General features: G+C 42.6%; 1 protein-coding gene and 1 long non-coding RNA gene across 2 annotated transcripts; both read left to right on the top strand.

Moving 5' to 3' along the window:
• The first annotated feature begins 4,541 nt into the window (after window positions 1-4,541).
• Window positions 4,542-191,793, top strand: PLCL1 (phospholipase C like 1 (inactive)). Its single transcript, XM_032114175.1, has 6 exons — window positions 4,542-5,055; window positions 150,649-153,120; window positions 155,334-155,537; window positions 165,138-165,213; window positions 168,336-168,445; window positions 189,881-191,793. Exons 1-6 carry the CDS (start codon window positions 4,783-4,785, stop codon window positions 190,061-190,063), a joined length of 3,318 nt encoding a protein of 1,105 aa, XP_031970066.1. The 5' UTR covers window positions 4,542-4,782; the 3' UTR covers window positions 190,064-191,793.
• A 52,465-nt stretch (window positions 191,794-244,258) lies between these two features.
• LOC116446796 lies at window positions 244,259-274,771 on the top strand. The gene is made up of 4 exons (XR_004241377.1): window positions 244,259-244,519; window positions 244,638-244,800; window positions 263,067-263,134; window positions 274,566-274,771. It is a non-coding gene; the product is annotated as an uncharacterized LOC116446796 (long non-coding RNA).
• The last annotated feature ends 13,587 nt before the right edge of the window (window positions 274,772-288,358 follow it).

Genomic DNA, 288,358 nt, shown 5'->3' on the forward strand with positions numbered 1-288,358 from the left:
GAATAAGAATTCATCTTATAGACTCCTTCAAATCTTCAAGCCAATTTCTGTTATAATGTATACAACATGCCTTCTCTTCCCTCCCTAAAAACGAAGCAACTAGCAACTAAACCTGGGCAACTTGAGAAAGCTTCACTATTTGCACCAATGAATAAATTCTCTTTTACCTAGGTTGTAGCGTGACTTCTGGGATTATCTCAGGCTGTCCATTAAAAACTTTATTTTCAGTTACTTGTTAACTTCTTGAACCTCAATCACTTTGCCCAAATATCTGAAGGCGGGTGTGACTTATGTTATGAATCTTTTTGTAAGTGAAATACATTCTTGGCAAACATCTACCCTTGAAAATCAGATTAGAAAAAAAAATGTTTAGTTACTTACAAACCTAAATCAGCACATGGCATTTTACTGTTCTCCCTTTAGAAAATTCTAATGTCACTTTCTTCTTTATACCTGGTGCCAAATTTGGTGGGAGAATCACTTCCTTATCAGGAATCTGCTCTTTCCTGTCTACAAAACTTGGTTAAATTGTTGCTACCAGCTATGACTGTTTACAGAATCCATCTCAGATTTTACCCTCCTTTTCATTCCAGTCTTTACCTAGCCTGGGCTCCATTCAGGCTTGGGCCTGCATCTATATAGTAAGTAGAGGCTGTGAAATAGGATTAAACATGATCTAATTTGAGGTCCTGATTTTACCCTTTCTCACACTTAATTGGCATATCTGTAGGGAAAACAATACTCCTCAAATAAAGAATTATTCCTCAGAGCTAAGAATTTGCAGGAAGCTTCTATAATCACAGCATTTTAATTATTAAAAACACTGGATTTGCCTGAAAGTACCCTCAGACAGTGAAAAGTATTCATCAGTGACTTCAGCTGGAACAAGAACATCATTAAGATAGAGGCATATCACAAAAGTCTCTCTTGTTAGGTTAGAGAAGACACAACATCATACTACCTAGAAAATACAATATGATGTGTAAGTATAGCGAGGCTTTTTCAAACACATAGGAGGCAACACAAAACAAGACTTAACAAAATAAGAGGAGGCATTGAATCAATGTGTGTGTGTAAATATATTTGAAAAATAAAAATTGTAAACATATGCAGTATGTTTTAAAATCAAGATTTAACTACATTTGCTTTACACTGATTTGAACTTGCATTTTTTTCCCAGCCTAAAAGCTTAATTATAGTTGTAAAGGCAAAATATGACTTGGGGTTGCTTTGCCAAAATGTGAGCGAAGCTTAGCAACAAGTACATATTTATATAAATAAATTATATCATTCTTTTTTTATTGTTTTATAATATCACATTCATAATGTAACAGCACAGACACAATAAGCACTAAGACTTTTTAAAAAATCACTTATTTAAGAATTACCTAGCAAAACATTTTCTCATCAATAGCTTTGCGTAAGTCTCAATGCTAAAATTAGTTATGATTTGCTATCAGTATGAATGTGTACTTGAAGAAATTACAACTTTTCCCCTATTGCTTTCCTTGCCTTGCAAATTAGATGTTCACACAGGAAAATACGTCAGTTTTCACACTTCATCAGCCCTGTTCAATTGGTATAGGAGAACCACTTTTGGCTCCCAGGAGAACACTTAATTTTAAGAGCTTCCCAAAATGCAATGTCTGGGTGCAAGTACTGGCTTACGTAAGCTATACTTCAGCACAGCTCCAAGACAACTGTATTTTCAGCCTGTTTGTGATACAAACTACTCCCACTGAGGAACAATTGTGTGCCTTAAGGATGGAGATGGAGTGAGTGTAAAAAAAAAATCCACATTAAAATAGATATTGCAGGCACTTGCTGACTTGTGTTCAGACAAACACATAGATGTTTTTATCTATCTTACCTTTCTTAGTTTGAGTGAACTGTGACTGTTCTCAAAAACCTGTTCCTATCTGAAGCAGGTGTAGACAACACAGCAGTGTCTTTGTACAGTGGACTGCATCAGACCTTCTTGAAACTGATCACAGAAACCTGTTATAGACACTTATCACCAACCAATCTTAATTTTTTAAAACTTTCTATGCAAACAGTTTTACTGTAAAGCTTCCTTTTGTCAACTCTCTTTTTTATTAGACATCAAGAAGTATCAAAACCAATTGCTCTTTTCCTTCATAATTCATGGCTCTCCACGAACAGAAGCAGATAGATGCAGATGCCTCAGAAGCATCTAGAGATGCACAGTCAGAAAAATAGCCTTCCTTTTCTTCTAGAAAAGAATTTAACTAAACCCTCACTTAGCTGTATCATACATAATGCTAAAACCTCTGCATCTTGTGGACAAACAGATCAAAATTACAATTTGTTCAGTGTTCCCTGTAGGTTTGATGTTTATGAAACTTAAGATCTGTAGATTCCCTGTAGACCTTTTCCAGTTAAAGACTTCAGGTGTCAAAGGTTATAATGTAAGGTGAGAATTAAATAGTTTTAAACCTTTGATATCAGAAACAATGCATTTGACAATAAATCTCCCCCTAATATTAAATGTGTAAAACACAAACTAGAAAGGATAAAGTTCTTTAATATCCTGTATGCATCTGTCTGTGCAACATGCTGCAGAGTTTCTGGTAGAGGCAGATTTCAGCTATGACAGCACTGTGCTGTTCCCAAATAATTAAATCAATGATTAAACTTCATATGATTTCACAAAATACAGGAAAGATCTGCAACATATTTCTACACAAAGCAGTAATTCCCTCTATTAAAATACTGCATGGTAATTACCTTCTCTATTGTCTTTAAATTAGTCTTCTTAGGTCAGTCTGTGTGACAGTATGTGATATGTAATAAGCTTTTATTAGTTGGTTTGGGTTTTTTCCCCCCTTTTTGTTGCAGTGACTTGGTCTGATGTTCTTTCTCTTGTACAATCCAGGCTGGGGTTAAGTGCTCCATTCCTTCACCAGTCTCTTCTCTCTGGTATTGCTTAATATAGATGTTTGTTCAAGGTGAATATTTTCTATCTTCTTTTAGCATTACTTATTTTGTGACATTTTTCACTGAAACAAAGCAAAATAACTGTAGTGTACATGTATCTTGACATTTTTTTTACATAAAATTTAGAAGGAAGCTAATGAAAAAAGTTCAGTGGTATTTAGATCTGTCCCTCAATTAGCATATCTTTGTGTTGAATATGATAAATGCCTCAATAACTTTGACAGAAGTTCTGGACCTTTGTTAACATGGAATTCTAAACTTGTATATGTATATAAATATATAAATTTCACATCTTTTAAGTGGCAATCATGCCCTGTAGCCAGGCATTTGCTAGTAGCTAATGACTGGTTAAGGTAAGGAGGTTCTCTCTTATTTTCTTCCTTAATCAGTGACTGACAACAGGTACCAAACACATTCATTAGGGAATTAACTTTAGAAACCAGGGAGAAATTAACATTCCCATAGAGTCTTACTGCCTTTAAAGCTGGTAACTGTAATTTTGAATAGTCTTACATCCCCAGTGACTACCAGCTTGCCCAGCCCTACCCGTCCTATTTTCCATCTCACTGTATAATCTCTTCCTCACCTCTTTCCTGTACTTTCACCCTCGCTGCACTCCCCTTCACCCCACCTTCCCTGAGGTCTCCGCGTGGATAATCTCATTATAACTAAATACCCTCTGAAGAATTGCAAGGGACAGCACCACGCTCGCACGAACTCTTCCAAAGGCTGGCCGCGGCTCCTGCCCTTCCCGGGAGGTTCCTCTTCCCCGCCTCCCGCTGGAGCCCCGCACCGGCACCGAGCGGGGGGACCGCGGCCGCCGCGGGAGCGGGTGCGGGGCCCGGCCGCGCCGCCAGGGGGCGGTGTCGGCCCTGCCAGCGCCCTCCGGGCCCGGGGCTGTGAGGGGCAGAGCGGGAACGGGACCGCCCCGGGCCGGCGGCCGACAGGGGAGCGCGTAGCGGGGAACGGGCGGCGGAGTCGCAGCCCCACACAACCTGCTTCGTTTTTGGCTCGTTTTTAAGAGGCGGAGGAATCCCAACGTGAGTCTTCGCCGTCTTTTGCGAGCTCTCCCTTACGCCTCGCACCCACTCTGCTGGCCAGCCGTCAGCAGCCTTAAGGTTCCCCTTACACCAGCAGCCCCCACGACCGGCGCTGGCAGCGTCCTTGTTCCTACCACAGTACTTCCACTTGAGGGCTACGCGGGCTGCAGGGTGTTTAACCTAAGTCACCTCTTCCACACGCTGCTTTTACCCTGGCACAGAGGCAGCCCAAACCTGCCTAAAACACGCGCGGAGAAGCATTCCCGCGGCCGCCTCAACACACAAGCACTCTCGACAGGCGGCACAGCCCTCCACAGGCCCTGTTCTTCAAGGTCGTGGCGGGGGCCACCAGGTGCTACAAGACCTCCTACACCCCCCAGCCGCCCCCCGCGCACCGCCCCGACCGCCCGGGCCGGAGTCCCGCGGGCACGCCCCTCCCCAAGGCCATTGGCCGGCGCCGCGCCGCCGGGGGGCGGCCGCGGCGCTGATTGGCCGAGAGCGCCGTCCGTCAGCGCCGCCCGTCAACACAAGCCCGGCTTCTGTCACAACAGCGCGGGGCTGCGGCTGCACTTCCTGCGCGCTCTCCGCGTCCCCCGCCCCGCTCCTCCGGCACCGCGGAGTCCCGCGCGGGCCCCTTCCCCCGGGGGCGGGCATGGCTCCTCCGGGGAAAGTTGGCGCTACCGTGCCGTGAGAGGAGCGCCACGGGACGCCGTCCGTTTCTTCGTCTGTGTGACTCCCCCGCCCTTTCAGCGCCCCGGAGAAGTTGACACCGCTCGGCGGGGCGATGGCAGAGGCTGCCGGCGGCAGAGAGCAGCCGGCGGCGGGCCGTGCTCCTCCCGATGCCGCTTACCATGCTGAAGAGGAGCCCGAGCCGGCATCGCTGGACGCTTCGGCGGCAGCCGGGGGCAGGAGGCGGGAGCGCCGCAGCGGTGTTTCGGCCGTGGGTACCGCGGAGCGCTTCCCCGGTGGCAGCCTGGGGCCGCCGGCAGCCCCCGACCCCGACGCCTGCTTGCTGGAGGCGGCCAAGGCCACCCCGCGGAGGAGCAGCATCATCAAGGTAAGGGTGTGCCGCCCCGCCGGGAAGTTTCCGCGGGTCCCGCCGCCGGGTTACCCGGGCTGAAGCCGCCCTCCGGTGCGTCCTTGCCCGCGGTGGGGGCCCGGGGTGGGCAGAAGGGTGGTGGGAGCCCTCCGGGGATGGGCTGCGCGCACCCTCCGCGCAGGTGAAGCGGCCGCTGCGCTGCGCAGCGCTGCTGCCCTGCCTGCGGCGAGCAAAGACGGCGGGGCCGCCCCGGAGCCCCCGGGGCAAGGTGCGTGCCCGGACCGAGCGGCTCTCCGGGGTCTGCGCTGGGGGCTGCTCCCGTTGCCACTGAGAGGGGTCGGGGTCCCTCCCGCGCTCGTGTGTGACCCGTGGGGCAGCTTCCTGCCGAGTTGTAAAGTTTTTGTGTAGTAGCTCGTATCTGTTCTTATTTAATATTTATGAAGCACCTGGAAGGCAGAATAAATAGCTTCTACAGCGCTGGCTTTCTTCGTTCTTGAGCAGCAAAATATGCAGTGTCACAAATTAACAGAAGGTGTGTTTGGAGACGGACTGTAGTACAGGTTGTTGCGGAGCAGCACCGGCTGTTTAGCACCTATAATGTGAAATTAACTGGTCGGGCGTGATCTTAAAGCCTTCGCCTTTGTTATAATCTGGTAAGGAAAATGGCTTTATGAATATGTTAGTTCTTTTTTTTTCCGGTTTAATTTTTTTAGAATAAACGATGTGGTTTTGAATTAAATGGCATCTCCTTGCAAGAATGTAGGCTTAATCGCCAGTTTTTGGGGAACCGATGAATGAAATCTCCTGGGCAAACTTGATTTAGCATATGGTCACACGTGATCTTCTTGTAGTGATTTGCGCTGGGAAGGCATCGGGAGAACAGCAGAAAATGAGACTTCTCATCTGTAAATGTGTGAAGGCACTGGGTAGAGCTCTACTTCAATGCCAGAAGCGCAGGACGCATGCTTAGCTCTTGCAGCTTCGTATGTCTATTCAGAGAAAGAATAGATAGCGAAATACTTTCTTTTTGCATTTTAAAATGAGAGGAGACCGAACTCGTTAAATGCAAAAGAGCCTCGAAGACCCTTTGCAAGTTTCACCTTGAAATATTAACCCATTAAGGCCAGCAAAGCGTTGAAGGGTGGGTTTAGTTTTCTAAAGACATTCACTGAGTGTGATGGGAAAGCTTCCAGTCTGAAGTTGCATAAATGTATAAATGCTTTACTAAATCAGGACCAAAGTTCTGTAACTGTACTGGTATGGATATGATATTTTCTCTTAGATTTGTGTGAAGATTTCAAAAATTGAAAATACACAGTCTTGGATTTCAGTTAAAAATGTATCATTATTTTTACAGACTATACCAGTTCCATGTGGTAGATATGTTTTAATGTCATATATGGTGTATTATTGTTAATAACTGAGTAGCATTTTCACTACAGCTTGATAACTTGATATTGATAATTTAGCACGTCTACTGAGAGTGATAATGATCACTCTTCTAACTGGAGGAAGTTTCTTGAGCTATATCCTAGGATGGTGTTTATTAGGAGAAAGATTCCTGACAGAGGTAAGAAAGTATTGATGTTCTTACACAAGGAACTGGTAAGGCCTCATCTGCAATACTGGGTAAACTCAGTTTCCTGTGCTTAGGAATGGTGCATTCAAACTGGAGCAGGTGCATAGAAGGATAGCTAGGATGGGCTGATAAAGTCGCTGGATTGAATATTGTATGAGGGGAAATTTGATTTCTTGGACAAAAGCAAAGGATTCCTATGCATAGATCTAGTCTGGAAACGAGAAGGTTATTCCAGGCCCTGTAAGGGTTTGGAATGGTCTTATGATAGAAGTGGAATGAAAAATACCATTGTTAATCTTAAATTTATTTGTTAAATAGATGGATTAAATTAGATAACATGGCCGTGTCTGATAGCAGGTGTCTGAACTTGAGAATTCACAGGCTGTGCATCTCTAATGCACAGTGTTGGGACCCTATACAGAGCATTGCATTTCTTTTCCCACAGGGTTGTCTCAGTGGTATATAAAAGTGTTTTCAATCACAGTTTTCCTTGGGCATTATACTAGGAAATGCTATTAACTTGGGGTAGGAATTAAATAATTTATTTTTCTGCATTTTTTTTTAATTTCTAATGTCCTAGGACATACTCATCAGGTGTTAAATGCAAATTTTAGTTGGACTTAAGATAAACCCCCCCAACTTATTTTATGTTTTTTCTTTTTTCAGGACTTCAACATGCAGGATTTCTGCTCAAGCATTGTGTGTATTACAGGGAAATGCATTTTGTAATGATGTATTATATTTATTTTACCATATGTTAATATAAATCTATAGTCAAAATAGTATTCTGTTGCTTTCTCTAAGCTGATCTTATCCACTGAAAAATGCAACTTAAGGAAGCAAAGGAAATTGCACAGTAAGGACAAGCTCTTACTCTGCAGGAGTTGAACACTCTTGCTCTGTTTTGCCATTTGTCTCCCAACTATTTGAAGGTGTACTTTAAACGTGAGTGGTCTCAGTCAATTAAGCAAAAAGTTAAAATTCTGTAGATTTAGATGGTCAAAGTACACTTTTAACAGCATTTTTTTCCCCAGCTGTCTTTTGGAACTCTGCAAGTCTCAAGATTAGCATCTGAGAGTTCAATTCTAGTGGAGGCCAGACTTGCTTACCTTGGAGTGTTCTGGCACCCATAGTGTAACTGTGAAGTACAAAGACTGAATAGGGACTTGCTTTAAAAACCTTCCCTGCAGCAAATTCCACTTGGCATATATTGTAAGTAAAATATGAACCCTTCTAAATAATCTTCAGTGCATTCATGTGCTCTATATTTGGCTTCAGAACCAAGAGAACTCGTTTATATAAAAAGAACGAAGTGTAGCCAGAATATTTTTATTCCCATTTTGCTCTGCTGATGTTCACAGCTTTGTAGATTGAGGTAAATATAAAATAAGATTCATGAGAAATAGTTGTAGCTGTTCTTGTGCGTTAGGTCATTTACCTAATACTTGTGCATTAGTTGTTTTTTTAGGCTTTGTGTTTTGGTTTGGGTTTGGGTTTTTTTTTTCTAATGCAAGGAAGAGGTAAATGATCTTACTACAGAACTGGAACAAGAAAGGGAGTTTGCCATGAGGAACCTGAAATCAGTGGACAAGAGTGCTTGGAGACAAAACTAGAGAAATGGCAAGAAATCATAGAACTTGACCTGTTTTCTAGGAAGCCTAGAGATGGACTGTGCATTGACTAAATTATTTGCCAAGCATTTCCTTTTTTTCTTTTTTTTTTTTTTTGGCTTGTGAATAATTCAGGGCCAGTTTTTTGCAAATAAAATAATTGCAACCACTTTTAGGCTGCTAGGAGAGCAGAAGACAGTGCTTGGAGAACTGGATTTCTGCTTTCTTTACATGTAATGCTTTGCAAGCCTTCCTGTGTGGGGGGTTCTAAACAGAGTTGGCTGATACAGTTTTCCTTCTGGCATGTTCCTTCTGACATTGCCGTGTATGAGCACTTTAATAAATGAGTAGGAAGGCTGTGTAATTTGTTATATAATGCTACTGAAATACTTTGTACCAAAATATTTCTCTGTCAATTCTTATCAGGTTTCTCTCTCTGCTTTGTTTGCATGCAGGACAAACTTTTGGGATCATGTGTTTGTTTTCTTCCTGGATCTTTGTTTTAAGATACTGTAGCAGATAACACAGCAGACTGTGCCCATGAAATGAACTTGAAGTAGCAGCTGCAGGCTCTTTAACTCGAGAGACTTTAACTTCAGTCACAGTAGAGCTATGAGACCTTTCACTGAAGCTCTTCCAAAGGCTACTTGCCTGCTTCATGCAGAGATTTTTTTTTTCCTTTAAAAGCCAGTTGAGTTGTCCTTGCTCATAATATACTATTAGCCTAAGAACTGCAGGTTTTAGGGTTTTGCAATTGAATTAATCAGTGGAAGTGTATCAAGATATCCAGCTGTCTTATTTCAAGACTTGTATTTATGCTTGTGACATTCTTAGCTTTAAAAAAACAGACCTGCAATACAAGCAATGAGGCTTAGTTTCTTTGTTTGTGTTCTGAAGTGTGGTGACGGAATTTAAGTGTTTTAAATATGTGCCACATCTGTCTATGCAACGTAACTGTTTAAGAGTTTGTTTTCAGAAGACAGAGTTCTTCAGAACTGTAATGATTCTCCAGTAGCTTTTACATAGCTTTTCATTGTGTAAGCTTGCATTTAGGCACTTGTTGCTTAATAATCTGTAACTATGACTATGTAAGATTCATTAAAGCTGATCGACTATTTGATAGTCCAGTGGTGATTTTATCATGATTGCATTCTTTGACATATATGTACCAGAGGAAAAAAAAGAGAATATTTAAGTTGAGATTGCATTAAATAATGTGGTAGAGCCTAAAAAGTTCTTTAGAAGGGCAAGGGTGACGTGTCTAGCCATGCAAAGACTGCCACAAAATGAGAAATTCACCAGATGGATCTGGAAAAAGGTAACTGGTGGGTGTTATTTTTATGTATATAAATTCCCAAACATTGTGGAGAGAGAAATGGGGAACTAATATCCACTCTCTTTCCCAGAATGTGAAGGCAGGGAAAAAAACCAGTGATAATTCTTTAGCAGCAGGTTGAAAATAAATGATAGTATTTCCTGATGCAGCATGTGAGTAAACCATGCACTTTACAGCCCCAGAAATCTGTGCAGTCAGACATATAAATGGATTTGAGCAGGTTTGAAATGACAAATTGATGAAGAGAGCTTCACAATGCACCCAAAGCATCTGGCTTAGAAAGTTCTTAAACTACAAGTGCTTGAACTCTGGGAAGCCACAGCAAAGAATTGACCACTTTGTACTTCCTTGCTTCTTATGTGTCTCCCAGGCATGTACTTGTAGCTGGCATACCAGCCTAGGCTGACTGATATCTAACCCAGTATCTGTTAAAAAAAAAAACTTAAACGAACTGTTAAGAGACCCAGGAAACTGGTTTCCATTATTGCTAGTGTAAAACTTTCTTCGAGTTTAAAAGAAACTGATTTGTTAATTTAGTTATTTAGAATTAATGTTTGCCAGCTTCACAGAAGAGAGGCAGTTTAGAGATATTTTTTGGATTGCTGTGGCATAGCTGTTTATCTTTTCATAACACTGCACCTGTATTCCATACTCGACTATTTTTTCAGTTAAAGCATCTGTTAAAGACAGGTTTGGACAGAAAACAATACTGGTTGTAGACCTGCTTTTGTCAAATGAATTAGTGAGGATGGACTTTGAACTGTTGCATTTATCTGTAAGATACATTCTCATGGGGGCAGTAGGCATTTCAGACTGGGGTTTAACCTCCATCTCTTTCCTCTTCGATCTTAAAGCAGCATTGGTAGATCCAGTATGGCTGTGCCTAAGTTGGTAACACTGTAGTGAGGAAGATTTAGGTCTTGTGGAATTTTTTATGTCAAGCAGTCAGTAATAATTATCCATAGCAATGGAAACCATTACATGTAAAATGATTCAGGATTTGGGCACATGGGTCTTGTGAAGCTGTCCTAAAGGCTCATCTGGCTGTGTATGATTTTCAGAGATCTAGGTTTTGCCAGAAAAGTTTCTTACAGCTTTTTTTTCTGTAGAGGCCTGGAGTCACTCTTGCTGCTGGGCACTTATCATGTACCTTGTGCCCAAGTTAATCTGTCAGTAATAGTTGGAGTTTTCTTTCCATTCAGTTTCCTGGAATTTTTCATGTTTAGTTTAGACTTTCTGATGGTTACATTTGCCTCAAAACACAGCAATTCTAATTTCCAGGCATCTCTGCCCTCAAGTTACTGAAGTTGTCTTTTCAAGGAGAACGTGGGGCCTGGCTAAAAGTCTCTTAAAAATCAATGGGTGCCTTTACACTGACTTACCTAAACTTTATTACTTGAAAAATTTTAAACGAACCCAAACAACCTACATCCAGGCCAAACTGCTTCCTTTGAAGTTTATAGCAAACTTGTCTGCTAACTACTCTAGAGTTAGTCAGTATTTCTTGTCCTTTAAACATGAGGGTACAGATGGATAAAGCATCGTGTTTGGAGTGTCTTTCCATACCAGTTCATAGTAGTCAAGGTGGTTTGAATGTCTTGCACTGAAATTACTGAAAGGTGACCTTTCTGTAGGATAACAGCAAATCCAGTGGTGTGCAAACACAAGTTCTAGCAGGTCTTTTCAGGAAGTTGTTTGATAGGTTTTCTAGGTAAGAGGTAGGAACTGTTAAGGTTGGGAATAAGAGATGAAGTTGGTGATAGTGGTTGATTCGTGTTTGAATTACGTACATAAAGACTCTTGTGCAGAAGTACATAAATAATAACTAAAAATAATATTCTGATGAAGTAATGGTGCTGGTGGACAGAGCAATGGCGGAGGAGGAAAGCTTTCTACTGTTTTCCAAGTATGTTAAAAAGCTGTTAATAAAACTGAGTTTTCATATCTGTGCAGAGATGCAAATCCTGTTTCTCATGCTAATATTTTATTCATTTTGTAGCTCCACTGAGATCAATGCCATCTGTAACAAAAATGTTTTAATTGAGGTAATGGTATATTTTTTTTTCTGTTCTTCCCTACAGTAGATATGAAAATGCAGGCAGTTACTGTAGAACCAATAATACATCTGCTGTGGTGAAACATTAACTGATCGTTCTCATAAACTTAATCAACATATTTGATTGGTAGGTGTAATTTCTGCTAATATTGGGTGATTTCTCTAAGAAATGAGGAAGGATGATTAATATCACTTTTAATTACACATGTATTCTAGGTTTCTTTTTTTTTTTAACTAATGTGACTTGGAGGTTTTGACATGCATGACAGTTTAGAAATGTCTCAGACTTGATTAAAAAAATAGGTGCTACAAATGGCTAAATGCCTTTACTAAGTACTAACAAATTCTGAAGACTCAGAGATCTTTGTATGTATAGGTTTGGAAATGTATTTACAATCAAAACCTTGTTCTTAAATCTGTCTGTGTCATAAATATTTTGGGGGTTGAAGCCTACTTATGTAGAATCTTGTTTTCTGGAAGAGTCTTATGTCAGAAGTTTGCAGTTTTAAGTGATTATTAAGCCCCTTCCTGAAATGTGTTTAAACTGCTGATATTATTGTAATATCTTCGTTTAGTCATGGTTCATTGTTTAATGTGTATTTATTAAGTTGAAAGTCTCTGAGCATTAAGACTGTATACAGGCCCTAACTAACTGGAATCAAACTGAGGTAAAATATTACTCCTGTTCCAGAGCCACTTACATCAACAAAATTAGCCTTGGGATTATTATTTGAGGCAGCATGCATCAGGTAATGTTATTGTGGCATGCCTATTTAAAGGTGTATCACAGTCTAAAAGGTAACTGGCACCAAAGGATTACTACTTTATTACCATGCTGAGGGGATTTAAAAAATTATATTCTAGCTGTAAAGGTCTACTGTGAAGATTTGATCCTCATCCTGAAGGAGGAGAATGCCTGCTCAGGGGAGTGAGTACTGACACAATGTCTCTTAGATGATGCCGGCTGAAACAGCTACAGAAGACGTTCATTAGAGACATAGTGAATTTTCCCTAGAGGCCCTCCATCCTCCAGGATCCTGGTTGACCTTCTGGTTGATCTAAGTTATGCTGCTTTGGCCCTTCTTGAAGGGGTTAAAGGAGCATGTTTTTGCTGCCCAGTTCCTTGTTCAGAGATTTGTTCAAAGTGGAAATGTGTTTGAATACTTCAAAGTTGTCATATATTGATTTGTGTGGGTATAAATTGCTAAAGAAGAGGAGTGGTGGGTAATTAGAACTCTAAAATCATCATTGTTCACTGGATGCTTGTTTTGGTAACTTGGATATAACTTCTGAATGGGCAATAAGAATCTCAGTTTGATACCTATTCAGTATGAAGCTGGCTACTTAATTGCATACCTTTCAAATAAGTCTAGAATCAGGTAAAGTGCAGTGCTCAACATTTATTATTTTACGGAGTCAAAGTCTGTTAAGCTAATGTTGAATGGTGATTCTCCCAGTGTAATTTGGACCTATTACCTGTATTGTATTATAGGTGGACACGCCATGTTTTTAATTAATTAGATGGGTTTGATGGATTGGTAATTTGTTTTGATTGTAGGCTATGAAAAATTTTTATGCTATTTCACTCTTTAAGATAGCTTGGAGGGAAAATACAACAAAAAAAGGAGTTCCTTAAGTAAAATGCAGGGTGCATTTGTGGTATGAGATGTGTGCTGCTCATGGAAATGTGTCAATATCCATCTTGCTTTTGTGTATACTGGTGGACCTTTCTCTGTTTTATGTTGATGCATCTCTTAGAAAGTGTGTCTGTTTAAAAACCAAACCAAAACCAGAAGAAAAAGCAGCCAGACAAACTTCTGCCAGGAGTATTGATGAAGAAGATTCCATGAATTTGAGAAATTCTGTTATATTGGATCCTACTTCAGTCCGTGCATTTTGAGGAGTAGGTGGTGCTTTGGAGACTGCATGAGAATGTCAGCTACACCATGCTTGCAAGAAAGAGGCAGGAAGTAAATAGCAATAGGAGGTAAAACTCCTTGATCAGGAATCAGATGCTGGTTCCTGAGTACACCAGGAAAGCCACAGGATGGAGCAGGGTTAGAGCATGTCTAGAAGCTCAAGTGACATTCAGAAAATTGGATTATATGTAATCAGAGTGCTGCTGAGAGCAGAGGCTGTCACAGGGAGCAGGCAAGGCTGAAATAAAACCAGGGGGCCTGGCTGGGAGGTTGGGCACTGAAGTCAGGAGTCAGCCAAAAGTGCGCAAGCAGGGCAGGGGTGAGGTGAAGGACCAGGACTTGAGGAAGAACTTTGAGCACAGCCATAGGGATCCCATTTGCAGACCCAGCGCTGAGCTCCCCTGCAGGGAAAGTCACACAGGACAGAAAAATAACAGTTTGTTGCCTGAGCTGAATTGCTCTTGTTTTTTGGTCCTTTGGGCATGTACCCTGCTAGAGGTGTGTTGGTGTTAAGAGGACTGGCAACGGAATGATGTCAAATTTTGGGGCAGACTGGGGAACCTGTAAAAGGGCACAAGGTGGCTGCTAGGAGGCCAGAGGGCTTTTTTTGCCACAAACATTCATGGCAGCTCTGGTTGAGAGCAAGGGGAGGATGATAGAGGGCTGCCTTGGTCCTGCTCTTGTCAGCTTGGTGGTGATTCCTTGCATCCTTCTCTTCTTAAGTGAAGATTGCTGCCTGTTTGGGCATCACCTAGTAAGCTTTTCATACCCCTGTAGCATTTAGGCAACTTTACCATTGTACATTAGTATCACAGTGATGCTTTAGTTTTGTTTTTGTTGTTGGGATAATTTTCTGAGAAAATAGATATTCTTGATGGATTCTGTCAGTTTTAACCTATTTGCATAGAAGAATGAAAAGCATAATGTTTACTTAACATGAAGTTTTCTCTTAGGACATGAAATACATTATGGGCAACACTTATTGTAAATATAGATGAGTTCTGGGTTCTGGCATTTAATTTTTTTATAAGCTGTTGTTTTGCTTTGAAGACACATGTGATTTGTTGTTGTTCTTTTAATTTAATTTTATAACAACTTCCATGAATATCTGATTAGAAGTTGCATTTGCTCACCTAGAGAGACTGCTGGACTCTTTGAGCTAGAGCTATCAGGAGAGAGCACTGTGAATGGATTGCCATAAGATCCCTTCTCTTTTTCTAAATGAGATTATGTAGGAGGTTATTACGTTAATTTATCAAATGTAATAGTTTAATAGAAGAACTATATTCCATTGGAGTATGACACACCTCCAGGCTCCCTCATGTAAATGCTGTAATGAAAAATTCTCTCAGCACTGGCTAAAAAATAGATGTTGGAATTCATGAAGCGTAAGAAAAAAGACTTTCTGCAAGTGTTTTGTGTTCAGTGGTAGATGGAGCCCAGTCCCCCAGACTGCCTGGAAGCTGCACAGTCTTCACTGGGAATGCTGTGCATGAGCTCTGCTGGAGCCGGCCTCGCTCTGCGGGTGACACCCAAGCCTTGGCACAGGCGTAAAGTGAGGTTAGTTCTGGGACATACACATGGATGTATCCTGAAGGAAGGCTTGTCTTCTAGTGTTATGTAAAATCGGTTGTACTTGTGTATGATTTGGAAATGCAAGTCATGGTATTCATGTAGCTTGTGAATTTCTTGCTCTGTGTTATGATTCACAGTGGCAGTTGCTCCCTAAAACAATGCAGATTTTCAGTATAAACATAGTTTCTGCAGTCTGAAATAAGTGGCAATTTTCCCATTGCCATCAATGGGGAGGGATTGGTTTGAACACAAATACCTAATCACTAAACCCTGTTATTTTACTTTAAAATTTTCTTTTTCAGACTCTTAAAATGTTGTTAATTTTGTTATGCTGATTCTACTTTGAGCTAGGCAAGGTTTGTTTGGCAAAACTGTATGACTTTAAATATCAGCCCTAATACTGCTGAAGAATGAATTTTGGGGGATTGTTTCTAGATAAGTTCTTATTAGAAGCACAAAAAAGACTGAGTTTTTATTAGAACTGAGAAAAAAATAGAGATTACTTAATTTGCAGCAAGTACATTTGTTTATTGTTTGCTTGGCAGTGCTGCTGTGGCATCTGTGTGCTGAATGCAGATTTACAATTCTGTTCATAATCAATACTTCTTTTTGCTGTGTCTTTATGGATGAATGGGAGCTACCCTCATACATGGTAGTGAGATACAATACTGTGGTGGACTGAGCTAGTGCTTAGAAGTGACTAATTTCAATGGACTGATCCAAATCTCAGTTTGGTCTGGAGATCAAATTGGAGCCTTTTTGTGGACTTCAGAATATTCTCGTGGTACCCTTGGTTGCCACAGAGGAGCATTCCCTGCAGCAATACCTCTCAACTTTGAAGACTTGGCTGCTTTTTTTTTTTAATTTTATTTTAACCATTTTAACTAATTATTTTACATTCTCATGCTGAGCATAGGTTATATAGACCAGTCCAAGGACCGTGGTACCTTTCTGCAGAAGAAGCTGGGTTGCAGCAGTAGATGTAGGAGGATAAGTAAATTGTTTGGCTTGGGAGAGTGAAATGTGAGTGAGTTAAGCATCGTGCTTTGCCTAGGCTCAGCAGCTCTGCTGGGAGGGGCATGGGTGTGGGGAGCAGGTAAAGCTTAAGTGGTAGGAAAAAGGTTGTTTTAATGAGATGAGGTTAATATCCTCATTTGCATTGATCAGCGTAAAGACTGTAACGATGTCCCATGAGCTGTGAAATGCTGACATACAAGCACTCGTGATAAAATCTTGTGACTTTGCCCAAAGAGCTCACCTTTCTAAGGGCTAATGTCCAGTATCACGTTTAGATGTGAGCTGGTGCTGGATGGATGATCCCGTTCACCAGGAAGAGATGAGACTGAGAGGAACAGGGAGCATGTTAAGCGGGGCAATGCAGAACAGAGAACTGAGATGTTGGGAAGCTGCACCTTGTACCTGCTTATGGCAGTGCCTGTGATGTATGGGGAAGAGAGCAATTTTGTTCCTTTTGAAATTATCAAGACTTACATCCTGACAAGTGAAAAACCCTGGAGCTTAAGAGTACGCTCTTATCCTGTATAGCAGTACCTTGCCTTCCAAGTATGGAGGACCACACATTTTTCTTAGCTTACTGAAGAAAATTGGCATAAAGCTGGTGCTTGGCTTCCACGTAGCCCTGCTCTGCAAAGAGGAAACTATCTTACTTGAGACCAGCTTTTAACTTCTCCAATGATATACAGCCCTCAGCTTGAATAAACAGCTATATCCTACTGCAAGTGCATTTGGCATAGTTTTTAGGAATTTGAGGATTGGAAAGGAACAGTGTGGGCACAGTGTTCTGTTCACCAGGAGAGGAAAGATCAGCTTTTTAACCTAAGAAGGTTGCAGCATTTTCTGTCTGGTTTGAGCAGTTGTGAGGCAAAAGATACGACCCTGCTGAAATGCACCATTGGTGGGATATAGTCTAGAACCTTATATTTAATTTGAAATGCCATTTAGTTTGTTTACTTATCTGTACACCTACTCAAGGATTGCAGAATGTCTCTAGCTTGTGTTGTGGCATATTGCAGCCAGGAGCACATATTGCACAGCTCTCCAAACACTACTCAAGGAAAACACTGAAGTGTTTGCGTCTGGATATCTGTATGTTCTAAAGAACATGGTTCCCACTTGCTCAGTTTATTATCTTCCCCTTCATCTATGTATAGAAGTATTGTATATATTTTGCATGATAATAGAAATTCACAGAATGTGTTAAATTGACTTTTTATGCACTAAATTTAGCATATTGCATAATTTTAGCAGTGGGAAATTACAGTGTTTTTTCCTTGCATGAATCCAAGAACTGAACATGGTGGTTATTGGAAGATACAACTTTTTTGAAAAGGCTATTTTAATTCAGTATTGCAGCAGAAGTATATGAATAAGAAAGTCAAGTATGGTTTACACTGCTAAATAACTTGCATATATTGGAAATATTTCTTTCCATCTCGTGCTCTTTTTGGTATACTGTAAGTACAAGTTGGAATGGTTTATTTGAAAGGTTTTTATTTAAAAAATTGTGTATGGGCAAGTATCAAGTTTTGAGCTGATGGTCATCAGGAGGTAGCTAGAACTAAAGCTGGTACTAGAGTCCCTATGTGGTGATTTGCATTAGTTCTTAATTAAAACAAGTTTCTCTGTGGACAATGGCCACGGGTCCATTTCTTGTAAGACGGAGATGAAAATAAGAATGAGAACAACTAGAGAATGCAGAAGACCAAACATTGCATCCATAGAGTGATGTGTGTGTTGCAAAATTGGTGTGCTGACCTACAGCCCGAGCTGGTGGTTTCTGCAAAAAGCTGCTGTAGGAGGAAGAGAGGTGCAGATTCTTGTGCTGCTGTGACTGACTGAGATACAGAGCACTCCTTGTTCCAACAGAATTGCTTGAACAAAGGTGTTGCAGGCCGGAGATTTTGTGTCTTTGTCAGGCCTGTTACACCAAAGTAGGATTTGATCTGTATGGTACTTAGGTAGAAAAGACTAATCAGGAGCCTTTGGTAAAACTCTTGGTATCCCAAGTGAATGTTATCTTTGTGAGTGCTGGGTGGTAGTTAGTCAGGGTAGGGCCAGTGAATGCCCACCAGTGGAAAAATACCAGTTACTTGCATCTTGGGCAAGGGAACTTGTTCTTTGGTCTTCCTGGCTGTGTATGTAAAAGGTCAGCTATATGTTGAGTTAATAAAATAGTTTGTGTGTTGGTTTGGTGTTTTTTGTTGTTTGTGTTTGTTTTGGGTTGGGTTTTTTTTGTGGCTGATTTTCATGCCTACTTGTATTTTTAGTGGTTGTTCAAAATGCATTTTCTCTTCATGAACTGTGTATGTTTCTAATTAGGGGTTGCTATCTGAATGCATTGGGGAGCATTTGGGTGTAACATTGCATTGCCCCTTTGGGTTTATTATGCTCCAATAAAGTAATTAATGGATGAATGCGAACATGAAATTAAATTATATGAAAGAGTAATGTTGTAGAAAAGATGTAAACATGCTGTGTGTTTGTATAACTTGATACCATCAGTTGCTTCTCAGGTGACTTGGCTGCTCATTAATCTCTACACCACATTTTGTTGAGGTACAAAACTTGAAGATTTTCCTCCCTCTTTCATGTTTTTGAAAATACAATGGGTTTTGTTTGTTTCATTTGGTTTGGTGGGGTGTTTTTTTTTGTTGTTTTGGTTTTTTTTTATTTTAACTTTTTTGTTTTTACTGTTTTACCACTGCATGTATGATGTGTGTTTTGGTTGCTGTATAAAAGATTTTACTACATCAGGGAAGGTGTTTGGGGTACCTGTCACGCTTGGCTGTGTGGGTAGTGTCAGTTCCATTGCAATTTTAATTTTGGATCCCTTTTAAAAAAAGGCTGGAGAGGCTAACTTCAGGGCGATTCAAGACTCAAGAAATCAGGGAGGTATTTAGCATCTGTCTGCAAAGACCTGAGATGGCCTGACACGACAGCTTTTCAATGAGCTTCTAATGGTGTCAGATGAGCCACTAAGAACCAAAGAACGCCAGGCTTCTCTCTTTTCTGTGATGATTTAGTGCTCGATAGCAGTAAAATAATCTAGGCAATGCACTAGGGAGAATTGCTGCTTTTCTCAAGTGGTTCTTTAACTTTTAAGATAAGCTTCATGGTGTTTCCAGTGATAATAATGATTAATGCTTCCTTTGCTGTTGACTGCTCTAGGGTTTGTTTCTTGATAGTTTATATACTATATGAGAAGTTTACCACTGTCTCTCCCAGCAGGTCACTTCCAGCCATGCCTAACTGCTTAATTAATTGAGTCATTATGATAATGGCTTCATATTTGGTTTTACAAATCTGTGTGAGTGCCTTCTTCCCTGAGGACACCACTGTACTTCGTTCTGAGAGGTGTGAAAAGCAAGAAGAAAAGTTTAACTGCCAAATAACTGCACCTGGGTGTGGATACAAAAATGCTGTTAGCAAGAAATTTTCCTGCTTCTTTCTAAGCCCGTGGGATACTTTTCTCTCTCACGAAGATATTAGCAGAGTTCTGTAAACTATGAACACCTGCGACCTTGTAGAACGATGTTCATGGTAGAAAAATATTTTGACAATGGATGTTTTAGGATTCTAGCCAATCACCCCCTAGGGGTGGCTGATCCTTTGTCCAATTAGACTATGAAGAAAAAAGTCTATAAAAGAGTTTGATTTATTTAATTATTTTATAATCTTGCTGCACAATTCCTGCCTGCTGGATCTCTCTCTTCTCTTCCCTATGGCTGTGGGATACAGTGATACCTAGGATCATTCAGAAACTTGGAAGGGAACAGCTCAGGAAATAATTCCATGCTCCTGCTCACTTTAAAGTATGTTCTGTCTTGTGAAATGGTGTGCTTTTAGGGGAAGGACTGGTTGGCCAAAAGAGAAAGCAGAGCTTGCAGGACGTTAGCGGCAGGACCCTTCCCATGTAATCTTATATAAATAATCTGCTGGAGAAATTGTTCCTTGTATTAATTACTGTATGCATGGAGCCAAACCACAGGGATATACAGGATGGTGTTGGAGTATCTATTACTGGCAAAATACAGGGAAATACAGGATAGTTGGAAGTATGGATTCATATAGACAACAAAGGTTGTGATGGACCTACAAAATCCTTTCCTTGGAATGGGGCAGGAAAGGGGGGAAAATGTCCCATGAATCCAGTTAAAAATTTTTCATAACATTTCTCCTGTAATTTTTTTTCTGTAAGCAAGAGTAGTTTGTGTGAAAGCTTCATCCTGGCTAGCCATACTTTGTCTATCCTGTAAAGCCAGTGCCTGGTGTTGAAAGTCAGGAACACAGGAGCCTGGCATCTCTGATGTGTCTGGCAGCTTGGCAGAATAGGCTGGATGTGTAGAGCAGGGGAGCAGTGCAGAATGCTTGCAATGAGACTTAATGTCTGACTGGTCTTGACTTTAGTATTTCTAGCCTTTGCCAGAGACTGCTAGCCATTTTAAAACAGCTGCTATACCTTGTTTTATGGCCAAATACCTTTGCTCTTTCCTGTTCTTTTCCCCCCAATCTTATCTTCCCACTTAAAAATAGAACATTTTATTTTACTGCAAAGCAAACGGGTCATCAGTTAATGGTGAAGATCATTAATTACATTGTCAAGTTAAAAACTGTACATCTGCAATATTTTTTCCAGATAATCATGGTGTTTGCCCTGTAAGTTGGATTTAAATGTATGCTGCTTTGAAACAATTTGGAATGTGATCACTGTTTTTCAAACGTCTGGAAAAGCCACAGTGATGGTGTTCAACCTGTGAATATTTGCTCAGATTTTTTTTCCCCCCACTCACTCTCCACCATAACCTTGTTGCTGTCAACTCAGAATCTGCCCCTTGATCTTGGTCTGTGGCCTTGCCTATAGTGGGAATTTCTTGGGAGATGGAAGACAATTTGACTAAAGGTGTAAAAACAGCACATAGAAGCCCAGACTATAAGAAAAAGTAGTCTACTGCCATTGTGATGTCCTGCTACGAGTAGGTTCAACTGAGACATGCTTTGACTTGATGCATTTATCTAGTCAGTTTTGTATCTGCGCTGTCCCTGAGTAGTTGAAAGCTAAGTATTGAACCAGTTCTTGCAGTGTGTTTGTGGTTCTGCCCAAGATCACCTTGCTCACCTTTACAACAGTAGGGTTTGCCAAGACTTGCGGGAGTGTTGCACTGTGGTGCCAACACTGAACTACTGCGAGTGACAATATCATGTTGTCAGCAGACTTGTTGAATCCCAGTGCATTCTGGGGGTTTTTTATCATGCTTTTAAAAACTTTTGTTGTATTTAACAAAAGTATGGTGCTGTGATTACTCTTTCTGTACTCTTCCAGTGTCCCAAGACTTCAGAATACGGAATAAGATAGAGAGTTTTCAAGCAAAAACTAACTTTGGATCATGTAGGAGTTACTGTGTTTGTTTTTACCCCCGTAGTACTGTTGAAAGCTTTATTGTTTTTGTTGCCATGATAACATAGTGGTGAGTCTTTAGTTCATGTGTAACTATAGTTTCAGAGATGAAAACCCCATGCTTCTTGTGTGTTTAAGATTGATGGTAAGAGAAAGAAAGGCAGACATTCTCTAAAGATGCTATGCAGCACAATAAAAGGTTGTTTGTTTTTTTTCAATAAGCTTCTTCCCCACAAGCAGTATGGTTACACTTCTGATTAAAAAGAGGATGCTGGAGAAACAAATGCTAAGAAAGCACAGCCAAGAGATTATTTCATTGAATATGAGAGGAGTCTTTGTGATCACTCTGTAGAAGGATGAGACTTTTAAACCACTGTATAAGAAGAGAAATTAATTTATTTTCTTCTTCATTTGGCTTTGAGGATGTCAGATATCTCTCTTGTGTTTGCTGTCAGTGAAGTTAAAGAGGACACAATGTCTGTTCTGCTGGGCTGTTCGGCTGCAGCCCCAGCCTGCACAGCCAGTCTCCCTGCTGACCACAGATGTACAGGTAGGAAAATCACTTTGGAATAGCTTTTACTGAGGTAGACTGTCTCAAATATGACAAATATTGCTTTGTGTGACAAGTTGTTAGTTACTCTTCCTGCAGCAGTTGGCTTTAAATCTTAGTATATTTGTCATGTTATCTTTCTGCAAGTGATTCTTCCTTTTTTGCATAGAAAGATGGAGATTGTGTACGTTACTCTCCCAAGCAACATGAAAAACTGAAGATTCTTGGAGGCTGATCCTAGCTAGCATTCAGCATTCACCTTTTATAGGAGTGTGTCCTGAAGCTATTTAGGCTTCTTATTTTTCCAGACTGATGGAGTCTCTTTTGCCTGAGGATTTTTATTTTCAGTGCAATAATGACACTCTCTTGGCTGCATTGTTCTCTACCATTTTTCTGATTTTTTTCAATGCTTGAAGCAATTTCACCTTGGTATTTGATTGCTCTCTTGGAGTCTGTGCATTCTCACCAGGTTGGGTACTTTCCCTTTGGACTTGTTCTCCCCTCCTGCAGCTGCTGTGGCAGTGTGGTGTTGTGGTAATTCAGGTAGGTCATAAATAACTCTTGACAGAGGCCTTGCTATAAACTAATTTCTTGGCTATTTGGGAATCCTTCAGTCAAAGAACCAATCCTTGATTGCCAGTTCCTGAAATCAAGACCTCCTGGTGCAGTGTAGGGAATCAGAATGTCTGACATTTCATTCTTTCCTGCTCTGCCCTGTACAGTTGTCTCAAAGACTAATTCAGTTGTCTTCCTACATTGCCTTTGGAATTTGCCAGCACTGTTAAAACTCTGTTATTTTAGTAAGAAGCCCCCAGACGGTGTTATATTCTATGGGTCCTATGAATTATAATTTTTGACACTGAAAATATTTTCAGAATGATGATTCATATTTTAAATGGATGAGGAAAATAACTGAAGGATGCAAGTATTATTATACTAATCAGTTTCATAGGAAACAATGCCAAGAGCTGCAGTGATGGAACAGTGTAATGAGTTGCTTTAATCATGTGTTTGAGAAAGGACAAAATAATCTCAACCTGCAGTTTTTAGGAGGGCAAATAAACTTTCCTAAGATGTTTACTTTGGATACAAACTGGAAGGGATTTCAGAATGATTGCTTCTGTAGCCAAGCAAAACTAGAGGTTACTGTTACCAGAAGTCAGCAGTTATTATTTCACTTAAAAATCTGTGTAGTTCTGCTTTATTTTTCAAATAAATCTTGCTTTATAAAGTTACAACCATGCGAACAGAAATCTGCTTTCTATGAAATATCTACTTCTGCTGCTTTTGCAAAATACTTTGCCATATGTGTTTCTATAGAAAAGGCAGATTGCTTTCTCAAAACTCTTGAGACTTTCAGGGTGGTGAAACCTCCTTCTCCCACAAGAGACACCACCAAGAGAAATATGCTTGGTGTTAGGCACCAAATAGCTGTTATTCTGGATACTGCACATGATGTATTGGACATATATATATATTTTGCCAGACTATACAGATTCTGAACTGCATAACCTCTTTAATCTTCAAAGATTCTTTTATCTATGGGAGGGTCTGCTCAATAGAAAAACCTTTATTTTAGTGGGTTATCAAATCTAAATAAGATCTCATTGAAAAATCAGCTCATTAAAAGGTGTAATCGCAAAGTATGTGAAAAGTGCTGGGAGGAATCTGCATTACTGTAGCCATGTCCAGAAGGTATAGTTTAGTGTGGGTATTAGTGAGAATAGAAAATTCTGCAGCTGAGCCTGGTTTAATTTCTTCCTGGTGCTTGTTCTTCTGAATGTTTTTGCATATAAAAGCTCTAATTTTTTTTTCCAAAGATGGAGAAATATCAGCTGAAACAACCTCCTCCACAGAAAAGCCCCTCCAAGTCTATTCTAGTAATGACATATAACTAGTAAAAAATACAAATAGAGTTCTCAGTTCTTTTTTCCTTTGAAGAAGCAAATGGTGGAGTTACAAGTTTGAGAGCATATAAAAATTTTAACTGTTACTTTGATTTGAGTGACAGAGGTATAGCTGTGGCACTTCTTATGGAAATATGTTATTCATAACTAACTTCCTATTACTAATTTTTGCTACCAGAATGTTATTTAAGGCCATGAAATTTTCAGGTCCTATCTGCAATTTCTGGTAACCAACTGATTTTTTTTAATTTTCTTTTTTTAAAGTGACTAATACAACTATTCAGGTAATCTATGGGACGTCTTTTCGGAGGAACTGTTTTCTCGTTTCTAATTACCATACTTGGATTGTGTAAGGAAAAGCTCTGCAAGATGCATATTGCAAAATATCCTAAGCAGTGTTTTCTTGCCAAGGACCAGGTGCTAATGCTGTCGGTGACCATCCTTTTGAACTTGCTGCCAGTGCTGACAGGGAGGTGGATGCTGTGGAGTTTGTAACTTCTGGCAGAGTCCCTGCAGCTCCCTGTTCAGGTGAAGAGACTGTCTAGGGAGCTCTGTTGGTGCTCTCCCTCCTGCAGTGGCATAGTCAGCCCTGCACAGTCTGAGGGGATGAGGTAGAGAGTTTAGGGGTATGAGAGGAGCAGCCTCAGGCTCTCACGGGTAGGAATTGTAGTTGTAAGCAAAGAAGGATGCAGAGGCTGAGGATGTTGCTGTGCAGCTGAGCGCATATGGGACAAGGCATACAGAACATTATTCCGCCTCTAATTTTCAGAGGATATTTGTTCAGAAGTGTAATTTCTTATCTTTCTCATGTTAATTTATTTTGCAGTGGCTTATAATGACCATCCCAACTGCCTTGATTTTCTCCTCACTGGAGTTGCTATGTTTGGCCTTGCCACAGAGTTCATGTACTGAAGTGTCCTTTTGCTCACTGTTCCTCCAGATGCTTTGTTTTATGATAGCTATTTTCTGATGATCCAAGCCTTGTAATAGTTGAATCTGTAAATATTTTTATTACATCTTTTTTAAGCAACATTACTGCAGAGCATGTTATGACAGTCCTTCAATTCTAAGTAAAGGAAGCTAACATGCTTTCCTTTTTACCCTGGGAGCTACAAAATTTTGGATGTTGAATGTAGTTCCTGCTGTAAAGCAGCATGGTAAACCAATGCACTGACAAACATGACTATTAAATTAACAGAATGTGATGGTTCAGAGCAAACACGCTCCCTTGGGTTAGTTTACTGGTAATTTCTTTTCTTGTGCTATAGAAACTATGGGGTTAAAATAGGTCTAGATGCCTAGACCTTTAGATGTAGTGTAGCTCTGACACAGTTGTGATTTGGGCAAGATGCATTTTAGCTTATTATTTCATATTGAGATATTTTAAAGATCCAATTAACTGAAAACATGAAGAAAATGTTTTATTTCTTGGTTTATCTTGTAATTATAAATGGAAACTGATTGTTTCCTTTCTTTTAGTTCTGTTTTTAGAGAGGTTGACGAGGCCAGCTTTTCTTGTGCTGGGTGGGACCTTCCTCTAAATACTGCCTTGGTGATTCTTCCAAGGCCTAGGAAGGTTTCAAAGCTGATGGATGAATTATTATTTCCTCTTCCTGTCTTCATTTTTTCAATTTTGTTGTGAAAGTAGGAAGCAGAGAACTGCAGGCTTGGTTATAAATTAAATCCTTCAGGCTTTTCACAGATGTTTTTTGTACTAATACGTTCTTATTTAGCAAAACCTTGGGTTTTGGCTGTTAATCCAAGCAAGATCTTTAAACGATTAGTTAGGCCTTATGAGAGTGTTTATATATGTTGATCAAGATGAATTAGAGATTGTTTAAAGGATAAGTTTTTCTGGCATCAGTGAGAGATAATTGCTGCTGTGCTGAAGCAACCTCAGGAAACCTCACCACTTAAACTACTGCATGTACTCATTGTGATATGCTTCTGATTGACTTCTGGTCTCCTCAGCAACCTCTTGATAATGATAAAGCTGGCAACTTTACAAATGTGTGAAACAAAATAGTCCAGGATAGCAAAGGCCTCATTGCTTTGGCAGATGACCGTAGAATCTACTGTAGTAGCAGTGTGTACCCTTGAAAAGAAAACTAAGCTTGGGGTATTAAATTGTGTTTGCTATATTACATAGGTTTCTATGAAAGTAAATTCAAAAGATAAATTTGGGCTAGACAAACCTTTTTGAGGAGGGAACTATGTTAGAAAAAGATGATACAATTCTCCTAGATAATACTGCTCTGCTGAAAAATATTGGTACTACATAGGTCCAGAATTTGTCACAGCTGTGCATCAGAGATAGGTGAAGAAGAAAACATGGTCACTGAGGCAGAGATGTTAGTCTAAGTACTGAAATAGCTCATAAATATTTTTATTCCCACCCCAGCAATTCATGTAATGTAGACAGAAGCTTAGCATGTTCTGCTGCAGAGTGATGCAGTATGGACTAGAGTACTTTGAGAAATGAGAGGCTTATCTCTTGGATTATTCATTTTAATCATGGCAATGGACTTGTAAAGCACCACTTACAGACTCCTGGCTCTGTTCTTTGCCCTCTGTGTCAACCAGATGACCTCCCACCAAATTTGTGATGTAAATCACTATAAAAGTAGACTAAGCCAGATACTGCCTTTTTTTATCCACTACACACTTGTGGATGGGACTCCATAGATACTAATGGAGGCATTTTTAAAAATAAGACTGAGACAGGGCACTGAAACAATTTGCCCACATGGACACTAAATATTCACCTTTAGGTTGCTTATATCTCAAGTGTCTTTGGGCAGTTGTACTGACAATTCTAATGTTGGATTAGAAACATTTGGTAAGCCTGTGGCTCACAAATGATGGTTAATGTCAAAAGAAGAATCTTCTCAGTGTCCTGGTGAATGACTGAAGTACATACATCTTTGCAGTCTTTACACTCAACATTTGAATACAGATCTCATTCTTGAGTGCTGCATCTTCTGTTATGTGTGCAAAAATCCTGGTTTAGATATGTCATCTGTAAATCTTGTTTCACTTACTATTTCTAAAAGCAAGTAAAATCAGCTCTGATGTTTGCCAAGAGCAACAGATAAATCTATTTAATCAGTAAAATTGCTTTGTTGCTGATTCATAGGGGTGTTCCCTGTGATCTAAAGCCTTTGTATACATAGGCAAGGAGTGAAAAGACCCTCACCTTTGTGTGCAGTTCCTTTCAGAAACGGGAAAAAAGAAGAGATGGAGTAATGTTTTCTGCTTGTCCATAGCGGGAATGATAAATTTATAAAACAAGCATAAACATCTATATTGTAATGCCAATGTAATATTACAGTTGGACTTGATGATCTTGAAGGTCTTTTCCAACCTAAATGACTCTGGTTCTACTTGGACCTCTCTTTCTGACATTCATTTTCTGAGTTGGCAATTTTCTTAATTGGTGAAAAAAGTCATTGTGTGTGGACAAATATATCCAGAGAATACCATGTAAAGTATAAAAATATACATATTTTGTCACCACTTTATAATCTTAATCTTTCATTTATTTGGCCTGTTTTTATAGAGTTAAGAAGTGAATTACACGCTCTAGTCAAAACTGATTTGAGAGACTTAATACTTTCAGGATAAAACCCACAACACTATGTGAATTTAGCTACATGTAGCACATACTCCGCAGTAAAGCTGTTCTTACAGATGTGATGACTATTTGAGATGTGCAATAAGTAAAGAAAGGATGTGAAACTGATTTGCCTAACATAGACATTCATTTAAAACTCACTGTATATAGATTTAAAAACAAGTAGCTGCATTTGTTTATCCCTTTTCTGATATCAACACAAACAACAGATTTAACAGAAACTAGAAATATGAAATGTTGTATGACTTAAGTGTCTTTGACATGATGGGGGTCAGGAGTTTGCTTGGAACTTGTCCATTGTGAGCCCATGTGTAGCTGATCATCTGTTTATGATTCTTCACACATTCAAAGTCCAGTGGCTGAGTACGAGACTGAATGAGTGTGAAGAGTACAGACTCCATCAGCCAGGCCAATAAATAGAATTTACTGGCACTCTGGGTACACAGACTGCACAAGTACTTTTTGCCCAGCTCCAAGGTGTACTTTGGCTTCTCACTCTTCTGCTGAACAAAAAGACAAGCAAAGCATGTAAAGTGTCACTTGGGGTGGGACTTCTGTAGGGGTCATCCTTAAAGTTTTAATGAGGTTTTTCAACAGATAGAAGTAACTTTTTCTTTACAAATGAAAATAAATGGAATGATTGCTTCAGCCTTTGCTGTTTTCCAGTGTCCTAAATGGCCTTAAGTGTCACAGTAGGCTTAAGTGGCTTGCTAAGGAAATTTAGGCTTATGCAAAGTTACTTTGGTCTTTTAAAAAAACCTTTTTGATTTGTTTCACGGTCTATTCTGGAGCCTGCAGACAGCTGTTAAGCTCACAATTTAGTATTGCATTTGAAAAATTCAGGGTCAGTTGTGGTAAAGGAATGTAACTTTTGTGGCTCTGTGGGCAATAACTTGATTTTGTGAAGATGTGACATAGCTTTTAGGAATAAGCAGCAGGTTAGAGTTTGAATTATAGAAGATCTATTTGAGGACTGAACTATTTGACTTCTCTCTGTACCAATTGCTGTTACATGTCTTTGTCCAATATTCATACAAACAGGATAAAAAGGGTGAAGTACTGCAAGAGGAGCAGTTTTGCAGCTCATAAGAAAATGGAGTGCTAGGCAGATGGCAATGTTTTCAAAAAGTAGAATATTTTTCAGTCCCAAATCAGGGGATTCATCACATACAGAAGTTGTGCCTGGGTTGATGCCTTAAGAGGCCTCCTAGAAACGGAGACTAGACATGAGTAAGGGAATATAAGTAGGTATTTATTTGAAAGGCCTTCAAAGGTACCCCCTGGGGTTTCAGAGGCTACTGCCAAGATGGACCCCAGGTCACGAGTTCTTCACCCTTTTATAGGTTTGGTTCATTTGCATATCAGGGTTAATTATTCAATTAAAGCTTCAGTTTAATGATGTAATTTCCCTTCTGCTTGCCCTCCTTAGAGGCTCTTTGGTTTATACTTTTTGGGCCTAGGACAGTCTGGGTGTCCTTGGAGAGCAGGCCTGGAGAGGCTTTGTTATGCCTACCTAGCATGAGAGAGCAGAAGTTAACAGGCTACAAGAAACTTCAGAGTTACACACCGGTCAGTACAGAATTTGCAAAATATAAAAGTTAAAACCTAGGGCATCAGGATTCATGCTTCAGCTCATCCTTGACCTGCAATTTTTGAGGTCACTGACTGGTATCGATGTGGAAACATGCATGGGAAACCACCATAATAGATGCACTGCTAATAGGGATGTTGCAAATACTTAGAGAATAACAATTTATGTTGATTAAAATTTTTAAGTGTAATAGTGGGATATTTGTGGACTAGAGGTTAGCAGCAGCTGTCAGCAAACAGGATTTGGAGATCCCTCTCCATTTGTGAGCATTATAGAAATAAACTGATTCATATGTAAGACTCATGGTTCAATGCTAGCAGGGAAGACCTGCTAAAAACTACCTGAGTTCTTAGCAAACTCATGGTTTCACATATGTTGCAAAGCTAGGGAGGAATGCCCATAAAACTCTTGATTATGGAACACCCAGTTAATCCTAATAGTTCTTCTGTTCCTCAGGCTGTCCTCCAGCCTTACCAGCAGAGAAGTGAATCATCCTTTTCTCTTGATAGACAGGGAAGAAAACATGCTGTCAGTGAAAAAAATTGTGGCTTTTCTTTCTGTTACCCTACAACTCAGTCAGTAATGCTCTGAAAGAAAAGTCAGTGGAGCAGAAGACTTCTCAAAGAGAACCATGTCTGAAGGTAGGAAAAATCCCAGACTTTGCTCGTGCAGTTTTTGTCCCCCCCTGGTTCCTTTTGCTGGACTTTGCAGTTCAGGAGGTGAGCCTGCAGCTCTCCTTAAGCAGTACTGCTTCTACCCCAGTACATACTGGATCTAGAACAAGACCTGAAGGACTGACCATAGTAGTGATAATGAGTAATTTCATCTGTCTGCTCCATGTACGTTTTCAAGTACTCCGCTTCTGCAGCAGTGTTTGGGTGGCACAAAGAGATACTGTTTTTAACAATGTAAATGCAAGGGGTTTAACAGTTTTTGCAATTACCGAAGCTTTAAGTCTGCAATCAATTATTTAGTATTTATTTGCCATTTTTATCACATTTCCAAAGCAAAGTGACAATTAGAGTTTATGCAGTATATCCCTCTCTATGACAAGCTTGCAGAATTCCACTTTCCCGTTCAGCTAGAGTGAGTAGTGGGTTTTGATGGTATGCAGTGTATCGTTAGGGATTTTCTCCCCCTTTACTATCTATGTAGGGATGGGTTCTGAGCTTGTATCAGTAAGTTTTCCTACCTTTCATTAAATGTTGCTTTCCTGTTAGTTACAATTCTAGCTTATGAGAACCTGCTTTTTATGTTCTCCCTCTGGCTCCATCAGTACAGGTGGTGCACAGATGAGAGCAATCTGCTTACTGCTGCATCCTGAAGTGTTAGGGAACTGTGTCTTTACCTGCGAGATGAAAGGAGTTCATTGACTGCCATGCCAGCCTGAGCCTCCTGAGGTTTGGTTGAAGCAAATGCCTAACATACTAGATTTTTACAGGGATTCTGCTGCAGTGGGTGTACTTCTATTGCTGCAGGCAGATAGTTATGGTTTGCAGCTGTAGGACAAGACTGCAGCAGGCACCCTTGACTACAGTGCTGCCTGGTCTTGTGGGAAGCCTGCTGAGGTGGGCACGAGGCTGGCAGGGGCACAGTTTGGCAAACTCCCCTGCTGTGGTCGTTTACTGGGTACCATATGCCATGTTCTGCCTTCCTTCTTGCTTCTCTTCTGCTCACTTGGGTATGGATGTTTTCCCACATTTGACTCCTTCCTCTCTGATTAAGCTGCTTGATGCATATTGCTGAAGTAGCCAGGAGCAGGGTGGGTGAGACTCTGCCATGGCAGGGGGCAGAGAGGACAGGGCTTTTATTGATGTTCTCATTCCTCCTGGGGCTATGGCAAGTGATTTTTCATCTGGCCATTTACAACAAGGAGCCCTTCTTTGAGTTCTGCATGTTACAATGTAGCTTTCTTGAGAATAGCATTTTCATTAATTCTATTGCATTTATAGGACATACCAAAGGTTAAATAACTGGAGTGATGGAGTGTGGTTATTCCAACATAGATAGTGCTGTGCTTTAATGAGGAGTCAGAAGGATATTGTTATAATAGAGGCTACAATTGTGATTAAGAACCTACAGAAACCTCTTTAACAGTCTGCTGCTGTTAGTGCAGACTGCATAGGGAAGGAAAGATGGTGGGGAGTTGCTTCTCATTTCTCTTTAGATCCATCCAGCCAAAAAACCTTTTATCATTTTTTAGGTCTAGAAGTAAATGTAGCTGCAACAGATTTCATACAAAGGCCTTTGCTGTCATTATGGTTTTCCGCAATATTTCCTTTTACATGTGTATGTACGGATTGTTTCATTGAACAGCATGCTAAGAGTTTGGGAATCAAAATTTATAGTACAAATTAAATACATTTTGGGAAGCTGACACTTAAAATGGAAATAGTGGAGGAAAATGAACATATTGAACCACCCACTTAACTGCTTACTCATTCTGTTTCTTGACACACTCAGCTTCTGCTGGGTTTGCTACAGCACAAAGATGACAAGAGATGATTCTTCATTTCCTTGTCCTTTGCATTGCTGTTCATGCTTGATGTGAATATTGTTATATGATCTTGATGATCTTGGAAGGCTGTGGGGAAGAGCAGACATCAGAGATGGACTCCCTGCTTTGTTTCCTGGTCAAGGGTAGGTATCAGCTGTGTAACATAAGTAACTAAGGAGTTTTTTAACTCTTTGGCTGTTTGTGCAATAAATTTTTTTTGACTAGAAAGAGATTCCAGAAAACAAAGACAAATGCTCCAGGGCCTGATTCTTACAAGCTTTCTACAAGTGATTGCCCCATTTCTGCCTTCTTGGGAAAACACAACTTTCAAAAACATATGATGAAAAGCATCGTACACTTTTCACTACATACGCTTTAAAATAGAAGTTGAGGTGAGCTCAATTGAGACATGACTCCCCATCTAATAGTACATGACACACAAAAAGCTCTTTCAAATAGCCTTAGAGTAAGGTTGCAAAGTCAGGCATTCAAAGTGTATGTGCTTGTGTGCAATTATGTCTTTGAAACGTTCTCCTGACCTTTTCTAGACATTGGCAAGGCAACTTATTTTTCCTAGCTTTCCTGCTGAATTATTTTGGTATTTTTAAATTGTTTTGTTCTTTAAAGGCAGGCACCTGATATGGAAAATTTCAGCTCAGAGTTGAAAGATGGCAAACGTACAAACAACTGAAAAAGGCAAGTTTTTGCTAGTGAGCAAAATTATCAATAGATGGTTTCGTTGGCTTGGCCTTCACTGTGAATGACTTTTGGACATACAGTTTAAAGAGAGCTAAAAATATTTTCTCAGCACTATTTAGTCAGAGTTTACCTAACAGCAGACTAATCTGCTGAAAAAATCTTGATGACAATCACAAGAAAGCATCAGTTTTGCTATTTCAGTTTGCTAACAGCCTGTATAGGTCACACTGATGCCCTTGGATTCTCACTTTCACGAGTAATGGGTTTGCATTAACATTATAAAGCTTTTACGTGGTGTGAAGAAGATAAAATTAAAAGCATCTAAGCTCAATTGCAGAAAGCCTCTCCCATCTTTTCGGCATTAGGAGAGTATTTGTGGCTCCATTCAATCCTATTGTCTCTGAAAAATTGTTTTCTACTGAAGTTTTTGGGTGAGCAGGACTGTAATTTTGCTTACATGCACACAAAGCTTTGCTATTTGATTCCTATTCTCTAGGCAGCACACTGCAGACAAGCCTCAGTTGTGAAAAATTCAAAGAAAGCATACTGTTGAGCTGGTAGTCACCTTGGTCTTCCAGCCCTTTTCTGGGAACCATGGCTCTATCACCAATGAACTGTGGCTTACTGGATGAAATGAATGTAGTCCCTCAAAGGTAGCATTGCTGGGCTAAGCTGGGCAGCTCTGGTGGCAGGGAATTGAGAATCAGATGATGTGTAGGAACAGCTCAGTTCTTTGTCCACAGCAGCGAATGTCATGCTGTAAATGTGCCTATCTTCCCCTTAAGGGGAACCAACTGTAGAACTCTTTCTTTTTAATTGTTTGTGAGGAAGGAAAAAAAATGGCATGTAAAACACCTTGTCATTACCCCCTCAGCACACCCCAGGGGTGGCGTGTTTTCACTAGCATGTATTGTTCAGGTGAAATAGAGGTATTGCTAATTCTTATGGAATTTTTCATACTCTGTAGCAGAGATAATTAACACAGAGATAATACATCTTCTTGGTGCTAATGCCTTGTTACAAATACAAGCAATTGGATTAAGAAATGAGGGAGAATGCATTTACTTCTTCCCAAAGCCCTAATGGTTTGATTAAATACCCCTGACAACTGGTCAATATTCTTTACATAGATAGATGTACTTAGTTTGTTGCACTTTCGTGAAACAATTAGCAGCCTCCTGTCGGTGCATTTGTCTCAGCTTTTCAGCTGTGTGCCCTTGAATCGAGCCCCTGATCGTTCCCTGTTACTCAGCCTTGGATGCTGCAGAGGGGTTTGGGGGAGAGCACAGCCAGGCACTGTGGAGAACCGGGGCATCAGGGATGCTGTGCTTCCTACTGAGTGTCCAGCCTGGGGCCAGGTTAGAGCTAGTCCCAACAAAGCCCTTGATGTGTGTGAGGGGGAAATGGGAGAGGGGACAGTGCAAGGGTGCAATGCCAACTGTTTTGTACTTCCAGTTGGGCCATGCTGCTTTGCTGGTGTACAGTTAGCTTGTGTTTGCGTGTTGAAAGGGTTTTAAAGATGGGCAGAACCAAGAGAGAGTTGTGTAGCATAAATACATACAGCAAAATCTTCAAATGGTGTTTGTGGTAGGGTTTTGATCATGTGTGCATAATTATTTGCAAGAAGCTATTTTTATTTTTTAGTATAGATACTCTGTAACAATCACTACCATTTAAAAAATTAAACTCACTTTTTGCTCGCCATGAAAATCTGAGGTAATTCTTATGGAGTGCTGCTGGACAGCCCATTTTTCAAATTGTTGTTTGAGTGTAATTTCTTCTTCAATTATGTTCAAGTTTTATGAAATTACCTGAGTTATACAAAGCTTAAAATAGTGTTTGTTAATAGATTTGCTTGCTCTCTTTGGCTTAATACAACTAATTAAACAGTTATTAAGCTGCTAAAAACCAAAACTATAGAAAACAAAACTATTCTGGAGTGCAGTATTGCTTGAGGAGATCTTGGACAAGCCATGTATATGAAGTTAAGGATACCTTGGGGACTCCAGTGCTTTGCAGGATGTGGCTGTTGTGTGTTAGTGTCTTGAAAGGAAGCAAATAACTGTAAACGAAGAGCATTTCATTTTGTTGTGTGTAAAGGGAGAAGATAGTTAACTGCTGTGGTGCAGATATCAGCTGGTCTACTACATACATGTATTTACTCTGTGATGCTTCAAAACCAGAGCAGAATTTAAATAAAAATTTCTTACAGTGGGTTAAACACTAATGTGGCATAAAGACACTTTTTCTGTTGAGTTACTTGTGTTGTACACATGGGCAAGGAAGCTATTTAGTCCTTTCTGAGTGTCCTTGATGGAAAAAAGCCTTATAAAAAAACCTTTGAAATAATACTTTGATTATTCTTGGGCTGTTTTACGGCTTTCTTATCCTTTAAAAGTAATGGAATAGAAGCAAATTGGTATATAGCAATGTATTTTCAGGGGTTTCTTTCCTAATACTAGGCAACAAACAAACAGAGGCAAGACATCTAAGTTATTCTCTTTGATTTTTGTGGGTTTTCTTGCAATCACTTTATCTCACTTGAATTTTTTTTTTCTGCCCGCAAACTGTGTGGAAAAGACATATGCAGCAAAGGAAATTGATTAATGCTCCTCAGGGGAGAAGTTCCGGCTATGAATAAACTGTTGTCAAATGTAGAATGTAAACAAACTGAAAATTTAGGATTTCTACCTGCCTAATCGTTTTTTGATGGTAACGTTGGAAGAAAACCCATATAATAGCAGTAAGAGCTTTCCCCAAAGAGGCAGGAATTCAAAGCCAATACAGCATTGTCCAGTGCTGCACTAGCCTCCTGTCTCTTATTTTCTTACTCTTCCAGCCCCGACCTTAAGGTTGATAGGAGGCAGCACAGTCTGGGAGAATTGACTCAGGAAGTGGGGCTGCTTTCCCCTCTGAACAGCAGAGTTCAACTCTTCCTGCCTGACATAGCACTTTCTTTCATACAAAAAGAGTGTCCCCATGTCTCCATGAGGCTTTGGTTGTGGTTAGTAGGCTGGGCATAGACCAGGGATCCAGAATGTTGTTTAGTCAGACTATAGGGGATTTTTTTCCTTTTTTCGTTTTTGCTTTTATATTCTTTTTTTTTTTTTCTTTTGGTGGTTTCCTTTTTCATGGTAGGAGGAGATCACTCTGCTGAAGAGAGGGAGAGATCTTTGCTCCTCACAGCAACAGGGAGTTGTGGCCACCACAAATCTGTGCAAATGTGTTCCTCTCCCTCAGTGCTGGCTCTGCCAGCTTTTGAGACCCTCCTGTCAGAGCAGCACACGTGCTGTGTTTTGGTTTTTGTACCCTTCTTGGCTGTGGAGACTGAAGGATTTATTAGTATTTCATTTGTTTGTAGTCTGGCAGAGGGAGCTTGTGTATCAAAGTATAGTGGCTTAGGACTGCCTCCAAACCTGAGTGCAGTAACTATCCTAAATATTTATTGTGGCTCTGCTCAGGAGAATCTGAGGTAAGACCATGTTTAAAACCAGTTGAAAATCCATAGAGAGCATTTCCAGCTTTTTTTGTTGAATCAGTTCTGTTCCTTTACAATTCTAGTGTTTTTCCCTTCCTTGAGGACAGCAAGTATAGCACAGATTCATTGACCAAATGATTGATATTTGTGGATGTACCTTGGAGCCAGTGAGGCTTAGGAAGCTTAGGCAGTTGTGAGACAATGGCTTCTTCTGTACTTCTGCCTACATGACTGGGTACCCCAGGCTGCACAAGATTCACCTTGGAGTGGATGTTGTCTGTCTGGGCTGTTGGTGGAAGCACCACAGCATTTGCAGGTGCCAGGTGAAGACCCAGAACACACTGCTGGGGTGCCCACTATGCAAACCTGTATAGGCATAATCAAGCTGTTTACTAAAAACAGCTCTTAGTCTCTCGTAAGATCAATTCTCATCTAAAGGAGCATCATCTGTGACTATCACATATTTATATTCCTAAGAAACAAAGCAATCACTGGATACCTTATCAGCTGCTGGTTGTTTCTCCAATTTAAGTTGAATCATGAAGGACAGAAAAAGCTTTTTTGTTTTTTGGGTTTTACTTTGTACTTTTTTTGTTTTTCTTTTTTTTCCTTTTCATCTTTAGTAAAGAAGACAGCATTTGTAAACACTTTTTCTTTCTTATCCGTGGCTTTTAATGAAACAAATTGCATGATACTGTCACCTCCACAGTCCCTGCAGTCCTTCATCCTGTGCATACAAAGGACAATATTCAAACCTGTACTGTGCTGTAAATTACTGCAGAGGCAGTCAGCAGGCACTGACCCAGACAGTTCCTGGTGGTGAGGGAGATGAATGGAAAACTGAGAATCCTTTTGTGGTTGTGTTGTTTGCTTCTTGAAATTGGAGGGACTGTTTGAATACTTCATGCTTCCTGATTTCTACCTTCTCTGCCCTCCCCCCAGGATTTAAAATATTTAACTTGCTAAAAGACTTTGGTTTGAAATCCCCTAAGTGGGAAAGCACTGATTGTTGGCAAGTTCAAGTGTAAAATTGGTTTTAAGTACTCGTGGGGGAACAGTGCAATGGAGCTGAACAGTACACTGAAAATGAGAGTACTCTAAATCAAAACATGTTTGTTAATTAATGTTCACTGCTGGTTTCTGAGAGCACAGCTAGTAAACACGCAATCCAAAGTCCATTTAAGTCAATCAGCAAAATCTTACTGGAATTAATTTGGGCTGGATTTTTAATTAATTCCTTTTTCCAAGATATTTTACCTTAAATTTCTTTTGTAAGGTGTGGATCTCTTTTCCTTGGATGTTTCATGAACATGATTACATAATGGTTTTATATGACTATGGTGAACCAGATAAGTATCTTAGCCATTAATTAATATGGAAATCTATAATTAAACAATTTTGATTCTCAGGAAGGAACAGATAAATGTGGATTCTTTGCATTTATATGTATTTTAAATAACTGAAGCATTAAAGAAGAGGAATTAAAAGCAGCGTTTAGAGAAAGCCTAAAGTAAGTTAACATTGCTGCTTAAGGCTTGCTTTTGCCTTGTCAGAATTGCTAGGTGCTCAGATTAATTTTATTTATTGTCTAAGCTTAGCCTGACCCCTCTGTAGAGATGAGAGTTAATCCATTGAAAAATTGCTCTGTTCTGCATTGTATGCTGCTAAATCTTGCAGAATGGGTTCGGTCGTTGATTATATTCCATCATTCCTGTTACACTAATTTAGGAAAAGCAGTATTTGAGGTATGTAGTGGTCTGTAGGTCTGATGCTGTGCCCCAGCATCAGACCATATAGCATTGGAGCATTTTTCTGTTTACCCAGAGCTGTGCTGGTACTGCTGTCTTGCAGTACTGGAAGCTTGTGCCAGAGTTGTTTGGCATCTTTCTTTCCAGCTCTCCACACAGTGCACTCTCTCTGCCTCTTCTCCCACTTGTTTTGGAAGAACATGCTGGATATTTCTCCCCTTACTATTTCTGTGTCATTTCTGTTTGCTTTGTGAGGGCTTGGAAAGAAGTGCTGCTCCTTCAGCCCGCCCGTGAGCAGGCGCACTCCTTGGCCTCCGGGGTTCTCCAAGGCTGCTCTGTGTTTGGAGCCGGCTGGGTTGTAGCTCCTGTTTGCTCGGGGAGGCAGTTCTCAGCCTCGTGAGGGCTTGGACATGGGGCATTTTGCTGTGTGGTGTTTTTCTTTAAAACTCACCTAAATAATTGAGCAGGGATCTATTTTCCTTTATCTCCCATAAACAAACAGCTTTTCCTACATTAAAAGATCATCAGTGTGGTGGTGAAGTCAGCTCTTGAAGGGAGAATATGGCAGATTATTGCCTGGGTGGTCATGCCATGGCTTTCCATGTGTAGAAGTTTTAATGCTCTCCTTTATGGTTACATTGGCCATGCAGAATGTTTTCTCTGAGACTCCTATTTAATCAGCACACAGGAGTGGCTCTTTACCTAATGATTATCTCTTCTTCATTTTTGTCATTGTTGTGTGTGTACCCCAGGCTATATTTCCTATGTGGTTTTGAAGTGATGCTTTCAGGATAGGATTATTAACTAACTCCTGAGCTTTCCCTTGGTTCTCATTAGTATAATAGCTTAGCATTGCTCAGGCAATAATTACTTGTGCCTGCAAACTGAGGGCATATCTTTAATTTTATGGACACAGTAACTGAGATATGGAGAAAAGAGTGTTACTTAGACCCTGATTTAAAAGGCTTTTCTTTTGAAGAATACTTAGTATTATATATCTGTAAGAATGGATCAAAGATGGGGTCATCATATTTTTCTGACACATCAAGACAAGGAGGAAGGGCTGGGCTTTTTCCCCCTCTAATGTCATTCTTGTGAATTGCAGATCTGTCTGATTTGAAATTCAGCTGGTGAAAGACAACACTTAATTTGCCCAAGGTGGAGAGTGTTAAATAACCTTAGGAGTAATCAGGCTCATCAACAATTATGTCTCTGTTTTATCAGGAAGATGCCTGCTCTTTCCCTGCTGTTTGTCTGCACAAGCTAGTGATGTTCTGCACACTCACTTGTGGCAGTGGCAGATGGTTGCTACCTCCTCCATACCAGCTACAATCCTTGGAGCACTGAAGTTTTAACATGTGGCATCAGGATTCTGTCCCCTTTTCCTCCCCTGAACGTTGTTTGCTGGAGCTGCCAGGGCTTTTTGGACACATGGCACCATGCAAGGCTGGCTAACCCATGCTGTGGGAGTGGGTGCCCAGGGCAGCTCTTGGGCAGCCCTGGGAATCCCTGCATGTGATGCAGGATGTCACCATGGCTTGGTGTCCCTGGGAACTGCATTGCAGGAGAAATCCAATTACCATCTTATTCCATGGGGTCTGGTACTAACTTCTCACTTCAGTCAACCAATCAGCATTTTTGCCTTGTTTTCCTGGGACCCAAAGTCAAATGGTAATAATTACATTTGGCTGTGGGCTTTTTCCTTATGAAGTTATTTGTTTTGCTTTTTCTTTTAAAAGGGCTTAGGGACTCAGTGGAGGTCTGTCTGTGTCTCAGTCCAGCTTTGTGTCTGTGACAATGTGAAAATGGATGTTTGCATATTAATATAAAGCAGTTAAATGGGGACCAGTTAGATTTATAGATGCTTTATTTTTTTTTCTTTTTTGATGCCAGAAGAATGTAAAGGGCTTTCATGTAAGGAGAGTGATGACCAGAATGATCTAGCTCATCTGGTTGTGGATGCTTTCTGACTATAATATAATACACATCCAGCGCGGAAACATAAATCATAGGTCACAGTGAATCATGTTGTGAAGGCCAGTGGAAATGGTATGGCTGTATTAGATGTGCCCTTGTGAGTAAATTGAGATGTGTATTGCAGTAATACAAAGAATGTTGGGTTTTGGGGGGTTTTTGTACGTAACTAAAAACCCAAACTATGCTAAACCATGACAACTGGGCAGGTAAAGGAAGACTGTTTACAGGGCAAAATAAATTAGGCATATGTGTTTTGTTTCATCAGTTTCCTTTATATGCTTGAGTGTCAAAAAGTCACAGCACCCGTGCCTGTGTAATAGTGTTGGATGTGTACTTAGCATGTATTTATTCAGTACCAGTTTTTGTAACTCACTGACATTTATTCTTTCTGTTCCTTTGTAAGCTCTCTGTTGGTTGCAGCATGGTGTAACTTCTCTTAGCAGGCAGGATTGAAACCCTTCTGAGTCAAATCACTCATTCATTTGCATGAACACATCTCCTCTTGCTGATCTCAAGACACATAAATACAGAACAAAATGAACCAAAACACATAAACAGGCTCCTGCTGCTACTGATGTTAATAGTAATTTACAATTGTTTTTATTCTAACTCCCCATTCCACCTGCCCAGTCATCAGGGTTATGGTTCCCTCCTGACCCCAGTTCAAGAAAGCACTTTAATATTAGTCTTAAGGATATTGTTATTCAAGACAAGTCCTTTAATATTTTCCTGGTGTTAAACCCTGTAAGAGCTGGATTTAATCCCCTGTTTGAATTTCAGCATGTCCTTTTTTATTCTGAATATGGATTCTTTTTAAATTGAAGCCTGATGAGTAACTGGGTAGGGAAAGAATACTTCTTTAGACCTCATTTGATATTTTGTTACATAAAGAGGGGAAAAATAACCCTTACCAACAAGGCTATTTTTCCCATTTCCCAGTTTTACTTTTTATTACTTATCATGTTGTTGGTAAAGATGCCCAGAGATCTCTGCAGTACAGGTGGTGGTTACAGTGCTATAACAAAGCACACACAGATGAGTGCTTTGTCCTTCACCCAGGTAATCCCTTCTGAAATGCCGTGGCCTGGGAAGGGCAGGGAGGCAGCAGGTCTGGCTGGGTGGGCACAGCAGCAGCCAGGCACCAGGAGCTGCTGCCCTGTGCCTGCCATACACCCCAGTCAGTCCTCATTTCCTTCTGCCAAGCTCCTCAGGGCTGCTGTCTCTTCAAGGGGAAGGATGCTGTAGGCCAAAATGACCTTGTTTCCCACTGCCTTTACACCCACTCTGCTCTGTTGGTGTTCAAGTCAGACTGTTTTTCTGATTTAAATAAAAACCCTCTGTGAATTAAGTGGAGACCCTTGGTTTCCAGTGTGGCTTGAGCTGGACTTCTTTTTAAAATGTCCTCTACTGGTATATGGAAAGGATGTGCAGTTGTACTGACTGGCTCTTAAATAACTGTGTGTTAATTAGGTGGGTCAACAGTTTATCCTGTTGCTGGTTGTTCTGGTGTTGTTTTTGAAATAAAGATAGAAGTATTTGCAGTAATTTTTCTCTTCTGAAGTTACTTTTTATGCAGCAGAGATGCAGACTCTTCTGGTTTTGGTTTTTTTTTAGTAAGAAATAATATACCTCAAAAGTTTTTAGTGTGTTGTGCACTCAATCAAGTGAACTAAAAGCATGTAGCTGTGCCATTGATTACCCTCATTCATTGCTCTATTGCCCTTGTTCATTGCTGTTAGGCTCTGTAGATGTTGCATGCAGGTAAGTGATTGCTGTGCAGTTACATTTTGATTAATGTGCTTATCTGGCTGGAGTGATTTTGCCTCCTTGTTTTTGCACTGCTTCCCTTTTCTTTTTGACTCAAATACCAAATACCCAAATCACAAAAGATACACACTGTGGTGTAGAAGCCTGAGATTCCTGAGACTGCTGTGCCATGTGTCATGTTTTCAGTGTGGGAAAGCAATGAGGATGGGCAGTGTGGTTTTTTTTTTCTACTGCTGTCACCCACCCAGGCATGCTGTGTGGGCACAAGGACATTGTCTTCACAAATTTTAGAGCACCCTTATGTTTAATTTTGATTTTTTTTTTCTCTTCTCAGAAGAAGGGGCAAAAAAAAAAAAAAAAGGAAAGGAAGGGATGAGAGGGTGTTGGAAAAGCAGGGGAATTGACAAACTGACCAAGGATTTGTTTTGTTAATGTACTGAGAAGCTTGACTAGAGTAGCACATAGAACTTTTGGAGATCTTGGTATCTTACGGTAGACATTTGTCTTCTGAAATAATGAGGTGCTCAGCTGGAAGGGAAAAACTACTTGCAATATGGAGTCAGTGTGATAGAGGAGATTTGGAGAGAGATCTGAGTACTAAGATAAAAAGGCAAAATTTTGGAAAATAGGTGCCATTCTCCAAAAGGAAAGAAGAGACTATCTAGAAAGGGGTATGCAGGAAGATATATAGCAAGAAGGACAGTCTGGAGAGATGGAGCTGACATAGGAGAAAGCTACAGGAGTGAGGGCTCTTGGTGGTTTGGTATATAGGAGAAGGAAAGCACTACAAAATTAAGAAGTTTGGTTCACAAATTTTTGCCTCATGTCCCCTTAAGTTCTATAAGTCTTGCAAAATGGAAATCCAGAGGCAAATTGACTTGTAAGGAAGAGCATGAATGAATGCCCATCACATTCTCTAAACAATTTTCTCTTCAGAGGTAAAAATGCAAGATGCATTTGGTTTATAATCTTCAGAGAAGACAGCTGTCAGTGAAGACCTTAATAATGCCTCACTAGTGTAACAGGAAAAATATGTATTCATCATTTAGGGAATCAATGCCTCAAATCTACAATAAATGTGGCTTTTGCTCACTTAAGAGACTACTAAGACTGTGACAAACTGGCAATTAATGTCATCAGTGATTAATGTTTGATTGTGTTAGAAGTTATATTTAACGATTAATAGCAACATCAATGTGTGTGTATATATATATATATATATAAAAGTTCATTGCTGTGTTAGAATTTACTGGCTGAGGAGAAAATTGGTTGCTTCCTGTTAAATGTCAAGTTATTGCTACTTTAGTCTGAGCTGTATTTGTAACTAGGCAGCATTGTTTACTTGTAAAATCAACATGACTTTAATATTGTGAAATGCGTTTAGGGCAGTTTCTCAAAGCTAGATAAATAGAGCTGAAAGAGAACCTGAAATTTTTGTATTGTCTCCTTCAATTATCTGTAAGTGAATTCAGTTTGTACTAATGTTTTTCTTAGCCTTATCATGGCTCAATGAAAATGAGCATGCAGAAAGTTCAGGAAGAGGGAAAACTGCTTTTAAGTCACATTCCCAGTTGTTTTCCTGATCTGTAGTGGAGAAAGACAGGCAAACACTGATCTGTGTTTTGTTGGCCCCTGCAATTGCATGTTAGCTTCTTTCATGTAACTTAAACTCTGGATTTGCTACTTCTTTATTTTATTTGAATGTGCAACACAAAATGAATGAAATTGTATGTGTTTTGATCTGATGTTCTGAGGTTGTCATTTCAATAATCAAAATTGGGTTGCTGTCCAAGGGACCCTGAGTTTTTATTTAAATGAAATTACCTAAGCAGCACAACTCTATGCAAGAGGAGTTGCCTTGATGAATACAACATGACATTTGGATGTTTGTTAGCTTCTCAAAACACACTCTGGTTCTCAAAGAAGTGTCTCCAGGTGTATCTGCCTGGTTTAGGTTGGAAGGGCAGGATTTATATTATAGGCACTCTGAAAACTAGACAGACAAACCACCTTTTTGTTATTTAGGTTTAAGAGTTTGAGTGAGATTTAAACTTCTAGGACTTGAGTGTTACGATGGGTTTGAGGCTGCAGAGGAAGCTGCTGTAGGCACAGAGACCGTTCTTGGCTGTAGTTACTCTTATGAGCTGTGTAAGGCATCCTGGCACTTCCTGGCATTGCTGCCCCTCGCTGGAAGCTGAAGTCCCATGGTAGCAGTGCTGGTGGAGGGGGAGTGTTGACTTATTTTTTTCTAAATTTCTTGTATGTAGTTTTTGCATCTGACATGTTTCTTCAGGAACAGCTTCCCAGAGAAGGCTTTTAGGCTCAGTATGAGCTAGTGCATGGGAAGCACAACACACAGGCTTTATCATGGGCTCGTCTCTTCCAGTAAGTTCAGGTGACCTTGGGTGAGTTATTTAATATCTTCATGCTTTTGTTTCCTCTCCTACTCTTTGCCCTCATCTTTTGTTAGTTGGGGTGGTATCTTTTACTGAGCACAATAGAAAGCTTGTCTTAGATGGGTCATCCAAGTATTATTGTAATGCAAATGAAAAAGAGGATGTTTTTTCCTCTTTAGTTGAAGAACTTTGACCATGAAAAGCACTAACATTTTGTTTCTACTGTTACTTTACTACTGGTGCTTTTCTTGTTGGGCTTTTCTCTTTATTTTTCGTCAGAAAAATATCTATTTTATGCAAAGGCCTGATGCTTCCAGTTTTTGATCAATCTGGGAGGGTGGAGGGAAAAAAGTGATTCAAAGGTTATTTTTACTGAAATAAAGGGAAACTGAATTTTTAATTTTTGGTCAAATGCAGTGTTTTAGATGTGTCAAAATAATTGATTGTGATGTATGTGAAGCTAATTGTGTTGACATTTTCAAAAGTGTGTTGGTTTCCCCTTGCAAGGGAAAGTGAAGTTCCCAAATCAGGGCCAGAAGTTACATTCCTCCTTTTTGTGCCAGCTTGAACTAAGGGCAGTGTGTAGGGTTTTCATTCCTGTTGGAGGGGCAGTGGAGCCAATTCCCAGCACTCCAATGGCAGGCCATGAGCAGCCACCATCCTTCAGCAGGTTCAGAGTGGGAATGGAAACTGGGATTTCCACGACTTCTCATGTAGAACAAGAGTAGTGCAAATAGGATCATGTAGATCATCTACAGCTGGGGAGGGACCAGTGTTGAAGGGTAGAAGGAACAGTGGTTGGCAAATCTAACATTAATTTATTAGTGGGCAGGTGTTTATTACAAGAGCTTGAAAATTTAATGTTGTGGAAATATTTCTAGTTTATTCTGGAACTGCTGGAATAAACTGTTAAGAGATTTTTTTGGTGTACTGTTTTGTGGAATCTGAACCAAATAACCCCAACATTTTCAAAACATTTCTTCTTTTGTTGTGGCCAAAGTATTTGGGAAAATTCACCCTGTTATTTCCGTCACTCTGAAGTACAGGTTTTGACAAAATGAACTGTCTAAAACAAAAGCTGAAAAATATTAAGTCTGGTTCTCATTTTCTAGAGAAATGCCAACTGTCTTTTCTACTGGCTATGCATGTTATAAATTAATTCAGTGGTTACATGAATTAAAAATAAGACTGTTAGCATAAAACTTTATGATAATGTAAAAAAAACCTTTTCATTTCTATTGCATTTCCTTGTTTGTGGTACATGCAGCACAACAGTCATAGTACAGTAACCGTAGTGAACTGATTATCATTCACAAAGTAGCTGAGACTGAGAAGTTAGAAATATGGACTGGGAATGACATTTATAGTGTTGGCTGTGAAATACTCATGGAAATCCACTTCTTCCATAAATATTAATTTGACATTGGTTTAGGATTTAATAAGTGGAATGACTCAAGATGATAAAGATGCATTATTACATCTAGATAGACTTAGGAAGTATTTCTGTCTGCCATAAAAAAAGGTATGAAACAGATATGAAAAGGTTTTTAAGTTATGAAAAGTAAAAGAGGGCTGAACATAAAGTTAATTGGTATTTAGAGCATATAAAGTAGGGTCACAGTTTTCTTTTTCATTTACATAAATGGAGCCAAAGCCTATTCTGAATGACAAGGGAATGCATCTTGATTTCCTTCCAAATTTGTCACGTTTTCAAGGCACCTGTGCTCTGAGTTTAAAAATGCCCATGTGCAAAGTATAGGCTTTGTTCCACTGTAGCACATGTAAAAATGCTTTAACTGAGGAACCAAAATAACTTGGCGGTGACCTTTTGCTTCAAGACCTGACTGCTTTAAAGGCAAGTTGTAGAATCATAGAATCCTTTAGCTTGGAAAAGACCTTTAAGATCATTGAGTCCAACCATTAACCCAACACCGCCAAGCCCACCATTAAACCATGTCCCTAAGTGCTACATCTATACATTTTAAATACCTCCAGGAAGGGCAGCTCCACCGCTTTCTTGGGTAGCCTGTTCCAGTGCCTGACAACCCTTTTGGTGAAGATATGTTTCCTAATATCCAAACTAAAACTCCTCTGACACAACTTGGCCTATCACTTGTTACTTAGGAGAGGAGAACATTCCTTCTTAAGTGGACCTGCAGATTTCCTGAAGTGAGTTTGTTGCAAAAGGAACATTTCCAGGAATGCTTCCAAAACTGTTCTTCATTCTTTGTTTCCTTTTGTTGATTTTTCTTGCCATGTTATTTCATGGCATCCTCCAGGTCATAGGTTTGTTGTCATGGTGATGATATCATCTTTGTAAAATAATAAAATTTAATTTTTTGACAGCAGGAAGAGAAAGTAGATCAAGTTGTTGATATGCAGTATCATAAGCATTCTTCTTGGCAGGAAACTTGTACAGATAAATCTTCTAACAAAACCCAGACTTTTATCTTCATAGGGAGATTTTAATCGAGTTTTCAATTAAAAAAAGGTTAAGACTGTTTCAAGCTGTTGTTTACTTTTCTATTCTACAGCCATCGCTACTTTTTTTTTTTTTAAGGCAAATGGTACTACATGTCCTTTAAAAAGAAAAGAAGCAAAAAAACCCCCAAAAAACCAAAAACCCAAGCCAACCCAAACCCCTAAAAATGCATTAAAAATAAGTTAAAATGTTCCTGCAGTGCTCCTTGGTAGCTATTTTGGTTTGACGTTTTAATTACAGTCCAAAGGCCTCAACATCACTTTAAACCTGGTATATATGTAAAGCAGAGAATTGTCTTTATTCTCAAGAGCTTGTAGTCCCAGAGAACAGGCAAAGCAGATGTTGGAAGCAAGCATGGGGACTGGGGTCACTTCAGCTGAACTTGCACACTCAGTGCTGCCAGGACTGGCTTGTACCATAACCTCCTACTAGGGCAAGGTGCAGTTGATCCTGTTGTCACAGATAAATGGTTTGAACTTGTTTTCATATGAGTAGTTTGTTCACTGTAAGGGCAGGCAAAGCTGGCAAACCAGGACATCAATTTGTCTGAAAATTCACTGCTTACTTATTGTGCTTTAGTTGCATAGATTTTATTTTTTATTTCTGGACTTTAATCCCTGGGGTTCAATTTCTTCTTGCTGGACCAAAGACATTTAAGAAAATATTTTATTGCAAGTAGCAACTAAAATAGCTCAACCTTGTGAGAATGTGCAAGCGAGGTAACAGCTGCAAGATCACTTCATGAGGAAGATCCTTCTAGCTACACAAGGACAATTCTAGTATGATGGGAATGCCTGCAGGAATATTCTACAAAGACAGTCCTTTTTAGCTGGTGAATTTATAATAATTTTTGACATCTGATATATAACAGTTGGGAAAATTTGATGGTTTTCTTCAAAACCCTGGGGGAGGTTCCTCTAAAAAGGTAAGAAATACAATGATAGGGACTTAAGTGAAACTGCAGTTAAAGGCAAACCATTTATATACTGTTGAAGGCAGCTAATGAGCTAGTTCTGAACACTCTCCTTATTTAGTTTACTTTGAAATAAAACTAATGTGACTCATCTACACAAGCATCATCTTCCAGGGAAATACCTTTGTTGTCAGTGAAGAGCAGTGGTCAGTTCCTCTGCTGCAGAGCCCAGGGCATGATGTACTGCAACTCCCAGGTCATTGCAGTTCCATTGCTGTTGCCCCTTCACTCCTGAGGGTGGTATTTTTTGTTACCAATGTGGGAGAAGGGATTAGATGGCTTCCATTTTATTATGGAATTTAATATTTTCATTTGGGGGGGGAGGAAATAAAAAGTTTTAGAATTAGCTTAGTTGTGTTTTGAGGAAGAACAATGAGCCTGACACATGCTCCTCTCAGCTGTGAAATGTAGTTGGCTGGTCTCCTGTGCATATCCTGACAGTGAGAGCTAATGATCTCTGAGAACACTAAAGGAGCAGCAGTTACTGAAGGATCAGAAATCCCAGCAATGCCTCCTTTGGTCCTTGACCAGTCGTTACAAAAAACATCTTTGTAGAAATGTGAAAAGGCTCTGCTCCCCCAAACCGTTTGTTGGATTTCTGTATCACACGCTTTGAATGAATGCTGAACTTGATATATTTTTGTTTAGCATATTGGGGTTTTTTTTTCTGGTTTTGCTCCCCCCTCTATCTCCACTGAAATCTGGATGCAGCTCTATTTGAATATAGCTGTTTAGGTAACTTATTTCTCTCAGAACACCATCTTAGCACGAAAATGGAAGCTATTTAGAGGTAAATGTGAATAAACTGTAGTGCAACAGGTGGGTAATTCCTAGTTTGGGCAAGGTATAAAAATAGCCATAACTGCTTGTTCTTTTGGTTTAATACCCTGCTAAATTATTTCATTATCCACTTAGGATATGCATGACTGAAGTATTTAGAAGAGGAAAACCGTAGGCACAGTGTAGCTCAGAAGTGGGCCTTTTATCTTCAGGTTGAAAGTTCAACCAGTTTGTAAAGCTGTTTTAGCATGTGGTAAACTGGATAGTCAATGCTGTCATTTGGCTAAAGCTTAGACTTAATGAGGGTTCCCAGGCATCCAGGAGAGAGCTGAGGATGGCTGGGACACTGCTCCTCTTTCTGTTTGGGCTATATTGCCTTGAAAATGGGACTGGGGCAGTATTTTAAACAATTCCTAATGCTGTAGCAGTGTACCTTGGCTATCAGTTCAGTCAGAGCACAGCAGCTGGAGGACAAAGAGAGGCTCTGTCACCACATACACCAATCCTTGTTTTCATAGAGTAGGAAAATGGTATTTTAAATATAACTGAAGGTAGCTTTTACCTTCCCAATTACACTGCTCTACTTTTCAGCCTGCAGTTTACTTTTAGATGTTTAAAAGTATTTGTCAAGTAAAGTCTGAATATGAAATCTTCTTTGAAGGGCCTCCTTCTTCAAGTAAATTGGCCGAGTATGATGTTCATACATGATGCTTTTAGTTTTTCCCCAGATAAAGCTTTTTTTTGTGTGTATGTGGTAGTCACACTCATATTTGGGTTGTTTTGGTACTAATTTTATATTAATCTTTGTGGAAATAAAGCATATATTTGGAGGTGGCAGAAAATAATTGTTAGTACTAATCTTCTGCTTAATAGTTAAAACAACAGGGAGACCCAGTTGAAATAAACCTTTGTTTTCCTTCAAATTATGACAAGATAAAACTTTGAGCAGTATCATGCCATGGGGAAGACTGTGCATCTTAAACAGTGGTCAAGAAAAGGCTTTGTTATTCCTCAGAATGATTTGCCATATGGGAGATTTTAATCTAGGTCTCTCATGTATGAGAGCCATCAAAAATTTGGCAATATACTTGTGATTGCAAGGTTCAGTTTCGTTTTTTTTTTTCCCCCCCTTGCAAATGATGTCCTTCAGGATAAAACTTAATTAAAAGAATGCTGGGATACCAGTCCAGTAATGTCCTGTGCCACTTCACAACCAGTTTGACATGTAGTAATGAATTAATTAAATTCTTGAGATTTTATAGCCAATACAACACATACTGGTTTTCATTCATGCATGCTTTATGAATGCGATGCTATGGGTGTTAATGAGTTCATCCTATTGTATATCTTATTGAAATCAGGCATGCTAGGATTTACTATGTTAGAGAACTGCTTCAAAAGTAAGACCCCAAAATCAATAATTAAAAAAAAAAACCCAACAAAACAAACCCAACACATTATACTTGTATTTATATTAAACATAAAAATGGGACGTGCCAGACTGATAGAAAGTGTTCATTCTTTGTGTTCTGCTTTTATAGAAAACAGGCAAGACACTGGACTAAAACATTCACTCAACTCTTAAAACCCAACTGAACACCCCCAAATGAAGAAAAACCCCAACAAGTTGCTGGAGACTACTGCTGTTTGTGGGTGGAGACCAGAGAAAAGGAAAGCAGTTTGTAATACCTCTAAGAGGACCCATATCTTGAACATGAAATGGAAATGTTAGCCTTGACATCACATCTTGTGCTTTTTTTTTAAACCAGATTAGTGGAAAGAAGATGTGGCTTGAGCCATACACACAGTTTGTAGGCTTGGATGCTTTGGAATTGCATGTACCTATTAAAATTACTGAGAATGAAGAAGGCAGGGATTTACACAGATCAAGAGGCCTGTTAAGTAGAAAAGCTCTATGGCTTTCTGTATTGTAGAGAAGAAAAATGGTAGTGTTGAGATAAAAGAAGTTTACCTACTGCTGGTTTTGCAATGAAAGGTTTATTGACTTTTCACAGACATCAAATAAGTGTTCACTTGCTTTTTAATTTATTGCCACGCTGATGAGCTTCTGAAGGGGCCTCTGTCTCAGTGCAGAGCCCAGGCAAGCTGTCCAAGTGCTCGTCTCAGTCAGCAGTCCCCCACAGCCTGGTTCAGAGCCTGATTATTCAAAGTACAGCAATTGGCCTGGGCCATCAGCATCCCTTGGATAAATCTGCTCTAGCAAAAAATCCTATTAGGAAAGTATTGTTTCTGACAATTCCTTTGTCCATTTGAGAGGAAGGAAGCAAGAGGAGGGAGTCAAGTCTACTTTGCAGGCTGACAGCCTTGCTTTTGCAGCTACAGCTCTCTGGCCCCATGAGCTACATCTTCTGGTGAAGGTACATGCCCTGCTGATGCTGCCCCAGCACTGTGAAACTACCATAAACCATGTCTAGGAGAGGGCCTTAGACAGAACAGAAGTGTTGCAAGGAATCCTATTGCTGCACTATATCTGCAAACTTGTCTTGTGTGAGACTGGCCCTGCTGGTTCTGGGAGAAGATAAAACTGAGACATTTCTCAGAAATGTGTGTGCACTCACTTGTGTATACAGAGACCTGCATCAAATGGTTTTTCCATGTTTGGTGATGGAGTTTCTGCCAGACCATTTGGCATGCATTTAATCAGGGATTAAAAGAGAAAGGAAATGTCCTTGTAAAAACTTTAGCAGTTAGGAAACACTTTGAAGTTCCATTGCTGTTGCTTTCTTCTTTGATCTCCAGATGTACCAGTCATTTTTATTCCCATGCATGTGCTTATTAATTGCTTTTATATTTAATGTTTTAAGGGGGAAGACTGTTTTACCTTTAATCAGCAGTGAAGGTGGTGTGATCCCATCAGTTCTCTCCAGAGCAGTAGAACTTACTCAGGAAATATGATAGCAAGCTTTAGATTTTTTTCTAGAGAATACTGGCACTGCAGCTGTCACTTGTAATAGTGAATCCACAACTTACATCCAGTTCCTTCTCCAAGGTTTTAACCTTGAGATTCTTCACTATAGTACCTCATTGTAAAGTATTACAATTTGTATTTACTTTGTTAGTGACAGGGACTTCCCCACAGTGAGGGAACTATAGAAATACCCAAATTTCTCATATTTGGTTAAAAAGAAATGGGGGAGAAAGATGTTACTAATGCCCTCTGCAACAGTGATTTGTTTCCTGGATCTGCCACACCTGCAGTGTAATTCTGAAATATTTGCAATATAAAACAGTTTACACAGCTTAGCCCAAAGGCCCAACTTTATTAACAGTTCTAGAAGCCAGAACAGAAGGGAAGGAAATGGAGGCGTGATCCAACCCAGTAAAATTCTGGCTTATTAAAAAAAAAAAAAAAGTGCTAATGTTTTTTGAGACTCCCCCCACTGTCGCCAAGACTACTGACTTAAAGAAATACAAATACACAATGCCCTTCACTCTATTTGGAACAGTTTTGGAGTGACTGTGGATTTGGGCTAATAAAATTTTGTAGAGATTTCACATAGCTCACACTTTCAAATTTACCAGTTTGAGGGCTACAACCTTACTTTTATAACTAAGCCCTGAGAGTATAAGGGTGGTAAGGCACTGAAACAAGTTGCCCAGAAAAGCTGTGGATGCCCCATCCCTGGAAGTTTTCAAGGCCAGGTTGGATGGGGCTTTAAGCAACCTGGTGTAGTGGGAGGTGTCCCTGCCTGTGGCAGGGAGGTTGGGATTAGATAATCTGTAAGGTCTCTTTCAGACCAAACCATTCATGTGATTCTATGAATAATGTTTTTTAAGTCATCACATTATTTAATGAGCTGTGCTTAGATCTGGTCCTCCTGCTCTGAATTTGTAGTTCTTTGAAGTGATTTCTTTCCTATTTGGAGTAAAAGGGAAATAGTTTAAGAATATTTCTGTAACATTTTTCATGTAAGCACTGCAGTTCACTTTGTAGTGCTTGAAAGCCAATAAATAGTCCTGGCTTTTCTTTGCAACAGCAGCATGCAGCAGTTGGGGCTGTTTGCCCTGAATTAAACACAGACTGCAGGACTTGATAAGAAGACACTGTGTGGGAGCAAGATAAAATTCCATCCTTGGGATTATACTAAAAATACATGTGTGAAAATGGTGTTTTCGTGGCACAGTTTGAATTAACCTGTCCTTGAAGATACCACACCTCTTTTTGCCTGGTACTGTTTTATCTTGCTTCACAGATGACATATGGGGAAAATAAAGCACAGTGATAATGGCCAGTGTCCTGTGTATCTGAAGCTTTGTGAGCAGCAGGTGCACACTGTGTTTATAACCTCAGGCACTGCATGATTTTTGTACTTATCCCTGCTTGTCAGACCAGGGTTCCCACTGGGCATAAGAGCTTGTTCGACCTCCTCTCTTAGGAGCAATAGAGGAAATGTCTGTTTTACAGAGCACGTTGCTGGAGCATTGCCTCTATTACCTGTGTTCTGAAAACTGTGTTCAGTTGGCTCAAAGTTAAGGTAATGTTATGCAAACAAATAGGCACAGAAACACTTAAACGCAGCTTTTGTTTTGCACTAAAAAAAAAGTTAATTAGAATATTTGATGCTTGGAGCTTGATGTATAAAAATCAGTATGAAGTAAGAAAGGTTTGACTCATCATAAATATACAGATTGTTTACTCTCTTGTAATCACCATTATACTCAGGCTGTGGAGTCCTGTGTATCTTAAGTCTTTCTTAGGGTCTTGGGGCTTGAGTGAATTTGCATACAAAGATTGAGCCATGACTAGTATCCATTCAGTCTGGGAGAGGGAGGAGAAATCTGCGTGTCTCAGTCTGGCTTTACATCTCTGGAACATCTTGTAAATCCACATTACATTGGGTTTTTTGGTTAAAAATGAATACTCTCACTTTTTAAGTAGTGCTTGCCTATGTCAGCTCATAGAATATGCTGAGTTGGAAGGGACCCATTCTTACAGGATTTCTTAACAATCTTACTATATTCTTTCACTTTATTTCTTGTTTGTTCTTTCTGTAGGGGAAGCTCTGTTGTTGTGTAAATGCTTCTGCAATCTTAATAGAGAAGAGTATGCTGGTGTATCTCTTTTCCAGTTTGATTTTGAGTTATTCCCTATTCCTATTCATCCTCCCTCCTTCTCTGCCATAACCACAAAAGTCAGTCTACTATGAAACAAAAATTAAAGATTAGAAAGATTAGAACGCAGCAATTATTCAAAGCCCTTCTCTGAGAGCTATAATAAAACTGAAAATCCTTTATGTAATGTGCTATATCCACTGAAGTTATTCCTTTAAATAAGGAAACAGGCTATTACTGTCAGCATTTGTTGTGCATGGTGAGATGCTGTGAATTTGGATGAGTCCAAAGGGGTCAGGTCTCCCAGGGCTATAAAATTCATGAGAACTACATGGAACAGGTTTCTCAATGTTGTCCCAGAGTGAATAGGGCACATATTCATTAGGTGGAGATGGATCAGACCTTTCAAATTTCTCATTTCTTCACTGAGCTGAGTTATTTTATTTTGTCCTAAGCAGTGGTTGTCTTGCCTCCTATGGGCAAGAAGTGCTAGCGCAGGGTCTGGTGGAAATCAGGCGTGAATAGCCTAAATTACAGTGGGGAGCAAGTGCTTGTTGGGCTTGACTGTTTAAAAACATTGTAAATGTATTTCAGGAGAGAAACAGTCAAACACTATCTACTTAGGATAAAGCAAGTCTTCCTGGCTTCACCACCTTCAGAGCGGCTTGGGCTGCAAGCTGTGTGATGGCAGTAGCCCTGTGGGACAAAAAGGGAACTGAGGGGTTGGTGGTGATCAGAGCTGAGCAGGGCAGGGAGTTGGAGAGAGCAAAGACCTCATTTCAGCCAGGGTAGCATGTGGATCACAGACACACAGTTCATGGACTCTTAAGGGATTTGTTGAAAAGGAAAGCAAGTTTCTTTGTTAGACTTACATTTCAGACTGCCACTAGAAGAAATACAAAAGCCTAGTTGTTAAAAGAAATGTGAAAACTATTATTTATATACGGCTTTTTTTCTGTCACCTTCCAAAAATCATCCTTTTCTGCTTCCATGAGATGTGCATCTGTGGGAGAGGAGTGGATATGCCATTTTGGTTGCTCTCTCCTCCTTGTCATGTCATATGAATAAATCTCTTCTGAGGGCTGAGTGGGGCAAAGGCCAAGATGCCATCAGATTTTGTTTCACAGGAATAACAGATCAGTCTGACTCAGCATTTTTGTTTCTATTGATGTGCTTTTTTCTCCATCCTCTTCAGGCATCGGGTTTATGCTCTAAGCAATGTGATAGCTTGTATTTAGACTTAATTTCTGTGCTACTTAATTTAGCGTTCAAGGTGTTTTTAAAGACCTATGTCAAGCATTAACTAGCTCCACAGGCTAAGAATGACTGGATTGTGGATATGGTTGTAGCTGCTGGTACTGTCTTTGCTTCCCTGCAGGACAGGAGAAGTCATTCAAACGCTGCAGTAAATGTTGAAAAGCCTGAAGCTTAATTCCTGATAGATTTCCCTCTCCCACATTCCATGCCTTTTGAGATTCCAGTTTTGCTAGGAGTAGAATTATTTGCCAACTACTTTCAGAGCTCTCTTGATCTTTGTGAGACAGATTCTGGCACAGCTCATCAAGTTGGAGGTAGTGCCTGGCTTCTCGTGCTGGCAGGTGGAAATTATCCAGTAGCTCTTAAGTGTGCAGTGTTCCTGAGAAACAGCTTGTTTGTCTGGGATCCTACTTCAAGTTTTTGAAATAACCTCTTGTCATCCTAAATAATGTTATTGGATCCCAGGGTGAAGTTGAATTTTCTTCAGTACCTTCTCTGTACTAGTAACAGAAGAGTCGAAGGCATTTATAGCTGACAGGCGGTTTTGTCTTTTGATTTTGGAGTGCTTTTTTTCAGGGATGGGGAGGTGAGAAGCAAAGCCTTTTCGGAGAAGGATCAAAATTAAACTAATTGAGGTGGTTAGTTTATAGTACAGCTTGCAGCTTTTACTTTCTACTTATTTGTCTGACCTCCTCATCGTCTTGCCAGTTTGGTTGCCTGGATTTTGCAGTTTCAAAATACAGTGGAATGTATTGTGTTATCCCATTCAATGTTCACTTGGTTATAACAGTTTGTCTTTGATTCTAAAATCCCAGTTGTACCATAATATGCAATAATGCCTGCAGAAGAATTAATCATGAGAAAAAGGAGTCAAAACCAAAAACCCTGGAGGACGCACTAGGCCAAATCAAGTAATGGTGTGGTTTTTATTTGCTAATTTTTTCTGCATTTATTTCCTTTTTCCTTTATTATTTTCTCCCTGTGGTTTGACAGAAGATGATAGGATGGGAAGTATCCAATTTTGACAGATGTCCAAGAGCCTCCTCTAAATTGTTGCAAGGCAGTTGCAAATGTAGTGTGGCCAGCACTGGTGGTGTATTTTATATAGACTCAGTACCCACCATCTCTTTGCTAGTTTTAGTGTTTTTTGGAAGTTTGCCTCATTTCCTGGCACTGCTGATTTAATTTCACAGGCTGTATTAAATCCCTTTTTTGCTTAAAAATATCTTAAGGGATTAAAATATTAATGTATTATAATTGTGTTATAAATCTTCTGAATAATGCATCTCTGACACAGGTTTGTTCAGGTTTGCCTACAGAAGCAATCAAAAAGCCACATTTCTTCCTAAGGGCTGTTGTCGTCTAGTTGAAACACAGTATGTAGCAATTTGGCATTTCACTGAATTATATGCAATCATGTAGGCGAAGCTGTATCTCGTGTGTATTTTCTGCAGCTCTCTGGATTTCTTGTGCTTAGAAAATCTGCCTTGTTGTTCGTTTGCAATTGCAAATAGCTCCATTGCAATAGCACCCAGAGGTGCTTCAATAAAGAAAATACAACTTACTAAAAGATGACCATAAATCAGTAGGTCTCCAGAGTAGATTTAGTGGTTTGGCTATATTCCAACTGAAATTAAAATCATAGAATTGCCAATAAGTTTATTAATAAAGTATGTTGTGGAGATGAGAAGCTGAGAAGCAAAAAAAAAAAAAACAAAAAACAAAAAACCCCAACATAAAATGTAGCCAAGATATGAGAAACTGCTATTATTAAAATATAAATGTTTTACATCCTACATTGGTAAATAATTTTTGCCAAAAATAGAAATGCCTCAGGCTTCCACTAATGCATTAGGGACTTCCCTAGGATTGATTTTTTCACAGAAAGATGCTCAGCTACTGCAGTAAGGAGTGACAGTAGAAAAGAGGGAGAAAAAGTAATGCAGGTTGTATTGTGTGACACATGGATTGCTAATTATTTAGAGCATGCAGGAGTGTGGTTGGGATTTCTGGCCATGCTGAAAGAAGTGAGTAAGAGTGATGGTGGCTGCCACAAGATTAGTGTTCAGCAAGAGATGCTGAACACAGGCTGTGGAGATTTCTGTGGCCTGTGCCTTTGCAGGGAGTAGATGAGGGCTCTCTCCTTGAAGGTCTGAGCAAACACAGCTGTGTGCTGAGCAGCAGTGAATTCCAGGCATCAAATCATCTTCCCTGGTGTTCACTTGCACTGGCAGAGCTACAGAGTGATGGTGTGGGCTGAGATTCTCAACATTGGTAAATGAGGAAGTCTGGAAAAGCACAGCAAAATGACTGTGGGGGACTTAATGATTTCTGGGTAATGGTGTTGTGAAGAATTCATCTGCTTGCACTTGCGCAGAGCTCTCTGTAGTAATACAAGAGCCGTATGGTGAGGGTAGACAAATCCAATTGTTGGAGTACTACTGTTCCCTGGGAAATCATACAGATGTCATTGAGGAGGTGTTACTGTTGTACAGGACTTGTGCAAAAGTCAGTCTGTCTGGACCGAGGGTGACCTGCTAGAGGGGATAACAAGAAATGTTTTGAGTGGAGAATGGCTATCAGCCATCAAATGTGATGCTTGGTCTGTGTTGGAAGGAAATACAGACATCTGGAATGGGAGGGAGCTGTTGTGTACCTTGGCCAGGTCCTCAGTCTGGCTGAGGTTTCCACAGTCCCAGTAAGCAGGGAGACCTGGCTTCCAGGCTGGTATACCAGAAACAAGACAACTTGCAGATCGTAGCATATTGACAAGAATTGCAAGTGCATTTAAAGATGAATAGCAAAATATGACAGCTTGAGACATGAGGAATGTGAATAAGAGACAATGAAGTTCAGCCTTGTGTGTAATCAAGTGTATTGTTTGGGTCTCTATAGAAGAAAGCCAAAGCAGACATTTCAATGGGGCAAGACATTTGACAAGCAGTGGTGGTGAAGGAGACTTCAGTCAAAGTTAAATGAGAGCCTGCTTGTAACTTACAAGACACAGGTTTGTAAGTTACAAACCTTTGAGACGTGGTTTATAAAGCTGTGGTATCTGCACTTAAAATGCTATTTTATTTCTGCACTTTTTCAGTGTCAGAATGACACAGACTAAATGGAAGGAGTTTAGATAAGAAAGCAATAAATAATTAAAATGTTGTAGGAGAGTCTGAAGAATGAAGCAAGTACAGACTAAGTTTGGCAAAGTGTAGACTGTGGAACGCTATAAATCTACATCCCTTGGAGTGTAAGAGCAAGGAAGGGAGTGCAGCAGAGTGTGAGCAGACTGTTCTGGCCATTGGTTGTGATAGAGGTCTGCAGGCCTGGCTCTGCAAGGGCTCTGCTTGAAGAAGTCAGACTGCAGGAGCAGGGCCTGCATGAAGCCCGAGTGCAGTCATGAAGGCAGCAAACAAGATGCAAAGCTCAGGGAATACCGGCTGCTATAGAGTGAAATGAGAGTAATTCTACTGTTTGAAATGGTTTAGCTTTAGAATTAGGCTAGAGGAGGATAATAAAATACCAAATATAGAGAAGACTCATATGGTGAAGATGAAGATTAAAACCACCCCAAAAGAAGAAAATGGCAAATACAGTATATTAGACTTTAGCCTTTCCTTTTATTCTTTGCATGTATGGCTCATGGTACTATAGAAAATACTACTGGGTGTTGTTTCAACTTTTTGAAGTGGTTTTTTTTTTTTTTTTTTTTTTTTTTTTGTTTGTTTGTTTTTTTTTTTTTGTGTTGTTGTTTTTGTTTTTTTCTTTTTGTTGTTTCTTTATAAGCTGGAAAATGGACAGGATTAGATTGAATGTACAGAGCTGCAATTTCATTACTGAACTGAGCTGTGCTCTCATAGATTGAATGGGCTTTTCCTTAGGAAAGTAATTAAGGAACGAAGCAGGCTTGATAAAACAGCACAGTGATTTAAATCTCTAATTTTTTTTAAGTTTTATGTTGGAGTGTATCTTGATTTAAATTAGCAATGTAAGTAATCTTGATGTTAAAACTCTTTCTGCTGTGGAGACTGTGAGTCTTGAGGCAGTCCAAGAGGTTTTCTCTGTTTCGTATAGTTTGCCACTGGTAAGGTTTTATTTGTTTCCTAACAAAACAAAGAAATTAAGAGATCCAACTCCAGAGCAAACAAGCTTTTCTGCCGGCTCCAAAGACTGTGTTTTGGCTGCACTGGTGTTTATTTAGGATACGGCCAAGGGCTCCTGGTGCCACACCTGGAGAATCCTGCAGGGCTCTGCCTGCACCCACCCAGTTGGCAGCCAGTGGTCTCCTGAGACTGCCTGCCTGCCTGCCTTTCATCGAGCTGGGTTACAGCCACATCAGACCTCCCTCCTCAAGGCACAGGGCTGACAGAGCCCCTAACATTGTACCCACATGGCAAAGACACCTGCAGCTTCAGTAGGAGAAAGAGGAAGCAAGATCTCCATGATCCTCAGATAACCTGTCGTTTACGGTACGCAAGGCTCTTACTGATTATCTGATTGTACAGAGAAACTAGACCAGTGCAGTAATCTTGGGTCTGGTAACGCCGTACAGGGCTTGAGTAATGCTGCCTCACATGGAGACTCCTGTGATCCCCATCCCTGCCCTGCTCCCCTGAAGGATATTTGAAGCTCTGAGAAGTCATCTCTTGCCTGCAGTCGAGGTCAAGATGATGAGCTGCTTGGTTGATTGAAGAAGTCCTTTAGGACAGCTGGAATGGAGCTGATGAAAGCAAAACCTGAAGTGTGTTTTTCTACCAGAAGCAGTGACTATTGGCTAAGGTACTCTACAAGATAAGATTGAATCAAAGCTGTTCCATATTTGGAGCAAGCTGCAACACTCCTGTCTGTCTGCCACAACCCCTGCACTGTTGTCATCTATAAAGAATAAAGGGAAACAGGAAAAAGGCATTTGGGGAAAGCAGACAGAAGCACTGTATGAATCCGAACACCCATACTGGGTACTCAGCTGCACAGCCTGAGATTCTGTATGTACCTGCTGTTAGATTTATGTAGAAATGAGACCTTATACTGTATATTTACCAGTTCAACTAAATGTGTAATGCAATCTACCGCTGCTGGACTTCCCTGGATGTTTGGCTGGGGGAAGAAGGGGGCAGAGTTAACGACTTTGATCAGTCATCTGTTCCATTGCTGTGGTTGTGAAGCAGATGCTGGTTCTAGTCTTGTGGGAAACTTAACCTATACAAACTAGGTAGTGTTACCACTGAAAATAGGTGTTAGGGTAACAGCAGTTTTGGGATCAATCTGGGGACAGTGCAAATGGGATCTTTAAAACTTATGGTGCCTCAAGACCCACCCTCTTTGAAAGGCTTCCCAGTGATTGTCATGACCTAAAATGCCCCCTCTTCAAGTCATAAAAGTGGGGCTGCCCTGAGAACTCTGCACTGTTTTAAATGCCATTAGCTACTGAGGACAACTGACTGTGGTTTGGATCTGGAGGATGTTTGGTGGGGATCCACCTGTAGGTAACCTGTAAATGTGTTCTGTGTGATGGGTATAGTGAGGGGAAGGGCACCTTGAGGATATTGGGATGGAGCTGCTGTGAGTCTCATGCGTCTCCAGTCTACTTGTGGAAACACTGGCAAAATCTTAAGAATGTGGCATTTGCTGCCAGTATCTGGTGATTCACAAGAGAGCCAACATTTCTGAGTTAGGCTGGATTAAGTCCTTATAAACCAACAGAACTCTTGGATGTAGCATGACATGTAGATCCAATAGTCCATAAAGTTTGCTGGAGTATTACGTGTCCTTTATGCATACAGAAGAAATCAGATGGCCTTTTTTGCAAGTTGCTTGTTTTTCTGGCCTCCAGATCTAACGCTTTTTTGGTTTCTTTATTTTGAAATAAGGGTTGCAGTAATGGTTATGTACACAGAGATTCAACAACTAGGAGCTTGCAGAACTGCGTATCATTTATACTGATAAAAGATGAATCATTAATGGCTCAGGTTAAAGGAGTTTGTATTGTAGTTACCATTAGTTTGGGTTCCCCCCTCCCCCCGCTGCTTTATTTTTAAGACAAGTAGCATATGTGTGTTATACAGGAGGTATGCCTGTTGTTTGTTCATACATTTTCTTCACATTCCTCAAAAATGGAGCAGTTAGGTGACCTCAGGATGTTGTTTCACCCTGAAAGACTGTTGAGACTTCCAGTGTGTGTTGCTATTTGGCAATCTCTAACTTGTTTAGTGGGTGTAAAAAGTTCATACTGATGAAAATGCCGAGAATAAACTCAAGAACCTGAACGTTTTTGTTTGCTGCAGCTTCCCATGTTAGGAATCAGCTTTGTTCAATTTGGTTTGGTGCATATTGCCAAGGGGAAATTTAGGGATGTTGGAATGTGTGAAGTGTGTGTTTTGAGGGTTCTAGAAAGGTTAGGTATTTGTAACGATGTGTGTATTTTAGAACACAAAAAATTAGTGCGCTTTTCATTTAAATGCTTTGTTTAGTGGAACTAAAATAGAAAAGGAAGATAATGTTGGCAGAGACCAGAAGAAAACAGGATTGTATCACATCAAAATTATACCAAATTGGGATAGGCTGCCGAAACAAATACAATGGAAAAAACCGAGACTTGTGCCTGTTGGAACAGACTGTGTTCAGGCCTTGTTTGGACCTTCAAGGTGATTGAAGGGAAGGAGGAAGTGGTTTATGTACTCTATTTCACAGTTGCTTTTACTGTTTTTGGACAGTGCAGGAAAAAAACCCCTTCAATGCAAAAGCTTAGGAATTTTGCCCAAAGCAAGTTCCACTGAAAATATTTCATCTGTGTAGAGGCACAGGCATAGATACTCGTGCCCTGATCCAATAAACTAAGCATGTCTGTAGCTTAAATGTTGTTGTAGTGTGTTTTAAAAGTATGCATATGCTGAGGGAATCTGCTGGACTGGGGATTGCTGCCTGCCCAGGAGAGTTGAAGGATGCCACATGGGAGCATAGCCCACCCACCACTCTGCCTTTGTGTTGGAGGAACCATGGTCGAAATGTTTGCATTTGAGGGTACAGACCTCCCAAACTGTGAATGAGTTTGCTATGGCATTTGCAGGATCCAAGTCTGTTGCACTCTGTCAGGGCTTTCACTGTGGCTAAATGCCACTAAATGCTCTGGAGCTCTTGGAAGCAGCCAAGACAACTCCAACATTTGCTTAAGGATTAGCCCTTCCCATCCTTCAGCTAAGGCTGTTAGCATTAAAAATCACAAAAAATCTCCTGCTTGCACTGCCAGATTAGAAAGGATAATTTATTAGCCCTTTCTCTTTAAAAAAGGGAATTTGTTAGTTCACATTTTGGATTTGATAATTCAAACTATGCTTGTTGCTGAGATGTTTCTTACCATGTAGGTTGGCTTTAATTAGTGGTATCAAGTTAGAGCTCAGTGGCCTGAAGGAACAAGCAGTTACCTCATATATTTATTGTTTTGAAAATGCCAAGCAGAAATGATAGCTGTTTAACTTCGTGAGTTATTTTTCGTTTTCCTCTTTCTGAAGCAACAAGATAGTTTTTGTAGGAATTTGCAGGGATACATATGGTTTCCTATGAGTCCCATTAGAAGAGAGAGGTTACCAGATATTTTCTGGTCGCCTCTTATGATGGGAAGAACTTTTTTTGAATATAATAGTCATGTTGTTATTAGGCTACTAATGAATCAATAGTGATGCATTATTAAAAGAATACTTTCTTGGTGCACATACAATTAGTTAACTGTGAGCCATTGCTTGAGTTACTGCTGAAAATGTAATAAAGATGCTCATTACCTTTCAAAATATTTGAGTGACTAAAATTAATGCCTCTGGGATGGTTTACAGAGGTTCTCATCTTTGGTTGAGCCTTGAAAAAAGCTGTGTAGGGGGTAGTAAAGCCGTTCTAAGTATTAGAGCTTTTAATGTGGTCAGGTGGCTCCTTCCACAAGATGGATATGAAATACAGAGTTATTGTTGAAAAGGAAATGTGAGCGACTTCAGTCGCATAAAGGATTGGTGCTAAATAAATAGTTACTATAGCTGAAAACTCACTCAGCTGACAGGGAGTAAACTCAGCAAACAAATGTCCCTTTTCATCCAGGGCATTGCTATGGGTAGATGTTACTTCGTTAATGCCATCACTGACATTAACTCCTGTTGTGGTGTCTCGGTTTTGGAGACAAAACTTCAGGAGGAAACACTCCGGAATGAGTGTCTCTTCCGAAGGGAAAAAGGGCCTCTCCTTTTCTTCCACCAATAAGACAAGCGGGTCACAGCAAGTCAGAGTGGAAAAAAACCAGTTTATTAACACCAAACAAAACAGGGTAGAACAGGGGAAAAAAACCCCTAAAAATACAATAAATTCCCGGAGAGGGAACAGACACGTGGGCTTGGACCAGCCGGGGCCACCCCACGGGCCCACTGCGGCCACCCCGTGGCTCCCCGGACCGGCAAGGAGGGAAGGGAGGCAGTGAGGCAAGGGGAAGGGAAGGGGAAAAAGAACAAGAAAAAAAAAACCCAACAGAACCTTTTCCCAGCTAGCTGGAACACAAAGGAAACCAAAAAGCAGCACAGCGCTCCCGGTGCACTCCTTCCCGAGCCCTGCCAGGACCTGGGAGCCGATGGGCTCAGCTGTTAAACTGCCCCACACTCGGGTCCATCCTAAAGGCACAGCGTCCTTGGGCATTGAGCGGATGGTTAAGGAATAAAGCGGCTTCATAACATCACCCCAGGACACTTGGAGAAATCTTGGCTTTGTAAGAAGAGGCTTAATTATTTTAGACTGCTTGCAACTACAAGCAAGTCAAGCAAGCTGTGGCACAGTGATGGGAGTAGCTGCTTCAAAGTGGAAACAGGTGCAGCTGAGCCCATTTGAGAGCTGCAGTTGTGTTGTTGAAGTTGTGCAGGGGAGCTGCAGTGCTGCACCCCAGGAGTGCCCGGCCCCTGACACTGCTGCTTGTCCTCCAGGTGCCCCCTGCTCCCATAGTAGAGAAAATCCAGTCGGGCTGCTTTCAGCGTAGAAGATGTGTTAACCAGTTTTTCACCCACAAAATTAGCATGAAAGACAGTAATGCGTGGCAGTGAAACAATTTTTTCTTAACTGCATAGGTTTGAGAGAGCATTTGACAGTTTCTACTGCAGTTTGCTCTGGCACATTTTCAAATGTTAGGGCATGCCAACAGAAACAAAAATTAACGGCGCTTTAAATCAGGTTGCAACTTCCATGTTTAAATAAGTCACTCAAATTGTGTTTGCTTTTGTGTAAACACTGGTGTGAAAAGGAAACCCCCTTGCACCCTCCTATTTAATACTGCTCTTGATTATAGTAGAAAATCCTAGAAACAGACAGCACATTTGTCACGTAGCTTAAAAATGGTACTAGAACACATCTGCTTTGCCGATGGCACAATTCTCTTTTGTGGCAACTTAATCAGTGTGAAAGAAAAACCTTGCACCCGCTACCCAGAAGACTGTGGGAATGGGGAGGAGCAACAACAAGGCATAAGATGGGAACACGTCTTCTTGTAGCACTGTGATTCTCTAAGCTAAACACAACCTTCCCCCTCGTGTTTAATATCTTTTGGTAGATACTTCTTCCATAAACTTGTCTGATCACTTTTGAACCCTTTTATACTCAGGGATCTATATCCAGGCAGTATCACAGAGAAGCAATTAGAGAGAAGAGCTCACTCGCCTCCTTTCCAAGTGACTTGTGACCAACAAGACTAGCAACAATCACTCTGGGATGATGTCGTCATTCTAAGACACAAATGGGTGAAAAATGCAAGGCTATAAAAAAGGAGGTAGTGCTTAGATCCATCAGAGATGAGACCCAGAAATACAGGGTAATAGATGACTTGACTTACGTTTTCCCTTTGGAAAGGAGAATTTTTCTAGGCTGCTTGGGTAAAAGGTGGAATGTTGCCTTACTCATATTTCCAAGGGTATGTCTTCTCTTAAAAATAGAGGATAGTGGATCAGATTTTAGGAAATTTTTTTCCCCTCCTCCCTCCTAGGGCAACCCAAAAGTGGTGGGGGAGTTTCTGCTAGAAAGTGATGATGCTTAAGTTTAGCTTTCTTAAACTTCTTCTAAAAAGACTTAAGTTATAAATATGGTTTTCAGAAACTTAAAAGAATATTTAAAACCAGTTTATACTGAATGAACATCATGCTGAAGTGCAGAGCTACTGTGGTGCTGCCTAATATGCAAATAAGTCATTAAATTTTCAGAAGCTCTGTGTATGTTCACAACTGTCTTATTCATAGGATATTCCCCATAAACTCCCAGTTATGCAGACCTGTTTGTTAAAAAGTCTTTTTTTGCATGTTTTCAGATAATTTTAAACAGCTGAGCAGCTCCATCCAGGTAGTTACATTTACTGAAGTTTATCCAAACTATGCTGTTGCTGTTGATAGAGGTGAAACCTGTACAGGGCTTAAATTACCGATGGGTTCAGCTCCTGTGGCTGCCCCTGTCATTGCCTCGTGGTGCCTGCAGAGGAGTTGCAGAGTGTTGAGTGGAGGGAGGTGTCTGCTCCTCTCTGTGCCAGGCCAAGATGTACCTGTGCACCAGAACCCCCACCATGCTGGGCTACCCTGGCCCAGAGATCAACCCCAGCTGGCTGGGCTGCATTCCCTGGATTTGGTAGGGTTAGCAAGCCTTCCTCTCTCTAATGCCCCATTCTTTTTAGTGGGCCCTCTGGGGGATGAGGAGTGAAAAGAACAACTAGATGTCATGAATGACTAAGAGACATGCTGTTGGTGCTACTGTATGACAGCTGGGTAGGGGTCAGTAGCTCTGACCAAGGAAGAGGTGACTGGTCCAGAGAGATGGTCCCAAAAAAAATTGCCTTCCCGAGGCCCGGTGTCTTCCCTCAGCTGCTGGCCAGGAGGGCCCGTGCAGAAGCTGTCAGCTCTTTAGTGATTGTCAGCTTGTGATTCCAGCTCAGCTCTGCAGGGCAGCCTCCAGGCCAGACCAGGGAGAGAGATGAGAGGCCCGTGTAGCTCTTCCGCACGAGGCAGCTTTATTGGTCCGTACCTGGTGAAGGGGAGCTAGGGATGAGCTCTCTCTGCCCTCGAAGGGGCAGAGGGCTAGCTTTATAGGGATACAGGGGGTGGGTGTCAGAGGGTAAAGGCCAATGGGTTACAAAGGATCTGCATAGGGTCTCCCAGAGGATTCTGGGTCTGTCTTCTTCTCGCCTTAACTGAAAAGCAGCTGCCTTCCCAGGGGAGGTCCTGCTGGGAGATTGCTCAATCACCTTATCTCAGCAGATGTCCCTCCAGGGCAGTGGCTGGGCATACCCTACACTACTGCTTGCTGGATTTAAAAGCAAATTAATAAATACAATAGCAAGGCTGATCTGATCACCAAATGTTTTCTACCCAGTTTATCTGACAAATGCAGTTTGAAGGGTTTGTCTAGTTATTCTTTCTAAGCAGTTATTTATGGTGCACCACATAGTGCCATAATAAAGGCAAACTCACTCTTTGTTTCTGCTTTATTGAAGCTACCAGACTGTGAGAGCTTATCAAAGCTGTGGGTGCAGAGGAGTGTCTGCTGACTCCATTTAAATGAATCCTAGAACAGAAAGCTTTGAAGAGCAAGGTCTCTGAGAAGTATTTTGGGGTCTTCTCCTTCCCTTATTTCTGCTTTCCCCCAGATCATCCCTTTGCTTCCTTTTTTGACAGTTTGCTCCTCTTCCTGCATAGCAGCTGTCTGTGACCTTTGTGGGAGGCCCATCACAGAGACCTGCATACCATGATAAGGCAGACACAATCCCATAGCTCAGAGTGGTGGCATGAGTTTAACACTGCACCATGTGGACTATCTGACTTGAGTCTCTCTTAGTTTGGGCATCCCCTGTAGATTTAGAAAACCTCTAAACTAGCAACAGCGATCCCTGAATTCCACTATGAGCACCAAATCATGGCTCTTGCTGAGGTTCTCCAAGCACATACAAGTAGTTGGCTATTCTTGCTCAGGACCTTATTTTGCTCTCCTTTGGGCATGTATTACATACAACACAGGGAAAGATGCTTACCTGAGTAGTGGTTTTCTGAACAGTGTTTGAATTGAAATGCCCTGAAGGCAAAAGGATAAAGTTCGAAAAAGAAAGTCCGGGTCAGCATATGTGTGCTGAATGCATTGCTACAGCAGATTTGGCAGGGACTTGTATAGTGCACTAGACACTGTAAGCACAGACTATTCATCCAGTGCTGTTTCTGTATTTAAAATAAGAAAAAAAGAATGCTGTTGTAGTGCCATAAGTAACTTCTACATCTTCCTTGGCTTCTCGTGCAGTTAGCCTTTCTTTTTTTTTTTAAATTTTGTATTGATGTTGATAGTATTTAAAGGTGCATTTGAAACAGAGCCTAACTACTTACATTTTTGTTGCTTTGACCTTTGCGGTCCTTGCAGATACTTGTTGATTTCTTCTCTGTGCTCCCAATGATTTTGATTAATGCATGAGACTGCAATTAAATACTTACATGAGTGCTTGGCAGACAAGAGCTTGGCTTAGAGGAAAAGTACAACTATTAGCTCAATTTTATTTTTAAAGGCTTTCAGGATCATTTCTTTTTCAGGTCTCACACGTGTTAAGAATGGAATGCAGTCATTGGAAAAAGAACAATAGTTTCTTCTAGCTACAAAAATGAGGCATGGGGTTTGGTTGCTCTGCCTTTATGCCAACAGATTTTACTTGTAGACTCTTATTTATCCACTTGATGTATGGTATTTCATTTCAGTGACATTCTTTAAAAATGTGAATTTTTGTTTCTGGCATATTTCATTCTGACAGGAGTTTACAGAGACTTCTGTAGATATTGGTTAGAAAATATTGACATATGTAGGTGAAATAGTTTCTGTCAGCAGTTCTTTGCTCCACTGGGTATTATGCATTGCTCTAATTGTTCCTTATAAAATTGCATGCTCTGCTGTATCAGAAAGCAAAGTGCATTTCTGGGGGCTGTCAGTTTGTGACTGTTCCCCTGACAATAGGATTTTTCCTCATCATCTTTTTGCCCCATTATGTCAGGCTGTGTTGAGAGGGCTGAATTGGGGATGAGAGGCTCTCCCCCACCCACGTGGCCCTTTCTTTTTTCCTTACCTCCTGTGAAGATTACCCTGTCCCCTCTGGTGCGCTAACAGCTAATGACAAGCCCTGATGCGGACAGAAGCAACGTGATCCCCAGACTGCAATGCCAGCTGCTTTGGAGTTGGGAAAAGATCCAAATGCTCAGAGCAGCCTGTTTTGCAACAACAGCACTAGTACTGGATTGTTTGGGGGTCTGTGTGTGAAGGGAGCTCTACTGTATTACTTGTTTAATTGTAGATGTCTAGAGATAAGAAACAAAACATGTCCATTCCCATATCTTATGTTTACCAGCAGTTGCTTGAATGTGGCAGGGGGCCTTCAGATAACTGCACTTGGATAAAATCAAGTTTTTCACATTTTAGTTTTTAATTCTGAGCATTCTGAGTTTTTAATTCCCGAGCCCCTGAAGAGAGGATTCTACCTGGCATACAGTGTCATGGGAGATGGGGGGGGGAAGGAAATTCCCTGCTCAAGACACAACTTTTTTCTGTCAGCACCATTTCCATGCTAAATTTTGTTCGCTCTGGAAACATTTGGCTTTCCAGAAGCTGCTGACTGACTTGAGGCAAGAACATGCTGTGTATCTTCTGTGAAAGACTACCTGTATCCAGGCATCTGGAAGAGCTAGTTACATCTTTATTTCTGGAGTAAGATCCACTCAGTAGGGTTGTAAGGTGGCAAGGTGATGACAAATTATGCTTTGTTACCTTGTGCTGCCTCATGTCATGCGTATCATACCATACTGCAATAGTGAAGAGCGTGGAGAGGGAGGCTGTACATCGTTGCTTTGTCCTGTGTGCTGAACTGGATGCAAGTTCACCTTTGGTTGTCCAAAAGGTTCTCTGAAAATAGGACCAAATGTGCCCCTTTTTTGCGGGAGTTGGGGTCGGGGATGGGATGGGTAATGGAGTGGTGATGGGAGCAGCTCTGTAGCTCCATACGTGTTTGATAACTGTGATATGATGATGTGGCTTATTAGTGAAAAACAGAGATCACAGGTATACAAGTGAAGATTTCTGAATTCCAAGTGGATGTGATTTTAGGGTTTGTGTACCCCTGAAACTGTCCTCTGTCATTCCTGTTTTTCCAAAGTTGACATCATTTTACAACTCTTCTTACTGCCAAGTGAAACAGTGGAGACTAATGAAATGATTGCATAATGCCATTGAGAATGTGCTGAAAAATACTCAGAAGACATGCCAAAAAATGAGCAGTCCATTGTGACTAACTCTTGGAGCAAGAGCACTGGCTATTTAAAAAAAAAAACAATAAAACAAAACAAAAACCAACCCAATAAAATTTTCCTTTGAATTATTAAAAAAAACCCACAAAAGAATATGGAAACTAAATAAGTAAAAGTTATAGGAGGTTTTTGTTAGCTGCGCAACTCAGGCAGCCTTCAGGAGTATGGAGTAATTGGAAAAGTGAGGGTTGTAGCTCTGCTGAGAAGAGTATATACGAGATTAGACTTCAATCTATTTAAAAGCAAACATGATTGCTATGGGATTGGTTTTGAGGTGGAGAAGAGGTTGTATCTTGCTCATATTCAATGAGCTGACCTGCAAACAGCACACATAACTTGTTCAAGAGCTTCTGTGTGCTACCAGAACCTGCGTGCTTCTGTAGAGATGAATATAGATTGTGTATGTCAGCATGTGTTTGGAAGGAATGCCAGTGGCACTGAATGCTTCTGGAGCAAGTCAGAAAGGCAGAACCCGGAAGCACCTGGTTGGTGAAGGATGGGGTTTGCTCTACTACCTCGCAGTGCTGTGTGAACAGACAGAAATACTGCCTCAGGCTTGCATTTGTCCAAGTGGGTTTTATCCTCTAGCAGAGCTGTGGGAAAGTTTAAAGGAGATGGCAAAGTGTTTAAATGGATCGGGAAAGAGCAGATTGTTTGTCAGCTGCTTCGTCTGCTTCATCCACTCCATCCGGTAGAAGCTGGGGGGCAGGGTAGCTGCGCTTGCAGCTTGTAATTATAGGTGATTTCTGGTACCCTGCTCTGGAGGAACCAAGCTGCTTCCAGCTCTGCTGAGCCACAGGAAAGGAAAAAGAGGTTGCAACAGGTGAGGAGTGGCTCAGAGGTAGAAAAGTGGTAAAAGAGTTAAATGTATGAAAAAAAAAAAAAAGGAAAAAACCCACTAACTTAAGCTGCTGTGCATGTGGTCATTGCATGTGGCCGCACGCCTGTTTGGAGTGATGTTTGATGCTGGGACAGGCATTTACGACAGCAGATTAAAAGATTTTTTTGGGTTTGCCTCAGTAGTTGCACTTATCCCTCAGGGCAAAGGCGTATGTGTTTGGTTTGGTTCCTTCCTTTTAAAAGCTGTTCTTGCTCCCTTGTCAGTAAGCTTGCCTGACAAGTTAAACAGATAGTAGGTGGAATGAATTTACGGATGGTTTACTGAACATCTAAAAAGAGTAACTAGTCATGAGATCATTAGTAATTATACTGGCTTTGCTGAAATAATTCCTTTCCAAGTAACTGCTACCAGCAGGCATAAATTGTTAGATGGAATCTTGTGATTCATGTAAGTGTGTATTAGAAAAAGTTAATATTCTAGGGAAAAGATGGGATCAGCTGTATTTATGTGGAAGTTGCAACATTTCATGTGATCCCCTTCACTGTATAGTATAAGCCAAGAAATGTAGTTTTCACACATTTTTAGAAGAAAATTATCCTCACAGATGCTGTACATTAGCTCAGAGAAAGCAACATGATCAGTAGGGCTATGGGAGAGCATTGAGGAGATGTTTAGGGCATGTGATTCTTTTTAACACTGGTAATGCATTTGTTCATCCTGTTCTGGTATGATTAATCCAAAGCAATACACTATAACAAATGAAACATAACAGCACAGCTAATGTGGGAGTTTTAGTTGGAGTAAAGCTGTATAGCTCCATTGGCTTTTACTGGGAAGATGCCAACTTTCTGCACTCGAGTATGTGGCCAATAATTTCAGAAAAAAGTAGAGCTCCTTAAAGATGACTATTTTGTGAAGAAAATGCATATTCTGTACTAATTTTGGTCTTGAAAGCTGCTACAAAATAGCCATGGAAAGCAGTCCAGCTATTTGTTGAAATATTCCAGCTACTAGTACAAATAACTTTTGTTTGAAATTACGTTATAGTTTACTTAAACTGATAAATGAGTCTTGGTAAGAGGAGGCATTCAGAGCTGAGCTCAGACACATGCAAATGGTTCTTGTTTTCAGCAGAGCCACAACCGACAAGGAAGCAATGGAGTGGTGCTTCCTGTGGTTAACATGAAGTATTACTGACATTGAACGGTCTTTCTCAACCTTGTTAGTCAGGAAAAATAATGTGACATAAATGTCATACTAACCTGGCACTCAGAATGAGACACAATTAGTACTAAAGTTGTCTATTTTGTGACGTTACTCAAGGAATTGTCCTTAGCAGTGTTCCTAATTTCTCTATTGGCTTAATGTCCTTTTTTTTGTAAGAGCACTTTTAACCCTCTAAACAAGGCCACTTTTCCTTTAAGTATGTGAAAAATACCATTCCTTATCATTAGAAGGATTTATGTGCACAGTGAGAACAGAGTTTGTAGATTGTAAAAGTTTACATTTTAGTGTCTTTTCAAAAAAAATCCCCAATGCAGTGGAAAGTAGTAAAAGTTATCACTGTCTCCAGGTACAGCTATACTGCAAACTGATCTCAGAAAAACTCCAGGAAAAACTTGTACCAGAAAACCCCTTTTTGCCAACAGTATGTGAGGCAGTTTTTAAAGGATGCCCGCTATTGGGAAGAAAGCTCTGGGCTATTTCACTGATGGTTCTACAGAAATGTAAGCTAGCTGTGGAAAAATACCTACCAAAACCATTAGCTGCCACAGGAGCCAGCAGCAGTTCAGTGGTGCCCTGCCTGGAGGGACAGGGATGCAGTGGAGGAAGCAGTGATGGGGTCATTGCTTCCTTCTGGGGATCTGGTGGGGGTACCTCCCATCCTTCACCCTGCAGGGACCTTTTATGGGCCCCCACTGGGGTTGAAGGGCAGTTGTGGATGTGGGGCATGGCCTGGCAGTGGCTTAGCACAGATAGCTCAAACGAGCTATATTTATTATAACCTGTATTTCCTTACTTCTTCACACAGGCCAAGGTCAGTTTTGTCCCTTAAATGCAGGAGCTTCAAAGCAGCTGTTAACAGTCCCTTGAATGATCTATAATCCAATAATGCTAACAGACTAGGGAACACCTCCTTTCAGAAATCTGAAAAAAAATTGCCTTATGCAGCCACAATGCAAAAATAAGTATAAACTGTGCTTAATGTATACACAGCCAGATGAGCTGTGCAAACCCACAGCCTTCTTTTCTGGCTGAAAAGAAGGAAGAGGTGCCCCAAAAACGAGGATCTTGGGGGGGGAAATAAAATCAACAGGCTTCAGAATCACAAAATTATGTGTAGCTCTGTATCAAGTGAGACAGTTTCTTGGCTCTAATCTAGGAAGGGAAGTCTGGAGAAAATCAAGGAGCAATAAACAACATCAGGTTATAAAGGACAAATTCTGCCAGGCAGATTTGATCAAAACTTTAGATCAAATTACACAAGTAGGTGATGAAGTGCTTGCTCTATCTAGGAAAGGATGAAACGGCATTGTAATGAAGGGATTAGTCTTGCAGAAGCTTCTTGCTGAGCTGTGGGATGAACAGGGCAGCTCAGGGAAGGAGGGGGGAACAGCAATATGCCGTACTGGGAGGAGTATCCAGGAAACAGGTTTTGCATAAGGGCTCAGCTGAGGAGAATAAAAGCAGATTCTTCACTGAGGCTGTCAGACATGTAGACTTGGGTCTGCCTTCCCAGACTGACTAGGTGGTGGTGTGTGCAGAGTCCTGACCTGGAATGAGGGTGATTTCGTAAAATGGCCTGTGCTGTTCAACACTGTTTCTCTATAAAGGCAGAAGTGAGCTGCAGGGGTGGTTGAGCTTGACAGTGGAATTTATTTGCTCATGCTGCTTGGGAAGTCAGAGAAATAATGTAAGTGGGAGAAAGTTTCTGGAAGCTTAAAAACATAGTCAAGAAATAAAATGAGGTTTAAAGTGGAAAAATACAAGCTGGCACATTTTTGGGAAATAATTAAAAATGCAGATACTCCATGAAAGAAGGCTCTTGGAAAACAGTAGTGCTGGAAAGGACCTGGGGTTGATCATGGGAAGGGAGAGCAGCAGGAGCTTGGTGTGCAGCAGAAAAGACATGCCAGCATCTCTGTCACATTGCCTCCAGGACTCTAGGGGACCCTGCTGTGAGCCAGACACTTTTCCCAAAATTAGCAGGGAGGTATGATTTTAAAATAAGGATTTTGTATATTTCAAAGTGGTTTTTTTAAGGAGCGAGTTGTTGGTAGGAAAATGCCAACTGGCTCTGTTAAAATCACTTTTCTAAAAATGAAAAGTTTTGTTTTGGTTTTCTAAGTGATAGCATCTAGGTTGCAGAATCAAAACATCAGGAATGGAAGAGCTTATGTCTTAAAACTAGGCTGGCTCAGGCAACTGGAAATGTAGATGCCTTAAGGCAACTCTCTTTGGTACTGCAGTTGGTGCGTGCCAGTCAAACTTTAGCATGCTCACGTAAGTTGGTTTGAGGAGCTATGTGGTTAAGGTCTTTAAAGTTCAGACACTGATGCATAAGCAAACTAACTACAGAACACTTTCTAAGTTTTTATTTTTATAAATAAATCATACTTCTTTTGGAGAGATGTATGGTTTACATACATCTCTCCAACAATGTCAAATGTTCAAATGTCTTAGAAGGGAAGAGTCTCAGCTAGGTAAAAAAGTAGATTCTTGTGTTCTTGTAGCCAAATTGCATACTATGTTATTACTGTGCAACAGGCATTAAAATAAAAGCATGATGAAGTTAAAAACATCAGGAGCTTCTGCTTGAAAGACATTTGTTACTTTAGAGCTGTAGCAATTCTAATTAGCAGACTTGCCCTTCCCAGAGAAGAAAATTTTCAAAGGTCATGTCTTCAATCCAGCTGTAATTGTGAATGTTTCTTATATTCTGCAATCACAACTGTTGCCGCTGGTAAGCAATGAATGTATTCACCGTTTAGGGAAGGATTATTTTTGTGAACCCAGTCCTTTAATGAGTGCCTCACTGTGTAAGTAACTTTACTACCCAATGTTAAGCAACATGCATTTGCAAGGATCAGGTGCTTAGCAGCAGGAGGCAGGGGTGGTGCTGATCTCCCAGCATCTCTGTGCAGAAAACAATGTTCTGCATCAGTAGTCTCCTAAAGTCTCATTAAGCTTATGAAGCAGGTTGTCACCAGAGAATGGCTAATACCTGTACTTCATTCACCATTTTGATAGTGTTTGGGGAGACTTCCTTCTCAACATGCTGGTGTGATTGGTTCAAGTTTGAAGTTGGTACTGATGAGGGCTTCTGTTCAGCAGCCTAAAATCAAATATTTGCACCAGTAGCTCCCTGGTGCTCTGCTGAGAGAGTGTGGGGGGATCTTCCTGACAGAGGCAGCTCTTGCTAAGCACCATCATTTGGGAATAGAGAGGGATAGATAATCTTCCCCCCACATTGCTTTCTCACAGGAAAGAATCTGTCTCCTCCCTACTATCTGTTTTTGGAAATAAAATGGTTCAGCCCAAGCAGGATAATATCTCTGCATTTTCTTGAATTGTCACTTAGAACAGTTTCATCACGTTCTGACAGCTTTTATGAGTGAGCATGCAGTCTGAGAGCGTTTTTAGGGAAACGTTATGCAAACATTCAAGTCAAGGTATAAAACATCTTCAGGCTAGATTTTTTAGACACAGCTATAAAAAAAGTCCTTATTTCTTTTTTGGGGGCTAAAGCAGACTTGAGAAAACACAATAGGAAAGTCTTCTACCAGTATGAGCAGTCATCTGAGTTTAAAAAACCAAACTGACAGCTCTGCAATACAGCAGGGTAGGGGTTGTTATGTTCTGAGTAAGGCATTTTGACTGCTTTTCCTTTGTACTTGTTGCTGCAAAGAAGGAAGGTGCCCTAAACTATTGATGAAGGACAGTTTTGCTAACCAGTGTGCTGATGCTGGAAATATATTGCAATTTTACTCCTGGTAGCGATGTCATGGACACTCATTAACTGTGGAACTGGATGTACTACTGGAAGTAGAACCTGAAGTACAGCTACTACTTCAGAATGTTACTATCTTGGAGAAAAGGATTCATGAAAATCCAGCTATGGGGCATCCAGGTCTCCTTTGATACTTTTATATTTGGCACGAGCAGATGTTGTAGTGACACTTCTGTTGCTGGAGCCCTGCAAATTCCCCCAGTTTCATACCCCCAGAGTTTAGATTCCTTGTGTCTGCCAAGGGCTCTGCCTTGACCTTGTTGGTGGACCCTTGTGCCCTTGAGTTATATGATTAGAAGGGGATGAATACAGGCAAAGCATTTCAGATTGGTGCTTGTGCTCAAACTTAGTTTTGAAAGGCTCTTGCACATAGGAATTAATGATGATGCACTTAGTAAGTACTACATGGAAAACATTTATTATATTGAGAGCGAGATGGACAATTCCCATAAGGATGGGAATAAACCTACTCAAGGTAACTGAATGACTCAAACTCCTGCTGAGGCAAGGCCTGTAGGAGCTCCTCAAAACACGGAGGAGATACCTCAGGTTATTATAAAGAAATAAAAGAGAAAATCCCCTTACTTCTCTCTTACTCAAAAATCTCAGTCTGTATATTGTAGGAAAAGCATGTTTTACAAGTGATTGTCTTTTGAGACAAATGTTTTACATCTGTTGTCTAGGGCTTGTGGTCTAAATGACATGAAAGGAAGAAAGAGTAATTCCATCTATTGACTGTGCAGCATTTTATCAGACTCATTGGAACTAAATTCACCATCTGTGCCTTTTTCTCAGGGTCAGTAATAGCTTTTCCTAACTTTTTTTTTTTTTTTTTTTTTTTTTTTTTTTGAGAGGACCTGTTTTTTCCAGCAGTTAAAGTAACCTTGTGCCAATGTACAGTTTGAACAAAATCATGGGGTAGTTACTACATTTTTTAAAAGGCATGTTTGTAAGAAATTAAAAACCTAATTTTTTGAATGAGGAAATTGGACCATCTTTTCTTTGCTTCTGTGCTGAGAGATTATTCCCAGAGCACCTTGTGCATTATGAGGCTTTTAAAAATAGACTGTTAAAACTGGTAAACCAGAAATGACACTTAAGAGGCATATTATGAGCTAGAGACATCTCTAATTTTGGAGTACCATGTCCCATGTTTACGTTGGAAATAGGATACAGCTCCTTTGTGGAGTAATAGAAAAAACAACCTCAGATTGTATTGTGCATGGATTTCCCCCAGCTTGAATTTGTCAGCCTTAAGAAAAGGCAGCAATTGGTTTTGATCCCTACCAAAATATCTCTCTCTGGTTTGAGCAGTGGGGGTTAGCATTTAGCCCTGTGTGTACCTGTCAGTGTTGCACTCACTGCCTCCTTTTAAAACTCTTCTTATTTTAATCTCTTTGGTGCAATTTCTTCATGCTGCATTTCTTGCTTTGAGAAAGTTCTGGATCTCCTTGAGGAGCAGGTACTTCATACTTCTGATGAACTTCGGGGAAAAAAAGTGTCTGCATTCACAATACTGCTCCCCAGCCCCAGCCATATCTGGCTGCTGCATTTGCTCATTAGAGCAAGGATGCAAACAGCAGCAGGTGCCTGTTGGTGGTAATTAGATAAAAGAGTACTGCAAATGCTGCACTGTGAGGGGAGGTGCTTCCCAGACAGGTTAGAAGAGGGATCATTCCTGCTTTGAAGGGCTGTTATTAGACTTTCCATAGCCCAGCTTTTCTGAGTGTTTTGCTAATTAAGCAAGTGCACCTCCTCTTCTCTGTCCTAGTTTCTTTCTCCTTCTCACTTTTGCATGTCCCTCATTCTCCTATTTTCATTGCACAGGACTCTATTAGTTGTTAGTTGTTTGGAAACACCGGTCTCTTTCTGCCTTGCATTTTGCAGAATGTGGCCCCAGCTGCCTGGGGACACAAAGCAGAAAGTGACCTTTATGCAGCTTGGGCTCTGGTTGCTGTGTTTCAGGGCAGTTCAGTGTCGAGCTTGTGGGCTGGCTCTGGCTTTTGAGACAGGTCGTCTTCTCCTGTGCTAGAAAGAGGTGGAAGACAGCTGCACAGAGCAGCGTGGGGCAGAGAGACAGGGAGGAAAAGTTCTTGGTTAAGAAGGATGAGCTGCCTTATGATAGCTGCTGTGCTCAGCTTAGTACCTCTTTACATCCTCAGCCACGTAAGTCATACTTGCATGCGGAGGGGCTGTGGACAAATGAACCTGGAAAGAGGAGGGACTTGGTGGCATTTTGCTTTTTTAGGCCAGTGCTTTGACTGACCTGGTAGCCTTAAAATAGGTAGTTACAAGGGGCAGGAAGACTGTTATAGCAGGACTGCAGGAAAGGGATGCCACAGACACTGGGGAGCATCAAAAGCATCCTCTTGTGCTTTATCCAAATTGACATTTAGTCTGTTGGCCTGCTGCATTCCTATTTTAGGATGAGATGTGAATAGTTTGCATTTAAGATGCAGTGGTTTTTTTAACATAAGCTACAAGTAAGTGCTTTGTTGTGTGTTAATATTCACAGTTCTTTGGAAACTGTGAATTCTTTGGAAACTGTGAATATGATGCAAACTTCTCTTACGTTTAGTGGTGGTATACAAAGCTCATTGCAGCCTGTTGGCTTTGTGTTTTGTTATGTCTTTGTGAGGTCCTTAGCTGTGGACTTTAGCAGCAGCTATGTGTGATTGCAGTGCTTCAGTCCAGGCGTGGCAAGCTCTCCTAAAATGCATTTTTGTGTGATGTTCAATCTATGCTTTACTACTTGTGGTCTTGCTGCACAGATTGGCAATTCCTCATCCACAGGACCAGTCTTCCATTTCAGTTTGCCTGTTCAAAATGCCTGGCTGCTCAGGGTGCAAGCACTCCCCTTCCCTCTATGCTGTACCGGGGTGTGCCCAGCCAACACAGCTCACCTGAGACTGTACCAGTATAGACCAGGAGCCGGTGTCACCCATGCTGGCAAGTGCAGCTTAGCTGAGGGTGTGAGCAGCACTTCAGAGAAGAACATGCAAAATCTGGGCATTAAGAGGATACTTCAGTCCCAGTTTTAACTTTTACAAAGGAAGGGATAAACAGAAATGAAAAAGTCTGCACAAAGACCCTGTTACCTACCTTTCTGTCGGTTTGGATTATCTCCGTGGGCTCCTCATCTCACAGGATGGGTGGAGGTTTTATGTTCTTTATTTTCATTCAGGTATTGTGCAGGAGATAGATCTGGGGAGCCATGGCTCCCCTCTAGGCTTCCAACCCAGCTGTGAATTTTTCAGATCCAAAACCCCCCCCTTGGGAATTTCTTAATCCTTACTTCGATTGAGAAGATATTTTGGTTAATTGGCAGGGTTTTTTTGCTTTGGAGAATTATGAAGTCCCTTGGATGTAGCTGTATGAGATTAAGACACTTCCTATGTAATTTGGTGGAATCCATTCAGATTTTAGCAAAGCAGAAGAGCCCTCCATAGCAAATGCAGTAGAATGGTGATAACTCCTTTCCAGGCTAAATAGTGAGGCACTCTCAGAGCATATAGTTTTTGTGTTAGGAATCCTATGGCCCCTGTAAACACTTAAGTTGATAATAACATTTTAAGCAATTATGTAACTGAGCTATATGAGAGCAGCTTGCTTTGGGCTCTTATCCGAGAGAAAGAAGTACAAATCAGTATGTTGTGAGCTACAGCTCTCAGGAAATCAGTTACATCTTTGAAGGAGACTAATCTAGAAACACGGTTAAGTAAATGATTCCTCTGCTGTATTTGATACAAAGTTAAATAAATAAAGATGCTAAGTACGATGGTGTATCATTTTGCAGTGATGGTAATAAACCAATCCTGGGGATTCTTTCTGTGTGTCTAATGCCATACTTAGTTTGCAATACCCTGCCCTCACATTATATTCTTGCTTTTCACAATAAGCCATAAGTGCTAGTTATCAGAGAGGAGTTAGATCTTCCCACAGATTGGCTTAGGGGAATGTTTTAATGCATCTGTGCCCGTATCCTTGACTGTCTCTCCTGATCCTATAATTCAAAAGCAGATGACAGCTGCAGATAAAATGTATAACATAGCTCATGATTCACATGGGAATTGAAGAGGAACCTCTGAGAAATATGCTCCCTTTGCAGAGAGAAACATCAGCATGTACAGTTGAGTATGGCACTTAATGAGCTTCCTTAGTCTGCAGGTCAGACCTGACATTAACCAAAGTGACTTGGAATAATTTTATCGGATGGCTTAAAAAGTCATACATAAATTGAATTTTGAGGCTGCAGATGACCTTCTAATGGATTACAAGCTTTTATCATGAAAGCATCAGGTACAATCGGTTTATACTTACGAGGGGCTCTGACTGATACTGATTAGGTGAAATTAAAAAAAATGGAAAGCCAAGTTGAATTTCTCTTAGGATTCATGGGGCTTAATTTCTTCTTAGACACTGAGACCGCTTCAGTTTGGGGATTATCTCTCAAGTAAAATAATCACATTCCATGTAGGGGCATCTGAAACTAAACTGGATAAAGTACTGGAAAACACCCTGTCAAGAGCAATCTAGCACTAGTAGTAAAATGGACTGAATAACCTCAGACTGTTTGAAAAGGCCATGTTTACCATATCAGCAGAGAGCACACTGCAAAGTCTGGCATATTGTAATTATTTTGCTCCTAGTGTACAAAAATATGGTGATGTCTCAGGTATGCCCTGATAAAAGCTGCTATGACTGCTATATTTAGTCCCTTTTACCTCATACTAAAATACAGGGAGACCATTTTCATCTTGTGTTTTTACCTTCTGGCTACTTCAGGACTGAGCTATTCTTTCTAGCTGTACAGCTGATGAGGATGCAGGGGCTTGCTCAGAAAACAAGACTCCCTTTTGCATGTTTGATACCCATATAACCAGGATATGCATGAGCCTTTTCTTTTCTTGCCACTGTTAAAATTAAGAAAAAAGAAGTGGTGAGACAGATGAATGCATTATCAATGTAGTAAAGGACATGAAATAAAATGCTGTGGAAGGCTTGCAAAATCTGGTTAATGGTCATAGATATTTTACATAGTGTTAATCCCACAGATGCTGATGGCTGGTTAGCTGCCCACATCTTTGAAACTGGGTGTTTGGAAGGACTTGCTGTCATGCATTTGCAGATTTGCAGGCAGTTGTTTTATGGAAGTTCATTCATGGGAATGTGACTGCTCTTAAGGATGCAGTCAGTGTATTCTCACAGACCAGGGAATGAAAGTAGCATCAACTGGGGTGAAGAACTATGTTCTTGAAAGTCAAACCTGAGTCTGCTTTCCTTTGAAGCTGTTTTAAATTTGGATTTTCAGTAGCCTTATTGAGCTTTGTAGGTCCTTCAGGGTTGGCAGGCTATATAAAACCACTGATGTTCATTCAATGTTTAGTCTGCAATTGTTGAAATAATTGCACAATCTATGTACTTCATGTAATTATTCAAATACGTTTGTTTTATTTACTATTTACTGTTCCTGAACCTTTTAGATCTCAATTAAAATAATTTTGTAATTGGTTTGAACTACTAGGTAACAATGAGAAGTGGGGATAACAATATTTCAATCTAGAGGATATTTGGGTAATGTGTCGTTTAGGAGCAAACAATTTTTCATCTCTCACTTTTTGGAACAAAAGAGCTAATTCATGTTCAATTGACAGCGATTTTCATTTATAATGGTAGGTCATGCTGAAGAGTTTGTGGCAGTCATTTAAAAATGACATCCATATGGTTGGCTTGCTTTGAAAAGTGGTTTGAAAAATAATAACAAAACATAGGTCTCTGCTGTTCCTTTTCCCATCTTAGTATACAGAGGATAGCAGTTGTTGTTGGGATGCCTCAAGTTAATTGTTGCTTGAAATCAAAAGTGCAAAAGGTTGCATGTTGTTTGGATATTGTAGTTTTAGGGGGTTTTTTGTTTATTTCTTATGAGTGGTACTGAGAAGAATGAACTAAACACAGAAAGCAGGCTGTTTGTGTAGAGGCTGAAAATGGCTGCTGAGCCTTTCGACTAGAGATTAATTACGGGGTAGTCAGCAAATGTTCTAGGGAGAGCTGTCCGTGGGGAGTACTTGTAGGTCTGGCTGGTGGATGCTTACTGAAAGACTTAAGGATAATAAAACATAGTTAATGAGGTGATTAATTAGGCAGAGGATACAATGAAACAGTAAAAAATATTATGATAAAAAACCAAACATCTTTCTAATAAGCTGTTCAAACTCAATAGATACCTGGCTTTGACTCAGTAAACCACTGCTATCACAGAACTGAGGAACTGCAAAGCTGTCTGGGGCACAGACTGAGAAAGAGGGTTGGCAGTCTTTGGCTGAACATCTTTAGAAGACAGCCTTTTGTTTGAGTAGATGTTCATGGGAGAAAATTTCCATCTGTAACAAAATATGGAGAATGTTTGGTGTTTCTCCCCCCCTTCCCCCCAGTTTATTTAAAAGAGACGATAACTTGAGCTATTTATATTCTTTTATATTTTCTGGCAGCCTCCCAGGCCTTGGGAGTACCAGCCCTGCCTTCCCAGAGCAGAGTGAAGGTCTGGACCCTTGTCATGCTGTAATGTAAAGTATGGGTCTTATCAAACTAACTGCTTTGGGCTTTAATTTAGAGTTGAAATGTGGAACTGTCTAGCACATATCTGTTGCATGTAACTCTTAAAAGCAGGTTTTAAAATTTGTTTTCAATTTTCTTTTAAAAATAGAGGAGGTTGCAACAGATATAAAGAGTACAGTGGTGTCAAAACCTTCCTGTAGGCAAAAATGTTTGTTGCTCTGACCTTCATGTGCATGATTCATTTATCACATCAGTGGAAGGGCTGGAGTCAGGTCATCTTGTGGCATCTGTCAGACATTCATCTTACTGTAGGATGTGCAAGTCATATCAAATGCTTCTGGATTGCAGGTCCCATAAGAATTGGTCATAAACTGCATATGGCATGAAACTCCAGATGTCTTTTTGAACTGACAAGCAGGGAAGGAGGAAACAGAGCAGAGTGGCAAGCAAAGGTTGAATAGAGTCAGCGAGCACAACCCATAGGTCTGTGCAGGTGACTCCCCTGTTGGGCTCCATGCCCATTTGATGTCCTTTAGGCATGGATCACAGCAGAGCATATGGAGAACTGGTAGCCCTTCTTAGGCTGTGGTGCTGCCTGTCTCCTACTGTAGGAGTGTCCTATGGAAAAGAGATAACACAGAAACAGCAGTGATCTAGTGGAATGGGTATAAAGATTGACAAGCAGACTTTCTGTCACCTTAGGTCTCCTCTCCTACACACTTTAGTTTGCCCATCCATTGCCCTATGTTAGATGGGCAAGATCCACAGTCTGTTAGACTAGACTCTGTGGAAATTGAAATCTGTGTTTATTACACCCAGGACAGCTGAAACAGGCTGATAATGTACAGGCTAAATCCAGTAAAACCTGCAACTTAATTTGATGACAGTGAGCAGTGAAAAACAATTTCCCTTTAATTACATATGTTCCTTTAGTTTGTATTTCTGTTTTTTGAATAATGTTGTAAAACAGTTTCCAGATTTTCTGTGGCTTTAAATACTAAAATGAAGATGTGTTTAGTGGAAGCTTTCACAAATGTGGCACAATGTGGAAACTTGGAATATTTTATGTGTGTAACAAGGCTGTTTTGTTTTATATGGAAAAAATACTCACTGCTTCTGCAGTGGCAGTTTATATTCCTGCAGGACTGCTGTCTAGATGAAGAGTCACAGTTTTGCTTGCAAGTGGAAGCAGGGGCTTAAATGGCTGGACCATCTTATTTGTATTACTCTTACATTTAATTTATATGTTATACCACATGTAGTGATTTAGGCACAGTGTAGATCTATCAAGCACTTAATTAAGAATGTGGAGTCTCATCTATTAAGAGTTGCAATAAGGCTTCCTTGATATTTATGGTGTATTCATATGTAATGAGCAGAGAGGGATGAGCAAGTCGTGGTCTGGTCACTTGGCAGTTCAGTTGTTTTCCCTCATGCAGTGTGGCTCCACATCTTCAGGGCGTGTTTGTCTGCCAAGCCTGGAGGTGTCAGGGAGAATGGGTCTCATTCTTCCTCCTCCCCATTCCTCCCTGGAAAACAGGCAGGGCTCAGGCTCCTTTTATGCCTCTGCCTCTCTCACAGCTGGGCTGGGGAGCTGAAGCAAAAGCTTGCTGGAGGGCTGGCTGACTTTTCTGCCTGGGAAGGGCGAGGGACAGGTTAATGCCAATGTTAATCCTTGAAAGGAGGGATGTGCTTCCACAAGCAAAGTCTGCTTTGTGCTGTCCTAAGGTAGGGCAACCAGGCTGTCTCCTGTAGTGCATTTGCTAGGATTTTAAAGTATACTATTTCCTTTCCAAAATACAATTATCCGAAAAAACTGATACGAGGAAGAGGGACCCAAACTGCCTTTGCAGAAATGACTCACTGACCCTTATAAAGCTTAATGCTCTGTGCCATCTTTCAACAACTGGATTTAGCATTAACTGAGAAAGAAGATGGTCTCCAATTTACTGTGTTTCAGCAAGGCTGACTAGTAAAGAGCTGATTTACAGTGGTGAGTTGTGCAGAGAAGTCTTGTGCTCTGTAGAAAACAATGCTCTGTGTGCAGAGAAGGTACAAGGCCATGGTCTAACCCCTCTAAACAAGGCAATGGTCTAAACATCTGTTAGTGGGGTTAAGAGCCAAATGTGATGGAAACATTCTGGAGCTGGAGGTTGTGTGCTGGAGGTTTCCATCAGGATATGGATAAAGGCAAACCTCCTTTGAAACAAGTGTTACTTTCTCCTTCAATTCCAAAGTGCTATCTGCTGAAGACACTGCCACCAGCAAAAATGCTCTTCTCTCAAATAACTGTTTCCCTTTAATGTTAGGGCATCTCCTTTCTGTTTGGTTTTTCTTTTTTTCCCCCTTTAGCTGTGCAATGGATTGCACAGATGGCCTAGCATAAGGAAGAAGGAAAATAAGGATGATGCTTTTTGATGGATTTATTTGTGTACAAGTCCCAGTGGACCTAAGTATTAAATAGCTTCTGTTTTTTAAAGTTGGCATGAGTATACAGAAGACTGGGCACACGTCACTAAAGCTGGATTATTTTTTTTTAGTAGATCAAGTGGATTTTAGTCTTAGAGTGGATTTTTAGTAGAAGCTTGTGAATGACTGAACTTGAGTTTCTGACAAGTATAACCTAGTGGGGGAGAAACACAAATGGTGGTTGACAAGAAATAATATTTTAGAAGAAACCTTGAAGCTGTTGTTGGGACTAGCAGATACAAATTTCCTCTACCTATTAGTTTTTACGTGCAGAAATGTTTAAACAGATGATCTGAAGTACGGTTGGGTATAAAACCTACTTGTCTGTCTTGTGAGACAGTGATGAAAGTTGATGTGCCAGAACCCTGTTGGTCAATACCTGCTGAAAAGCTGTTTTCCACTAATCCTCCATTAAAAGCTTTGGCTGCCTGCTAAATGTCAGAAGGAAGGGACTGGTCAGAAAGAGGTTAAAGAGCTCACCTCTGTAAAAACATATGCTGCACTTTGACCTTTCATTTCTTTTTTCTATCCAGTGGTGGCAACTGGTCAGTTGTCTCGGGGAGAGAGGGCAGTATCTCCAGTTGCTTACAGCTCCGTTTAACATGCAGTCATTGTTTACATGAATTGCAATGCAAAGGAGTCTAGACTGAAAACTCAGCTGAAAGCAGGATGTTTGCATGCAAAGCATTGAGGATGATCTCTGAACCTTTAAATGTGAAGGGCTAGTCAATATTTTTGGCGTTGTTAGGGTTGATGAATAACCCCTGTTCATGAGTGGCAGTGCTTGGGGTGCTGTGGAGTTACAGCTATAGGGAGAAATGGCATGTGTTAGCTGAGTGTGGACACCCTGGGATTGCACTTCAGGCATTTTAACTTCGTCCTTCAGCTACTGGAGAGGAGGAGGGGGAATGATCTCTCTTTCCTCTGCTCTTACTCATCGACTTTGGAGACTCCATCCATAGTTAGTTATTGTGTATTTGAGTTATGGCTCATTGTACAGTTACATAAATACTTGTGCTGGAAGAGTGCAGGGGGTGGGAATATTCTGCTAGAGAGCTGGAGGCAAAGTAGAGATACTTTGCTTCTTCCCCTCCTGACAGCAGTGCTGGTTTCAGTGGGAGTGGATTTAGGGTTTGGGAGAACACGTTACTCTTCCTACTTTTTATTTTGTAATGTTTCATGCGTCTGCCCTCAATTACTGCTCTGTGTTCTCACAAGTTGATGTGGTTCTTGTTTATTTCTGTGTCTTGTCCCCCTGCAGTGTTGCTGGATCCTGCTGGATTGAATTGTAGAGATTCCAATTTTACCCTATTGACAAGGTGATAGCAGTGCTTGGAGGTACCAGAGATACCAGCCATTTCTGGAAGAATCCTCACGTTTGATATAATTCAAAAACTGCCTTTTACCCACCCAAGAATATTAACTCATGTTTTGCAGGCAGAGTTTACATTCTACAGGAATAAAAAAAGAAGTGGGCTTGCCAAAGGAAATTTCCCAGGCTTAGGTAAATGAGAAAGTGGGTTTGGTTTGGTTTGGTTTCCTTTCATGCCAAAGGAATGCTTCTATTCAAGGGGAACTTTCTTGAACATATACCTTTCTTTGTAGTGCACTTGTGTGTTTTTCAGTGTGAGATATATTTGCAGTTTAACCACAAACTGTTGCTTGGCAGTCAGAGTTACAGCAATTTGAATCACCTGTCAATAACGATATTGATTGGCCTTGTCTTTCTGGGCATCTTCATGAACTGCAGCATAAAAACATGATCTGGTGGTGCCTAAAGATAGAAAATAAGTTCTTTGGAACTGCAAATACTGATAACCTCTAGAGATGTGCTCGGTTATTGTCAAGTTGTTCTGTGCATGTATGAGCATGTAGGCAACCTGGTTTCTGTGTAGCGACTACAGTATTCTCTCATATTTTCCTAGTTAAAGACGAGTATACAGAGGAAGCTGGAGACAGTGGTAGAGAGATATTTTGCCTTCCAGTCACAGAAAAATGGTCTGATTTGAAGCAGGGAGAATGAAAAGTCATCATGAAAAAAATCAACAGGTAGTACAGTGTAGTATGTGTGGGAAATTAAGTTCTTTGAGCACAGAAGGGCAAGTTTTAAATGCCTGGTGACTCACAGATGAAATGGAATTGGTCCCACAGCTTTGCAAATGGATCAACATCTTTGAGTATCAAGGCAAAGAGGTTGGTCAGCCCTTTAAGAAATGGGGAATAAGCAGCCTGTTTGGTGGGACTGAAGGTGGAATGTGCAAGAGGCAAACAAACAAGCCCAAGAACCATGCAGGTTCAGTGTCTGTGACAACAAAGGTTGCTTTTGTGATCACCCTAATAACGAACTATTAAATACACCTTGCAGGCCATCAAAGGATGGAAAAAAGTTGTAAAGGACATGCTAGCTTTTACTTACAAAGTACATTATATTCAAGCTTTAAGAATGCTAATAAAAGTGAGTCATATATGGAAAAAATATATATCTGTAGCTGAATCTTCTCTTTATTATATGTGTGTTTCCACGTGTGCATCTCACATACTGGCAAGTGGGATCTGTTTGCATATATACATGATGCCGTTTAAAATCACAGCAACAAAAGATTTAACAAAAATAATATTCAAGGTGTGATTTGCTACATAAATAACCCTTCTGTCCTGGTAACTATCTTTTCGAGTTTAAAAGGGTAGGGGCTTTTTTAATAGAACATCTCAAATCAGAATGTTCATTTTGCACAGCTAAGGTATAAAGGTATGCTCAAACCTTGGCTAGTAATTAGCTTATTATCAGATGGTAGTTGCCTGGGGACCTGAGACAGTAAACTGACATATTGCCTTGTGATATGGAGATAGCTGTTTCTACATAGACTTATTTTCAGTGTCGTTGAAAATAGATTATTGTTCCATTTCTAAAGAGACAACAGTAGAAAGAGCAGAGAAATGAGGCAGTATGAGGCTTTATGAACAGATGAAAAAAAAGCTCAGGTCAAAGAGTTTGAGCTCTAAATATTGTTTCTTTTCATTCACTACCAGGGTCACAATGCAGGGTGGTGGCAGGGAGAATTGCAGTGATATGTTTGCATTTCATGCAAGCAGTTGAAGTGAGTAGGGCTGCAAAGCTGCAGTCTGGGTCCATTATGATTTACTGAGAGATGCCAAACAGAGCTCTGGTGCAGAAGACTGTGAAATGATTAAAAATCTCACGTTCTGGTTAATATGCTTCTTACCAGTATCCTTATTTGAGATTCATGACTGTACATCACCGAAGGCTGCGTCGTGATTAAACCCACTGCACTGGTTTTCTCTTTTGCATCAAACAGGTGGAGACAAAAAGGCATGAAAGGATAGCTGGCTGGAAGACATAGCTGGCAGAGGGATGAGGTGACAGTTGAAGAGTCAAACTCTTGGTTGATGTAAGCAGACAGAGAATTAGACTGCAGTCCTGGAAAAAGTGAAGTAGATTGTTAGCATGGCTGAGTGCCAGACTTTCTTTCTTCCTTGTTTCAAAAACCATGGTCAAGTTGGAAACATGAGTGAAATGCTAAGACCTGTTAATAAAATCTCATTCTGTCAGCCACTATGTAGCTAGTATTTCCCTTCTGGAATCAGAATGAATGGGTGAATGGTTATTAATATGTAATGAGATCTTATGGGAACAATAGCATTGCAAGCAAAGGAAAAGAGGGATTTAGAGAAGGGAATCATTCATGTGAAAGTTAGGCTTGCCATGCTGGCATATTAGTGCTAGTAGGGCATGGTCCTAAAGGCTTGTGCCAGTGTTTTAAAAGCTAGAAACAGCAGGATGCTTGAACCGTGAAAACAGGCATCCTCCTGACACTATGTTGTATCAAGTCTCTTGTTCCACTTCCCTGCCTTTTACCATGTTTTCCTCTATCCACTGAAAACTGCTGGAGGCAGAGGTCATGCCTTTTATTTGTCTATAAAGTGCTGCTACTTGTAAGGAACGTATTTTGTTGGTTGCTAGAGGAACAAGAGCATCAGTTACAGACCCTTGCATATAAAATTCTTTAAGTCTCTATAAAAATGCATTTTCTCAATCTGTGTGGGAGCCTGTAACTCCTGAATTTCTAAAAACTGAAGGTGTACACTAGAAAGAGGCTCAGTCTGTACTCAGACCAAGCTCTGTGCTGCTGACTGTCCACTGTCTGGGCTGGATGGGCATTCAGTCTGACCCATTCATTGCCCTGGTGCTGTGTCACATGGACAGAGCAACCCCAATAGAGCTTGTGTTCCTTCTGGGCAAGGGAAATGCTAGAAAACCTCACTTCAAGGGACATCCCTCTTTCAGTGACTACACAGTGTTCAGTGCAAGCTTTGTTGTACTGTACTTTTTATTAAACAGCTTCATGACTTGGGCTTGATCACCAAAGAATTTTGAGGTTGCTCATTTCTGATGGAGCTCACCCTTGGTGTAGCAACATGCACCTTGCACTCCAGTGCACAACCAACCATATAGTGTGGCTTTGTGTATTGGAAGATGGAGAATGAATATATTTTTAATGCAGTTTAACACAATGTTTTCCAAGCTTTTATTACCCAAGGACTGTATTGTGATGGAACATAAACCTTCTGTTCCCAGACTTAAAATGATACTGTCTCTTGTTAGCTAGATATTGAGCATAGGATATGAACTAGATAGGATTATTTTTTAGTTGGCCAGTCTTGCTCAGATGATTTTGCCGTAAAGCTTTCCTGGTGCTGTTTCATCAGCAGCATCTGGGCTATTTGCAGGCTGTGTTAAATTTGTTTCCCAAACAACTTCTGTTGATCCATTATGGACACAAATAGACAGCTAATATGTACCTAGGAGAATATGTTCATGGTACTCTTAATTGCCTCTCACAATACGTTGCTGCAATACTTGTGCGATATCTAATTCTTCCAGCACCTTTGTGGGTGTCTGCCCCATTCCCCGTCTGTAAGGTGGCATTTCCCTTGCATGGCTGAACCTCTCTGTGTGAAAGAAAGGTCACTGGAGGCTGAGCAGAGCTGCAGGTAGACAGGTGCTCTAAATCCATGCCCAAATAGAAAGGGTGTGCAACAGGTACAAATGCTCATTAAAAAATTACTATTTTGATACAGCTCTCAGATTTCAACTTCCCTGCCCTCCTTCCTTTGATGAGTTACTTTTCAAGTTTGTGTGATCTTCCAGGGTAATTTCTACTTCTAAGATCAAAAGGCTTTTCACAGTTGTACAAGTGAAGCTACGATGGATTTCAGGTATTTCAGAAAAGCTTTATGCAAAAGAATTTCAAGAGCTGCATCATAAATATAACTGAGCAAAACACGTACAAAGGTGGTAGGCTGGCACTTCAGTGCTGAAGTGTGTGTCTCACACCCAAACCAGCCAATGAACAGATTCAAGAATTAAAATGCACAATGTATACTCAGAAGCAGAGGAAATACAGATTCATAGCTGTGTAGTGAGGACTGCTTCTTGTAAACAGAGCGGCATGAGGGCATAGATGCTAATTAAGCATGCAAATTGAATTTGCAAGGAGTTTCAAGCAGGGAAGACATTTAAAAGCAGGTTTGATTTTTTTCCAGAGGATAGCATTAATGATTTGCCTTTATTGCTTATCAGGATGCCTCTAGGAGCTTCAATTTAGCGGAGTTCAGAGCTTTTTAGAATGAGCAGTGGAAGTGCCAGGGACGAACAGACAGGCTCTTAGCCCTTTCAGAAATGCCAGATCTGTCCTCCTGGCTAGAGAGTTAAAAAAAGAAAAATTAAAAAATAATTAAATAAACCTGTTTAAACTTTTTAAAATTTAAGCAAAACATTTATTACTTAGTTGGTGATTGACCTTTTAGTGCTCTCACTCTGATCAGTGCTTTGCTAGACTGTTAAAGGATTTTTTCCTCTGCTGAGAGTTACCTGCATGAAGCTGTAATTGTGGGTTTCATCTAGAGCAAGGTTTGCTGACATACCTTCCCTGCAGGTTAAAGAAATCACAGCATTTTATAACTTTCTGGAGGCCAGCGGCAGCTGAGAGAGTCTGAGCCACAGTGATCTGTCACTGTCCTTATCTTCCCATTCACAGAGCTGTGGGAGAGGGCTGTTAATCATCCTGCCTAAGGCCTGGGAGCATGTGGAAATGCACAGAGAATTGCCATAGCTTCTGAACAGTCAGCACGGCAGCATCTCATAGTTGCTGCCTGCTTTAGGTCTGAAATACTGACAGATTCATCAAAGTCTGAGTGAGGACCCATTTTTTCTTCTGGGCTGGTGTCAGAGCTGCCACCTTGTCTCCCCTGGAGAAGGCAACAATTGGTGCCTTGCTGAATCCCCTCCAGGAGCAGTTAGTGTGGCATGAGAGTTGGTTTTGGCAGGAGGGACTATAGCATGTTTAGGTTTGTTGTAGGTGTGGGCACTGAGGCAGTGGTGGTGAGAAAAGAACAGAGGCCCCTTTCTATATCTTTAGGGAATCACTGAGGTGGGATGAGAGCTGGTGCTGGAGGGTGGATGCGCCAGTTTATCTTCAACATAACTTCTGGTGATCTGAGTACTTTAAGGCTGGAGTTAAAGTTTGCTAAGGTCAAGTTTTGAAAATACACGAGTGAGATTTTGCATTTCTTGCTAAATATTCTGTGGTTCTCAGCTTTAGGATACAGGTTGAATTGAGAAGAAGGGTTTGCAAAACTTTGCTATGAAGTCAGCCACAATTAGTGGTTTGTGCATTTATTACGTTGGTGTTATTCTTAGAGTTTGAAAAAAAACTTCTATAATAATTACATCTGCAGACTTTCTGCAGAGACAAAAGGTAGATATTACTGTCTTCCATACAGTACAACTTACTGCAAGCACTAGTCCTTCCTTTCTTCTTTCTACATTCCCCTGTAGAAATTTCCAAATAGTTCTCTAATTGCCTCAGGGTGAAATCTTGCCTCCACCAATGTCAGTGGGGAATCTGCCACTGACTCCAGCAGGATCATTATTTCATCCTGTTTTGGGAGGCATCTTTGCCTGAGTGAATGCTGCAGGACTCGGTCCAGCAAGAGCTAGTGCTCTCTTGTCAGCAGCACAAGCCCTCCCCTTACCTAATTTCCATACTAACTTGGAGACAGCAAGGCGCTTTTTTTTTTTCCCCCCTATTAAATCTAGCTGTGATGGATGCCCAGTGGAAGCTGAACATTACCTCTGCAAAACAATCTCTGCAGTAACTGCAGAATTTAATGGCTTTACATTCCCCAAACAGGCTGTGTGTACAACAGGCAGTGGTGCCAGCCCAGAAGTTGTTGGTATTCTGCTTTCTGTGGATATAAATTCCAGTTCTCTTCACTCTTCCCAGTTAAAAGCTTCTCTTCGGATGAAGGAGCAGCTGATCAAAAAGGGCAGTTCTAGTCAACAGTCTTATTAATAATGACAACCCTAATATCACCGTCACTTCCATATGGTTTCCATCTCAGTGACTTCGTACACTTCCACTCAATAAACTTTCTTATACCTGGGTAGTCAGCAAAATATTGGTTATCTCCTCTACTTCATTTTGTCTTTTATAATCTAAGAGAGAATAGTGAAATTACGTGACTTCCCCGCAGCAAAGCAGAATCCAGAACTCAAGTATTTTCACCTTCCATATTGCTCAGGCTTCTTCCAATCTCTAGTCACATACAGCTCTTTTCCTCATTTAAGCCATCTCTTGATGTATCTTAAAAAGGTACAACAATTTAGGTAAAATATAGTTCAGGAACACCTACAATAACCATTTCCATCAGTACTGACACGAGCTGAAGAAATTCTATAAAGCAGTCACAAGCCTGGTATTTGCAACACTGTAAGGGAATTTCAGTCCTTCAAATGGTTCATGTGCTCACAGTCTGCCTGCTAAATTTATTAGGAAAATGTTAATCATTGTTGGTTGTTGAATTCAAACAGACAAAGTCACGTCTTCTACACCAGCCCCAGAAGACTGCTCAAATTTATAATTTGTACAGAAGGATGGAAATTTTAATTATTATGACAAAGACCTTCCCAAACTGATCATGACATGTTATTCCAATACCTCTGGCATTTTATAGTCATTCCCATTTTTAATCAGGTGTAACTCTCTTTCTATGGTGTCCAACACGCTTGTCTTTTAAGAAGCCAGATGTGACAGTCAGGTATGCCAATAGCTCGTCTTACCTCTTGAGAAGCAGACAGCACTCAGGCACCATAAATTTCAAAATCCACAACCCTTTTTAAAAACAAACCCAAACCACACACACAGTAGGAGAGCAGAGTATCTTCAGGAAGATACCACACCCCCCCAGCTTTACAAGACAAACCTGCAAATGTAACAGCTGAGCCATTCTGTGGAAGAGGACTCGCAATCAAAGACAAGCTTAGAAAGAAGCATTAACTCCCACCACACTGTGTTAACATGATCCCCAAATCCTAGACTGGTTTCATAGGAGAAGAAATGCTATTGCTTACTTTATAGAACAAAAGGACCTTCCAAAGCTTCCTTTTCAAAAATTCTGACTGCCAATTACTGTTTTGGAGACTAATGATGAGCAAAAATGTGTAAGCGCATCTCTGAAATTAACGGGTAGGCTTTGCAGAAGGTGTTGCAGAAAGGCCCTGGGTACTGTGTGCACAGGGATATACCTGACACCTTCCACCACAGAAAGCTGAAGCCTCTTTGAGAAAGCACCTACCCATAGCTCTCTTTCCCCCGTTACTTCATGCTGACCTTTAAGAGGTGCTGAATGAACAGCAGATGCTCATTTGCTGTTGGCGCCTCAGCAGTGGCAGGGGAGTATGAAGGGTCCTGCTGGAGTTCACTCTGCCCAGCAGACTCCAACAGTGAAATCCAGCATCCTGTTAGAAAAATGTTCTTCTGCCTTGGCTGTGACAAGAGCAGAAATTCCTTTGGTTCTTTCCTCTCACCTAAGACAAAGTTGAAACTTGTCAACCAAAAATCCTGTGAAAGAATATTTGCAAGCAAGAGAATAGAATAGATTGCTTCTTCATGGAAGATGCAAAGTAATCCAATTTACCTCTCTGCAGTCACGATCCAATCTGCTGTACTAACACATGTACACACCCACCTTCCCTGCTCTGCTGTTGCTGTATAGACCAACTTGAATATAGAAAAGAGCCCATATGCCTGAACATAAACCTTTGGCACTGTATTTGGCACTATATTTGGCACTATATTTGGCACTATATTTGCACTCTGCGTGAACATGTGAACTTTCAACTCTGCAGCTGGAATCAGCCAGAAAGTCTCAGGCTTCACACATTTTGTGAAGATAAGTTGTGATAATCTTTCTGCATTTTCAGCCAGCACTTGCATATCCCTTGACAATGAAGGTGCCAAAAGGCATGGCTCAGAGCCAGAGGAAAAACTGCCATCATTCTTAGCAGTTTTCAGATTCGGTGCATAGATTTTGTTACATTATAAAAAAGGTGCCAAAGGCTCTATAGAGACAAAGTCCCCCTTATTCTGCAGTGTGCTCTGTATCACGCTGTAAGACTGGAATGCTGGAAGGCCATTTCACATATTTACATTGTAAAGCAGACCAGGGTCTTGAATCTTACAAAACCACTTTGTGTGAGGGAAAGAAGGGAAAGAAAACTGTTGTTCTAGCAACCTCAAGTGAGACAAATGTTGTCCCTCCCTGTAGGAAAATGGCATGAGAATGCATAGGCATGTGCACGGGCAGGTTTCACAGCAGCTTAGCTCAAGTAGGGTTTCTCATCATCTGTGGGTTTCAGAACAACTTACTGAGCACCCTGAGGAAGCGAGGGTGCTGCAGCTGAGTTCACCATAAAGCAGAGAGTTCCCCAAATTGAGGGAAGAAGACTGGAACTCCCAGCTCATCAGATTGGTAAGGCATTTTTGAAACACCTGCTGAAACAATATGTTTCTAGTATTTTGAGCTTAATTAATTTGCAGTAAATCAACATGAATTTTTCCAAAAAAATGGAAAAGGAGATTGGTTGTCACTGAAGGAGAGTTTCTGTAGGACATAAAAGGATAGGGGAGGGTCCACCTTTTCTGTTTCTGAAGCCCTCCAACACGATGGGTATTGAATACCTTTGATGTTAAAGAAAGTCAGGGCCTTTGAAGTAGAGATTGGTCACATGGTACCTGCTGGAAATAAGACACCACATACACACAAATATCATATCTACATAAACAGAGCACAAATCATTGTTCAATAATGCTAAAAAAAAATCTGCTGTGTTTAAAAAAATCAGGGTGCGTATTACTTTCAATACTAGTGTAAAAGCAATCCACAGTATTACACTTAAACACATTCATTAAGGCTCCAAGGTGTTTTTCATAAAAGCAAAATTAATAGATACTGCTAAAACAATAGAGTGATTTGATTTTTACAAGGCTACAAAGCCTTGTAAAACACAAGAGCAAGCAGCAATGAAGCTCAGGCTTCCTTTTACACTCAATTAAATAGTTAATCATGTCATGTGCTCACTTCTTAATTACTTTAAACCAATACAGCAGTATGATAATTTGTTTTTATGAGAAAGCTTCTGATGTACCCTTGGTTGGCAGGAATGAGAACTGTTTTATGAAAAAGTAATTTATGGCAAAAGTTCATATGAAATATAGAGCTTCATGCATATCAAGCTGTATGAACAACAATTCAGAACTGACAGAAACACCAATATGCTAAACTTCAGTATTAATTCCTCATAGTTCTGGGTCTGTTAATCTACAGTTTGTAAAGCTTGTATTTATATTACATTTTCTACTCTTTCATAGAAGTTTGTATCTTTTGAGGTCTTCTAAAACTGATGGAATCCTGTTCATAATGTGCAATTAACAATGAGATTGGTATGGTTTAAAAATTGGGACTTCATTATGGGCTATGTTGCTTTCCCATTAAATAGGTGAAAGAAAACCCAGAAGAAAATTAATCATGTAATTTACATGACTTCCATGCAATCTTCTCCTAATCCTAAGCCTTACTCCAGCTGTCTCTGTACAGTGCACAGCTCAAACCCAGCATAAGGTCTGAGCACAAGAAAATGCACCACCTCCAGCAGCACCCCCAAACCCGGCCCTGCAATCCATAAAAGTTTCTCCAAAAACATGAACTTCACCTCACTTCTTTTATGACATATTTTCTCTTATTTGAATCTTTCCTTCTATATAGGTGCCACCAGCTTCAATTCACTCCAAATGTGCTTTACTGTACTCCAGGGTTTATTTGTATTAATTGCAGCACATTTATTGCCCTGCAAGAGCTCTTATAAAACTACTGTTTTGTGCAGACAAATGGGCTAGAATAACTTCCCAGTGCTCTCACTTTTCCTTTAGTTTAGTTTATTTCAAGTGCAGCTTTTCTCTGGAAAATATCTCTGTCCAAATGACATGGTAGCTATGTCCTTGCTGCCAGCTGGATTCAAATACACTGTACAGACAGGTCACCTGCAACCTCTGCAGAATTCTAAGTCAGATCAGCCTCATGTAATTCATTTGATATAAGTCATTCTTTGTACAACTTTTTTCTGTCATGTGGAGGGATAAAAAATTGTGTTATGTGAGTATTCTTCCAGTAGCAGCAGTCTGTATAGCTGTATCCTTTTTTAGGACTGACAACATGGGGAGTTAATTTTCTGGAGATACTTGGCACCTTGCACTATTGGCTTCTTTGGCTCATGTCCCATAACAGTCAGGAGGTGGGAAAACATCAGGAGCTGGATGGGGCCTGTATTTTTTTACCTCTTGCACAGGACAAACTGTGTATTTTGGCTGTTTACCTCTAGGGATAGAGCTACCACTTCTGCCGATCCCTTTAGGTCATCTGGCAGCTTGTTTATACAGCTGGGACCACAAAGAGCAGGGGATTGCATTCAAAAGGATGGCAGAATGAAAACAGATATTCCTAAAGGCTAAAGTCTGTTTTTCTTTGCTGAGAGAATGGGGCATTTTTCTGTGTTTCATGACACCAGGTTATTCTTTGGAGTCATGTTCCTAATGCTTGTTCTTGCTTGCCCCACAGGGCTCAGCAGTGACCCCATGCATTTCATACAAGGTGGTAAAGACACAGATCAGTCCTTTTTTTTCCATAGGTGTCTTGTTCCCTCATCAGTGTCATGCACATCACACAATTCCCAGTAAAACTGACAAAGCTCCTGATTTTCATGGGAATATGATTAGGCCCAGATGATTGAAGTCCTTGTTCAAGACTCATACAGCAGAGCTCCATGTATCTGGACCACTTCCATCATCCTCAATATGATCTCTGAAGTGAGGAAGGCTATTGTTATGCATATATTTTTGTAAATTGGCATCTTGGTATAACCTTTTCTTTTTTTAATTCCAGCAAAAAACAAACATCCCAGTAAATTCCAAATGCATGGGAATTAGTGGGTGATGCTGAAGGAGGCTGGGACTCTCCACCCTGAGAAGGTGATGGAGGTGAAGTGGTTGGCTCCACAGGGTCAGGCTGTAACTGAGCTGTAAACAGAACATGTTGCTTGTGTCAGTAGGAATCTCTGTTTTAAGCGTAGTGAAAGGGTTTTGCTTATGGAAATGAAATAGTCTTCCCAAAACCTTCTTGAAAAGCTATTTGATGGAGAGCCTTGCTCTTTCAGCTGTTGAGTACAGTGTTGTACAGCTCTGCCTGGCTAGCTTAGATTTTCTTTAAACTTTTTGTTTAGAAGGCTTATTGTGCACTGTTAAATTCTGCAGGATTTTTCCCTTACGGAAGGACTGCAGATTTTGATCCAGCCTTCATTAAAAGGAAGCGTGTTAGTTCATGGCTTGGAACTGCTTTTGAATTTTTATAGAAATAAAAGGGTCTAAACAGCATGCAACTGAAATAAAAAGCCATGGAAGGACAATTTCAACCAATGTATTTTCCTGAACATATTTGGAAAACAGAGAGACAGGATCTGTGAATTTATAAATGTGAAGCAATATAAAAAGAACCTTGAACTTTCAATCAAACAGGCATGTAATTAAATTTCTCCCTGCTCCATAATTTTCTATTGTATCCTTGTTACCTTTTTTGTCATATCTATTTGCAGCTTCACAAATCCAAAATATCTTAATTTGAATAAAACAAAAGCCTATTCATGCTTGTACTATTCATGTGGTTTAATTGGTTTACAAAATACAAATGTTCTTTGAAAGAAACTGATTTGATTTCAAGAGGCTGGTAGCTGTCCATCATATGTGGTCCTTCTGCTCACAAAAGGCAAAGGAACAGAACTAGACATAAATGGGTTTGCTTCAGCTTGCTTTGTTTTTGCTCCTGTTTGGGCTGAGCTCTCGCTATTGCTCAGTGAATACAGTAGGAAAACATTAGGGTTGTAGCTTATTGCGCAAACAAAAATAGTTTTCCACATGTGAAGTTTAAATGGGGAACTGAAAATACTTTTCAAATGCTCCACTTTCCTGTTCTAGGTAATATCAGCAAATATTGGACTGCAAAATTCATTAATGCCCTTGGAACACCTGGGCAAATGGTATTATGTGGTAGAGGTAATAGGGGGGGCATACCAATGTCAGTCGGGGTTAGAAGGAGGTTCCATATTAGTTTGATATTCTTTCTCTCAGTCTCTGCTCCCAGTAACAGTTCCTTCTTTGGGGGATCTGGAAAAGGGAGGAAGGGGATGCAACCCTACAAGCTTTTCCATCATGGGAGGGACCTTCTTGCAAGAGCTGTACAATAGCAGTAAGGCACTACAGCACAGGCTAAACACCTCAGTGTGCAGGATGTCTGGTATAATTCAACACAAAAGGAGGAGTTAATGGACAGAACTGTCAGTCAACTCATTAAATTGATCTATGTGTTTATCTGGAGAATTATTTATTCTTCTGCAGGAAGAACTGCATTTAATGGTATGACTAGTTATCAGTTTATTTAAATTTTTTTATGTTCCCTAATGCAGCCGTACGGAATAATACTCATGTTGTCTTTGGGGCCCTTCTGAGAGTGGAGGAATATATGCAGGGTATTTCAGGGAGGTTGCCTGCCACTGAGGCATCTTCAATGATGTCAGCCCCTCATCTCTGTGCCTTCATGAGACTATACCCAGCATGTATAGGCTAAACTCTGACAGGGAAACGCACAGAGCTGTCAGTCAAATATCTCTAGCTGTCAATATAGTTTATGTGTAAGCACAGACCAAAGGGCAGAAGAAGATGCATAACTGACAAAGTAAATCAAATCATGGTTGACAACAGGTTGCAGATGCAGGAGAGAGCTGACAGTGGATGGGCAATGGAATTATAAAGCAGAGGGAAGTCTCTGAAGGATATGGAGATCATAAAAATGGAAAATACTGGTTACTGGCAGCAATAATCTAAACCCACACTATGTTACCTCAACGGGAAAATATTTGCATGTCAAAAGAGAGCTTTATGCACAGCCTAATGTGGTGGTAATAGGAAAAAAGAAAAATCTATTTGCATTGTCATTTGTTGCTCTGCATCTCCTTGAGTTCTGAGGCTACTTTAAAGAAAATATTAACTCTACTGAACTGCAGATTAATTAGTCAGGCTAATGAATAATTCAAATCTCGATTTTACCCAAAGCATCTCTTCTCAGTTTATCTGCTTTGCTAATAGGAAAAGAGAAGAACAGCTTCTTGTTGCAGTTTCGTAAAAGCAAAAGTCTCGGTTTATGCTTTGCTAAAATGAACTAGATCAGGAGTTCACAGTAACGGATTTAGCAACCTGCTGAATAGGCAACTCTTAGCCATGGAGTGCTTTTGTTGTAAGAGAGATTTATTAGCTAAATGTTGTTTAACGTGTTTATCTCTTGACTTTCACAGATAAAAAAAGGTGTAACAACAATTATTGTTTACTTTTTATTTGCCATGTGAAACGTCTTGCTTCACTTTTTCTGTGCAAAGCAGAAATCAGCTGGAATATGTGATCAGTATAGATTATAGAAGTATTTCACAGTGGTGGAAGTAGAGTTGCTTACTTGCTGTTTACTGATGGTAGGAAAAGTTGATCACATCCAGTCATTTGTACGAGTGTCATAAGTACTGTGTTTGCCTATGGGAAAACTGGAAGGGAGCAGGTCTGTGCCCAACCCAGTGATGCTGAGAAGCCTCTGCATTATGCAGCTGCTGTCACCTTCTGGTAATCTCTGAACACCCTTGTGTCCCTTCTCCCTTTGTACACTGCTAACTCACATGAGCGGGAGTGGCAGGGCCCAGTGCTTCTGCCTCCTGGCTTTAGGACAGGTGCCTCCTCTTGACATCAGCACATTGCAGTGGCTGGTGAAGAAAGGGCTCTAGCAGGGTTGTTTTCTTGTGGTTGTGAGACTACTGTGCCTTTTGGGGACAAAGGGGACAGCTTGGTAGGAAAAAGATCAGATTTGGCTCAAATACTGTGACTGCTGAAGTGGAGCCAATACCATGTCTAGGACTTTGTTCAGCCATGGAGGCTTTGATGCCCAGAACCCCTGGTACTTTGTGTAAAATTACTTTCTGAGAGAGATCATGAGTATAATTAGTGATTAACGTAATCAAAAGGTGCTGTACCTGGACTGCTTCCATGCTATCTTGTCTGCTGAATGAGAAACTTCAGAGCCCCCTGTGTGGCTGGAGCCAGCTGCTGCACAAGTTTGTGCTGCAAAGTCATAGAGCAATAGAGATGGCTGGCACACACTGGATGACTTGAGTTTTAAGTATGGATCTGGAAGGGTGATTCCTGCTTCTGAAAAGCTGGTAACCAGCCTGAGTTCATTGATAACTTGGTGAGCACTGCCTTTCTGAGCAGGAGGAAAGAGGATTATGGTGGTTGGAGTGGGCTGCTGAAAAGCTGTGTCTTTCTGCCACTTCTCTGAATGTGGCACAGAGAGAGTACTGCTCTGCAGAGCAGAGAGGAGTAGGCTTTGCTCATCTGAATTTGATTTGACCGCTGCCAATGAAGAATGTTTAATAATACTGTTACTGCTCAGTCTTTTAAACTAAGACTATTCAGAACCAGCTTTCAGACATCTTCTAAAAGCCCTTTTCTGGTGTAGGCAGATTTGCAGGGACATAATATATTCTTGTTCCCTAAAGGTTTTCCTCCACCTGCTTAGGTACAGTCCTCTGATGTTATACAGTTGCTATGGAAATAAATGACATCACTGTCTGGGGAACATGGCTTCATATGAGAAATCAATAAACTAGTGCAAATGAATTGTCCGGCAGCTATGTTGCCTCCCTGTCTTACTGATATGGAAAAAAAAGACATGGATGAGAGAGTGATAAATAATTTTTTTTTTCCCAAAGAAGCATGTGTTTTCTGAGCCAAGTATCTAGTCAGTTTAGACTTCAGTAGAACTATTAGTAATTCCCTTAAAGACATGTAGGGAATTCCAGTTAGTGAGTTGGTAATTTCCCACTAGCAGCATCATATCTTGTGTTCTAGTTTTTTCCATTTCATTTTCTGTTTTTGGTACCAGCTGGACAGTAGCGTGCCATAAAAGGAGCTGGGAGAGATGTAGTCAGCTGACTCCAGAGATAATTTGAACTCCTGCAACTCCCCTCGTTAGGTGCCTGGGTCGCTGCCTCTGCCTTCAGGCTGGAGGCAGCGTGGGCAGGGCGTGCACGGAGGCCACCTGCCTGCGGAAAGCCGGGTGCCACCGCTGCTCCCCTTGTCCAGGGAATTCGGTACAGCCCCGCTGAGCCCGGCAGGTGGAGGTATGTGACGCTTGACAGCCCCACCAGAGCCCAGCCCACTTCTTGTGGTGATTTTACACATAAGGTATCTCTTCCTGGGAATAAAAGGGCTTTCCCTGTTCCTCCAGGGGTTATTATGGGTGGATGGCTGAAGGCGTATGGATGCAGGTAAAGATGCTACTGCTGCTGCTGTTGCAGCATCATTTAAGTAGTGTCAGTGCAATAGTCCCCAGGAGGAACACAACCAAATTAAGGTCCTAATGAAAAGTGTGTGTCCTAAATAGCTCTTTCTGACACAGTTCATCAGTTAAGGAAATTAAATTAAAAATGCTTTAACTACCGGAAAAAAAGACTCTAGAGTAAGTGTTAACTTCTGTACTTAAAAGAAAAAATGGTTAAAAAATCTAGATAAGGCCTATTTTGTGTGTCATGTATGAAAACAGCTATTATTATCGGAAGTAAAGCAGCTAATACTTTGCAGATTACAACATTTTTCATTGTAACAACACTGGTCCTTACTAGTCGATGTGTGATGGATAGTCCTAAAAGGATTAGCGACAGATTCACTCCTTCACAGCAAGGCTGAGCAGAAGACTGTGCTATTTAGTGGATTTGCTGTCACTTAGTGAGGAATTAGCCAGCTCTCTTCGTGACTGAAGCACATTTGAATCCTGGGATAATTTCTGGATGAATCAGCCATGCAAAAAAAGCACTTTCAGAGGTGAAATGTATGTGTTGTATGTACCCATATATACAGTAGTGGGTTGTTTTGCAATAGTTCCTTAAACAAAAAAGCAGGCTTGGACTTAAAATATACATAGAAAGGAGTCCAGCTCTGACAGGATGTGTCATTACAGCTGAGATGTCAATGTAGGACTGCTGTGGTTTATGGCTGAATGGAGGAGTTCAGCACTGCATACTGTGTGGTTCATCTCTTTGTTCCTAAACATTATATTTATCACTTACCAGTTGTACAAATGCAAAGGAAGCAGTAACATGTCACCCAAGCGTGCCCATTGCAGCAGCCTGAGCTGCCTGTACAAAGACGTTGTACATATGTAGCTTTAAACTGAGACATTTCAAAAATTGCCAGGTGTTACTTCTATGTATGAAGTCATATATCTGTGCAAGGCGCAATGGCAGGAGGGTTTGGTGTAAAACCTGGTTTTTGTAGCACCCTTCAAGACACTGCACATTTGCCAGCTGGCATGATTGGGTTCACCTTACAGTTTCCCTTGTGCAGTAACTTTCCACTCCATATCCCAGCACAGCACAGTGATGACTAATTCCCTAATCCCCAAACTGGTATCAGAAACCCCACACAAGAGGGTTGAGTTTGTAGCATTTTCCTATTTTAAGCACTGGGGAGAAAAACAGTATTGGGAGAAATTTATCTATGTGAAACAGGCACTGAAATGCGATAGAAATATTTTGGTAAGAAAAAGGTCTTTCACTTTGTCTTCACTTCTGACTCTCTTCTTTAGAGCTGCATATGATAGCAGGAAATTGTTTTCTTCAACATCTTTCTGTTTAAACTACTGGTGCTTTACAACTTTGGCATGAGAGGTCACCGAAGTATCAGGAGCAACCTTCAGGGACATGGCACGTAGTTCTTGCCAGAGGCCAGTTCCGTCTGCTTTGCACATATAGATCTATTGAAGTTGATAAAACTATTTATGTGGCCAAGGCAAGGAAGATTTGGCTCTCTTGAGAGATAGCTTTTAATAGCAGAGGTTCACTAAGAAGCCATGATCCTGTTGTCCAGAAATGTCCTTCATAATAAAGAAGAAGAGAATAGAAACAGAGGAAAGGTCTCGAGGAGCAGAATAGCTCCTAAAGAGTATGTTTTTCATGAAATGTCAATGTTTTATGAGGGTTTTTTCTATAGCACCCAGCTAGTCTAGATGAGGAGCAGTCATACAAATACAATTACTGAGTTCCCAGAAACTACCTAAATAAATAAAACAGGCACAGTTTTGCTTATTAAATACTAACTGTTTCTCAGCTTTGCTTTAGCACATCAGGGAGTTTGAGTGTGCCTCTCCAAGTCAGGGGAAGGAAAATAATAAAGAGGATGGAAAGTGAGAAGTGGTAGAAGGCACAGATTTAGCTAATGATAACAGTAGGGGCAGACTGATTGCCATCTTAGAAATGATAAATACAAATATCCTTAAGTTTGTGCTGCAACTCTTCAAATTTATTGTAGACTCCTTGCTATTTTTGAGCATGGAAGAGGGACTGAAAGTTCTCTGGAGCCAGAAAGGAGCCTTGATGTTTGCATAATGCAAAAGATGGGTCTGGAATATGATACATTATTTACTATCTATTCCTGTTTCTCTGTTGAACTAACAAATGTCTGTTGTCCCTTCTAGCTGCCTTTAAATTTTTTTTAGACCACAAATGACCATTGAAGGCATCAGGCAGCAACATCTGTGAGCATATATTGCAGTAGCTAGTGCAGCTGTACCCAGGGGAGGAGGCATAATGAGCTCAAAATAGTTGACCAGACAGCTCCCACTTGGCAGGGCAAGGTCCCCTGTCACATGGGGCAGATCAGTCCCCTGCCCACGCTGGGTCAGCTTTGCTCCATGGGACCCTAGCCAAGCACCTGGCAAGCCAGCACAAAGAGACCACAGCTATGGGAGAGATCATCAAAGTGCAGTGACTCAGTGTCCTTTATCAAGCTCCCGGATAATGCATGCAAATTCTGTAGGATGTGTGTGCAAACTCAAAGGTTAAAGCTCTTGTGCAGGGAGCAGCTTTCTGATGTGGTGGCAAGAGGACGTGATGCATGGAAACAGCGTTAATTAAATGTCACATTTTGGAAAAATTAGGTGCCAGGTCATTGGGCTAAAATACTGGTGCTGTGTAAAACAGAAAACATGAGTCTAACAATTAGTTCTAGAAACATTATCTTTATAATTTGCTTATATTCTGGTTGTTGCTGGAAGCCCCAGTCAGCAAATTGCACTATGCTAAGTGTGTTTGTGAAGTACTTCAAAGCAGTCCTTTTCTTTAACGAGGGCTGGGTTTCTCTCTCTTCTTCCAAGTCCATATGTGAGAAGCCACAATTGCCTGTTCATTTATGCACTGTGCCCACACAAGAAGATAATGTGCCAGTACACAAGTGTCTATATCTAGAGGTAGTATTTATAAAAATTACATATTGAAAACTATTTTGTCTGCTGCATATTTAAGTAAATACAAGATGGAGGTGGGAATTTGTTATAGGCCATTCAGTCTCAGGAGAGAATGGGCTAAATGGCACTTTCCAGAGAGGTAATTACTGTGTAAGGGGAGATGCTTGGTGTAAGCACCAGCCAGGCTGAAGGGCAGCATGTCTCCCCTTGTGCTGTGGGGTGCATGGAAGGGGATTCTGTGTAGGAGCAGAGGTGACAAGGCAGTGTCTGCTCAGGTGTTTTGAAATCCTTCAGTGCTGAGAAGTAATGCCCAGAAGAGTTTGGGAAGCTGGTTCCAGCAGTCTCTGAAGCAACATTGATTCTTAACAAATCTGTAAAAGCTGGGAAGATTCCAAAGGCTTGTGGGACTCTTAGGCCCTTCTGGTGTTAAAGAAGGGCTAAAAAGCATAACCCTTGAGCACAGGTGAGGTTGGCTTAATTTTAGCTACAGGCTGACACAGGCTAGCTTTTTTGGGACTCTGTATTAATTGAATACTGGAAAGTATTAAAGGCTAAAAATTATAATTCCTACTTACTATCCTACTTACTATTGTTTAACCACTGGTAGATTTGTCAACTCTTTTTTTTTTTCTTTTTTTTTTTTTTTTCTTTTGGTAGGGTTATGTGCTTTTATGATAGAAAAACAGCCTTTATATAATATGCTTGGATTTCTCTGAATCGTTTGAACTATTCATGTGTCTTTTTGATTAAAAACAAAATCCAGAGACCTCACGTTGTATTGAATTAACCTGCTAAGATTTTTGAAATGAGTTTAGCATGTACATATGAACAATGAGACCTATTCGTGTCTTCCCATAGCAATTGTTGGCAGTGCAGGTTTTGTTGGTACAGTTTGCATATGGAAGTGCAAGCAAGTAGTGAGGAAATCAACTTACAGAATGATGTAAATCACTTTTGTTTTCATTCAGCTAAAAGTAAGGTAATATAGTAAGGAACTAATAACCCCACTTACACAAATAAGGTAAGAAATTATGTATTTGTTAAATGGTAATATTAACCAAGCCGGTTTTAGCTATTATAACCAAGCCTAGCTTGAGCTATTATAAAAAATCTGCTCTAAGCAATCCAGCAAGTGAAGCCTGAAGTGCAACCTGAAATGCAGAGAGAGGTGCTGATCTAGAAAAGGGATTACATCTGTACCATAGAGAAATACAAGTGTAGAGAACCATGAAAGCCAATTCTAATGTGCAGATGGCTCCATTTGTACTCTGTTCTCAAAGCAGCCACTGAATTGCAAAGGCTGCAGCAGCACAGGCAGCGGAGGCTCACAGTGGGCAGGACTTAATGGTTGGTCCTGCAGTAGAGGCTGTTGAGGTCAGGATTGCTTCACAGCCCCACTACAGCTCCAAAGGCATGCTGACTAACAGGTACATGTTTTGTGAATAAAATAGCTATGTGGCAATGCAGAATTCTTATTATACTGTTATTTAGCTCAACAGACTCAGTTGTGCATGGGTTGAATGGCTTCTTTTTGTGCACAGACTCTGGGGAAGGTGTTTAGGAAAGAGTTTCTCTTTTAAATTGCCATTTTTGAGGCCCTGATAGCTGTAAGCTTCTTGCAAGAGCAGCATCCTTTTGTGCCAGCTTTAATTCAACTTTTCCCCTCTTCCCCCGTTTTCTCCCTCTCTTATGTGAGGGATTATGAGCTTGCTGCCCTGGAACAAAATGGTCATGACTGTCTTGAATGTTTTCTTTTTTTTTTTGTAAATCTGCTGTCCTCATTTGCTGGGGACATTTGTGAAGGGGATATGTCAGCATCTGCTCCAGAACAGCTCTGTGTGCCAGTCAGCAGGGCAGTGGGGAGATATTTGGCAGAGTTCTCCATCCCATCCACCTGCTTTGGCAGCTGGATGCCACCAGCAAGAGCAATGGGGCTTCAGTGCGTTTAACAGTGCAAAGCCCTGCATACTGCTGGGCTGCCATGGACACAGTTGCAGCTCAGTGGGTGCCTTGGTGGCAAATTAAATTTTCCATTCCTGGACTGAGTACAGACATAAAAATTAAAATTAAAAAATGGAGAGAAAATTAAAAGAAAGATAATTTCACTCTTTCATGACACCTGCATTGGGCACCAAAGTGCCGAGATGTGCAAATGCTCTGAATCTGCACACTGTTTGCAGGAATGAAGCTTTAGTCAATACCTTTCTATGAAATCATTAAAATAAAAAGCCGGACTGTCAGGGGTGTGTCTTTATTAATTGAACTGGAACTTTAGATTGGGGTAGAATGTGGCCAGCAGGTACTGGTGGATGCTGATTGCCTTCAGCTCTTAGCAATGACCCCAAGGCATTTGCTAAACGTTGCTTTGAGATATGTTAAATGGGTTGTCAGCTCTCACCGTGCTTTAAAATTTACTGAAGCAGTGACTCAGTGAGCAGAGCCGCCCATCTCAACCAGGTTGGACTGGTCTAAATGGTACTGGAAGGGCACAGTGTGGGGTGACAGGAATGGTCCCAGGTATGGGATGTCTTCTAAATGACTACAGACTTCCAAGGTGAAGGTTCTTCATCCCAGAAGAAAGGCTAGAGAAAGGAGATACAGGCTCTACAAACTTTGAGCAGTATGAATAAAATAGGCTGGAAACAAATGCTGATTTTTCCTTGTAATAAAGCTAAGGTACCTCAGGTGAAACTGTCAGGTGGCAGTTTCAGGACCAAAGAGTATACTTCTTTTCATACAAGAAATATCTAAGCTTAACTACAATGTCAAACATATTTTGATGGGAATGTTAAAAGCAGAGCTGGTTTCAAAAAAGCAAAATCATGATGAAAAAATTGTTTGGGAGTTACTAAAAAGTCACTGCTAGCCCAGGAAGTCTCTTAGTCATAGATATCTAGAATTTGTCTGGGGGGCTGCACTAGATGCTCACCACCTAATGCTCTCCTCTAAGCCTCCCATGTTCACAACTGTCAAAGAAAGCATATCAGGTTCTTGGTTCACCTGTTTCACCCATTATGTTGTGATCATTCAGAGATTTCTGAGTGCTTGAGAGGTTGGGTAGGACTTATTTTTCTTTGGTATTGACTTTTCCCTCCTGGATATGCACTGTGATTAGAGAAGGACATAGCCTATTTGCTTGTGTAGGCCTACATGGATATAAAAATGAAATATTTCCTGAGGAACAAGCATCCTGCCCTCAGGAGTAAGAAATCATTCTTCTCTCTTGTGAGGCCTCCCACTGACTTTAGTGAGATGGTCATCATGACTAATGATTTAAAAGCAAACTAGATGATGCACAGATAACTGGAGGTTCAAGAGGATGCATGTGAACAAGACACATTTATGTTTTTGCCTTACTGGCTGGGCTAGTACAAATATCTTGGTCACTACAGGTGGCCTGAGAAAAGGCCCTCATTCTAGGAGGTGAGCTTTTGACCATTAAAGGAAGAAAAGAGAGTGTGACACCAGAGAAAGTTGGTATGGTGGTTCTTTTTTTAATATCAACTTTTTTTTGTTCTGGCTGCATACTCAGAGAGGAATATTTTCTCCCCTGTTGTGGAGCTGTATTAGTTTTTCAACAAAAAGCACAAGCGGCCTGACAATGCACAGATAAAATCATACTGAGCTGTGCTTCCTGGAATGTGGCACATCAAACAGGCCTTTGTTGGGTGGTTAAAGAGCCTGTTTCGTTTAGATGCTATTGAGACAGAACACATTGTTTTCACAGACCCTGGGAATTATGCCCATAAAATGCATTCAGCAGTTACATTTATGAGGCTCAATTCAGCACTGCTACGGTGTTGTCTGGGGACCTTTAAAGACCAGACATGAAAGCAGAACCGTAATCCTCATGTTGAATCTCATCTGTTATGCTGGGCTGTCTCTTGGTGCAGCACATCCAGCACTGTGCAGAGAGGGTGGGCAGGGGTCCAAGAAGCCCCTTTGCCACTTTCTACCAAAGGGAGGCAGCTTGTTCTCTGTCCGGCAGGTTGCCTGGGGGCTTCTAGGGGAGGTGGGTTGTGCTGGTCACCCAGGGGAGAGGCTGCTGTGGTGGAGGAGAGGCTGTGGCAAGTTGATGTGCAAGGCACCAGCCAGGATTGCAGCCCCCTGTTTGGGCCGGTGTTCCAGGCACAGTGCCTGGGACCCGCGGCTAAAGACAGCAGGTCATTCCAAGAGCTGCCAGCCTGGCAGGGCTCAGCACTGCAGCCTCCAAGGCTTCTCTTGAGCTGGCTCTGTGTCTTGTTGGGTGGATGGCGGTTGACCTGACCAACAGGGCCAGTTTCTGGGCAGGAGGGAGAAGAGGAAAGAGATCAATCTTTCATTTAATTCAGAGTAGGCTTTTTCTTTATTGATGGTATTTTCCGTATAAATTCTCCCTGTCTTCACTGCCTTCTTCCCTAGCCTGTGGTGGAGTGTGGTTGAGGGTACCAATTATTTAATATTTCTATGTAACACTTTGTAGCAGTATTTAATATATTATTATGTAATAGTTGTGCAGTGTGACATAAGTACTGTATAGTATTACACATATTCTGTGTGACACTGGAAGTCCTTCCCCTTGCACTTTTCTACTGGCTATGCTGAAATGAGGGCCACAGCTCAGAGTGCTATGCAGAATTGCTTTTATATTCCTTAGTTCTAATTCCTAAAAAATGACAATAAAAATATTTGGCAGTTTTAGGGAAGGACTGTCTAATCTGTTAATAAATACCGATAAGGTGTTTTGTGAGTATTAATATGTAGGAAGATAAATACAGATGAACAATTTCTGAAACTTCTAGAAATAGAAAAACCCATAGAAATTCTATGGGTTTTGAGGGGTAAAGTGTCCCCTGATACTCCTTCAGGGATGTTGCTGACTCTTAGGTGCTGCAGGTATGCACCATCCATAGTTACATGTATTTTAGCACACACCTGGATCAGTTTCCTGCTTTACCGTGTGGTTGTAGGATTGCACTGCTGACACAAGAAAGTGAATATGTGGAAATGTTTGGTTTCAGGCTTAGAATACCCTCTGAGGGAGGAGTTTGGGTTTGGACACAATTTAAGACACACATGGAATTGCACCTTCTGCCTCTAGAGTGTGACCACTTCTGTCAGGAACCACCAGCTATTCACAGCCTGGGGAGAGCCTAGAGAAGCTTTGAAATTGAGAGCACCACAGGCTTCTGAAGTTAATTGACTTGCTCCTAGGTTAGGAGAGAAATAGAAAACTAGCACTATGAGCTGATGTATTATTTCTTATGTGATTTTGACTACATGAGTCTGGTTATATAAGATATACATGTACAAAGTCATGCTGTATTGAATTTGCTGAATTGCAGCTGTTGGTGGCATGTGATTATTTAGTTTTAGTTTGGATATTTTTTGGCTGGCAAAACCATCCAAAGAAAAAAGAGTTTAGCTGGCATGGAGCTATACTTTCCAAGAAAAAAATAAAGTAGTCTTGTTCCTGGCACAGCTTTGTCCATTACCTGAACCGGTACAATCTACTCTACTTATTTTGAGCTGTACACTGTATCTTCAGCCAGCACTGTTTATGGTGCCACTACCCAGACCTACTGTACACAAAATAGAAGTTTTCCTTATCTCTGTGTCTGTACATGATTTGACTAAAGCTCATGGCTTCCTGCTTACATTTTGTTTCTTGGGAGTGTTTTTGGGTTTGTGGGGATTTTTTTCTTTGTCTGGGTTTTTTGTTTGTATGTTGTTTGTTGTGGATTTTTTTGTTGCTGTTTTGTTTGGAACTTTTTTGGGTTGTTTTTTCTTTTTCTTGATTTAGCATAAAACTTTAGGGTTTCAAATCTATACAGCCAATTCCTGTAGCAGCATACACTCTTGGCAGGGTGAGTGCTCTTTGGGCTCAGACACCTGGAGATGCGATGTGTCAGGGCATGGTTTTTCTACAAGGTGCTGGCTACAAAGGGCTGCAGCGTGGAAAGGGAATGTCCTCTTGTGAACACTGAGGATTTAGTGTCAGTGCTCCAGCAAAAAGCAGAGACCTCTCTAAATACCACACTCTGGAGCACCAGGTATATGTGTTGTATGGTACAGAGATTCAGCCTCCGTGCTCAGAAACAGACACTTGAGAAGGAAACGAGTTGGCCAGGATTTGAAGATGAGCGTTGGATGAATGTGGTGTTTGGCATAGTGCACCCTGTGCTCTCCAGCAGGACCTGCAGTTCTGGCTGGCTCTTCTGAGTCATGGCAGGAAGGGATCTCCTGGAGAGAAAGCAAGTGGCACTTCATGAAAATCAGGCCCCCCCTCCAGGGTGTGGCAGGGGAGAGTACCTTGAAATAAAAGGCCCAAACTTGCCCATCACTTTTGAAGTTAAGGAATTTAATCAGTTTATAATTATTTGGACCCACTTCTTAAAAAGTTTAAACATGTGCATAAATATATTGTTATGAGAAACCTTAAAGCTAAAACTAGGCACAATGTTTTGTAGTGCTAATTGGTGAATGGTAGCATGGAAGGGCTGTGCCTTGTGACTGGGGCACATCTTAATTCTGGTTTTACAGTAGAGGCCCCTTCCTTTCCTGCTGGTCAACTTACTTTCTTTAGATGGTGAGAGAAAAATTACTTCCTTCCCCCAAGTGATGTCAAAGTCTGATGGATGACCTTCCTTACATAGAAATCCTGTAAAATGATCAGCTCCAAAATACTTTGAAATTTTGCAGTCTCTTCACTACCTGTGGCTACTACCGGTGCTTTTGTCTGTCTTTTGAGTTGGGAAGTAAAAGGCCATTTAGTAAGATGGGATCTTTTGAACTATAGCAAAATAGTATTAGGGAAAAGGAGGAGTGAAGTCTATAAAATTCCTGGAGGAAAACAGTGACTGACTATATTTACCACCAAAACTGTACTGGATGAAACAGATTAAAAATCAGGTTAGTAACTTGCTTTCCAGAGGACCTTGCTTGCAGAATTCTTGCTTGTTTGTGGTTTTTGTTTCAGTACTGTACTCAGATTTAGTGTTGTTTCACACTAAGTGTGTAATTTTAGATCTGCTCAGCTGTTTGTCATGTCATTTCAGCTAATAGAAACAAAATGAATCATCTTTATTTTAGCAATGCTTTCTGTATCTTAGCTAATGAGATTTCCAGATAGATAATTCTTGGATTAGTTACCAGTGTTTGCAAACCCCAGACTTGGATTGGGTACTTGAGAAGGTGATGGGAGCAAAGTGGAAAGACAATGTACTAAAAGGTAGACTAAATAGCTCAGTGTGTTTTGCAACACGTGCATAAAATGGTCTGGAAAAATGTTGGCACTGCCCAGCAAAGCATCCTATGGGTAAGGAGGCCCTGTGTGACTGGAATTCACCACCTCTGCAGTTATGCAATATGGTACTTTTGTTTCTTACATACTTTTACTCTTTCTTTCAGAAGGGATCTCACTTGTTCTGTTTTTTAACCTTATATTTTACATTGATTCCTGTTGCTTTAATACTTTACTGTCTGCTGTGATACTAATGATAGTGCAAGTGTTCATCGGGTGGCTTTGGATGAACAGATGGATTTGTCTCTGGCTTGGTTGATTTATCTGTAGGAGAAGTTAATCATGTTTCTCAGTGATGAGGTGTAGCTTACTTGAAAGAGCTCTCTTGGAGGGATCACCACAAGTTTACTGTCACCTGTGAGTGGAATGTGGACATTTGGAGCAGGATGAGACAACAACCTGTGCACAAAACCTCCCAGGTTTGTTGGGGGAAAGCGAGAGGTGGACCACATTCTGATTTGTTTTGCTGGAGGATCTGGAATTGCCTAAATAGATGATGATGCCTGGTGCGTGCATGCAAGAGACTTTCCTAATTAAAAAAAGAATCTATTAGCATAGGGATGCCAGGAGAAAGCAAAAGTTATTTTTAAAGCTTCCTTTCATACAGAAAATATTTTTGAAATGCTAATGGTGGTATGTTTGCCTTGTGCTGCTGTATCATAAGCAAAATTTGCAAATGTTTAAATGCTATCCTATTTTGACACTTGGCAACGTCCGCTCAAATTCTGCTGACATGTTTTTACAGCTTGTTACTACACGCATTGAAGCTCCAGCCTGGAGAAATACTTTGCATTGAGAATGCACAGGCATTTAGTATATGCAGTGTCTCTTCACAGCCCAACAGAAGGGTTCAGTGGTCACTGATGGAAGGTGCCTGTAGTCTGCAATAGTAGCAGAGGACCAGTGGACTTTGCCCTGTGCTGTTTGTTCAGAGAGCAATTAAAATGCCTTAGGTTGTATTTTAGCCTGGAAGAAGACTTTTCTAAAGATGTAGTGATTATTTTAAGAGGTTTTTGTGCTTTGCTGATTCTGGGCAGAGTACAAAAACCACACTTTGAACCAGAAGCACCTAAGTCCCTGGGGACTTACACATGCCTTGCAGTGGGTTGTTCTGCACAGTGGTGACTTCTGCCCCAGGGCATAAGAAGTTAGTCCTCAAAAGGGATTTTTTTTGTTGCCTGTTTTAGTGTCTTTTTTGGAGAGTCTTCTCCTGGCAAAACCAGGAAGTTTTTGGCCTGTATGGAGCTGAATAAACAGATTTTCTCCCCTTTTCCTCTGGAAGTTAGAGGCTATTTCTGGGGAAGCACTAACTTTTAGAAGAGCAAGCAGCCCACTGGATCTCAAAATGCTGAGTGCACAAGTAGTTTATTGAGGTAGAACTTAAATAGCCCTGACTTGGAAACCAAGGTACATTGACTCTTATCTGCAGTTGCTGCAGTCTGCTGAATTTGAATTTGAGGCTTTCATTTGAATGGCAAGAAAATTGTGAGACCTTTCAGCATCCTATCAGCCTCTGAACACTGGCATGGGAATATGTCTTTTCTTTTGAACTGCCCTGGTATTTTTTTTGACGTTACTGCTAGCATTTAAGACTTTCTCACTGTGAAGATGTACAGACAGATGTGTCATAAGGTACTTCATGTTCTCTCAGCTCTCACAGCCTTCTCCTATACTATAGAGATGAAGTTTTGGGAAGAGGATAAGGAGAAGTGCAGCTAAAAATTAAGATAATTGGATGATAACAGTAAGGCACTCTCTAGTTCAGTTTCACTTTGCAGTTCAGAGTTACCCTAAGGAGGAATCTGGCCTAATCTGTCTAATATCAACAGGAAGCTTTTCCTTGAGGTCAGGGACCTTGGGGACCAATTTTGCCATGCATATCGATCGTGAATGGTGCAAGCACTACCAATGAACAGAGATCTACCTGGGCTTCAGTTCCACCTTTACTGACAACTGGGATGTCTGCCATCTTTGGCTGTTGTTGCGCTCTGCCAGTTAATTTGGAAAAGCTTGTATGTGGAGCGACGTAGTGATGGGGAGTCTGGGTCGCTTTTGAAGAACCCTCTTTGCATGGTCCAGCTGATAGAGCAGTGCTGTAGTTACAGGGGCTTTTATTGTATAGACCAGTTGGGTTGTATTCCTACCCTTTAAAGAGTAGCTGCTGAATGTGTCTTGTATCTGCCCCAGGGATCTGGGCTGCACGGTGTTTGTATCACATCCATGGGTCTTTCCAGCTCCCCTTTCACTGGTAGCAGCTTAAAACTCTGACATGTTTTCCTGGGCAGTTCTTTTGGATATAAGCAATTGCTAAGCATTTTGCAGACATGAAAACCTCAAGCAGGTAAGGAAAATGGTCTGAGCATTCATTATTTGAGGTTGAAAAGGACCCACAGGAGACTTTTTAAGTTAAGCTGTGGTCCCTTCTGTGAAATCTGTGAGAACCAGGCTGTGTAACTGTATGCCAATGGATGTGGGAAAGGCAGAGGAGTATTGAGAGGCAGGGATAGAAGAACAAAGGGAATTAAGTGCTTGCTGGTGTGTATCTCCTAATGATCTAGTATAAGATCTAAGGAAAAGGGTGGTACAAATGATGTGATGGGGAGGAAAGGAAGATTAAAAAACCTATTAAGCTATTGTAATGATAGTGCTCTGTGGAAAATGAAAAGTTTCTTATCTTCTTACTTAGTTAAAATATGTAATTGTAGAAAATTCACACCACCACTAGAAGGTGAGTCATAAGATAATTGCAGCTGATCCGCAGGATAGCTAACAATTTAATAGAAGCAAAGGATCCTGACGTCCTTTAAAAATGCTGCTTTCCAAAATACTGAAATGTACAACATGTACGGTCTGGCTGGCTTTCCACGTGTAAAAAGGAATATGTACTTTTCATATAAACGTGTGGACCATCAAAAGGCAGCTGTCCTTAGGCACTGCATCTCCCCATGAGGGCTCCCTGCTGCGAACGGGAGCTGTGCTGTTCTCCCAAAGAGCAAGGGGCAGGGAGCAGCAAAAAAAAGGGAGCAGCAATTTCACTTGAGTCTGCTTGTTCTGAGAAGCTTTTACTGCTCTCATGCTAAAATAAAAATAGCTTCCTCTTCTACTGAGCCCAGTAGCATCTGCCTGCCGCAGGCAGATAGTGCCAGTGTCCAAATTATTGTGAATGCTCATTTGTTGGGCTGAAAGAATAACTAAAAATGTTCTTAATGTATATAATGTAAATATGGAGTAATGTTTGTGGGTGATCAGGAGAGTGGCAGGACAGCTTGGGATGACAGTTTGAAAAATGTGGCTTTGTGTGGAGGTTTACTGGAGCCAAGCTCTGTTTGTAATACACTGCAAAGTGAAAAGCTCAGGAAAAGATGAATGTGAAGGATTTAACATCAGGACACTTTGTCAGTGATTAATGGAACTTGGCTACTTTTGCTGCTTGGCAGTTTTACCTCTTCACAGTGCCTGTTATGCTGTGGGCTATCTATAATCACACTGGCTGTGGCTGTTTGGACCCACAGCACAAACCAGGACAGAGCAAACCGTTCTGGTGTCCTGCTGGTGGCTCAGCTTTTTAATCAAGTACATTACATATGCACCGTGACAAAGAAGCAGACATTTTCAGGTTTTTTTTTTAAATAACTTTAAAAGGGCTGGATTTGGAGGTGCAACATCCTTTTGGACTGCTAAAAATTACTGTTGTTATCTTGGATGAAATTAATTTTGGAGCTCAGCTTCATCCCTCTGAAGGACACCATTTATTTGTTGTTACCCTGAAGCTTGCTTCAATTTTTAGCCTGGTGTCAGTCCTAGTGTAAATAAGGGGAGCTGCAGTGGCTTCATTGCAGATGGACAAACTTCCAGACTGGGCTGTTGGGAGGGTGCAGGCTCACTGTGCCACAGGACCAGCTTTCCCCTTGCTTCTGGAAGGGGAGGAGCAGCACTGGCTGTGAGCTGACTGGGAGGCTTAGGATGGAGCAGCAAGGAGCCTGACAGGAGCAATCCATCAGCAGGAGCCACAACAGCATTATCTGCCAGAATTTTATTTTCCTGGGGGATAGGGGTTCCCCAGTGCTGATGACAGGGTAGTCCTGTGCTTCACATCCCTGCTTGCTCCTGGGGGCTTTCCTGAGTTTCTTTATTCTCATTTAGGAGCTGGATCCCTTCCAACTTAGGATATTCTATGGTTTAGTCTTTTCCAGTCATGACTCTTACGTACAGATGAAGCCTGATTTTGCCATCACTTCTTGATAAACCTTTCCAGGTCAAAAAAGAATAATTATTTTCTCAAAATTTCTGGCCTTGGTTACCCACAGTGGCGGCATGTGCAAGACCAGTCAGGTTTTGCACTCCTGCCTAAAACGAAGCAATGGCTTTAGAGGCATGCCTCTGTGGAAACAGCTGTATTTATGCTAGGAGAGAACATTTCCTCCTTGCCGGCTCCTCCCAGCAGAGCTCACTGCAGCCCTGCCAGCCTTTTGTGGAAGAGGAGTGGCAGTCACTGCCAGGCTGCCAGGCAGACTCCCCGTGCTGCCTCCAGAGGCTGTGTGGGGATGCTCCTGCTGCCCCTGGGGAGCTGGAGGGTGGCTGGGAACCAAATTGGTCACTGGTGATTGTTCCTGATACGTGCCAGAGTAAATCTCCCTGCAAATTTGGGGCTGCATGATTTCCGTGGCTTTCAAAACTTAGCAGTTCCTCCAGACTACAGAAAATGTGCATAATAAGGAAAACCAGAGGAGAAAAACTAACTTGCCGTGCTAGCTTGCAAGATGGCTCATCAATCATGCCTCCTTTAAGAAAGCACCTGGAATTGGAGAGATCAGTCACCCACATCTGCCAAAATACCTCACCCTCAGCTGGGAGACCAAAACAATCAGGATTTCATCGTCCCTGCCATACACCTGAGTTCTGCCCAGATGGTGCACCTAGACAGCTGCATTAAAGGGCATTACAGTCCTTTAGGGGAAGTTTGTCTTTCACACACATCCCGTGTCTCTCTTACTTGACTGGGAGCTACATTTTTGCATTCTTGTTATTTCAGATGTATGATGACAGGCTTTAAACAGCGCATCACATAATTAGCTCTGAATGCATAATTTAACTCCACTGCTATGAGTATGGGAAAGTGCCTTGCCCTTGCTTAATGTAACAGGTGAAATGCAATATATTAAACTCAGCATGGTAAAATAGATGTCTTTGTCTTAGAGCAGGTCCATACCAGTGTTCGGCAGCACTTGCTTTGCTGTCACTTGCCCGTTTGTACCATACTGGTTATAATAGATTTTGCTAGAAATGTTTCTGCCCAGGAAGATCAAAGTTCCGGTTAGGGCTCGGTGGTTCCAGTTTTTACTGCCTGTAGTGGTCTGCATGGCAATAATAGCATTCACAGATGTTTCAGCATCCATAAATTACAAAGAAGCATCATGCAGTATTGAGTGGTTTGTTCAAGAGTGGGTGTTGGCATAGTGTGAATGTGTGCTATGTGTCTGCCTGGGGCACTGGTGTGGTGGAGCCCAAATGTGCTGCTACAGGCGCTACTTAGAGTAAAGAGCAGCTTAGCAATATTTTCATTCCATCGCCCTGGTGAATAGCTTCCTGTAGCATCATTTGTTTTGGGATGCTGTTCAGTGATACCAGACATTAAGAAAATACTCCTCTGTTTTGTTTCTAAGGTGATTAAAAATGTGGGGGAGAGGACACTCCCTTCTGGGTTTGACAGTTCCAGAAATAGCCGTGATTCAAATCTTCACAACTTTCATGTTGTCTCTGAGGTTTGGTTGGTTCAAGCAATTGCGAGCAATAAAAATGGTGCCAGGCTGTAAGTCTTGTCTGAATTTGATAGCTGTGCTTTTCAGCCATGGGTGGCACATGTCTCCTTTCTGAAGAGGTGTGCAGCTATTGCACAATGTAGTGATGCACTCAAACTTTTTCAAGCCAGGTTGCTTTATCTTTGCTCCTAAAGCTCTGGACACGGTAGGTCCTCTTGACTGTTCTACCAGCTTAGTGGTGCCAGATTTTAATTTGCTCCCAGTTGAGCTAAAAGCTTTCCTGACCTCAGTGACAAGAGGAACCTGTTCTGTACAGCTTTGCACTTCAGTGGGATAAGTACTGTGTTCAGGCACTTGCAGACCATACAAATCCTATCACTTTTCCTTGTGAATAAACAATACGCTGGCTCTTTTATTCAGGGCCAGAGCGGCTGAAATAGCATTTATTGTATTTACAAAGGAGCTGCGCTATCTTTGTCAGCAATAACAGGTTACCATTAACCGTTCTAGGCAGCAATTTTCTCATTAGGGGTTTTAATGAACACAGAAAGGTTTACACTTCTTCTTATTTCCAACTTCCTTGTGGTAAACACAGCTCTGAAATGTACAGGAACCACGGCTTCCAGAGCAGGTCTTGGTTCTGAATGTGGGCTGCACTGATGAGTGTAGGAATTACAATACCAAACTCATCAGTTCAACTAAAATAACTAAAATGCCATGTAGACAAAGGGAAAAGGCCTTTATTTCTAAAGCTTCTTTCCCCCCCCCCCCCCAAAAAAAAGAGAACTTGCATATCAAAGAGTTGCCATAGGGATTTTTGGTTAACAGAGTAATTACACTACCAGAACAGACTGGGCAGCAGCTTTGCTGCCATGCTGGAAAGCAGACTGTTGCTTCACTGTGCCTATGGAAGAGATCTTTTGGGGATGTGCTTTGGGTCATAGGAAAGACCCCTTCCTCTTGTTACTTTCATAAGTTTAGCTCCTTACCTCTCTCTGATTTTTCTTCTTTTTAAATATCGTCCTTCTTTTCCATATTCAGTTTTTCCTCATCTTCCATATTGAAGGTGAAACCAAAGGAGAAATTTTTGTGGAACAGATTAATGGAAATACTGCAAATTTTGAGCTTTTTTAAACAAAAATAAACTGCTGTTTTCCAACCCTTTGGTATTTTCCATATCTCTGATACTGACAGAGGTGTCAGTCTTCCCCAAGTGACAGCCTCAGAAGGAGCTATGGAGGGAACCTCCACAGCATTATTCCTTTACCTGCAGTCTATTTTTTGGTAACCTGGAGATTTTTGTATTTTAATTCAGTTAGTGGTTGGTTGTCCTTTCCCCTTGCTCACGCTCCTTTTACTGCAGCCCTTCAGTGGCAAGGTTTTTCCTCTGGTGTCACTGTGATTCTCCTTCCACTCTTCCCGTTCTGCCTTCACTTCTCTCAGTGCTGGTCCTTCACCTCTCTCCCACAACTCTAGGCCCTGGGTGTTGCTGGGGTGGATGTGGGAGAGTGCAGTGTTAGGTACCTGATGTGCTTATGTGCTCTAGCAGGGAATGGGGTATCACGACCCAAAGGAACCTGTTGCGAACCCGCGTTTCTCACTTCATCCAATGTGTATGAAAAAATGCCCATGAAAGTGCCCTGAAGATTATTTTCTTCAACCTGTACACAGTATCTATTAATCTGTTTTTTCAGGTAAAACTTAAGCTATATTTTTTGCCCAGAAAGTATTAACTCCCATATTCTGTGCTAGCTGATCCTAGTAGAGTCTCCATTTGTGGCCTGATGTTCCAGCACTGCTCTCTGTGCTGGACCCTGCAATGGGACTAGTGATATTTAATTATTTCAGTTCTCCCAACTGAAACACAAGTACTCTTTCTTAATCTTTGTTTAAACACCTCAGTGCCTAATGCAACTCACTCTTAATCAGCCAGCTTCTTTCAGTTACTTTTAATCCAACTCAGATGCTTTTGTACACTGCAATTTCACTTAATTTCTGCAGGAGATGAACAGTTTGCCCTTACTACTTGTCAGCTGGGTAAACTGAAAAGAGATCACATCGACTCTCTGAGCTCCACTGAGGGCTTCCCTTGCCTTTGGTATAGCATCCGGCTTGCCGTGATTTGTAGGTCAATGTGTGGCCTTTTTGCTGCTGCTGTCTGTGAATATGAACCACAGTAGCTATTTATTTTCAGAGTATTTCTAGATTAGGTTCAATTTTCAGTCACTTACATGCTCAGTGTCTCTGACCTTGCATATTTGTTGGCTGTTGTCAAAGGTTTGGTTCAGGTGTTTTTCAAGACACTCAAAATTCTTCTCAGTATCTCTGGATTTTTGCCCTATTTTAAGATGTCTATGCTCTGCTTTTAACCTGACAGAGGGAAAATAATTTTCACAGCTTCTGCTACGTAGCCGTCAGTTTTGGTATCAGAGTGGCTTGGGGGTTGCTGTACTGTGAGGGATGACTCCCACTATTTCAAAATGATGACAGGGAAAATTTAGGAATGCTGAAAGAAGCAAAGACATATTGGCAGTCTTTCCTCTGGCAAAAATTAGAAACCAGTCCGCTGGCATTTCAGAAATGTCAGCTTCATGTTACAACCAGAACACGTGTTTTTCCCTTCTGCGTATGCTGAAAATCGGATATTTAACCTCAAATGAAATTTGAAAGAACTTCTTTACTCGAGCATCAGTCACCATGTTATCTCAGATAAGGCTTATAGATCAGAAGCAATGTTTTATGCCGGAGTGTAATAATTTCAGTTTTGTGGGTGGATTGGCCATGGGATGCACAAATTTTGAATCATTCTGTAGTCTTAGGTATGTGAGTAGATTTTGAAGTCAAATCTAATCTTGGCTGAAACAAATAGTTTTTTAAAACAAATTCTCAAGTGTTGTGTGAGTTTGGTAAACCACTTTAAAAGGGGTCTTAAAACATGAAAATGTGAATAAGTGACCTGATTTTTTTAAGGCTTCAAATATTTGCAGCACTAGCTGTAGTCTGTGGTTTTAATATGGGGATATAACATGGACTAAGATGTATGGCTTTGGCTTTTCAAATGTGAAAATATCTATCTTAACTTTCTTCCCTGCATTTGTGTAAAACCAAAGCAAAACTTAACTAGTACTGATGTTTGTATTGTTTTGGGGTTTTTTTATGCCCAAAGCTGCAGTATTCTGTGTAACGAACTACCAACTTACCTACATATAAGTTCTGCAGAAGCAGAGTTAAGCAAGTCTTTGTGGTCTACATTGTGACTTTCCTTGTTAACTGAAACGTGGGGTTTATTCCTTCCCATTTTTAAATGGGTAGGGTTGACGATTCATTTCCCTTCAGACGGTCTCATGAGTGAGCATGGGAGAACAAGCTTCTTCAAGTTGTCTTCTTTTGCTGTGCCTGTGTGTTAATTTGTTTCAGAAGCAGCTCAGTAATAGACTGTTTTCCTCCTCATCTGCTGAAGATACAAGTTGCAGCTGTCCAGGAGGTCCCATCCATATTGGAGGGTGTGGCTGGCAGGACCTTGGTTGGTATTCCTGAAGACACCATGTACCCAGAGCTGCACTTCCCTCGTGTTCATTCCGTGCGCTGCCATGTCCGTGTTTGCCTGCATCCCTCTCTGGCAGCTGGTGCTTATGCCCATTTGTCTTTATTTCATAGCAAATGCGTGGCTCGTTTTACACAAATCTTTCCTATCCATCCGTTAGCCTCCCAGGATGTTCCTAAGGATCTAAACTGGAAAAAAAAGCCCATGCAAAATAAGCAGCATTTGGCTAATGAACACCTCCGTGCAAGATTTTGCACCAAGCACATTTCCCTGAAAGTAGTCTATTTGGCAAGCAGTGAAGTTCTTGGAAAGAAATACTAACGATGTACTAAGCAGGGGAAGCTCCGTGTGTGCTTGTGATTTGGAAAAGTGAGAACAGTCTTTCTAAATCTTCATTTCCTGGGAAATTAAAAACATTTTAATGCTTCACAACTTGAGCTCAAGCAGAATTTAAGTAGGGGAATGTGTCTCAGAGTCAGCAATGGTGAGAAGGAGTAAGACAGCAAGAGAGCTGAATCTGTGAAGTGTAGTTGTGAGCAAGTGGCGGTATGAAGAGTAGATGCCAACCTTGTTAGCACAAAGGAAAGCTCTTGTCTCTCATTTCTACAGACATGTCCTGGGAGGCACTTGCCATGAACAGGAGGAACCTGCAGCATTAATAGCATGCAGAGAGGCTGTTCTGACGCAGAGAAAGCACTAGGTGGTTGTTATTTCCTGTGAAAACTAAAATGGAGGGAGAGCGTGCCAGAGGAATAGGGAGGAAAAAGCTCAAACTAAGTTCAACTGAAGTGTTCCCCCCCAAAAAAGGAGGCTAGTGGGGCAAGTTCACTTTAATCACTGAACATTTGGAAAATCATCCTGTGGGTTGATAGTAGTATTGTGACATCTTGCAGTGTAGATGTTGACAAGAATTTGGTAAAATAATTCTAATAGCTTACACTACTTGGAAGGAGAAGGTTCTGATTGATTTGGCATCTCTGTTGTCTGCCATATGGGTGTGAAGTGGCAGGACATGAACATGGTAGAAGATTCAGGTGTCTGGGTGATGTTTGCCTTCATCCTGCTGAGCCAATGTCACGAGAGGAAGGGGAGCAGCAGCACCCTGCCTGAGTGGAAGCCCCCGTGGTGCTTCCCTGCTGAGAGTGTGGCAGAAGGGGTCACTTTCCGTGCAGCTGGAGGAGCAATGTGAGCAAGCTGAGTTCTGGAGGGAACTGTGGCTTCTTCTCTTTCTGGCCCCTAAGGTTTCTTTGGCCTGAGGGCTGAAGATACACATAGGAGAGGAAAATGTGATCCTAAGCAGAAATCCCTTGAATCTTTATTTTCCATGAGATATTGAGGAAGGGTCAGAGGTTCTGGGAAGAAACGTCCAGTATTTTGATCAGCGAATGAAATACAATTTATTTGTGGGCTTTTATTTAATTTCCTGTTTTTGAGATTACTAAGGGATTTGCAGTAAGGAGATGCATATTCCAGCTTTGTGACTTCAGACCTTTGGTGCTGGAGGTATACTCTGTTTACAGAACTGCAGTTGACCTTTTTAAAATAAACTAAAAGCACTGGAAATGTATTTCTGGCTTGCAGAGTTCAAGATGTCCCATCTAGAACATGCATTCACTTGAATAGCCTAACAGTCACAGTAATTGCAGTTGTTTTTCAGCTTTCAGTGGTAGACGTGTTCTTTATAGAAGGGTTTTTGAGGGAAGCTGGACCTACAGAATCTGCTACTGCAACAAAAAACCCAACCAAAAAATTGGCAAACCAGTACATGCAAAGTTGATGCATCACACCTGAATATCCCAGTGTTGAAGTGGTTGGGGGTGGGTACTAGTTTTGCATCCATCCTGTGCACGTGTCCGGGACCTGCAGTTCTCAGCCGTGGGCCAAGACCACCCTTCTTCTGACAAGGCTGTGGTGGCCTTTTCCAAGGAAATGCAGTCGGCTGGACACAGTCCAGAGCATCTGTGTGAGGAAGAAGCTTGTGGTCCTGCTAACCAAAGTAGACCCTTGGGCAGGGTGGGAAAAGGCCTGTGGGGAGCTGCAGGGTCACGATGGGGTGCTGGTGGCTCCCATACAGCCGTGAGTGCTGCCCTGGCTGTAGGAGACATGCACTGGGCAGTGCTCCTGCCATGAGCCCTGGTTCACTGAGTGCCCTCAGGCCTGCCTTTCCCTGGTCCCGCCCGGGTGGAGCTTCAGGTAGCAGGCTCATGTTTGATTTTGGAGCCCTGGTTTTCTTTTTTCTTTCAGTGAAGTCTTCCTACTTTGTACCCTTTTCTTCAACAGCCTGTGTCAGAAACTCGTTTGTGGTAAAGAAAACTTCCTGTTTTGCTTGATGTTGTCTCGCCAAGTCTCATGTTCCCTCTGTGCAGGCAGAGGTGCATAAAACTGTCCAATTTGAAAAGTGTTCAGAAAGTGAACTTCAGGTTTCTCTAACTGGTTGAAATGATCTCTTTAGCAGATTACCAAAAAATGGAAGTTCATTGAGATATCTGTTGATTCCTCTCCCTTAAATGTTTCTAGATGAAAAATAAATTTGTACTGAGTTGTAGAAACATCAGTAAGTAACCTGAGTAGAATTATTTGTTAGAAGAATGAGTGATGGATTTTATTTTGATAGAGGCGAAACAAATAATTCTGATGAAATTTGACTGTCTTGGGCTTTCTGAAGCTGGTGCTGCCCTCCTACCTTGGTTTGTTTTTGTTGGGATTTTTTTGTTGTTTGTTTGGAGGATTTTTAGCAGAACTCCTGAGAGTTAGGTGTGAGAAGAGTAATTCTCCCTCAGCTTTGAAATAAAGGACTTGAAGACATATTTTTACCTGAATTTTTTCCTAAAAATGTTTTTCTTGTACTCCAGTCTGTTGAAATCAGCAGAACTGTGAAGATTTGCATCAGCTTGGAGACAGAACATTTTCTTGATGCATTTTTAATTCCAAACTCTTAAAAGTAGATGTGCTTTTTTAATAGAAAGAAACCTTTTATTTCAAAGTATGTGCAAAGACTTTCGTGGACAGTTGAATAATCTAAAGTCAGCTGGAATTTCTTTCCTTGTGACATTTTACTTAACCTTCCACATTTTGGAGAAAAATGTGTTGCCTTCAGGTGAACAGTCTCTTTTTACTCCCGTTAAATTCTCCGTGGAGGTGTGAATATATATAATTAGAGACTTGGGGATAGGCTGTGAAATGGAAAATGAGAGAGCAAGACTTCTCCATTTCTGAAATCATCTCAGTGTCATCCACTAATTACAGTGACTTTCTTGTACCCAGGATATTGTGTGGCTGTGAGAGCACTGCAGCATCTCCAGACAAGCATGGGGGGCAGAGGGAGCTTAAGGCAAAGCTTTTGGCTCTCACAGGAAGGGAGTCCTGGAAGATGCACAGTTTGGGAGGTGCTATGGCTGCTTTCAATGAATCTGAAGCATATAAAGTACGTTAAAAACACTGTGGCTCTTTCCAGAAGGTGCAGCTGAATTAAGTGCATGCCAGAAGACCACGGTGTTAGGCAGAGCTTCGTGTAAAGCAGACCATTATTATTGTGGGATGAGGCCGAATATATTGTCACACCTGTGCAGCTCAACAGGCGTTACTTTTTTACAAAAGTATGTTTGTCTGCAAATTGTGTTGATCTTAATTTCAAAACAGCAGTAATATGCTTAACAGACTAAGTAAAATATAAATAGTCACTTGACAGTTGAGAAGGGCTCTTGTGTCTTTTTATTTGTTCACATAGGCTCCTGTTGAAAGCCGATGCTTTCTCTTATACACAATTTTGAAATAGCTTTTAATAATCTGACCTTAGGCCTCAGAGGTTGTACTTAACTGTCAAGTAGTAGAAGCCTGAATCAGACTGAGAGATTAAAGTTTCTATACAGGGAACCAAGTTCATATTTACTATCTGTAAAGAACTTACAGTAAATGCAACCCCAGGTGTAAGAATGTTGAGGCACTGTGCAGGGTGTGGTAAGCCGCGGTTACAGTAGAGATGCTGTAGATATGAGCACGTGGATCCTTTATCTTGCTCTTCTCTTGAGACTCTTGGTGCAGCAACAGAAACCTCAGCCTGTGCTTAAGGGAGCAGGGGTTCTTGGGGACTATGCAGCAGATATTTTCAGTGCATTAGAGGTATTAACCTGTCAGTCAGCTTGGAAGAACAAACTGAATGCTTTTGAAGAGAATCCTGTAATGCTGTTTTTCACAAGTACACTGCATTTTCCGAGAAATGTCAACTAACACCCACAAAATTTTGATTTATTAAACAGTAGATAACCTAGGGTGTTGGTGTTTGTCCTGCTGTAATTAGTTACCTGAATGAAGCACTACACAGGTGTTAGGCACATGGAGGTGAAAGTATGTGTATATATTCCTTTGTAGACCATCATCTTTTAAAAATGTTTGTGCAGGTCCATACCTGAGTTTTGATCAGTGAATTCCCTTCACCAGATGGCCAAGTGCTTTTTGTTGATACAGACTTCAGCTGGGTGGTGCTCTGCAAATTTTATGGGAAAGAATAGCTAATATAGACTTCATGTACACTCATTAATTGCTTTTTTCTCTTTTATCACTTCTGATGGAGAGGTTTAAAGGATATTGAGCCTTGGGGAGCTGAATTTGCCCTTTTTGGGGAAGGTGGGAATGCTGACAAGATAGATGACCATCCCCAGAGCTTGGGTAGGTCATGGCTGTCCTTGGAGGAAAGCAGTATTGCTTTGGCAGACTATCCATCTGTTGTTTCCAAACCTTAGCCGTGTATTCTGGTTTCCTTGCTGCATTACTGACAGTGTTTAACAAGGCACGTCGCTAATGCTTGTCTTGTGATCCCTCATCAGTCAAAGGCACGTTTGCAAGGAGCAGAGAATACATCCCAGTCTGATAGACCATCCTAGACCAGTCAGTCTGGATGGACTTTCTAAATGCCATGGAAATAATTGTTTAGTTGTGTGACAGCTAAATGCTTTTAAAATTATTTTTGTAATAACTTACTTATATTTTCATTGCAGCTTATGGGTCTGTGTCCCTGCCACAGCAGGAAGCACACTCATCCTGTAGGTATGGTCCACTGCTGGGAGAGTGAGTGCAGAGGAGGGACACAGGGCCTCCTCCCTGGCTGTGCCCCTCTCCATTCTGGTGTCCTTTCCCCTGCTTCCCACCTATGCACCCTGGTGCCTCCACTGAGCGGAGGAAGGCAGAAATTAATCTGGAGGGGAAATTGTTCTGCCTGAGTGGGCAAACACAAGGAAGTTGTCTCATTGACTTTGATGCTTTAATCTCTTTTTATGAGCTACCTGGAGTGCAGAGCCCTTTATTTGACCTGCTATCAGAGCTGGCAGGGGCACAGCAGGATCTCTGCTAGTTTGAGCTGAAGGATTTACTGGCTTTTGCCAGCTGCCTTCCCCTTGGCAAATCTCCCTGTGAGCAGAACCAAGAGCAGGGTGTCTTGGTGTGTGCAGCTGGATGCAGCCCCCGGGAAGCCCGGCAGCAGCTGTTACCCGAGTGCTGCACTGTGGTGGGCCTGGGCTCCTGCTTCCCCTTCTGGTCTTGGAAGGCCCTGTGCACTCCGTGGCAGATGGGTGGGAGCGATGCCCGTGTTTCCTGAAGGTTCAATCCCGCAGGCCCTTGTGTGGGCCAAGGGCTGCCTTCCCCTCACTGCACACTGGCAATGTGCCTGGTGAAACTCTGCTTTGCGCGTGGGCTGCAGTTAATCTGTATGAAAGGAAATGGTGCATCCTTGTTTACCTTTCACCTTCCTATGTCCTCCTGCAATTGCTCCCTCATCCCTGTTGAACTGCAGCCCTTGGGCCAGGACTCGCCATCGGTTTGGCAGGGGTGTTCCTGCTGCAGCAGGATGAGATAGCAAGGACCTTCCCTTCCTTAGCCTCACTGGATTGATAGGCTCCCTTCTCCTTCCCTCGTCTCCTCCAGGCAGGGGAAGAGGCTTGGATCTCCTTCCTTAAAATATTCACCTTGTTGACCTTGACTATGACCACTTACTTTTTGTGTGTGCCTAAGCTGTGCTGTTTGACCTCCGTATGTGGCTGGGGGAAAACTTTCTGTCTGCCTGAGACTGACTGTGGGCACACTCAGCTTGCTCAAGAGACTGAGTTTTAGTCTATAACGTAACAGGTGCATGAAAAGATTTAAATGGAAAATCAATGGAAGGCTAATGATCATAGCCAGATTAATGGTTTTAAACCACTGTTTTTCATATCTTGCAAATGAATATAAAAATTTGCAGTTTCAAAGGAGATCTTGAACAATGTAGTACAAGTGTTAAATTTAGCATGAACTGGGGGAGAAGGGGGAGAGTATTGCATATGGTCACGTCAAAAACAGGAGCCATGAGTGAGACAGGCCACCGTGTTCCCACAGCCACAGCACTGAGAGCAGAGAGGGGTTCATGGGAAAACTGAGGACATGTGCCTTTGAAATCCCAGTGGGTTTGTTACTCTTTCCACAGAAACCTTGAACCTTTTGTTTAAAGTAAGCTGCTCACATCAGTGGGAAGCTTAACAGCACTCGAAACAGCTCCCCACCAACTTTCCATTTTCATTGAGGGTGAAAAATACAGATGAATGGAGCCCGATAAGGTCAATTCATTTAATGCAAGTCTTGAGTCCATTTTGCGATTAAATATTCTTTCATTTTTCATAAACTCTTTTCCACTTCAATTTTAAAATTACTCTTGTATAACATGGGAAATGTCTTAAACCCACCACCCCATACAATGAGCAGCACATGTAGTAATACAGAGAAGAAAACCACTGCTCTTATTAGGCTTTGTCTGAGACTATGTAATTTATTGTTACTGCTCTGTGTAATTTCTCTTTATTGTTAATGCAGTATTTATTTTTAATTATTATTAACACACTTATTCTGTGTTAATAGCCTGACTGATGAGCCAGTGTATTTTCTGAGTGTCTTTTAAATTAAATTTCCTTCTAAGATTTTTTTTTTTAGAAATTAGAATAATGCAAGCAATATTAACAGTCAACCCTTTAGGCCAACTGTTGCCTCTTTTTTTCACACACCTACCAGTGTTCTGCAACATCCCATTGCAACATCTGGTTGCTGCCATCACACAACTGTTTACTAACCACTAATTATAGCACTCGGCAATAGAAAAGAAAATGTTAAGCATACTGTGTTGGTATTTTTAAGGGTAACTAGCTGGTTTTATTTCCTACTACTCTTGTAGTTGCATGTTAGCTAACTTGCACCCCAGTGTGTTCTGCTGAAGGTTGTTTATATCTTCCATGCTGAGGTCTTGTTGGGCTGTGGTTGTTATTTTTCTGATGACAGGGCTATAAATTAATTTTGAATTGGATAGCTCTGGGAGACAAAACCCCCACATGTAACTAATGGTCCATAAACAGATGAAAGTTTGTGTTTGAACATCACCCATTGTTTGTGACTTTGTTTTTAATAAAAATATTTTTTAATTTAATAAGGAAAAACAGAATAGACTTGAGCTTCACACTTCTCAAAGGGAGCCAAGTTTCAGCATAGGTGACTTACTCGGGGCACTGGAGGTTCATGACCTGAGCAAAATCTCTCAGATTAGTCCTAAAACCAGCTGGGCTGCCACTGGGGAGGGCTGGCAGTGCATAGCTGGAAGGGCTATTGCAGTCTTGGTGTCTCAAGAGCACATCTGTGCTAATCAAGTCATTGGGTTTTGCTGTGTCTCTCTCTTTCATCTTTCTAAATATATTTATGGAACAGAAGTACTTCCAGACACATCTTCCTACAAAGAGGACTTGTGAGAAACATTATGTGCTTTCAAATAAGGAATAAAATGTACTTGCTGATCAATTTTCTGTCCTCATTAAGTCTCTCAGAGGTGAGTTCAAGGGAAAAAATAAAGATGGGAAGAGTTTGGAAATGAAGTCTATTTACAGTGAAAAAAGATAACTCAAGAATACTGAAAAAAGGCTGAAACTCAATGGCTGGAGAGATGGAGAACAGACTCAATTGTCCTAATGTTGTGCAGCTGCACTACCACATGAATTGTTTTCACTTTACTATCAGATATTTAATGCATGTGGGTAGCCAGTGTTCTCTTTTTGTTTGTTCTAAATATTTCCTATGTGTAATGCAGTAAAAGATGTTGTTCTCAGTTGTTAGAACAGAACAATTTGGTAGAGCAAAAAAACACTCATCAGTGTTTGCACACACTACAAATTTAATGACAGAAACAGACTAATAATAGAAAGTTTATTCCTGTAATAAAGGAAAGGAGAAAAAAAAGGCAAACAAACTCATACCTTGAATGTGGAATTTCAGTTTAAGGAAAAAATTCTTATCATAGTGATCCACTTTTAGTAATTAGTTGTGTGCACTCTTAGACCAAATTTGCACACAACGTGCAGGGTGAATCATTTCCTCCTGTTCCTGGATGCACAAGTGAGATTATTTCTCTGTTGTGCTCCTGGAAATTCCAAGGGTGCACAGAAAAGCATCCTTCTGTGCTTCTAATAAGCAGGAATGTGTCTGTAGCCAGCAATGTCCCAGAGGTTCTGATCCAAAGCTGTGAAACTTGGTTTTTCACTATATAGGCTACTCCACTGGGGGAGGGGGTGGGGAGAAGGGGCAAGATGAGTATTTTGGGTCTTGAAGGGAAGTTAAACTAAATTGTTCCCTGTGAGGTGAGGTTTGTTTCTTGGATTTGAGGTCATGGCGAGACAGGCAAAAATAGTGTTAATGCACAGCTATATATTACCAGTATTTTCCATTTATCTGACAGGTGAAACAATGCTGATGAAGTTTAATGAACAAATGAAGTAATTATGCATTATCTTGTGATGTAGTCCTTACAAGAAAGAGAAGTGTATAAATCTAAAGACCGCATAAATGAGGGAAGATGAGGAAAAGCACTCAGATAATTCTGCTGGTTTTCTACAATGTTGCATGATTTGCTATTTTGTTCTTCCATATTAATGTTACATTTCAAGGTGCAAATTTTGTTAATCCTTCTTCCATCACCAGTTTCTTATATTTCCTGGTGTTTCAGAAGACATGTGAGCTAATAATTGTTGAGTCTAGGGAAGAACAGTTTTCTTTCTCTCCATACCTCGTATTTTGACAGACACAGCATACATTCATTCCACTTTCCTCTTGCTTCCGATTCTCATAGAACGAGAGAGAAAGGGAAATGTGAGGGGGGGGAAAAAAGAAAATGGTTAAACATCCTTTATAATATTTGCTGTTGGGGAGGATAAGGGGAGGATTCAGCCTAGAAGGCCCCAATTAGGCACACACTAGTGAACAAGCAATTTAGTTTTAGTTGGCTGTTTCCACCAGGAGGAAGTACCTTCAGTGTGAAGAGACTTCTTGGGTTTTGCGGCAACCCTGGAAGCAGGACGTGAGCACCATGCTTTGCTTTCCACCTGCTCTGCTGAGTGTGTGCCGGCATTTGGAGTCGAGTTAAGGTTTCACATGACCCTGAGATTGTCATAAGGGATGAGAACAAGTCCTGACCCCCTCCAGGACCTAGGGGAAGATTTAAGAAGATGCATTGTCATGTTTGCTCTTTTCCTTGCTCTATAGCAAGCTCAGGTCTCCCTAATCTTGAGAATGGCACCTCGAAATACAGGTTACAAGTTAGGCCTATTCAGTGACAATACTTTGTCAGTCAGCATCAGGAAGGTAAGGGGCAACTGGATCAATCTTTAGCCTCTACATGCAGTGGAAGTGTACACCTTCCCATTTCTTTCTTATCTCAGTAGACCGTGGAGGGAGATCAGTGTCAGTATCGAGGAGGAAGGGGACTTTCAGTGAGAGAAGAGTGGGAAGGTGAATGCCATCTTATGACTAGCTCCTTGCTGCATGTCCTTCGGAGTCAGCAGTTTGGTGCATGGGATATTTGCATGCAACTTACACTTTGGAATATGCATGTCAGAAGCCATTGGCACTGGGAAGACAATTACAGGTTGAACACATTCCATATTTTTCCATATACTTCATTGTGAATACGTACAGAATAACGTTGCTTTTATGTAGGCTGCTTTTTAACTATGGTAAGTGTCTCAATGTTGGTTGGAGCTCAATAATTAAGTAATTCTAAACAGGGTTTAAAATCCTAGATAGCTGAAGCTATTTTTAACATGTGGATTATGATTTGGCTCTCCACAGTCTTTGTCTTCTCACCCAGTTTTATCTATTGTAGCATGGCTGATAAAGGGCTGGTGTCGTGTGCTGTGCGTTCTTTGTCTCAGCCATGAGGCTGCTGACTTCCTCCCTTTTATTTCAGGAGGTCATTAGTGCTGATGAGATTAGAGGTTTATAACTTCAGGTCTAAGTCATTATTCCTAATTTAATCAATGCATTTGAAAATGTTTCCTCTAATAAAATTGTAATGACTTTACATGATTTGTCATGCTTATCAAAAACATGGTTTTAACATTTTTGTATTTAGAGGCACTGAGCTTCTGGAGAAGAGTACACGTTAGTACATCATTGCTGGGCCAATTTCCTGCCTCTCTGTCTCTCTCTGCTGTAAATCAGAATAACCTAGTCAGTGTAATCACAGTGATGTACAGCCAGCGTGGCACTGGAGTCAGGCCTTCACAAACAGCATAAAATCCTGGGAGAGGTCCCTCATGCAAGCACGATTACTTCCCTGCCGCCACCTTCATCATTCAGCTGGGTGCTTTGCCTCCATATGAAAGAGACTATCAGCGGGCTCATGATAAAGGAAAAAATAACCATCTATAATGTAGAGGCTTGACTGGAGAAATGGCTTTTATGTTGCAAGGAGAATGAGATAAATAGCCTCCCACAGTTACTAAGGTAAGGGGAAAGCAGCAGTGTTACGGCAGAGCTGGGTGTTTGTTTAGAGGCTTTTGAAGAAAATTCATTCAAACGCTTGGTTTTCAGGAATGCTTCTGGAATGTGCTAGGACTACTATTTAATTCAAATTACCTCTCTCTTAAACAGTGTACTGTATGCATTTGGGTTCAGGCAGGTGAGGAAGGATCAGGGGACATGAATTTACTGTATGCCATGTAGATGAGTCCCCTGTTTGAACACACAACTGCTGCTGTTCCATGTGCTGCTCCCCCAGGTCAGCTTCTGTGGGTTGGAGCAGGAATGGAAATCAAGTGAGTGATTTTGATCTTGCAGGTGGTGAACTGATGCAAGGGGGGAGGATCTGACTGTGTCTATGGTCGAATGAAGGGATCTGTGGGAGGGCTGACAATTTTATTAGCTCTTGGCCTTGCTTGGTGTCCAAAAAGCAGGTGGTGGAGTTGACAAGGTAGATGCAGTTGTGATAGAGGGGCTGCTGTCAGGCAGTGCAATGCACTGGCAGCAGAGGGGTGTCAGCTCACTGGGATTCCCTGCATGGACTTTGTGAGTGTTACTGCTCCTCACTGCTCCTAGAGAGGAAAAGCCTCCCTGTAGGGCAGTGTTTAGGATATAAACGACCAAGTCCTTCTGCCCTCTTCCTCTAACCCTAAGCCACTTGCTCCTTCTGACAAAAGCAGCGCGTGGGTAAAAAACACCAAGAGAGGTTTTTGCCTGCGTGTTTTAGCAGCGTGGTGGCTGCGGATACAACAGCGTGTAACTGGCAAATCACAGTAGGCAGATGGCAGGTCTCGCACTAGGAGAGGATGTGTAAACGACCAAAGATAGGTTTTAACAGTTTTTTTCAAAGCCAGAAGTTTGTCACTGTATAAGCTCTCAGTCTAAACATCCCTGTGAAATTTCAAGCCTCAAGTCTACTAGTGGTTTATTGAACAATTTTGGCAACTGAAATGGATGCTGTGACTCACCATGTGCACGCCTGAGTGTGGGGTGTCTTGCACGTCTCAGGCATCTGCTGCCTCTCTGCTGTCTGATGGGCTTACCCAGCTGGCCAACCTGCCTCTGGTCTGCAAAGGACGAGCAGGAGTAAAACCGACCCTGGGAAACAGCCATGTGCAAAATGCTTGTGTTTGTTGACAGGTTAGGGCAGAGCCATTGCTGGTAAAGTGGTGGCATGTTGAGTGTCACTGGCTGCCTTTGGGTGTTCACTGGAACCACGTGCCTCTGCTGCCACTGGAGGGTTGGTTGAGTTTGACCTTTAGTCTTAAGGATAGGAACTGCTGATTGCCTTCTGCATCCCCAGTCTTTGCTGTGCAGGGCTGCGTGGGGGTGCGCTGTTGCTCCGCAGACAGCTGAAAAGATCAGGCTGGCTGTTCTGCCATTCTGACCTCTCTTCTTTCTTTTTTTCCAGACTGATCTGTTTTAACAGCAAGACTCAGTTAAGGAGAAGAGTATTTCCTGTACAAATTGCCCTGTGCAAATATGTAATGTAATTCAGCTCTGTGGAACTTCCATTTTCTCTATGAACATCAGCACTGGCGCTGCCCATTTTCTTTTTTCTTTTTCTTATCAATTTTCTTTTTTCTTTTTTTCTGCCGTTTTAATACTGCAGAGAAATAATTTTCAGTTCCCAGGACCTGACAGGTACAGTGATGTTAGATACCTCAGCAGCAAGGAGCCAAGGGATGAATATAGTCCGATTACCACAAAATTAGGATCAAACCATTAGCAGCTTGAGCAGCAGATCATCATCAAATCAGCAACCCAAAACTAGCTCTAGTGATTAAACTACCCTCCTTTTATTGGCGTCAATAGTGCAACTCTCAGTAACATTTGTTGAGAAGGAAATGTGCTCCCAGGAAAACCAAGGATTTCTTTTTCAGATGCTTTTTTAATGAGGATGGAAAGCTAAACTGAGCAAGGTGTCAAAAGCTCTAACTTGTCCCCTTCTGAAGTGTGCTGCCTATGCCTGACAGCCACTGCTACATGGGCCCCTGTTTATTACTTCTGTCTTGTGTTTGTAATTTTTTCACCCTCTTTGTGTATTTTTATTCTCACTGGTCTCTTTCCCTTTTTTTTTTCTTTGACTTGAACTCTATGACTCATGCCTTAATTTTTGTTTATGTTCCCACTCTGCTTAAGGGCTCCCTATTCACTGTAAGAGTACATTGCAATATGTAACATTTCATTGTCTCTCTTATTTATTTCATAGCTAGAAAATGAAGTTAAGTCATGGAATGGGCTTTATTTGTGGAATTGGAGAAAGTGTTTCAGCAAATGACCAGCAACATCAGTAGAGCCTAGTTATGTATGGTGCTGGGCCCAAAATATGTGTACACTTAGAAATTCAGACTGAAGCTGGTGACTAGTTTGAGGTGGACAAAGTTTGTAACTCTGACTTCTTTGAACCAAACAGATGAACCTTTGGAAACATCAGAAACAGTAGGTTTGGAGAGAAGAGCTACAGGTCTCACTTCACGACAATGGTCCTTGGACCTTGGATGTAGATTGAATAGTCTGATTAAAATCGTTGTGAGTTGGATGTTAGGAGTAGGTCCAAAATGGACCTTGGGGAGCATCCCCTGGGAGCTGTTGGTAGGTGAGTGCTGGTGTGTCAAACCACGTTAGCTCATTTGAAGCAATTAGCAGTTGGAAGAAGTGGGGTTAGGCTTCACTAGAGCAGTGGCTCTGGAAAATGGGTGTTGGACTCTGTGGCTCCCCTGTTATCACCTCTCCTCAGGTGAATGTTTTTGGAGAGGTGGAAGGTGGTGTTCGGCCACTGCATTTGAGTCCCACCCAAATGCTGGGGGAAGCTGAGGCAGATGAGCACACACCATGTGTGTTTGTGTGGGGTGCTAGTGGAGTTCAAGGTTTCCGTTTTGCTAAGGAGCCGTTTTTTGTCTGATGAGTGAAAAAGCTGTTTGGAGTTTCCTGAGTCATGTATCATTACTGCTATACTGCATTTAGGAGCTATTTGCTCTTGTTTTCCTGCTATTTGACTAATAGAGTTCAGCTGGGCAGTCCCTGATCCTGCTGGCATGTTACTGGCACTGAAAGGTAAGTATAGAACCCCTGGAACTTAATTCAGTGGTGCCAGTCCCTGCTGCTGGCTGAGCAGACTATTGCTTGAAACTCTTGCTCTTAGGTGTTTCTTCTTATTTTTTGTTTTATTTGCATTAGGGAGAAGATAAATCTGTTCAGCAGCATCTGTGCATCACCACTGACATTTTAATTTTCAGTTAAAAGATTTTAATTAAAGTCCAACATAATTTGGTATGAAAAATGAGATTGAATTGGTATTATACAAGCAGACTGAACTAATGTCAATTTATGTATCAGTTTCAGGAACAGCTCTGTCTGATTAATCCAGGCAGTAGCAATGTTTGCTGGAAGGAGCTCTAGTTGCTCTTTTTGTATAATTCTGCCATTATTCTACCAAGATAATTGTAGAGAGAGAAGCTTTGTGCTGGTTTTCCCAGTTTCTCTCTGATGGAGTTCTTGTTCTGCTTCTGTCTCCTTCTGGAGGCTGTGTTATCATGCCTGCAAGACATGATTGCCCTCTAGGCTTCAAGGAGAGATTTGTGTGGAGAAAATGTTTGTTCTTGCAATGCCTCAGAATGTACCAAGATTTTTTATAATTATGCAGGTTGCATTTGGAAAGGTGTTGGTGGAATCATGGCTCTCTCTTAGCTGTGTGTCAGTGTGTGATGTGTGCTTACACAGCTACATGCTGGTGCTTGTGTGCCTGTCTCAAGCCACAGGACTTAGCACAGCTTTACTCTCAATTCCTTGTGTTAGTCACAAATGGAGTATAAACATGTCCAGGATGTGTATTTAAAATACATCTATTTGCTAAACATTGTCTCTTTGCAAAGGCTTAAATAGAAAACACAAGAAGATTTTCCAGGCCTTAAGTCCCATTCTTCCCTGTAGAATAAACACCTGCATCTAATAAACTTAATAGACATTTTCTGTCTCTGAAAATTCTGATTAAGCTATGGGCAGTATGTAATTTTCTTGCTGAGGCTGTGCATATGGACATGCTTGGGAACCTGGTTTTGGGTTTGTACGGGAGCAGCTCTGCGCAAGGTCTGCTGAAACAAACATTTTTTCTTGTCATCGCTGTAAAAGTCTATAAAAAGGAAATGGCAGAGGTAATGGGGTACTTCTGTTTATATTTTCTGGTAGTACATGAATAAGAGCTCTCAAATACAGGAAGACAAAACAATTACAATGAAACTTCTAAGTAAGAAACCAGCATATAGGATTATCCAAACTCATCTGTTTATTATACCTTAATTATTGGGGAACTCACGGTGATAGGGATATGGTTTAGGTTGAGGCTTCAAGTCCATGTCTCCTGCCTGCTCTCAGATTATGTTTATGGAAAGAAATGAAAAGGGTTATTTTTCAGGTATGTAGTCTGTCTTTTTTCCGGAAGATATTCCAAGTAATCATGTTGAAAAAAAACACTCGGGAATGATGTGTGGTGTCTTTTCTGCACTCAAAAAGAAACATCTTATTTTACCAAGTTATTACACCAAGACAACTGTTTCACTTATTTTTGCTGCATGCTGCTACATTCCTACCATAAAGATATGATTCACAAAACATGTAGGTTTGATCCAGAGCTAGAGCAGTCTCTGAAAACAGAGGGGTGGTTTTGTGGCTCGGTGTTACAACATGTCAGCAGCATTCACAGCATGTCTGCCTTCTGTTTCCTGCGTGATTTTGGGTGCCTTAGAGATCAGCAAAGCATGAAAATGTCTCTTAAGTTTCACTGAATACAGTAGATCTGTGTTTAAATGCTTCGTTGACTCAGCAAGAGCTGGGGATGTATCATCAGATCTGTGCTTCATGCAAAACAAAGGAATGGAACTCCTTTCAACACGCTCTGTTTGTGTGGATGTTACTCTGGAGTCAGATCTGTAGCTTCAGTGGTTCATATGTAAGTACCCCTGACTCTGTGTACAACATATGGAACACCTGTACTTGAGATTTTCAGAAACGGAGTGCAAGGAAAACCTGCTTCCTACCCAGTTTTGTGTATTTGCCTACTGGATTTCAGAATTTGATTTCAAGCCCTAAGTGTTTTCAGGCAGTAGAGAAAGGACACTTAGCGTTAAGGTACCCAGAATGAGTGTGTCACGAAAAGTAAACGATAAACTGTGGAAGGTAACAGCCCAGCTCAGTTAATACTCTAAAAGTGTTCCACCCGATAAACTGTGGAAGGTAACAGCCCAGCTCAGTTAATACTCTAAAAGTGTTCCACCCTTCAGTTCTTTACAGGTTTAGTTACATCACTTCTCCTGCTTCTGATGGCCACTTTGACCCTGAAATCAAAGGATGTATGCAGACCTCTTCAAAATTTGTCCTTTTGAATTTTAGTATTTTGTCTGATTTCTGGATGGTGTAGTTTCCATAGTTTCATACACCTTCCCAATGTTGTGTGTGAGTTTATTCTGGGGCACATTCTTATTGATAGGAGAAAACAGTTTTCTGTGAGAGTTTAGGAAGAAACCACAGATTGAGGTTGGGTTATGCCAACTTTACAACCAAAATCTCTGTCTTGGTGTGGTGGTGGACAGTGCAGTGCTTGTTGAATGACCACATTTCACTTGGAGCTCTGAAATCAGTGTTTTGAGTTTTAAAATACCAGCAAATGGTTGCAGGGTGAGCATTCATTTTTCATGAGGGCAGTAATGCTATTTCAGTTTGCTGAGCTACAACAGTGTGCTTTGATCAACAGAGTAATTTAGCAATTACAGAGTATCTGATGTGCCTCAATTTACCGAGCAACTGAAGAACTCAATGGCAGGTAATTTGTCATTTTTAATTGTCTTTGGAAAATGAGTTAGAAATGTATTATTTTCCAAAGAACATAGTTAAAAACCAAATGTTTGCCACTTTACTGCATGCAAAGAGTTGATTCTTCTTCTCTCAGTTACTAATGATCTCAGATGAAAACACCCTATGGGAAAAAAAAGAAATTTGTTTGGCTTATGTATAGGCGTAAGGAGGAACATAATTTCAATAAGCTTCAATATTGATTCAAAATCAGAAAAGAGCAGAGACAAAGCCCACTGAAATTAATAAGCTGTGGAGTTTAGTGTCTATGGTAGTTCTAAGAAGATTTAATTTTTGTTAATGTATGTGTAAAATGTCTGGTACTGTTACAGTGTTTTTTACTTTTCTGACTCCAAATATGCCTTAAAATTGTATATCCAGAAAATAGGGTACAGTTAAAAATGGGGTTTTCACAAATCTCATACCTTGCTCCTGTGGGCTAGATTCTGCATTCATTACACTGAGCTAAGTAAAGAACAATTGCTTTGTGTGAGCTAAGGGAATACAATGTGATTCAGATCAATGCGAGCATTAGGGCATTCATATTTTACTGCAGCCTCTGTTGCTGAACTACAAGACAGAAGCATGTGCATACCATTTACTGTATCCAAGGACATTGTCTAGACTGTTTTCTATCTTTTCTATATTTTTGCTTTAGGAAACATGATGATAGTGTTAGAAACTGGACTGTAAACAATGTGTGCTGGATGCAGCAAGTAGAGCTGTTCTGCAATTACATAAGGTAGTTCAGATGAAAGAGCCTCTGTGTTCTGTGTCTGAGAGAGGAGACTTAATTAAGACAGACAAATTCTCCTGGGTACAACAAAGTAGTTCTCTGCTTACAGCCCTGATTAGAGTGTAGTTCTTCTAAATGCATTACCAAAGTCTTCATTATTATAATTAAACAGATATAGAATATGTTGGCCCTTCATTGCATAAAGCTTTGCTTTAGGGTTAAGACTAGAAATTTCATCAAGAGCTTTGAAATGGAAAGCTGACAAGCAAAGCAAATGATTTCTATAGTTTTGTATAATTCAAAAATTATTGTCCTTTTTAGTCTTCCATTTAAAGACAGACTTAAAAGAAATTACATCTTAAATGGTCTATTTACAGCAATATTATTTTCCTGAGGCAACCAGCTAGAAAAAACTAGTGTCATCTGTAAAAATGGAGCTCAGAAGTTGGCTTCTCCCACATATGCTGGGTTTGGAACAGTCCAGCCCGAGAATGGCTGTGCTCCCCTGGGTCTGTGGCGCTCACTGCTGCCTGCTCCTGGTGCTTTCTTGCTTGCCTCTGGCCTCTTCTTTCCAAGAGTTAGCAAGTCCTGCAGCTAAAGAGAGATGTTGCTCCAAGGTAAATAAAGTGGAGGAGTATACATGTTGGGGAGCATTCATTGCTTATACATCCAGTGAAAGGAACTGATGAAAAATAACAAGAAAGAAGAAAGGAGGGAGTTAATATTTCTAGAAGAAAAAGACCTTTTCTTAACATTTGTCTTTTCACTGTATCTGCTTATGTAAAAAACATACCATTAAATTTAGAATTTGTTTCCCTGGTGGGAGGGATTACCTTTAAAAGTCTCGAAAAGCCAGACCACTGGGGTTTAAAAAGGACTTGAGGAGATGTTGGATGAACAAATGCAGTCACACCTATTTTAATCTAAATAGAATATTAACAAATGAACAGTGTGACTGTGGGGACTAAATGTGTGTGTTTGTAAGATTAAAGCTTAAAATGAGCAACAAGTGAATCACACAGTTGTTGCAAAGCATAATCTATGCTAGAGGGCCCATTGAATGAACTGAATGCTGAGCTGATTCTTGTCCACCAACAGTGGTTCCCAGTGCTCACTAATGTCACCCTTCTGCTACCACTTGTTCACACTTGCAAAACTAAACATGGCCAGCATTTAATAGTCCTTTAGTACCCTCTGGAATTGCTCTGGGCAGAGTATGTTGGTGTTAATGACAACTGTGCAAGATAAGGGAAACTTGTGGTTTAGCAAAGGAGCCTGTGGCCTTCTGTCCTGGAGAAGGCAAATACCAAACTTGGACCTCTTAAAACAAAAAGCTTCCCCAAACCACTGGCCCAGCTGCTCCTGCCTCCATTGCTAGACACCCCCTTGTCTCAGTTTTGAAAGACAGGTGTCTGCTAAGGAAGGCAGAAGCCCCCCCTTGAAGTGGCAGATATAACCTCCTTCCCTCCAAGTTATTATCAAGGGCCTTTAGGCAAAGATGTGGGAAATAGGAATAACAGTTCTTTACTATTATATATCTATATGTGTATAACCAGTCAAACAAAACAACAACAACTCTGGCAGTAACAGCAATCACAAACCCAGTGCCAGCCTTCTCGGCTGTCAGGCTATTTCCCCTCGGGTGCAGTTCCGCTCGCAGCCGGCAGGGGCGCTGGCGGCTCCCGGTGAGCAGGGCAGGTGCGATGGTTCCCCCGCGGCTGCAGGGGGCGCTCCGGAGCGAGCTCGGGGAGCACGCGGCACTGGTGGTCTGGGATCCCGGGAGGGATGGAACAAAGGCTTCACAAACCCCTGGGCAGCCGATCCCGGACTCTCAGGAACAGCAGGCTGGAATGGCAGGCTGGAACGGCAGGCTAGAACGGCAGGCTGGAACGGCAGGGACGGACGCAAATCCCGGGTGGCAGGCGAGATGTATCCAGATGGGAGAACCCCACGGAGGCCCAGGCAGGCAGGGCGAGCAGGGCTACAGCGTAGCGAAAGCTCGAAGCAGCAGCGGGGCAGGGCAGCCACAGCTCGGTCTCCAGCAGGGCAGGGAAAGCGGCTTTTTGGGGGTCCCGGCGTTGCTTCCAGCAGAAAGAAAGAACGGCCAAAAAGAAAGAAGCAGCAGCTCCTTTCTCTGCAGCTTCTCTCTCCGGACGCTCAGAGCGAACTGACCCCACACCCAGGTGTAGACAAAGGAGTGGCCAGGCCCGCCCCACTCCCCTTTTTGTCTTTCTTAAGTACAGGTATTTGTCCCCTAGCAACACGCATATGGGAGAAAATTCCTTTAACAGGAAAAAACTAAGACTAAACTAAAACCCCAACACCCCTTTTCTGCCATGTAACCCCCCCAGGTGAGGGGGTGGATGGAGACCTGACAGAAGCTGCCTTTTCTCTGAAGGTACTGATATTTGTGTGTCAGAAACATTTTTGAGTCTTGTGGAAACCACGAGACAAATCCAGAGCAGATAGTGTTTCCTAAGGGGTCTTCCTGGGCTCATGAGCTGAACTAGAAGCCAGGAGGTTCCAACTCTTCTGGCTGCAAATCCAACATTTTTCTTCTTGCTCAACATTTTCTGAATGTTGCAAGTGTACAGAACTATTGGAGATTTGAGGTGTTACTTTCTCCATGTAAGTGCTAAGTTATGTTGCAGCTGAAGTACAGTTATGCTGCGGTTAGTGTTCAAATTTTTTCTCAAACCCCTATAACCACTAATTCATAATGTTTAATATTAACTGGATGGAAGCAATTGCAACAGATTGGTGATACACTTAAACTGTAAAAATGCATATGTAAAACCCAAGGGATTGTAATACTCAGGCGTGCTGATAGTTTAATTCTAAGAGAAAAGATTTATGATTATTTAGCAAATATATATATTGACCAGGATAAAACTACATTATAATTGCATTCCTTTATTTGTTTAAAAAAACCAAAGCCAAATGAGGAACTATGGTTTTTTTTCTCTGAGACATGGGCTATGGGAAGTAAGAGAGTTCTGCCCTTGAAGGTGGATAATTTTGAACAAATGGGATTAAAAATTGTAGCACATCTCCATAGCAAATCAATTATTCTTTAAATAAATTGGGTGTTTATGATGCTGCAGTTTGCATCTTATCGAGGTGCTTGTAACCTGCATAATTTACTCCTTATTTTGATGACTAATGTAAACATTCTGTGTCTGCATTGGTAAAAATTTGGAATATTCCTACTTATGAGAGTCACATAATAAGATTTAATGAGGCTACCAGAGCTGTCTCTTGAATACTTCTTTCTTTTGTATTAATAGAGAAGTCTGTGTTTTGCTTGTAAGGGAGATGCTTAATTTGTCGTATGTTGCTAAGTGCTCCACCGAACTAATTGTTTTACTTGTATGTTGTTTCCAGCCCTGCCAACTCCTTTAGCAGTGTAGGAGCACATTTTGTGGCTTGAAACTGCTGTGATACCAGCAGGCATGATTTATGTCGACACCTTCCTCTTCAGCCCAAGGATGCTGAAGGGGGATGGATGTATGGTATGCACCATGCCCATAGTTGCAAAGCTAAAAAGCTGTAGATGGGAGAAAAATAAAAGTAAAAAAATACTTGAGGGATTTTTGAGTCTGTAGTTAAGTACAGATACATTTCAATGCTCGTATTGTAGAGGAGCAATCAGAAAGTTGTCCCTAATCCTTGTTGACAAGGAGCTTGTTGAGCTTGTTGACAAGGTGTCAACACAAGGGTTAATAAATCACAAATGGGACAGGCATGGCACCGTGCAGGGAGGTGGCTCACACCTGCACCCACACCGAGCACCGGGGCTGCCGCAAGGATCTGTCCTGTGGGCTGCTGTGGAGGTGGTGCCTGTGCCCCCATGGAGAGCCTGCACACCAGCTGTACAAACTCCTACACCTCAGGGGCACTCCCCTCAGTCGATAAACAGTTTCCTCAGAGGAGCTGATGCATTTGTTGGGTATGCTGAAAGCTGCTTTTCTCTCTTGCAGAAAATGAGGGCCTTTAGATAGCATGTGGCAAAATTTCACCCCCGAGTGCATCATAGGTCAGATAAAAGACTGCCCTGTCTTGCCCATATCCTTCATATTTGACTTTATGCATTTTATCTCAACCTATTTAATAATTCAACTATGAATGACAATTGGAATTTAAAAAAAAAATCCCATTAAACCAGTTTCATTACCTAATGTTATTGATTTTTTGTAACTTCGTTGCTAAATTTAGGTGTAGGGGTTGATCTGAATTGGCGTAAATGTGATTAATGAAGAAATAATTTAAGTTGATTAAAAAGGGCTTAAAATAATGTGATTAGCCTGTTGAGATTTGTGTGGCTTATTGGATTACACATTTTATTCCTGGAGGATTGCTGTAAGATTCAGAATAAAATTAAATTGGTCACCCTATTCTGGGCCCCCAGTGCTTGGTAATCTCCAGTGCCATGATGCCATGCAGAAGGCACAGTCACACTCAACCATTTTCTTTTGGAAAAACAGAAGATTTAATTTTTGAGTTAATATCTAAATAATCAGGCCAAAAAATAGCACCGAAGTCTGGTCTGCTCTCCATTAAATGGGGCTTAAATGAAATCATGCTTGATCTCATGGGATATCCTTTTGGAAGGAAGGAGGTGCTGATGAAAAAGTGATGAAGACTCTGCAGCCATCCTTGGGAGATTGTGACCATTGTCAGTTTTGCTTTTCTTGTTCAAAGTCTTGGATTAATTTTGAATGTGTTGATTTCCAGGATTTAAAAGAATGTATCACCAGACAGTACTTATCTTCAGATAATCTTTATATAATCATCTTAATAATCAATGATCCTTGTAGATCCCTTCCAGCTCAGAATAGTCTGTGATCTAAAATCTGTGACATTAGTCTACATTTTAAGTTTCTAAGGGATCCATAGGGAAATGTAATTTGAAGGGCTTTTTAAAGTACATTGATTAAGGATTTAATTAAACTACTCAATTGAAACCATTACGTTCTGAATAATAAATAATTCTGAATAAAAGTGCCCAGATACTTCTTAATTAGGGCATGATGTGTCTGCTAAAGTTTTTCCTTATATTAATGCACATTTTTATTAATACTAATTTAATAATTATTAATATGGACAATATGTGTATTGAATTAAAAGAATCTGTACTCCCTTAATTTAATGTGTTTTCTAAAATCTTCCTTATCTTTGTGGCACTTGTGAACTTTCCAGTTTTCAAGGCAATTTCTAAACTGAGAGCATCACATGATGGACAAATACAAAGATATTAGAACTTTTCTATCCTGAGTAGGTACTATGTTTATACAACCAACTATACTATTTTGTGTTATGATCTTTTTGTTATGTTCTTTGCTGATCAGCTGTGATGACGAAAAAATTTCCCCAGAATTATTCTCCTGCATCAGAGTCCTGTAAATAAGGACTTGCCCCTTGTGGTTTCAGAATTATGACCTTGTATTTTGCTCCTTATTGGAAGATACTTATTTTTTTATGTATTGCTTGTCAAGCAGTCTTTTGACTGCTGACTCACATTCTGGTATTCATCACTGTTGAAACTTGGCTGTGTATCATCTCCAGACTCCATGTGTATTGATTTTATGCTTTCTTCCAGCTCACTCTAAAAATGCTAAAGAGCACTGGGCTGAAGAATGGGTCCCTGCAGGATCCCATTTGAAGCATTTCTTCATGACAAGTGTTTCACGTTTACTGTTGCATTTGAAAGTTATCGTTTATCTTGTGTTTGATCCATTTAATGTGTTCTGAGTTTATTTTTATTGCTGTATCTTCTTAATCAAAATGTCATTCACTACCAAGTCAAATGCATTGCAGAAACCATAATACATTACAGAGTCTATTACCAATGACTTTGTGTATTAACCAAACTTTTAATATCATAAAAGCAGAGATATCAGGTTAGTCTGACAAGCTGTTTTCCATAATGTTGGAAATAGTTAATGCTAATCATCGTTTTATTCTTAATCAAATCTTTTTCAGTTTCTCCATTATTTTGACAGTGAAAATTACCCACTCTCAGACGCAGTGCTCATCAAGTATTTAGAGGTGAAATGAAGGGGAGTACCAGTCGGGCATGTTTTTGCTTAGCCAGGTCTTTCTGAACTTATTTGGCTTTTCCTCCTTGGTTGCTATTGGCATTCTCTTATTCTCTTAACTTTTGTCCCAGATTCAGAGGAGGTTCTGTGACAGAATGAGGATTTGTACAGTGGAGTTCTCCTGCGAATGCTGCAGCTGAGATCCCCATTTTCCAGACCTTGCTGCTACTACTTCTGCTTAAAGACAGAAAGCAGCAAGTGTCTTTCTGTCTTTCTCAGGTTTATATTCCCTGCAGGGTGATGAGTTCAATCCATGTCCAAGGTGCCCTTGCAGACTAAGAAGGATTAGAGCCTGTGAAGTAATCCAAGTACTTGGAAATAGCAGAATATTTGGGAGCGGTAGTGGTTGGAGATATTACATCCAGTGAGCTGGGTCAGTCCCTTACAGACTGTAAGTTTCCTCCCAACTGGAAGTAGATCTGGCACTTGGGGTGTCCTAAGTGAAGGGGCTTTTTCCTCAGGGAGAATGGACAGTATCCGTGAAAAATCTTCCATCAGGCGGCATCTTCCGTAGGGTTATATGGAGACATTGCGTGTATGTATTGAAGTGTCTTACAGGAATCTGTTTCTCACTGTAGATGTTGCTTAATGCATAAAAGGATGCTTGCACTTGTGGAAACCAGTTGGATGAAACTTTAACAATAATGGCAGAAGGCGCTGTGAAGTGGTAGCCTCATTATAGGCTTTCATGTTATTGTGCTCTTGGAAGATTTTCAACCTTGGCTTCATGGCCCTACTTATAAAAAAGAAGGGAGAAGTAGTAACTTCAGCACGGTATTACAGCAGAAAATAAACCCTTCTTGTGTTGTGTGCTTTTCGTTTCCAAAAAGCATTTCCAGATGGAGTCTTTATGTGCTGCTGGCTTTTTCTTTTGCTCTAATTTGTCATTTAAATAGCAAAGGTAAACCTTCTTCAAGGTAAAATTGAATAAATGTAGTAATGTTAGTCATTTAAAAAAGAAAAGGAAAAAAGCAAGTACACAGCAAAGCATTTCTTAAACAGCAAATCATTTTGGTTCAGGTGTTTTTCCTAAAGATCTGCTCCAGGCATTCGTTTGTATCTCCTTCCAGCCTTACACAACAGTACTTGGAAGTGATTTTAAGTAATGGAGCAAAAGAGGAAATCAGACAAGCCATTATTGTCTTGCCTCCTGTTGAGCTTCTCCCAGAATAGCTAAGCTATTGTCTTCACTCAGTTTTCCTGCCCCGGCTGTACCTATTTTGCAGGGTGACTTTTTAAATGAGAAGCTGACTGTAGTTATTATTAAAGGTCTTGGTGACAGTCCAGTGCCCATACTCAATGTCTTGGTAATCCTGGAGCTGAGGAAAGCCCACTGTAAATGCAGATATTACTTACTGTTCCCCAGGACACTTTTCTTTTCCTGTGCCTGAGCTCCCTTAGTCCTTGCTCTCTACGAATTATGATAGTGCTGAGGCTTCTGCATGGAGCTTGCACTTGAGTTAAACTTCTGGTTAGTGACAACTCCCTGGCTTTGCAGACATGCTAGCGGGACTATTTTGGTATTTGGAGAATTGTTGGACACTGTGTTCTGAAGCTGTTTCTCGTGTATGTGTCCGTGTTGTATTTTCGGTCTGCCTTAAGTTTTCTGTTTATTCCATTATGTGTGTAGCTCAGCTTTTAACAGCGCATGTGCTAAATTTTTGATCTGGTCTTTGTTCCCCATGTGCACAAATCCCTGAATCAGTAGGGATTTTGCCTTGAAGAGGCTACCAAGTTTGATCTCATAGCAGTAACATCTGCTCTTGCAGTCTTCTGAGCTGTGTGTTAGCCCAGGTGTGACTGTCAGCATCCCAATAGCTGCCTGCACCAGGGATAAGGTGATTTGGCTGTGATTTACCCTGTGCAAAGGTAGTTGCTTTGTGCCATGAGTTGTTAACCTGGATTAAATTTGAGTAGGCAACCTTTTCTTTGTTGACCTGTGAGTTGTCACAGTGGGTATCTATCTGATACCTACATCCTACAGGCCCTTGCCAAGAAAGATTAGAGGGAGTTTAACTCCTTAATTTGATGTGATAGCAGGGGCTGTGAGAAGAGTTGATAAAATCTGCAGAATGGGCAGCCCAAGGATTCTCTCTGAGGATGGCCAGAACATGGCTGAGATTTACAGAAGAAAGCTTTGTGTGCTAATGATGAATACTGGCATCCAGTGATCATTGCTACCTGTAGTAATCATGTGCTGGTACTGTGGGTTCAAGCTTTGAGCTGCACCTGATCAAATGCACTAAGCCTCACATGTTTATGAGATCCAGTTGCAGCCCTGGCCTAGGCTTTGACTTTGTGTTCTCTTGGATGGTTTTTATAAGTCTTCCCTGCTCTGGCTTACTTCATTACAGAAAAATTACACTGTCATTTGTCAGCCTGCTGCACGGTGCTTTGAGTGCCATTAATGACTCACTGACTTCTTTACTTTCTGTTTAAAAGTACGTTTTCCTACCACAAGTACAGTAAAGCCTCAAGATTTTCAGGGACTGGGATTCTGTCTTTGTATAACTGAGATATCTAGAAGTATCGCAAAAAAACTTATCCTGTAGAACTTCGTTTCTCTTAGAAAACAAAGAATCAGGTAATCAGTTGGCCAATTAACTGGAGCATCTGGAGTTTCCAGAGCAGATGGCTTTTAGGATGCACTGTTACTTACAGTCTATTTGTGAGGACAGACTAAGCTGTCTGTTACTGATTTCCTAGTGCTAGGTTCAGGAAAAATGTCAAAGATTAGACTCAAACTGGTGAAAATGTGAATAGTTTTTTTGGGGAAATAGCTCTTAATCACACTTAATGAGTTTATCTTTCAGGATTATTACTGAATTTCATATCCTTTCACAGGAGCCCTGCAGCTCTTTAAGGGTTTTTGGTGTCTTTGACTAGGTGATGGGTTTTGCCTTTCTTATCCTCCTTAGCAGAATCCTGGAAGACTGTCAGTGCTTTAGAGAGCCTTCAAGTAACTGAATTTCAGACAAAGAATAATTCATGAGCTTGACCTTTGTGTGCAGGTTTGCTATTCAGCTCTTATTACTGCCCTGGTTCTTAACTTCGGATGGGCAATTTATGTCCTATAGTTTTGACAAAGAGGGTGGGATGAGGTGGAGAGCATGTTTACTCATATTTTTTTAATCCCACTTATTTATTTCTGTTAGCTCTTTGATTTAAACAGCAGAAGTTTGAGCAGTCAGAGGTCAGGGTGGATGGGGTGGAGTTTTCCCACAACTGCTGATGGCTTAGTGATCCCACTGTTTATGTATCCAGTCCCTCTGACGAGGATAATGTGTTCAACAGGAGAGCTTCTCCTATTTTGGGAGTGTGCTTAGACTGCTGTTCTGAATCCCTGCTTTAGAAACATTTAGAAAATGTTAGGATGCAGTCAGGCCAGCACAAAGATACATCTCCTTGGTCCTTAATGATTTCAGAGCAGCAGTGCATGTGCTGAAATCTATTGATGTGCTCTTGTGTTTGAGGTCTCGAGGTATTTTATATAATGGATACTCTGCAGGCTCAGGAGCAGGAAGGAGATGGAGTCATCCTGTTAGAGCACCTTAAAGGGGATAACCAAAGAACTGAAAGAAACCATAGTTTTGAGTCACTTTGAAAAAAGTGTCTTACCTTGGAAACATAAGGTTTCCCATATGAGTGAGGATTTCCTTTTTGTACTTGCATGTTGCACGCAAACTGATTGTGTTTGTTTCCAGGAACAGTGCTTTGTATAGAGCTTGGCTGTCTCTGGCAGGAAAGATCTTAGGATGGAAAATCTACAAGTTAGTTCCTCATTTTCACATTGATGTAGATTTCTCTTTTTGGCAAACATCATCTTTTGTTTTTGATTTTTCACTACCACAATAAATCCAGTTCCATCAGTACAAGTGACTGAGGGTAAAGGGCAGTCCTAGGCCAGTTACTGTCCAGTTACCTAGGCAAGATCAATTTTGATGACCTTAGCATATTGGAGAAAGGTAGAATTTCCAGCTCCAAGATTCAGGGCTGCATCTCATTGTGCTTTCTAATTGCTTTGGTTAATGAAGAGGAACAAGTGCTCTTGCATGCCTGAATTCTGAGGAGAGGTTTTTTGATAACTTGCAGCGTTTGATACCTTGGCAGGTAGCACAAGAGAGTAGGTTTCCTATTTATCCATGTAAGATTTTGGCAGCTTTTATTTTGCTAGGTGACTGTACTTTTTCCTGTTCTTAGTATCCAATAGAATGGAGCAGCAGTTTAGCCACTGGAGACATTGCAGCACAGTATTCTTAGCTGGATGTCTTGTCTTAGAAGACCAATCTGTTGAAATTGGATTAAGGTAGAGATTTAAAGAAAGCAATAGCTACACTAAAATTAGAACCCCAAGTCTGGAGTCTCAGTTGAACTAAACTCAGCATAAGATCAGTGGCAAGGCACAGGGTATATAAATTGTCCTCTCCAGGCATTGATGTGAGTAGGGCTCAGTGGTGGGAGGACACTTCTTGAAGAAAATACTCCTCTGCTCCCCAGGGTGGTCCCTAGGGATCTGGAGGTGTGTGGCCTGGCTAAACCATGGTGTCAGGATCCAGAGGTGCTTATTCAAACATTAGGAGTGTGGTAAAACAAAGGCGAGTGCCTGGGCTGTCAGGCTGAGAAGACAGCTTTGGAGCTTACAGAAATACCTTCTGAGTTTTTGCAAGACTGGAATAATTAACTTTGTGATAATTATGAATGAAAACTGTCACATTATATCTGAAGTAACAGCTCCCACTTTTAAAGACTGAGAAGACTGAGTATGCTCCTAGTCTAGAGAGACGGAGAGGGGAATAGCTGATGCAGTGATAAGCTCAGTTAGCAATTGCAGTTTTGTGGGGTTTGTATGTATTATACATTAGATTGAGAATATTGTTAGTTAGAATAATCCCATCAGTGTCAATAATACTTAAATCTTGTTAGTTGTAGGCAATTAGTCTGTGGATTAGGCTTGAATTCTGTTCAATTGATTGAAAGATATAGGCAAGTCCTCCTTTGAGATGAAGTGCTGTTATACAATTCTGATGTTCCATACATACCACTAAGTACAAAACCAGAAGTATCCATCAAAAATAAAAGCAGGGAGAGAGGACACAGAGGATAATCTAATCCCCACCAAAATCCCTGAGGGGTTAAGACTGAGTGTTAAAAGGAAACTTTTATCGTTTGTCCATGAGGTCAATTAGGCTTTTTTTCCCCCCACCTTAATACATGAAAAATGGCTGATTAATTCCCTGACTTACTTCGATCAAAAGGCACAGGTATCTTGAAACTAAAAATAAATGTCTTTCATTTTTTGCAGGAAAAAAAGTAGTTACATAACATTCGCGCCTCCTTAGTTAAGACAAAATGTCAGACCTGTAGATAAATCAGATAGGCTGCTCTGATGAGATTTCTAGGTCTGGCCCTGAGGAACCTCTGTCAAAGAATGAGTCACTGCAGAATCCAAGGCCATTAATACTTGGAGATTCTCATTAATATGAGAAGAATATTCCTAATTAATCAATCTTAAATCTAAATATTGCTCCTGTAAACATAAGGAAATAAAAAAGATTACTCGTGGGGTAACCTGCTGCATTTGTTTGTATTCATTAGCGTCTACTGCCTGAAGATTTCCATAGCCAAAGCTGTGTATTAAAACACAGTATGTTAATGCAGGAACAGAATATTTTTAGCATAAAACTGTAATTAAAAAAGTAGGTGACCTGAGGCACTCGCTTTGTTTACTTTCTTCCTGTTTCTTTAAGACCCATTCTCATAATAAGTACTAAATAAATGGAAAGAGGAATTATTCTTGTCAGTAGAAGTCTCTCTATTAGTTCAATAAGAAATCTTTATCATAAGAAGTTCAGAGGTTTTAATTTTGTTCCCAGCAGATACCATGCCTTTAAATTCAGTAGTTAGAGGCCTGGGGGTTTGGAAATATTTTGGATATTATTGAATGAAGTGAGCGAATGACAACAATGTAGAAACGTTCATACTGACTAATTTGCTGAAAGTATCTTCACAAACATGCAAATGAAGAGTGGAGAGGTTCGTATGAGCACCAAGAGTGATGCTCTGTGGCTTGGGGAGCTACACAAGGTCCTGCTCAGATGGTGCAGAGCATCAAAGGACAGAGATGGGTGGATGGAGGGCCCTGCTAGAGCAGGGCTTATATGTGGGATTTGCAGAGGAGTATGACTTGAGGGAGGTTGAATGACACAGCAGATAAACTGGAGCTCAGTGGAACCAGCTGCTGGGGTAGGGAAAGGAAGTCCAGGCTGCAGAGGGTTTGGGAGTCGGGGGTTCTGGTGCCTCAAAGCAGATTCCCGGCGGCTGTTGGGAAGCTGGTGCCTGGTGCACATCAAATGTCTGGGCCTGAGGCAGCGGGGTGGAGAGCTGTGTGCTTAGGCCCAGCATTAACATTTCCTTGCCTCAGGACTCCTTTTCCATTCAAAATCCAGGCAGCTGAGGTCGCTTCAACAACAGAAGGCAGAGAATTAAGGAAGCATTGTTGGTGGCTAGGGAAATAGGAGGGAAAACAATTTTAACAAGTCTTTCACAATTAATTGCAGTCTTGAGTGATGTTTTAAAAATACTTTTGGTAGCTGTTGGATAGTTTACATACTAATGGGATAGATGGAAATCATGCAGAGAAAAGAAGGATTTATAATTTATAATTATTGTGAGATGTTTTGAATTGATAATATGCAGGGAAAGGTTCAAATTTAGTTGCTGCACTGACATTACAGACAGCTTTGCAGGCAGCTGCGTTTACATCAGTTGATACTGAAAAGACAGTCGCATGTCTGGCTGAGTATTTTCTAAAGAGGAGTTAGAATACATTTCCTAAAGACAAAGGCTTTGGATTTCTTGTCTGGCTGTCCATTTTCCTACAGTGCTTTGTAGTTGTTGTACACAGAAGTGACCAGAATAACTACTTTTCAAAACAAGTGGGGAGACAAGAGAGTGATGTATCTGCTTTGAAACTGGACATAGTTTATACAACTGGATACTGACTCCTCACAGCTGTAGCAGGTTGCTGAAATCTGGAAGACAGTTTAATAGCTGCAAATGTCACTCATGAGAACTTGCTATCTCTAATGCCACAGTCAGTCAAGTCGCTTTATAGCTCAGTATATTTTATAGCTCAGTATATTTTATAGCTCAGTAGGGAACTGAATTGTGGGAAGGAATAATATGTTGTGTTTTGAAGTTCAGAAGAACATTAATTATCATTACATAAATGTACCTTTTCTATTATTTATGCACTTGTGGAATGACCAAAGAAAACCTGCTAATTTTTTTAAAAAATGTAATTATTCCACAGGATCCTTCAAACCAAAAATGTGGAAGAAAGAAAACAGTGTCCTTCAGCAGCATGCCGTCAGAGAAGAAAATAAGCAGTGCCAGCGACTGTATCAGCTTTATGCAGGCTGGGTGTGAATTGAAGAAAGTTCGTCCAAATTCCCGGATTTATAACCGTTTTTTTACTCTGGATCCTGACCTGCAGGCTCTTCGCTGGGAGCCTTCCAAGAAGGATCTTGACAAAGCCAAGCTTGATATTTCTGCTATAAAAGAAATCAGACTAGGGAAGAACACAGAAACATTCAGGAATAATGGACTTGCAGATCAGATTTCTGAGGACTGTGCGCTGTCGATAATTCATGGTGAGAACTATGAGTCCCTTGACTTGGTTGCCAATTCAGCTGATGTGGCCAATATTTGGGTATCAGGATTAAGGTACTTAGTTTCTCGTAGCAAACAACCCCTGGACTTGATGGAAAGCAGCCATAATACCCCACGGTTTGCCTGGTTAAAAACTGTATTCGAAGCAGCAGATGTTGATGGCAATGGCATAATGTTAGAAGATACAGCTGTGGAGCTAATAAAGAAGCTTAACCCCACCTTAAAGGAATCAAAGATTAGATTAAAATTTAAGGAAATTCAGAAGAGTAAAGAGAAACTGACAACACGAGTAACAAAAGAAGAGTTTTGTGAAGCATTTAGTGAACTTTGCACAAGACCTGAAGTGTATTTCTTACTTGTTCAGATATCCAAAAACAAAGAGTACCTGGATGCCAATGACCTGATGCTGTTTTTAGAAGCTGAGCAAGGAGTGACCCACATAACAGAAGAAATGTGTCTAGATATTATACGCAGGTATGAGCTTTCTGAAGAAGGGCGGTTGAAAGGTTTTCTTGCAATTGATGGATTTACTCAATACTTATTGTCCTCAGAATGTGATATTTTTGACCCAGAGCACAAAAAAATTGTCCAAGACATGACGCAGCCTTTGTCACATTACTACATCAATGCATCCCACAATACATATCTAATAGAAGACCAGCTCAGAGGCCCAGCTGATATCAATGGTTATGTCAGAGCTTTAAAGATGAGCTGCCGGAGTATTGAACTGGACGTCTGTGACGGCCCAGATAATGAACCCATTATTTGTAACCGCAACAACATGACATCGCCACTTGCCTTTCGAAATGTCATTGAGGTAATAAACAAATTGGCCTTCTTTGCCTCAGAATACCCTCTTATTCTCTGCTTGGGGAACCACTGCTCTGTACAGCAGCAGAAGGTGATGGTGCAACACATGAAAAGGATCTTTGGAAACAAGCTGTACACAGAGGCACCTTTGTCCTCAGAAGCCTACCTCCCATCCCCTGAGAAACTGAAAATGAAGATCATTGTGAAGGGGAAGAAACTGCCCTGCAACCAGGATGTATTAGAAGGAGAGGTCACCGATGAAGATGAAGAGGCTGAAATATCCCGAAGACTGTCAGAGGACTTCTCAAGGGAACCGAAGCTGATCTGGCTCTGCAGGGAGTTGTCTGACTTGGTGTCCCTATGCAAATCTGTCCAATATAAAGACTTTGAGACATCCATGAAATCTCAAAATTATTGGGAAATGTGCTCCTTCAGTGAGGCAGAAGCCAGTCGGATTGCAAATGAATACCCTGAAGATTTTGTTAACTACAACAAAAAGTTTCTGTCCAGGGTGTACCCGAGTGCTATGAGGATAGACTCCAGTAACTTAAATCCTCAAGATTTTTGGAACTGTGGTTGCCAGATAGTGGCAATGAACTATCAGACCCCGGGGCCCATGATGGACCTACACACTGGTTGGTTTCTACAGAACGGGGGATGTGGGTACGTTCTCAGGCCCTCAGTGATGCGTGACGAAGTGTCTTACTTCAGCGCAAATACCAAGGGTATTGTTCCGGGGGTCTCCCCCCAGGTCCTACATGTCAAAATTATCAGTGGGCAGAATTTTCCAAAGCCCAAGGGTGCATGTGCAAAAGGGGATGTCATAGACCCCTATGTCTGCATAGAAATACATGGCATTCCTGCAGACTGCACCGAACAAAGAACTAAAACTGTGCAGCAAAACAGTGATAACCCTATTTTTGATGAAAGCTTTGAGTTCCAGATCAATCTACCAGAGCTGGCTATGATCCGCTTTGTTGTTTTGGATGATGACTACATTGGGGATGAGTTCATAGGGCAGTACACCATCCCACTGGAGTGCTTACAGCCCGGATACAGGCACATACCACTGCGCTCTTTTGTTGGTGACATCATGGAGCACGTTACCCTCTTTGTTCACATTGCAATAACCAACCGAAGTGGAGGCGGGAAGGCACAAAAGCGCAGCCTCTCAGTGAGGATAGGGAAGAAAGCAAGGGAGTACACCATGCTGAGGAACACTGGTCTCAAGACTATTGATGACATCTTTAAGCTGGCAGTGCATCCACTGCGAGAGGCTACTGACATGAGAGAAAATATGCAGGTATGAGACTTCCATTGTGTGTGTTGGTGTGTCCTGAATGTGGAAGGGAAAGTCCTGGTTTGAACTGCTGGTAGAGCATGCTTGCTGAAGCTGGTGGAAGCTGGTGAAGCTTCAGACCCACAGCTCTTGTCAATCTTTAAATGAACATTGGCAGGCTGATAGTTACAGGTGCTAACTAACAAGCAAATATAGGATTAGGCAGAAACATTTTAAAAATGAGTTTTTAAAATTTGTGCCCTCTCCATGTTTTAAAATTTGTGCCCTCTCCATATTTTTTCCTGGGAAAGCAGAATTGAGGGTATATTTGTGTTCCCTGCCTCCGGTCTCAGATACTTCATTTCCTCATTGGTTCTAGAAAAAACGTCAACAAGCTTTTGGTTTGCTAACTGAGTGAGGGTTATGCTCTTAATTTTCTTTGGGTGAGTATAAGAAGCAGTCAGTGGATGTGTCATTTAGGTCTTGTCTACACCAAAGAAACCCCCTGTGCAAAGAGCAGCATGTTTTCCCAAGTGTGTGTTGCCACTGTTTGCCCCAGGGCTGCAGATGTTTGACATAGGCACTGAATGCCACTTGGATTGCAGTTTCCTCCCTGCTGAATAACTCTTTTGTCTTGGCTGGTTGAGGGCTGGCACAGACACCAGTGCCATGTCTTGGCTCAGAGGGTCCCCGGGCACTCTGTCCGTGCACCCATGCTGCTCCGTGCAGCAGAGCCTGCTGTGGCCAGCAGCATCAGGGCCCAGGCACACAGGCACTGTCACAAGTGCTTGGGTTAGACCTTCGTGGATGGCAGGATGTGAAGTGGCAGCGAGGCCAAACAAGAACCTGCCCAGGGCTCTCTTCTGTGGTGGGGGTGACTGCAGGTTGATTAAAGGACAGCTCAATTCAGAGCTTCAGGCACTGCCTAGAAACAAAACTGAGTAGCATTAAACAATGAGTTTTCCTTAATAAATAGCTGGAATCAGCCATAGCTATCTCCTTGGTAAAGATACAGAAACAGTTCATTTTTTTTTTTTCTCTTGAAAACAGAAGAAAAACACATAGCACTTCATTGACCCCACTCTTCTGGATGGAGTCTAAAGCAAATGAAATGTTGACAGCTGGAAAAGTTTACAAAATGACATAAGCTTTAAATCACTCTCAAAGGAATAGCCTCAGCATATTTTTAAGAATGGGAAACTCTTCCCAGCCTTTCCTTTCCTTCAGGCCTTGAAAGTAACTAGCTTGAACTGCTGACTCCACCTTCTGTCTAGGTCAGGCACTATATATGAGCTATGTAAATGAAAATATTCGGATTTTGACTCAGAAACAGCATTAATGTGCTTTCCAAGCAAAAGTTCAGTAAAAGATCATGTTCTGGGGAATGCTGTGTAAAGACATAGTTTTGCGTTTAACTGCATGCTCTCGAATTTAATTAATGAGAAAACCATCTATTACTTAGCCAGGCATTGTCTGACCATTGTTTTTTTTTCAGCAAGTTGTGGGAGGAACATTTGCAAGGTATGGGTTGTTATAATACTCGGGTTTTGTGCATCTTGGTCACTCCTTGTGCAACTCAAGAAGCAAAATGATGGGTGCATGTCAGCTGTATATCCTCTGACCTGATAAATAAATAAATCCTGGCATGTCAGTTTGGTTTGACCTGCATATCCAGTGTTGATTTTCCTACATGGGACCTATGAAGGGGAAAGAGTGTTTGTGTTTCTTTATGATGTGGTAATGTAAGGCTGAAAACAAAGTGAGTTTTTCCTGCTTGCCTTTCCCATGGGAAATACAAGGTCTGTCAAACTTGTTCTTGCTGGAGGATGATAATGATGGGAGAACAAAGTGATTACAGCATCAAAAGCGATTGGAGTCTAAGCAGTTGGTAAGAGAAATAGCATTTTAGGCTGATGGTTTAATATGCTGGGGAACTTGTCCCTGTTAGAGCTGGATTTGCAGTGCAAAGTTGCTGAAGAGCTCGCAGTTGGGATGCCTGAGCCTGGGAGAAAGCTGGATCTGGCATTAGGCTTCGGGACAGAGAATGGGGCTGGCAGGGAATTCCTGTGTGAGATGGAATCCTGTGGTCCATGGTGGGCCCGGGGACGGTGAAGAGCGGGATAGCACTGCCTCACATCAGAGGGGAGAAGAAGAAAGGGCTGTCAAGGTAGTGGCAGGTGGAGGGGACTGAGTGGCGAGTGGCAACACGTGCTGAAGCGTTTGTGTCCCTTCCCCAGAACGCCATGGTGTCGGTGAAGGAGCTGTGTGGGCTGCCGCCCATCGCCAGCCTCAAGCAGTGCATCCTGACCCTGTCCTCGCGCCTCGTGAGCAGCGACAACGCGCCCTCCGTGGCCCTCTGCATGAAGGACACCTTTCCTTACCTGGAGCCTCTGGGGACCGTGCCCGACGTGCAGAAAAAGGTCCTGGCAGCGTATGACCTGGTAGGCACTTCGGCACTGCTACCTCTGCCTTTCCCCACTGCTGTGAATGGGGCAGGCTGTGCCCACTGGCTTTCATGCACCCAAATGGTCCAGTTAAATAAACAAAGCTCTTCAAATGACTCGGGCTCTGCCTGGTTGGCCTTTAATCACCACAATGCCACACTGGGCTTTTTGTCGTCGTTTCCTTTTTTAAACACAGTTGTGGCTAATACAGGTTGGCATTTGAAGAGGACTTTGTTTACAAACTAGCAGCAATTCAGCTTGTACTGGCACTGTTAGTCCTTGTCCTTGGGAAGCGGCAAAATTTGTGTGCTGGCCTTTGCTGGCCTCCCCGCAGCAGAGCACAAGGCTGTTAGATAGGGAGCTGCAGCATGGGAGTTCCCAGGCAAAGCTGAGCCCTCCCTTTCCCTAGGCTTTGCAGCAGCACTATTAAGTGCTGTCCCTGTCAGATCAAGTCAGTGTTGCTCTTGGGGAGGGCATGGCAGAGTTGGAAGGGAAGATTAAAATGCTGTTTTCTTGCATGGGGAAGAAGAGTTCAGTGTGGTACAGGAATGCTTATACAAATGCAGCGACACGAACTGGAATCATTCCAGCTGAGTGCTGCTGCTCATTGTATGACATATGTCACTGCTGTGGGTGACTGAGCAACAGCTGTGCGTGACTTCAGCAGCAGAAGTTGCTGTCACACTGTGCCTCTTGGGCTGTGGGGGTGCCCTGCTGCTTCCCGTCCTTTTTGACGGTCTGCAGCAACCGATAGCAAGATGCACAGTTCTGCCAAGCCTGACTTAAATATTGCACTGTGGCAGCCAGACTGAATCACAACTCTTGTTAAGAGGGCAGCAGTTACTTCTGCAGCTTGTGTTCATAAGGAAGAAAATGGTGAATAATGCTGGGAGTATCGAATTGCTTCCAGAGACCCTGATGTGTTGCAGAGAGTGATCGCAGCTTAGACCAACTATTCAGTGTGCCAAATGCTCACCTCCTTTCCATCTCACTTTCCTTTTCAAGGGAAAATCAGTTTGTGGGGTGGGAAAGACACTGATGGTGATTAAAACAGAAATACTAAAAGTACTCTGAAATAACCCCTAGGTTCGTTCCAGAGTAGTTTCTATTACCTGGGAGTGATTAAGTTATCAGTTGTAACAATACCAGAACAAGGATTTGCAAATCCAGTTGATTGCCTTATTTCAGATGGAACTTCTTTGGGGTAGATTTGTTACATGGTGTCATGTCTTTCTGAAAGAGCAAATACCACATAAATAAGAGATTTTTCTGTCTTTGGAGGCCTGCTTAATGGAGTTTTACCAAAATGAAAGTGTCATCTCTTATCTTTGTAATTATATACTGAAGAGTACACATGGGACTTTTCAAGGCCTCCTGGTACTCTGGAAACAGTTTTTCAATTTAAATAGGTGAAAGGGCTTTTTTTAGATGCAGACAAAAACACTTGTACAACTGTTTTAAATAATGGTTGTTCTCACCTTTGTCTCTAATAGGGGAAGATGTAACTTGAACGTCAGAAGAACATGCAAACAGTTTAAAATGAGAGAGAGAGAAGGGAGCTGTGCCTTGCCTATGTAAGGATTGATCTGAGATATAGTTCTGTTAAGAAGAACATGATACTTTTTTTTCCCCACTTTGGCTGTGACTGCCTCTTACTGACTAAAACTATTTGCTTCTGAAAAAGAAAGCTGGATTTAATAAGTGATTTTGCTACGTTTTGGATGTTTGCCTTTTGAAACAATGCCAGCAGCAGAATATTGGAATCTATTTAGCCTTTTCTGTGTTTGAATAAATGAACTGTCTCTATCAATCTTGATATTTGAAATCACTGTGGGGGAAGGGGTTTGCATTTTGAATGTTGACAAGGGGCTTCTCCTTGCTGTATAATGACTTCATATATTCCAGGGTGTATTTCTTTTTAATAATACTTTTTTTTGTGCAAAGGAGAGCACAAGGAGATGTTGTTGGAAAGCAATACAAAATATTTTAGCCTATTTATTAATTTTAGTTCAAGATATACTACGGTTCAGCCTTTCATATTGTTGATAAATATGGCTTCAAGGAACTGGATACACAAGTGCTTGCTGCATGTCTCTTCACTTCAAAGCACTTTTTGAAGGAATAGGCTTAAGAGCATTTTTAAATGCATAAAATAAAATCTGTTTATATTGGCCTGTCTCTTGTATGAACAGGCTATACTTCTTAACTCCTTTTACAGTAAAATGGAAAAAAGTTTGACCCTAAATCTCATAGTGTGACTGCAGGTCTGCCTCACTCACTGGGCCCCACAGCACAGGGAGCTTCAGTGCTGGGCAAATGCTTCCTCACCACCTCTGAAAACACATGTGCCACATACTATAAAAAGTCTGCTTTGAAAATAATTTCTGATGAAAACAGCCCTAATGTGTTAGAATTTTTTCCCCTTACAGAAAATTGCTAACTGAATATACCGTTCTATTTTTCCGTGGAGAGTATAGACTCTGCGTGTGTGTTTTATGGGGCATAAACAGGGCTGATGGTCCAGGGCAATGGAGGTGCAAATGCTCAGAGACCTGCCACAATGATCTGGAAAACAATTAACTGTCTGTTCCCTCCTGCTCAGCCTTTGTCAGCTGTGAGATAGACAAAGACCCGTTTGTGCAGGTTGTTTGTTTTTTCCTGGGCAATTAATTTTACCATTGTGCTCTGCATTAAATATTTTCTTTTGAGAGTAACCTTATTAGAATAAAATTTAATGTGCTTTGTTTAAGGAACCAGAACAATTTTTCAGGACTGTGTTTCTCTCATTTTATGGTGGCATTGCAGTGGTTTAGTGGAGCTGTACTGTTGGCCATGTCTCATGTAGGAAGAGGCTTCACTGATAATACTCGGTTGTATGGGAGTTTTTGCAGAGGAGAGCAGGGAATAGGATTTGCCAAAACCAAGAAAATAAGATGGACTGTTGGCAATACACAGACAACATTTTTGAAAAGTGTGTCAATGATCAGAAATACAGTGTAGAATGGCTAATTTCAATTTACAGCTTTAGTTGGTACCACACATAGAGCGTGATTAATGGATTCAGGTCATGATGTCATTGCTTCCAACACAAACATCCTAGGATAGTGTACCCTGTCACTTTTAGAGTTGTTCTTCAGATCTTTCCTGTCCCATGAGGAAGGGCTGCTGCTCTGCCTCTCTTACCTCTGTGCTCCCCCTTGTCAGTGGTTGCTCAGGTGGGCAGCATGTGCAGTGTGCCTCACAACCTGTCAAATTAATGCTGGTGTTCTTTGATCACACCTAAGAAAGGAGTTACTCCATGTGAAGAGAAGGGATGGGGCCCAGCTGGACCTGACAGATGGTTGAATTATTCATTGCAAGCGGTTATCCTGTGAAGTTAGGATTTTTTTTGGTTGAGAATTGTTTGGAAACAGATTGTGGTTACTCTGTCTGCACGATATATTCATGTGCTGATGCAAGTGTGCATGAACTCAGGGACACTTGTGCATTTTGCATTTCAGTTATTGGTTAAGCATTATTTTCCTCCAAGATCAAATGATTGAATCATTTGAAAATCAAAAGCAGTAAACAAGTGATAATAAGTGTTCTTGGTTTTACCCAATCTCCTGGCTCATGTGCGTACAGAAATTTTTCTAAGAAAAATGAGATCTCCAAGTTATCTTTACATGCTTTCAAATCATAAATAACAAGAAGTGTAAAAAAGGTTGAACAATGAAGCTATTTATTATATAAACTCACGTTGACATTAATGTTTTTCTCTGTATTCAAGCCTAATCTTGCCATGTTGAAGCAGATAGTTATGGAAGGACAGGGTGGCTGTAGGTACTTCTGGGAGATGGCAGGGTAGTTAAAAATGTCTTGGCCAACGTGGAGATGGATTGGGGATTTTTGAGAGGAGAAGCAGCCTCTGTGAGGTTGCTGGGAAATAAGTTGAGGTATTTAATGGCAGTAGTTTTATTGATATGGGTATTGGTCCATGCACACTAGCAGAGGTCTGCTGAGGTGTGTGTGAGGTGAGCTGCTCTTTGTCTGCTCTTCTTTCGTATTCAGTCTTTTTGGGCTTGTCTTGTTGCGGGCATGACTTTATTCCCAAGAAGAAAGTCCTTTTTCCCAGTTATTATGTAAATGCAAAATGACTAAGTAGATTTTTGTGAGCTTTTTCACTGAAATTCATACCTCAGCTGGGATAGAGTCATCCCCAGAGAAACATTTTTCACAATTCTCTAAGCAGCTGAAGACAAGGGATATTGCAGAGCAGAGCATCCACTGCCAAAGAAGTGTCATAATGCACTGATGTCAAACACAGTCCAGCACATGGACATTGTCTTGAATTTGTATTTGTTTTAAAGAATTTTCCATCCAAAATTGGACATGGACTGGGAAAGTCAGTTTCTTTTTCCACTTCTTATTAAGGAAAGTCCTGTTTCTTTCTCTATTTAAAATTCTCTTACCCACTGCTCTCAAAGTTTCTTGCTTGGATTGCCCATGTCCATTAGTCACTACTAAAACAGAACCTGCAAAGAGTCAAATCAGAACTTCCCTTAGAGAATGAAGTTCCAATTGGGTACTTTGTTTTAGCATAAGCGTTTTGAAAACTGACCTCTCTCTCTCTCTCTCCCCCCCGCCCTCCATTGCTCCTGTTCTGTAGAGGACTGGTTTTCATGCAGAGATCACATCCTCCAACAATGATTCCATATTTCCCTAGAAATATTTCTAACTGAAAACACGAAATTGGAATTTAAGGTGAATTTTATGCCGTTTCTTCTCAGTTTGTGTCAGTAAGGTGTTTCAGATGTTTCCAGCTCACGTAACCATCCTTGATAGCTGTTTCTTATGCTGGGCTGTTGCAGGAAAAGTCTTGGATACCAAAATCTGGCTTGAACTACACTAAGACAGAGACAAGGTGGTGGACAGAATGGTGGCCAGCAGCATTCCTTCCCATGTCCTGGCGCTGCATACCCATCTTTCTTTTCTTGCAAAACTTGCTGGCACATGATTGATTGCCTGACTGTTTCTTGTCCCAGATGTGTACAAGAAATGCTCAATGGTAAAGGGAATTCAAATTTTCATGAGCTCAGTTTGCTATTCAGCTGTTTTATGAACTGGTTGTTTTTGTAACCTTTTTTATTTTTGATTGATGGTGGGTTTGGTTTGTTTTTGAGGGTTTTTGTGGTTTTGTTTTTGTAACCAGGCAAAACTCTTCATTGCCAATGAAAAGCATAGAAGATTGGGACAATGGCCCTGAGGAGACACCTAAGAGAAAGCTTCCTTTTAGTCTGATGTTCAGTCAATTTCTGTTCTAAACTTTGGAATATTTATGAAAGGTTTCCTTGAACTGTCCCTTTTTTCTCATTTATCTTTCCAGCAGGAGCAGTGCTTTAATTTGCCACCAGGAGCTTTTCCTCTCTTTTTTGTCTTTTCTTGGTGAGACGCTGCTGTGTTAATTTCCTCTCTCCTTTTCAGTTTGTAGAATAATTCATAATGAAAAGAAGAAGTTGGTCTTTAGCACAAGAGTTCATTAAAGTAAAAAGAACATTCTTTTGTTCAGTTTGTACTGATCCTGTGATTAAACTGCCTTTAGTACAGGCAATAAATAACCCTGTTAATTTCATGTGAGTAATATGATACCTTCAGCATTAAGATATTTTAAATTTCACTTAGTGACAAAGTAAAGCATTGTTCTTTGCGTGAAGCACTGGGATTTTAAATTTGATGTTCCATGCTATTCTTAGACACTGAAGGGAGACAGGTCAGTTATGTTTTCAACCCTTGGACTGTTCCACTTTCTGGGTCTTATATACTGGATAAGGAGAAAACTCCTGGGTTTGTGCCAGCTCTTACTTCCTATGCTTTTTTTGAGAATCCAGCATGATTGTTACAGAGTGCTTCAGGTGGATTGAGATGAATCAAGTTTATTCTTCTTCTCTATACCAGAATTAGGTTTTGTGTGCTTTCATTCTTATTTTTGTCCAATTCCCCTCACCCCCTTCCCCAGTTACGTTAAACAGACCAATCAGTAAAGTTTATCACCTTCTTTCTGACGTGGGAAATTCAAGTTGTCCCAAGAAATCCTGCCAGCTTCAGCAGCTGCTGAAAATTTCCTCTCTCCGAGTGGACCCAGATCCCAACATCCATCTTCTAAAGGTTGCTTTTCAGTAGATGTAGCTTGGACATTAATCCCTTGAAGTTCAGCGTTCAGGAGTTAACACACTCTGGTGGAACTCAAGACTCCTGAGGGAGTAGGACATCTCTTGCTCCATGAGAGTCACTCACGGAAGCGAGCTGCCATTTGGGAGCTGACATTAAACAGCATTCTGATGGGCTCCAGCCAGATGGCTGGGACTACACAGCTGCTTGGAGGGCTGCTCAGTGCGGATCTGAGCAGAGGAAAGGCGCCCGAAAATTCATGCTGCAAACATCAGAAAGGTCACTCTTCACTTTTGAGGCAGGTTGGTGGGTTTTGAAATATTACTGGCAAAAGTGGGCTTGAAAATCTCAGGCTGTCATGTGGTTTATGGGGTTACCTTCCCAGCAGAAAAATCTCACAGCCTTCCATGTCGTGTTTTTAGGGCTGCTGGTTCTTGTCACTTCTAGAAGAAGTAGGTGATATCCTCAAGCAGGGTTTCAGATGTGATGACAGCTGGAAAAACAGGGAATGATTCAAACTAGGAAATCATGGACTCATTTCAGAACTAGTGACAAAAAAAGAAAAAGCGTATCTAGATGCCATGACCCTGTGCTGTAACTTTATTCCTGGATAGCTGTTACTTGCCTGTTGTACTCTTGTCTGTTTGAATCAGTCTGTTCTTCAGAGGGAATATCCAGGCTTTGTCCTTGCCCTATCCTCTTGTTGCCATCTTTTATGGCAGCATTGGGAAGCAGGATCTTGTGCCCACTGAAACTGCTCATGCAGCTCTTGTTAGGGGCAGTCTGGCCTGTGGTGTAGGGATACAGGGTCCTGCACGCTATTATCAGAGGTGGTAAAGCTGCCATTGGCCAGCCAAAATCTTATCTCATAACTGGCTTGGGTCCCATTATTTCTACCTGGTGCATTACCTCTACCTAGTGCATAATTTCCTAGAAAAACATGTGAGGGAGGATGCCAGGTGATGAACTGAGGGTGTCCCCTAACCACAGGCACTGAGATGAGGAACTCTGAAACCACTCTCAGGATTTGTCATGGGACAAAAGCTGCTTATTTTTGTCAAGATTACTGCTGAGCAGGAGGATAGGAACATGTTAAATTCTGCTACATGATCTGTTTTTAATTGTTTGTTCTTGCTGAGCTGAGAGCAGTGAGACTTTGATGTCAGCATCAAAGGAGTGGAGGGTTGCTCTACCTACTCTGCAGTAAGGAAAAATTGACATCCTAGTGCTACTTTTCTCTTAAAAAATGAATATAATACCTTCATGTCTGAGAATCCTAAAATAGACATGCCAGAAACTCCTGGGAGTGGGTCCAGTGGTTGCATGATTCTCAAGCCTGCTTTTTTTGTGCGTGGTAGGATAATTTCCTGTGGTTGTATATGTATATATATATATATATATGTGTGTGTGGGTGCGTGTGCATGTGCCTATATAGAAACCTCACAAGTCACATTCTGCTTGAAGGATCTGAGCACAGGAGAGTCTGACCTGAGAATTGGATGTCCCATACCAGCTTAGCTGCAGCTGACCTCACGGGGCAAACCTTGCTGCTGGGTAGGAAGCGCAGGCACAGACCCAGTGGGGACCCAAGGCCAGGGTGGTGGCTGCATGGGGTGCAGGAGCCATGGAGATGCTGGGCTGGGCAGTGTGGGCACTGCCTCACAGGCCCCAGGTCTGCATGTGCAAGAGGTGCGCGTTTGGCCTCTGGCTGCTTCTTTAGTGACTTGCAGGATTTTTGGGACTCGTACTGTCTTCACTGCTCAGACAACCTTCGGCATTTGTAGTTGTCACCTGAATGGCTTCTTCAGCACAAAAGGATAATGTGCTGTGGTACAGAAAAGCCAGAGAGAGTGGGTAGAAATTGTCATTTCTTTCTAGATGACAAGTGAAATTATCAAAGAGGAAAAAAATGAAGGATGAGCAAGCAAGTAATAAGAATGAAAGGCAAAGGATACTATGGAAAGTAATTTAAATCTTGGGCATATCCACTGGTCATGTACTGTTAAAAAACAATTTTGCACTCTGTACATATATTGGGCTTTTTTCACTCTGCCTGTGAAGCTGATAATGGATTTTGTTTTCCGTGTGTTGTTCTTTATATCAAAGGAAAGGCATAGGTATTTTTATTAAATGCAGCCTTAGTACATTTAATTAGAAATAAAGATGGGATGAGGAGCAAAATTTGCATCTGAATTTCTCCAGAATTTGTAAGTTTGAGTGTGACAAGTGGAAGTGTCTCTCATTCCTTGTGTCTAATTAAAACAGTAAGACGTGCTAATTTGCAAGTGTTAATTTATTACTGTTATGCTGTCTTCCACTAAAATCATTGAAACCTACTAGCTGGGTTTTCATATTTAGCATATTTGAAAGTAGGAAGGCTTTTAGCAGTTGCAGCATTTTGGCAAAGCTTCCAGGTGGTGACTTGTGTAATATCAGGGTGTAACATTAGGCAGTCACTCTTCAGCTTGCTTCATTTCTAATTGGCACTGCTCTTGTGCTGTTTGAGGTTTGTGGTGAACATCGCAGGACAGTGAGGCTATTCTCAGGCATAGTTGGTTATACAGCATGTTCCTGCCTTCCATAACGCATGTATGTACCACCTTTTGCAATTTCACAGAATAGAACAGTGGAACAATATAGGCTTCTGGGCTTCTGAGAGGTTTTCTCAAAAGAGAATAGTATTTGCATGCAGGGAGGCTCAGGAAACTTGTCAGGTAATGAACCCTTCATTTGTTTGCTGTTAATGGGCTATTCTAGGAAGATGTCTAAGCAGGGAGATCTCTTGAAACCTGTGAGTACGCTTGTTGAAACTGCTGCTTTAGTTTGTTTGGTTTTAGGTGGATTTTTTTCTTGTTTTGATTTTTTGTGTTGTTGTCTCTTCTATTAAGCTTCAACAGAAATACTGAGAATAGGATAGGATTTGGATCTCAGTTTCTCCTTGGAGAAACTTAAGAACTAGTACAGGTGTCTGAACTGTTATATAGCATAAAGTTCTGCACAGGCTTAAATACCTTTTGGAATCAGCTCTATTCATGACTTGGTAACTTTTTTAATAACCCGCTGTGTCAAGGACTATACTTACTTCTCCTTTTAAGAAAAGTACCAGTTAGAAAGGGCTTAATTGAACATAGAATGAACTTTTTCTGATAACTCTGTTTTCTTCTGAAATCACTTTTGTTTCCTTCGTATTGTTTGCAATGATGTCTCATGGATGTAAAACTGCTGTTCATTAACTTTTGGAGCAAAACATTTTCAGAGCAACTGATTCTTAGCTTGATACAGATCTGGGAGCCCCCCAAAGGAAGGAAGGATCCAATATTTATCGTACTACTCTCAGAGCAGACCTCCTCTCCAGTTTCAACCTTTGTGCTTTCTGTGTGTTAGATGTTGCAGGAAACCCTAGTAATGCTGATTTTTTCCTTTTTTTCTTTTTTTTTTTTTTTTGGACAGATGATTCAAGAGAGCAGGGTTCTTATTGAGACGGCAGACACCACTCATGACAAGATTGTTCAGTGCCAGAAAGCAGGTAATCCATCTTTATTCAGCAGTTCTGGATGGGAGATAGGACATAATGTGCCATAATTTACTTACAGTTTGTGACTAATGTAGCATTTTTCACCTGGATGTAGGTGACCATTCCAGTCTTTCTCTGGCACGCTCTACCCTCCTGAAGACTCATCTTCCAATAGCAATGCAGGTGTGGGATCAGACAAAAATACTCAGCTTTCACCTTGGAAGCTATTTCTCCATCTGCTCTACAGCTCTGAACTGTCTGACAGCATTTAAATTAGTCAAATGAACCAGAAAGGCATTAAAAAGGAGGGGGGTGAGAAGGCGTGGTGCTTTAGTGAGTGCATTCTCTAGCTCAGTTATTCCTTTGAACACAGAGCGGCAAGAGATTTCTATACCCACAGGACCACAACAGTCTTAAATACTATTGTTTCTGATAGGCATTTTTGGATTTGGCAAGTGATAAAGGCTACAGCCATTTGCTTCTATTAAATATAAATAATGAATGAAACTGCTGTTTTGTAGTTAATACTTCAATTCATCTTTTTATTTAGGGGAAATTGGAAGCCATTTCAGCAGTAGCATTTAACTGACTGTATGTGGTGCAAGAGCAGAATGGAACCTAGTCTTTGCTCTTCAGCCATGCTGGCATTGTGGTACCAAAGGGGTGAGAGGCAAGTGGCCATGTCTGGCTGGAAGTCGTGGACCTCATCATTGTGACATGCCTTGGGTCCTGTGTATCTGCGTAAGCAGCGTAAAATTTCTGGTCCCAAAGCCTTCATCGTGTGTAGAGGGTTTAGGAAAGAGACAGTAACAAGAAAATGCAGTACCAGGAGGGTGTCTAGACGGTATAATTTAAGAGCAATACTTTGCACTAAACTATGCAGACTCTTCAGCAGCATCAGCCATCTCTGCACAGCTTGATCTGTGCACAGAGAGAAGAACCCACGACATTTGCCTGGGCACTGGAGTCTTTGTGAGCAGGAGATGTGTACAGAAAATACCATGCAGTACCATGCTACCACACTGATGTTCCGTTTCGTGCAGTTCCCCTCTCCTTCCTTCCTTCCTTCCCCCTGGAAAAAGAGAAATTTTTCAAGAGTGTTCAATTTGCTGCTGCATCCACTTGTATTTTCATTTTTGTTTGCCTTATTAGCCTTAAATTTTCTGATTGAGAAGGCAGCTGGTGAGACATGAAGCACTTCTCTGAAGCCACGGGGTTTAGAGAAAGGAAAGGGCTAGGAGAGAGAGTATCCCTCCACCTGCTCATATGCCAATTAATTTGTTGCAAATGTTACCCAGGCGAATTTTTATGTAACACTTTCCATGTGGCAAGATGAGGCACTCAAAATTAAAAGGTGTCAGAGGTGCAATTGCCTGTGACATTGTCCTTTACCCCTCACCCCAGTTGTGCTTCCTTTGAACATGTGTTCCACCAGACCTCTGTTTCATAGCCTGTTTTGGTGTGGGTTCCCTGTGCCTCAGGGTCCTGCTGCCTCTCCCAGACTGGTTCTTGTGGGACTGGTTTTGTTGTTGTTTTTTTAATGTGCAGGCTCGGCTCAATATACAGTGGTCAGCAGCAGCTTAGACCCTGCTAAATGCTTTTACTGGTGTTGCTACCTGCAGCCTAACAAATTTTTGTGGCTCCCTCTCTCTGGGGCAGTGCTGTATCCAAGTTACAGATGAAGAAGTGAGGTCCAGAGGGAAAAATAACTAAAAGGATGCTGCATAAAGGCAGGGCTGCCCACGTAGAGCTGAGATCCATTAGCCTTCATATTTTTTTCCAGGACAAAGCAAGTCATTTGAAGATTTTCTTTTACTGATTGAAGTGAAATGTTTTGTAAGTCAGTTGGCATGAAGCACACCTGCAAGGAAATCTTGCTTGGGGTGCAGTTATTTAGACTGTTTTCCAAAGGATGTACTGCAGGAACTCCGTTACCCTTGACAAGCAAAGCCTGTGAGTGGGTGAGGTTTTGGAATATAAACAGTAGAGAGAGAAGTCTTGCATTGTGTGGGGTTGAACAGCCTCAGTGTTATTGAGCTCCTGGAGTCAGTGCAAAAGAAGAAAAAACTATTGTTAGTCTTCCAGGAGTGCTTTGGGCAAGCTGTGCTGAGTGCAAGCCTGCCTTAGACTGTCCTTCAGCAACCTGCCAAACATCCTCTGCATCTACACTGTGCAGATGTTCTCTCCATTGGCATTTCTTTGATGTCATTTCAATGAAGCTCAAATTTGTGAGTGACATTTACCGTAAAGTGCTAGGGAAGGGAAAGCTATGAAACAACTGGAGACGGAGCTTGGTTTGTTCAGCCAGGGTAGGCTTCAGATGCTTTGGAGTTATTTAGTGCCAGTTTGGCCTTTGTAAGGTATAACCTAAGGGAACACAAGCAGCTCTTTTCCATTTTGTCTCTTAATCTACACCAGACTCAGAGAAAGGTTGCATACACTGTGCAGATCTTGTGAAACTGGTGGACTGAGTGGATACCTTAAGATTTTTAATCTGTTCCTAGATTTCCTGAATTCTTGTACCAGGCAAAAGATCTGCAGATGTTTGCCACAGAAACTAGCAATGAAATGCAACAGGGCTGTGGTTGGAAGTCTAAGTTCTCTGTGCTGCAGGAGTAGCAATCCTGTGATTAGAGTTATGTGCTGCTGACGTAATTTATCATTGTGAAGTACAAGGGCTTTTCTGTATGACTGTGATTAAAATTAATGAGGAGATGTGCATTGGAGCCTGCATTTGCTGTGCTCAACAGGTATCTTCCACGTGTGTCAGCCTTCCAAGGTGCAAAGTCATCAGCTCAAGGAGAGCGACAAGTGACTGCCTTTTGTCGCAGTATTGGCAGCAGTGCAGGCGGAAGTGCTGGAGGAGTGTCTGTGCAGGGACAAGTGCTTGTGTGGAACCCCAGGATTGGCAAGAAGAGCCACAAACCAAGTGGAAGCACAGCCCCAAAACTGTACATGACACCTTTATTCTGGAAAATGTTCTCCCAGGATGAAGCCATAAAAGTAAAAGGAGGCAGGGGGAAAGCACAGAAAGAGGTTGTAGGAAGTCCTAGCTGCAAGACTGAAAATGCTCACTCAACATCTGTAAGGAAAATCAACTGTGCACTGAGTGATGTGTCAATCTGTATTTTTAGGAATGGAATTCCATGAAGAGCTTCATAACCTTGGGACAAAAGAAGGTTTGAAAGGAAGAAAATTAAGCAAAGCCATTGAGAGTTTTGCATGGAATATCACAGTGCTGAAGGTAAGCACAGAAAGTACCACATCCTGTCTCGTATTAACTTTATAAATAAACCTTTGCTCTTTTAGCTCGTCTGTTTGTACATCTTACTAATGCTGAAGCAACATGTTCTTTTTTTAATGGGATGTTTCAACTACCCCCACTTACTGATATTTATCAAATAGATCCATTATGCCTCTGATTTGGAAGCTGTAAAGGGAATTATCTAAGCCTGAACAGAAGAGGAAAGATGGCTTGTTGTTTGTATCATCAGGGACATGGCTTTGGTTGTCTGTTCTGCCCCATGCACCCTGAAAGTGACATGTTTGAGGTCATTGTGTCTCAAAGACTTGTTTTTGTAAAATGAGAACTGGAGCATCTCTTTGGGAAGGCACAGGGCAGGAGGGACTGGCAAGAAAAAAACATGAGGAATATTGTAGGTCCTGCAGGGTTATGTTTCCAAAGCACAGCGCTGTCCAAACAGCTAAAAAGGGAATTTTCATCCCTTCATGCTGACTGCACAGTGACGTACCTCGGGGTGAAGTGGTTACTCACTGGGCTTTAGCTGCTGGTTCAGCACCAACGAGCCACAAATTGTCATGGTAGCTGTATGACTGAGCCTGGGTGAAAACAGCTAGGGACAACCAGAGATGGAAAGAGGAGAGGACTTGGTGCAGCCACAGCAGAAGACAAGGAGAGGACCTGAGCCAAGCATTCAGGTTGTTAGCATTCAACTCCAGCTTTCACAGCCTCATTTCCCACCTTGCTCTGATGGATCACACTTCCCTTCTCTCAGTCCCTGCTCTCTGCTCCAGCTCCCGGGTTGCCCTGTCTGACAGTATCTCCCTGTGACCTCCCAGTGCCTTTCCCTTTGCTGAAATCCCAGAGCAAGCCAGTTGATGAACTGTTCTCATCAAATATACCCCTAAATGTAGCATGCAACAGTAGTAGGAGATGCATGCATCAGCATTGTGCTGGAAAGAGCACTAACGTGTCTTGAGCAGGCGAGGGAAAAAGGAGTTGGGAATAGAGGGGCTGAAGAGCAAAAGTGTGTGGGAGAGGCCATTGGTGGTAGAGAAGTGTTAGAGAAGACCTGGGAGACCTGTGGTTTCTTGCATACCTTGATTCACCAGGAGAGAGTGGAAAAGTGGGTAATGGAGTCAGTGTCAGCTCAGTTAATGGGACCTCTGATGAAGAGAAAAGTCAACCAGTTCAAACTTACAGACTTAAATAGACAACCTATTCCACACAGAGCAATTGTGGTTAGTAGCTAGAGTCCCTGCCTCCCAAAAAAAGCACACTAGGCAGTTCTGAACATTCATCTGAATACCTTTAGCTGTGTTAGGTAAAATAAATGTCTCACGATCAGAGTCACTCAAAATGTTTTCATTTTTTTAGATGTTTGTCAAATGTGAGGTTTGTACCTCTGAGGGTGGCCTGTGATTAATGAAGGTACAAGTAGGGTATCAGAGAAACATTTTCCATGAAAAATAATTGCTCCCTAGCACATATTGTCAATATACTGAAGAGCTTTTAAAACATCTAGTCAAGGTCAAGGAATAATTTACTTGTCTCATTTATAAGCCACAACTTCTTTTCTACCTTTCTCACACAATAAAATATTAACAGAATTTGTGACAACTATCCATGAAATGCACATGAAACACCTTTTCATTTTGACTGAAGTCCAACTCAGGAATGACATTAGGAAACTGGGAATGAAGTTGTGCCTTGGGTGTGAAGTTGTGCCTCAGGTGCCTCAATCTCTGATACGAGACCATTAGTAATTGTTCTAATTTGTCATCTTTTTTTTCTTCTTCTTCCCCTTAAATAATCCTGTCTTTCAGTGATCCTGCCCATAACAAACCTGCATCTCCTCTTTAGCACTGAGTCCTCTCAGTGCTGATGAGAGCTACTCAGGAGGATTTGGTGGGAAGAGACCAACAACCCTGCCCCACTCAAGCCATAGGTGTTCTCCCTATGTCCAGTGGCAGGGTGGACACTACAAATATATTTCACTAGATGTTGGTATAGTGTTGTAAGAAAAGGAAACATATATCCCATAACATCTCACAAATGCATCAACTGCTTTCCATGAGGTGAGGTGAGTGAATGGCCGATGAGAGAAAGCCTCTTTGTGTGCTCGGGGTAGTTGGAGGCAATTACATCATGCAGCAGGAGTCAGTTTATGTGAGGTGCCTGTGAGCAACAGCAGGTATTATGTTGTGCTTGTGCTGTGAAATGATTAATAGTCTTTTCGTAGGCTAGTGAAGCCAAGGCATATTTAATTAATGTGTTTCTTTATAAAGACTCATTGCAGTAGGTAAGCTTTGAATAAAAGAGGAGATGCAGTAAGAAATTGCCACTGGCAAAACCATTAAATACCTACAGAGTGCAAGATTAAAGTGTATTTTATAAAAATCCTAACTGTGGACATTCTTCAAGTTTAAAAATGCCCTGGGGTACTTTTAAGAGGTGAATCAAAATAGTATGTCATTTTCTTCCTTAGTTTATATAAACTTAATTACATATTAGTAATACCCACTATAAGGACAAACTGTTTGCCAGAAGGTAAAAATGTCACTAAGAACATGGATGTTATAACTTGGTGACAGTCTAACAAGTCAGCTTTGACATCAATATTTATAAAATGTCACATCTTCCTCTTTGGTTCCATGTTGTGTAGAACACTGTCAGGCTCACAGTCAGTAATACTGAGAGGCATAACTTAAGTACACTAGACAGAAGAATAATGCTCTCACAGCAATATTACAGGAAAGGTTATGATCCCAAATTTAGTCTCACTTTCGTTTTTATTTCCATGCAGCACCAGCTTTGTGTCTTCATTTTCCTCTCTGTATTTAATTGTGTGCCAGTAGAATGCAAAGGTGGCAAAAGAAATTTTGTGTTTATCGCCGCACAGGGACCGTGGTGTCAGGAACCTTTCATTTCAGCCTACCAGGCACACAAAGCTGCTCAGCTGAGGCAGCTGTTCTGGTCTGACCCTCCCTTGTCACAAAAGGTCATGATTCATTGTCATGATTCATTTTCATTAGGTATTTCTTATTTTTAAAGCAGGTGACTCTCCATTTCCTGGAGCAGAGGCTTTTACGTGGGTGTGTGGGCTCGTGCTCGTTTCTCCCCAGATGCTGGTGCTTCTCCTGCCTGCCTGGTGAGGCCATCTCTGCTCTGGTTCCTGTGGCTGCTTTTGCAGTGAGCTCCTCCTGCCTGCGCTGGGAGAGAGGGGAGCACAAGAGCCTGGAAGGCAAAAGCTGATAAGCCTCCTTGGGGCAGAGAGGGGGAGCACCAGAGCCTGGAAGGCAAAAGCTGAGAAGACTCCTTGGGGCAGTTCTGGCTTTGAGCTGGATGAGTCCTCCTGACATAACCCCTGCCCTCAGTGCCACTGTAGAGCACTGGGTGGTTTTTGGGTCAGGTACACTCACATGTGGGTGATGTCATGCAGAGCCAGCTTGGGTCTGCTCCTGGCCTTCTCAGCTCAGGACAGAGCCAGCTGCCACCTCTCCTGGGGCTCTTCTGCCCACTCTGTCTGCCTCTCCCATGGGATCTTGTACCAAGCATTTTGCAGTAACTGAGGCACTCTTAGCATCTGTCACATGTGCAAACCACTGATTCAATGACTGCTATATGAGTTTTTTGGAATGTTTGAAGTAAAAAAGTTGTAGCCTGGAAAACTACTCTCCTTACTGAGGAAAAACTGTCACAGACTGCCAGGAGGTGTTTCCGCGAGCAAAGAAGTTGGGATCTGCCTGAGTCCCAAGAGCCTGGCGAGTGAGTCAAACAAAGTTTGAGTATGTTGGCTGTGGTTCAGATTTATTGCTCTCACATGGACATGCTTTGACTGTCTGCAGACAGATTTTTCTGGGCTATTTGTGCTTTGGTGGATCAGCACATACAAAGTCTAGAAACAATACCACAAGGTACTTGTATGCTGATGGTAAATATCCGGATAGTTAATATGCCAACATACTGGCTTATTTATAGACAAAACCTGGGGAAAAGAAGATAAAGTGGCATTTACTGTTTTGGCCTTCTGCTGAAGGGAAAAACACTCGAATGTTTGATTCTAATCTGCTCAGAAATGTGCATGTGTTTTTAAATCTTTTTTTGCTGCCCATGATAAGATTTTGCCTCTGCTGTCCGAAGTCTGTCTGTTCTGTCTTACTAGGACTCCAGCTGTTAGAGCATGCCACAAGACATCAAGTGGTTACATTTTCAGGGATCGTTTCAGCTCTCATCCATGAATGTATATGTTAATTATCCTATTTAAATTAATGCTGATTAGATATATCAAGACAAGTTTGCTGAATGCAGAATGCATACAATTACGGAATTGCTAATGTAGTTCTCTCTTTGGGGGGGAGGCATCCACAATTTTATGATGTGGTAGTGATCCATGTTAGCTCTGGTGTAAGTGATTTTATGCAGCAAAACTGTGCAGAAGTAGCACTTTTGCAGGCTGATGTCCACAAATGACATCTTTCTTCACCACAGTCATTTGTGACAATCAGCCTTCAGTTGCTTGGGAGACCTGCAGCATCCAGAGCCCCAAATGCACACTTTAAGGCTACTTGTAGAGATAAAAGCGAGATTTCTGACAGAGGTACATACAGACTACCTGGCCTCACCTAAACCGAGATGAATTTATCATCGCTATAAGGTATCAGTTTTCTTTATGAAGAAAAGCTATCTGTCAGACAGTGATTGTTATTCTAAAGCACCTTAAACACAGAGCTTCTGATGATCTTTGGAAGAACTAAGTCCATTCCCAGCCTTAATTTAAGGATTATTATAGTGGACTATGGAAGTATTTTTGAATGGATACTTGACAGTATTGTAAAGCCTTGGGAGATTTGTATGAGTCTTTTCACATCAGTCCTTTTTCCTGCAGTTGGGCAAGAACCATGGCTTTGTTCCTTGGCATGCTGCAGAGTGGACAGCAGAGCAGCACAGCAGAGTCTTAGGAACCTTATACGTAACTAAGCACAATGGTAACAATATATTCTGCCACATATTATTTAAATGCTACTAAAGGATTTGCATTACAATTTACTCTATCTGGATCTCAAGTGAGAGCATGATGGATTCATGAGTCCCCACAAAGCTGCTGCATTCTGTGTACCATATATTTTATTCACTGTGTCAGTTAGGCTTTCCCCAACCCCAAAATTCCTGATATCTTATCTCCCTCCTTTTCCCAGCATATCTCAGTGGACATAAGCACATTGGTGCTCTATTTGTGAAACTGCAAAATAGATGGAATGTAAGCCATAGTGTCTTAACAACAAATTCTTGTGATTTGCTGTCATCTTCTGACAGTGATAGTCCAGCAAGAGCAGTAGTCAGGAGTAGTTTGCGTGACATGGAGTCTTCATGCCTGCCTTTAAATGCTCGCTGTGTTATTCCTTATCAACTCACCTCATGTCTACTCATACCCAGATCTAGATAAATGTATTTTGAATGTGATTACCCCAAAGGATCTTTTTCCAGAGACTAACTATATTTCCTGCTGTCTTGTCCCCACATGGTTTGCATTTGCTTTGTTGAGGCAGTTCAGAGTGCTGTTTCAAACTTTTAAACCTCTCCAGACTGTGTGCCCTGGCTACTTTTGAGGGATCTGCTTCCTTCTGCCGAGACCTGCTCAGCTACAGTGGAGATTGGCTGAGCCAGTCAGTCTATGATTGAGTGGCAGATTTTACAAACATGAGGAAATGCCAAGCTGTTCTAATGATTCACATAGTGACTAGATCAGCTTGGTCTCTTATACATGAACTGAAGGACAAAAAAGAGAAAAATAATACAAACCAGCTGGGTTTCTGAGAGTGCCAAAGACAAGGTGAGGAGGTCCATCAAGGTCAAAATCCATTTAGTCCTGTAAATATCAACCTGCTTACTTTGAAGCAGTTAATTTTAAAGTAGCGGGAAAGGTGAGGGAGGAGGTAGGTTTAGGTTTTTCTTTCTTGAGTCTGTGAAAGAGTCTGGAGGAGCCACACGGGAGCACAACTTGTTCCCAGGCCCTTCGTGTGCTCTGAATGCAGTGGTGAGTGCAGTGGAGGCTCCCAGCTTCAGAGCTGGTTCCAGGGCAAAGCCTGTGCTCCTGGCTCTCAGGACAGGCTCCAGGGCTCTTCTGTATGTGGAGGTGTTGCAAGATTTTTCTGGGAGAGGAGATTTAGAGTCCTTTAAATGATCTTGAGTTACACAATAAGGAAGTAAGTGTTGTGCTTCACATGCCAAGCTGTTTTGATCAGTGTATTTTGTAAACCAAGGGAACCAAACCATGCAATTATTAGGCAGGATAGGCAGATCTTTCTTGTACCTAGCAGAGTGCTGTTCTCCACTGATTTGGTTGATAAAGGCCTCCTCCATAAATGGTGAACGCACTGGTTTTTGTCTGTTTTGCCCAAGCCCAAAGGCAGGAACCAGAGCTCTTTAACAGACAGTCTCCGTGGATTTTGTCAGTTGTATCTGATGATGGAAACTTCTCAAGTTGCTTCAACACTGTGTATTAGAGTAAAGGGAGTATAATCCCAGTCCATCAGGAGTACTAGTTAATCAGCTGGAATATCCTGTTATTCTTGGCCCTCAGCCATTCTGCCAGAGCATTGCTCCGGGAAGGATGTAGTGAGCGGTCTCAACAAGTACAGCGTGACCTCTCTAGATACCTGGCTGTTCCCTGCAAGTTTTTGAAGCACTAATGGTGTTTCTGACAAGGTCTCTGTTTTCTTGGCCAAGGAAAATTCTGAGGCATGAGTTGGATTTAGAACAAACTAAATATTTGTGTGTTTAAAATATACATGAAGGCCACCCAGGCAACCTTAAATCTTCAAGTACCAAGTGCCGGCAATAGCAGGGACTAAGCAGAGAGCAAAGATCACCAGGGTTCAGAGCTCTTGATGACCTCCTTCATGATCTTGTGAGTTTCTGTAGGGCATGAAGTCCCAGGATAGCCTGACAAAGAGGAGAGACTTTGTCCCCTGTTAATCAGTTATTGCTGGGGTTTTGTTGAATAATGTCACAGCAGGAGTGTTCCACTGACTGGCAAGGAATGATTGTCCAGACATTCAGATCAGGCAGAGTCTGTGCCTATCTGTCCAGGCACAGGGACCCACGTGGGCCTGCACTCGCCTGCCTGCAATGCTGGTGCTTGTGAGGAGCAGCACTCACCTCCCCAAGACACAGCCCTGAAGAACCAAAGTCAGTTAATAGTTTCTGTTCTTCCAGGGAGCGCACACAGTTTTCTCTCTTTTCTCCAGCCTTTACCACCTATTTGGGTGCATAGAAAATAGGACTGGAAGGGCCTGTGAGAAGCTATGTAGTTCCTCCTGCTGATGAACATTTAGCTGCTGTGGATCTAAGCTCTGCTCAGATACTTGGCATGGAAGGTGCTTGGTATGAGGCTGTACTGTTTTCCATGGTGATATCCAGTACCTGGCAGACCCAGGGACCCATCTGGCTGTTGGGGAAAGAGCTGATGGCCAGGTCATCTGAACAGAAATGTGTTTCTGCCAATTTTCTCACTTTGCTCTTCTTCCTTCAGTGCCAGGGCTCTACTCCTACCAGTGTTTCACAATGGTGGGTTTAAGGACAAGGCCCTCCTGCAATCAATGTGGACTCCACTGTATGACAGACCAAAAATGGAGGGTCACTGAAGTTCATCCAGAAAACAAGTACTGTGAGCTGCCTTCCTTTGATGTAAACATTTTGGTTTTTTTTACTGCGATACAAAGTTCTGCAATTTAGGTCTAAATATTACTCCTTCAGTTCCACTGGGATGGGTGGTTGGTATGTGTGCCAACACACATGGATGTATGTGTATAGGAGGTGAGACAGGCCATCAAATACATGTGCAAAACAACAGCAACTTTGACACAAAAGGAAGAGAACAGAAAAGTGAAAGGTGGTGTGAAAAGCCCTGAGTGATACCTTTCTGAGTTCTTGAATTTGACTAAAATAAGCCAGAGATGGATCACAAGAATCTTATGATGTCTTTTAGTTTGAGTGATGTGACAAATTGCCAGAAGCCATGGCTCTGATGCCAAGCTGCTGGCTGTGCACACAGGGTGAGATGCGTTGTGTTGTGGTGGGAGACAGGGCCAGGAGCATGTGGGGTCACCATGCATGGTACCCCTTGTGCCAGGGCCACCTCAGCAGCATGGGCTTTGAGCCCAGCCGAGGATTGGCACACTGAGGTGCTGTGCATAGAAAACCACTTTTAGTGTCACTTCACAAATGGAGGCTTGTCAAGATGTTTGAAACGCAAAATAGATACCCAGCTCTCTCCTTGTGTAGGCTGGCAGCTCAGTGAAGCCCTCTGCTTGGTTGTCTGTCATAACTCCATTATCTCTCTGTGCCTCACTTTCATCTCAGTCTTTACTGTTTCTTCTCCCCTGCTTCAAATCCTATTCCCTCTGCAATGCCCCAGTTGTATCACCTAAATCATGCCAGTGGGGGGGGGCAAAGCACCTGTGACCCCCACCCTTGATCTGGACTAAGCTTTGCATGGCTCTCACACTGTCCATCACCATGATGCAGTTCCACCTTTGCCCTGGGGTGGCTGTGTGGGACCTGGCCCTGCTGTGCTTGTGCCTTTGGGGCAGACCCATCACAGCCTGAGCCCCATCTGCTATGCTTGTCACCCTTCTCTACCAGCCTGGCAGGGATTTTGGCACCTGGGTGTGGAGGCCAGCTTCTCCTGAGGGGGTGTGTCATTTGGTCCAAAGACTTTGCAACTGGAAAAGTAATTAATAATGTTCAGGTGGAATACAAAAAGAGTTTGTTCTCCGAAAGCTGTTTTGTGCAGGAACAAGATTATCACTTGTGAGAGGTTATTTGAAAAATCAGCTGGTAAGGTTACAAGTTTCTCGAAGATACTCATCTTTTGAGGAAAAGCAGCTACTCCTGCACGTATGTGCTTGGGCAGAACTGCAGAACTGTGTTGGAAAGTTGGTACTATTAAGGTGAGGCAGTGGTAAGAGGAGGGGTGGCATGAGGGAAAGGTGGCTAAATGTAGGTGGTTCCCCACCAAAGGATGATTGCTTGGGTATAAGAACTGGGTCAGAGTCATCTCGCATCCCTTGGAGGAAGAGACAGTGCAGCCAGAAACTGCAGGTGGCACAGGAACTTAGGCAACTTCTGCCACCATCCCCTCCCTCCCCTGCAACAGTGACGTTTTCATCTGAGACATGGATATCAAAGACTGCTGTACTTGCAGTGGAGTTAATTCACACAGCCTGGAAGATGTGGAAGTTGGGAATCTAGTTGACGCCCATTTGACAACGTGACCTTGTTTGGAGGAATTAAAAAGGCTGTAATGAAAGTACAAGTTTCCGCAGAAATTCACACATTTCTTGCTTTTATCTGTCAATGGCTGTACTAACAAAGAACAAAGGAAAAGAAGCAGCTGCCTCTGTCAGGTGTTCTGGATTGCAGTGTAACCCCAGGCAAGCTGCCAGCCCTGTCCACATGGCTCAGGCAGTGAGGCGGTGCTGGGAGCCTTTGCTCTGGGCCCTCCGGTGGCACTGGGTGAGTGCCCCAAGGCAGGGCCACTGCCCCAATGCCTGGCACACACCGAGGGGCTTGGAGAGACCTTTTCCTTCCTGGGTTGGCAGTGCCCACACCACCTTGCCTGGATGCTATTCATGGCACTGAAGGCCTCAGGGAGTGAAGGGCTCTGCTTCTAAGGCATCCATGGTGGGTCTCCACAAGAGAGCCTCCCCCCACAACTACTTTCGGAATTCGTTGAGTATCAGAGCACTGATTTGTACATGGCAAGAACATTAAGAGAGAATTGCTTGTACACTGTTTTTTTTCCAGCATTTGCTTATTGTTAAATCTGTGCTGTGCCGTTCCCTGGGAGCTGTAGCTGGTACTCGCCTGAAATGGTTGTGTTTGAATGGTGTGTGATAAGAGGTTTAACATAGTCTAAAAATTACCCTTGTGGTATATTTGGAGCTCCTTACAGCTCCTGTCAGCAGATCACATACAGTTTCCCAGAGCTTACAAATGATGACAAGCTGACTGCCCCTTTTGTTGTGTGAATTATGTGCCAGCATCTACAAAACCTGCTCCCTGTGGGGGAATGGGTGTCTAATTTAAGATAGTTCCTTGGGGGAGCTCAGGAGGCAATGAAAGCTGCCAGTTGCTCCATTGGAACTTCCTCCTCTGCAGTTGCTAAGATGATGTTTGGGTTTTCCCTGGCACTGTCAGTGGCCTCAGTGAAATCCAGGAATATATTTTATAATGGAGCAGTACCTGGCCCTGGTGCTTGGCTGAAGCTGGGGGATGGCATGTCTCTGTCCTCACCTTCTCCCTCCTGCCTGAGCATTGATAGAAATCCTCTCTCCACATATCAGAATGTGCATAATGCAATTGTTAGCCAGGACCTTTGACTTCTTCTGTGCTTGTGTGAGTAAATGAGTCGGGGGAGCCAAATTCTGAATCCAGCAGGCAGTGATTAGCTGGCACGACCTTCCCCATTTCATTGTACCAGTCTAGATTCCATTACTGCCTTCTGACATTGAAAAGTGTTCATCCGCACCACTGCATATTCTGAGGGTTGTGGTTAGAGTGAAATGCTCTTTAACTCAGTGGTGGTATTGATTCATTTTTATTGTCTGGAGCCACTAGCAGTAGAAGGCTGTGGAGTAAAGACTTCTGTGTTTACATGTGTGATTATTGGCAATATGGGTCTGCAGGGAGGGCTGTGACAGTGAAAAGCCACAAACTGCATTAAGTGAAAGTTGTGGGTGTTCAGTGAGACCAGGCATTTGCTCTGCAGTTATTCTCCCCTAGATCTTATGGTAGATCACGTAAGCCCTAAATGTGGCAGGCATTCCCAAAACTTTCCACAGGAGCTAGGGAAATCAGAGGCCCAAATACCTGTGGGTGGAAGTAAGCTTTACTGTAGAACAATGGACTGCAGTCTTGCATTTTTGACAGCCACAGTCTTTTTTTACCTGGGTCAGATGAGTTCAAGTGTCAGGTGATGAACCCTGTGGGAGATAAAGGACCCTATCTTGTGGGTTATTTCCCCAGGTACAGGTGGGATCCATTTGCAGAGAAAAGTGGGCACAAAACCAGTGATTCAGGTGCTGAGGCAGCTGCTATTTATTTTTAGATCACAAAAAGATGGCATTTCTGATGTCAGAAAGGCTATTACATGAGAGCAGTCAGACTTAAAGGAGTAAGTTAAAAATGCCTACTTAGTAGCTCTTTTCTCCAGTGTCCTCTGTGTTACAGAAATGACACAGGTCCGGTATTGGCAGGAAGAGCTGACTGATAGGCTGTGGTCGCTTTGAATAGTAACAATAGAGGTGATAATTGCAGTTACGTTCTCACTCTGTTCCCTGGGTTCCCATTTCATCGGGTGGTGACCTAGGGATGCTGGTGTATGTAGCAGTGGGGAGGAGCTGAGCCACATGAAGGCACAGAAAAGCACCCCAACTAGTTTTTTTACCTTTTCAAGCGTTGTTGGGGGCAGGAGTTGGACGACCTGAGCAGCCTAATTTAGCAGTCTGAAATAAAAGGGCTGGGACTGGAGGCTGCCAGCAGCAGCAGGATAGTTTCCTTCAGAGGGTAGCTCAGTGGTCTGATGCTGGGTAGTCTAAACTCATCTTCTCTAACCCTCCCCGGTAAGGGTGGAGGTGTTATTACAGCCCTCTGTATCAGGCTTAAAAATTGAGTTCAGTTTGGGTGAAAAGCCTCGTGTTTTCTGTGGCATAGTATTGTAATGGATTGTAAATTATTCTTGTTCCGTTTCCCTCATTGACATTTTGGGGCAATAAATTTGTAAATGAATACTACCCCTATCCTGCACCACTCATTTTTGTGCTTAGATCACTCAGTTTGCTGTGGGTTTCCATTCCCATCTTTCACAGACGTTTCTCACTTCCACCCAGGCCTGTTTCTGACCCCTGCTGATTTTCTCCTCCCCTCTCAGTTGCTTCCTTTCAGTAGCTCTCTGCCTGCTGGGTCGGTCAGTGTTCTGCTTACAAAAATAACCCTACCCGCTCCTGTTCGTACTTGATTTCACATCTGCGCTGGGAAGGCAGGGCTGGGATTCTACCAGGGGAAACAAGCCCTGTTAGCATGTGAGGCCACAGCTTCTGTGCCCACAGGAGCCTCTTTAACCACTGGCTGGCAGAATATGAGCAGAGAGGGTGGCTCAGCTCTGCTTTTACTGAGCTCACTGTCCAGTCTCACCAGCAAACCTGCCTTTGACTGCAGGGGACCAGAATGACAGGGCTGATCCCTTGACAGGAGTGAGGCGAATCAGAGCATTTCCTTAGGGATCCTGTAAAAACCTGTTCCCTCCTAGTAGGCAGTGGTCTGTGGTATGATTTTCTTTTGGCACTTAACCCTTCATGTTATTTGGAGGCTTTGGTCTTAGCTTAAAGCTTTCTGCTTCAGCATAAAGTTGGTTGTGGCCTGTGCTGCTTGTGAACTGGTTAGAAACTGGCTGCCCACAGCTCCTTGCACGAATAGAGGAGAGGGGTCTTGTCCCCTCTGGGGGAGTAGGAGTAGGGAGCTTGGGCAGCTTCTGCAGATTCCCATGGCCCAGTCAGCTGGTGGTTGGCCAGCAGCCACTGCAGCAGCAGGATTTGCAAACCACATAGTTGCTAAGGCATTAGTGCTTGTGGCAGGCCGAAAGGAGCAGAGCCTGAGGAGCTGCATGTGGGAGCAATGCTGAGGGTGCTCTCTCCACAAACAATCTGCTCTGACTGGCATTTCATCTTGATTAGATTATTTCAGTTAGAATTAAGCACAGCTGTAGGTATTTTTTTAGCTATTACCTCCAGCAATTCAAAAGAGAGCAGTAACTGGTTTGTGTGATATTGCTGCAACACTCCCTCCCTCCCTCCAAAAAAGCCCAAACCAGCACTGGTGCATGTTGTCTTCAGTCAAAATGGAGTCAGCTCAGAGTTGGCTGCTAAACCCTTTCCAGGTTCTGATGAACTTAAGGGACGTTTTGCTGGCTACACTGCGATGAAGGACATGATTTTGGTGTTAACTCTGTGCTTGCAGCCTGTACATCTGAGAGTCAGCACAGAGGGCACCTGGGAGCAAGGGGTGCCAGCCAAATGTTTTGCTTGGGGGTTGCTTTTCACAGGTGTTTCATTAGCTGCAAAACATCTCTTTTCCTGCAGCTGGTCCTTTTACTCAGAAAAATCAAATGCAAAAAAAAAAAAAAAAAAATTATGCACTTTCTGCCTCATCTTTCTTCCCCTTGTTTTGTTTTTCTGGGAGTCTCTGGACCTTACTGGAGCTACCAGTTAGTGCTGGCACTGGTACCTGTGAGAAATTGGGTTTTGTGACCAAAGGAGGATTAAGAAATAAGTGCCTGGACATACAGCTTCAATTTTCATTTCATGGCTGTGTATAAAAAATAAACTCCTGGGCTCCCAGCCAACCCTGTGATTTTAAACTTGTCACCAGAAAAAAAGCAGGTTCCTAGAATGGAGGGGTCAACAGCCAGAGTCTGTACATTTGTGGCTGTGCTTGCAAACTGTCTGCCTGATGTAGTGCCTAAGAGACACACAGGCAGCTGAACTGCTTAGCACATGGCTAAGATCAAATTAATGGCATTATTTCTGAAAGCAAATTCCTGCTGCAACACAGTTACAGTCAATGTTCACATTCATTGCTTTTGACAGCCTGATATAGCATAATTCAATTTAAATGCCCATGTGAGACAGAAGCATAGGCATTTATTTAAAAAATAAAAATAAAAGCCCACTCTTTTTATACATAAAATGCCTGCTTGAAGGAATAAATTAGTAGCCATACAGTGCAATTGATTTGCAAGAGCCCCTGGATTTCAGTGAAGAGCTCTTTTTAAAGATCAATAGGGAAGGCTATAGCATGAGTGCTTTTGCCACTTAGGTGTTCAAACAAATGCTTGGTGTTAATCCCTTGTCAGGCTTTGGTCGAGGGCCAGTAGGGTTTGGGAGGGCACTCAACTGAATCTGAGAGCAAGCTGGCCGTGTATGTCCTTCGCCTTTGTCATGTTAGGCAAATCCTATAAGAGAATTACAAATACAGACCCTCTTTCCTAAGTTGCCATGGCTGCACAAAGCAGTGATATCCTCGTGCTGGCAAGGCCAGTAGCCAGAATCAGAAGGTTTTCTGAGTATTTGCTTCTTTGGTAATTGCCTGACTGTTCTCACTGAGGTTCTTCTTGTTTGTTCATGTCCACCTCCCAGGCTGCCCTCAGGGTCTCTGTTTGGCTGTGTCACATGATTTGGGAATATACAAGTGGTGGACTGGCAGTTTTGTAATAACTGGGCAGCCTCGCCCCATGTGGTGGAGTGGGAGAGGTCTCTTGGTATCCAGCACAACCACTTAGATTTTAACTGCACCTTTCCAACAGCTGGAAAAGAAGGCAAGAAATGGTATGGATGTTCTTCAAGGGAGAGCCATACCAGCAGAGACAAACAGCATTCCCTCTTCCCAGCCGTTCATGTCACGCCTCGTGCTTTGGGATTGACTGCTTGGCTGTGCAATGAACGTCACCAGCCTCCTAGAAAACTAAGCAGGCTCATGCAGAACAGCTCTGTAAATCCCTTTAGGTCATCCTCCCTAATCCAGATGTTTGGGGTGAGATCCAAATGGTGAATGAAATCAGTGTGAAAGTTCTGGGTTTTGCGTGGGACAGCCTAATATTGAACAACTGTCAGATTGGTCTCATTTGGGAGTTTAAACAAAAGTAATTAAAATCAGGTGGAACTGTTTTTCAGGTAATACGAATATTGTTTTTAACACACCACATTTACATGGTCAGCATCAGGCTCCATCCCTGGGTCAGAGTACCCCCCTGCAGTCACAAATGCACTGGGTGTGTACAGCCCATGGTGTGTAATGGCATCCAAGCCACAAGTGAGGTTAACATTTGGTCTGTGTTACAAGTTAGGGCCATTCTAATTTCTGCTTACTTTGCTCATTATTTATTTGTTTATTCTACTTATTGTAATGTATTTATTAATTTTTATTAACTTCCTTTGTGTCCCGTTGCTATGGTATCTGAACACCTACAGAGATCTTTGCCTCAAAGAGGACTGGGCTGATCCACTGGAACCCGCTGGGTGGTTGGGGCAAGCCATGGCTGAATGGGCTCTGTGCAGGTGCCATAATCCAGATTCCTGCCCGCTTTCCCTTGAACTGCTAAGAGACCTTTCTGCTTTTATATGGGACCAGGTTTTTTGGGAGTTGCCTTGTGAATTTTCCCAGCCACCTGGAGTAGTGCTGTTGTTCTCTCTCCCTTACAACTGGCTGCTCTGAAAAAGAGACTGCTTTGTAGATGGTATTTGCAGAGGTAACTTGTCCCAGCAGTTATCCTTAAATTAGGTGCTTGCTGGCAGGAGGCTGCTGGCTGGGATGTGTCACTTTAGGGCTGTGTGTCTTGGCGAGGCAGTGAAGGCAGTGCCTTCAAGGCCTCGAGTGCTTCTTGCAGGTGTGGTTTTGTCTTTGAGACTCGTGCAAATATCAGATGCAAATGGGATTTTCTCCTGAGTAAGGAGTAAAACAGATGGGACATACAGTGCAGTCAGGGCTGGTTCTGTGCTTCCCGGTGCTTTTCCTGGGAAAAGGAGCTTGGGTTTTTACCTGCTCAGCCCCCTGTGCAATGAGAGATAGGCAGGAAAGCCTGGAGCCAGCATCCGTATGGCTGATTCACAAAGCAAAGGGAGAAAAGATGACATGAAGAATAATTTGGGCTAGATACAGAATTAGGAGGAGATTGTTCCTGTTAACTATCCTCCTCTTTGTCATCATCCTCAGCCTTGTTCTCCTAGGTGTGCCAGCTGCTGGCTACAGTGCATTGAGCTACACTGCATTGAGCAGATCAGCCGGAGAGCTTCTGACCTTGTTGCTTGGCACAACCTTAGATCATTTCATTTGGTTTGTATCGTGTAACCTTGTGTCAGAACTGCACACAATAATCTATTCCACAATAGTTACTCTTTGCTGCTCTTGCTTATAGAGATTTAGCACTTTGTATATAATGGTGACTGCCTTTCCCTAGGTGGATGTTTTCTTTTCTGTACATCTCAAATCTGTTCTCTGTGTGATATAATTGATTCTCAGCTCTCTCCTTCTTGCAAATTTTTGCTAGACCCCACTTTGGGAAATGGGAGAGGTCTCTGGCTGTCAGTAACATGCTGATACACCAAAATGAGATGCTCAGTTAGATGTCTGAAATCACTAGCACATCCTGCAAAATGTGATGACTCAGGCCCCAGCGAGCACTCGATCAGATTGCCTGATTTACTCAGTGTCAAAGTTGTTGCTGGTTTCAGCCAGGTAGAAACAAGCTCTTGCATTTGGTTCAGAATGGGCAAGTGAGAAGCTGTGCCCAAAACTCAGACCTTAAATGATACACCAGTAGCACAAGGAATGCCATTTAAGTGCCATCTTTTATACTTGTGGCCTTTTTATTTTCCTGACAGGAAGTGAATTGCTGCTGTGCAAGGGTTTAAAGATAAATTGGCAAGTAACATTTGGACCCTGCTTTTCCTGTGGTGTAACTCGTTTTTGCAATTCTTTATTTTTCAGTGTGTGAAAAGTGATTATAGCTTTGTGTCTAATCTTTGTGTACAGTAATTTTTTGTGCCAACATGTGCATTATGATCTCTGTCACAGACAATAAAGCAAAGCTCTTGACAAACTATCTGCAGGTCCCAATGAAAATGATGGGTTTTTACAGTCTCCATTGATTTAGCAACACTGGTTTTTTGGAGTAGTCTGTTCTGAAATGTGAATGTATCATGGTCAAATTCCTCTCAACTGTTCCCACATTTAACTTTGAAGGAGGCATGGAAAAATATCTGCTTTTTGTAATAAGTTTAACCTAACAGTGTAATCTTTTCATTAATGATTTCCTCCCCAAGATTACATTTTCAAAGCCATGTGAGATCATTTAATTGTGTGCCTCCTTATTAATATTAAACACAATTAGTCCTACTGTGACACTTTGAAAATGCCCCCCTTGCAGTAAATGCTGCCTCCACCCAGAGTATCCCAATATGACAGCAGCTCTCCGGCATTTGGAGTCCCTTGGCACAGATTGTCAGTGCTGTTACCATGCCTGTGCTGCCTCTGAAATGCGGAGTGGTGCGATGCTTGCGGCAGTTCCATTTGACTGTGGCTGGCTTTTTCAGCCACCCGCTGGCGTCCACTGGCAGCCTCTGGAGATTTTACTTTGTGATTAAATAGTAATGAAAGAGCTTGATTCTTTGAGGAGAAGTTAAAAAATAGCAGTAATATCATGAGCATGATGTGGGATGGGTGTTAAGACCTCTGTTATTTGTTTGTATTTACTCAGCCCTTGAGGATTGGAGAGAAAAGCTCCCATAATGTGCTGTCAGAGAATGTGTCTGCTCAGGAGATAAGCAACTGTCTGCTTTAGCAAGCAGCAGATTAGAAAATGGCTTTCACAGCTACTGCTTCAGCCTCCCTGGAAACATGCCAGTTTGGAACACCAGGAAAGCCCTATTGCTCAGCACGGGATTTACTTCTTCACCAGGAGCAGTGCAAGGTGCTCATGTGGGGCACCTGTCAGTGCAGTTCACTCCTGCACGGGCCCAGCCTTGGCCTTCAGGGTCCTCCTGCAGCCCCCAGTGCTGGTGTGGGAGCTGCCAACACAGAGGCTACGGGTGCTGCTGGTGCCATAACCGGGGTCCCCAGCGCTGGGGGTGCCCACAACAATCATGTGGCATGGCCTATGTGTTGCAGGGTGTTTCCTAGAAAGCATAGAAATAGTAATTATTAATGTACATGCCCATATATTTATACTTACATAGAAATATACATGCAATGTATATAAAAGAAATAGTATTGTGAAGTTGAACACAAAAACGTGCCACTAACCTAATCTACCTTTCATTTCCCCAGTTCCAGAGGGGGTTGCTGTTGGATATAGAGCTGTCATCTTGACTCATAAAAACTTCGGTATTTGATTTGGAAAAAACCCGACTGAACCTACAATTATATGGAATTTGTCCCATCTGTAGCCATTGCCAGTGTCTGTCTAGAGCTACTTGTGCTTCTTAAAGCCTTTCATGGGTTGTCACTGGAACTGAACAATATTTAAAGCCATGTCAGATTATGGGTTTTCTAATCAGTATTAACGTGTCACGGTGAAGGCTTATAATCCTGCAGTTGCTTGACAAGCTGCGTTATTTGTCCTGTAATGTTAATTTGTGCTGAGGCTGTGCAGTTAGGTGTAGTCAGGTGTATGAAACCTGACTTTTAATGCTCCCTAAGGCTAAATGAAAATAGACCCCTTGATCAGTTTTTGTTAGAACACTTGATTAGTCTCTTCTGGCTTAATTCACTGTCCTGCCAAATGCTGAGTTTAAACTTTCTCACGAGTATTTATTTTCAGAAAGGCTGGTGATACCAATAGCAGAAGGGAGATGGACTGTCACGGTCTCTCCTTGTCTGGAAGAGAGATACTTTGTTTGAAGGGCAAGCAGGATGGCTCTGTGCACAGAAATGATCACAATGACTGGTTTGTGAAGGTTGTTTCAATGCAATTATGCTTGTAAAGTTTACTCTAGCTTCTATCCAGTATTTAGTTCGTTAAGGTGTTGACACAATTTTGCTGACATTCTTCTTAAGTGGATTATGCTCGCAGCCAGTTTTTCAAAGCAAACAGATGGCTTTTCAAACAGAGCATGCACACAGATTTTTTTTTTAATGGTGTCTCTAGAATTATGACAGCTCTGTCAGAGAGGGCTAGTTTGTTGTTAATTTTCTCATGACAGATGATTCAAAATCATTTTTGCTTCTTTGTCTTGCTCAAATGAACCAGCTGTTTAAAAATAAAAACCACAAGGAGACTAAGACATAAATCACTTGCTCGGTACATGAATGGAATTGCACTATTTTGATAAGTCCACTTCTGTTTTTAGATCACTGTAAAATAAGAATGTCTTCAAAATATTGGAAGTATGCTCAGGAGGCGTGTGTTTCTTCTTGGAACTCAAAGACATTTTGTGCATTGCCTCAGACAAAATCTGTACTCTGAATTGCCTGGTTACCCAAATGTGAAATCAGAATATGCATAAGGGAGAGCGGGTGGCTTGGCCACTTTCACATGGGGTGTGAAGTCCCTTGGCTTCTGGGGACTTCAGATGTGAGTCTTGGCAGGGCAGACTCAGGCTGTTGTCCTCCGAGCGGTGCATCTAATCCCAAACAGCTTCTGTCCGTGCCTGTCTCAGTCCCTGGACACAAACACAGTTTGTGGGCCACCCTGAGAAAGATTTCCATGCTTTGCTCTCACCCTGGGAAGGGGTTGCTTCTTGCAAAAAGAGGATTTTTCTGTTCTTGGGCATGAATACACAGCGCCAGGTTTTGGCTTGGGGAAGTTAAGGTTGCAAAGCATCATCAGACTGATTTTTCCCTGTTTGATGGTGAAGTCTTTGGTGTCTTTGGTCCTGTGTGCATAAGAAGCAGCAGCCACCCCACTGCAGCCAGGGGTATTTCATCCTAAACCCAAACTATTTAAAACTGCATTTGTGCAATTTGAAGAGATGGAAGATGTATTGAGGAGATACACCCTTTTTGATAACATTATCCTGTTGTTAATGATACATACTTGGTTTATGTGCTGGTGTTGTCCCTGTCACTACAGCACTGGCAATATTCCTGTGCCATTTGTAGACAGGGAAGAACACCAAGGTGGGCAGCTCTGGGGCTCTTGAATTCCTGCCTACTGTCTTTAACCGTAAGCAAAACCTCTGACATAAAAGCAAGCTCACAGCTACAAGAAATATCTGCTGCATAAATTATTCTTGTTTTGTTATTTCACACCATGCCTGCTGACTGGATCCCAAGCTCTTTGTCTGTGTATTCCCATAACTGTCATGCTGCCGAAACACAAATCCCTTCAAAAGAGCTTCATAGCAAATAGCACAGAGCTGCTCATGCAGTCCCAGTGCTTTTTGTTATTCTCACACTGAGTTGTGTTCCCGGCATCTGGATGGTGATTTGCATCGTTCAGCAGGGACAAATTTGTGACACCAGGAGATGAGGCAATCACGTTCTCAGGCACAGGCTGCCGTCCCTGGATGACGTGGTGTCCCATGTGGTGTTTACCAGTGCTGCAGCCTTGCAAGCCACCATTGTTTCTTCGTTGTGAACATTGTGTACAGGGGTTCAGGCCTTGTGAGTCCAGTGCCAGGCGCTAGCAAAAAGGGAACTGTGCTCATCAGTGTAGGATACATCCTTCCTCTTAGCTCTGGGGAAAGGGAGAGCAGAGATGCTCCCACTGCTGGAAGGTGTCACGCTGTGACTCATCCAACACATCTGACTTGTTTTGAGAACCAAAGGAGGCACAGTGTTCAGTCACCCCTCCAGTGAGCCCAAGGTCCTGCTGCAGTGTCTGTTGTCTCCTGTGATTTGCAGGAGATCAGGTTAGGTGGCAGAGATCCGAAAGTGACATTTCAGTCAGTGGAGGTATTCCTTCTGAATATGAGTGTAACCAGCTGCAGCATGTGCTGTAATTCAAGCTGTATTTGGGGTGACATTAAGAGAGAAGAGCTCAAGTTCTTACTGATACTGAATTTTAATAACCAGATGCATCTCCTGTTTTTTTTTATTTGTATCCTGTAGCTCCAGAATCTTGTCGCCTCATGGTACTTCAGATATCAATATTGCGTAAATATTCGTTTTGGCATTTCTGAACCCTAACTCCTTAATATAAATTTCATATAACACATTTTTCCTGATTGTTACAAATTGGGTTGACATCCTGTTAGTCACCTCACGTTTACATGCTCTGAGAAGATACAGAAGCAGCGTGTTGTTTATGAAGTCTCGTTCCCATCTGACTTCTCGAAGATCCCAAACAAAATGGTTCAGAAGGATTCACTGGAGTGCTACAGGATGATGTGTTTCATGTGGGCACAGCTTGGCCTGCTCTGCTCACGGCGGGCCCAAGGCTGGGTAGCAAATCCAGGCGCAACGAGGGGTGGGTTATCAGGGTCTCACACCTCGTAAGGGGCTCCTGGCTGGGGACACGCAGCCATTGCCATGTGGGATCTGATGCCAGGGAGCAGGGACAGAGCAGTGGCATTGGGGAGAGGGGTACCATGTTCCCTCGCTGCCCTGTCCCTGGCAGGACCTTGCTGTTGACTGTGGTAGAGGAAATGTCTTCTCCCGCAGCCTCCTTCAGTTCAGGCTGAAATCACCTCCCAAGGGTGGTGATGTGGAAGTGGGGGGAGTCTGGTGCCTGTCCCACCCTGTCCAGTGCTGGCTGCTGCCTTCCTCACTGTGCTGACACCAAGCAAGCTGCAGGAGGGGCTTGAGTCCCATTTCCAGGGGGCAGAGATGATTTGAGATGGGACCTGGGACCTGTAGGGACATGAAAGCAGTATTGCTGCTTTTGGTCCTGAGCAATGTGTGCAATCCCTGACTCTCTCCTGCATGTCTGTGCATCCCCAGGGCCAAGGAGATCTCCTGAAGAACGCCAAGAACGAAGCCCTGGAGAACATGAAGCAGATCCAGCTGGCGTGCCTGTCGTGTGGACTGAGCAAAACTGGGAGCGGGCAGGCGGATGCCAAGGCAAAACGGTGCCTGGAGGCAATACAGGAGAAGGATACTGGAGATGAGAATGGGAGGCTGTGAGGAGAGGCAGAGCTGTCGCATTTTTCACAGATTTCAATAACTCTAAACTATTTTTTTAAAGCATTTAAAAATTCACACAGGAGTGCCCTCTACAGGGTATGATTGTATTAAAATCCTCACAATGTCAGTATTTTAATGCAGTTAATTTATCCAAGTTAAACTCTGGTAGTGAGATTTCTAATGAAGCCAGGCTGTCTGTATGCAAGTGCGTGTGTGTGCGCACATGCGAATCCTGTAGACACCCTTTCATGCATTACATTAGCCATTTGCTAATTTATTCCTTTGTCACCTTTGAATAGGCCTGTTCATTCTGAAAATCAAAACAAATTGAGAGCACTTGTATCAGTTTTGGGCTTTATTTTACTCTCCAGCTTTTATCATTTAACTTACAGGTTACATTACTGTTATGCTGTTTAAACAAACAAAACGCAGCAAATATCACTGACAGCTGTTCTTGTGAGGACAAAACTGGTGGTTTGCTGCAGACCCTGAAGGTGATTTTTAGTGAACAATTACAACCAAGTAAACAGAATATTAAATGTTCAGAGTTACTAGGTAGATTATCAGTAAATTTGAGGTGTATTTTTTGCTGAATTTAGCAAACTGCTCTTCAGGATACACCCAGACAGCACATACTAACGTAAGAACTAGCTAATTTAGTTTATTCCAGCAAAACATTGCTACCTTGTAGATCTGCAAGACAGCTACAGTCTTTGCTGATAGGCATTAACTTGAGTAGTAATGACCATAGCTAGTCAGCCCTGTAATTATGGGGAGAGCTGTGAATACCCTTCGGTGGTCATGAACTCTGAAGGTGACCTTCAGGCCGTTCTGAAACACCCAGTGGTGCCAGTATTGAAAGGAAGGTTTTCCAGATTTCACAAAATGTGAGCTTTAATGTAAGATGTGTGAGAGGTCAGGCCTTGCTTGCCACCTTCTGCGTAGATGTTGGCGTCAGCTGGATGAAGCAAGCAGGCTCCGGCCTTACGTTTTTGTGGTTAAGATTCATGCTGTGCTAGAGATTTAAAAGCAGGGCTGAAGAACTGCTACAGATGTAGTGTAGAGAAATAGCTTGGGGAAAAACAGGGTGCCAGCGTTTTTGTGCAGCAGCTACAAAATCCTGACGCATGTCATGTGTTTGGGGTAGTTCTGAGAATTGGCTGCCTCTTTGTGCCACTGTAGAAAGGAGACAGAGAATGTCCCGAAGCAATGCATCCTCATCCCTCCTGGTGTCCGGCCCACGTGTGCTCACAGCATTCATTTCAATCGTTTAAGTACTGTGCTTGAGTGGAGTATTTGTGTTACATTTAACAGGACTAAGTGTTTTATGGTTATAAAAAAAGACTATATTTATTTAAAGCATTGCTTTTATTTTTAAAAGCTACTTTTTAAATTAATTTGATTAACAAATATGCTAATTTTCTGAACAAAAAGTAATTGCTGAAAGTTTGATCATTGGAAAATCTTAACTAGCTATTGTGTTAAGTTATTTTTGACTTCTTAATAACACTATTATGTTCATGTTGCACATTACTGAAAGAGTAAAGCTATGAAACAACTTTGACCCATGATTTTGCAGTGATTTAACACATGATCCTGGATAAAGGTGGGTTAGAGTCGGTAAGTTGCTTGAAAGAAGGTCCTGCTCCAACAGCAACTGTGTTATTGCAAAGGTTGTAACTCAGGTGCCTCAAATACCATTTCAGTAAAATTTGCCATACTTGTTCAGATCTGGCCCTAAATCCTCTGTTTATCTCTCCCTTAGATCATGAGTGTGTATTCAGACTTCACTGAGGTCTGGAGAAGTGTCTTTTGTGTTTCAGGCAAGGCATAAAGCCCACATCAGTGGTGTAAGTGTGCATGTTCATATTTTGTCCTCTTGTGTTACCTTCCTGATTTCATAATGGGTTATGTTTGTACAAAAACAACACTTGGCCTTCAGTACTTACAGTTAGGGACAATGGAAACTGTTACCCCAGCATCACCAGCTGCAAAGGATCAGCCTTTGGAAAGCATCCTTGTCAGAAGGGAGAGGTTGCTTCAGGAAGGGTGAATTAAAATTTAAATCTAGAAATACCTTGATTTCTCAGTCTAAAAGGCTGTCCTAATGTCTGTACAGGAACTGCTGGCAAAATACCTTCTCTGATTTTAGGAACAAACGAACATGAAATTACAGAGGGAAGGGCTTGCTTTCTGTGCTCACATATACAGGGGCTACCACACAGCTCTCACTCTGGATACATTAGGAGAATCAGAAGTGGCTGGATGGAAATCCCATAGCATGCACACACACCTTTTATGCCACTTTTAGCATTCATGTCATGTCCTGTGCCAAGGTCATGCATTCTGTACCAAAATACAGGCAGTGGAGAATTTGGGGCACCCTGGATTGCCCCAAGCAGTTGGGACTATTCCTGGTCCTGGCACCCAGAACCCCACAGCTCCACCCTCCCTCCTCCACCAAGAGAGGGGCTGGCAGCAAAAACTCATCTCACCTTCCTCTGAGCTCCTTTGAAGTTGCTGGGAGTGGAAGTGAATGATAAAGTGGCAGTTGGTATAATAAAAATTCAGCCTTGAGGGAGAACACATGGGAAAATCATATCCAGCATCAGCAACAAACACAGACAGGGGACTGACTGCCTGGCCTTTTTGGGAAGTGTTTCATGGTGTGCCTGGCTTCTTGCAGTGGAACAACAGCCTTCTCTGGACCTCTGCTGGTACAATGTGCCTGATGTCCCACATGAATGGGTACATATTATCTGTATCAATTCTGTGGAAGTTATGTCAGGGAAGTGTTACAGGCATTTGCAGTTGCTTACAGCATAGTTTCACAGCTAGAAATCTGAGAAGCTCTCAGGGACTGGTGTGGGGAGGTGTCTGCCAGAAGGGAGCACAGGAGTGAATCTACCTGGGTTCTCTCTGCTACTGAGTCCTCCATCTTTACACTATTTGTTTTTCCTCTGTCATGCTCTCAACTGTAGGATAAGACTGATGATGTTTTCCTTCCCAGGCACAGATTAATTACACGTTTCTGGAATACCTTTGAGTTTGCTGTTGCTCTCAGGAGAACAGCCAGGCACTGTAACACCAGTGTTTGCCAAGTCCTTTGGCTGCTGGTGAACACAGGTGAAACAGCATGTGTGGGAAGGGCTGAGCCACCACACACTCACCACACCACTCGGTTCCTCCAGGGATCAGGGATACCTTGTCCATGTGCTTGTGTGTCTGGCCCCTACCAAACTGCACCTCTGGTCAAGTGTGGCAGAGGGGCAGCCACCTCAAAGGTGTTAAATTCCTGCAGGTTTCCCAAGCAGAGATGGGGCAGGTGGTTCAGAGAGGCCTCGGCAGCACTTCCCATGTGGCATGGGGCTACAGTGTGACCTGTACCTGTGAGGGGGTCACTGGGGCCCATGAGAGAAAGGTGGATGCAGAGGTTTCACTTGGATTTTGCTGCTTACATACATGCATGAAGGAATCCAGCCATGAAGCATGGGAAGAGGCTGAATTAGTTCAGCTGTTCACAGACCTGATTAGTCTTAAATCAGCGGGAATAATTTTTACCGAATTTCATGTGCTGGCATGACCAGCAGGACTTGACCCCTTTCCCCTCCCTTTCCTGAACTTGGCACATGTTAAAGCACCGTGCTGTTCTGCTGCTTTCTGTATCATTTTTCTTGTATTTAGTTCTCTGTTTTTAAAGAGATAATGCAAAGAAGGTGAGTTTTGTTCTTCCTTCTGAGATTCATCTCCCAAAATAGATTATCAGATAATTGCATGCATAGAGAGCACTTTCCTGTATGATATTCCATCTCTTCCATCTCTATGTTCAGACTAAAACATTAGGTCATAGCCTCCTTGGCATTGGTCCCACTCCTACAGGGATAGACAGCAGCCTCAGGCAGGGGACTAACTCAGAAAGCTTCAGAAAAAAAAGGTGAGGGGATCACAGGAGCAGTGTCTTCAGGTCTCCACCACTTGCTGTGGGGCTGAGCATGGTGGCCCTGGCTCCTATCTCAGCAGCAGTAGGTGAAGTACACATCCAATAAATCCAAGATTTTGTTCTTTTTGTCCCCTCTCCCTGCCCTGAGTAGGCGTGAAAATCCGTCGGTTTCCATAGCATTGTACCAGTAAAGCTGTCTCCAGGTTGCCACACCAAGCAAAAGGCAGTGTGTGTCCCCAGGCAGCTGGGCAGCACTGCTGGGGTGCGTGTCATGGGTCCAAAGCGTGAGTGCTCTTTGGGACTAGTCTGGTACAGTCCTGGCAGGTCGCCTTTGCACAGTCTCAGGCTAAGCAGTCTTGCATTTGCTTTCCACAGCAAGGCCTTGAAAAAATGTTTCCTTTTTAAAGTGGTGTTGAGGGCTTTGGGAGTTCAGTAACCAAGATGTAACTGACCAGGCCAGAAATGTGATGCAAATGCTGCCTCTCTCACCAGCTGTTCCTCTGCAACAGAGTACTGTGTGAACATGCCTCTGATCAAACAGGTCATGTTTTAAATGAGGATGTTACACTCTTTCTGATTATTTGAAACACTTTATGTATAAATTGCTTTTGCAGAAAATATTCATGGAGTAATTCCAAGAAAACGTGCAGACATCAAATTCTCAGCAGACAATGCTTGAGCAGGAGACAGTGTTGTGTTTGACAGCTGCTTGCTGTGCACAGTCCACACCACCCTCCTCTGGGAACTGGAAGAAAAATTAATGATTCCAAAGGCAAGTTTGAGTTACTGAAGATGTTAGAAGTTTTTTCCGTGTTGAGTTGCACAGCAGAGACTCATTCATTTATAAAGACATGAAAATAGTAGAATTGGGAAGCAAATGTGATACTTGAGGCCACAAGTGTGCTTGGAGAGGAGGTGGCATGTTGAGTATGGGAATGCTGGGTGTGAGGCTGTGCATGGGGGAGCACTGGCCAAGAGCCCAGGAGGAGCCATCAGGCCCCCTGCAGTGGCAGGAAAGGGCTGTTTGGCCAGGGAGCAGTTTGGTAACCAGTGGGGTTGGTTTGCACCAGCAGAAGTTTGCACAGACCTCAGTGAGGGCTGCAGGTGTGATGGCTGTGGCCATTTGTCCCATCCTGGACAAATGGTTTACTGAGGCTGTGCGAGAAACCCTCAGGGGATTGGAGAGTCCGTGGCTGCACCTCCGGGACGTAGCAGCATTCCCACCATTGGAGCACTCCTGGAGCTGGATGGGTTCACAGCACTGATGGCACTGGATGCCAACAGCTTGTCACTGTGGCCTGGTGTGTAGGAGTGCTGTTCACACCATTCTGGCTGCAGGTGTCAATCAGTTTTAAGTGACATCTCATCAAATCACCTCATGGCTCTGGCGTGCAGAATCACAAAACTGCTGTGCTTCAGTGACATAATGTGCCACCGAGAGCACTGTAGATATTTCTGCTTCCTATAATGTGTCAGGTGTTATTTTTTGTAATACAAAACTAATGATCTCTTTTGATCCAGCCTGACTGCCTGTAGTTCACCTTGGTGTCTGAGAAGGATTTAATCGTGAGTTTAGAAGATGGGAGGAGATTGAATGTGCTAGGTAAAGCATTAATTCTGGATGGCAGGTGAAAATAAGATACTAGATACACAGGATGGACATGAGGTTAGAAGCAGACGAAGACTAGGATTAATCTGGCTTGTTTGGAAGCACGTATGGGGAGAATGGAGGATAGAGATGAATTATTTGTATGCTTCCTCAGATAGTGTCTGGTGAACCAGCTACACATAATGCAATTAAAAACAAGATACAAATTATGGTTCTGACAACAGGAGCTGCTGTTATTATTTATGATGCTGATGGATGGAGAGGGGAGCTTTGCAGTTGCAGCATTAGGTGTGCCCTGTGCGGAGGAGAAGCCGAGTGCTGCTCCTGCTGTTGCCTCCCGCACCAGGCAAAGAGGGCAAAGTATGGGTTGCTGCTGTGCTTCATTGCTGGGTTCTCCCAAGGTGGAAAGTGAGTGTGCTGGAGGGGCAGAAACAAAGCCTTGAAGAACATACCAATGTTGGCAAGTCCATTGCTTGCTGGTGTTGATGTACGTTGCCTTCAGGATTCCCCGGCCCTGACTCAGCCATGCTTGGCTGGTTTGCAGAAGCGCAATGCTTGTACAAAGTGTTTCCAAAGCCAAGGCAGCACAGCTAGAGCTAAGCTGTGCCATCAGCTCCTGCTTGGACATCTGGTTTGCTCTTTTTCTTTGTGCTCCTTGATGGAATCTGAGCAGCAAGAAGGAAATGGTGCAGTACTTTTGGGCAGGGCCAGTGGGCACCCAGCCCATGGCCACAGGGACCCTTCTCTGGGATATGTGGGGCTGCCCATGGCTGGTGGCAGCTCCCTGTGGGGCTGCTCCCTCAGAGACTGCCTGGTGAGGCCATTTTTAAGATGCTCAGACCAACCACGGCATGAGGGGGCTCAGCTCCTACCAAAGCCAAGCTGTAATTTCACCTGCTGATGCTGTGTGACTACATTTTGCTGGTATCTTGTCTGTAAGTAGCTGGTTACCCACACAAACTGCTCTGCTGGTTCCTAGTGAGGCCCATCCCAGCTTCCCACTGCCCTGCCAAGGCAAGCAGTGTGTTGTCCCAGCTCCAGAGGGGGAGGATGGCATCACTGTTTCAGGATTGCCATTAGACTGTGGTGCAGAAACAGAATTATTCTGAAGGATTTGATGCATTGGCCAAGAAAACCATCTAGAGGTGTACAGCAACAGGCAGCTGATGACGTGGCAGGGTACCCCTTTGTCAGATCAGCTGAAACATTTTGGAAGCAGTTGAGTGCAGAATTGAATGTCATCAGAGCAAACAAAAAATGTTGACTCCATGACACTGGCTCAGGTTTGCAAACTGTGTTTGAGGTTGGCTTGGACTTACTTCGAGGCACATGCCCCTAGAGCAAGCGGAAGCTGATCCTGTGTTTCTGGAAAGCCTGCTTTGGTATATAGGGTCTGAGCAGAGGCAGGATGTGTGTGAGTGACTGCCTGCAATCCAGCAGGCTGGGGGAATCAGCAAACCCAGCTTTGTCTTTTTTGGTTACTGATTCTAACTTGATATTTCTTAACAAGGTGATTGCAATTAACCAGTAGCTGTGATTCAGCTGGCATTGTCCCCCTCCAGGTCTTGAGGAGATATGTTATGTGAAAACTGACACCATGGTCTGTCACACTCTTTTTGCATGGAGGCTGTTGCCTGGGGATTTTTTTTTTTGTTAATGCTTAAAGGTCATAATTACCATCAAATAAACACGAATATCAACAGGAAAAATGTTTCTACCAGGCATCAAGTTAAGGATAGACGAAAGTCTCCAGTGTGAAGTCAGATGACGGCATTTATGAAGACAGAATGGTACCAGTTTTGATTTCTCTCATTATTTGTGTGAATTTAGATGTGAAAATGGACTGAATAGTATTTATTAATGATGTGCGTGGGAAAGAGGCTTAGGCCTAGTGAGGAATTTTTATGGGGTAGCTTTGCACCTTGGGGCCTCTGGATCCCAGCTGTCCAGCAAGGAAAATACAGCTCATGTGTCCTTAGTTCCTAAGGGAGCAGGTAGCTCTAAGACCTGCCCTTTTTTCTGGTAGGTGAGCAGAGCACAGATAATACTCTGAGCCATATCCTGGGGAGGCTCAGACGCATCCCTGTGCAGTACCCTCCAACCACTGGGAGCTCCCCAAAAGGGGGTCAAGGGGCTCCTGCTCAGAGAAACTGCACAAACAGCAGCATCTCAGCCTGATGGGGAGGGCAGGGCGTCTGCTGAGCACTGTCTGGAGAGCGGTTCGGGGCATGCGGCTGCCGGCCTTGTGCGAGGCAGGTTTTCCCAGGCAGCTAAACCCTCTCGATTGTCAGTGCTGAAATAGATCCCTTTAGGCAGCCATTTGTCCCACCTGTTTTAGCTGTGCACTTCAGGAGAGGAACAGGTTTATCCCAACAGTACCTGTTGCATGCCATATCTTACAAGTATTTATAGTAGAAACCCTTAAAGGAAAACCAAACTTTTGTCTGCATAAAAGACAGCTGTCTGTGACAGCTTGCTGCAAGGTGTACACTTGAACACAGTCATGTGATGTATCTCTAGGGTCATTTTTTGGGTTCTTTGAGCAAGAAAATCCAAGGAAGCTGGTGGGTATTCAGGTTACCGTGCAAAGACAGGGGCAGATGCTTGCATGTAGCTGCTGCCTGCAAAGAACAGTTTTGTCATAATAAATGATTGAATCATGAAATGATTTTGCACATCTGCAAAACCAAAATACAGGGAGAATGGGTGGCTTTCAGTCTCACAGCCCTTGTGCTCACTGCCTCAGGCACTGGGGCCTGAGGTAGACTGTGGCTCTGCCATGGGGTGACCAGCTGAGAGAACCCCCTGTTACAAATGCCATACACTCCTATCCTGAGCCTGAGTCGCAGAGAAAGTCACAGGGAGGAAGTGGAGACCTGTCAGGAAGCTGAAGGAAACGCATCTTCTGGTGTGTGGTACTAACATTACAGCCTGGCCTGATGGGAACAGGACAATAATCTGCAAGATACTGAGGCAGGCACAAGGACAGTTTCCTGAAATTTGGGAGGTCAGCACTGGGGGTCCTAGGGTGTCTCTGCTTTCCCACATAACACGTTTCAGCCCCCACAGTGAGGCAAATTAACCTTTTCCCTGGGACTGGCTATGCTTTTACAGCACATCATGAATCCTCTATTTCCTGCTTCACTGAAAACAGTTCCACCTTCTCCTGGGAAAGGGAAATTGATTGTAAGAAATTCAAAGAACAAAAGCTGAGCAGGTGGCTTTCTAGATTATACACTTTTCTTGGCAAGAGCTGCTTCTCTGAGCAATGTGCCTGCCTGCAAAAGAGAAACACCAAGAGCACTCTAATTCCCTGGGACAGGAGCAGCAGCAGCTGGAGAGTGAAGGCTCTGCAGAGTGAAGCTGAAAGGATGAATCTGTTTAACTGCACATCCCATTAAAACTGGCGGCTGGACAGAAAATTGCCTCCAACGGCATCCAGAATGGCTGAGATGTCAGACAGGGATTTAGGGCCGTTGCCTGTGTGATTATGTCTTCCAGAGAGACTCAGTGGGGAGCACAGCCCTGCCTCTGCCTCCTGCCAGGGCGCAGGGTCAGCCCTTGAGCACGGACAGAGCGGGGCAGTAGACCTGGCACATGCCCTGCTCAGCACTGGGGATGATGCATGGGCACAGGGGAGCTGCCAGAGGGGTGTGAGCAACCTCTGAGCTCATGCTGTACTTTAGCAAGTGAATGTCTTCATCTTGGAAAAGGCACCTCAATCCTGTGAGGTCCCTGCTGAGCCTTTGGTTTGTGCCAGATGGCAGTGGAATAGGCTATAAAAGCACCATTTTTATAGTGCCCATTCAAGGAAGGGAGAGTTTTGTCCTCTTTAATGGAGGAGCTCCCTCTGGCCTCCTGTGGCTGGGACTGTCATTATTTTCACAGTATTGTACCCTGCAGTGTTTCTGCTTCCCGCATCCATCAGGTGGGGCAGCATGAGCTCCCTGGACACACGAAGGACATGGAGACAGTGCGGAGTTTGGCTAGTGGGGACCTGAGGTATGTGGCAGAGCAGGGAATCAAACTCCTCCCCAGGAATGCAGTGCAACTCTTTGCCTTTCCCATGCAGCCCCATCCTCTGTGAACTACCAAGTCCAAGGTAAACTTTTAACCGCAGGGTTAAGCTTTTCTTTAAGACAGATGAGAGAGAGATGGAGAGGGATTAAGGTAATTAATGACATCAGTCTGTCTTTCAAATATAGGTTGTTTTGTGAGTGATTGGACAGAAACTTCTGAAAGCAGAATTTAAGCAGGCATAAGATTAGCCAAGATTAGTAAGGATTTCTGCCTGGTAGCCTAAATCTAATATCTTTCAGTTAGTAATCCTTCTTTCAGGTCAATGAATCTTCTTTAAAGAAGGAAAAAATATAGGTTATCCAAGAGTTCAAGAGTTTCACTTATCATGTGAAAGGGATTTAGAACTGTTTCCAGTGCCTAAACTGCTTCCAACATTTAAGGGAACCTATACTAGTCTCTCAGAGGAAGCCACAGAGACATCTTCTCTTGTGCTATGCTGATGCTCATATGGAGAGTTGCCCAAAAATGCTTCAGGTACAGAATTTTCCTGGTCCCTTGATATAATGGTATCTGAGCTCATCATTTATGATGAGATCACATACTTTTTTTTCCTCAGAGATAGTTCTACATGGAAACCCCAGTCTGCATAGCCTGAGCACATGCTAGAAGTCAGCAAAGTCTGTGTGGACCAATGGCTGCCCTTTGCTTCAGTGAAACTGATCGTGTATCACACTGATGGTGGAAGTTTTGTGCTGAAGGGGAGCACAGAAAACCAAAGGTTTTGTGCAGCTGAAGCACTTTCCCACCAGGGGTAGGACATCCCTGCAAAGGGCTCTGCACTGGCAGTGGTGTGCTGTGAGCTGGGCTTCACGTGTGAGGTGCCTTGTGTGAGCCTGGGGAGGATTGCAAATGGCCTTCATGACTGTGTTCCACTTCCCAGTGGAGGAGGTGCGCCAAAGTCATGTGCCACATGGACCCTCACTTCATGGAAAAGAGGCTTCTTTAACTGTAGATGAACTGATGATCTTCAGGTGACTTCGCTTGACTGAGACAAGAGTGTCCTTTCCACAGAGCATACATGTCATTTCATCCCATAGGCATTTCCTTGGGTCATTTCTCTATTCATCCTGCAGGCTTGATCCCATTCTGTTTATTTGCAAGAGCTGAGCTAATGCTGCAGGTACTCCCATGCTGCAGCAAGCCTTCATTTAAACCTCACGGGCAGATATTTGTGTTAATGTGTCGGAAGTCAGGTTTGTGAAGGGTTACAATGTGAGCACAAGCAGTGACTGTGACTCAGCTGCTGTGCTGTAACTTGGTTGCCTGTTTGTACACCAAGAAGAAACCTAAGTTCTGTTTCCCCGTCGTTGAATGGTGTTCAACATGGACAACTAAAATAGCCTAGATTTGAAAATTAATTAAGATCAACATAATTAAGGCTAAAGTAGTTTTGTATATGAGTATCCCCAACAACATTTGATGCAGTTTAGCAAATTTCCCTTTAGTTCAGGCCTTTAGTTAATGGAGACTAAATTTCTTGTTTGACAAGCACTGAGCTGGTGAACTGCCCATGGTTTCAGGGCAGCTCCCAGTGGGTTAATGCACGGCTGCTGCTCAGCAATGGAAAACTGGCAGCAAGGTGAGAGAACAGGGCTGTTAACTAAAATAAAGAAATCCCTGACTGTTTTGTCAGTGTAATTGCTCGTACTTTGGTTGAGCTGTATGGCAGCGGTTCCTTTCCCAGCTCATCCCCAAGGCACAGATGATGTCAGTACCTCACTGGAAAATCAGCTGGTGCACTGCTGAACTGGGTGGCAGTGTGAGCACAGAAGGTTATTGCACAGTTAGTCCCCAGCAGTCAATGTGGTGCTGTGCTTTCATCACTCAAGTCTTGCCAAAAGGAAGAGAGGAACACAGGTGCTGGCTGGTGGTCAGGGCTCTCTCAGTTCACCACCCACCATTCTCCCTGTTCCCAACATCTGGAGAAGCCTGTCCATCATCGAAGAGTAGTGTCTCTCCCTCACAGAAAAGCAACCACTGAGGAGGCTGCAGCAGCAAGAACACAGCTTGGGGACCTGAGCCAGCCCATCATCACATCCAGGCATGTGACTTCCTCAGTGCCTCCGTATCCTCTGCCACCAAGGTGAGGGCAGTATCTCCCAGTCCTCTGTCAGGTGAACCTGGCTGCTTGCCATGACCTCTGGAGAGCACCTTTTCTTGCCTTCAGCTCAGAGGGAGGTTGGGGATAGCATAGATGCACCTCAGCGAGGAAGCCTTACTCTAGATTTTGTGGGGAAGCACATTGTTCAGCCTGGAGTTTCTGGGGTTTGTGCATTGCTCAGCCTGACCCACTGCTGAGCTGGCAGCCTGTCCCCTGCATGAGCAGCTGAGATATTTTCTGTGCTAGGTGAATGCTCTCCCAGCTCTGAAGGGGTTGTTCATCCCTCTGCTTGGTAAGGCTTTTGCACTTGTGTGTTCTTCTGAATCAGAGTTTGGTGGTGCACACCACTCAGTTGCTGCTACTGAAATTCAGGCAAGCTGGAAAGCCCACACCACATATACAGGTAAGGTGTGATAAAATGAGCCCTTTCTATGACCTATGTAAAGAGAAGTCCCAGGAATTGTTTTCCACTCTCTCTCTCAAATCATGAGGGCATATGAATTACTGCTGACTGACAGAGGGGAGATGAGAAGGGACACGACTCTCCTGGAGGCCTGGAGCAAACACAGTATGTTTTCATTCTGTGGAGAATAGCTTGTGCTGTGACTATGTGGAAAATAAGGCATGAATTTCTCACCTTGACTTCCAGATTGTACTGGTGAAGCCTTCCTGGATGAGGCAAAGCTGAACAAATGTGATTAGTTTGAATCCAACCTACCTTTTCATTGTACTCTGATGCAAACATGAAACCAGTTGTGCAGCGGTGGCATGATCTTCAGCCTGCTAATTTTTTCAATATTTATTTTTACATTGTTTCAGATGCATTTAAGGGAATATAATTTATTTACCACCCATCTGGCATCTTTATCTGAACTTAATATTCATCTGCGGTTTGAGTAAAATGAGTATTTCACACTTTAAATTATGCATGCACATTGTGAATGATGCCAGCAGTGCTGGCATCTCAGGCTCAAAGACCTGTGCAGTTACCTGAGTTTCACACATATTTTGGTGTTTCCTAGAAGATGATGGGAAATTTTGCTGGCCTGCCAGAGAGCCGTGCCTGGCTGCAGCAGACCATGTCCTGTGGGATGCTGATGGGGAGGCTGGCAGAGCTGACCTGTGCTGGGAACTTAAGAGCCTCCTCCTTGTATACCAACTGTGAGCCCTTTGCTTCCCCTTCAGCAACACTGGGCTTTGCTGCTCCTCTCCCACCTCCATTTTCCCCTGGTTAGCAATTTCCTGACTACTTTCTGGGTTTAATTCTCCCCTCTCCCTTTCCTTCTCCCCCAGTGAGCAAGGTGCTACTCCCTGGCAGTTGCCATAGAGATAAGAGCCTAATCTCTGCCTCTGCTTTTCTCTTCTGCCCCTCTGGCTGAGCCAGCTGCATCATCCCAAATGTGCCAGCCTGCCCTGCTCCCTGCCACATGAGCGGGCTGTCCTGCAGAATGATGAGCTCAGTACACCTGTCCTGGGAGGGATGGCTGAGCCATTATATTGTACTTCAGACTCCCAGGAAGTTGCACTGATTGGTGCAGAGTAGTGAAGGACACTGAATCTCATCCTATGCATGACTGGACCCAGTTTCCACTGGCTCTTCCCAGCTCTGTGCCTTTAAATCTCAATCCACCTTCTACCTTCAAGCTGCCAGGGACCCTGGTCTCCTTGGGTGCAATGGCCAGAGCAGAGTGCCAGTGCCTGTGAACACTAGAGTGCCATGAACCCCTGCTGGGTGGGGTGTGCAGGACAGAGGCAGTGAAGGAACAAGGGACATCACCAGGGTCAGTCCTTTCATTTCTCTCCCTCAGTGCCCTGGCTGTGACTTCAGGTTGCTGCAATCTGTAGCTGACTCACAGCAGCACTGAGAGATTCAGTGCTGATGACTGGCTGAGAGAAGAGAGGTAACTGGTTTTTCTCCCAATCTAATCTTACACCCCAGGGAGAAGAGATCATGTGGAAACAAAACAAAGTGCTGAGAGTTAATGTCCTCTGCTGACCTCATGAATATGATTATCTGAAAGGATAACTTTTTTTCTTGGCAGCTTTGTGCATGCTGTTCTGGGTTCAAAATGATCAATGTGCCTTCAAGAAGCTTATCCTAAATCCTTCTGACAAATTATAAATAGAAGTAATTTGAGCAGTCAAACTATACAGAAAACTTAGACTTTTTCCTGTTCAAAAGCTTGGCTGCTGGGAATGCACTATGCAAGATATTAATTTTGCCTTATACTTCCCCAAGAATATTTTCTGACAGAAGAGAAGCTTTGTTCTTTTGAAGTGCACTAGAAATAGCAACACGACCACTCCAAACTGAGTCTAGATTTGATCAGGTGCAGATAGAGGTATGGAAGAGCCTGTATTTTCCTCCTGTGTTCACAGACATTTAGAGGAAATATGTCTTTATATGGCAAAAATTAACAGAACGTCAGAGAACCTTGAAAAGTTCAGAAAAGGGTGTATATTTGAGCAGTTTCTCAAGCACTGCAGGATAAAACCTGTCCTGCTTCCACCTACATTGGACTAAAGGAGGGAGATTATGAACTGAGTGATACTCCTAATGTGCAGTACCAGTTAATTGTTGGATGTTACGGAAAATATTCTCTTTGTCACCTTCAGTAGGGCACAAGGGATTTGACTAGAGGTGGAATCACAGAGAGATGACTCTTCCCTGCAGAGACTTGGATGGAAGAGACTTTGACAGGGTAAATTAGATGCAGGACAAAGACCTTCTGATCACTGCTGGTTTCAGTGGGCTTATTTGAATGGGAAAACTCTGAGCTGAGGGCAAACTCTGCTGATGACTCAGAGTTGTGTATTGCAGTAAAGAAATTGTAGGGTTTTTATTTTCAGTACTTCTGAGATTTCCTGTTCCCTACTGACACCGCTACTAAAATGTTAAAAGATCTGAAGGGATGGAAAACAGTCCACTTGTGATGTTTGCTTTCCTGCTGAGCAGCCACTAGCAGGGCAATTTTACCAATCAGTCAGAACTCTAAGAAAGTTTTGCTGCAACTTTGTAAAATCTGACTCTGTCCTTCTAAAGAGGAAGCATTGCCTGTAGAGATCACACTGACTTGGCCCTCTGAAGCCTAAAGCTGAGTTTGAGATATCTCATCTTGTTTTGGGAAAGTGCCTAATCCTTGTCCACTTCTTTAAAAAGTCTGAATAATACTTTTCTAGTGAGGCTGGGCTGTTTCTGTTGCAAGTTCTTCCTGGCATTGACAGTACTGTATGTTTGAGGTCCTGCCACTACAGCATCTTGATATTGTCTGGAGAACTCTTGCTTTAACTGTAGGATAACTATAAAAATTGAAATGTGGGATGTTGAAAGTACAATACTAGTTCATATAAAAATGGATTCTGTCATCAAGTTATTCTCCAGGACATTGGATTGTAGGTCAAGACTATTCAGCTGTGTGCCAGCTGTCACTGCCTCAGGATTTCAGGCTCTTATTGCTTTTGAAGATTGCTGCTTGTCCTGTGGCTGATGGATGAGTGTTTGGGGTCTCAAAGCTGTCCCAGCAGCCCTTCTGAGCCACAGGATTTTAATATGAAATAGTAAAAAAAAAAAGTCATTACTTTCTCTCCCTGCTGACTAGAGAAAATAGATCCAACAGATAACAGCTTTGAGATAAGCCAGATGTGGATATGTTTTCCCCAGACCCAGAGCTTCAAACCTTGTGTTTGTGGTCCCAGCAGCTGTACATGTGCACGTGCCCTCTGGTGTGGCTGACCTGTTATCCCATGGAAGCAGCCACTGACTCCAGAGCCTGTCTGGTGCCCGGGTGGCTGCAGCAGCACCATGGTGGGAGTGACAGGTTTAGTGTTGCTACAGCGCTGCTGAATGATGTTACTGGAGCTGAAATAAAATGGAAGTGGCTGAAGCCAGTGGCTGCGCTGGCTGGGTGAAAGATGTTCCAGATGTCCTGATCACTGTGTAATTTCCAGAAATACATCTGTATTTCTTCTCCCACAGTATTCTGAAAAAAGCTGCAGGGCAGCAGCAAGAGACACAGGTGGCCAGCGGCTCCAGCACACCCTGGTCCTAAGGGGAAATCTAGTCTAAGCACATAAAAGTCTGTCTGTGTGCATCTGTGTCAGAAGCAGACACCAATTTTTTCACTTCTTTCTCATGCCAGAGAGGCTGCCTGCTCACCTGGCTTGCCATGAGCATTAGGAAGTCTCTGGGGCAGCCTGAGCACCAGCTTGTTGAGGCCTTGTTTTGGGAAACTCATCACGACCTCACCTTTGCAGGTTGTCATGCCTGTGGTGTCACTGCCCCCACGATGTGGTGCTTATGGACAGGGCCCAGCAAAGCTCTGTGGTACTGTTTTCCTGGCTGGATTAGCATGCACAGCATCTCTTTCTTCCAGAGACAGATCAGAAAGCAAATGAGATGAATTTACTGATGATATTAACACATCATCAGTAACCAAACATACAAAGGAAGAACATAGTGACTTCAGTGGAATTCATCTGACTGAAGCCAAGGGTGCTTATACATTTCAATTTCTTCTTCTTGCCAAGATATTGTTTGCAAAAAAACCCAAAACCAAAAGGTTACATTTTGAGCATAAACTCGGCCTTGCTTTAGGGTTGGAGGATCCTGGAAGTTTTTGTGTGTGTTTGGTTGTTTGTTTCTTCTTGCACTGATTTCCTGGCTATTCCTGCTTGAAAGCTTTACTGGACAATGAATCGTTTTGGCTTGCCTGCTAGAAAACAGATCATCACAAGCAAAATATTTCATGTATCACATTTTGCAGACAAACCAGAAAAGAATTTGGATGCTTCCCTTCCCCTGAACTTGCTCCCAGATCTCAGGGGCCATCGTATTCAAGCAACGTGGCAGAAGCCTGCATTGCAGTGACTCCAAAGAAGCCTCAATAAGCCATCTTTATTAAATACTGGGCCATACTCCAAGGAGAAACCTGAGCTATGCTGCCTTTGGGCGCAAAAGTTGTGATGGTTCTGTTTCATGAAGGCTCCCATAAAAAGGTTTGTGTGACCAGGTATGCAAGGCTCAACACTGATGTTAAATGGACCCTTTGTACATGATGTTTTATGCCCCAAAACCCAGCGTATTTAAAGGCTGATTGTAACAATAACCTATCCCCTGCAACAAAAATATTGGACAAGATGCTGGATCAAAGTAATCTCTTGGACCTGATTATTTAAAAGTTTTCCTTATTTTGAGACCACTGAGTCAGAAACGAGCTCTTCCTGAGCACGCTGTGCACTCAGCAGCTGGATGCCCATCACATAAGTAAAGATTCTGGTGCTGTTTCAGGAACTCTGCTCAGCGCTTGTTTCCCGGGAGAGGTCTGAGGCAAGATGTTGGTGACCTTGAAGTGTGACCTAACCCCAAAAGCTGAGATCTTTGGATTATCACTTTCTAATGGAATATTGCAGTGAGGTACCTGGAAACAAACCTATTTTAATTGTAACAATCCATAAAATCTTGATGTCTGTCACTAGGGTGTGCCATGCTGTTGATTGGGTCACCACAATGTCTAAGCCTGCTCTCTGAGGCAAACTTCCTCACTAGAGCAGAGAGAAGTCTTGTCCTGAGGTCGGGACCTCTCTGGAGGCCTGAGAGTATTTGTCCTCAGCCAGGTGGGTGGCTGGGCAAAGCTGTGGCCTGGGAGGCCCCATCTGCCATCAAATATCCTCAGCTCACTTGTGCTAAATGAAGAGTGCCCTTGTGGCCAGGGTAGAGCTGGGCTACAAGCCATGGGTTTGTGCACAGAGCAGGCCAGGCCTAAGGCTTGGTGAGCTCAAATACTCTCCTGGGGCTGGCCCTCATTCTGCAGCATATGCGAGGCATCGCTCCACAGCTGCAAAGGGCACATTGCACCTGCCTCCCCACTCAGGGCTGGGTAGTCTCAGTTTCAAGACCACTGGGGTTTGAGTATGAGGCTGGTTCTTCAGAGGCAGCATCTGTTCTTAGCTTTATCTCAAAGTTTTGTGCAAATTCTCTAGCAAAAGTAAAGTTTCGTGAGGAAAGTCTGTCCACAAATCAGCAGAGGTGGTAAAAGGGAGTGGGTAGGAAAGAAACTTGCTCACCTCCAATCTATTTTAATTATATGTTGTGAAGCAAAGGGATTTTAACTATGTTAATCAAGTATCCTCAGAAGAATAGATCTGCATGTTTTGTCTTCAATAACACTAGGGTTTTTTCACTTTTCTATAGGGAATTAAGCTGCTCTTTCATGAGGTGGATCTGGGGCAGTGTGTGCCTGTGCCCCAAATTCCTGGTAAGGGGAGAGGAGTTATGTAACAGGCACGAGGAGATCAAAACTCCTGCCATGCTGGGCTCACTCAATAAAAATGGTATCAGGGGAAAAGACATGCCAAATTAGGCTTAAATAAACAGCACAGAGGCAGTGGACCTGAATGACATATGGAAGGGTTACAGGGAAGACGCAGTAATTTTAGTTGTGATTTAACAGTTTAAAGGAGCAATGGCAGATTAGGGGTAAATCCAGTGTTCATCCGTATGTTACAAACATCTGATTATTTTCATTAGAAAGTTTTTTCTTTTACTTTTGTTTTTTTTTCTATCCAGTCTTAGCTGCCTGGTGTGAAATCTGGTAGCGTGTGTTGGATCAGAGCACGTTCCCACTGAAACCCAGTGTAAAGGCTTCCAAAGGCTTGTCAGTTTTCCAAGGTCTAGTGAGCTTCACAAATATTTATCAAGCAGATAAGCTTTTACGGCAACTCATTCTAAACTATTGGAGTTATTTCTTGGAAAAGATAAATTTTGTTAAGAAAAGAAACCCTCTTAAAATTTCCGAACAGATAGCACTCCAATGACAAATAGCCTCCTAAATGTCCAGCATAAAAGGGAAGAATAGCATGGCATTTGATTTCCTGAGTGCTAAGAAACTAGCTAAGAACAACAAATATTGTCCCTGTTTGATTTGAAATGGAGCCACGCACATGCTGGCACTCCTGTGTAGTCCTTGCAGTTCTGCAGTGTTTTCCCACCATGCTTGGAGCCTTTGTACAGGCAACGTGTGTGTGTGCCTCCGTAGATATTTGTAACGACCCAAAGAGGTTCACACTGCTCACCTTCCCCCATTCCTGACATAGCTATAGATGGGCTGTAGCTCCTTTCTAAAACCTGCTTCATTTTACCAGGTTTTTCAAGAGTTATTCTGTTGTATCTGAAAAACAAGAGGAAGACTATAGCCTATCTTATATTGTTCATGTGCACACTACTTTTTGGCTTTCTCAGAACTTGGTGTAACATAGTTTTCATTGGTCAGATCCCCCTCTCTTTCTCAAGCCTAATAAAAGCCAGCTATAAATCAGCCATGCATTGCTTTCACAGTGCTGGGGCACACACAAGAAAGGGTCTGATGGGCAAATGTAGTTGGTAAAAGGCCAGACTAACTTGAAGGAATTCCAAGTTAAACAGAGACCCTTTAACAAATTTCCACTGGGCTCTGACAAGGTTAGAGCAGGATGTGTGAAGGGCAAAATAATCTCTCAGCACTCAATAGGAGCAGAAGGTCTATAAACTCTGGAGGATCATTTGGCATTTCTTGCTCTTTGCCTCCCATTTCTGGTCTGAAAATTGTCAAGGCCCCAGTCTCTTCTGAGCCTCATCACTGCAAAAAGACATTCCTCCCCGGCAGTCTTATCTGGCTTTGGAACACAAGGATCTGCTGGAAATGACCCTGGTGTCCCTCAGTGGTGATACGCTATTTTACACTGATTGCAGTGTTTTAGTGTTCCCTGTGAAAATGAGAAAATGCCCACTTTTGTTAAATGTCAGTATTTTCAGAGGTGTGGGAAGAGATATCAAAGGACGTGGAGAGATAGGAAAGAGAATGTTGCTTGCTTTTTCCTTTAGGATGGGGATAGCTGAGTCTCACAGAGGTGTTCTGAGTCCTACCACTGCTTGGAAATGAAAACCAAGGCTGGAAACAAAGGCTTGGCTATAGCAACAGTGCAGCTGGGAATGCTCATTACAAACTGTGTGTGTCAGTATGGTGGTGTGGAAAACTCTTCAGTACTTCTACTACCTTCCAAGGACTCCTATCTTCCTTCCCTCCTCTTGGCATGCTCTTGCAGTCTGTTTCTAGGAGGCCTTGTACATCCTGCTTTGTTTGTTCTCCTACTTCTGGCCCTTGGTTCTTCCATCAGCTGTTTTCAAACAACATTTTTGCCACTCTAATACACACTAGACATCTAATTTTAAAGAAGAAATGATCCCAGATGCTCTTCTGACTTGCACTGTAATACATTTTTCTTAAACATCAGCTTGATTTTTAATCTTCCAAAAGTGATGTAGCACTTTGGAAAAGCAGCCTCATTTGGGCCTCCTTTACCTGCTGTTTCACATTTCTGTGATGAGAATTACAAGTAAAATCACATTTCAAGGTCTTTAATTATCATCTGAAGGTTAACACCAAGGAGTCACCCTCTGCATTTCCTTCAAATCTTAGCAGGAATACTTGGCTCCTGTGCACATCACAACTTCTGTGCTATATCAGCTATTGCCTGGTTGTTACTGAAACCATAATAGAAAAATCACTTGGTTGGAGGTAAAGCTAAGCTGTGATATAGTGATGTGTCACTTGGAGTTTCATAGGGGAGCCCTTGATAGAAAGCCCTGTTCAGTGGTGTAAATGCTCTCAAAATTTGCTTTAGGAGACTTTCTTGTTTTCTTTTTATCAACTTGAGAGAAGACAACTTACGAAGAATTTGCACAGGAACTCAGACTCTCAGCCAATAAATATTTGCATGCTCCCAAGTGAAAAGCAAACTGGCCTTTGCCGGACGGGTTGCATGTGACAGGGACAGAGTTGTGTGGAGTGCTGAACTGCTGGGGAGGACCTCTCGGCTCTGCAAGGCTTTTAGTTCAGCTGGCAAGTGAGCCCTGTTGGCCAGTGGGGTGCTGGCATGGCAGAGCCACCTGCACTCGTTGGGCCAAGCTCATGAAGACTGTTTCATTATCTGAAAATTGAGTCTGTGACCAACTGAACACATTGAGCTCTTGGTAGTGAATAAAAGTATAAACACCCTGTACAACTGGCCAGTTACTCCCTTATATCTTTCCTGGAGATTTCTTACCAGAAGAGCCTATTCACTTTGCCTTCCTCAAGGAAATTTGATCCTGTGCATCTTTAATCTGCTCATCTGGAACTGTGACATCCAAGGAGATCCATTGTCTTTAGATAGATCTGTATATGCCACTTCTGTAAGTATTTTCCATGCATACTTTAAGATCACATAGCAGGAAGAGCACCATTTTCTCCTTAAACCCACTGCCCAACAACAGACTGAGAAACCAACACACTTAAGGTCCAGTGCTCTGCCTCCTTCTCTCTCATATAAATAGTGCAAGATTTTCTGTGAAACAGAGCAAAGCTTAATTTCTAAACCTGTTTTCCCTCTGTACTTTACCTCATCGTAGATTGCCACAGGCTCCTCCTGGGCCTGGCCTGCCACTTCATTATAAGTTTGACTGCCAACATGGTGGAAGGGCAGGGAAGAGGGTTGTAGCTGAAATAAGCCAGACAGTAATTAGACAAGCAGTGTTGCTGACCAGTGTTACTCATCATACTTGCTATTACTTATTGGCTTTGCCTGCAGGATGTGATGGAGATGCTGGTCTAGCGTAGAACAGCTTGAGCATTAGAAGCTGTGACCAGCTGATCACACCAAGTGATTGCCTTTGTTTGGACACCTCAGGTAGTTCATTGGGACCTATTTCTCCATAGCTCCACTTCTGACCCTTTCTCCATGGCATTGTCCTGTCTCTAACCACACATTTCTTTCTGCTTGGAATAGCAGAATGGTGTTTGGTTCTGCTTATGCCTCATAAAACACAGAGATTCTAGACCCAAGGGTTCTACTGTGATAGCCATAAATGTTCTTACTGGAAGCCACATTAAACCAAAGGTTTTCCATGTGTTTGAGGTGTGACTGTCTGGCTCTGCTTCTAGGTTCAATATGAGCACAAGTCCTAACCTGCTACTATGTTGTTTGAAAACAACCACCAGAGACTCTTGGGTGGATGCCAAGAAAGGTCATTGCTCGCTGTCTTGAAATGCAAAGGCAAAGTGGGACGGTATGAAGGTATGTGATTGCCAATGCAATAGTGATAATGTGGAGTTACAATCAGTAAAAATGTACTCATGTATTGCTTTTTTGATGGTTGCACCACACACATGCAGCATCCACTGGATGCCAGTAACTCCTGAACATCTGACTTTACTGTGCCCAAGGAAACCAGACCTCCTGTAACTTCTAACTCCCAACAGTGTGGCAAATGCAATTTGAACCTTGCTAGGTCATGGGCTATTTGCATTGTTCGATCTTATCAGACACAAGTGTGATGCTAAGATCCAAAGAGTGATGGCTTTTTCCTTTAGATACCAAAGCTAAATATTCCAATTGTGAGAAAAAAAAAAGCCACCACTTTATATGTGTGGGATGTCGTTGGTACTTTTTCTGTCTCCTACCTGAACTCAGGTACCTGAGGGTTACTTTTTTCTTGTTGATTCATTTTTCTCAGCTGAATTTACAGCATCTGTGCTGAGCCCTTATGGCTTGATCCAAAATCTGCACAAAAGGATAAAATATTTTTAGAAGACTTCTTTTTAACTTTAATGCCTGTGGTGTCTTTTCCGGAAGAATTTGCACTGATTTAGTAGCATGACTACTATATAACATGCTATAACTAGCATGACCTACCTAGCTTTGTAGAGAGGTGTATTAAAAAGCAAAGACAAAATTGCATGGTCTTGGGGAAAAGAAAACAGAATACACAAGAAAGCTGAGAAAACTTTGTTTCTTCCCCATAATATCAGCTGGTTTAATAAGAAACATAATTTTTCTGAAACCTCAGCCTTGGATATAATCACTGCAACCTTACAGAACAAGACACACATTACAGCAGGATGTCTTGAAACATCCTTTTCTTTGTTTATCTGTAGTATCCCTGGGAAGAAAGAAACCTGACCTTCATTTAAAAATGAATCATTGATTAAGTGTCTGAGCAACAGTTTAAAAAAAAAGAATAGAAAAAAGAAAGAAAAAGGCACAGCAGATACGTTGATGACTAGTCAAACAGCAGAGAGCAGAGTCGCTCTTGCCAGGCGTGCATCATTCTAATGTCACTCTGTTGTCCCCCAAAGGATCAATGTGGTTTGTAGATGTACACAAATATTGGGGAGTGGCAGACTCTCTTACAAATACAGGCCCTCTCACCTCTTTGTTCTCAATACCTGTCAGCCCGGATCAGCAGGGTATAATGAGCCCTTTCAATACCTTCATTTTTCTCTTCCATTTTAGGGTCGTCTATTTAAGCCTTCTTTTGGTAATGTGATGCTAATTCTATTATAAATCAAAATGTTGACAGGTGTATGCTTCCTCTGTAGGTTTAGAGCTTGTGGGTGAATAACATGTCTGTGTGCCACATTTAGCTTTGTGCTTTGCTGGAACAGTCTGTTCCAACAAATCAGTTTTTTTCTCCTAGACCTCACCTTTCTGGCCATATGAAATGCAAGCTGCTTGCTATTTTCATATCTTGCTCCTTTAGAATGAGCAAATTTTTTTCCTCCCACTGTCCCACCTTTTCTACATCTCTGTGATCCTTCAAGCAGGAAAGGGATCTCTTCAAGCCAAGTGCTGTGCTCGGTTGCTGATGTGTATTTAGGGTAACTATGGTGCTCTAGTGGCCCAGGGTCCCTGGAGGAGACCAAGGAGATGGTCATGGTTCCCAGGGAACTGAGAGGCATTGAATTTGCATCCTGTGTTTTGATGCCAAATCCTGGAAGGAGAGACTAGGCATTTCTTAATGTCTCTGTTTTCTTGTAAGCAGGAGCTGCAGTTGCCATGGATGTGTTTTGAGATCTTAAATGGAAGGGGAATAGGTTGAGAAGGCACATGCCATGGTGTAGCCTGTGCACTTAGACCATGGTCTCTTCAGGAGCTGCAGCCAGGTAGGCCCAAAGTCAGCAATGTGAAGTCCAAACTTGTCTACAGAATGGACAGAAGGAACCTGGACAAACAGCAAAGAAGGACTGGTTGAACGTGATTTGTGAGTGCCAACCAGCAGTGAATGCTGCTCAAGAATCAGGAGTCACTGGACCTGCTGCTCAGCAGCAACATGCAAAGCTACTCCCATATCCGTCCTGTGTTGGGAGCAGACCCCAGTCCTTGAACTACACCCACTGTCTGCTGCTACTGGAGCAGAGAGCAGAGTCATGTAAAAAGAAACGGCACATCTGAATTTCCTCTCCCTATTTATAGTTCTGTTCAAGGGAACACAACATTTTTCCTGGAAAGGAACAATCTTAAAACTATTGGGTGGAATAAGAAATAGCGCTTCCAAGCTATCTCCAGATTCAAGTGTTGATGTGGGAATAGATTTGGACTAAAAATACCCATTGATTTAATTTTTGGCAGGCAACAGGCAACTCCCTGAGGGACAACATAGGTAGCTGGGGCTCTTGAAGAAGTGCCTGCAGATTTGATCTGGGATTTGTGCAGCTGGATAGACCATCAGAGGTGTACATACTACTGCATTTTTCCCAGTAACACCAGACTTTTTGGTGCTTAATGCTCTTCTGTAATGATGTTTGAAGTTGATGTAGAATGAAAAATGTCCCAGGTGCCAGTGATGACTCCTTGCTTTGGAGGATGTTGGCTGTTAGCCCAGCCCAGGCCACTGGTTTCAGATGAGCCTGGAAGGTTTCTGTTTTAATTCAGAATTGTGCTTCCTTCGGCACAAATCATTACAAAAGACATTTTTCTGTTGGAGAAACACGCAGTCCCTGGCATACTCTCCTAAAACTCTGCTTGTGCTGATCTTTCTTCTTTTCTTCTGTTACCATGCATATTAGGCAGGCACTTGAAACGTCTGGGCTCTCAGTCATCAAAGATATCCTGGAATCTTTTAGGATTGTGGTACATCAGCAAGGACCAAATCATTTAGGGGTCCTACAGACACCATGTGTCCCTGAGTGCCTCTTTCCTCCATCTCCCCAGTGTCCTTTGTGATGTGCTCGAGCCATTGCTGCAGCATCACCTGGTGCCCCAACCCCATCACCTGTCTGTGCCCCACTTGGCTGTGAAATGGTGACATTGGGGCTGGGTTCATCCCACAGCCGCAACTGCAGCCTCAGCTGGGTCAGCATCTCCAGCATCACCACCACGTCCCAAAGGCAAGGACTCCAGGATCTGGGAGGGTTGAGGATCCTGGCAGCTTGGCTACTGATGACTCACAGAGACTCCCAGGACCAAGTCATTTGGGGATGTTAAGGACCCCACTATCTGGGGCACCCACCCCACCTCTGGGGACTCAATGTGTATCTGCTTATAGAAAAACAATATTGCAAAGAAAAAGTGATCTTAGTGAATATTTCTCTGAGTGCCACATACAGTATATATTTAAATTGACTCACTGCATTCAGTAACAGGTTTGCCAGCAAATGGACAGTCTTCTGTGTGAAATAGTTCAGTTCTAACAATTAAGGATCTGTCAAATTTCCAGCAGATGAATAGTTATTTAAGTAAGCGAGGATATATGTCCTGCACTATTTAATATCTAATAAAATTATTTTAATGAATGTGTGACCTAAGATTAAGGCTGCTAATTTAATCACTGACAGCAGAGTCTCTCTGTGTGGAAAATAATGCTTTTGCATTGACACATTAATTGTTGCTAATTTTTCCATGCAGTTATTTTAAATGCAGAGATCCAAGAAACTCCATTTTCCTGGAGGCAGGAATAAAACTGCAAAAGCTTTAGAGGAAGCTGGGCAGGGAGCTGTGGTTCTGACTTTCTGACAGAAAAAAAAAGGTCATTTTGGAGGGGAGCAGAGTCTGTGACTTTTTATTGGAAAAATCAGTCAGGTGGAAAACTCTTGATCAGTCATCCCAGTTGCCTCAACGAGTTCTGAACATCTCACTTCCCAGTACCCAGTACCAGTTTCAGGTGTTTGGGGAGGAACTGTGGCTTCTTACTGGCCAGTCCTGCACTCCCAGCACACTGATTTCTCCAAAACAGATTGTATGATTTTGTATGAGTGCTGCATCTGCTGCATGTTAAGTTAATATTGTGTGTACTGGTGTCAGGAGACAGAAAGAATAAACAGCCTCTAAGCAGACAGAAGGCTATATTTAGGTCTAGGCTGAGTATGCCCTCTGCCTGCCAAAAGCAAAAAATCCAAACCCAAATGCCTCTTCATTTCCTGCTAGAGACTTACATACAGTTTTGTCCTCCCTGTGTTTTAAGACTTTCAAACATGGTTTCAGCCTTGTGTCAGGCAGCTGCTCTGTGACAGCTCCAAGACCACATGGTGTGACTTCCACGCTGTCAGGGCCATGGGGCACTAACAAGGGCCCTCCCTGCCCCTGCCCAGCCTCCCCTGGGGCCTCTCCTCAGCCCAGCCGTGGGCCAGAACCCCACTTGAGCCCCTGCACCAGTGCTGCCATAGGAAGCTGATCTCCATCTTGGTGTAGCCATGGCTCTTGCCAAGCCCAGTTCCATCCCCAAGGCCCTGCCCAGCCATTCTGGGACTGTGTCTGATCTTGGTTTCCTGCACCAAGTCTGAACTTGACCCTGGGGGTGCATCCTGGCCTGGCCTTGTCCTATCCCCATGCCCAGGGAGTTGCTGGAGCTGCTCCCAGGCTTCCCTGGTCCTTGGCTGGGGTGGTAGGATAGGTCCCCCTGGGAACACCCACTGTCATTCACAGTGCCCTGACACCACCACACAGGTGGTGTCCAACCTTCCAAATGCCACCCCTTTCACCATTTCAGCTGAGAAAGATTAATCCAGAGTGGGCTTGGGCTAAAGTGTACATGAAGGACTTCTGTGGTTCCTGCTTTATGATTTTTCACCAGGAGCACAGGACTCCCCTTTAAAGAGGCAGTGTGTCTCCGGGAAGCAGCCTCTGTCATGGTGGAATATAGAGATTCCTGAGTTAGATTTAAATGAAAGGCACTGGATATCACAGAGGAATCCAGCTGTGGGACTCAGCATGGGCTAAATTTATCCTGTTCTCTGCACTCTGCTGTACCGTGGTTTAGAGATTTGACAAATGGTCTACAGGTCTGAATATTTCAGAAACAGCCTGGCATTAATCCCAGGTTCAAATAGGAAGTAAAGACTGCCAAAAGACATTGGGAAAAGAAAAAGAGCTGCTTGTCACCAGCACTTAGAGGACTTTAGCCTTTTAAGAGGAGATTCGGAGCTCCTGATGAGAGCAGACTTTCATAAACTGCATTCTAGTTCTACAATTGTATAGCCAGACTGGATCTTTTGTTCCCAGAACTTCTGAAGTTGCTAAAAAAAAAAAAAAATCAGTTATTGAAAGCCTCTTTTTTTCTTCCCTTTTGCCAAGACTGATTCTCCTCAGTAATGCTGAGCCTGTATACACTGCTCTATCAGGAGGGAAACTGCAAGTTATCATGAAATGGAGAACCACAGCATACACCTTTCTGGGGAAGACAGTTGAAGAGATAGGACTCCTTCCCTGTGCAGACTACGGGTAGCTATCAGTGGAAAACCACCTAATCCATACCCACAAACTGGAAACACATTGTAGCATCAAAGTCAGGTTGCTCAAGTCCCATTTAATGTCCAGCACAAAGTAATGCTTCATGACCTGCTGTTTCAGAAAAGGATGGTTAAGTTAGATGTTTCAGTACATGACTATGCCTCACTGGGTCATCTGTGTTTTGAATGCAGCAGGTTCTGTTGTGTAGGCACACATATATATGGTGTATATGTTAGCGAGAGAAGCTAGGGGTGGCTAACTGCTTCCACTTCTCATTTCTATGAACTAGACAGGCATCTGTGTCATTGCTTAACCTCAAGCTAAGCATACAGTAAATACTGGATGGTGGTATTAGAAGCTTTCTACGCAACTCACTGGAGAAGTAGCAAGGAGTTTTTCCACAGCCAAATGCTTATTTCCAGTATCCAGCAGAATGCAAGTCTCCTGGATGAACTGCAAATTCAAAACTGACGATGAATGACCAAGGGAATGATACAATTTCTTTAGCTGGCCAGGTAAGACACGGTCTTTGAGTAAAAATGCTGCTTTGAATTAATTGTCACTTAAATGGGTATAAATCAGGAATTGCTTGTGTAAATCTTACATCTCTACTTCACCTTCTGGTAAGTCTCATGGGCTCAATGGTGATGTGATCTAATTTAAAATGTCTTTGAGTATTTATTCAGAATGAGTTTTACGAGAGTGCTCTGGAGCACTTCTCATTTTGAAAGAAGAAAGTAGATTTAAAAAAAGAGGTGTTTTACAAGGAAAAGTCAAGGCAAGAACACTCAGCATGAAGGTCTGGTTAGACACATGCCAGTGTTTAATCCTTACTGTTCCTAATCCTTCAGGCCAGGCTTGCAGCACTGGGAGCTTTTTGGTTCTTGCTCCTGGACATACTGACTGCTAAGAGGACAGAGCAGCCCCAGTCTCCTCATTTTGTGTTGGCTTAATAAGAACAGTGTAAAGGACAAGACACAGCATATGTTAAATGTATATGCCTGTGGGCTACATATGCCATGCAGCTGGAAGGCTGCTGCCTTATAGGAGTAATAAGTAGTATGACCAAGAAACAACCATTATAATCAGGCATATGGGCAGCCAAGTGAGTAATACTGCCAGGAGGAATGCCTACAGTACAGCAGTCGTGAAATACTGATTAAAAAGTCCTAAAGTGGCTGCTTTCCCCTGACAAGTCATTCCTGCTGAAACAGGCATCTTTCCAGGCTAATAGTTTCTAAGTGCACTTTCGGGCTTATACGTTTTGGATGTCTTTAGCTGAAGTGGGTTTGTTCTTCCTGTCTGTGTGTGCAATGCCTCCGACCATAACCCATCATTTCAGCTCATCATCACCCTCCTGGGAATCTTGAGTTCCTCAAGAGAACTGATTGGAAACCTCCCCTCATGCATCATTTCCCGGACAATTCAATTAAAACCTAAATAAGATAAGCTTTCTTATGGTAAAGAGAACACTAGATGTGTCAGCTGCTTTTCTTCTTTTTGACTTCTTTTTTCTTTTTTTTTCTTCTCCTCATCCTTTTTGTACGCAAAAGGTGAGGATGAAATCGGCCTCTATCAGATACTGGCTGCTGTTAAAAATAGACATCTCCACTAAGATGTTTTGGGGCATGGGGTATTGCTGGCAACCTGATCAAACCTATCTCTTTGGAATTTTTGCTCTCCTACTTTTCTTTTTTTTTTTTCCAGTTACATGAATACATTTTTGCTCAGAGGTTTTGTTACTTATTTTAAATGAACTCTTGGTACAGTAGTACCAGCAACCTAGAAATGATGCAAATTGTTACGCGAGGGTCAACAATGAATATTATATATTCTATATATTTAATTTAGCCAGCGTTAGAGCTTTATCCCAATAATATTTGATCATTGTGAGTAAAGCCATGTTAATAATATTTAAGATAAAATGGAAAACAGAACTTAGTAACATTCCTGTTCTGCAAAACCATGTCTGCTTCAAAACAGCTTTAGGATCTTGACAGCATCTCATTCAGCACAGATGTATTCATAATATTGCTGTGGGCTCCTGAGAGTTATTCTGCTGCACTCAAGGGCATTACTGGTTCTAGTTCTGCCTGCAGTCTGCTCAGCTCCTCACTACCGAAAGTGTTTGTCAGACTTATTTTGTGATGTATATGGCCTTTTGAGGTCTCCAGTTAAAAGAAGCATTAAATCTACAAGACATTCTTAGCTGTTGACATCTACAAGACATTTTCCTAATCAAAAGAAGGAAGTTCAGAGTATGGTTGTTATTACTGCTCCTGTTCTTTTTTAAACTTCCTTATGGTAATTGTGCCAAATGTCACTATTTGAAGAACATGAAGGAGCTGATCAAGTTAAATTCCAAGATTGCTTTGTCATCATAAAAGGGTAAGGAGTGACTGCAAATATTCTTTATGAAAAACAAATGGAGGGCCTAAGTTTCTTTTCCCTGTTTTTTCTTGAGTGGAGTAAATCCCAATTTGTGGTGGCAGGTATGAGGGAAGGACAGGAATCCTAGGCAACAATCCAGGGGAAAATGCATGCCAACACCTAAAAGTGAAATAATTGAGAGTTGGTTCCTCCTTGCACACTTAAGGCTGGAAGTTAATGACAATTAGTGATGAAAGTCACTCTTTCCTCCAGCAGAACAATGTCCTGCTTTAGTTAACTGACATTTTCCTATTTGTGTTTGTCCAGTGTCTCTTCTGGAGCATGAATGACACTACAGCAGACAGCTGTAATATCTTGTGCTCTGTGCAATAAAAGCTTCACTCTCGAGGGTTCAGAGTAGAGCTTTACAAGTTTTAAAGAAATGTACATATGTTGGTGTGTATGTCATACACACACACAGAGCTATATATCTACATATAAGGGCAAACTCATAGTTTATTCATGTTTTTGTGGCTGTAAATACTGATGATGTAGGAAAATGTAATATGGCCTTATAAAAATAGTATGTTAGCACATGGTAAAGTACAGGCTCCCATTGCAACTCAGTTGCTATTTGTTAATTAACAAAATTAAGTTTCCCAGACACAAATGGGAATTATTGAGGTTTAACTGTTATTTTGATTTTTGGTTGTTTAAAAATTCCCGGGGCTAATTTCTTCTTTATATGTATCAGATGCTCTTCAAGGTTAGCTTGTGTAACGCAGTGCTGAGAGCAGCTAAATTTTCTTGCTGGTGCTGGGGACTCTAAATCTCCTGCACATCTGCAGTGTGCACCAACTGCTCTGGAGCAGAGGTACCTGCAATTGCCTGGCTTTCACTGGCAGGTATACAGGAAATCAGTAGTGGTATTTGATGTGATCAGCTCAGTTTCATTTTGGGGGGGTTTACAGTGGTGATCTGAGATCTCAGCAGAGTTTAGACAATGTGATCATGCTGAAATGCAATATTGGACAGAAGTGAGAAATACGCTTACTCAAGATCCAGCTGTCAATTCCTCTAAAAACTTCTCCACTGGTTGTGAATACCACTGCTCAGAGCACAATAAAAAATAAAAGTTTGCATTAGGAATTGTGCTGTCCTTAGTCAACATCTTGCTGTAATTATATCGTGAGCTTGAACTTGCCCTGTTGCTGTGTGAGCTCACGAGTGGATTGGCAATGTAGTAGTGAGTCTTTTTTGATGTCAAAATGTTAGAGTGCATTTAGAGTTGCCACTGGCTAAAGCCATTTTAAGTGTGTGAGAGAGAGAGTATGAATGAGATTTACAGTAAAGGTCCTTCCTTAGCAGGTCACTGAAGGATGGAAAGCCTCGCCCTGCCTGCCTGTGTGAACTTGGCTGTTTATCCACATAGCAGCAGGACCTGGGGCTCCCTGCAAGGTGAACTGTTGAATGCACACGCTGCCCATAGACAAGGGGGTAATTGCATGCCTGACAGAATGATCTCAAAGTATCAAGGGTTGTGATATGTGATACACATAAAGATGGAGTGAGGGAAAATGGAGACAGAACCATAAGAGAATGATGACAAAGTCTCTTTAGAGTAAAGATCTTGTGATGATATGAGGTTCCCGATGGGAATGGTGTCACTTCAACCATTACCTCTTCAGGAACAGATTTCTATTCACATCCCAGCATTTGGCTCTGTTAATGGAACCTCTTTGTATGGAACAGCTGTTCCTGGAGGGCAGGATATGTCATGCTGGTATCAGTCTTCATACCAAGCACAATGCATGAAAAAAGCCATTTTATGCTAGCAAAGCAAAGAGTTAAGTTCTGCTCACTGAAGAAAAAAACAAAAATGAGAAAACTCAAACTTAAGTACATCTGGCATCCCTTGGATGAGAAGATATCTGAAGCATCTCAATTTCACAAACCTCAAGAGACCAATTCAGAAATTCACCAAGATGGTATTTTTCAGTGGGCCTCCATCCACTTCTCACTGTTATTTGGGACAGAAGAATGGTGTCCTTTTTGCTGAGTACCAATGAAGCTTTAAAATCTCTTTCATTCAGAATAGTTAAAAAATAAGGGGCCCCTAAGGTAAAAATACAATTGGAAACACTGTGGCCACTGGAGAGCACATCTGTGTTCTGCACATTCTGCCACTATTGCAGGTGATAAGGAAGATGCAGCCAGCACCATCTGTCAAGCTGTTACCTTTTACATAAAGGTGAAGACAGCACATTTTAACATCTGGGATTTTCGGATAGGCTTGTGTCCTTCTAAAAAGCCACAAGATATCAATTGCACTTATCACTGGAAATCTTGCAGTTTGCACAAGAAAAGCCACAGGCTTTAAGTTTATACTAAAATCATGTAAGTATTCTGTATTTTCTTCTCAAGGATAACACTATTCACTGTCTTATAATTAAAATCTCCTGTTCTTGGTAGAAGCAAAAAGGCTATATTGGTTACAGATATCTATTTTTCTTACAGCTTTTCTTCTCTGTAAACCATGGGGCATGCCAGTATCACCTTAAAAACAAAAACATAACATATGAATATGTGCTTGTAGATTTTATGCATCACTTACACATCTTATGTTAGAACTAATATGTCTTAGTCAGCTATTTAATGTTATGTGACCCCTTGCTCTTGCATTCCAATGTCACCAGTGTCACACCATTAAACATTAACTTAACAATTGTTTTGAAAAGCACAACCTGACTTCATTAACCTTTTGTAAGGACACTTGATGTTAAAATATGACATTATCTTGTTCTAAGCCTAACGTGCTGATGCACTTCATGCTTTATTGCTCTTAATGCTGTATTAGCAGATACAATTCGCCCTTTCATAGAGATAATGAAATCATTATATATTTATTTGGCCCTTGGGTCTAAGATGCAGGTATACTTCAGTGTTTATTATAGAAGCTAACAAAACATTTTGGTGGGATATTAAATCCTTAATTGCTTTCTGTTTAGAGATGTCCATTAGCCATTACTGCTGAAAATGCTAAAAATACCAACAATACTTCCATATCCCCAGTGAGACTGAAACGGGGCAGTTGCCTGTATTTCTTGCTAATATTCAGGGGAGGTTTCCTCTCCAAGAGTCTTATTTTCCTGAATAATTGGTCTCAACTGTCCAGTTTGGCCTCTTAATGATTTCAAATATTTTATGATTTAATAAAAGAAATTAATAAAATAAGCTTGATATCAATTTCAGCCTAGGGCTTTCTTTTCTCTCATTCTGTACCAGTAGTGAAGATGATTGCTTTTCTAGCAGGAATATTCTTCCTAGGTATCTTTTCTAGGGAGTGCTGTAGAGTTCATCACTGTGCTCTGATTTCCTCTTATTTGTCTAGGGACTTTGGGTTTTGTGGTGTTTTGTTTTGTTTTCCTTATGGTTCATGCAGGAACTAAGCTCTAGGCTAAAGAGATATAAACAAAACCAGAAATTATGGGGGTCTTATCTCTCAAAGTAATTTTTCTTTATTAATTTTTGTGCTGATGAAATCCTAAGCAAACTCCTTATTTGGTCAATTTAGGAGAAGGAAGAGGTAAAGAAGAGACACCAGCTGTCAGATGGAGAGCCTTTTCGAAAACCTTTAGACCAAACTTTAAGGGACACTCAGTGTAGACAAGAACAGTATTTCTGATTTAATCTTTCCTGGGATGTCCCTGGGACAAGAGTTTGTGAGACACTACTCTGTTGCTAGTTGTCAAAACTGGATCTGGACAATGAAATGGAGAAAGAGAAGCTCTCGTTATTTTCCTGCTCACCTACGCCTCTTTCTTTTTCCTGTAACTCGTGCTCTGGCTGAGCTGGGATCACCAGTGAAACTTCTGTGCTTTGTCTGGAGACGGGCAATGCATTGACTCTGAAAATAACATCAGGGACAATTATCCATACAATGAACTCCCATAGTAAAGCCCTGGATGACAAGATTAACTTAGAGGTCACATAGCTAGGTACAGACCCCTGAGCTGGGTTTGCTTCTGGTGCCTGAGCCATACAGCTCTGCCATGCTGTGCACAGGTGTTTCCTCATTCTAGATACATCAGAACTCCAAAGCAGGCAGAAACTAGAGAGACATGTTATCTCTGCAGAGTGCTGGTGAAACTGCTACAGGAATTCTGTATCTGCTTCTGGTAGATTTGTTTTTAGCTTACAAGGAGTACAGACCTTGAAAAATATAAAATCTCTTCTGTCTCTCAGTCCTGGGCAACTATGTTTGTTCAGATGCCTCCTGTTTTTTTTATGTACAGGATTCCCTTATCTCATCTTCTTGGAGGTGTCCAGTTGAAGCATGACAGCGGACTGTGTCTAGAAGGATCAAGAAGGATCTTGCTTTGAAAGCATTAGATAAATCAGATTCAAATCACACTGATAGCTATGTAAAAAACCTAACTTTCTCTTTCCTTGGCCTCTTCCTCAAAGAGAGATGCCCTGAATAAGAATCCACAATGCTTTGCCTAATCTGTAAGAATAACATGCAGTCCTGTTTCTTTTCAATGTAGTTGTAAGCCATATCTCAGGACTGGAATGCCAGTTTCATTGCCTGTACACACTAGGAGGTAAGTGACTGCAGCACACAAACAAAAGAATTTTTATTAATCTCATTCTGTGATTGTTGCTTTTATCTCCTAGTATTTAATGATGGGAATGATGGGAAAGCTTTTTTTTCTCTCATGCATATGCTGTAATGCTTGCAGGTGACTCCTTTGTGAAATAGCGTGAAACTTCCAGTGAAGTAGTACATTGTGCTGCTGGAAATACGCATGTTTTCTGGGAGTCATTCTCCGGGTAAGACACCAGAATGTCATAGCTGCTCTCTTTGTTCCTCCATTTCTCAACTGCATCCTGTTTGACCCAGCAGTGGGCAGAATAACCCAGGCTGATCAGGAACCAGCTGCCAACCTCTGCTATGGGTACGGCCCTTCAGAGGAGCTCAGCGGTGGCCGTTCACAGCAGGGCTGTGTGTGGCAGCAGAGCTCACTGCCAGTTCTGAGCAGGTTGACAGCTACATTGGTGACAAACAGAAAACTCAGTGTCATTTCAGATACAAAAGCTGCTTAGAAAACAATTCTCAGCAAACTGAGCTCACAAAGCGCTCAAGATTGAGACGGTAGAAATAATTTCTATGACTTCCACTCCCATTGCCAAGAGGAATCAAGCCTTCTTGAGAGAGGGGAACTCTGAATTGATCCAGATACAGAGCTGAGGAGGCAGAGAAGGTGAATGCTGCTGGCAGCTGGGCAGAGAGCCAGCGTGCTGTTCTCTTCCAGACTTTCATGGCTGCACAGAGCATAGCATCTCCCTCTACCATTTAGTAAATTTATGACATCACCAGCTGTTACCAGGGAAACCCAGAAATTACAGATTTGGATCTTGGCAGCTAGGTATAAAGAGAAAATATCTTGCTCTTTTGGGAGTCAAAAAGGAAAGCTGAAACAAATTCCCGAACAACTTTGAACTGGAACAAAATTGAGGTAGATCAGTAATTCCCAACCAAACAATTTGCCTGCTAAAGTGACAGTGTGGTCCCTCTTACGTTTCTCACAGAAAACAAACATAGGGGATCAAGTGCAAGACTTGTAACTTCATGCAGCTTAAACACATCCTTCAGACATAAGACCATTACTGTTGACTTACAATTTCAGTTCTGATCAGTGGATTTAACAAGTTGCTGTTAGGGATGTGATATCCTCTCACCAATGATTTTTCAGAAAGTGCTGATTGTTGCTTCTTGAGAAAGAGTTTGCTGGTGTTTCACAGCAAAGAAAGTATGTAGTGCTGAGTTTAGATAAAATGGTGTGCAAATACCATTACTGTTCTGATGAAGTATGTGCTTTTAATAGCTTTTAAAAATGTGGGCTTTGTGAGAACTGATGTTTTCAGACATGCATTTTATGACTTTTAGGTGCTCGAGATTTTTGAAGTTATAGAAATCACATTTTTGTCTTTTAGTAGCATTAGCTAACATTTTATTTATTTTGCATGTTAAAATGAAAACACTGCTTTTTAAATGGGTTATTATTTGAGTATTGAGTAGTTGAGACCCAGCCGATACGAGCTCTTGTGCAGGTCTGTTTGATTTCATTCACACTGCACAGGATGTACAGGTGTGGTGTGTACTTGAGCTACTGAGAAACAAATGCATCTTTGCAACAGATGGAACAAGCTCAAGTGGGGACTCAAGCTGAACTCAAGGCTGGAATTGTAACAACTGCTTTGTCTCTGTTAATGCCTGCAAGGCTGTGGACTGTATGTGACTGGAGATCCCGGGTCAGAAAGGTGGAGGCTGTTATGCTCACCCGATGTGCAGGAAGATCTGAGACAATCTGTGTGGAGTGCTAAAGACCTGTGGACTCACTGTATTTGGCTATATCTCCACTAAGGCGCAAAATTATGTATGAAAAAATCCCCCTAAATCTAATCTGGTGTTAAATATATCCACGATGAAGGTTCTTGAGTGGATATTGAGCACATTTCTAGTGCTGTTCCACAACTCTTATCTTAAACAGCACAGGAACATGTTTAATCTGATTTGTGTCCTCCATACTGAAACTCAGGCAAGATCTGCTTGCCAAACAAGGAGTCTCTTTCCCCTGTTTTGTTGGTGGCCTTGGATCCTGGAATTTCTATGTCACAAGAACAGTTTGCACACAGTCTGGATCTTGTTATCTCCAACATGGTTCAATGTTCCCTGTTGTGCCTTGTTTCAGTGGGATAATGACCAAGGAAACTGCTGAGACATGGATGGATTGCCAGGGATATGTCATGAGAAAGCTGTCCAGAGTCCTCTGCCCACATGCTGTGATGCTGGCTCACATTTCCAAAGCAGGGTTGCAGACAGAGGAGATCATTAGTGCTCTGAAGAACTCAGCTATCTATGCAAGTTCCTTTTTTATCCTTTAGAGTGAGCCACTTGGAAAGGCTCCTTTTTTGGTCCTCTTCAGTTCGACTGCTGGTTCCTTTTGCTTGTATGCCCAGTCATAGCCCTGAGACTTGTGACTGGGCCTGACATAGCCACTGGGGCTGTTGTCATGGTTTATCTCTCTGGAGTGGTGGAAATACCATTCTTCTCAACTTTTTTTTTTTTTTTTAAAGGACATCAAAGATGTTTCTGACAAAGAATGAATTTAATTCTTAGGAGAATTCATGGACAACCAGGATGGAGTTCCACATGCATTTCAGGTTGCAGATCTGCTCTGAAATTCCCACAAGGAAGAAAACATTTTGTTTTGTGTGGTAATTTCATGGTGTTTGCAGTCTCTGCCATGGTTTTAGAACTTGCTGCACTCCTGTGGTCTGCACATACGTCTCCAGTCCACTTTCCAAATGCTGTGTCCACTGGAGCTACTCTTAAGTACCCACAAGGGATCAGTAGAATCACAGAATCACCAGGTCGGAAGAGACCTTCAAGACCACCAAGTCCAAGCCATGCCCTAACACCACCTCAACTAAACCATGGCACTGAGTGCTACGTCCACTCTTTTTTCAAACACATCCAGGGATGGTGACTCCACCATCTCCCCCAGCAGACGATTCCAGGACTTTATCACTCTTTCAGTAAAAGCTTTTTCCTAACATCCAACCTAAATTTCCCTTGGAGCAGCTTGAGACTGTGTCCTCTTGTTCTGTCAGTTGTTGCCTGGAAAAAGAGACCGACCCCTACCTGACTACAACCACCTTTCAGTAGGAAGTACTTTGGCCCTGTGCACACCCCACACAGGCCTTTAAGAAAACAAATCAGTATGACAAGACTGCATTAATCAGACCAATATATGATACTTATTATTTTATATACACTGGCTTTTATAATTGTAAATTACTACAGGGCACCTTCACATTGTTGCCGATGTACTCCCAATATGTGGTGCAGTGGAACAGGAGGGGCAGTTTTATAGGACATACAGGGACAGAAAGACAAGGAGCTTCAACTGGATGGGAACCCTGTCCTCTGAAGAAGTTACTTGTGAAGAGCCAGAAAACAAATCATTAAATCTGGTAACTGCATTGATGTGAACAGGTAACACAAATGGATGCAGCACAATTCTCTCCATTTCTTCTGGATAACACTGTTTTGGAGAGGGTAATAAGGAACATTTCTGCTATGCTGGTTATATTTATGATAGATTAAAGCCCCTCTAAAGATGACACTCTCTTGTTCTCTTCTGTGACCTTCCAATGTATGCTAGGTCTTGGTTGCTGACTACGGTAGCAGCACAAATAATCAAGCTTTTAAAGGCCCTATTTTATAAATCTAATAACAACATTAAGAGAAGCTGAGGTGTATTCTCCTCTTACAGTGTATCATTAAAAGAACTGGTATCATATTTTCCCTGTAAAATAGCTCCTAAAAAGTATGTGGGCTGACTTTCAGGCTCCAGTGGGATGACCATTAAGGAGGAAACCTTCCTGCTTCCTTCTTTGGAAAGACAAGGACACTGCAAGAGAGACACTTTTCAAAGTATGCCTCACCATCAGCCCTGTGCTGAGGGATTTAGTGCCCTGCAGCTAGGAATACTTAGAAGTGTCATGCAGAAAAGGGACTCGAGCCAGTTCTGAGTTGCTAAGTTCCTCTAAAGGGATTTTGCCAAAAAAGGAGAAGAATTTATCACCTATTAGAACATAATTTGGCTGTACTATGCAAGCAATTTAATAAAGTCTCTGTATGTGAGTACTGGCAGTCTTTGAAATGAAAGAAGTAGGGCTGCTTCATCTGCACTGAAGAATTTTTGCTATTGACTTTGCTGGAGCCATGGCTCTTCACCAGTTCCATATCCTGAAGGCCTAAAGTGCCCTTAAAAGAGTGACTGCAAATTTATAAATCATAATCAGAGTCCTCAGCTGACATGACAACCAGCACCACTCCTGCTTAGGATCTCACCCTGCAAACCTGTAACCCTCTATCTATAGTACCCACTCAGGAGATTGCTTTGTCCCCAGCTATTTTTACTGGATTTTTTTTGGACCATAAAGAACATCTCCTTTCAAAGGAGTGTTTAAAGGCAAATTATACTCCTGAATATGTAGTGTTTCAGTGCTTGGGCTTCAAACACTCTGGAACAGGCTGATTTGTTTAATAGCTGTAGTCCTGACTGGAATATTTTTAAATAGTGTAAACATTCCTACTAGTTTTATGGGTTGCTAAACTTTTTCTTTTTTTAATGTGGGTACAAATTTAACTCGACAGCGTACTTTCCAAGGCTCCATTAAATAGGGACAACTTGCTATTGATAGAGTAATATCTCTGAAATACCTTTACGATGTCTTGCAATGCAAGACTTTTCATTAACTCCAACTGGAAAAAGAAACCCAACCTAACACGTATTTTGAGTTCTTACTGTGCCTTAGTGTCTGTGAGACCCCTGCTGGTGGAAAGGGGAAGAGATGGGAACGAAAAATCCAAAGATAATTTAAAGGAGAAAGGAATTTATTTCCAGAGTATGTTGCGTTTGCCAGTCACTGTTACTATGCAGCCACCAAAGACCTCAATGCTTTGAAACGTCTCACTTACAGGTTGCAGTTTGTTGGTGTTTTCCTCACATAACTGCGTTTTACCTCTCTTCAAGTGTGTTGGTGCTGCTTTAAAGATCAGCATAGAAATCTTCAGTTACACCATCTGGTTTCAGTTTTCCTTAATTTGGTGTCAGGCAAGATCAAGCTCATACAGTCCAGATAATTAAAAGGGACAGAGTTAAACCTGCTGAATTTTAGGGATTTAAGCCTTCCTTATCCTCCTGTAAATTTTGACCTTTACAAAAGGAACTTCCCCTCTCCCCCACCAAGAAAGTGGAACATAAAGCAAATGTTTGCTACTTTTCCAGAGGAGCCAGATTCCATGCATTCTGGCTGCTTTTCACTGACAAAAAATTATTCCAAAATAATTTGTCATTATTTACAGAATGACGTTGTATGTTACTGTAACAATAACATCTAACTTGGCCCTTTGAAAGTTACATATTTTCTCAAGAAAAGCACTGATCATGATGACCTTGGGAAAATACAACCTCAAGAAAGTAGTGGATGTTTGTGATTATTTTGAAATTCCTGGCTGGAACAGTTTCCCATTGAGGCAATTTGTGCTTGTGTCACACCCCATGGAGGGGTTCTCTTGCTTGCCCTGTCTGCAGCCTGGATCCTGAAGAGGTAACAAAGGAGCAGGGGCAGCTTTAGTCCCCTCTGCTGAGGAGTTCCCTGGGGAAGGAAAATATGCTGTGCACAAGCAGTATCGGTAACTCATGTTTGATTGTCTGCCTGATGATGGGACTAAACAGAGCCGGGATGGGTACCAATCCATGCCCTGTAGACTTGTTTCCTCTGTTCCCGGGAGCGTGACTGAGCCTTGGGAACAGTTACTTAGTGGGATCATTGAAAAGGCTTAATGAGCTGCTGAATTCTTCCTTGTCTAGTTTCCTTTGTCTAGGTTGCTTCAAATTATCATTGAACTTTATTATTTTTATACGCACACAACTTTTAAATCCACACAGATGACACTTTATGTGCTGAAAATGCATTACACACTTCTCAGACCTTGCAGCTGGTTGAGCACCAATGAAGGAAATAAATTTGGTAACTGAGCTGGGAAAGAAAGGTGCTTGGAGATGCAGTTTCTAGTGCTTTCTTGTAGATATTCCCATCAGACCATACAAAGAACTCTTCCTGTCTATATTAAGAAAGAAACAGGAGAACATAAAAATTTTAAAAAGTCTTTTAAAATTAAAACCTTTGGGAGCTTAATTAAATGTACTGTGAGAAACATGTGCAGTTCACTTACAGCTATTGACTTGAGGTTTATACAGTATTGCCAAATCCTGGAATGAATAAAGCTTTAATGTTGGAGCATTTGTTTGGTGCATTTTCTTAGGCTGAAGCAATGAGAAAATACATACCTAGATTCCCCATATATACTAAAAATGAGGGGTTTGGATTGCAAGTAATGAAGATGACTTGTTTAAAACTTGCAGTTCTCTTAAGAGAAATTTTTCAATCAGTTCCTTGAAAATTTGGGATGAAGATGAAGAACAGCATCTTGTAAAGTCTGCATTTTGGTTGACATGTAGTTGAGATGCGGGTCATTTCAGCCTCACTCATGCTGGATGCTCTGTTCATGCCGACTAACATGCTGGATTCTGCTAAAGACACACTGTGGAAGCGTCAGCAGGGCTTTGGTTCCTCATCAGGAACGTCCTTCCTCTTATTTGTAACTGCAGCGCACACCCGCTTGTCCACTCCTTTCCCCCCGTTCATTTCTTTTTCTGCGAGTTCCAAAGTGCCATCATCTGCCAAGGAAGCCTCTGTTCCTCCAGCGGTCACTCGCACCTTCCGCGCGGGGTGTTTCCCGTGTGCCCGTGAGTTGATCCCGCGCTGGGATGGGAGCGGCTGTGCCGGGAGCGGCGGCCGCGGGGGCCCTCTGGCGGCGGCGGCGGCACACACAGCCCTGGTTCGCGTCTTGCGCCTTGCAGGGGTCTCGGTGGAGACGCTCGTGTTCCAGCCTGGAACAGCGTCGGGAAGTCTCACAACTCGTTTCTCAAGAGCAAGAATGTTTGCTGTTCTTTCGTGATCGGCACAGGTACTGTTACTGACACGTTCGGTTTTACAGCGACACAGGGTCACCTGCAGAAGCAGCTGGTACCTGGTGTCTCCCAGAGGTTTGGGAGTGAGAGAGGCAAGAAATAAGAGCATACAAAGAGGGGCAGCACGCAGAAATGCAGGTATAGCTGCTATTATGTAGACAGAGAAGACATGAAGCAGATGGAAATCAGAACTGTTTCAAGAAATACCAGAACTATTGGTGGACACGACTGCAACTGCAGATAGAGGGAGATACTCTCAAAACACAGCAGGGGGAAAAAAAAAAGGGCATAAGAAGAAAGCTGAGGACTCTGTCTCAAAGATGTGATTTGTGGAACATTGCACAATAGCCTCACACTGAAACAGAGGATATACTATTGCATGTAATGAGAGGGGCTGGGAAGGAAAAGTATCCAAAGACAGAAAAACATATCCAGAGTGCTAGGGCTGGAAAAATTCTCCAGAGAGAACATCACAAAGACTGGCTCATGATGGCCTTTAGTAGAACTCAAAGTTGTGAAGATGTAGCAAATTTTTTTTTTTTTTTTTTTTTTTAACTCTGAGGCTCTGTGTGGAACTACTGTATTAGTAATGTCACTGTTTTAAAGCAAAATTAGTTACAAATATTTCTTAGATGAACATTTAAAATTATTGTTACTGTGTTGCAGTCTTTCAGGTAATTTTGTCTTTATTTGAGGACGCACGATTTTCATGTAGATTGTGGGTAGTTCTGCACAGTTTGGGCATGCCCATCGCAGGTCCTTAACTCTGTCCTGTATTTACTTCACACCACACAGAGGGACACTACACTGATGACCTCAGCTTGTTCTTTAGGAATGGTTTCTTGTTCCTGATAAAACACAATGTCTTCTTTTAAGCACTGAGTTCTATGAATACATCACCTATTTAGATGTCTTGTATCTTCAATGTGATTTTTCCTACTTCAGAACTATACCACCAACAGGAGAAAATATGCATCAGTGCACATCACCTCTAGTGCTATTTGTATTTGCCATTATTTGAGAGTAAGGAACATGTAGGTGTGTATTTCTGATATATTCCCAGCAGCACTTTCTATGAGTAACCAAACTGGAAGCAATGCATTCCCATTTTTGAAGAAAATTTATTTTTTTGTCAGCAAGTATGTCAGTAGTTTGTCCATCCCAGTTCCTTTCTCTGGGACTGTTTGTCTTGGATGTGTTAAAAAATTCCAGTGATTTTAAATCACTGCCAAAGAGATTTGGACTAAGCTGGAGGAAGAGCTGACCTCAACAAGGATGTGACAACAAGCTGAGCAGACAAGAGTGAAGGGAGCATCTGATCCCTCGGTTTCTCTCCCAGTAAAACTGCATGTGTTCCTCAAGGGCACATGCCAACAAGAGCTACTGCATTTGTTCCACGGAAATTACCATGAAGGCAATTTTCCTTTATCATTTACTTGCCATTAGTTCAAATTTCCATTTCTGTGGGAGAAACTCCCTTCCTGGGAAAAGTTCTCAGTGAGCCTACAATCTGTCTTGTAGATTCTTCTGCTTCTCCCCATGCTGTGACTTTGTATGATCAGTTTTACCCAGTGTTGTCTAGAATTATATTATGCATTATAAAGGAGAACTGTGTGATTTCCAACCTCTGGCTCATGCCCTGTCAACATTTGTTTTTCCAGGCATTTTTGGTAAGGCTTTGCTTTGTTATGTGTTGCACCGTGTTGGGATTTCCTGTTCACAGAGTTTTCCTCCTGGACTGAATTTTAATCATGGGTGTGTGTGCTTGCAGGTGTATGCAGGCATGCATCCACACACAAGTGTTTTAAATTATCCTCACTAGCTTCAAAGCCATAAAGTGGGTTTGGTCACCATGAACAGGAGAAAACAGTAAGGATGAGGTAACTGAACAGGGCACAAAACTGGAGTGAAAAGGTAACTATAGAGACAGGGATTTCCCCTGGTAAAGAGGAAATAAATTACCACCATGACTCAATAAATCTGGGCAAAGGTTCCAGTCTAGGATCAGTTTCTAAGGTGCCTGTCTATAAGACTTTTAATTGACAGGCTGGTGGCTTTCAACATGAGTTCACTTCCAAATGCAAGAGAACTAGCAGTAACAGGGGTGGTATAAAATACAGATTGATTCATCCAAGTGAGGTAACTGGACTTAGTCTAAGACTCCATCTCTCTAGGAATATCTGTCTCCTCTAGTGTACCTCCATTAGGTGTAGGAACTCTGGCAAGGAGGAGTCTGACCATCCACTTCTGTAATTATGATGACAAATTAATCTTGCATCAGGGAATCCAATGTACTTCACTTTTGTCTTCTGAACGTTTAAAGAGAAATGCTTGGCTCTCATGGGCTCCATAAAAGCCCTGAACACAGCTGCTGGCCCCTGTGGAAAGTCCCTGCTTTCAGGTACTGCAGGGATTACAGCTGGGAGGAGCACCGACTCCTACGGAAAGTGTGAGAAGGCATCCTGAGAGCTCACAACAGGGCCATAAACCTGAGCAGAGACTCTCATGGGGAATGGCAGCTTGAGCAAAGGTGTCTGAAAGAGAGGATGGACATGTAAAAGGAGGCCATGAAGTAGCCTTATTTTAGCTTAGCTGGAGGTGAGGCCTAGGGAAAGACCTAAGGCAGGCTAACCAAAAGTGGTAAGAATCCCAGTTTTCTACCAACTACTACAGCCTTTGTTTTATTGCCCCTCGTTGCAGTCAGGGTGAACCAAGGGATCAGCATTCTGGTGGTGATGATTTGGCATGCTTGTGGAGATGCCACTTTCTCCCTTAGAACCTTAGGAAAGGGATGAGGTTTGCTGGATCTGTTTCATTCTGTTGGATCCATTGGAGAACTTGTCTGCCAGGAAATCTAGATAAGTAATGGCACAAGTTGCACCCAATGCTAGATCCTTCTGTTGGCAGTCTGGAGACAAAATGTGTCTGGCACGGCTGGGAGGGAAGGAGGGAGGGATGGAAGGAAGGCTTTGTGTCCAGACTGGTCAGTGTTGGGACCCTTTTGCCAGCCTGCAGCTAGTTCACATTTGTAATTCCTGTGGTGCAGGAATGTCTGTAACATCACATGCTGGCTGGATGGGCTTTGCTGGGTACCCAGGGTTGCAGAAACATGCAGATCAGTGGATACCCAGAAGTATCATCAGGACCCTTCACCAGGGCAGCTTCTGGTGACAGAGAACACTGGATTCCTAAGCTTGCTGTGTCTCATTCTGACTACAGAAAAACTGTGCACATCTGTGCATGCCATGCTCAAGTGAGCTGCTGCAGAGAGGCTGTGTGTGCCTAGGTGGAGCCCCAGACCATGATAACTACCTCACTCAATACCTGGGCTGTGCTGGTACACTAAGGAGTATTGAAATCAATCCCATCAGGATGCAGAGATAAACAAGCCCTACTCTAACCAAATGAGCAAAATACAGGCAATACAAAAAAACATTGTTACAAAATTACACCAATTCTTACTGTGCGGCTTCTTTTCTTTTTCTTTTTTTTTTTTTTTTTGGTGCAAAACTGGCTCAGTGGCACATCTCTTGAACTGTGCAGAAGTGGGTGAGATTTAGATGATCAGAGAAAGAGTATCAAAGCAAAAAAGTCATACAGCTGAGCTTTGTCACTTGGAGGTGAATGCTGGCAGGAGCCAGTCAGGAGCAGTAGGTTTTACCGCACTCAAAAAACCAAAACAAAACCCCAACAAATCAAGAAGCTAGAAACACTTGATGTTGCCAGTGCTAGGGTGCAGCTGGAGTCATAGGAAGCAGTGCCACAGCTTTTTGACACATATTTTGACAAGTTCACTTCTATTGCTGTGTCAGTGTCCAAACCCCTGGTGTGCCCCTATGGGAGACCTGCAGTAGTGACGGTGCTTTGTGATTTACTTCTGGGGTGCTTGTGTGAGGAAAGGATGGCACCGTGAAGTCACTGACAACACAGACTCAGATGCTGATTTTTCAAAATAAGGATTTTCAGGCTTTTTTACCAGTTTGAGTGAAAATCATCAAAAACATAGTCCTTAAAAAAAAAAAATAGGTAACTGGCCATTGTACAGGAGTCATTGATGTAGAGGATGCAGCATTGGTAACCACTGCAGTTCACAGGATCACACTCTCAGAACGGGTCAGGCTGGAAGGGACCACAGTGGGTCACATCTGGCTGCACAGCCCTGCTCAAGTAGCATCGTCCTGTTGCATAGGATTGCACTACCAGTCGTTCGATAATGTCTTTTACTGCTTTGAGGAATAATAACGGAATTGTCAGTATCAGCTGTGATGGCAGTGGTGCAGTGCTGTCGTGTAAACCACGTTTGCCGAAGTGTGCACTACGCTGCAGACAGTGCAGCCTTGAAACCCTCACTGGCTGTCCTGATGTTCCCAGCCCAAACGGAGGCAAACCTGGTGAGAACGTGTAGCTTGTCCATGAGGGCCGCGCTCCAGAGCGTCTCTGTGTGGCACGGGGAGTGCCAGCAGCCCAGCAGAGCGCTGCAGGGCCCGGGGTGGCTCCCGTGTTCCCGGGGGAATCCCGGGTTTCCCGGGCGGGCAGGGCCGCGCGCTCCGCCCCCTCAGAGCGCCGGGGCCGCGGTGCGAGCGGCGGCCGGCAGGGGGCAGCAGAGCGCCGCGGGAGGCGCCGGGGTCCCTCAGCCGCCCGGCCCGCGCAGCCCGCGCTCCCACAGCCCCCGGCCCGGCCCGGCCTGCGGAGCGAGCGCAGCGCAGCGCAGCGCCCGGCAGATGGCGGCCCTGCCAGGCGGCGGGAGCGGCTCCCGGCGGGAAGGGTCGAGCGGCCGCGGTCCCCCTGTTCGGGACCGGCGACCCCCCGCCCCAGCGAACCCGTGGCCTCCGCGCGCCTCCCGGCGTGTGGCAGCACCGTGAGGGGCCGGCCGGCGGCCAAACGCTTCGCTTTGCCATTGTAAATACTTCAGAGCATCTCTCTGGAGCTGCCCTCCCCGCACGCAGCCGTGCGCCGCTGCCCCGACGTTGTTCAGCGCACAACCATCAGCTGATACCATGCCCCGCAATTTGACATTTTTGTTTCTTGACAATTTCGTACATCTTTTTATCAGGTTTTGTTTTGGACAGAGGTTTTCTGCGTATTTACTGTCTCTTCTAAACCAAGTGCAATGTGTAATACTTAGACATGCCGTGAATAAGCAGAATTTGTTAGCTTGTTAAAACTAAGTAATTCCTAGTAAGCACAGGGTATAATCCTATACTTAGGCTTCTGACTCTTATTTATTTAGCAGCACAACTTTTTGTCTTGGACATACACTTCAGTGCTACAAATTAATCTTTGAGGTGAGGCACCGCGTTGCCGCTGGCAAAGAAAGCTTGCTTTTGTAGTAGTAGTGACTAATTTACACGCCTGCCCCCGCTCTCTTTCTAGCCTTCTATTCATAAGCAATATATCAAGGGTGGACCAATGCCAGCAGAACAGTCTGTCTTCAGGAAAGATACTAGCTTTTTTTTCACCCTTGCTTGACTCTCTACTTGTGCTGGCACAGAAAGTCTGTCAGTACAACCTCCATCATTACCTTATTTTTCCTTGTTTCCTTTCTTCCTACTCCAGTTCCCTCCAACCCTTCAACTTCTTCCTGATAAATATCTTGATGCTGAGGAAGGTGCTAACAGGAGTTTGTGAGTGTTTTAATTTAGAAGTCATACTTTCTGCGATTGATTTCGAGGAAGCAAAAGTCCCTTTGTAACTGTCACTTGAATATTTCACGTCTGATACAAATGCCTTGTCTGTTTTGCTCAGGTTTATTACAAGCTGCTCTGTAGCCACAGAAGTCCTTGGGCTTCTTGCTGAAATTGCACCCAGCCATTCCTTTCCCCAAGGTGAGGGAGAAAGGACGTCCGCAAGAGTTCATGTTAACAGTGACTCTAAGTGCCCATTTCCCACACATCTTTGCTAGCACCACCAGCAAAAATAGTCCACTTGCACAGAATCTGATTCAGCTTTCTTGCATTCCGCAATAACAGATGGATTGCTAGACTGTTTACTGTTGCTTCCCACAAACTTCCTGTTAGTAAACTCCTGTATTATTTATGAAACAAAAAAATTACAAAGAGGTATCTTAGCTGATTACTGCCTGCTGGTGAACCACTGCCAGATAAACTTTTTATACAAATATGTGTATGGGAACAAAGATCCCTTCTGATGCAGTTGTTTGGGTTTTGTTATTATTTTTACATTTGTTTGTTTCACAGTTTCTTGTGACCCTATTGTGCTGTGCTCCCGAGCAGGTATTTCCTGCACTCAGACATTTGCAGTTGAGTCAAGGTATGTGTGACTGTATAAAGGAATGAGGGGGAAAAAAAAGGAGCACACATACATGTTACAGAGATCACCTATGAAGAAGAAATATTTAAAGCCTTTTTGTTTTGCAATGACAATGATGAATGATATTTTACTAATGTGATATTAATCTCTGCTGACCTAGCTTAGGAAGCCGACTGTCTGAGAGCTTTTCGCAGAAAACAAGGAATAGTGCGGTATTGACCACCTTAATGCTACTTCTGACATAAGTAGACAGGAGATGTGAAGAAACTTTATTTTCCTCTCAGATTGGCTGTTAAACTCCACAAAACAGGGGAGCTGAGAGGAGCATTTTGTTTGCACTGCATATCATAGATAGACTGATTTGACTCTCAGTGATGTGAGAGAGGAGGCCAGCCTGAAATCTGTCTGTACAATTTTATCAACAGAGCTAGTGAATTTTAAAAATCATCTGTAACAAAAAAGAGCAGAATGTAATGCAAAAATACAAAATTTGTGTATTAATGAAAGTAATTTTATTGGTTTTAGAAATAACACGTCACCTAACAGTCATTCAATTTTTTTAAATTGTTGCTATTGTATTTCATTGAGATTCTGTTCTATTTATGTATTTTGCATGAATGAATTGGCTGCTCCACCTGATATTTATGATTGTAGTTATGCATTATATATACACACAGAAAGAGAATGAAATTTTTCCTGATCTGAGACACAGATAATTCTTCCTCAGGATTTTTTATTTGATTCCCTAAACCAAAGTCAAACCTCAAACCAGCACTGCAGATCGAACACTTTCTAATGTTAGCCCTGCTACTCGGATCATTCATTGCATGAGGTTTAACAAAAAAAAGCTGCTGTGCATTGTAGGCAACTGCAGGATGCTGATTAAATCATTGCATACCTTTATAAGATCTGTATTTGCAAAAAACCAGTATCAGATGGAACAGGGCATTTACTGATCCTGGGGCAGAGCTCATTCCTGGGTTTTTGTGTGAGACGGCATCACGTAACTGATCACTCATTTCAAGTAATAGTAAGAATATGTCTCCTCTGAGCAAACTCTCTTTTCTCTGCCTCCTTAAACACCCTCGCTCAGAGCTCCTACTGACAGAAACAGAATTCAATAGTATTAAGGCAGATGATCAGTGGCAATATCTCCTGATGCTTCAATCCACCAAAAAGAATCTTGTGACAGATGTTTCTGCACTTTATGCAAATAGGAACTTCATGGATCAGTTTTCTTTTCCTCCATGGAATATATGCAGCTGGAAAATAGAAATCCAGCTCCACGGCACAAAGTAGAAAAAAAAAAAAAATCATGCCACTGACCAAATAGGCAGCCGGGAGAAAACGATCTGTAGATGTGAAACCAAATAATTAAACTGCTGGTCCTTAGGATCACTTCTGGGCTTAATCGAGCCGTGTACGTGATGGTACAGGTTTTGTGGGTTCTCTCTGCTACAGCACTGTCGCTCACAAGTCATTTCTGAAACAGCAAAAAGAGATCTTTCCTGTGTTGTGTATAATGTTTCCTCATAAATCTTTTTCTTTTTTTTACCTTTTCTGATATGCTGTTTTCATTCTCACAGTAGTTGTGGATAGCTGTGTATTAGATGTGATATGTAAGTATATCAAAATAATGGAGTTTGCACACGAAGAAAGGATTTCAGCCTATGTAATAAATAGGGTACAGACATTTATATAAACTGAATGGATTTAGGTATGTTCTTTAAAAGAGCACAGAAAGCTGGACATGTGAGAGTGATTGATGAAAAGAAGAAGAATAATTTCCTTCCTGTTTGTTGAAAGGAAAAAATAACCCTTAAACTTAGTGAATTAGAGGAGGTTCTCAGGAAATGTAGTTTTACAAATTACTGTGTAATACATAAAATCATGCAATATGGAGGAGTTGTAGAATCCCACCTATTATTACTCTAGAAAATCATGAAAGGTGATCATCCTAAATGCAATTATTTTTTAAAAGCTATTTTTATTAGTATTAATAAATAAAATCAATACCATTATTTTAGACTGATCTGTTCTTCTGATTTTATATTTCTTTTAAGATTTCTGTGAAAGTATTTTTTATCATCAGACATCAGAACAAGTCCCATGTGTTGTTAGACAACATGTCTGTATATTATTTTCTTGGTGAGGCTTTTGTTAATTTTGTATATTTTAGGTGTTTTAAAGTCTCTTGTGGGTCACAGAATTTTTTTTCAATATTTTCACTTAGAATTGAATTCAAAGCCTGTATCTGGTACCGTGTAAACATTCAGTCAGGATATATGGTAAATTTTATTTATAAATATACAAAGCCTGATTTTGTATCATGGTATTGTCTAGAATCTTGTCTTCATTTCATGACTAGTCAAATTCTGGGAAAAGATCTTTATTCAATTCAGATGTACTACATAATTTTCTTCAAAAGCCCCCTTCTGTAATTCTTCTAGTTAAATTTACAATGAACATTAGTGATTTTACCTGGATTTATTCTAACTGGGTTTCTTAAAAAAATAAAGCACAAAACCAACACCCAAAGATGTAGTGCCATTTCTAGGAAAACAGGAAAGAAAGGCACTACGTGTGAAAATGACAATCATGCTACACTGAATCTAATTTGGATACCAGCAAATACGTGCCAATACGTTTGTATGTACTATATCATGTCTGCTTGTGCAAGTGGCTGTGCAGCTACTGATGTTCTGCAGTTAAGGTACAGTTTGAGCTGACCTGTGTCTGAAGAGTCAAATACAATTCTTGACTCAAGTATTAATAGAATAAACTTAATTTTTTTTTTTTATAGGTGCAGCTGCATTTTCGATTTAATTATAGGCTCCCACAGTAGTAATTTTTCCGTGACCTACTCAATCTCAAAAGTCAGAAAATTGCTTCTTTTTTAAAGCTGACAATTGCACGGTATGTTTCCAAAGGAAAAAGACAAATTACAGCAAATCATTACTTTAAGCATATTTAAATAGCCAGGAAGAAATCCTAATTGAAAAGTTTGCTAAAATGTGAAAAAGTTAGCGGTGCTTTTTTTCCTTTTCAGAAAAAGATTATTCTCATGTTTGTAACATTGCAAGCTGCTTATGATACGATGCCTTTCCTTTCTCTGCTCACCCTCTACCTCTCCTTCTTTCCTTTCTGATGAGGTTAGACACAACATTTTTAGGAAGCAAAAATTTTAACTGGAGAGAAATTAATCTATAGATGTGTTTAATAATGTAAGTTGGCTATTCCTTGTGAAGCTGAGACAAAGATAATGGGAATCTTTGTTTTCTTTGCATGGGCTCCAGACCAGTCTGTGAGGCTTTATTATCCAGTAGTAGCATTACTGCCAATAAGGGTATTCTAACCACAATTGTTCCGAAAGGAAAGAAAAAAATGGTATCATAAAATAGACCTGACAGTCATGAAATGCACCCTGGACCTTCCAGAAACCTCCTCCCCAACAAACCTATGCTCTTTCCCCATTCTCACTGATTCTTCTCACGTTGGTTCTTGCTTCCAAACTTTGCCCCAGCCGGGCCCTTTCCCTGACAGCCCTCTAGGACTGTGGCAGGGGTTTTGGCAGCTCCTGCCCAGGATGTCTGCAGCAGGCCAGCTCCCGGAGAGCAGAGGCAGGAGGACAGCCCCAGGTCCGCAGGAGATTTTGAAGGGGTTGGTGAATGCAGACACCACTGGAGGAGGTAGGCTGGCCAGCAGGAACCACTGTTGGCATCCCCTCATGGAAGAGAGGAGAAAAAGAAAGCTGGCACTGAGGTCCTTTTTTCTGCCACAAAATAACTGGAAAGAAAGAGTTGTCTGTTAAGATAGGTAGCCATGGCAATGTGCCTTCAGCAATTTCCCCAAGGGAGCTCACAGAAGAAGGTGCTGCTCTCCTGTAGATGCTGAAGTGCTTGATCTCTTCCCCCTCCCTGTGTTCTGCATTTCCTATACGTAAATGACTGAAGCTGTTAAAATTAGGGCCAGACCATGGTCCTGTGACAGAAAGCAGTGATTAGTGTGATTCTTATTACAAAAAAAGACAACCATTAGAGGGGAAATTTGCTGTATTTTTGACTTATTTTTGAGCAGGTCAGGTTTACCTATGTGGCTCTGCCTGTAAGACACACAAAATGATCTAGCCTTAGACCTAGAGCAGTGCAAAAGGACAGCGAAAGGGCTGGTTCCTGTGCAATGGGCAGCTTGAAGTGAGTGCAGGAGCAGGACTGCAGTGTCCATTTGCAGTTGTGCTGGGCTGGTTGTCCTGCAGCTGTTTGGAGCTGGGATCCATCAGTCGGTCGGTCTGTTCTCTATCCTGGTGCTACTCCTCTTCTGGTTTGTACGTCATAGGAGCTGTGTGCAAAACCAATCGGCATCCAAGGATTGTTCTGGCCAGCAGCGTTTTTCATTTAAAGCCAAATGAAAAATGAGGTAAAGTTTGTCATACTTGCCTGATTTCTTTTTCTTTCTGTCAGTTCTGTTTTCTTCGCTTGTGTGAAAAAATAGGAGGTTAAGTATGAAGGAGGTGGATTTTTCTTGCTTTCTTTATTTTTTTGTCTGATTTTTCAGTCATTTATGAAACTATGCTGTTGTGTTTTCTGACCCACCTGATCCCAGACCAGGCTGATCTACAATCTCATTTGCATGACAGCTGGCTGATCCCAGCACAGCTGAGTTAGGGGCCTCAATGAAAGGACCTTGACCCCCCCGCCAGCATCTCTTGAGGAATTCTCTTTGTTGGATGTTTTTAGCTGAGGCCTCCCCCAAAGTCGAAGGTGATTTCTATTTGCCAAAGTGGGAAGACAACAGGAGGAAGAATAAAGATGAAAAACTATGCAGTCAGTTGAACTTGTTCAGACTGATACCAGCCTGCGGTATTCAGGCAGCAGCTAACCCAAGGTTTCCCTAACCTTGGCAGAAGTGCAGGAAATAGTTGCAGGAGCATGAAGTGTTCTTGAACTGTTTCTCCAATGTATCAAGCACAAGCAGGCTATTCTTCAATATTAAGCATGTGCTTCTCTTTTCTTCCCCTTTAAAGAAACTTTTTATTATAGACTATAAAAGGGGGAAAAATTCAATCAATCTCTGTTTGCAGACCCCTGTGCTGCATCTACGCTATCCAAGGACAAAGATGCAAATCAGGACCTCCCCAGCATAATAGCATTTATAAGGCAAATTTCTTGCTGAAGTCTTATAGCAAAAGAAATAGCTGTGCTCAAGTGTTATTTTAAACAAAAAGGAAAAAAAAAAATTAACCATATTCTTTAAAACATCAGCTTCCCTGTATACACCAGAAACAGCATTCCAGATAAAAGCAGCATGATGTGAAAAGACCTGATCAGCAACAGATTGATGTCTGGGCTTGGGGACTAATGTAAGAACTTAAAGACTTGGCTAGAGAATATATCTCGAGAAGCATAAACATATAAGAGGATGCCAAACCATGAAAGGCTTCCTTTGCACTGAGAATTCAGAAATCGGCGTGTTGACAAGCAGAGAAGCCAATGCTGCTAGCAAAGCACATAGGGTGATGAATAAACTCAGCTTTTGGGAGCCTAGGATGAGATCTAGAAAGGGGCCAACTGATTTAGCCATGTTTTTAAGTCTCTACACCCAGTATTTAGGTGCTGTCAAGCCTCAGGCCTCCCTGCCCAGCTGCCAGTGATGACGTCTCACGGACTGGGGCAGCCGGGTTTGATTCAGAAAGTGTGTGTTAGTGTTCAGTTCTCAGAGGGGATGGAGAGACTTCCAAGAGACTGACTGCAGCAGGCTGGCTGAGCCATTTGTTGATGCTATGGGAGAGTCAGGTTTAATTTCCTGCACAAATGCGCTGCATTTTCTGGCTGTTGGCTCAGCAGTAGGCTCCTGGAGTGCCTCCCTGGAGGCCAGATACACCTCCTCCCGTGTACCGGAGAGAGCCTGGAGGCTGTGTGGGATCGGAGATGTTCTCCGACTGGCACAGCACGTTCGAGGCAGATGTATGCTTCTGTAACTGTGACATCCCACTAGCCTCTCTGGAGCTACTGCAGCAGGAATGCTGACTTGAAACACTTGAGCCATGAGCAAAGTAAGTGAACAGATATGCAGTTCTTAAACGTGAGACCTGGCCACCCTTTATTGATTGGGGGAGTCTCTTTGGGATGACAGCAGAGAAGCAGTATTCTTCTCTTGTGAGGAAAAAATGCAGTTTTCCTCCAGCTGCACTTAAAATTGGATAGTTCAATAATTATCTGAGAAATAAAAGATTTACATATGAAACAATATAGCTATGGAAAGGTAGTTGTTAGGTATTAGCTAATGTGCAGTCTGATTTTTGATGGGTAAGCTAAGTTTAAAAGCTATATTCTAAGGAAAGTGGGCATATCTGCAAAAATATGGGATGTACATAAGATGAGGGAAAAATAAGCTCTTTACCTGAAAGAGCAACTTGAGAGGGGAATCCAAGGGAAAAAACACTGATGGCTTCATCTTTTGCATTTAGCAAAAGCCTACCATGCAACCGCCCAAGCTAAACACTGCCTTTTTCTGGTTTGGAAAAGATCTTGAATGTCCTTTAAACTTGTTGACTTGCTCCACTTTTGTCAGGCCTTCTTGCATAAGCACATTGATCCCAACACAATCATCCCTTGACAAGTACTCATGTTATTGTCAGGTACTTCCTGGGGGCTGAGCACCTACCCTGGGAGGATGCTGGTAAGTACTGCAGGCACCTCTTCTTTCAGCAAAGCGATCAACGTCTGTGCAGCTGATGGCTCTCATTCTTGTTTGGTTGGCAGGGATGGTGTCACTAAACTTGAGCTCACTTGTCACAATGGAATTTAATTATCTGCTGGAGAGAAGCCCTGACAGCTGTGGCGTAGGTTTTTCAATGTGATGTTGCCTGGATCGCAAGAAAAATATCAAGGGCTGGTGAGAACAGCCATGTTCTAAAAGCATCTCTGCCTGGGTTAGACCACTGCCTACCAAAGAGGTACGTGTGATTATCTTGAAGTTATTTATTTACTGTCGTGTCAGATCGTGGTTAAAGTTTACTGCAAGTTGTCCTCAGGAATTCTTTTAGTTCATCAAAAGTAACTTTTCTTTTCCAGGGCTTAGGTTGGAAGCACAGTGTTTGTTTACCACACTGCCCCTGGGTTTGCCTCTGGCTTGTTCTTCCTGGGGGAGAGGCAGTGGATCTGCTGCTGGTTCCTAAAACACTGACATCTGTGATGGCCTTCTGTAGTGAAACCATTTTCCTAGCAGCAGCATCAGGTAAGACCTTGTCATTTTCTTATAGTAATGGTTATCATTGATAAACAAAGGAAATATGAGCTGAAAAAAAAGAGCAAGTGGTTTTTTGTGTGTGTTTATTTTATGTTTTGTTTTTTTTTAATGGAACATTCTCTTAGCTCATATACCATAGTATTGGGAAGTTTTTATTTTTGCCTTTATTTCTTGTTGCCAAAGTACTCATACCAGTAGCTCTCTAAGGTCGCTGACATGCTCTGAGATGCTGAAGACACTTTTATAATAAATTCTGTTATACAGAATTGCACAAGTAAAGGACCCATACTGTGAATAGGAAGGTGGCCCATCTGGCACTTGGTTGCCCCACTGCCAGCCTTGGAGAAGCATCCAACCACCCAGATGCACATACAGCTTTGGGGGACCTAAAGACAGACCAGGATTTACCCCCTGATTTACATCCCTGAATCCACCTATTCATCCCCCCCCCCAGCATCCAGGGACATTGTCCCTCAAACACTGAAAAAGGAGCCTCTTTTCTGTGGGGAATTTGTGGGAGCCAGGCTACACCACACCAGAGGCTACCATGAATGTCTTTTGGGAAGCCCTGGCTGTGTGCCCTGGGCTTCAGGTAAGCTCTCCCTAAATCACAGAACGTTCTGAGTTGGAAGGGACCCACAAGGATCATCAAGGCCAACACTTAGGTGAATCGCTCTTTTGGCATCAAACCCACAACATTGGCTTTATTGGCACCATGCTCTGACCAGTGGAGCTGATGTTCTGGGGACCGTGGCTGCAGTCCCTTCCTTCCCCTCCTGGGGCTGAAGCAGAAAGCATACTTTCAGTGGTGGAGGAGAGGCACTCCATTACCTCCATTAAAAAAGGGTGAAGCCTTCTTGGCCCCAAGGATGTTTTTCTGTCTGGAGCCTTTCTCTGTATTAAAGAACAGATGCTTGTGCGCTCTCTAGGCCACTGTCAGATTAAACCATGCTTGGCACAAGCCGGTGTTTCTTGTGCCTGTCATCCTGGAGCTTCCTGGGCTAGGTTTGGAAGTTAGACCACACAGCTGTACTTCCCAGGACCAGGCAGGGCAAGGACGTCGTCCATCCATGCCCTGCCCAGGTGAGGGGTAAGGCCCTGTGCTGCTGCCTTGAACTGAAAGGGATGACCTGTCTCTGAGGAGATTTGGGAAGGAATTTCTCCTCTAAAAAGCAAGTATGTTGTAATCTGTGTACATTATTCACTGTCAGCTCTCTATGACTGCCATTAGGATTAGAAACAATTTGGAAATTCTGGAGTTAAAAGTATGTAACTTCCATGAAGATAATACTTAATAAACATGAATACATGGTAGGGAGGGTTTTTTCCATCCTTTTAATATGACTATGACTTCTAGACTTACAAGCTTTTATCTTATTTTACGAGACCATGTGAAATAAATTAAATGTAACACAAGATGCTGTTAAAAAAGATTTTATGACATTGAGAACTGGTTCTATATTAGGACCAGACATAGGCTTATTGATGTGAGCACTTCTGCTCCCATAGATAAGCTATGGAGTCAGCTATGGCTAACAATTTAAATGCTCAGAATCAGGCCCTCATTTTGGATGCACTTCTCATTGTTAAATCAATGTGAAAGTGAAATCTGTCTCCTCTCAAAAGGAAATTGCCAAGACTTTCTACGCTAAGATTTGGGATCTGTAGAAAATGAAGCCTTTTTATTTTTTCTTCTCTCCAATAATCTGTTCAGTGAACAAGCTGTGAAAAATAGTTCTATATTTTTTCCATGTGATGCAGCAGACGGTAAATTTCCATTTAAAAGAATGATCAGAGTAGCTGCTGGCACTGAACTCTGTTGTCTTAGTCAAATCTACTTACAAAGAGTTTACAGCAATACAATAGCTTATTATTTCACTCAACCAGAAATCAGATGAAAAAGGCAAAGGGGAAGCCGGAAGTAGGTTCATGGTCAAAATTCTTTTCTTTCTTAACATCTTGGGGTTTTTTAAATACAGGAGTTGAGATCAGTAGTTTTATGTATAAGGAGGAGACTACTTCTTTTCACCTCTACTTTTGTATGCTATGAAATAATCAGACTACATACTTCTATAGTGCCTTTCTTCTGGGGATATGAAAGCACTTTACAAACATTAATTAAAGTCTCACAACACCCATGTGGAGGTAAAGGAGCATTGTTTGTGTATCTAATGCAAAGGCTTAACCTGATTCTTTAAGTACTCTACCAGGAAAATAATGGAATAGCCACAGCAAATTAATCTAACTGAATTGCTGGGAGCATTTATATGTGTGTGCCTATATGCATATATGTGTGTGTATGTGAGCATGCGTGTGCCTTCAGATCTGTACTGCTGGATGCCTTACACTGCATCTCCTCTGCCCTGCATGTCCTGCCCCTTGTTGTCTCAGGGGATTTGATGTGTGCTGCTGCTTCTCTCTGCATGATGCCTCGGGTCCGTCAACAAATGTGTGTCTTCTGGGAAACCTGGGGAAATCTCGCATTGGCATTGAATATGCCAAGATTAGTTTTAAAAATTTAAAAGGCAGAAAAAGTCATTTTCTTGATTACCAAATTTGTGAATGAATAGAATAGGTGGGCAGTGAGAACCCAGAAGGGGTCTTTGCCGCCTGAGCAGAACCCTTCTGGTGGAGGCTCCAGCACCTCTCCTCTTTGTCTGCCACTTGTTCTCAAGCCTGGTGGCCTCGTCCCTGCTGCTGTCACTTCCACAGTCTCCCCATCCCGGGGAGTTTTGGGTGCAGCCCTGCAAACAGAGAGCTGCGGTGTGGGCTTGGTTCTTGCAGGGCTGCCAGCTTCCCTCTGTGTCTGGAGGCAGGAGAGGGGCTGCTGCAGCTTAATGTTAGGCTTGGCTTGGCGACCCATGGTAGGAAAATCTGCATTAAAATACATTAAATTATTTTACAGACTTTATAGAAGGCGCATTATTCTCCTCGAGTGGGGCTTTTAGCATCATTCCTGCAGAGGTGTATTCCCTGTACTTTGCCAGGGAGGTGCCCACCCCATGCCCTGAGCAGGTAGAGTTGTGCTGAGTATCTCCACTTGTCCACCTTTGCTGCTTTGATTTCCTGGTGCTGCTGTGTCTCTTCAGCCCCAGATAAAGTGAGGGAATTAATCAAAATGGAGGAAACTCAAGCTGAAGGACTAAGAAACTCTTACTTCTATTTTCAGCTTAGTGCTGTAGTGCACAGGCCCTTCTCCCACTTGTGCAGCCCAGAACTGCTGAACTCTTGCAGACTGACTTTCTTTTCCTTAGACAAAGCAGATCATAAAAATATTTTTCTGGTGGTTACAGGATGCCATTATTTTCTTTCTTTGGGTCAAAGCTGTAGGGAAATAGCTCCACATCACCACCATGAGTTTGAAAGGTGGTTGGATGGCAGCTAAAAGCAAAAAGGGCCCCAGAGCCACGAGCTTTTGTCAGCCCTAGTCCCACACACTGTTACAATCTAAAAATGCTTTTGGGTCACCAGCATTAGATCCTTTTCTTAATCTTTGTCATGTCTTCTTTCTGCTAATTTTACTTTCTCTGTCTGATGTAGGCTCTAAGATCTTCAGTGCAAAGATAGCATCTTTTATCTCTGTAAAGTGTCATGCAAACTTAGGGTGGTATGTAAATATTTAATAATAATATTAGTGATGAAGATTAGAGTCCTGGAGGAACATGTCTCCTTCCTTGCAGATGCAGAACATATAGTGGGAATTTGTGTACTGTTTCATTTCCCTGGGGAGAATTTCTCTGCTCACTCATTTTCCAGTTGCCTCTGTCATCACCTTGGATAAGGCTATTGGGGCACACTACTCTTGACTGGGAACAACTTAATTAGAATTAGGCAAATAACTGCTTTTTCACCTGAGACTTTGAAGGAAACTCCCCTAAAATACAAGTTTCCTCTTTTTCATGTTAGAAAAATGGAAACATGGAGGGAAAATTGTCCAGAGGTGCCCAAAAAGGGGACATATGTGATGCTGATCTGTGCTCCCTGACAGCAGTTGAGGAGCTTCAAGGTGCTCAAGCTGGGGCAGCGTCAGAGGAGACAGGCTGCAAGGAGCTCCAGCTGTCCCCAGCACTCTGCTCATTGGCCCTTCTTACTTCTTTTCAGTAGCCTAAATATTTTTTTAATAGTTTTGCTATATAACTGGATTCACTTTATAGGAGGGTTTATACTGTACCTTACTTAAATCTTAAATTTTCTAATGATTGTAGCCAATAGCAATTAATTTAAAATAATTTAGACAAATATACACATTAAATTGCCAAGCACTACATTTTTCTCATTCATTTAGGACTTAATAGACTTCAGTGTATATGTTCAGCCTTTACTAATTGCACAGTTGACAATTCTTTATGACTTTGAGGAGTTCAACATTTTCTATCTTTACTGGCTGCATCCTCTTAGCATAATCATAGTCTTAATTTTGTTTAACTTATGCTAAAGCAAAATATGAATCTAAACCACAGGAGGCAAATAAAACACGTCATTGTACAGTTCATTCACTACATTTTATAAAACCATTTTACAACATGAACCATCCACTTGTTCTGTTCAATGGAGTAAATGGGATCTAACCATGCTTTAAGGACTGTGCTCATCTTTAAACTGATTAGTTTCTCTCCTTATTACAAAATGCAGGCATTTATACCAGGTCTAACATCTAATTTTATATACAATTAAATGGGTAATCCCTGTTGCCTCCAGCATAATCATTTAATCATTGTTATTTACCTTGAGGCTTTTTGGGTAGGATCAGAGACCCATTTCTCCCCTTGCTGTGTGGTGTGGGACAAAGGAGACCCTTTTGGTCCTGGTTGCCACAGGCAGAATGGATGGAGATGCATACAAGGGTCAAGCCCACGGCCTGGAGTCAGTGGGAGATCAAGGAAGACTGAGCCTCGTGCCTGGTGCTGGTTGGGCAGCAGGGATGGGGTGGGAAGGTGGAGGCAGGGACTGGTATCAGTAGGGTCGTTGGAGGGGCAGGGGCAGAGCAGTGCTGCAAGCTGTGCCCGCTTCCCTCTGTGGCAGATTTGGGTTCCTGTCCTCAAGACAGGACCCAGTCAAACGCTGTGTGGATGGGGCAGCAAAGCAGGGTTGGGATGCTCATGGAGCAGCTCTGGAGATGGGTCTGGTGGGGATGAACACTTCAGGGAGTGCTGTGATGATCCAGCACAATAGTCACAGGCAGGAGCATTCTCCTGCCCAGGGCACCTACATGGCGATGCATCTTCCCTGCTCTGCGCCAGGAACAGGGAAAGCAAACGGTGCCTTGACCAAAGGTTAATGCTTAAGAAAATCCCCCAGGGCAGGGAGGAGGCAGCCGGGGCTGGCAGCAGCTCAGCAGCCAGGGGCTGAATGTCGGCCGGGAGCCCATTTGCTCATAGCAGCGCCTGGTTAAACCCCCAGCCTGCATATGGCTTTAACCAAGTGCAGTGCAGCGATGCGAGTGAGGGTCTGCCTTTGGCATGAGGGCTCTGCTCGGCCCCGCGATTAGGAGAGGAAGGCTGAGATTTGCACTGGCAAACAGGCTTCTTTCTCTATTGTTTACTCTTCTTTTTTTTTTTTTTTTCCTTTTTTTAAAATCGTGTTTAACACTTGTACAATTTGGTGAAATTACAAGCCCGCGAGGACAGAGGGAGAAGCCAATCTGTTTAAAAAATAAAAAGAGGACATGATTACTTTGCTGAAGCTGTACTTTCTATTTTCTCTTCCAAAAGAGACAAAGGGAATAAATACTTAAAACCCAGTGGCGACGACAGTGAAGCAATCATGCAGTTGCTGGATACCTTTGTCTCAGGGAGGCATGTAGTCATTTTTACATGTCTGCCACTGGGTGTCAAACCTTTCTTTTCTTCCCCTTTCCATTTTGGATGGCCAAACTGATTATCTAAAATAGAAAATTAGCACACAATGGCTTTACTCTGTGATACCCCTTATGCAACTAATGGGCAAAGCTTGTTAATTGGTTGTAAATGCCAGCAGGTTGCCAAGATAATACTTCAGAAATAAGCGGGTATTCTGATAATTACAGCAATCTTCATCTATAAAAGCTTAAGTAGATGAAGTACTGGCTGGCTTAAAACCAAGATTTATCCCGCTGCACTCGCATTAAAAGAAAAAATCAGATGAAAACAATAATGTAGCAAAACAATTATATAGCAGGAAGCGTTGTAGGTTTTAGAGATTGTGAAAACTCAGAAAGTAAAACAGTGCTGTAATAACCAGTTATGGAAAAATAGGCCATTTACATTTGTGTATAATTAAATAGTAGGCTATGCAATTTCACTTTTTAAAGTAAACTGCCTTTTCCTTTTTTTATAGGGCAACGTAGCCATAATTGCTGCATTAAAGCTTTAATGAAAGAAAAAAGCAGCAGATCAAGATGACATGTAACATCCACATTTGTACTGTGGTGTTCTGCTTGTTTAGTAATGGGAAGCAACTGAGGAGATTAAAATTGCAGAATTCTTCTTAGTTTTTTTCCCCGAAAATTGCTATAGGAAGATCATTCAAAATCTAAAGTACGTACAATTTATTTTTCTACCTTCAATCCACAAGGATTTAATGACTTTCCTAAATCTCAGAGTGTCTGAAGAAATACTTTCTTGCAAAAAGGGAGATATTTTTTCAGCTCATCGAAATTATCAAAAGTAAGCGTCTCAGACTTGAAGCATAGAGGTCTCACCTCATGTTTTAGACTATTACTGCAAATACCGAACACTACTTTTTAACTCAGGACTGCTTTTCAGCTTTCCTGTCAGAATGATCAACAGGTTGATATATAATCTTGTTATTTGTCATTTTGAGATATTTTTTTTTTACATGTTACAAACAAATTGTGGTAAAGCCAGGCTCAGCTGTGTTAAAGCTCTAAAATACGGGTGCGAGATTTCAAACCAAATTTTTGTGTATGATAGCGTAAAACAAGAGTTGATATTGGGGCAGGAGAAAGCCTTTTTTTTTTCCTAATGACCTTGGATGCATCTCATAGACTGCTTTTAATCATTGATGCCTCCTACGACAGAGGGCATATTTTGGCAAATTTTGGCACATTTTGTCAGGAGCAGCTCAGAGACAGAGGAGTGCAGGGCAGTCCTGAGGGGCTGCTTTGCTTGGGCTTTGGGGGAAAAGGCAATGTCAGACTGGGATACCCTTCCTGCTGGGTGTCTTGGGGTCTGTGTTGTTGGCTTGCAGGTAACAGGGGTCTGCCCCTGGGCAGTGCTGCTCTGCTGGAACATTGGCCCTTCCCCTCTGACTCCACTGCAGCAGGGTCAGACCATGCAGAGGCACAGGGGCTGCAGAGAGCCCTTTCCTGGTGGCTGAACGCATGTGCCCAGCATGGTCCAGGGTGCAAGGCACTGGCACAAGAACAGATCACACTGGATTTTTCCAGATGTGGGAAATAGGCTGTGACATGCCTTCCAGTACGATCAGCCTGGTGGGACAGTGGTGGATGTGCTGCAACCAAGGCACACCATGCTGTGGAAAGTTAGATTTGCATGCATGCATTGTCTCACAGTAGTCAGCTTATCAAATATTTGATGGAGATGTCTTTCCTGTGTGTGGTCATGCAACATCAACTCGAAATTTTTCTCACACATTATCCATAAAAAAATAAAATAAAAAAAAAGACCCCAGCGCACAACTGGGGATAGCTTGCTGTGCCAACAAACCCCTTACATTCAGGCAGATAAAGAGGTGCACCATGTCACCTAAACTCTCCAGGGAAACAAGGTCTGAGAGCACAGGGGCTGCCAGGGGAGTGGGGTGCGAGGCCAACCCTGCTGCCTGGCAGCCACAGGCCCTGCACACATAATGGACTTTCCTAGTTAGTACATAATATATGGCACTTGTCCGAAGTGTGGCTGCAGGAACCAGCGAAGAAATAACTTGACGAGATCCTTTAATGGATCTCTCTCCCTTGTCTTCCAGGAACAAAATAAATAGGAGACTTTTTCAACCGGCATGTATTTCCATTTATGCTTTAAAAATTCATGAGCATAGGTTTCATATGATGGCATAGTTACTATGGTAATTGTTTATTAATCTGGAGGAGCTTGGTAATTACCGCTGCACAGTTTATATAACTCAAACTCAGAATTAAAGTATGGTTATGATTTCTTTACACATCCATCTTTTAGACACTTTTTTCAACTTTTATTTTTTTTATTTTTATTTAACAGAATATGCATTTTCTCCTCTCAGTTCTACTTTTATCCAAGTGCATACATTTCTGGAAGAGTAGAGAGAGTGCAAAAACGACAGAGAAAAGCTTGCTCGGAGTTGGCAGGCCAGGACAGCCAGGAAAAAATGTGCAGAGTTAAGTTGCAGGTGGATATATTTTAATTAAAAAAAAAGTCTTTCTCTTTTCCTTGGAGGATGGCTCATTTGTGGGAGGGCAGCAAGGGACAGAAGAAAGAAGGTGACAAATTGGGGATGTTGCAGGACCCCATGCGTCCAGCCTGGGACCATCCCCCCAGCTGAGCATGAGGCTGAGGGATGTGGGGCAGGACTTCTGTGCATCGTCCTGCAGCTCTGGTGTTTGTGTGTGGCAGAGGCACACAAGAACAAAACCACACGTGCTGGACTAAGGATGAATGGCTGGCTGGCTTTGGCATCTGGGTTTCTTCCGTGTTGTGTGTGGTTTTGCTAATGGAGAATCCAAGAGTGGTGAGGTACACCACGGCCCTTCAGAAACTCCTGTTACCAGCTCTCCTCGGCCCTGACAGTCTCCCAGGGGCATGTACTTGCCTTTCCTGGAGAAATTTCATGTAAAAAATGAATTTATTCATTCAAATTTTTTTCAGAGAAGCACCACTAATGCTATCACTGTAGTGATGCTCTCCAGAAACCCAAGAAATAGGAAACCATGTGAATGTTTTTCAGTGAATTTTTTTTCATTTATCTAAAAGCTCCTTTCTCCCAGAGAGTGAAAAATTTTGCCCACTGTGAATTTTGTTTCTTTTGTGATTCTAGCTGAGAGACAATTAATGGCCGTCAGTTCATTCTGCGATACCCGTAAGCCAGGAGCAGCCCTGTTGGCGGGTGACCCCTCCTCACCCGTCCCCGCTCTCTCCTGCCGGCTTGTGCGGCTGGCGGGCTGGAGAAACTCCCTGGTCGGCCTGGCTTCATTGCCGAGAGAGTCACATTATTTATATGGAAAAAGTGCAGGATGCCATCTCCTCGCTCGCTCTGCCTGCATAAATTGCGCGTGTTTATTATTCATCGTAACACAGCACATTCTCTGTTTCTGTGTCACTTGTCACTAATCACTTATGCATCTGATGTGCGGATCCAGAGCAGGTTCTTAAGCATTCTTGGCTTCAAAACATAAGATATGCATGGGTAAGAGTTTATCCCACCCCCAAAATAACAACTTTGATACATTTTCAAAAGGGAAAGTGCATATGTTACAGTACTCAGGAGCAGCAATAACCAAACTAGCTGAGAAGTGACACGGACTTGGGTTATTTTCTTGTTGCTTTCTTTTTTCTTTTTTTTTGGTTTCTCTTTAGTATTTCATGAAAGTGTGCAAAAATCTTAACATTTGAATGCCACACGCTTCGTTCTGCCTGCGAGATAAAGGACGTTTCTCTAAAAGAAACATACGCTCCTTGTTCCTTGTTTTGATTCCCCGTACAGCTTGTCACAATGCATTTACATTTTGCCCATACATTTGGATTTGCAACCCGAGCTGTGCTTTTGAGGAAGGGATGCAAACTCTTTTCTTTGACTTTTGCGTGTCAGTTGGGCACTGACTTGAGCTGGGCAGGCGTGGAGGGCGCAGGCTGCACACACACCCCTTGCAGCTTCCATTGCTACCCACAGCCCCAGGCCCCAGCGGCTCCTTCATGAGGGGCTGCTGGCTGTGTTGGCCGTCAACTAGGGAAGGGCTCTTTCCCAGCACTTTTCTGTCCTGTTGCACCTCACTCCCTTCCCAGCCTGCCTCCCAAGCCATGGAAGCCAATTGCCAAACCTCAGTGGACTGCAGCACTGGGTCTACCCCACCTTTTCCTGGCATATTTCTTCCTCCTGTCTCTTGTAGACTCTGGGAAATGCCAGAAATTCCCCTTACCTTGTCTGGATCTGCTCTAGGGAGTACTGTGGAAATGCTGGCAACCCTGGGAACCTTGTGTTTAAGACAATGCCATGTTTTTCCCCTTCTCAGGGTGCCTGATGAGCGGCACTAACAGTGCGAGGCTGGGAATGGAGAGACCCCAAACAGCCTCAGCGGGGATAACATTGGCGCAGTCTTCTGGAGTTTGGGTACCACTGTGATTAATGGTCATTCAGCTGGGCAAATGCCATCTCTCAAGTTGAGAATGTGGAAAACATTCTTGCATTTTCTGGTAGTTGACGTGATTGCTCTGTAACTCTGCAAACCTGGCGAGCACAGCCAGTGCTGGGTCCACCTACAGGTCTCCTCACGAGCTCCTACATTAGACCCCTGCAAGAAATGATGGCTAAGCCGTATGTCCGCTGGTCTGTGGCTCACCTGCACCATGCTAACCTGCAGTAGAAAATCTGTGATATTGGCCTGGCCTTGTGGGAGGGCAATGTGCAGAGCGGCTGCCAGAACAGTAACCTGGGATGACCTATATTTAATTTAATTTCCTGGAATCATAGAATGGTTTGGGTTGGAAGGGACCTTAAAGATCATGTAGTTCCAACCTCCCTGACCTTCTTTTTTTTGCACCAAGCATCAGCAGAGCAAAAATTATGTACAGTGGAAATACTGAAGAAGTCACAAATCTGGTCAAATTGTCTGATGTGAATGTTTTCTCCTTCAAGGCTGCTAAAATTGAAGCCTGCTTACCGACCACTGCAGCTGGAAACACAGGGGTTTCATCCAAGGAGAAAGATAATTTTAATTGTTCCCTGTTCTGCTGATATCTGATGGGAACAGTCTTGCTAACGACTTCCAATTGCAAGTCCTCCTTGACTGTGTAGTGAAGTCAGCCCTATGATAACACCAGAGAGGCAGCTTGAAATTAGGATACAGAAAACTGATGCCAAAAATATGTCAGCTTGGAAGGTCATTAAGAATTATCCATTTGTGCATGTTCACATGCCAACAGTACCTTAAGTGATTACCTTAGAGGAATGGATTTGTCTAATGAACATATGAATTAACAATATAAAATTGTGATTGATAAATCAAATAAGAATTTACAATTTGCCAATGAATCTAACTGGAATGGAGTTTCACTGGATGTGAATGTGAGAGGAGCTGTTGGTATTCTTTCCTAAAAATGACTCTTGGTGGTATTTTTCCGCTTTATGACACCACAGTTGTAGGTGACTGATCTAAAAACCAGCCTGCCTGTACCTCAGGCAGGGACACGTTGTTCCAAAGATCTTGGCTCATCATTTCCAGTAGTTATTTTTTAAACCTCTCCACCTACACCTTTATTGATCTTTTGGGGTTTTTTTTAAGCTCAACTAAGAAATTGACCTAGACTGGTATTGGCAGACAAATGATGGGGTTTAAATGTAATAGTTGGTAGAATCCTGGTTAAGTATTTTTACATTTCGGCACTTAGATAAAAGCAGCTGATATTTAACTCTGCTTTTCTCCATGGATATAGCTCAGGAGGGAGTTTTGATTTTTGTTTCTGAAAGAGAAATTACATTAGTATTTTCCTGAGTTGTGGATTATACCTCCTTCACAAAGAGTTTTTAAAGTCTAGAAGACCAAAACGTTTAGGTTTAAAAAATACCTGGTACAGCTGGGCATTTTTTCTTTTCCTTATAAATCTCTACTTTTGTAACAGCTAGGATCAGTGCAATCTACACATTGTTTTTTAAAATAAGCCCTAACTGGCAGATACATTTCATTTGACATTTACAATAAACTTTTCATGATTCCTTGCTGCATCTTTACCTTTTTGGCTTGTGCCTTTTTGGGTTTGGGGCATTCGTAGTGAGCACCAGCTCTATAAAATGCTGTTAAAGCTGCTGCTAGTCTAGCTCTTGTCAAACTGCATGTTAAAGACCCAGATAATAGGAAAGCACTAAAAGAGTTGTTACGTTTCATTACTCTGTGTCATTAATGTCTTCTTACGTGCTAATGAACCAAAGTTAGGTCATAAATGTCTTTGAAATGTAAGATTATTGAGGGTTTCTTTGACTTGATATAAAGGGGTAGCTTCCTCCTGTTGGGTCTGTAGTGCCCTGAGTACCACTTCTTTTGCAAACTAAAAATTGTCATAGCAAAACCTACTGTTTAGTTGAGGTGGAAATTTCAAAGAAAGCTCAATTTCAACTAAAATGGTTTGGGTAATCATGAAATGGGTAACATCAGTTACCAAAACCCTGTACATCATTTGACCAGGCAGAAATGGTGCTGATCTGGGGCTCTCCAGTGTATTCCTGGCTGTGGGGAATGCCATGAGGGCATCCAAGGCACACACACACACGGTGAGAAGCATCTTTATTTGTTGGTAACGTTACAGGATGTCCCAGGAGGCTCCCAGGTCCAGAGTCATGGCCCTCCCTTCTGTTTTCTTTTTTCCTATACCTAGCAGCTGCCAAGTCGATTTTTTTCACCTTTTTTTTTTTTTTGTCCCAGATCTGTGGCACTTTCTGAGTAATTTATGGCATGTAACTTTTAGTGAGAAAAAGCCCTAAATGTAAAAATCATAGTAAGAACATGAAGGTAAAAGCACTTGCTTGCTGCTGTAACTGGAAAACAGTGCACTAAGAATCAGTGTATACTTAAATGATGTCTTTGTGCCTATGGACATTATGGATAACACAGCAGCCAAGCTGCATTGTACAGCAGGCTTCCCAATGCGTAGGATTCCCGAGGGGAGGGAAGGGCAGAGGGAGCCCGTCAGAACTGCCCCATCGCAGCCAGTGCCGTCTCCCTGGAACGGTCAAGGTTTGGAACACACTGTGTGAGCTCAGGAAGCCAGGAGCGTGATTGTGCCTCGCTGTGTGCTGGAGTGGCGCGGCTCCCTCGCACGAGAAGGGAGCGGGAGGCGGCTGCACGGGGCTGCAGCCCTGCGCCGCACAACGTCCCGGGAAGCTGCGCAGAGAAGCATGACACAAGCCTTGAAACATTTAGGGAGGGGGCATGTTATTTTAATATCCTTTTTTGTGCTTAATAGAAAAGGGGTTTGTGGTTAATTCTTTATTATCTCCGACAGCAGTTCTCGCTTCGGCTCCTCTTTCTTTAACTGCCAAGCTAGCATTTTCCTTTTTTATTGCTCCTTTCTTCGAGGTTTGCTTTGGAATAGTGCCAGTTATCATTTCCCATTAGGGCAAATATTGCATCAAACTCATGATTAGGGATTTGAGGGCTTGGGAATATCATTCTCTAACATTTGTCTTTCATTTTCTAAGTATTTTTCTCTCTCTTTGTACACACACATATGCGCACATGCCTGCATATCTGTGGATATACATATGTGTATATATATTTATAGAGAAGAAGAAAGAGTGCGCTGCATGTGCCTAATTACATGGGTAGGTTTACATGTGTGCATGTGTCTATTTGCATGTGAAGTTTAAACCTCGTCTCCTAGACAAAGGAAAAGGGAAGAGATTTCTCCTTGTGTGTGATTTCAGAGGACTCAGAAGGTTAATAAAGGAGAAGAATAACAGATTTGTTTGTATGTTTTGGGTTAAATACTTCAGTTTTGCAGAGAAGGAAGGTGTTAAGAACACACACTGTGAGCGTGGAGATGAAGCCACTGCTAGGGAGCTGCTATCAGTTTTACCGACCCTACAAAACTGGGGAACAACACTGCCTATTTTTGAGTGTGCCTTTTCTGGCACCTTTTCTATTACCTTTACCTGTACATATATAGTCACTTCATGTCTAGCACATCCCTTGAATAAAGAGACAAAAAATACTACATTTCTAGAAATGAACTGTTCTGCTGTATGAACATATGCTGCACCAACTATATTGAAGAACTAAATAGATACTTGGGCTCTGATTTGGACATCCTGAATTGCTCATTAAAGGTGCCCATTTCTGTTGGTTAAAGGTGGCCTAAATGTCCCGAGGCAGACAAGAAACTGTGCCGAGCATGTGCACGGATTTAGGCTTCAAGGCGTCTGGGTTCTGGCTTAATCTACTTCTTCCCTTGCTTACCTCCCCGTGCTTAGGCACTTCTGAGATATTCCAAAATCTGTCCAGCTGCCACCTATTTCTGATGCTGGCTCACAAAACCCAACACCCGCTTTCAGTGCCTAATTTTAGGAGGATTTTTGCAGAATATATTTTTTTCCTGGTAAAAGTTTGCTTACACCTGGCCTGGGGGAAGGCATGTTACAGGTGGTTCCCCCCACCAGGTGCCCTTGTGGGAATGGGAATTGTGGTGATGCCTGGGGTCTGTGGTCCCCCCCCACTGCCCTCCCAAAAAAGGGTTCCCGAGAGCCAGGCACCATCCTACTTCACACCCAGCAAATCACTTAACCTCTCAGCACGTCGGCTTTCGCAGCTGTTAACACGGGGAATGGTTTTATTTCGCCTCCTCTCGTAAAGAGCATTGCGGCTCTGATCGACCCGAGGCCAAGCATTATTTCCACTTACAGATAAGTTGGATTTTGGCAGCTGGTGAGAGGGAGGCAAGCACATTCATCTGGGTAAAATCCCCTGGCTGGAGAAATAGCCAACGGGGAAGTTTTATAAGGCAGGCACAAAGCAATATCAGCAATATCCAGAGCAAATCTTGTATCAGAGTTGTCATTTTTGCTCCGACCTGGCAGTGATCAGCTGGGGAATTGAGGGGTCTGTGAGGAGATTGGAGCAGGCGAGCAGCAGAGCAGTGCTGGTCAGCTCAGCTGGGGTGGTGCTGACACTCACAGCACCCGACAGGTTCCTAAATACGTATATTTCCAGGCAGCCAGTTTGCCTCCAAAAAATTTATTCGTCAAGGCTTGTTCCCATCTGCCAAAAGAAAACATGTCATTTATAAAAAAACCCCGAAAACCTAACACTGACAGACAGGAGTGCGTTGTTGAGCTACAGCCCTCTGCTTTTACCTGAGCCAAGTGCCGGAACCGTGTGGAGAGACAGCCCTGTCACCCACATGCTTTATTAACAGTCAGCTTTTAATTGTGCTTCTCCTTTAGTCACAGTTCATCATTTCTTTTTTCCAACAAATACTGCACTTTCGTCATTAAAATTTCTGAAAAAATGAACCCAGGCAAAATGACTCAGTCACTGTGCAGGTTAAATACAATGTCACCTCTTTTTCTGCTCCTAGTACAATGGCTGTAGGTTAAAATCACTACAGTAATTTTAGTAATTTATGCTGTAATCCAGACTGATAAACTTGACTCCATGTTTCGAGCTCTGCCCTGCTTCTTCGACCCTCCCTTCCTGAAAGTAAAGTTGTGGTCCCCGCATGGGAAAGCTTCAAGTTGAGAGAAGGTACAATAAACTCCTAGTTATTTTAGAAGTCTTTAAGTGATTAAGGCAAAAGGATGGTTAATTATAAGATTCTAAAAACACAGCTGCTAAAAAAAAGTTTCCAGCAGCCACCAACTTATTATTTTTTCATCATCTTAGACATACTTATGACATATGGGAAAAATAAAAGATTAAATCTCTGTCCCCAAACTGCCCCCACAGCCACGCAGTCCTGGAACAAGCAACATCTTCTGAAAGAAGGAGGCTCGGCCTGACTCCCTGCCAGTGTGCGCAGGGGCGGCTTCCAGCCCCACGTTCACTTTCACAGCCTTGAAAGCTGAATCTTCTGTCGGGTTTGCAAAACATCAGCTGGGAAAACTGTGGCTAAATCAAGAGCAACCACAGTTTGCCAGGGAACAAATATCCCAGCTTTGGCCGTAATAGTCTTCTATGCGCTCCCGCTCATGTTTTCATTTCTCACACATCACGGAAATAGAAAAGTCATTGCTGGCATTGCCAGTGGGACTGAACTATGGAGCCCCATAAACATTTTCACTCTGTCTCAGTAAAGAGCAACAGCCTTCTCCCTGTGCCCACATTGTTGAGGCTACCTCAAAAATAAATCTGCCTACAAGAGGAAACCACAATATTTTTCCCAGAGGCGGATGGTGCCTTGGGTGGGGAAAAGATTTTATATCGCCAGTCTATCCATATGTCAAGGCCAAAGTAAGGAGCCCCTGGTGTGGTGTGGCACCCGGGAAGTTGGGCAGCAGTGGGCGACTGTTATTGTCGGCAGTGTTATTTATGCTGATGTTCTTTAAAAAAAATCACCACTTCATTTTAAAACTACAGATCAGGCAGAATGGCTTCTAATTTATGATCAAGGTGGAGACTGCTGAGGAAGCCAGAGACACTCAAATGAAAAGTAGATGTTGCTTCAAACACTAACCAGAAGCTGTGGTTGCACAAGTGGCACAGCAGTGTCTGTGGTGGCTTGGTGAGACAGACTTTCTATGAGTAAGGTCTGACCATGCCCCTATTACAACCAAGCCATAAGCAGCTAAGGAACACAAGATTAACCTTTGTGCTGCAGCAATGTACCAGTTATACATACTGCGATATCACTTCTTTTAGTTACATGGGAGGCAGAGACCATGGCTGTGATGGTGTTTGTACAAAGCTCTGGTGAAATAAACCATCCACATTGGGAGCACAGCAGAGTGTCCCTCATTTCCCAGTGTGACCATCAACTATTCTGAAGTGGGAGGAAAGAAGGCATGCCAGCCCACTAAAGAAACACTTCCAGCTCCTTTACAGAGAGATGTCATTGGAGGTTTGGAAAAATACTGGCCCGTGTTGGTTCCGAACCTTGCCAGGTCTGTCTGTGGCACATCACAGAGTGCTGGCATTGCTTGGCATTGGTGCCCTGGCAGTGCTGGTTCTGAATAGGGGCTGACAAGTGCCAGTGCTGCAAGTGGCTCTCATGACACCCTGAAATGCAGGATGTGCCTTTCTCCCAGCTGTTCTTCCCTCCAGTGTCCCATCACCACAGGCTGAGTGCTCACAAATAGAGCTGACAATGCTTGTCAGTGAGATTTGCAGCTTGAGTATCAGGAGAAAGGAAAATTTGGGCACCTGGGAGATGAGACCCATCCTTAAGCTAAACATGTGCAAATTTTTGAGATGTGAGTGTAATGGAAGTGTACGGGCTCCTGTACATGGGTGTGTACGTACTAGGGTTACCTGGCCCAGCTCGTGCAATACAGAAAGCCTCTCTACAGTCTCCCAGTTACAGGAAACCATTCCTAAAGCTTGCAAAGAAATGTCTGCAGGAGGATGTGAGGCACAAACTGGGGTAGCAGCAGGATGAGAAGCGGTAACCAGGCCTTCTCTGCCAGCATGTTTTTCCCCATGCTTGCCACTCTCCAACCCATTTTTTCCTGTAGAGCAGCTGGGATGTCATGCACATGCACCAAGCTACAATGTGTAAATGCTTGGTACCACAGCCATGCCACCAGCTGGCCATCTGCGTGGAGCTGAAATCCGGCTGCATGGAGCACCAGGGCTCATTCTCTGGGGCAGGAAAGTGTCTGATCCCTCCTCTCCACTCTCTGGCACCACTTGTTTCACAAAAACTATGCAACAAAGTGGTTGTAGCAGCAGGGTGGGACGATGCCTCACCCCAAAGCCACTCAGGATAGTGGAGACAGTGTCCTTCACCCTGGAGCCTCTGGGACAGGACAATAACAGCAATAACACCATCAGAATTGTTCTCATGGGCTCACGGGGCTGTAGATCCCACCAACAGCCACCTTCAGGCTCACACCAGTGCAGGGGAAGGTGTGCTGGCTTTCTGCTCCTCACAAAAACTGTCTGCACTCAGGAGGTTTTCCCACCACTTCCCATGAAAGGCTCATGCAAACACCTTTACTGTCATCATAGCTTGTGTTAACTCGGTATAACACAGACCAGCTGAAGTTTATGGTGCTGTTTTTTACAGAGGAGCATTTATTTCTTGTATCAACTCTCAAGGATGTTTTATCTGTTTTATATCCCATTGAATTCTCTGTGAAACTGCACTAGTTTACAATAATTTTATTACTTTATTAATTAAACGTTTTCCAACAAGCTAGCTATGGCATTTCTTATCATCAAGGGTTCCATTAGTTTTTAATGGTGTGAGACAAAATTACCATTTACCCACATGCAATTTAAGAAGCATCATTAACACAGAGAAAGCACCAGGTGGGATTTCTAATAGTTACTGTTTCTCATTTTTGTTTTTATTTAAAAGGAATAACTGGTTTTGAGGTTTTTGCTGCAAGGTTGCCAAATCCTCACTTTGTTTTTTATGTTCAAGATAATTTAAAATAATGTTCTTTTATCTCCTTAGGCTCTTCTTTACACTTTTCCCTTATCAGCACATCGTGCAGTGTGTACGCAGTGTCTCGGTGCAGCCGGGTGAGTGTGTTGTCTGCACAGTAATCACCAAGAACAAAGACTCATCTGCACGGTCAGTGAGCAGGGCTGGGGGGCTGTGTGTGCACACGTGTGCCTGAGACACTGCCTGGCTTTGCAGGGCTGTGGCAGGAGGGAGCTGAGCTGTTGCAAGCCCCAAACCACATGCAGCTCTCACCTTGTGTGGCTCAGGGCCCACAGGCACTGGTCACTGGGTCCCACAGGACCCATTCCAAGCCCAGGAGAGCAGGCACTGCTCCTCAGCCATGCTCCTCCATGGCATCAGCGACCAGCATCGTGAGGACAGGAGTGGCAACGTTCCTTTTTAAAGTTCTTGAGAAACTTTGACACAGTTTGATACTCTGATAGTGGTGTTCGATGTGAAAGACAAGGGAAACCCCATGAATGTAGTAAATATTTATCTTAAACGAAATGGGAATAATTAAATGGCACCTTCATTACTACATTCTATTCAATTATGCTGACTATTAACTAATTGCTGACTCAGTCCATTTACATGTTAATAAATGTCTGTGTTTAAGGTCCTCCTTGGTTAATTTTCTAGGTTTAACAATATGGAATTGCCGGTCATTTTTTTCTCCATGAACTCATTGCTTTTGCTTAATTCCGTGACCTCCTGCTGCCATGCATGGATGTGGGTGGTGCAGCCCTGCCACTGGCCATGGGGCACGCGGTGGGTCAGAGCTGCGGCCTCGCCGGTGAGATGGAGCGTGAGGGTCCAGATGGTGCACGATCCCATGAACTGCTGAGCGCGAAGCACGCGGGAGGGTGTTAGGGATATTTAGTGGGATGTGTTTGACAAGGTGTTTCCTTATTTAAAGGGGAGGGGAGGAAAAGGCAGATGGTGTGGCTGTTTCTAATGACATTCCCTGGCTGGGTTTTTTAACAGCAGACATAAGAGGGGCATAAGCACCTGACGCGCCTGTCTGCTTGGCTGCTGGGAGGGAAGGGACGCTGACAAAACAGGTCCCACTCCCACCCCGCTACCTGTTCTACTTATTTAATATGCCAGGGTGCCTGGTGAGGCAGATGGAAGGGTCTGTCCTGGGCCAAAGTCCCCAGAGCCACTGGTCCCTGCCCTGCTGCAGTGTTTACCCTGTCGCTCTGTTGCCTCACAGCCACACGGCTTGGGGGAAACAGCTCTCTTTCACAGACCCCCACCACCCCTGTTTTGCTTCCCTGCACCCCTCTCCCTTCAGCCTCATCCTGTCTTATTTTCCTGCTCTCTCAGCCCTCTTCTCACCCAGGTGGCTGTGCTGTCACTGCCACCACTGTGCAGGTCTGTTCCACTGCAGGTTGGAGCTGCCTGCTCTGTGGCCTCTTGGAAACACCTGGGGCGATGCTCTGGGTGGGAGAAGGGGGGGTTACAAGTGGTGTTTTCCTCTTGGAGGTTTTTAAGCACTCTACAATCAGAAGTGGTCCGATATTTTTTTACGCTTACAAGCATCTATTAAGATAGAAGCAAATTCTGAACTTCCTAAATGGGCAGATAATTGTTCCATGAAAGAGAGCAAACAAATGCACAGGGATGTCCTCTGCTTTAAATGTACGCTGCACTGAACTTCTGGTCAGATAAATTTCTAATTAATTTGCTTGTGCAAAGCATGGAACAAAAGCTCTGATTATATATTAGAGCAAGAGGTGCAAAAACATCTTCCTGCAAAGGGACTCTGGGGTGGCCGTCCTGGGGGTGATGCCACTGCAAGCCGCAGTGGGAGTCGCCAAAGCATCCTGACCCCCCTCAGCATCCCAGGGAGTGGGACAGATCCCACCGCCCCCTGTCAGCCTCAGGAACCCCCTGCCCGGGCCGGCGGCCGGCTGGGTGGGTTTGGAAGCGGTGCCAGGCGGGCAGGCGGGCAGCGCAGAGCTGTGACTGGCACTTTATGCTAATTGCTCAGTCATTATTTATTCCTTTGGAATTCATTACAATCGCATTATTTGCGATCGGCTCATTTAGTGTCACGAATGCATCCGTAGGATTTTTTTATTGTGACCTAATTAATAATGAGTGATTCTATTCTGAAGCGCCGCCGTACGCCGGGTTTTAAGGCAGGCGCAGGAGTTACAGCGAACGCTGCTCGGCTGCTCCGTGCACGGTGACAAACGGGCCAGCGAGTGCTGCTCAGACGCCGTGGCCCCACGGGCAGAGGCCCGGCAAGGGCTGTGCAGGCTCCACACAGCTTCTCTGTGGCCAGCAGCCCTCAGCCCAGGCATCCCGTGCAGCTGCAGCTCCAGCTTTCTCTCTATTCAGAGTACGGGTTTTTTTTGGCGGCAGCGGCTCAGAGCTGACTCTCCTACCACACCCAAAGTTGAGCACCGACCTTCTCTAAAGCAAGAAAAAACTTCAAAAGTGTTTTGGGAAAATTCTGTCTCAGTTTTCGTTGACCAGTAATATACTTGTGTATTGTAAAGCTGCACAGGAAGAGAAGATCTTCAGTGACAGAAAATCTTCACCGTTTTACTTAAAAGTAAATATTTTCTTTGAACATGGTAGTTTCAAAAAAGACCCCAAAAAACAAAACAAAAAAACATTTAACTTTTTTTTTTAACATGAAATTTCCAGCAATACTTAAAAAGTAATTTTATTTTGAAAGCACTGAAGTGACATTGACTTTTCTAATTTTTTTCCCTCCTCAAGAACCTTGGCAATACCCAAAAGAATATACTCTTTTTTTTCCCAAGAAAGTTCTCACCCAAATCTTTTGCCAAGACCTACTTTTACGTGAACCCATGCCATCCATCAGCTCCCTTTCTCACTGACCCCAAGCCTGGGTAAATGTGGCACCACAGCATGGAAATGGTTTCATCTTTCCCTTCTCAACACCTCCTTGCTAAAAACGCTTCAGTTTAGCAGCAGGGATGTCAGTTCACACTGATGTCTGGCCTAAATTCATTCCTGGAGGAGCGGTGCAGGGAAGTCCCTGTCCCCTGCAAACCTGTCTCAGCTGGGCAGGTTGATCTGCACCATGTTTTTTTATTTTCACAAAGTCACATCATTTCAAATCTCCCTGCAGAGCAACAAGCACATTTTAAAAATATTTCTGAAAGCCTATAAATAGTTATAATGATATAAATAATATTTTTGTGAATGCAAACCTAGTCCTCTGTTTCCCACAAGCACAGCCTGGGGGGACAGTAAAAGGGCAGCATGGCAGCTCTGGGTTCAGACACATGGGAATATTTAATGGGAAGCAACAGCTTCTCCTTTCTTCCCATCCGGGGTACACCCACACCCCTCGCAGCATTCCAGGGGCTCATCTCCCTCTGGGTGGTGGGAGCTGGGCAGAGCCACGGTGGTAGCTGCCAGCTTGGTCTGGGTTTTGCAGCAGGAGCCTTGAGGCTCCCAGTCACCCCGGCAGGCAGCACCCAGACCCACACGGCAGGGCAAACCCCACCCATGCCGTTCATACCTTTGACACAAGCACTGTAGACAACTTCCTTTCAGATTTTTAAGGCTAAGCCGACGATCGTTTCATTTTGTTACAATGAATACCTATAACTCAGGTAATCAACCTGAACTAACAGCAAAAACTGTGTCTGGTTGTGGACTAATTTCCAGAAATAGCTAAAGTTGTGACATTTTGTGAATTTTCTTGTAGTAGCCATTGTTGGCTACATTCTGAGAGAATGATTCTCTTGCTCAACCCTACTGAGAGTTTCAGGTTGGCATAAGACCTTAAATCCTTTATGGACAGCTGCAAGACAAACATATGAAGTACTTGCTAACATCAAGTCATAGAATACTTTGCACTAATACTTCAGGACAAAATTTCCTAAAAAAAAAAGGTTACAGCAAAGAAGGATTTTTAGAAATCTATTTTTGCTCATGGTGTGACATTTTAAATAGCAAGGGGAAGGGATCCTCACCCACTCCCTTTGCAAAACCTCCCCATAGTGCCATGCCGCTTCCAGGTGGGAAGTCCTCCTGGGCAAGCAGGACCTCCTGGCTGTGCTGGTGCATGCTGGTGCAGGGCTGGATTCCTCCCACACATTGCTATTGGCTTTAGGTCCTTACAGAGCAAATTACTCAAGCAAAAGTCCCTTAAGACTTTTGTGTCAGAAAGCAAAAGTGGAAAAATTCTAAGTCAGGACATGCCTGTGCAGCTTGCTATGTTTGGCCATCCTATTCCTCTTCTCATCACTTAGGACGGTCCCACAGTAGCATTTTTATGTGTAGAGGACGTGGGTGCACAGAAATTTTCAAGGAAAGAAGGAAATAACTGAAGGCCTGAACATTTCCTTCAGTGCATGAGAAGGAGGTTGTTAGTAGCATCATTGTCCCATCAGTGCACACAGGAGCTGCCTGTCCCCACCATGGAGGTGACAAAAAGTTGTGTGAGAATATCTCTCTCTCAGGAACATTACAAAACTAAAATGCATGCTCATAAGTTGCCTTCAAACCCTCAGAAGGAAACTGCCAACCATGGTGACTGTAGAGGCTGCTGTGTCTCTGAGAACACAGAACTCAGGAGCTCCCCTCCAGCAGGGCCACCTGAAGGGCTGCACATCACTTGTCCCTTTGTTTTTTCTAAATAAACAGAAATAGGCGACTCTGGCTGGTGTGTAAAATCACATAACGCACACACTTCCTAGCAGACAAACCAAGAGATGTCTTCTTTGTTGTGCATATATAGGTACACACATACCTCTCTCCACACCCATTTCATTATGTTATTGGTGAGTACCTGGAGGTGGGGGGTGTGGAGAGTATGTGTGTTTTGTTTGCTTGCGTGATCACTGCAGAGAAATCCACATTAAACAGGGAATTGGAGACTGTGTCTCTCTACATGAAATCCAGCTTAATTTTAGAGCAAATACTGCTACCAAAAGTGCTGCCAGAGTCTGCATTGCACAACTCCAGACAGCATCTTTCATAAAATGATTATATTTTTTCTAGATGTAGTGAAAGCCTTGAAAAAAGTTTACTTGATGTCTAACCAAGCAATGCTGCATCTTCAAATTTGAAGGAGAGCTCAGAAAGTTAGTTTTTTATTATTCTTCATTTAAGTATTATTTTTTAATTGCAGCGTATTAAACATAAAATCTGGTACAATCTTTAAAAATAAATAGGACCTAACTATAAATGGGCCCTGTTGTGTTTTTATCTTTGACAAGCAAGTAATTGCTTCTCAAATTTATCAGTTTGTTTATGCAAAAACCATTTACCAAGCCTAGCTCAAAAGCATCAATTTCATCATTATCATCTTATTAATTTAGCCAAGCTATAACACAGCTGATTATTCCTGAGTAATATCCTCTGCAGCACATCATGTGTGGCAAAACCATCTGTACAGTACCTATTTAATAAATAAACCCTCGGCTAAATGTCTCTGTTTATTGAGAACTAATGTTTATAGAAAATATAATGGAACTCAATAAATAACTCAGCTTCATCAACCTGCATATGAATCAGTATGAAGAACGCTGACATCATCACCTTTCAAGTACCAGAGAAAGCAAAATTACCCAAAAGAGCTATAGAGTCAATATTAAGGCATTAAAACTGCAATGAAGGCATATTAATGCTTAAAACTTCATTGTTGGCAGTAGAATTGCCACCACGGACATATTTTATAACTCTAAGAATACTTAGGCTTTATGACTGTTTCTTTGTTGAGTGCCTTGCACTTAATGTAGTTTTCCACTTTAAATAAAAAAAACCCCTCAAGATCTTAAAAAAAAAAAAAAAAAAAAAAAAAAGGAAAAAGAAAATTGCTGATTCCAAGCATTCATTTTTAAAATAATAAACTGCTGATTCCAATTGTTCGGATGGAGGAGAAGGCGAACTTATTTAACTCCATGCTTCCTGAGCTCCTGGCAGCAGGCACGGGGTGTGCCGAGGTGAAAATTGCTCAGCAGCACTGCACAAAGATTACAGAGCAGTCCATGCACAGCCTAAGACATTATTAATAGAATTCCAGGGTTTAGGGGAGAGAAAAATGAATAGAGTTGTGGCAGACATTGGGATACTTATTGATCGCTGGTTGTTCCTACAACAGCAGCTCTCACTCGTTTATTTGATTTGGTGCTTTAAAACTGCTTCTCTGCCACAAATCAGGCATTTAAAACATATCTCTACACCATCAGCAAATAGTGACAGATTAATTTCTTACAGCTCCTTTCCTGGGGCCCTCTGAGAGCAGTTTTTCTTTGTTTATATTTTGCCGTCTTTATTGCTGAGGAATATGACTCCGTGCATGCAGTTTAAGAGAGGGCACTGCAAGGCTGCAGGCATGGGTGGACATCCAGTCAGCATCATCCTCTGCAGTCCCCCCCAGGTGCCTCCAACAGGTCACAATTCCACAGGAGACAACTCTCTCCTTCATGAATGCAAAGTCCCACGACACTGCGTCAGTAGCGCGGCAGCTCCAGCTCTTGTGAGTGATCAAGGACACAGTGCACATTCTTACGACTTCTCGCAGCATTTCCCTGCCCGCAGGCAGGGCCAGCCTCCCCGGCGTCCCTTCTGGTGGGAGAGACCGGATCAGAGGGACCAAGTGTGAGACACAGAAAACATATTTCATAATCCACTCATTAGCACACACGTGATGGGAAACACTTAAGGGTGTGAATATTTTTAACACTGTATGTGTTTACATAAAAAATGTGACTTACACAAATCTTCATTTGCTATGCGGTATAAACTTGCTACATGGATTAGAACTGGTCCATCATGCTTTCCTGGGAGAGACAGAAAAGGGACAGCGAGGTCTGAAGAACCTGCTGCTTTACTTCCCGTGTCCAAAATGGCTTGAAAAAAATAAGAAAAAGTAAATGTGCTTCTGAGTTATGAAAAAATGCAATTTCAATTCTTGAAACATTTTGACCAGATAACTAGAGAAACAAAGCAAAAAACAAAAAATCCCTAATGACTACAAATGGAAAAATTTGAGAGATTTTTCTCCAATGAGAGAATATCTGGGGGAGCCCCCAGCCATCTCTCTCAGCTTGCAGATTGCTGTGGCACCCTGAGGTCCAGCTGTCCCCCAGCGTGGGGTCTTGGACTTGGGATGAATTCACCCCTCACACCCTGCAGGCAGCAGCAATCAGTGCCACATCCTGCTGCAGCCGCCTTTGTTAACTCTCGTTCAGAAAGCGTTTTTGGGGAGCAGTTGTTGACCCCTCAGCCTGGGGGACTGCTGCTGGGCAGCACAGACAAACCCCCACACACCAGACACGTGCAGCACCCAGGTTCACTCTTCTGAAGGACTTTCAGGCTGGCAAAGGGCAGGAACATCACCGGTCGGATCATCACCAGTTGGAGCATCACCGGTTGGATCGCGCTGATCTCTGCTAGTGACAAGGCTGACGGAAACAAGCTGGGTGCAATCCCACATTAAATCATCACGTCCGAGCATCTCAGGCACTCTGCAAGTGCCTTGAGTTTTTCCCATTCTCCTCAACTTATGTTGCACATATGCAGCTCTTGTTTGCCTTCCTGAATAAAATAGCAGATCCACAGCGCTTCGCCGCCTAATGAAACTGAACATATTTAGAACATATGTGAGCCCGCTCGTCGCGAAAAGAACCATTTGTGGTTAACGAAGAAAGTATTCATGGTTTTGCTGCTAATTGCAGGGCGGTCTGCGTTTTCTTTCTGAGGGAAGAAAAAGGTAGCGCTGCAGTTGGAAGCACACAATAGAAGCATGGCACCTTTTTTTTTTTTTGCTGAGTTTTGATGCCTTTGGATAAGTGAATCAATCCATGGGGCAAGGACATGGATGGGGGAGAATTATCATTGGTAATCCTTATGTGGTTGTACATCAGCTGAAAACCCGTATGTTTCTTTTAATTATTACTCACGCTGCACATGAAAAGATGGGATATTTTCCTCGCTCAAAGTTGATGGAGGTTTGCCATCTATTATAATCTAGCAGGATCTGCCAGAGCTGGAGACAGGCAATTCCCAGTGACTCCCAGATAGCAGCACTGCCTACCACAGCCTCATGACCAGGGCTCTGCTGTGGCTCAGGGGCCAAGAGAGTTCTCCTCCTCTCCCGGCTTCCAAGATGCTGTTTCTTGTTCTTTAAGGTTTGCTGAGAACTCAAACTGCTCATGAGAAATGTCACCAAAGCAATATATTAGACAATTTACTGAAAGTATAATGCATTATTATTAATCAACATGTTCCAACCTACTGTTCTGTGGCAGGCACCAAATCTCCACTAATTCTGGAGTATTGAATCAACACAAATTTTTCTAGCCAATATAATTTTCAAAATTTTAATTAGTTGAAGTGTCTTATCATACCCTACCCTCAAAATTATCCCTGAACCCTCCCTTTGCTTCTAAAGATAAATAATGTTATTTTTTCTTTCAAAAAGAGAATTAAAATTGTGATTAATATCTCCTTCAGAAGTATAAACTGCTACATCTTAACATTATGAAATGTGAAAAAAAATCTTTTGTCACTATCTTTACCAGATTCAGAAATTCATCATAATCGTGGCTTGAGAATGTATTAGTAAGTGAACAAACTGATACAGAATGATCACAGAACTGGCAAGTCCCAAATGAACCCTAAATTAGAAGCGCGTAAACCATCAATGCACTTGAAGGGACCAGTAAGAGTTTTAGCAGAGAAAAATCAGGATCAAAATATGAGATAAATGCTGCAGGGCAGAATATACAATTTTAAAGGCTTATTTATATGTTATACAGAGAGCTGAGCTGATGTTACACAGTCAGTACTAATGTATCTGCCTGAGTGGGAGGCTGACAATTTAATTCAGAGAAAGAATTTAGGTTTTGAATGAGTTTGCACGCACATGGAGAGTTGAAGCACTGAGGGAAAGGGCTTAGTTTCTAATGAACGAGTGTTTCAGAGGGCTAAAGTTTTAACACATGGTTTTGGTGTCCCTGGCCGTTGGCAAGATTGGAGTTGCTGTAGAGGGGCACTTTCCATGTTCCTGCACTCAAATGTCACGTTGCAACAGTTGTCCCCGAAAATGCAGGGCTGAAGGAGGAGACAGGGAAAGGACTCTGCGGACAAACCCTGCTGTCCACAGCAATAATGCACTGCAAGCAGAAGGGTTCAAAGACAGAACTAACAGCAGGGCCCAGGCAGACAGGACAGCACATTTTCACCTTTTCAGTTTGTGCAGGCTGTCCATTCTCCCCTCAGGGGGCTCAGATATAGGTGCTGGAGTGTGCTGCCAGGTGGGAGCCAGCAGGCTGGGTCTCGGCATGAGGGAAGGAGAGAAGAGGGACACACTACTTGTCTGAAGATCAGGTCCTGCCTCTGTGCCGGGGTTTGGCAAGGGTCACGTGGCATGCTGGGACCAAGGCCAGCACCATGGCAGCCTTGGGATGCAGGGAATGGCATTGCAGCTGGTTGTGCGAGATTTCTGCCAGAGCCATTGGATTTATGGCAATGAACACTTTCCTGAAGGGTGCCTTAACTGACAAAATCCTGGTGGCTGCAGGTGAATAAGCTGCACAGTTCATGGGCAGTGGAAAGGAGAGGGAGCAACTGAGATACAAAATGCAGACAAGATATTAATTTTTCCCTCTAATATTTTATGAAGAGGAAAGATTCCCTTTACAGTTGCCTGGCTGCTTTTAAAGAGTACCCAAAAGGGATATATTCCCAATTACGTCCTTCTGCCCCACTGCTCTGACAGTCGCACATTGCTCTGCAGACCAAAACCAAACGAATGAGAATGCCTTAAAATAAAGTGCACTCTTTTTGGTGTTCATAAATAGTGATTTATGGTGCATGATCACCAAGACTATGAGTATGCCATGTAGCAACACCATGGCAAAGTACAGTCAGCATAGAAAAAAGTTTAGGGCTTGGGCTGGAGTAAAACTGCCAACAGGGGGAAACCTGGCTGAGGGGAAAACTGGACTCTCCTTCGCCTTTCAGAGGGGACGTGAAAAACCAATATGCTTGTGCTTGGTACAATAACCTTACAGCAACTGAGAAAGAAGGTAAGGAGATCATTGGAGCAAGATAATTGTAACGAAGCAAGACTAATGCAGCAGCCCTCCGGCAGCTGAATGTCCCTGACCATCAGCGTGTCCTGCCAGGCTCTCATCCCTCTGTTCCTCACCCCGATCACAGGCCAAGGCAGTAGGGAGCGCCGTGCTACCATCACAGCATGCATACCAAAATAGCCTCAGCAAGGCTGTTAAGAAACTAAATTACATCCTTGATGTCTGCTGACTTCCAGAGGGCTGGTTTTGTTTACAGGATGCGTAAGAGCCAGTGGACTCAGCTCAGCAAGAATAGAAACCCCTCCATTACTGTGAGGCCGGACAACAGATGGCAGGAAGGTCATGGGCTGGGTTTGTAACCACAGGGTGGGCAAATGCTGACCTGGTCTTTGGGGACATACAGGCTTGGCCAGCAATTCCCTAATCACCCTGTCACAGGGGGCATTTTGGGTGCACTGCTCTCCACCACCCTGCTGATGACACAGTGGCTCGGGGCACCCAGGGTGCAGGTGGCCCACAGGGCTGGCATCATTGGCTTCCACCCACGCTGCAGCAGGCGAGAGACATTTGCAGGGAGCCTGAGAGGTCAGGAACTGGTCCCTCTGGGCTATTTCAGGTTGGTGATTGCAGGTTGTGGCTTCTACTCCCCTCTGCTGTTTGACTCAAATGTGGTCTGATGGTGAGAGCAGCCAAGGGTGAGGAAGGGCTGTGGGGTTGCTCTGGGGTCAGGCTCATTTGCAGCCACCGACGATGTCACTGGGAAGGTGGATGATCTGTCACCTTGACATCAAACTGAATGGTGCTGCTCAGTGCTGCTTCTGCTGGGGCTGCCTGGACAACACACCCCATCACTGCTTTTTTCCTTTCCGTAGCCACCTCCCACCTGAGGCTCCTGGCTCACCCAGAGCTTGATTACTTCAGCTGGGTCTTTCAGCCTCCTGTACCTCCTGGCCAAGGTGCTCCTAGCTAACAACCACAGTAATTATGAGTTCCCAAGTGCACGACCATCGCACTTCCTTCCAGCCAGCACCCTGACTTTGGCCATCCCTGTTCCGGTACCACATTGCACTCTGTCTACCACAGCAAATTTCATGCGGACATTACCACATTAGTGTCAGGGTAAATGGCTAAAATACAGAAACAATCTGGTTCCAAGAAGCATGCTTAAAAAAACGGGCAAGTAACTACCCTCTCATGCCACACGTCTCTTTGAAGTGTATAAAGTCACTGTCTCTGCCAACATGCATGTGGGGATTACTGCCTCTCTGTGATGCCACCCATCAGCTCTCACTCCCTAACTCCCCTCCTGCCTGCAGCACCACCATCACCAAGAAAAACAGGGGCAATTATTTTGGGGCCACTCCAAAATTACCTGTAATTCTTAGTGCAATATGCCCTCGCTTTTCTCCCTCTCTTTGTTTTCTTTTTCTTGATTCTGATAAATAATTGTGGTTTGTTTTATTTTCCTTTGCAGGTCTACTGCAGCTGCAACAGGAGAAGCTTCTCTTGCCTTTTACGTGATGCTTCATAAAAGACAGTAGCTCTTGAACGTGGAGTGAGCCAGAGAGCATTATTTCTGAGGTCCTCAGTAATAATGCACACACCATCCTCCACAGATAAGAAAATAATGTCATTGCCAGGTTATCTGTTGCTTGAGAAATACAGAATCCTATTCCTGAAGGCAGCTGTTCTCTGTTTGGTGGAGGAGCACACAGGTTGCTGTGGCAAACCAAATTGAATTGCCAGGCTGCAGCTTTGCTGGGGAGCTCCAACAGTGCAGAGGGGAGCCCTCCTGCCTGGCTCCTGCTGGGGCAGAGGGATCTGCCATCAGCTCCCTCTTCCCAGCAAGTATCTGGGATGCCCAGGCTGTGACAGGGGTGCACTGCAGCCCAGCCATCTGGGGTGCCTTACAGCCTGGTGCTGCTGAGCTCCAGTAAGGGTGTTACATTCTGACCCACAATTACCTATTTAGGTTCTACCCCACTGGTAAAACTGTTTTCCATGGAAAACAATAGGCTCCTCTGCTTGCCAAAAGTAGAAATCAGTCATATTGAAAGGCATTTGACAGGAGTGTAAATAAATAGAGATACCTTGAAACAGAAACTTTGGAGGAAGGTTAATTTCTGAAATCTGTAACTCAGATGTCAGATCAGATTTGTGAAGCAGTGAAGAACATAAACAAGTAGATGAGAAGACTGTGATTAATGAAATCAATTAACTATGTAAGAGGGGCTATTGCAATCTGAAAGACAAAACCAGGTGAGGAGACTCCTGCCAGATGCTCTTGGCAGGGCAGCCAGGTAGGAACCAAGGGTGGCTGGGGCCAGGTCCCTTTTCCCCTTCCCTCAGGACAGAGGAGCTTTGCCGGGCATCACACCAGGGATGCACCAGTCTCATGCTCTGCCCTGGGGTTCTGAGAGGACTGCTGGCTCCCGGAGCATGTGGCCATCACCTGCCTGGGGGTTCTCCCTTCAGCCCCTCTTCCCTAGCGCCAGCTGCTCATCAACACAGCCAGCCCTTCTCTCCATCCTCAGTCCCAGCTCACACCAGAGCAGCACAGCTGCAGGCAGAGAAAAAGGAGGTGTCCCTCAATGCAGGAAGGTGGTTAAAAACATAATCTAAATCACTAACCCTTAAAAATAATAAAAAGTGGGCCTGAGCATGTCACTCTGCACAGCCATCTCCTCTCCTCTGTGGCCCCCAGTGCTCTGGAGCGCTGCAGGGTGGCCTCGGGGCTGCTCCCTGTGCCGGGTCCCTGGTGCAGCCTGGGGGGCTTGCCTGGCCAGCGCAGCACAGGACGTGGGCTGACCCTGCTGGGATGTGGTGCAGCTTGGCCACACCACACCCACCAGCTGGGGCAAGAGATGTGCTGTGCTGCAGTTGGGTTTCCCTCATCCTGCAGCTATAATTAGATTTCGCAGCGTTAATATGTTGAATTAAACACCTACTTCTGGGAGGGGAGGAAAACAGTGGGCTGTATTTTTTTTCCCCCTGCAAGTAAGCAATTTGCTGCATGCTGTAATTTGTCTGCACGCTGTCCCTTTTTTTGGGACACATGTAATTTTGCTTTGATGAATGACACACATTAGTGATAGCCCTCCTTGCCGGCCGGGCTGGAGAAGCAGGCACTGACAGCTCGTGGGACGCTTACAAAGAAACTTTGTCAGCAACCGCAGGAGCCACAGCCTTTCCAAAGAAAACAAGCTGGCAGAATGGGGTTACAGAGGGACCATGCTGATGGCAGGTCAACAGTGATGTTCTGCAGATGAGGAAACCCAAAGGGGATCAGCATCACAGCAGGTCATGATTTTGATGGGATTTACCCCACAGCCCCTATTTTTATGTCAAAGATGAGGAGTGGCAGCAGGGAGGTGCTGGGGGGAGTGGAGTCTCAGCAGAGGCAGACTTCTGAAGGGGAGGAGGCATCAGGGGGCACAGTCATGCCAGCCAGAGGGGCCAACCCTCTGGCAGGCGTCACTTTCCCCTGATGTCTGCCCCATAAGGGCTGCCATACAGGCAGCAAATAAACCACTTGCCATATCCCTTCTAATAGGGGCCGGTGCATGGGTGGCAGGAGCCAGAAGCGGCGGTTTGCTGCACAGCCTGCCAGTGAATTCGTGACTCCCATCCAAGCACTGGAGAAGCAACTGGCAATGGGGGAAAGACCTTATGGCATGCAACAATATTTGGAAAACATTTTTTTTTTTTAAACCTCAGGGAAGAGAAGACTAAACATCTGAGTTTTCTGTTAATAAGCTCTCTTAAATGATGAGCTTCAGCTCTTCTGACACTGGTGTGCTGCATGGGATGGCCTTTCCTCACTGAAACCGAGACCAGGAGCTTGGACACTGAAACAGGAATCAAAGGCACATAGCCCTCAGTGCTGCTGGTAGAGGGTAGTGCTGCCTCTCTAGTTGTTTAAAATGCTGAGAGGAAAGCATGTATTTACTCTTAGTGGAGTTAATGTATAAATTATGCAGAGGTGCTGCCTGAGCATGGGTTCAGTGCACACCAGGAACTGAGGAGGGATTCCTGCACCCATGGGTTGATCCCAAGCTCCCTGCAACCAGAGCACGATTTTGACCCCCCTGACTGAAGGAAAGAGGCTCTCCTTAAGTACAACAAGAGACACAAGTATGAGCAATTGCTTGCCAAGAAGAGATATCATCTCTCCGGCACTCAGTTTTAAGGAGGGCTGGCTGTTCTCTCCTTTGCGAGGCATCTCCTCTCCCTCCCATGCAGTCTGCTGCCTCCTGAGAGCCTCTCACATCATGATTATCAGTGCTGGAGTGCACTTAACCTCTCCCAAACAAAGCCAGCCTGGATCAAGATGGGCTCTTCAGCAAGGGTCACTTGTCTCCCAGTTCATGCCACAGCCACCAAGCCACCAGGTAGCATGAGTTAGTGCATTGTGAACTCACCACAACCTTCATTTATTTGGTAAAATGAAAGATACTAAATCAAAGATGCCACAGTTCATTGCTCTGTCACTTAATTTTGCAAAAGTGACTCTTACAAAGAAAGAGGAAAATAAACATTTTTAAGTCAGAATTCAAAGCGGGTTAATGGCTTGTGAGAAAGTTTTGACATCTGAAGGAAGGACCTGACCTGATGTGTGGAGGTTCCTGCTGCAGGAAGAGTCTGCAGGGCAGGTCAGTTCTGCTGCCAGCACCTTTGTGAAAATCCACCCTCTTTCTGTGGTCTCCTTCCTTTTGATGTTATAATTTTCCAAGCTGATAACTAGGCCTGTGCAATGCCCTGTATGGCACATAAGCTGCTCCTACAGCCAGGAATGGCCGGCTCAGATTCCACAAGAGCACAGCTGGGCAGGAGCGCGGGCAGCTGCTGCCTCACCAGCAGCCAGGGTGTGAGCAGGACGCACATCCTGCCCCAAAAACGTGCTCTGCCATGTGCAGATCTGTGATGATCTGCTGGAGCAGCTGCAGTTGGGACATGGACAGAGCATTTTGGATGCAGAGCAGAGGGGGACTGCAAGAAGGAGGGAGAGCTGGAGACAAAATCCCACTGGACCAGCTGGATGCACCCACCTGTGCCTCACCACACTGGGGATAGGAGGGCACTGCCAGCACTGTGGGATAACAGTGATGGGTGGTTTGGGATGATTGAGTCTGCAGAGCTTTATAAAGCTCTCAGGGATCAGACCTGCAGTCCCAGGAGCAGGGCGCAGTGCGGACATTGCAGGGGTACAGTGCCAGGGCCCATGGGAACAGGAAACCTGGGCAGTGCTTAAACAAATCCCATTCAGCACAAGGGTAAATGCAAGCTGAAAAACATCAGGGGAAAACTAATCCAAAACACATACGGTTTTTCTCTGCCCAAGTGATCAGGAAGACATGTTCATTCCTATAAATGGGTGTCTGTGCAAGGATTTGTGCCCTTGCCTGGCTGCTGCAGCCTGGGGATAGGGACCAGCCACCACTGAGGAGATCACAGGAGAGCCCACACAGCAGATATGTGCCCCAAAACATGCTGGCGATACACCTGGCCATGAGCAGGGAAACAGAAATAGGGAAGAGAATGGCCTAAAATGACAGAAGTGTTGCTGGGGAGTCCACAGCAGCAGCTCTGGGGGCCAGAGGAGCCCTTGCAGCTATGAGCACTTCGGGGCAGAACAGAAATACTGCTGTGATTTCTTAGCAGTGTCCTTGCAGCATCAAGAAACAGGGAGAAGGGGCTCCTTGTGCAGGACACAGGCAAAGGCATTGGAAGAGGAGAGGGCTGATGACCCCAAGTGTTTACAATCCCAACGACAGCATATAAAACTGCTAGCATTCAACAAATCTGGTTGATATCATTCCTTCTCCCTCAGGCAAGAGGGAAACCAGCTCTTTAAGACAGGACGCCTCTATGCAGCCAAACATAACACCTGTTCTTGTGCAAAGCTTTGCAGGAAAAGATTAAAACATCCTGTTGTTTCCCAAGCCTGCTCCAAGCCCCCTCCGTGAACAACCGCACTGCACCCCACCAATACCGGGCAGTGTGCTTGGAGCTCCTGGTGGAGATCTGGGGAGGAGGGGAAGGGAGAAGCAGGAGACTCCTCCATCTTCCCATAAACTCAGCCCAGTGAGGGTGGTGTCTGAATGGTCTGGGGGCTGCACAGAGCAGTCTGGCACTCCATGAGCTGCCTGGCCTCACAGCACAGAAGTGAAGGCCCATATTTGGTATCAGACACACACAGACTTTCTTTTCTAGTAGGAAAAGATGAGAGTAGTGCCAGCCAAAAGCTGTGCTTAGATGTTCCCCAGGTGGCATGGCAGCAGCATGAACGTGTCAGTTACCCCAGCACTTTCCCAGGCTCATTATTTCCCAGCCAAGCTCAGCCCATGATTTTGTCCTTCTCTCTTGTTCACACATGGATGCCTCACCACAGCACCTCTTGGATCCTTCTGCGTAAAAATTGTAATTTTAGAATATTCCGAGCTCCACTCTGGAAAATCCCATTTGCACCAGTAAAAATGTGCTGGAACTCAGCAAGTTTATGTTTTTCCCAGCCACTGTGCACAAGACCTGCAGTATGAGATGAGCTGAGGCCAAGAACTTTAATTGGCTTAAATTGAATCAAAGCTGTAGGTGGAAATCTAACTAGAAATATGACAATATCTGGTAAGCTACAAATGTTTATTTTCTTCAATTTCTTCATATCACCAATCTCTCTGAGTAAAACCTGGTCCTTGCTGCACCCAAGGACAGAAGTGCCAGAGGATCGTCATGGCATGGAGGTGGCACTGGGCCAGTGGCACAGAGCTGTGCTCAGGCAATGGGCTGCACTGATGGTATCAGACTGCAGGAAGGACCAATTGCAAGGACAGCAGGCAAATCCCACATGTTTCTCTCTACCTCTTTGGATAAAAGGGTTGGGATGGAAAGAGAAGACACCAGCTGGTGGGGGGGGGAAGGGTGTTGTGCTTGGCTGGGCTCATGCCCAGCACTTGGCCCCTCTGTTGGGGCACCAGTGCCCAGCGGGCAGGAGCAGGGTCTGCCTCCTTCTTCCTCACTTTCCCAGAGTTCAGCAGTGCAGGTTGCCAGAAACATGCCAAGGTGCTCTGTGCCCCCTACCTTCTGCAGCACAGGGGAAAGTAATTTATCCTAGCATTGCCAAGATTTAGATATTTACCGCCAGCTTGTCTGGCTGGTTGCCTCCAAGCATGGAGCCAGAGGGATAGTAGCCTGCAGGGCATTGTGGTCGGCTTTTGTGAATGGCAAGAAATGCTTCAAGACAATGGAAATAAAAGCATTATGGGAGCACTGGATGAGAAAGCCAGAGAAGCCCCACATTGTTCCTGAGTCCCTAAAATATCTCCTTGGATAACACAATCATATCTAAGAACGAGAAATAGAGGGCAAAGATTATTTTGAAGTATGAAATTAACAGACTCTTCACCTCCTGTCTGGGGAAAACTTTCAAGGCTTCCAAGGATAAAGAAAAGGACCCAAGGACCTGAGCCACCTGCGATCTGCTGATGCCACCGCTCTGCTGATGCTGGAGACCTTGAAGTGAATAAGTAGGGACTTAACAACACCATCAAAGGACAGGGATGAAGAATCCTTTTACAAAACACTGAGGTGCCATTGAGTGCCAAGACAATGCCTGAAAAAGCTTCATGGCGGGTGGGAAATAATCGAGAGGAGATGTGGGATCTGCCCCTCCCAGCTCCATGGGACTCGAGAGCGCCTAGGGTCTTCCCTACAGCTTTAGCCCTTGGACACATCATCAGGGAGCTGGGGAAAAGAAAAAAAATGGAGCACAGACATCATCACAGTATAGAGCGACTACTCACACTGTCCTTGCAGCAAAGAGGGAGGAGAGTGGCTGAGAAGTCAAAGGGAGAAGTCAGGACAGCTTCAAGACTGTACAAGAACTCATCAAGTAGACTGGATAGCTCAGATCACATATTGCTTGTAGATCTGCAGAGTTTAAACCTGTAGAAAAATATCTCGGAGATACACAATTAATCCTTAGAGCCTCTTGAAAGGAGAACAAAGAAGTATCAGTATGGCAGCTTCAGAAATAAAGGTATGGTCCAAGAGAAAGGTGGAAGGAGGCATCAAAAAGGGATGGATAGATTTTTTCAGTGAAGGAATTAGCATCCCTAAAGTCAGACAGATATGGACAGAGCTAATGCTAAAATAATCCAGCTTTTTATGACTAGTTCGTTGGTGGTGTTTAAATATCCTCCTGGCACTGGTTCTGACTCCCCTGCCAGGGAGCAAGAGCCAGGTGAGATTACATCTCCATGCTCTGAAAACTTGCTGTATTTTTTTTTAAATCAAATTCTTCTTCAGTGAGTTTACTGAGACAGAACAGAGACCTTCATCTAGACAGACAACGAAAGCTGCTGCTGCCTCTGCTGCCTGTACAGTCTGATTTTGTGTGTGGGTGCCCACACTGAACTCTTCCAAGACTCTGAAACCAAGAGCTCGCCATCTCTGACCATGATACATGTCATTCCTAGCACTACCAGGCTTCGGGCTGTCAAAAATGCTCATTTGCCCCTAAATTCATTCTCATTGATCTCAACAGGCCTTCAGCTAGGCATTGATCAACAGCACCATTTCAACAGCCTCAGGAATCCCACAGCTCACTGCCACATGCTTTCAGTTAGGGCTCAGGTATTCAGGGAGATACTCAAACCCAACCAGAGCTGGGTATCAGCAACTCAGTAGGTATCACAGGATTAACCCTTCCTTACATGAAATTTGGCTCTCATAACACTCTGCAAGTGGAAAAATCTCAAGGGACACATACATTGCCACAAATCATGACGCTGAGCTTGCTGGTACATGCAGTGAGGCTGAGAGGAAGGTGAAGTGAAGTAACAGGGATAGAAGACAAAAATAAAATGAAAATGAAGATGCTTATTTCCATTGCTCAATGCACTGTGAGGTATTTCTTTTTCTTCATGTGCTGGTTTTCCATGTGCTCACTAAAAGGGATGCATAGTCCTGGGTCATCAGCATCCATATGGGATATAGACATAAACCAAGGGAACTGCTACATTTGAACCCTTAGAATCATTGTAAAATTCTCTTTCTGCCACGGAGTCCCCTGCATGTGTGATTCCAGCTGGGGCAAAACAGCTGAAAAAACAGAAGTCCTGCAATGGAGTGAAAAACAACTCTGGGAGGTCATCTAGGGTCAGTGCAGAAGCTTTTTAATTGGGAGTGAAAAGCACGAGAGGTAAAGCTGTGTCTGGGAGGACAATGCCATGGGGCATTAGCCAAAGGCCTGCACTTTTTAGGGCAAACAGAAACAGGGCAGAATCTAAAGCCCTGAAGTCAGTGGAAAGAGTCCCTCTAATTCCAGTGGTCTGTGAACCAGGCACATGTGGATTTGGCTGAAGAAATGTTTCATTTCATAGTGCTGTCTAATGGAGTCTCACAGTAAGCTCTTGATGGTTTATGGGACAGTGGCACTTCAGCTTAAGAAAAGGAGCGCAAAGATCAACATCAAGAGTGGGTTTGACAGACACAATTTCTCTAAACTAATTATACAAAGAAGAAATGTGGGAGAATGACAGCTGCCTCTTAAGATAATAGGAAACCTGTCTCTTTAAATGTGCTGGGGTTTTTCAATGCAGACCAGGCAGGACTATAATCAGAGCAGCAGCGGGTCAAATGTAGGTTCAGTACAGTATAATTCCATTGCAGGGACCATCCAAGAATACTTTGGCAAGCTCAAATACATTGAAATTGCCTTGGCTAGTGGCTTGCAAAATGGCTGTGGAAAGTCAAGATAATTAGAGCATTGTGGATAGGAGAGACAGTAAAATAAAGGGTGGAAGTCAAAAAAAGACAAGCCAATAAAAAAAAAAAGGATTAGAGACACGAAGAAAGTTTCAGAACGGAATAATTGAAGGAGAAGGGCACAGCCAGCAGATTGGAGTCATGTCATTTCTACAGCAGGAAAAGGACATGCACACCAAGGAAAAGAAAGACCAACCTCCCAACAATTTGAGATTAATAAATTAATTTAAAAGTGCCAAGAAAGACACAGCTGGAAATTACATTGGGTTTCTGAATGGACTTAAGTTAAAAATCATAGAGGAAGCATGAGAGAAGAGAGTAAGTACTTTTGGAAGTAATGCTTGGAGTTGATCCTTGCCTGTTTTGGTCTGACAGGTAATAAAAAAAATCAGTTATATAAACTGAGAAGCCTTTCACTGAAGCAGCAGCACCTTACTCAAGTTAGCAAGTATGAGCCCTGTTCAGCCAGGTGCTTGAACCTGTGCCTAAACACACGAATGGCACAGACCATCAAGCCCTACAATTACACACTTATCAGCCCTGTTTAGTACCAAATCCCTTGTTACGTGAAACCCGAGATGACTATACATTGTAAAACACCCAAGCCAACAGAATTTTGCCACAACTACAATGAGATGAGTTCTGCAGGCATCTATTTTACAAAAAAGTAGATGCTGCACTAAAACTGGTGAAGTGGTGACACTTTCCCAGTGCTCCCTATCCCCAGGGCTGTCCATCCTCCTGTGGGAAAGCAAACCACATACCAGCATTGTACTTGTGCACAGAGAGCATGCTCTCAGCTCTGCCTTTTACATTCCAGTTTCCCAAGCCTGATTTCTACTTGCCATTCGTTTTGTGTTTAAATGTCCAACAAAATGTATTTGCATAAGAGTGTGGGTCTACACAAACACAGTAAGAGATGTTTCTCTCCCACACAAACAGAATTATGCTTCTACATATTACTTACACATGTATACATAATTTATATGTATACTTACTATAAACACAGAGATGTATATATAACTGTCCTTGTGTAGTTCCATTTCCCACAGAGGAAACAACTTTTATACCTAATGAGTAACACTATCACCCATGTTGTTGTGATCAATTATGAAAGCAGGAAGGATAAAGAGTTTTTGAGCCCGTGACTCCAGCCCAGCTCTGTGAGGTGATGGTGGCAGCTGGGGCTCTGGGAGCAGGCAGTGCTTTCAACACACCCTGTGTGCCCCAACTCTGAGCAGGGTGGGCTTTCTGTGGGGCTGGTTATCACTTGATATGAAGCACAGCTCCCTGCAGAGGCCTGGCAGCCCCCACTCCCCCTCACCTGCTACCGATGCATTCCCTTCTCGCAGCTTGCACTGGGTACCCGTTTGGGTTTTTTAAGGCTCCTGGGCCTGATTCTTGGCTGTGTAAACTGACACAGCTGCAGTGGGATGGAGCAGCATCCCTATATCACAAAGGGAAACTTTGGGTCTTGCAGGTTGGTGTTGCTCACTGTCTGACACAGCTATTGTGGTGGGGGTGTCAGCATGTTCCTCCTCATGTCAGCTTTCCTGGGAATTTGCACCACTGTCACATTTCTTTACTACTAACCTTCACCGTAAAAAAAAGAGGATTTCCAAAGAAACAGCAAGTCAAGACAGAGAGGACAGACTCCCAATTGGGACAGGCAGAGCACACTGCTGTAGGTAGGGACCTCTCACAACTTGGGATATGAGAAAGCTGCTCATTTGCCAAGGTTCACTAACTTTTATTTCAAACTTGGCATCACACAATTTCCTTCACGTTCCTGTAACTCAACTGGCTTTTGCCATGGGTGGGAGCAGGCTGCAAAACCAGATAGACTGATGGTCCATCCAGCTTGGAGATTTCCCTTTTCCTCTGGCCTTATTCAGGTTTTCTGCCCAAAGAGGAGAGCACCAAAGCAAGGAACTTCTCAGAAGAACACAACCCGTGTTCAGTGACACGACACAGCTAGCATGAACTGTGAAAATCATCACCAAAGAAAGCACTAACCACAGCCACTTTCAGTAAATATCCTCTGGATATAGATGGAAGCTCATGAGCCACAGCCCTGTGCTGGGACACAAGTTTGCAAAGGAGCTAAACCTTCCTGCAGAAGCACGTTTTGGACAGCAGCAGAGTAAAGCTCAAGTGTGTTGGGGTGAGGGGTGCAGAGGTTCTGCACAGCTCCGCTGTCAGCCACTCCTGCCCAGCCATTACAAAATGATCTCTGCCAAATGGGCACCAAACCCGCAGCTGCCGTGGCCGTGGCTCAGGCTATCCTGTGTCTATTTCATCTCACAGGCTGTGACAGGCACAGGAACACGGAAAAATGGTTCTCACTTCCAACCACGCCGTGGCTATAGCCCACCCTGAAAGTGTAACATGTTAGAGGGAGCACAATGAAAATTTCATCAGGCAGCTGTTCCCTGTGGTCCTTGTGGGGACTTGTCCCAGTCCTGCAGCCTCTCTCTGGCGTGCCGGCAGGCTTGAGGTCCTGCGATGAATCCTTTTAATGTGCAACATGGAAAAAATATTACCTGGAAATGCCTGGACGTGCAACTCCTGATGCAGTGAGCATCAGCCCCACTCTCTTTTCATCCTCATAGATGTGCTTCATTATTAACTTTTCATGTGACAACTGTTTGTGCATTAAGAGTGCTTCACAAAACATAAATATTGGAAGTGAGGACTTCTAACAGCCCGTATTAGTGGGTCCAGCCTTTTAAATGGTGGTGACTGAGAAAGTGGAACACAAGTCAAAGAGGTCTGTTCTGACCATCCTACCCTTGTTTTCTATTCTTCAATTAAACCATCGCTTTTAGCTATTCGTTTTTATCAGTATTATATAAAACTAGGACAGAGTAAATGAAAATTTATAATTTATAAACAATCTGGGGGAAAAAATCACTGAATTATTTATGGCACTTTTGAAATATGTGTTTGTTACTTGTACAAAAATTAGTTGTTAGGTCTTAATCACAGCAGTGCCACAAATATGTTGGAAATTAGGACTTATAAACCTGCTTGTTTGGAAAGAAAAAAAGTCCTGTAATTCTACCTACAATTGAAAAACCCAAACCAAAGTGATTCTGAATGGTCTAGTCAAACAAGTGCCAATTATTGAATAATTCTCTGACCTAAACAGAAAGTTATTGTATATGGAAAGATTTTTTTTTTCCCAGAGAGTGCTTTATACCAGATGCCCTTTTAAATTGTTTTGAATTCTCTGTAGGCAGTAGATAACTAAACCTACAGAATGTAGTAATGGCAAAAAGGAAGCAATCAAGTTGGCCACTTCTAGTTAAGAGTCATGGAAAAGGCATCTGTTCTATATGAATTGCAGACTATAGGAACTTTGACAGGTCATAGACCAGACTTAATTTATTAAACTAAGTTTCTAATATAAACAGTAATTCGTTTCAGGCACTGACACTGAAGGTCTGGATTATGTGAATAAAATATAGAGACCTCCACTGGCCTCCTGAGAAAAAGGTAGTTTTGCTGCATAGGAAGAAAATAACCAAGTGTGCCTTAGCAGCAGGCATCAGCACTGAGGCCATGCCCTGCATGCACCGAGGCACGGGGTGCAACTCTGCCTGCAACCCTGGCCCAGCACAGGCAGTGCTGGCAGTGTGTCCAGCTGGCATTCCTGCCTGCCTCCTGTCACCTGGGCACAGAACATCCTGAGATCAAGGATGGCAGTTGTCAGATGTCTTAACAAAACTGCAGCTTGAAGTCTTCAGAGAGAAGTTCATTTGCAAACAAAACAATGACTAATAGGATGAATGTTGGGAGAAAAGATTGAAGTAGGCATGCCTCAATGCTGCATGCCTGCTGCTTATCCAGAAAGGCTGTTACCCCAGACTACGCCTGGGCAGGGGCTTGTTGGGCACCCACACACCCAGCCACCCCACCCAGGCAGGGTAGGGGACATGATGGCGACTGGTGCCTGCAACGTACACGCACATGTGCATACAAAAATAGCTTCTCAGTGGCAGTTCTGCCAATGCAGAACAACAAATATTGCTACAAAGTACCCGAGCTAAAGGAAATACTTAAAGCATGTTTTATGGGAGACCCTCACTTTGTCTGCCCAGTCTTCATCCAGGTCTGAGAGTAGCACAGACCAAGGGGTCTCAGGCCATGATGTCAGCAAATGTTTATCTTCAAACACTTTAGTAATTCAGGTGAATGCAGGAGGACAATTTCACTGCTTAAAATTAGGCAGGTACCTAAACAATTTCCTGAATCAAGTTTATATTCATCTCAAGTTTCAAGCAGTGGCTTTTCTGTAGCTTTGACCATAAGTTTGGTCATTACTCAGAAATCACACACAACTATTTCCTTATGTCATCAGCCCTCAGCAAAGATTGAATATGGAAAACCTCAGCTAGGGTTTTTCTGCTGGTAAAAAGGTTACGGATATGAATAATGAGATGAAAGTGTTTTGCATTGGTGCTGACCAGTCCACTGCTGTTGGTGAGAATAACAGACCAAAGTTTCCAGTAGCCAGTGTGAAAGCAGCTGCCCAGCCTCCTCTCCAAAAGCCGAAGGCGAGCTCCCTGTTGCCCCACACTCCAGCAGGAAGCGAGGGTTGGCTTTTGTGTGGCACTTTGCGTAGGCTGAACCTGCTGTGTTGCCAACCCCAGCTAATTGTTTGATTCCCCATCTCATTTGCCTGAGAACGACTGAGAATGTGAGACAGCATAGGGTCTATAAAATCATTAATTGAATTACTAGTGTGGAATAAGTAGTGCATCAATTTGAATTCACCATCATCCCCCTCCTCTCCTCCCCCATGTTTTAGAGACCAATCCTACTGTTGATATGCGCACAGCTTCAGAAGGAGGCTCAATAAATAGATGTGCTATTCTAGCTAAACAAATTTATTTTTCCAGCTGTTCTACTGAATTAGTAAATTGTAATGTTGACTTCAGACTATCTTCTCCATAAAATATATGCTGGCCTGTATATTTTACTGACACTTCTTTTGTGACACCTCATTAAGGGCTTATCCAATCTGTATCCCATTCTTTCGGAATTATGCTTTGACCCAAATGAGCTTTGGACCAGAATGCAATATTGATTCAGTACCTATATTATATTTTATTGTTGAATCATTAGCAAGATTTTTGTGTGCTCTCTCCCCTTACATGGTTTTCTAAGAGATTTTAGGGCAGTAATTGCAGGTACAAGTGGGCTTGGAGTTTTGTGCCAAATGTGCTGTCTGAGCACATGCGGTTTCACTGGCACGTAGTGATGACTGCTTGTCTGGGAAGCAACCAGGAATTTTTGTCCAGCCTTGATATGGACAATTCTGTTCAGCCTGCCTCTGCATTCAAATGGTCTCAAAAGCTTTTTTAAGGTTTGGTTTGCAATAGTTTGGCATCTTCCATTTCATTTACACCAAAGCATAGTAAGCAACAGTTACCAGGTCCCAACAGCAGCATAGCAGCATTTTGATTCCTATGTAAATGTAAACTAATTCTGGGCTAC

Source organism: Corvus moneduloides, chromosome 7 (genome assembly GCF_009650955.1).
Source record: "Corvus moneduloides isolate bCorMon1 chromosome 7, bCorMon1.pri, whole genome shotgun sequence".
NCBI lineage: Eukaryota > Metazoa > Chordata > Aves > Passeriformes > Corvidae > Corvus > Corvus moneduloides.

Excerpts from the sequence above, each read along its gene's own strand:
- PLCL1 (XM_032114175.1), top strand. The coding sequence starts at position 4,783 with ATGGCAGAGGCTGCCGGCGGCAGAGAGCAGCCGGCGGCGGGCCGTGCT. Across the intron at positions 5,056-150,648 it reads GGAGGAGCAGCATCATCAAG|GATCCTTCAAACCAAAAATG; the intron begins GTAAGGGTGTGC and ends ATTATTCCACAG. Across the intron at positions 155,538-165,137 it reads TCCTGGCAGCGTATGACCTG|ATGATTCAAGAGAGCAGGGT; the intron begins GTAGGCACTTCG and ends TTTTTTGGACAG.